The sequence below is a fragment of the Lepus europaeus genome, chromosome 7 (genome assembly GCF_033115175.1).
Source record: "Lepus europaeus isolate LE1 chromosome 7, mLepTim1.pri, whole genome shotgun sequence".
NCBI lineage: Eukaryota > Metazoa > Chordata > Mammalia > Lagomorpha > Leporidae > Lepus > Lepus europaeus.
This window is the reverse complement of record NC_084833.1, coordinates 62,957,549-63,220,083: the sequence shown is the minus strand read 5'-3', so window position 1 is coordinate 63,220,083 and position 262,535 is coordinate 62,957,549. Positions and strand designations below refer to the sequence as shown.

General features: G+C 47.2%; 2 protein-coding genes across 8 annotated transcripts; one reads left to right on the top strand and one right to left on the bottom strand.

Annotated features, from left to right (window-relative positions):
* Nucleotides 1-45,731: 45,731 nt before the first annotated feature.
* FAM168A (family with sequence similarity 168 member A) lies at nucleotides 45,732-234,771 on the top strand. Of its 5 annotated transcripts, XR_009866383.1 has the most exons (10): nucleotides 164,115-164,209; nucleotides 170,353-170,440; nucleotides 211,879-211,959; nucleotides 215,617-215,643; nucleotides 219,930-220,055; nucleotides 226,486-226,628; nucleotides 227,799-227,973; nucleotides 228,993-229,123; nucleotides 229,624-230,405; nucleotides 230,439-234,771. XR_009866383.1 is itself a non-coding variant. In XM_062196685.1 (9 exons), the coding sequence occupies exons 2-8, from the start codon at nucleotides 170,371-170,373 to the stop codon at nucleotides 229,103-229,105; spliced, it is 735 nt and encodes a 244-aa protein (XP_062052669.1). In that variant the 5' UTR covers nucleotides 45,732-45,979; nucleotides 170,353-170,370; the 3' UTR covers nucleotides 229,106-229,123; nucleotides 229,624-234,770. The 5 variants fall into 5 exon arrangements, 4 of the variants coding, with proteins under 4 accessions (XP_062052669.1, XP_062052668.1, XP_062052671.1 ...); XM_062196685.1 differs by lacking the exon at nucleotides 164,115-164,209 and adding an exon at nucleotides 45,732-45,979 and having other exon boundaries at nucleotides 229,624-234,770; XM_062196684.1 differs by having other exon boundaries at nucleotides 229,624-234,770.
* Nucleotides 234,772-239,066: 4,295 nt separating this feature from the next.
* On the bottom strand, nucleotides 239,067-257,619 carry RELT (RELT TNF receptor). 3 transcript variants are annotated; one of them, XM_062198244.1, is made up of 11 exons: nucleotides 257,533-257,619; nucleotides 246,126-246,196; nucleotides 244,704-244,778; nucleotides 244,441-244,607; nucleotides 244,152-244,231; nucleotides 243,293-243,550; nucleotides 242,041-242,121; nucleotides 241,710-241,791; nucleotides 241,318-241,575; nucleotides 240,723-240,921; nucleotides 239,067-240,590 (listed from the first exon to the last, which is right to left on the bottom strand). In XM_062198244.1, the coding sequence occupies exons 2-11, from the start codon at nucleotides 246,171-246,173 to the stop codon at nucleotides 240,543-240,545; spliced, it is 1,296 nt and encodes a 431-aa protein (XP_062054228.1). In that variant the 5' UTR covers nucleotides 246,174-246,196; nucleotides 257,533-257,619; the 3' UTR covers nucleotides 239,067-240,542. The 3 variants fall into 3 exon arrangements, with proteins under 3 accessions (XP_062054228.1, XP_062054229.1, XP_062054230.1); XM_062198245.1 differs by lacking the exon at nucleotides 257,533-257,619 and adding an exon at nucleotides 257,322-257,350; XM_062198246.1 differs by lacking the exon at nucleotides 243,293-243,550.
* Between the last annotated feature and the right edge of the window lie 4,916 nt (nucleotides 257,620-262,535).

Genomic DNA, 262,535 nt, shown 5'->3' with positions numbered 1-262,535 from the left:
GACCCAGCTCCCTGCTAATGTGTGTGGGAGAGCAGCAGAGGACGGCCCTAGTGCTGGGGCCCCTGCACCCACGTGGGAGGTCTGGACTGTGTCCCACCTGCCTGCTTCGGTGCATTGGAGGAGTGAACCCGTAGATGGGATACCTCTCTCTCTCTTAAATAATTAGATTTCATACACACATGAGTGGGACCAAGCGTGTGTCTTTGAAATGTTGGTTTAATGACTCTTAGGCGTCCACATGATCACAGCATGGAGCACGCAGTTCCGGACACTCAGCAGCCCCTGGAGCCACGGTGATCCGGGTGGGACTGCTTCTCATCTCCACGGTGGTGCCGGTGGAAAGAGTGAGCACGGAGCTGAGGAGGGCCCAGCAGGAACCCCAGCTGCGGGCGGTGCCCTGGCTGCAGAGGCCTTCTAGTGAGACCAGCAAGCCCACCAGCAACTTTTACCTGGTTCTTGTCCCTGCAGCGCACAGAACCCCTGGCACAGAGAAAGGTGTCGGGCTGTGTGGGACGAACATTGGCCTGGCTCATCATGTTCACATGTACCGCCTACATTTCCTAGAGAGTCTAATGTGATGAGAATCATTTACATTCTCTCTACCAAAAAGGTCCTTGACCTTTATGTCAAGATGCAACTGGAGCAAAAGCCAAAATACTTTTGTAAGTTTTTAATAATAATTTTAGTGAGGTATAACTCACATACCATAACATTCACCCGTTTGAAATGTACAATCCATGAACTTGTGCAGCCATCAGCACTATCTAATTTCAGAACCTTTTCATTACCGCAAAAAGAAACCCTGTGTCCTGGGGTGGGTGTTTGGCATGGCAGTAAAGTCACCAGCTGGGACACGGCATTCTGGTATCAGAGTGCCCGGTGTGAGTCCTGGCTGCCACACTTCCTGTCCAGCTGCCTGCTCGTGTGCACCCTGGGAGGCAGCAGGTACTAGATGCTCCAGTACTAGGGCCCTGCTTACCCACTAGAAGACTTGCATAGAGTTCTGGGTCCTGGCTGTTATAAGCATTTGGAGAGTGAACCAGAGAATGGAAAATGTCTCTCTTTCCAGTAAGTCATTAGTTAATTAATAATAAAAAAGAACCTCTGTACCCTTTAGCAGAGAGTCCCATTTCTGTTTTACCCCCAGGCCCTGGTATCCCCGCTAAGCTGTTTTCTATCCGTGTGGCTTTGCTTATTGTACACATTTCGTATAAATAGAATCATGCAATCTATTCTCTTTCCTGACCTGTTCCTTGCACTTAGTATGTCTTCAAGGTTTATCCATGCTGTAGCTTGTGTCGTTTCTTTTTACTGATGGATAATATTGCATCGTATGACTACATGATGTTCTACTTACCCAGTCACCAGTGGACAGACATTTGAGTGGCACACACTTTTTAGCTATCATGCATAATTCTGTTATGAACATCTGATACAGGTCTTTCTGTGGACATGCAGTTTCATTTCTCTGAGGGGTGGAATTGATGGGCCACGTGATAAGTCAGATGTTGAGAATTATTTTTAAAAGACTCATTTATTTATTTGAAAGGCAGAGTTAAAGAGAGAGAGACAGAGACAGAGACAGAGACAGAGAGAAAAGTCTTCCACCTGCTAGTTCACTCCCCAGATGGTTCCAATGGCTGAGGCTGGACCAGGCCAAAGCCAGAAGCCTGGAGCTTCTTCTGGGACTCCTCTGCCCCTATGAGTACAGGGACTCAAGCACTTGAGTCATCTTCTGCTGCTTTCCCAGTGCCATTAGCAGGGAGCTGGATTGAAAGTGAAACAGCTGGGGCCAGCGCTGTGGCATAGTGGGTAAAGCTGCTGCCTGCATTGCGGCATCCCATATGGCGCCGGTTCGATTCCCAGCTGCTCCACTTCCGATCCATCTCTCTGCTATGGCCTGGGAAAGCAGTAGAAGATGGCCCAAGTCCTTGGGCCCCTGCACACACGTGGGAGACCCGGAAGAAGCTCCTGGCTCCTGGCTTCGGATCAGCATAGCTCCAGCCATTGTGTCATCTGGAGAGTGAACCAACAGATGCAAGACCTCTCTTTCTCTCTCTCTGCCTCTCCTTCTCTCTCTGTGTAACTCTGACTTTCAAGTAAATAAATAAATCTTAAAAAAAAAAAAAGTGGAGCAGCTGGGTCTCAAGTCAGCGCCCATATGTGGTGCCAGAGCCACAGGCAGTGACTTTACCCTCTATGCCATAATGCCAGCCCCAGAAGTTGAGAATTCTGAGGCACTGTTGGCACGCAGCGACCTACGAGAGTCCCCAGCCAACACTTGTTATTGTCTATTTTACAGTCGCGGTCCTACCGTGCTTTTTCTCATTATGGCTTTTCATTGTGAGCTTAGTAGGAATGAGTGTTTCTTTCCAGCTTTGCTTTGAGGTCTTCGACAGGCTTTCTGAAGGTCTTCAGTTCTTCATTCGCATGTACACCATGTCATTGTTCCAGAACTTTCCTCCTCCTGCCCCACACAGTGATCTTCCTGGACAGATCATTTCTCGAGAGACTGCGCCTTTCTCTTGAGAGATTTTAATCCGCACTTTCAGCCAAGGTTCGCTCTGCCCGAAGCTTTCCGGATGATCTGTCATGCCGGCTTTCCGGTTTTCTTCTTTAGCCAAGTTGACGTTTCCTTGCCTTTTCTCTCCACCTCAGATCTTTAATGCACTGGGCTTTTCAACATCACTCATTTTCCCCCTGGCTCCTCTCGTCTGGGCATAAAAGCTGCCTCCATCTCCTGATTCCAGGTCACTACCCATGGCCTCCCGCACAAGGGGAGTGGTCAGATCCTGCCTCTGTAGCCAGCGCTCCTCCGGAGATGTAACCTCACTCTGCACACCTGCTCCCCGCTTCTGTGGGAAGGTCACACATCTTCCGTCTGTTGCCTGTAATGATTTTCGCTTTCCCATTGTATGTTTACTGATTTGGGTTCTACTTCTAGACGGGAGATCTTTCTCCTAGTACAAAAGAGCAGCTCATCGTAATCTGAGAATTGAGTTTTCTTTTCCCACCTGGTTTGCTGTTAAGCATAAGATGCGCCAAATCCCAGGGTTAGACAGATCCAGGGCAACACGCACTCCGGGCTTTCATCCTCTTTCACTGCAGGCAAAGACCTGACAAGAGCTTTCGTTTCACTAGGACTAGAGCTGTGGGTTTTCTTGCTGTTGTGTTTTATTTTCGAGAGGCAGAGAGACGGTTCCGCTGGTTCACTCCCCAAATGTCTGCAATGGCCAGGACTGGGCTAGGCTGAAGCCAGGAGCCTGGAGTACAGCCCAGATCTCCCACATGGGGGCAGGGACTCAAGTACTGGAACCATCAACTGCTGCCTCCCAGGTGCACATTGACAAGAAGCTGGAGTGGGAGCTGAAGCTGGGAACGAAGCCCAGGTACTGGGGTCTGGGACATGGGCATCTCAGCTGCTGGACTGAACGCCTGCCTGGTGCTGATTTTTTTTTTTTTTTTTTTTTAAGAAAGACACACTTATTTGAAATGCAGAGTGATACAGAGAGAGGGAGACACACACATACACCCCCTCCCCCACCACATCTTCTTTCTGTTGATTCACTCAAATGCCTACAACAGCCAGGGCTGGGCCACATTGAAACAGAAGCCCACAACTCCATCCGAGTCTCCTACATGGGTAGCAGGGACTCAAGTACTTGAGCCATCACCTGCCGCCTCCCAGGTACATTAGCAGGGATCTGGGTCAGAAACAGTAGTCACAGACTCAAATCCAAGTTCTGATATGCGACATAGGTGTCCCAAGTGGTGCCCCAGTGTTGGCTACTGGTGCTGAACTTTGAGTCACGTGTTCTTGATTCTCAGTATAAAAGAGAATCTTTCTTCACTGATTGTAAAATTCTGCTTGAAACCAGAAGTTAATACAGCTGTGGCTGCCCACACTTGTCACCCCCACCGTGAGACTGAACAAGTGGCCTGGCCTCCCTGAGTCTCCTTTTCTTATCTGTAAGTGGGGAGAGGGTGCACAGGGCCTGGCAGGTGAGCGTTCAATGCATTTCACTGAACTCTCATGGGGCCGGTGTTGTGGCTCAGAGTTTAAGCTGCTGTCTGCCGTGCTGGCATCCCTTATAAGTGCCAGTTTGAATCTGGTTGTTCCACTTCTGATCCAGCTCCCCTGCTAATGCACCTGGAAAAGCAGTGGAGGATGGCCAGAGTGCTTGGACCCCTGGGAGAACCAGATGGAGTTTTGGGCTCCTGGCTTTGGCCGGGCCCAGCCCTGGCTGTTTCTGCCGTTTGGGGCGTGAACCAGAAGATGGAAGATTCTCTCTCTCTCTCTCTCTCTCTTTCTCTCTCTCTCTCTCTCCCTCTCCCTCTCTCTCTCTCCCTCTCTCTCCCCCCCACTCCCCCCCTCTACCTGTGCCTTTCAAATAAATAAAAATAAATACATCTTTTAAAACATGTTTATTTATTTATTTAAAAGGCAGAGGAGAGCAAGACAAAAAGAGATCTTCCATTCACTGGTTCACTCCCACTAATACCTACAACAGCTGAGGCCGAGCCAGGCTGAAGCTAGGAACTGAAAGTCCTCCTCGTGGCAGGGACCCAACCACTTGGACCATCGTTATCAGGAAGCTGGAAATCAAATCTTTTTTAAAAATTATTATTTATGTATTTTAAAGGCAGAGTTGCAGAGAGAGAGAGCTCTTCCATTGCTGGTTCACTCCCCAGATGACCTCAATGGTTAGCGCCAGGCCAGCTGGAAGCCAGGAGCCAGACTCTTCATCCAGGCGCCCTGCAGGGGCCCAACTACTTGGGCCATCTTCCTCTGCATTCCCAGGCCATTATCAGGGAGCTGGATCAGAAGTGGACTGCAGGGCCAGCGCTGTGGTGTAGTGGATAAAGCCAGGCACCTGTTCAAGTCCTGGCTGCTCCACTTCCAATCCAGCTCTCTGCTATGCCCTGGGAAAGCAGTAGAAGATGGCTCAAGTCCTTGGGCCCCTGCACCCATGTAGTAGACCTGGAAGAAGTTCCTGGCTCCTGGCTTCGGATTGGCGCAGCTCTGGCCATTGCGGTCATCTGAGGAGTGAACCAGCGGATGGAAGACCTCTCTCTCTCTCTCTCTCTCTCTCTCTCTCTGCCTCTCTTTCTGCCTTGTGTAACTCTGACTTTCAAATAAACAAATAAATCTTAAACAAAAAAAAGAAGCAGACTGGAACTGATGCCCGTTTGCACTGCTGGCATTGCTGGCTGCGGCTTAACCCGCTGTGCCACAAAGCCTCCCTCAATAAATAAATCTTTAAAATAATTATAATTTCCCATTTAATATTTCAGACCGCAGTTGACCACAGGTAATTGAAACCACGAAAATTGAAACCTTGGGGAGCAAACCATAGAAGGGGGGAGATTACTGAACAGTGCACAGTTGTGGATAGCACCTCCCCGCTCCAAGTCCCTCTGTTCCGCCCTGGAGCTGCCCCACCAGGCCTGGTAGCTCTGCAAGGCTTTGAATCTCTGCCGAGAGGGGAGGCATGGGCGGGGCTTTCCTCCTTCCTCAGAGCTGCTCCATCACCGATGTGCGAGCAAAAGGGTCACTCTGTCCCCTTATCTTAGAATGAATAATTAGAAACAAAGCAGGCTGGGGGCAGGGTTACATTTATAACAGCAACCAAAACTATGCAGTGCTTCAGAATACATTTTCTTTTGAAAAGTATAGAGTCTATAAAAAGAAAACCACCATATTTTATTAATAGATATAAATCAAGATTTGAATGAATGGAAAGACAGCATGTTCTTGGATGGAAAGATACAAATTCATAAATGTGTCAATTCTCCAACTTACATGTAATCTAATTCCAGATTACAAGTACATTTAATCCAATTCCAGATAGAATAGTAACAGATTTCTTCTTTTATTTTAGGAATTGGTAAAATTAAAAAAAAAGAAAGAAAAATATGAGGATACTTAAAAGTTTGTGGAAAACGCAATTAAAAGATAAGTTTATTTTGATGGAAAGAAATTTTGAAATCCATGTATACTTTTTCATAATATACACTTTTTAAAAAAAACATTTTATTTATTTACTTGAGAGGCAGAGTTATAGACAGAGGGAGAGACAGAGAGAAAGGTCTTCCATCTGCTGGTTTACTCCCCAAATGGATGCGATGATAGGAGCTGGGCCGATCCGAAGCCAGGAGCCAGGAGCTTCCTTGGGATCTCCCACGTGGGTGCAGGGGCCCAAGGACTTGGGCCATCTTCTACTGCTTTCCCAGGTCATAGCAGAGAGCTGGATGGGAAGAGGAGCAGCAGGGACTCAAACCAGAGCCCAAATGGATGCTGATGCTGCCGGTGGAGGCTTATCCCACTATGCCACAGTGCTAGCCCCAAAAAACTTTTTAAAAAGAATAGTAAATAAATAAATCAGTAACATAGTTATTTTAATTATCAAGTATTATGTACTGACACAATTGTGCTGTGTTTTTATAAGACTGGCAGTGCAATGTTATTTTATTATTATTATTATTATTATTTTTGACAGGCAGAGTTAGTGAGAGAGAGAGAGACAGAGAGAAAGGTCTTCCTTCTGTTGGTTCAACCCTCAAGTGGCCGATTCGGCCGGTGCTGCGCTGATCCGAAGCCAGCAGTCAGGCGCTTCCTCCTGGTCTCCCATGCAGGTGCAGGGCCCAAGCACTTGGGCCATCCTCCACTGCCTTCCTGAACCACAGCAGAGAGCTGGACTGGAAGAGAAGCAACCAGGACAGAATCTGGCGCCCCAACCGGGACTAGAACCCGGGGTGCCGACACTGCAGGCGGAGGATTAGCCAAGTGAGCCACGGTGCTGGCCAAGTGCACCACCACAAACACACGAGTGATACACTGAGTTATTTTACAATGCCTACAACATTGCTAGGTAATAGGAAATTTATGACTCACTATAATCATGGGGGCCACCATCATAGGTTTAGCCTACTAAACCAACAGCACTAGCCTCTTTCTTTTTTTTATAAAGATTATTTGTTTATTTATTTATTTGAAAGGCAAAGTTACAGAGGAAGAAGGAGAGCTTCCATTCTCTCACTGGTTCATTCCCAAAATGGCCACAACAGCTGGGGCTGAGCCAGGCTGAAGCCAGGAGCCAGGAGCCAGGAACTCTACCCAGGTCTCCCATGCGGGTGCAAGGGTCCAAGCACCTGGACCATCTTCCACTGCTTTCCCAGGCCATTAGCAGGGAGCTGGATCAGAAGTGAGGCAGCCGAGATACAAACTGGTGCCCATAGGGGATGCCGGCACCACAGGCGGCAGCTTAACCCATTACACCATGACACCGACCCTGTAACATTTTTCACAAACTTTTTGAAAAACTCGCCTGAGAACAGAGTAGACTTGCCCTCCAGAATTCAGGATTGGCTTAAAAGCCCCTGTAATCAGAGATGTATGTGACAGAGACTGCCAGTTTACCCCCAGATTCTTTCTTAAAAAAAAAAAATTATGTTATTTATTTGAAAGGCAGAGTTACAGAGAGTAAGAGTGAGAGAGAAAGAGAAAGCACTTCCACCCATTAGTTCACTCCCCAAATGCTAGAGCTGCCAAGCTGAAGCCAGGAACCAGGAACTCCATCTAGGTCTCCCCGATGGTTGACAGGAACCCAATTGCTTAGGCTACTTCCTGCTGCTTTCCCAGGCGCATGAGACCAGATGTGGAGCCACCAGGACTTGAAAAGGTGCTGTGACAGGGGCTACAGGTGTTGCCGGCTGTGGCTTAACCTGCTGCACAACACCAGCCCTCATCCCTTCTGTGGAGCCCCAGAATTACATGGGGACCCGCAGTCACTTGGAATAGAGCCCAGCTGGGTGTGGCCACATGGGTGAGTTCTGGCAAACCAGCTAGAGGCAGAAGTGTCCCATGTGAGCTCATGAAATGTCCTAGAGAGCCGCGTCTTTCTTTGTCCCTTCCATCACTTGTTGGTTGAAAGGCAACCTCGGGGCTGAACTTGGGCAGCCATCATGGGCCCTGGCAGGAAAGCTGGACACTGGGGGTCTTAGAACAAAGTAGAAGGAGCCTGGGTCCTTGGATGGTTTACCTCTGATAATTTTGCTTCTGTGTGAGAGAAATAAACTTCTATTTCGTTTACACCACTATCACGTCGATTCTTCTCTTACTCACAGGCAAACCTGATTCTAACTGACTCTGAATTTGGAACCTGGAAATAAGTGACTGCAGGTGATGGGGTCCTAAATATTTAGCTAATAAATGCAGTCGGGTTGCAGGGTGGTTAGGGCTGAGACATTCCAGAGGGAAGCTGGTGACTATAGAGAGAAAGAGACAGAGAAATGGAGAGAAATAAAAGAGAGAGACACAGAGAGAAAGATGAGTAAGAGAACCAAGAGAGAGAACTGGGGAGATAGAGACAGAGAGAGACAAACAGTGAGAAACACAGAGAAAGCAACATAGAGAGATGGACAGAGGAGGAAAGAGAAGAGAGAGACAGGTTTGGAAAGGGAGAGGAACGCAGACAGACAGAATACCTTTTCTTTGACAGGCGTCAAGCATTTGGTTGAACACCTTGCTTCTGTTCCCTAATAGTGGGTGGTGACCCAGACCCAAATGGCGTGGGTTAGCATCACAAGCATTCTGTTGCCCTCCTGTGGGTTGGCTGTGATAGGTGGGAGCTTCTTCCGGGGTCTTTAATGAAGCTGCCGTTGGTTGGCAGCTGGGGCTGGAATACCCAAGATGGCTTCACACGCAAGGGTGCCGCCTTGGTGGGCTGGTGGAAGGCGGAGACGTGTCTCTCCAGGTGGCCCCGTTTGAGCTCGGTTAGCTGGTGCTGGATCCCAGGAAGGCAGAAGCGGGAGCTGCCACGCCTCCTTCAGGAGCAGGCGCTGGAGCCTCCCCGCAGCCTGTTGTGGAACAGAGGCAGACGCGGGGCTGCTGCCCAGGCTGCGAGTCCTGGGACGTGGGGTTCGCTGGGAGCCACCTTCCGTCACCAGCTCCATCACGCGGGAAGGCACACTGCGGCTGAGGGAGGCTGTGAGCCCACGACGCCGACCGTAGAAAAGGTAAGAAAATTCAGAATGTTCCTGTCTCCTGGCAGCTTCTTGCTTCTTTGGGCAAAATCCTATGAGAGAGAAAGAGGTGGAGGCAATCACGCGGGAGTTAGCCGCTCCGTGTAGCTGTGCTAGGGGAGACGCTCTGCTGTAACCTATCCTCTGGGTGACAGAGGACCCTGTCATTTTAAATTTTGCGGAGTTGAAAAGGCCATTGCTTCCGCAATGAAGCGGTTGTAAGTGGTAATCGCAAATGGCTGTCTTAGCAGGATAGTTAAGACAGACAGCTGTGAGGGGCAAGCGCTGCCGCGCACTTGGCTAATCCTCCGCCTGCGGCGCTGGCACCCCGGGTTCTAGTCCCGGTTGGGGCGCCGGATTCTGTCCCGGTTGCTCCTCTTCCAGCCCAGCTCTCTGCTGTGGCCCAGGAGGGCAGTGGAGGATGGCCCGAGTGCTTGGGCCCTGCACCCGCATGGGAGACCGGGAGGAAGCACCTGGCTCCTGGCTTCGGATTGGTGTAGCTCTGGCTGTAGCAGCCATTTGGGGAGTGAACCAATGGGAGGAAGACCTTTTTCTCTGTCTCTCTCTCACTGTCTATAACTCTACCTGTCAAAAAAAAAAAAAAAAAAAAAAAAAAAAGCTCTGAGGAGGAAATAAGCATGGTGCCTTCCCGCTCAAGCCTGCTTCACGCGGCCTGCACAAAGCCGCCTTTCAAGTGACAGAACAGAGGCAGCAGGTGCGGGGAGAATGTTCTAGATAAAACCTTAGGCTTACTTAACATTGGAACTGACGAGAACCAGCCAGGCCAAAGCTCTGCTCCATTTTTTTTTTTTTTTATTAGAAAGTGCTGTTTTCCTGGTTTCTTGAACCAAGAGTTTCTTTTCTTTTCTTTTTTTTTTTTCTTTCTTTTTTTTTTTTTTTGACAGGCAAAGTGGATAGTGAGAGAGAGAGAGACAGAGAGAAAGGTCTTCCTTTTTGCCGTTGGTTCACCCTCCAATGGCCGCTGCGGCCAGCGCATCTCGCTGATCCGAAGCCAGGAGCCAGGTGCTTCTCCTGGTCTCCCATGCAGGTTCTGCTCCATTTTTTAAGGAATTGTGCTCTCTGTGAAAACCCAGACCCCGCCCGCAAGGGCCTGCAACTGCCCAAGTGCTCCTGGGCCCCCGAACCCACACGGGCAGATGTGGATGTCGGCCCACTCCCCCACAAACACTGGCTCTCTCCCTACGTGCCGGGAGGTCACCCTCGGCTCTGGGCTTGTGCACGGCTTCTTGGTCATGCGGCCCACCTGGGAATGAAGTGAGGGCTGCCGACTTCCTTGCTCCTGCAATTGAACATACCACATGCTTCCACGTGCCAGGTGTGGAGTTGGCGCTGGGGGTGTGGTTTGTCAAGGGAGGAGAGGCAGTTGAGGGGCCAAAGGTTTGGTAAGATCGGGCCTCCCATACCACGCACACACTATACTGAGGTCAGGCACAGCTGCGTCTCCCCAAGAGGCCCTCACCAGGGCGGCCAGGAGCCCCCACTTCCGTCCCTGATCTCGCTGCACCTGCTTCCAGGATCCAGATCCTCATCTGTGTTGGATTTCCCAGCGCATGTCTGCATCCGGGTCTGGATGGATTAGATGGATCACAGGGGTTGGAAGGACTCATGACCCCAGGGCCCTCGTTCTGACTATCCCCAGAACCTGACGGAGCAAGGCAGTAGCTTCCATTCCATTGAACCAGGGCCCTTTTAAACAGGGCAAATGCTGGGGCCAGTGCCGTGCCACACTAGGTTAATCCTCCGTCTGCAGGCCAGGATCCCATATGGGCGCCGGTTCTAGCCCCAGTTGCTCCTCTTCCCGTCCAGCTCTCTGCTGTGGCCCCAGGAGTGCAGTGGAGGATGGCCCAAGTCCTTGGGCCCTGCACCCACATGGGAGACGGGGAAGAAGCACCTGGCTCCTGGCCTTGGATCAGTGCAGCTCCGGTGGTTGCGGCCATCTGGGGAGTGAACCAATGAAAGGAAGACCTTTCTCTCTGTCTCTCTCTCACTGTCTATAACTCTGTCAAATAAATAGATAAATAAATCTTAAAAAAAAAAAAAAACAGTACAAAAGCCTCCTAACCCACCTGGTAAGCCATTCTACTTTCAAATGCTGGTGGAAACAGTAAGTATTTTAGAGATTGTGTTCTAGTTTTATGCTTTGGCAGGAGGGGTAGGGATAATTTAAACATAAATCCAGACATACACCTGTCTTTGGGCATTAAATGGTACCCACCCCAGTGCAGATGATCATGCTTGATCGGGAGAAACGCTGAGAAATGGCCTGTGTGAGGCAGAAGTCTGGGTAACACTTCAGCAAAAGTAACCTCGCTCTCTGCTCCTGGCCTTGGTGCGTCTGCTTCATTCTCTCCTACCTTCCACCTCAAGGGGTAAAATTCCCAAGGAAGGATACTTATTGGTCTGTCACATGCTCATTTTTTAAAAAAATATTTTATTTAATATTTTGAGAGGCAGAGTTAGAGAGGGAGAGACAGAGAGGTCTTCCATCTGCTGGTTCACTCCCTAAATGGCAGCAGTGACCAGAGCTGGACTGATCTGAAGCCAGGAGTTTCTTCCGGGTCTTCCATGTGGGTACCAGGGCCCAAGGACTTGGGCCATCCTCTACTGCTTCCCTAGGCTATAAGCAGAGAGCTGAATTGGAAGTGGAGCAGCTGGGACTCGAACCAGTGCCCATATGGGATGCTGGCACTGCAGGTGGAGGCTTAGCCCACTTGCCACAGTGCCGGCCCCCCTGTGCCCAATCTCACCAATGGGAAGATTCTATTTCCTATCTCAGAGTGAAGAGGGACACTGGGAGGACCACAGCAATGACCTGCACCTTTGGGCTGAGACAGCAAGCCCCTGGGGGCAGAACACTATTCCAGAAGGGGTTACTTGATTGGCTACTTTGCTTATGAAGGAAATAGAGCCCCGCCCCACGTAAGGACATTCCTGTCCACCGGGAGCACTGCGTGTATGACCGTGGCCTCACTCACGTGTGTGCCATTTCCGAGCTGGGACTGCCCATCACCCGGTCATGTCTCAGCCATCCTAATGCAGCGCCTGTTTGTGGTGATGCCTACTCTGCTGCCAGTCACATAAAAGTGTTTGAGGTGGGTGCTGTGGCGAAACAGGTAAAACCCCCGCCTGCAGCACTGGCATCCCATAGGGGCGCTGATTGGAGTCCCGGCTGCTCCACTTCCGATTCAGCTCTCTGCTATGGCCTGGGAAAGCAGTAGAAAATGGCCCAAGTGCTTGGGCCCCTGCACCCATGTGGGAGACCTGGAAGAAGCTCCTGGCTTCCGACTGGTCCGCCCCTGGCCATTGTGGCCATTTGGGGAATGAACCAGCAGATGGTAGACCTCTGTCTCTCTCTGTATCTGCCTCTGCTTCTCCCTCTCTGTAACTCTGCCTTTCAAATACATACATACATACTTTAAAAAAAGGGCTGGCCCTGCTTGACCAACAGAAGGCAGAGTTCTGGGCTGGGCTCTGCCGCTTCCACCCTGAGACCGCTGTGTCCAGATGTCCAGGCCAGGCTCCCCTGAGGGACAGCAGGGAAAGAGCCCCAGCGCTCAGCAGCGCCAGCAGCCACACAGTGGGGTGAGGCCCCTGTGGCTCCTGGAGGCCCAGTTGATGCACCCAAGGACTGAAGCAGCAGGAGTCACCCCAGGTGAGACTAGCAGAACTTCCCAGGAGAGCCCAGCCCAAAGTACTGATCCGCAGAACCAGACCTGACTGCTCTTTGCTGCATCTGCTGTGAGAAGGGAGCCTGCTCTTAGCAATCAGATCACGGACGTTCTAGAAAGTGCCAGCATCCATCGAAGGAGCCCAAGGCTTCGGCGGAGGGACTTCAGTCCCATCAATGCAGAACGCAGCCTCCTTGAAAAGAGGAAGAGGCTCCGGCTGGCAGATGGTGGGGAGATAGGACTCAGCAGCCGCTGTGTGCCCGTGTGCTCGCGGGCGGATGTGGCCCACGGGGTTACCCTGCGTTAGCAGAGGAGGTCTGTGCCCGCTCACTGCCCCCGTGTGGGGCCGGCTGCTCAGGAGAGTGGGCCTCTTGCTGAGGATGAAATTTCCTCGGTGAGAGATACACTGCAGGGCTCCAGTGAAGCCAGGTGCTACTCCTGCGGCAGGGCAAGCTCAGAGAGATGAGCTGACCCTGGAAGGAAATGACGCTGACCTGTCTCAGATCTGGCTGCTTCGATCCAGCAGGCAGTGGGAGTTATAGACGAGGATGTCACGAGACTTTAGGGTGGGCAGACTGTGGGCTGCAGAAATAGGGACCCAGGTTTAAGTCTAATCTGTGGTATTCTAATAAAGCTGTAAAAGAGCTACTGATAGGGGCTGGCACTGTGGCACAGTGGGTGAACACCCTGGCCTGAAACTCCAGCATCCCATATGGGCGCTGGTTCGAGACCCGGCTGCTCCATTTCCTGTCCAGTTCTCTGCTATGGCCTGGGAAAGCAGCAGAGGATGGTCCAAATTCTTGGGCCCCTGCATCCACGTGGGAGACCTGGAGGAGGCTCTTGACTCCTGGCTTGGGATTGCCGCAGCTCCAGCCATTGCAGCCAACTGGGGAGTGAACATTGGATGAAAGACCTCTCTCTCTCTCTCTCTTTCTCTCTGTAACTCTGACTTTCAAGTAAAATAAATAAATCTTAAAAAAAAGAGCTACCTATATATAAAAAAAATTCCAAAAGCAAACCTGACTGCTTTAAGCCACAACCATTCTTTTTTTCTTCTTGGAGTAGCCTGTTCTACAGTAGTAGACAGCTGTTCACTGACTGGCTGGAGGGCAGGTATCGGAGAATTTTAATTCATCCTTTTGTGTCATTTACATTTTGAACTTTGTAAATGTTTTATGTATGAATTCTTCTGTTAAAAAAAAGAACTTGTGCCACATTCAGTGCATAAAATAGAGTTAGCACTGTGGAATAGTGGGCTAAGCCTCCACCATGGCGCTGGTTCTAGTCCCGGCTGCTCCTCTTCCGATCCAGCTCTCTGCTGTGGCCTGGGAAAGCAGTAGAAGATGGCCCAAGGACTTGGGCCCCTGCACCCACGTGGGGGACCCGGAAGAAGCTCCAGGCTTCAGATCAGACCAATTCTGGCTGTTGCAGCCATTTGGGGAGTGAAACAGTAGATGGAAGACATTTCTCTCCCTTTCTTTCTGTAACTGTACTTCTCAAGTAAATAAAATTTTTAGAAAATCTCTTTTAACATAAAGTGTGTGATTTTTAAAAGATTTCTGTATTTATCATTTGAAATGCAGAGATACAGAGAGGCAGAGACAGGTCTTCCATCCACTGGTTCACTCCCCAGATGGCCACAATGGCTGGCGCTGGGCTGATCCGAAGCCAAGAGCTTCTTCCGGGTCTCCCACGTGGGTGCAGGGGCCCAAGGACTTGGGCCATCTTCTACTGCTTTCCTAGGCCATAGCAGAGAGCTGGATTAGAAGACGAGCAGCCAGGACTTGAACCGGTGCCCATATGGGATGCCAGCACCACAGACAGAGGCTTTACCCACTATGCCACAGTGCTGGCCCTATGTGTGCAATTTTCAAATGATCCCTCATTACTATTGATTTTTAGCCTTTTACTGAAGCACAGCATAACTTCCAGAAAGTACAGGAATCCTAGTACAGTTTAATCCATTTTCACTAAGTAAACGACATACTTGCGTGACTAGTGTCCAGATCGGGAGGCCACACCAGCCTCCCTCAAGTCCATTCGTAGCTGCTACCACAAGGAATGTGCGTACATATATATGTATATAAAGTACATGTTTCACACGTGGAGTGCATGCTTACGTATAAGCAGTTGTTTTGTGTTAACAGAAAATTCATTGCTTTTCGCCCCCAAGGAGTCTATTTGACAAGCATTTAAAGAATGTCATTTTAGAGGCATATCACATTATTTGTCTTCACCAGAGTGACTTTCTGCTCTCACATGGTAAAAATATCTTAGAGCTGTTCTGGTTGAAGCCAAACCCTGATTACTGGTGAGAGGTGTGACTGCCCCCCCTGGTGGCCATATTTGGCTGCTGCACGCAGCCAGGCGGCCTGCTTCTCTGGACAAGCACTTAACGGATGCTTTGGCCATGGTGAGGCACAAGATGAAGTGGGCAGCACTGTGGGCTGGCACTTACAGCAACTCTGCTAGCCGAGTGACCTCCCGGCTCCCAGCCAGGGTGGCACCTGTAGAGGTCCCCATGGCAGGTGGATGGTTTCTGTTGGTTCCTGTTTCCCCACGGGGAGGGGATGGGTTGGTGGTGAGGAGGCAAAGCTTCCTCTGAGGACCTGTTGGCTACTAAAGGTCGTGGCCTTGACGGTCACGGGACAGAGCATCTGGAGGGACCTTGGGTGTCTGTGTGCCTGAAGTCTTCAAGGTCAGATTCCTTCTCTCAGATCCCATGGGAGGTGGCCCACGTGGTTGGATGGCCACGTTATAGGCTATGACCCCAGCGTGGACAGGTGCAAAGAGAGACAGAGACGCTGAGTGTGGTGGAAGGCCTTAGCGAATCGGACGTGAAGCGATTCATGTTTTTGAAAGCTCAGTCTCTCAGGGGAGGGAAGGGGCTGGTGGTTTCTTGCCATTGATGCCTGGCAGATAAAGGCCTAGGGGAAAGGGGCCCCCCGAGGCAGGTGCACCTCTTACTCTGCAGACCCGGCCTCTCCCTACAGCTGATGTCTGTGCATCCTGAGGGCTAGTTGCCGTTGGTGGATACTGACATAGGTCGGTTTTCCTGTAAGTCTCCCCTGCCATCTCCATCTCAAGGCTCGGTCTGTGTGACTCTTCTTATGCAAAGCGACTATGGGATGCATGCACCTTGCATCTTGTCCATAATGACAGGGGGCAGCAGAGCAGACAAGTTGTGCCGGAGCAACTCCTGGAACCCTCATTATCCCTACTGTTCCTCGGCTGAGATAGGGAAAGGACATATTTTACTGACAGGAGTGACAGGAAGAGGAACTTTTTGTGTGGGCAGGGAGGGAGAGGGAAAGCCATGTGACCGCGTTGCCCGGGGAAGCTCCTGAGGGGGGCAAGGGGCCTTGTTGGAAGGAGGAGTCCCCGGAAGCTGTCGCTGGCACCAAACGGTTCCACTGGGCCAAGGCTGAGCCAGGCCGGCCATCTGCAGAGATGAAATGGACCTCGAAGGCCATCCCAATACCTCGCCCCACATGTGAACAAAACCTGTGCTGGCTGTGACCAAGTCTCCCTAACTTGGAGTGAGTCGCACCGTAGGGGTTTGAAACCTCCCTGAACAGGAAGTTAGTGGACAGTCCTTAGAAGGACTCAGTGGCTTGGCCTGTCATCTGGGATCTCCCCTCAGCCACCCTCTTCGGCACCATCTTCCCTGAGGGTCATCAAATGGCTGCTGAAGACCCAATATCACATCATTGCCTGACAATGTCCAGAATCTGAAAGGGAATACCAAGAGAGCTCCTCACCTACCTGTCCTTCCTCCTCCTCCTCTTTCTCCTCCTTCTCGTATTTATTTTTGAAGATTTATTTATTTGACAGAGTTAGAGAGAGAGGGATGTCTTCTATCTGCTGATTTACTCCCCAAATGGCCACAACAGCTGGACCGGGCCAGGTCAGAGCCAGGAGATTCCTCTGGGTCTCCCATGTGGGTGGCAGGGGGCCCAAATGCTTGGGCCATCCTCTGCTGCTTTCCCAGGCCATTAGCAGAAAATTCGATCAGAAATGGAGCAGCCAGGTCTCAAATGAGTGCCTATATGGGATGCACAACACTGGCCCTCTTTTTTTTTTTTTTTAATAGGTAGGGAAATCTTTCTTAAAATCCTGCCTCTCAGGGCTGGTGCTGTGGCATAGCGGGTAAAGTCACTGCCTGCAAAGCTGGCATCCCATATGGGCTGACTGCTCCACTTCCAATCCAGCTCCCTGCTAATGGCCTGGAAAGCAGCAGAAGATGGTCCAAGTGCTTGGGCCTCTGCACCCATGTGGGAGACTCAGGAGAAGTTCTTGGCTCCTGGCTTCAGCCTGGGCTAGCCCTGGCCGTTGTGGTCATTTGGGGAGTGAACCAGTGGTCTCTTCCTCTCTTTCTAACTTTGCCTCTCAAATAAATAAATCTTTAAAAAAAAAAAAATCCTGCTCCACCCCCTGACTTCCCATTTGTGACACTGGTCAGAATTCAGGAGCACGCAGGCTCCACCCTGGGACATGTGCATCCCATTAGAGTGTCTGGGGTCAAGTCCTGCCTCAGCTTCCAGCTCCAGCTTCCTGCTAGTCTGCAATGGGAGGCAGCAGGGGATGACGCAAGAAGCTGGGTCCCTGCTCCCCATGGAGGAGACCCAGCTTGAATTCTAGGCTTCTGTATTGGCCTGGCTTGGCCCCAGCTATTTGTATTTGGAGGATGAACCAGCAGATGGAAGAGCTTTCTCTTTCAAATAAATAAATAAATATATAAATTCTTATTTTTTAAATGTGCTCTTTTTTTAGAAAACTTTCATTTAATAAATATAAATTTCAAAAGTACAACTTTTGGATTATAGCAGTTTTTTCTCCCCATAACCACCCTCCCACCCACAAACCATCCCATCTCCTACTCCCTCTCCCATCCATTCTTCATCAAGGTTCATTTTCTTTTTTTTTTTTTTAAGATTTATTTATTTGAAAGTCAGAGTTACACAGAGAGAGGAGAGGCAGAGAGAGAGAGAGAGGTCTTCCATCTGATGGTTCACTCCCCAGATGGCCGCAACGGCCAGAGCTGCGCCAATCCAAAGCCAGGAGCCAGGAGCTTCTTCCAGGTCTCCCACATGAATGCAGGGGCCCAAGGACCTGGGCCATCTTCTACTGCTTTCCCAGGCCATAGCAGAGAGCTGGATGGGAAGAGGAGCAGCTGGGACTAGAATCGGCGCCCATATGGGATGCCGGCACCTCAGGCCAGGGCGTTAACCTGCTGCGCCACAGTGCTGGCCCCACAGGTTCATTTTCAATTATCTTTATATACAGAAGATCAACTTAGTATATACTAAGCAGGCCAGCACCGTGGCTCAATAGGCTAATCCTCCGCCTTGCGGCGCCAGCACACCAGGTTCTAGTCCCGGTCGGGGTGCCCCTCTTCCAGGCCAGCTCTCTGCTGTGGCCAGGGAGTGCAGTGGAGGATGGCCCAAGTGCTTGGGCCCTGCACCCCATGGGAGACCAGGTGAAGCACCTGGCTCCTGCCTTCGGATCAGCGCAATATGGCAGCCATTGGAGGGTGAACCAATGGCAAAGGAAGACCTTTCTCTCTGTTTCTCTCTCTCACTGTCCACTCTGCCTGTCAAAAAAAAAAAAAAGTATATACTAAGCAAAGATTTCAACAATTGCACCCACACAGACACACAAAGTATAAAGTACTGTTTGAATACTGGTTTTACCGTTAATTCACATAGTACAACACATTAAGGACAGAGGTCCTACATGGGGAATAAGTGCACAGTGACTCCTGTTGTTGATTTAACAATTGACGCTCTTATTTAAGATGTCAGTAATCACCCGAGGCTCTTGTCATGAGCTGCCAAGGCTATGGAAGCCTTTTGAGTTAAATGTGCTCTTTACCCTGCAAGGTAGTAGGATGACTTTTTTTTTTTTTTTAAAGATTTATTTATTTGAAAGTCAGAGTTAGACACACAGCACGGGGTGGGAGGGAGAGAAGGAGGGAGAGGGAGGAAGAGGGAAGGCACGGAAGGGAGAGGGAAGGAGAGAGAGAGAGGGGTCTTCCATCCAATGGTTCACTCTCCATTTGGTCATGGCGGCCGGAGCTGTGATAATCTGGAGCCAGGAGCTTCTTCCAGGTCTCCCACACTGGTGCAGGGACCCAGGGGCTTGGACTATATTCTACTGCTTTCCCAGGCCATAGCAGAGAGCTGGATTGGAAGTGGAGCAGCTGGGACTTGAACCGGCACCCATATGGGATGCTGGCACCGCAGGCAGCGGCTTCACCTGCTTTGCCAGAGCTCCAGCCCCAATGGGAACATTTTGATTGTAATGGTGGTTACTTGGGATAAATATATTTGTCAAAATTCAATAAACTAAGCATCTTAAATCAGTGCTGTTTATTGCATGTAGATTATCTACCAAGTGGATGTTTAAAAAAAAAAAAAAAAGGACCTGCTTCATTAAGTTAAAAAAAAAAAAAAAAAAAAGACTTCCAGGGTTAGTGGTTGATGTAGCAACTGTGGAGTTCTCCCCAAACCAGTTTTGCATGATTTGAGCTGATTTTCCTGGCAGCAATCCTGGTTCTCCAGGCCTCTTGTTGATTCTACAAGCTCCCCAATAGCCTTTTTTTTTTTTTTTTTTTTTAAGATTTATTTGAGAGGTAGAGTTACAGAAAGAGAGGTCTTCCATTTGCTGGTTCACTCCCCAAACGGCCACAACAGCTGCAGCTGGGCCAATCTGAAGCCATGAGCCAGGAGCTTCTTGCAGGTCTCCCACGCGGGTGCAGGGGCTCAGGCATTTATGCCATTTTCCACTGCTTTCCCAGGCCATAGCAGAGAGCTGGATTGGAAGAGGAGCAGCCAGAACATGAGTCGGCACCCATATGGAAATGGGCGCCGCAAGCAGAGGCTTAATCTACTACACCACAGAGCCAGCCCCATTTTTTTTTTTAATATATCAGGTTTGTTGATATCTAAGTCTTATATTACACAATTCACCCACTCGCAGTGCACAGTTTAATGTTTGTGATACATTCAGAGGTGAGCAACCATCACCACTGTGAATTGAGAACTTAGCATCACCTCTGAAAGAAGCCCCGCCCTCTTCGCAGCCACTTCCCATCTGCTGCATCCCCTGGACCACTTTCCTAGGATTCCCAGGACAGCTCAGAGCCAACACAGGCTGCATGGCTTAACACAGGAGAGACTGATCCCCTTGGAGTTCTGGCGGCTGCGAATCCATGGTTGGGGTGCCCACAGCGGCCGGCCCTCTGCAGGCTCCATGGGAGAATCTGTGCCGGGACTTCCTCTTGGCCTCTTGAGTTGCTGGCAATCCTTGGTGCTTCTGCTGGCAGACGCATCACTCCAAGCTCTGCGTGTCTCTGTGGCGTTCTCTGTGTGCATGCCTGTGTCCCTTCTTATAAGGACATCAGTCAGGTTAAAGACTCCCCCTGCCATCAGAGGCTCTTATCTTAATCTACAACTCGATCAATGCCGACCTCCAAAGATTTCCAAGGAAGCTCACCTCCACAGGTTAGGACTTTAACATATCTTGTAGGGGACACGATTCAACCTATAACCCCCAACCCCAAACCACAGGCAACCACTAAGCTAGCTTCTATATTCATGGATCCTCCTACTCTGGGTGTCTCCTCTTTTGTGATTGGCTCATTTTCAAGGCTTCCCAGGTGGTGACATGAGGTCGCGCTCCATTGTATGCGCGCCTACATTTTGTTTATTTATGCATCAGCCCATGCTTAGTTGTACTGTTTCCACTTTTTGGCTGTTGTAAATAGTAGCTCTGTGAACATTCACGTATAAGGTTTTGTGTAGACATATGTTTTTATTTCTCTAGTGTATATATGTACATCTAGGAGTAGAATTGTTGGGTTATATGAGAACTTTAGGTTTGACTTTTTGAGGAAATATTAGGCTCTTTTCCAGAGTGGTTGGACCATTTTATATTTCCATCAGCAATGTGTGGGGGATCTTTTTTTTTTTTTAAAGTCAGGACTGGCGGTGTGGTGAAGCAGGTGAAGCCCTGCTTGGTATGCCCGAAGCCCATATCGCAGTGCTGGTTGGCGTCCCGGCTGTTCCACTTGCAATGCAGCTTCCTGCTAATGTGCCTGAGAAGGCAGCAGAGGATAACCCAGTGCCTAAGGCCCCCATGCCCCAGTGTGGGAGACCGGGGTGGGGTGCCTGATTTCTGGTTCAGCTCGGCCCAGCCCGGCTGTCGCAGCCATTTGGGGAGTTAACCAGCTGATGGAAGATCTTTCACTCTCTCTGTGGGTCACTCTTCATTTTAAGGAAGAAAATAAATGAATTTTTAAAGAGATAGACAGGTATAAACAGACCAACAGATGGAACTCCCATCTGCTAGTTCACTCCTCAAATGCCTACAACAGCTAGGACTGGGCCAGACAAAAGCCAGGAGCCTGGGGCTCCATCCAGGTCTCCCCCATGGATGCTGGGGTCCATGTACTTGAGCCATCGTCTGCTGCCTTCCTGGATGCTTTAGCAGGAAGCTGGATTCAAACTGGCACTTTGACATAGGATACTAGTGTCCCAAGCAGTGGTTTAACCTGCTATACCACACCTGTCCCAGATAGTTTTTTTTTTTTTTTAAAGATTCATTTATTTATTTGAAAGGCAGAGTTATTAGAGAAGGAGAGACAGAGAGGGAAAGATAGATCTTCCATCTGCTGGTTCTTTCTCCAAACGGCCACAATAGCCAGGGTTGGACCAGGCCGAAGCCAGGAGCTTCTTCTGGATCTCCCATGTGGGTGCATAGGCCCAAGTACTTGGGCCATCTTCTACTGCTTTCCCAGGTGCATTAGCAGGGAGCTGGATCAAAAGTGGAGCAACCAAGATGAACTGTTGTCAGTATCAGATCCTGGCATTGCAGGCAGTGGCTTAGCCCACTATGCCACAGTGCCGGCCCACATAGTTTTTTCATAATATACATTTCCAATAAAATTTTTGAAGATCCCTCAATGCATGGATTTTGAAAAATTTTTCCACCCAAATAAACTTTTCTTTTTTTCACTTTATTCAAAAGGTGGAGAGACAGATTGAGAGAGACCTTCCATCCTCTGGTTCATTCCCCAGATGCCCTCAGCAGCCATGGCTGGGGCTCCCACTTCTGAGGCAGGGTCTTAGGTACTAGAGCCATCATTTGCTAACTCCTAGGGTGCACAGTAGCAGGAGGCTGTATTGGAAGAGGAGCCAGGACTCGTATCACGTGCTTCAGTATGGGGTGTGGATACCCCAAGCAGTGACTTAACTGCTGTGCCAAAATGCCACCCCCAAATAAACCTTTTTTAAAAAAGATTTATTTGAAAGGTAGAATTATACAGAGAGAGAGAAATCTTTCGTCTGTTGGTTCAGTTCCCAAATGGCCTCAATAGGAGCTGGGCTGGTCTGAAGCCAGGATCCAGGAGCTTCCTCTGGGTCTCCCACATGGGTGCAGGGGTCCAAGCACTTGGGCCATCTTCTGCTGCTGTCCTAGGTGCATTAGTAGGGAGCTGGATTGGAAGTGGAACAGCCAGGACTTGAACCAGTGCCCATATAGGATGCTGACACCACAGGCAGCAGCTTTACCTACTATGCCACAACACTGGCCCTCAAAATAAGCTTTTTAAAAATTTATTTATTAGCAAGGCAGAAGGGTGGAGAGAGAGGGGGAAATTCCATTCATTAGTTCACTCCCTAAATGGTCACAATAGCCAGAGCTGGGCCAGGCCAAAGCCAGGAGCCAGGAACTCAATCCTGGTCTCCCACTTGAGTGGCAGGAACCCATACTTGAACTATCATTTGCTACCTCCTAGGGTGCAACATTAGCAGGGGAGCTGGAACTAGAGCCAGCACTCTGGTACAGAATGCTGGTGTTACAACCAGTGGCTTAATCCACTGCACCAAGGGCTGGCCACAGTCACATGGTTTTTGTGTCATGAATTTGGAAGTGGCGGTTGGCTGTAGCCAAGATCGTGTGGCCAGGGCTGCAATCACCTGAAATGTTGACACAGAACTTGCTTGTTGGCAGGAGGTCACCACAATGAAGTGGTTGGCCTCCCCCAGGGCTGGTGATATAAGAGCCAATGACCTGGGAAAGCAGTGGAGGATGGCCCAAGTGCTTGGGCCCCTGCACCCGCATGGGAGACCAGAAGCTCCTAGCTCCTGGCTTTGGATTGGCACAGCTCTGGCTGTGGCGGCCATTTGGGGAGTAAACCAACGGAAGACCTTTCTCTCTGTCTCTCTCTCTCACTGTCTGTAACTCTACCCGTCAAATAAATAAAAATCTTAAAAAAAAAAAAGCCACCGGCCGGCGCCATGGCTCAACAGACTAATCCTCCGCCTTGCGGCGCCGGCACACCGGGTTCTAGTCCCGGTTGGGGTACTGGATTCTATCCTGGTTGCCCCTCTTCCAGGCCAGCTCTCTGCTATGGCCCGGGAGTGCAGTGGAGGATGGCCCAAGTCCTTGGGCCCTGCACCCCATGGGAGACCAGGAGAAGCACCTGGCTCCTGGCTTCGGATCAGCGAGATGCGCCGGCTGCTGCGGCCATTGGAGGGTGAACCAACGGCAAAAAGGAAGACCTTTCTCTCTGTCTCTCTCTCTCTCTCACTGTCCACTCTGCCTGTCAAAAAAAAAAAAAAAAAAAAAAAGCCAATGAGACAGAAGCCACAGTACTTCCTACTGCCTGGAAGTCACACTCTGTGAGGGGTGTGAACACCAGGAGGTGAGAGGAGTTGGTCTTAGAGCCTGGCTAGCATAATCTGATCTCTGGACCCCACGTGGTTTCCATCTTTCCAATGTAAAGACTCTCACCCCTCTCCAAAGCCCTCAAAAGTCTCATCTGGTTGCTGAATCAGCTTGAGATTTGGGATTTCTTCTTAGTCAAGTTCAGTTGCGAATGAGGCTCCTATGGAATATGCTCATCTAGTACACTTCTGCTTTATCGGCACCTGCAGAGAGAGGTGGTCCTCTCCACAGTACATCTGCTCACCAAACTCAAGGTGCTGGGACAGGCAAGGACAAACCCTGGAGGCAATGCCCTTCAACAAGAGCGAGCGGAGGCCCAGAGGAGGCACCAGTGCACCGTGATCAGGAAACCAAGCCGAGCGCACACGGATTCAGAAATCTAGCAGTTCCGTGGTTCAGACCCAGTTGAGGATAATTCTCTCCTCTGAGTCATCCTTCCTTTTTTCATGTTTGCAGCTAAGTAGTTTTCTCAGCTTGTTTCTTGCTTGGACAAGTTTAGGAATCTAAAGCATTCTTTTAATTTTATGTTGTTTCTGTCCCTTTCAAATATAGGCATTTGAGTGTATGACACATTGGTTTCTATGAAAGTCTTTGAATTAACCAGGGTTCTCCAGAGAACTCCAGCACCAAGATGGGGTGTGTGTGTGTGTGTGTGTGTGTCTTATCTGTGGTCTCACTCCCTGTCATTGCACTTACCAGTGGTCAACACTGATCCAACATATTACATAGAAAATCCCAGCATGTGCAGAGAGCCCATATTCACATAACTTGTATTGCAGTATATTGTTACAATATTCATTTTCATTATTAATGTTGCTAAACTTTTAGTGGTCCTAGTTAATAAACTAACTTAGTTTTGTAGGTATGGGGAACGGTGTATGTAGGGTTAGGTACATACCAGGGTACTAGGTTTCAGATGTCCACTGGGGGTCCTGGAGCAGCCTCTGCAGGTTCAGGGGAGAACTGCATTCATTTATTAGAAGAACTTGGCTCTTGTGATTCTAGAGGCTGGGAAGCCTAAGACCTGCCCTCACAAGCTGGACAGCGGAGAACGGTGAGTGTGCAGCCCGAGTGCACCCGGAGGCCAGACAAGCCGGAGTGCCGACGGTGGAAGCTCCAGTCTGAACCTCTAGAGAGACCCAGAGAGCCAGGGCTGCAGTCTGAGTCCACAGGTGGGGAAAACCCACCCCCAGCTCGGGCTGTCAGGCGGGAGCTCCTTCTCGCTCAGCCATTTTGTGCTGCCCCCAGCTGCAGGGGCTTGGACAAGGCCCATCCACGTGAGGGAGGGCCGTCTGCTTTCCTCAGTCCTGCGGGTTCAAATGTTCGTCTCACCCAGAGATACCCTCACAGGCACAGCCAGAGCAGTGTGGAGCCAAATGTCCGGACTCTCTAGAGCCCCGTGGTGTGGGCACATGAGGTGGACCACCGCAGGGAAAACAGAAGGCAGCAGGGAATTGCGACGTTGTTGTTCCTTAGACGTGGGGGCCGGCCTCTCTCAGAGGGGAATGGACACATCAGTAGCCGCAGCAGCAGACTTTGCCACACCTCTCTCTCTGACTGATGGACTATGCTAATGAAAAAAACCCCTGGAAGGACAAAGAAGATGTGAAGCTTGTTGAGCATAGGGGTCCTCACTGACACAAGTAGAACACAATTTCTTGTCAGGTGCATATGGAATATTTGCTGATAGGTGAGGCCATGATGCAACTCTCCCAAAATGACAAGGAAATCCTACGCAATGTGATCAGTGCCCATAGTGGGATCATGCTAGTCATCAAAAATAAAAAGAAAACCAGACAATCTCAATGTTTGGAAATAAAGCTGTATACTATTAAATAACCCATAGATCAAAAAGTAAACCACATGGAAATTGTAAAATATTTGAAGTGATTGATAATGAAAACATGATATGCCAAAACTTGCGAGAAGAGGCTTTAAATGCTATGTTGGAAGGGAAATATGGCTGGAATCAATGACCTAAAAAATCTGTCTCAAATAGTTAGGAAAAATAGGAATTCAGTGCAAATAAAGTAGAAGGATGAAAATGCCAGAAGAACCTCATAAAATACAAAGCAAACATATGAAAGAGTTATTAAAAGTCACTTCTCTGATAAGACTACTAAAGCTGACAAACTGACAAGACTGTCGAAAGAAAGGAAAGAGGAGTGAATGAAAAGACCCTCGTTACAGATCCTAAAAAGACAGTGAGAGGCTAGTCTCAACAGTTACATCCTAGAAAAGCACAGCCTACCAGAACCAACACAAGTACAAACAGGAAAAGTGTGGAGTCCTGTTTTTATAATATTTATTTATTTGAAAAGTAGAGTTACAGAGAGATGGAGAGGCAGAGACAGACAGGGGTGAGAGAGAATCTTCCATCACTGGTTCACTCCCCAAATGCTCCCACGGACAGGGTTGAGCCAAGCCCAAGTCAGGAGCCAGGAACTTCATCTGGGTCTCCCTCGTGGGTGTAGTGGCTCAAGCACCTGGACCATCCTCCGCTGCCTCCCCAGGCACATTAGCAGGGTGCTGGATCGGAAGTGCAGCAGCCAGGATTCAAACTGGCATTTGTATGGGATGATAGCCCATACAGATAGCTGCTTAATCCACTGTGCCACAGCACTGCCACCCCTCCCCTCCCCCTTTTTGTTTTTAGGATTTATTTTGTTTATTTGAAAGGCAAGTTAGAGAAGGAAAATAAGTCTTACATCTACTGGTTCACTCCCCAAATGGCTGCAATGGCCAAGGCTGGGCCAAGCTGAAACTAGGAGTCAGGAGCTTCATCTGGGTCTCCTACATCGGTGCAGGGGCCCAGAGACTTGGGCCTTCCTCCACTGCTTTCCCAAGTGCATTAGCAGGGAGCTGGATCAGAAGTGGAGCAGCCAGGGTCAGTGCATAGTAGGCTAAGCTTCTGTCTGCAGTGCCTGCATCCTGTATGGGCACTAGTTCATGTCTCAGCTGCTCCACTTCTGATCTAGCTCTCTGCTATTGCCTGGGAAAGCAGCAGAAGATGGCCTAACTGCTTGGGCCCCTGCACCCATGTGGGAGATCTGGAAGCAGCTCCTGCTCCTGGCTTCAGATAGTCCCAGCTTCTGCCACTGTGGCCACTTGGGGAGTGTGTCACTCTCCTGCTCCCCCTCCCTCTCCCCCTCCCTGAGATGCATTGATAGCTCATTTATTTGGTGACTCCTCCAATTGGCTGCAACAGCCAGAGCTGCACTGATCTGAAGCCAGAAGCCAGACGCTTCTTCTGGGTCTCCCACATGGGTGCAGGGTCCAATCTCTTGGGCCATCTTTCCCAGGCCATAGCAGAGAGCTGAATTGGAGGTGGAGCAGCCAGGTCCCAAACCAGCACCCACATGGGAGGTCGGCACTTCAGGGCAGGGCTCTAACCCACTGTGCCACAACGCCAGCCCCAATAAATAAATCTTAAAAAAAAAGAATTTCTAGAACATATGCAAACATATGGAGACTGAACAACATGCTCCTGAATGAATAATGGGTCATTGAAGAAATAAAAACTTTCTGGAAATGAATGAAGACAACAGTACAACATATCAAAACTTATGGGATACAGCAAAAGCAGTGTTAAGAGGAAAGTTAGTAGCAATTTGTGCCTACATCAAGAAATTAGAAAGGCACCAAATAAATGAGCTATCAATGCATCTCAGGGAGAGGGAGAGGTGGTGGCTTTACCCATTAATCCACAATGCCAGACCCTAGAGATTCTTGAGTTGTTGATTTCCAGCTTCATTTCATTGTGGTCCAAGAAGATGCATGGTACTATTTTCAATTTTTTTGAATTTGCTGAGGCTTGCTTTATGGCCTAGCATGTGGTCTATCCTAGAGAAAGCTCCATGCACTGGTGAGAAGAATGTGTATTCTGCAACTGTAGGATGAAAAGTTCTATAGCTATCAGTTAGGTCCATTTGGTCTATAGTGTCCATTATCTCTGTTGTTTCCTTACAGATTTTCTGTCTGGTTGATCTGTCCATCGCTGAAAATGGGGTATTGAAATTCCCCATTACTATTGTATTGGAGTCTATGTCTCCCTTTAGATCCATTAACATTTCTTTTAAATATCCTGGTGACCTGTAATTAGGTGCATATATATTTGTAATAGTCACATCTTCCTGTTGAACTGATCCCTTAATAATTCCATAGTGCCCTTTTTTTTGGTCTCTTTTAACAGTTTTTGTGTTAAAGTCTATTTTGACTGATATTAGGATGGCTAAACCAGCTCTTTTTTGGTTTATGCTAGCATGGACTATCTTTTTTCCATCCTGTCATTTTCAATCTGTGTGTATCTCTGTTGGTGATAGTGTTTCTTGTAAGCAGCAAATAGGTGGGCTTTGTTTTTTAACCCCTTCAGCCAATATGTATCTTTTAATTGGAGAGTTGAGGCCATTTACATTCAAGGTGACTATTGATAAGTAATGACTTGGCCCAGTCATTTCTCCATAAATATTTCTGTTGTTTACTTTGGATTTCCTTTGTACTTTTACTGGGAGATTTCTTTCCTTTACCTCTTTTGTAGTGATGACCATGTTTCTGTGTTTCTGTGTGCAGCACATCCTTAAACATCTCTTATAAAGCTGGATGGGTGGTGACAAATTCAATTTCTGTTTGTTATGGAAGATCTTTATTTCACCTTCATTCATAAATGAGAACTTTGCAGGATACAGTATTTTGGGTTGACAGTTTTTTTCTCTTAAGACTTGGAATATATCTCACTGTTCTCTCCTAGCTTGTAGGGTTTCTGATGAGAAGTCCTTTGTGAGTCTAATTGGAGATCCTCTGAAAGTAATCTTGAGTTTCTCTTGAGTACATTTTAGAGTCTTTTCTTTGTAGTCAAACTCTCCACAGTAAAACACAATGTGTCATGGTGAAGATCTTTTCTGATCATATCTATTAGGAATTCTATGTGCTTCTTGTACCTGGATGTCTCTTTCTACAAATTAGGTAAGTTTTCTATAATTACTTTACTGAAAAGGCCTTATAATCCATTCTCTTTCCATGCCTTCAGGAACTCCTAAGTCTCATATGTTGGATTGTTTGATAGTATCCCGTATATTCCCCACAGTGGTTTTTAGTTTTCTAATTTCTTCTTCTTGTTTTTGGTCTGACTAAAATTTCCAGAGATTTGTCTTCCAACTTGTCTATTCTTTCCTCTGCTTCACCAAGTCTGTTGTTAAGACTTTTCATCATCACTGCTGCCACCTTCTTCTCCTCCTAATCCTCCTCATCTTTGTGATCTTCTTCTTTTTAAGATTGATTTATTTATTTGAAAGGCAGAGTTACAGAGAGTCAGAGACAGAGAGAGAGGTTTTCCATCTGCTGATTCACTTCTCAGATGGCCCCTATGGCTGGCGCTGAGCTGATTCAAATCCAGGAGCTTCTTCCTAGTTTCTCACATGGGTCCAGGGGCCCAAGCACTTAGGCCATCTTCTACTGCTTTCGTAGGCCTTAACAGAGAGCCAGATTGGAAGTGGAGCATCTGGGACTTGAATTGGTGCCCATATGGGGATGTTGGCATTGCACGTGGCACATGGCACGAGGCACAGCTTTACCTGCTATGCCACAGCACTGGCCCCTCTGTTGCATTCTTTATTTGTTCTATTGAATTCATTTCCAAGATTTCATTTTGATTTATCTTTAAGGTCTCAATTTCATGGGAGAAATTTTCTTTCATGTCCTGTACGGATTTCATTAGTTCATGGATTTGCTTCTGATTACTTCTAAGAATTCCATGATCAATTTTTTGAATTGCTTTCTGGCATTTCTTCAATCTCTTCATCTTCACATTCTAATGTTTTGAGGTGTTGTGTTCTCTTGGAGAAATCATGTTGTCTTCCTTACTCTTGTTTCTTGTATTGCTGCCGTTATTATTCAGCATTTGTAGAGATACTTGTTGGTTGCTGTTTTGTTTTGTTTTGTGTTTTCCCTGCGACGGCTTTTATATTTGGAGTATGTCTCTGTGGTTTATTGGAGTCTCTGCTTTTTCAGTGAATACCCAGAGGTGTGTGGTGGATGTGGCCAAGGAGCTCTGTTCAGTGCTCCAGGATGAGGGGGAATGTCCAAGGTGACACCCAGGTTGGGTGTGGTAAACTTCCCTTTTTTTTTTTTTTTAATCAAAGGATAGGTTTTTTGTTTTTGTTTTTTGCTTTGTTGGCATTGTCTCATGCTCACCTCCTCTCCTCAAATGAGACCAGTACCTGGGTGGTTGCCCCAGTGGGTACAGTATTTGTCTGTGCTGCCCCAAGAACCACAAGAGATCTGTGCAGTCCTTGGTGTGAGCATGGATCCCACAGCAGTGGCCGTCACAGGGAAATCAGGGAGGCCTGAGCATGTGGAGCTGCCCACTGTGACTGCCCAAAGTCCCAGCCACACCCTGCGCCCTCCCACGCAGCCACAGTGTTTTCACAGTCCCAGCACACAAGTCTCCCATGGTCACGAGCACCCAGCCCCCTTTCGGTTCTCCCAGCCAGACGGAAGTATCTCCGCTGGGTTGGTTGCTGAGCACATGGACGTGAGCTGGTGCAGCTGTTACATATGTCTAAAATGGCACCCACCCTCTGTTGGCTTGTTACAGAATGCCAGTGCAGGGTGCTGGGGGAGAGAGAAATGTGCCCCCTTTTTTCCCCTCTAGGTTGGCAGGTACACTGTCCCCCACAGGGCTCCAATCCAGGCCCACGCCAGGATCTTCCCGTAGCTTTATCACCAGCGGCTTGGGTTACTGCAGTCTGGTCTCACCTCACTCTCCAAGGCTGGTGCTGAGGCTCTGGGCTGCTGGGGTCCTGACTTGTGTGGGTCCACGACCTCCACGTTGGTCCACAGTGTCCCTCTAATTTGCATGAAGTTTCCTCTGCCATTTTCTCCCTAACTCTTCTCTGAGACTGCACTATCCCCATTTTCTATAAAACTGTCTTCCTTTAGACTAGAGCAGTAAGTGCCCTCCCTATTCTGCCACCTTGGATCTCTCCCCAAATTAAAATTAATTTTTAAAAAGTTAGGAGTACTAATCACTTTTATGTGATCAGCATTTCCCTGATGCAAAAACCTGACAGAGATACAGCAAAGATTATTAAGCCAAACAAAGATGCAAAATATCAGCAGAACAAAGTTCTATATATAAGAAAACGCTACACAACCGAGTTACATTCATTAGAGGGCGGGGCCTGGATTGAGTCCTCTGCCAGGGCCTGGCCCAGAGCTAGCCCTTCTTGAGTACCTGCTGGGTGGGTGGAGGGAGAGTGGTCATGGGGGCTTCTGAGGTGTGGGTCCCCAGGCAGCGGCCTTCACCAGGTAGGCACCTGCTGATAATCCACGGAGATAAGACTCATAGCAGTGAAATTATGTGCAGGGACATTTTCTATTAATGAAAAATTGATGGAAGAATCAAACGAATCTTGACACAATGCAGATGAGCCAGCACTTGGCCACTGCCTTCGTTTCTTTCTTTCTTTTTGACAGGCAGAGTGGACAGTGAGAGAGAGAGACAGAGAGAAAGATCTTCCTTTTCCATTGGTTCACCCCCCACTGGCCGCCGTGGTGCCTCTCCTGGTCTCCCATGCGGGTGCAGGGCCCAAGCACTTGGGCCATCCTCCACTGCCTTCCTGGGCCACAGCAGAGAGCTAGACTGGAAGAGGAGCAACCAGGACAGAATCCGGTGCCCGACTGGGACTAGAACCCGGTGTGCCGGCACTGCAGGCGGGGGATTAGCCTATTGAGCCACAGCGCCAGCCAGCTGCCTCGGTTTCCGTTTGTCTTTTGAAACTTGAGCATGGAGGGTGGGACATGCAGCCTCCCTTTTGGCCCTCTGAGGATGTCTTTGCCTTGCGTTTCTAAGTACAGATGGGGTTCTGTCATACTGACCATTTCACTGCGGGTATCTACCAGCCTGGATGCCTCCAGGTCAGCTCAATACCTTTGATTTTTCTATACAGCCTATTAAAGCTATTTCCAACCTATCCATTTTCGCTTAGATTAAACTGCAATTATCTTCAGCTGAAAAATAATTTTCCATGTACATTTTTATAATGTTGATTTGAGTCATCCATCAATCTTAAAAATCCATATCACAGTTTAACCATTACAGCCCCTGCCGTTGTAAGTCATCGTTTGTGGTCACTACGTCTATCTTCTGTCAAGTCCGCTTTTCCTCAGTAAATTCTGCAGATCTCTGCTTTGTGAAGGAGACTGATTGGATTTTTCCACAATTTTTAGTCAATAAGTAATTTTACTCTGTGTGATAGAGTTGTTGTCCGTTTTCCTGTTGACTGTGCTGTGGCCACATATCTTACGACACAAACGTAGGAAAGTGAGAAAAGATGTATCATTTTTTTCACTTGAAGTCCAGTGAAGTCCAACTCAGGATGCATATCTTGTATGTTATTTGGGCTCCTCCTACCTCAGAGTTGTGCAAAGGATCTGAGCTCTTAGGTAGAGGAACACGTTGGAGGAGGTGCTGCCCGTCCTCGGCAAACACCCATGTCCTCCACCACCTGCTGGCCCCCCGTACAGAGCAGGCCACACAGCCCCAGCCCTAGCTGCTCCTGGTGCTCAGGCTCATTGTCTTTGCCACCCTGGAAGCCTATAGCCTCTTCTCCTCCACCCACCCCCACACACAACCCTTCTATAATCTTTCTAGAAAACAGCCTCCCAGGCTGTAATATTTCTTTTCCCCTGATTCATCCTGGATAGGATGGGAATATTTCTCTCTCTCTTTTTTAAAGATTTTATTTATTTATTTGAGAGGTAGAGGTACAGACAGTGAGAGGAAGAGAAAGAGAGAAAGGTCTTCCTTCCATTGGTTCACTCACCAAATGACCACAACAGCAGAGCTGTGCCAATCCAAAGCCAGGAGCCAGGTGCTTCTTCCCAGTGGGTACAGGGGCCCAAGGACTTGAGCCATCTTTTACTGCTTTCCCAGGCCATAGCAGAGAGCTGGACTGGAAGAGGAGCAGCCGGGACTAGAACCGGCATCCATATGGGATGCTGGCGCCACAGGCGGAGGATTAAGCTACTGCTCCATGGTGCCGGCCAAGATGGGAAGATTTCAAGTTTGTGAGAAAACAAAATGCCCAGAAGGAAGCATGAGATCTGGAATGGATGAATTGGGTTTAGAAATCAATTTCTTTCTTTCTTTCTTTCTTTCTTTCTTTCTTTCTTTCTTTCTTTCTTTCTTTCTTTCTTTCTTTCTTTTCCTTCCTTCCTTCCTTCCTTCCTTCCTTCCTTCCTTCCTTTTAAGATTTATTTATTTATTTATAAGAATCACAGAGAGGGAGAGACAGAAAGAGAGAGAGATCTTCCATCCTCTGGTCACCCCCCAGATGCTCATAATGGCCACTGCTGGCCCAGGCCAAAGACAGGAGCCAGGAGCTTTATCCAGATCTCCCACTTGAGTGGCAGGGGCCCAAGCTCTTGGACCATTGCTGCTCTTCCCAGGCCATTAGCAGGGAGCTGGATTGGAAAGGGAGCAGCCAGGACACAAACTGGTGTCCAAATGGGATGGCAGCACGCAGGCATTGGCTTAACCCTCTGTACCACACAATGCCGGCCCCTAGATGTTTTCTTTTTTAAAAAATGTTTTTGAAAGAGCATCAGGGAGAGGGGGAGAGAGCGAGCGAGTGCGAGCGCGAGCGCTTCCATATGCTGGTTCACTATGCCAAATGGCCGTGACAGCCAGGGTTTGGCCAGGCCAAAGCCAGGAACCAGGAACCCTATGATGGTCTCCTACATGGGTAGCAGGGGCTCGAGAACTTGGGCCGTTGCCCACTGATTTTCAAAAGGATGATTGACCATAACGCCGTTTTCTAAAAATAGAGGAAACAGAGGGGCTGGCTTTGTGGTGCAGTGCGTTAAGCTGTTGCTTGCTGTGCTGGCATCCCATATTGGAGCGCCCGTTTGAGTCCTAGCTCCTCAGCTTCCCATCCAGCTTCCTGCTAATGTGCCTGGAAAGACAACTGAAGATGGCACAAGTGGGGAACCAGGATGGAGTCCTGGCTCCTGGCTTCAGCCTGGCCTAGACCTGGTTGTTGTGGCTATTTGGGAAATGAACCAACAGATTGAAGTCTCTCTCTCTCTCTCGTTATTTCTCCTTGTTTCTCTGAGGCTCTGCCTTTCACATAAGTAAATCAATCTTTTAAAAATTAGAGGTGGAAGCTGGCATTGTGGCCCAGAGGGTTCGGCCCCTCCTGTAACACTGGCATCCCATATGGCTGCTGGTTCATATAAAGTAAAAAAAACAAAAACAAAAAAAAAAAACCACAACTGTTTAGAAAGAAATTGAATCACTCAGGGGAGGGAAAACATGGTGCATTCACTGTGGAAAATGGTTTGGCAGTTTCTTAATAAAACAACAGATTTATCATGTCACCTGGCTTTCGGTCTGCTTCTGTCACTGTAACTGAATACCTGAGACTGCAGGGGTTATATTTTTTTCCTAAAGATTTATTAAAAGAAAAAGTTGAGAGGCAGAATTGCAGAGAGAGAGAGAGAGAGACAAAGAGAGCTTCCATCTGCTGGCTCACTTCCCAAATGGCTGCAAAGACCAGGGCTGGGCCAGGCCCAAGCCCGGAACTTCACCACATCTCCCACATGGGTGCAGAGGCCGAAACACTTGGGCCATCTTCTGTTGCTTTCCCAAGCACATCAGCAGATAACTGGCTTGGAGGTAGAGCAGCTGGGACTCGAACCATTGCTCTTTTGGGATGCAGGCATCCTAGGCAGTGCTTTAACCTGCCTAGGTTAAAGCCCCATAGTGCCGGCCCCAAGCTGGGGTTTATAAAGAAAGTGGTTTGTTTCGCTCATCTTGGTTCTGGAGCTGGAAGTCTGAGATCAGGTGATTGTCTCCGGTGTAGGTCTTGTGCTGCTTCGTAACACGACAGAAGCGCAGATGGGCAAGTGTGTGTGGAAGAGGGCCTGCCTCTACCTTACAATAACGCACTCTTGCTGAGCCAGGACAGTCCTTTGAGAAAGCACGAGTCCACCTAATCAGCTCTTAGGGTCCCGTCCCTCTCTGCTGCTTTGGGCAACAATTCTCCATCAGAACAGGGGACACATTCCAGCCGCTCTGGCGCCCAGCAGTCACGGAGAGAGAAAAGCTTTTGTCGACACCCAAACCTGTACCTGGATGTGCACAGCAGTTTTGTTTGACTCATCATAGCACAGAACTAGAAGCATTCCAGATGACCGTCCACGAATGGATGATTAAACAGGCTGCTGCAACCGCAAGATGGAACACTACTCGGCAATCCAAAGGAATGAAATCGGGCTTTATGGAACAATGGAGATAACTCTGGAGGGTATTATGCTTAGCATAAAAAGCCAACCTCAAAAGGTTACATTCTCTAAATGACACAGCTTGGGAGGTGGACATATTAGTAGTGGTCAGGGGACAAGGAAGGAAGGAAGGATAGCAAAGGAAATCCGTTGTGGTGGTAGAACAGTTTTGTATCTTTTTGTTTTTTATTTGAGAGGTATAGATAGAGAGCGAGCGAGAGCGTGAGCGTACTCCCATCCACTGGTTCACTCCCCAAATGCCCACATGGTCAGGGCTGGGCTGGGCCAGAGTCAGGGGCTAGGAACACAACTCAGGTCATCTCTGTGGATGGCAAGAAGTGGGAGTCATAAACCAGAGCTGGGAATGGGACCCAGACCCTCGAATGTGGAAGGCTGACATTAACCACTAGGCTAAATTCCCACTCTGGTTTTGTATCTTTATTGTGGTGGTAGACGTGAATCTGTACAGGAAATGAACTTTTATAAAATCATGCACCCATATGCATAAATGAATGCATGTGAAAATGGAACAAGGTCTGTAGGCAACACCAGTGCAGGCATTTGGCTAAGGGGTCACAATACTGCTTGGGACACTGGCATCCAGTATAAGAGTGCTTAGGTTTGAGTTCTCACTCTACTTCTGATTCCGGCTTCCTGCTAATGGGCACACCCTGGGAGACAGTGGGTAAGTGTTCAAGTACTTGGGTCCCTGCCACCCACATGAGAGACTCGGATTGAGTTCCTGACTCCTGTCTTTGGCCTGGCTTATTGCTGGCTGTTGTGGGCATTAGGGAGTGAGCCAACAGATGAGAGATCTCTTGGTGTATCTTCTCTGTCTGCCTTTCAAAAATCAATCACCCGGGGCCAGCACTGTGATGTAGAAGGTGAAGCCTCTGCCTGCAGTGCCGGCATTCCACATGGGTGTGTGTTTGAGACCCGGCTGCTCCACTTCCAATTTAGCTCTCTCGTAATGCACCTAAAAAGCAGCAGAAGATGGCCCAAGTGCTTTTTTTTTTTAAAAAGTTTATAGAGAAAAAATGCAAATAACAGATTGCAGCCACACAGAAACAAAAGTATATAAAGTACTCTTTGAACACTAGTTTTATTGTTAATTCTCATAGTACAACACATTAAGGACAGAGGTCCTACATGGGGAGTAAGTGCACAGTGACTCCTGTTGTTGATTTAACAATTGACACTCTTATTTGTGACGTCAGTGATCACCTGAGGCTCCAGTCATGAGCTGCCAAGGCTATGGATCTGCTTCACTTCTGATCCAGCTCCCTGCTAACGCACCTAGAAAAAGCAGCAGAAGATGGCCGAAGTGTTTGGGCCCCTGCACACACATGGAAAACTCAGATGGGGTTCCAAATTCTTGACTTCAGCCTGGCCATTGTGGCCCTTTGGGGAGTGAACCAGCAGATGTAAGAGCACTCTCTCTGTGTGTCTCTTCCTCTTTTTCTGTAACTCTTATAAATAAATATTTTTAAAAGAATAGGGGAATGTTTATTAAAGATTTATTTATTTATTTGAAAGAGTTAGAGAGGAGAGGCAGAGAGAGAGAAAGATCTTGCACTTGCTGGTTCACTCCCTAGATGGCCTCAATGAGCAGGGTTGAGCCAAGAGGAAGCCAGGAGCCAGAAGCTTCATCTGGATTTCCCACTGGGTGGCAAGGGGTCCAAACACCATCTTCCACTCTCTTCCCAGGCTATTAGGGAGCTGGGCAGGAAGTGGATAAGCTGGAACCAGAACCAGTGCCCTTGTGGAACCCTGGCATTGCAGGTAGCAGCGTTACTGCTATGCCACAGTGCTGGCCCCAGAAGGGAATATTTATATATGTGGACACTTCAAAATATCCATATGAAAATAGATTTAAAGGATAATTTTTAAAAAGCACCTAAGATGGGGTCAGTGCTGTGGTGCAGCGGGTTAACGCCCTGGCCTGAAGCACCAGCATCCCATATTTGCGCTGGTTCTAGTCCTGGCTGCTCCTCTTCAGATCCGGCTCTCTGCTATGGTCTGGCATAGCAGTAGAAGAAGTCCCAAGTCCTTGGGCCCCTGCACCTGCATGGGAGACCCAGAAGAAGCTCCTGCCTTAAGATCGGTGCAGCTCCAGCTGTTGTGGCCATTTGGGGAGTGAATCAGCAGATGGAAGACCTCTCTCTCTGTCTCTACCTCTCTCTGTAACTCTTTCAAATAAATAAAATAAATCTTTTAAAAAAAATAAAAGCAAGGGGCAGAACTGTGGCTCACTTGGCTAATCCTCCGCCTGCGGTGCAGGCATCCCATATGGGCACCAGGTTCTAGTCCCGGTTGCTCCTCTACCAGTCTAGCTCTCTGCTGTGGCCCAGGAAGGCAGTGGAGGAAGGCCCAGGTGCTTGGGCGCTTGCACTTGCATGGAAGACCAGGAGGAAGCACCTGGTTCCTGGCTTCAGATCAGTGCAGTGCGCTGGCCATAGCGGACATTTGCGGGGTGAACCAACGGAAGGAAGACCTTTCTGTCTCTCTTTCTCACTGTCTAACTCTGCCTGTCAAATAAAAAAATAAAAGCATTTAAGAGGCAGAGTTACAGAGAAAGAGAGAGAGACAGAGAATGAGAGAGAAGTTGTCCATCTGCCATTTTAGGCCTCAATGGCTGGAGTTGGGCTGATCTAAAGCCAGAATCCAGGAACTTCTTTCAGTTCTCCCACATGGGTGCAGGGGCCCAAGCACTTGGTTCATCTTCTACCACTTTCCCAGGCCATAGCAGAGAGCTGGATCAGAAGTGGAGCAGCCAAGACTCACACCAGCACCCTTACGGGATGTCAGCGCTGAAGGCAGAGGCTTAACCTACTACACCATAGCACCGGCACTCATAATTTATTTTGATGCAAGCAAATTTTGAAGTCCACGTAAAGGTTTTCTGTGATTTGCATTTTTCATGAATTTTTGGAAATATTCTGTGTTCATGGAGTGATCTCAGATTTATTAGACAGTGAAAAAATAAAAGTAGAGAAAACTGGTCAACATTTTACTGTCCAGCTAGGAAAGGAAGCGGACTGCAAATATTCTTACAAATTATATTTGCAATTGTATATGCAAATATAAAAAATAGCAGTATAACTGAAACACTAAGGGAAACTAGGTGTTCCCACAGAGAAAGGGGAGTAGGGGGCTGGGCGTCCAGCTGTGTGTTCCCTGAGAGTGACTACGTTCACACCTTCCCAAGCTAACCTAACCACCTGATCTTTTTTCTTTTTTTTTAAGATTTATTTATTTATGTGAAAGGCAGAGTTAGGGAGAGAGAGATCTTCCATCCACTGGTACAGTCCCCAAATAGCTGCCATGGCTGAGGCTGAGCCAGACCAAAGCCAGAAGGTTCTCTGTATCTCTGTGTGGCAGGGGCCCAAACACTTGGGCCATCTTCCACTGCTTTCCCAGGCCATTTGCAGGGAGCTGGATTGGAAGTGGAGCAGCTGGGACTCAAATTGGTGCCCATGTGGGATGCTGGTGTCACAGGAGGTGGCTTAACGTGCTGTGCCACAATGCCAACCCCAAAGCCCCCTATTCTTGTCCTTTCTCAGGAGGACTTTCCCACCTTCTGGCTGAAATGAAAATTGGTGGTGTCCTGCTGCCTGCCCCCCATCCCACCTTCCAAACATCATCAGACCACAAGACCACAGCGGGGAGGGCGGTGGGAAAAGCAGGATCTCTTGCTCTTTGGATGAGATAGAGTTTATGACTCTCCTAGGTCAGACCCTGGGTTTTCCATGAATTTACACATCTCCCCCTTGAAGGGACATAATGTTAGTCCTGTCCTACAAGTGAGGACACAGAGAACCAGTAAGGAAAAATAATTCCCCCAGTCCTTGTTACTGAGTGGGGATGTGGACCCGGGTCTGTGCTCTTTGTGTGGCTTTATACTTCCTCACTGGGTGCTCATCCCAAGGAGCAACGCAAGAACAAGGAGTACAAAAAGGGTTAAAAAGAGAAAAGGCTCAGAGGAAGGATGTTAACATCCATCTCGCAGAGTTGCTGTCAGAGATGACAAATTAAATAGAACTGATGAACATTTACCAAAATAGGCTCCTCTGGATCTGTTTGGGAGACTTAAAATATTTGCTAATTGCTTGATTATATGGGTTTCCAGCTTAATTGGTGTATTAGTTTCCTAAGGCTGCCTTAACAAATTACCATAAACTGGGTGGTTTCATACAACAAAAGCTTGTTCTCTCACGGTGCTGGAGGCCCGAAGTGTGAGGTCAAGATGCCAGCCGAGTTAGTTCCTTCTGGAAGCCCTGGGAGAGACTGCTCCATGCCCTCAGTCCTTGGGGCTGCTTGGCCGGGGCTATGCGACCTCCCTCTTGGCCTCTGTCCTCTCTGGGCCATCCCCCTGTCCCTCTGTGTCTTTTAGGCAGAACCAGGGTTTGGATACCAGTGAGATGTCCCCCAAAGGCCTGGGTTCTCAGGGCAGTGCTTTTGGGCGATGATGGAGCCAGCAGGCAGTGGGGCCTGGTGGGAGGGCCTTAGGGCACAGCCTTGGGAGGTGGTTCTTGGGAGAGTGTTGATTATAGAAGGCCAAGCAGAGCCCAGCCACTCGCTCTGTTTCTGGCTCACCGTGAGATTCTTCATTTACAGATGCTCTGTCTCCCTCATCAGACACCCAAGCAGTGGGGTTGTCTCATCTATGACTTAAGCATTGAAAACTGTAGGCTAAATAAACCTATCCTCTGTATCAAGTTGGTTCATTGTGGTAAGGAGAAGCTGACTAATATCCAAAGACATCAGTCCTCGGATTTAGGGACCACTTCCCTCTAGAATGATCCTATTTCCAAGATCCTGGCTGCATCTTCCTAGACCCCACTTCCACGTAGAATGACTTTACATGCCAAGGGGTTAGACCTGGATGTATCTTGCACAGAGACAACTCATCACAAATGGTATCCTTTCTTAAGTTTATGAACTTGAGCAGTTTCATGTAAAGAATCCTGCTGGGGCTGGCGCTATGGTATAGTGGATAAAACTGCTGCCTGTGGCACTGGCATCCCATATGAGCATGGGTTCGAGTCCCGGCTGCTCCACTTCTGATCCAGCTCCCTGCTAATGTGCCTGGGAAGGCCGTGAAGAATCATCCAAGTGCTTGGGCCCCTGCATCCACCTGGGAGAACTGGAAGATGCTCCTGGCTTGTGGCTTCAGACCAGCCCAGCTCCAACCACTGCTGCCATTTAGGGAGTGAACCAGTGCATGGAAGAGTGCATTCTCTCTCTGTCTGTCTCTGTCTCTCTCTAACTCTGCCTTTCAAATAAACAAATAAATCTTTAAAAAAAGAATTCTGCTAAGCTTAACTCACTTTCCTCCAATCCTTTTTTGCTTTTGTCAGGAATAACTCTCTGTCAGCTTTGCACACCATGCCAAAAACCTGTCACCTTAGTTAACTCTTTGATCTGCCCTGGGAGGTCTGCAAGCTTGGCCGTTTTATGGATGAGGAAACAGGTGCAGACGGGAAGTGACCTGACAGAGGACAGCCTGTTGGGAAGTGGACGAGGCAGAAATCTGACCCGAACATCAAGGCTCTTTCCTTGTTCTGCTCCTGCCGCACAGGAGTTCAGTGGCTGTAATTGGTTCATGAAGATTATTCATTTTTTTTCAAAGCTCGTTTTAATTTATTTTCATTTTATTTGAAAGGCTGAGAGACAAAATAAGACAGATAGTAAGAGATCTTCCATCCCCTAGTTCAGTTCTCAAATGCCCACACTAGTCAAGGTTGAGATAGGCCAAATTCAGGAGACTGGAACTCAGTCCAGGTCTCCCACACGGGTTGTAGGGACCCACGTACCTGAGCCATCACCTGCCTCCCAGGGTCTGCACTGGCAGGAAGCTGGAGCCGGGAACCAAATCCAGACTCTCTGATCTGAGATCATGGGCATCTTGTGTGCTATGCTAAACACCCTCTGCTGTGCAGATTCATTTGTGACTCAACTTTTGCTCTTAACTTTATTTAATGTGTACTTTTCCCTTGTCATTCTGATTCATTATCTACATAGCATATAAACTTGTTATGTTAGTTGATTGATTCATTATTTTAGCCACCATTTACTGATCTTTATCCTGTAAAAAGCTCTAAGCCAGACTGAACTCCTGGCCAAAGAGGTGAAGCAGATGACCTTGGGTCTTGTCCTTGAGGGCAGAGAGACATTGTGAACACAGGGTGGACTGCTATCCTACTTAGGGTACAGGATCTTGAAGGACAGTTAGGGTGCAATTTTTTGTCCTTAACATTAGCTGTTAGAATTAAATATTAGGGTGGGCGTTTGATACGTCTCTGAATGTCGATGGCGTTAGCCTTCTCGCGCTCTGGCAAGCTGCTGCAGCAGGTTTACCTAACAGCCTCCAGCACCACCGGCAGCAGCTTCCAACGGCCCCCCCTATAGGGTCTTGTCGCATTTGCTGTCACAAAAGGCTCTTTGAGAGTGCTTTGTTTATGTGCCTGTGATTTCTCTTGTTTTCTCTTTTAGCTAAACTTAAGCACTGTATTTAACTTTCCTACAAGACAATTGCAAAAGTTTGTTACATGAGATAGAGTTGGAACTTTAACCATTCAAAGTACACTGAGAATTAAAGTCTGGTTCGGGCCAGCGCCGTGGCTTAACAGGCTAATCCTCCGCCTTATGGCGCCAGCACACTGGGTTCTAGTCCCGGTTGGGGCGCCGGATTCTATCCCGGTTGCCCCTATTCCAGGCCAGCTCTTTGCTATGGCCCGGGAAGGCAGTGGAGGATGACCCAAGTGCTTGGGCCCTGCACCCGCATGGAGACCAGGAGAAGCACCTGGCTGCTGGCTTCGGATCAGGGCGATGCGCCGGCCGCAGCGGCCATTGGAGGGTGAACCAACGGCAAAAAGGAAGACCTTTCTCTCTGTCTCTCTCTCTCTCACTATTCACTCTGCCTGCCAAAAAAAAAAAAAAAAAAAGAAGCTTTTAAAAAAATAAAGTCTGGTTCTAAGCCTGCCACAGCCAATCCTTTCCTCTCTTGGGTCTCAATTTCCTCTAATGTAAAACGGTCAGGTGAAGGAAGTTTAATTTGCGCTATTTGATGGACACCAGCACAGCACTCAGCTCATTAAAGATCAGTTCTTCTCACTTGATAGCCAGTGTCCATTTCCCTGATACTAGGACAGTTCTTGAAGCCCACACATATATATTCCAAGGTGCCCACGAAGATGCTTTGAGAGAGAGTGCAAAGGAGAGCATTCACATTGCTGAGACAAAGTCATCCCAAAGCACAGGTTAATCAGAGTAACAGGCAAAGAACAGAGTTTTGACACTGTCATCGTTCCTCTGAGTTTGATGGGATTGAAGAAAGAAATTAGATTTGGTAGAAACAATCAACACAAAATAAAACTGACAATGGCTAAAGCTATACATGGTAAAATTTATTATGGATGGAAAAGTAAACTGAATGTTCCCATCGTTGTTGGTAACACTGAACACTGTAATGTTGACCCCTGAGAAAATGAAATAATCAACAGAAAATAAAGCTGACAACGGCTCAAATTGCTCCTGGGAAAAGGTGGATTTGGTGGAAATAATGACGAACAGAGAAACTTCATAATGGCTAAAGCAGAAATCAGTAAAAACTGATAAAGATCAAAGATAACTGATAAAAGGCGAATCAGGGGTTGGGGTTGTGGCGCAGTGCGTAAAACTGCCACCTGGGATGCTGGCATCCTATCTGGGTGCCAATTCGAGTTCCAGCTGCACCACCTCCTTTCTAGCCCCCTGCTAATATGCCTGAGAAAGCAGCGAAAGACAGCCCAAGCGCTTGGCCCCTGCACCCACGTGGAGACTGGGATGAAGCTCCTGGCTTCAGTCAGGTCTAGCCTGGGCCATTGTGGCCGTTTGAGGAGTGAACTAATGAATGGAAGATCTGTCTTTTCCTTTCTCTGTAACTCAGCCTTTCTTTTAAAAAAAGACAAATCAAATATTTATTGTAAAAATTTTTAAAGGATTGATTTCTTTATTTGAAAGAGTTAGAGAGAGAATGGGTCGAGAGAGAAAGGAGGTGTGGGGGAGAGTGAGAGAGAAAGAGATCGAGATATCTTCCATCTGCTGGTTCACTCCCCCAGGTAGCTGCAATGGCCAATGTTGGGACAGGCTGAGGCCAGGAACCAGCAGCTTCATCTGGGTCTCCCACATGGGTGGAAAGGGCCCAAACACCTGGGCAGTCTTCTGTTTTTCCCAGGCCATTAGCAAGGAGCTGGGTCAGAAGTGGAGCAGCTGGGACGAACCAGCACCCATATGGGATGCAGGTGTTGCAGGCAGTAACTTCACCCACTCCACCGCAACACTGGCACCATGTAGAACTTTCTTGAAAAGAATTTATCTTGATGAAAATACAACATGAAAAAAATTGAAAAAGTTAGAAATCGCTAAACATGATAACAGCATGGTTAGAAATATAGATTCATCAGGACATTAAATTGGCTTAATGGAATTAATTCCTTAAAAAACGTTAATAACTTCATTCCTGTTGATGTAATTCAGAGTAAAGTTTGTCATGAGTTGGCAGGAATCTGGAGACAGAATCCTCAAATTTGATGAAGGGTTTGAACTGTGAGCAGCACTTCACAGCTTCAAACATTGTCACCCTCATTGGTTTTTTTGATTTTCCTGATGACCTGATGAGGTGGAAGGGCAGGAGGCATTCCTTCCAGTTTACAGATGTGAAAATTCAAGGTCACTAATCCTGGACATGGCAAGATCTAATTTAGGATTGGATTCCTGGATCCTGGTCCACCAAACTTCCTTGTACCTATTTATTCCCCTAGTTCTAATAAGGTTTTTCTTGCTGGCTAGACAGAACCAGTCATTTTGATCATCCCACTCCCACTTTTTGTCATTAGGAAAAGTGAGGAAAGGAGAAGAAGTGAAGCTAGGGTTTAAAGGAGGGCATGGCCAATGCAACACTGAAAGAGAAGGGAACTTGCTGTCCCATGGCCAACGTAGGCACCTTCCCCACTGCTCTCAGAAAAGGGGGCAGAGGGGCCAGGGTTTTAAGGCTGGGACAATAAGATGAACAAGGAGATAGGCAGTTTGAAAAAGTCAGTGCCTGCTGTATTTGGGAGAGGTCAATGCTGAGGGACAGGAGTTTAACTACATGAGGTGGGGTGAAGCTAGACAGAGGTGGTAGGAAGACTGAACAAAGGTATCCTCTGAGCCAAGCCAGCTGGGCTTCTTCCTATAGGCCTGCAGTTCTCCAGGGGGCCAGGCTGAGGAGCTCAAACGACCTGGTATTTCTTACAGAATGTCATGGAATAATGGCAAATAAAATTGAAAATGCAGTGTAATTGAACACATGATTCATGCTCTGAGATGATCTGATGCCATACTCTGTGTTCTGGAAGAGTTAGACACAGGTGTCAGGAGAAGAAAAATCTTTTTTAAGTGAAGAGTTACTCATTTTAGGTAATCTTTTGTGTAGGGAGAGCTTTGTAGGTCCTTTACAGTGATTCTGTTCTTTTCTCCTCACTCCCTCCCACGATGACCTCTGGCCCACTGCTGTAAGATTGCAGCTATAAGGAAAATTAGTGTGCCTAATACATCTTCTAGGGAAGGTAGGGCTTTGGCTTGAGTTAGAGGAATGAGCAGGAGAAAAGAAGAAAATGGGTGTGGACAGTCCAGAAAGGCGAACGATTTGAGACCATGCACTGACATTTGAGAGAATTCTTCCTGTTAACTTCATGATCTTCTGTGAACTGAAAGTGACTACAATTATTTAATTGTGGAACCACTGAGCTAACAGAAAAGCCAATTCTGAAGCACTGCTGAGGCAATGGGGAGTCACAGAAAGCTTCCAGGCAAGCAGAAAGGTGGTTAGATTTGGAAATTCTATTTTTTTTTTTTTGTAAAGAGTTTGATAACTTAAAAAAAAGGCACCCCTTTTACACAACTCAGGGAATATGAAAATAAGAATTATTTTGAATCTGACAGCCTACCCCCTAAAACAAATCACAACATGGGATACTTCTTTCCTGCAATCTCTCTATGGTTAGAGACTCAAACTTCACATAAACAGGATCCTCTAAACACGTTGGTCTTTAATCAATTACTTCCCCTCGAGAACAAATTGACAATAGCTTTTCACTTCAATAAATAGATCTATATCATTTTAATGGCTGCTTAGCCCTGCAGTGCACGTCTATCACAATTTATTTGACCAGCCCCACTCAGACATTAACGTCCTTCACCCCCGCAATCTACATGTGCACTCATCTTTTCTAAATTACTCGATGATCATCCTTTTTAGGCAAATTCTTAAAAGTAATGGGGGCTGGGTCAAGAAACGTGTCCTTTTCACATTTGGATTCAAGATGCCCAATCGCTCTCAAATCTGCAGGGAGACCAATGAGGAAGCTGCAGCATTAATTCTGGTCTAACAGTGGCGATGGAGGCGGCGAGGAGAGAGTACAGATCGCAGGTGACCTAGCCTATCTAGGCTGACGCCCGGTGGGTTGGCAAATTCCTTCCCTTTTCCTTCTCTTTCACTTCATTTTCTTAACATGGAGGAAGAACTGGAACTGCATCTCCCAGCAATTCGCAGGGACCACATTCCCTGGGAACTGTAGTACCCGGTCTGAGACGCGCCCGGAAAGAGGGTGTGATGCTGAAGAGGGATGCTGGGAATTGTAGTCCAGCGGGTGACCCGCCCGCGCGCGCGTCTGTTTGTATAGGCTGGAGCCTCTCGGAGCTTCGCTACTTGGGATGTGGGACGACCTGACTTCTCTCACGTGTGCTCTTTGAGCCTGCAAAAGCCTTCCGTGGACGACTGGCCTTATTCCATTGTCCGTGACCGGAGAGGGCGCGGCCTCGCGCTACTGGGCGCGCGGCGGAAGGCGCTGGCCGCCCGTGGCCGGAGCGGGGCATGCCGGGAGTTGTGGTCCTGGCGCGCTGAAGCCGTGGGACGTGTCGCGACGCCGCGCCGGCTCCTCCTTCCCCGCCCTTCTCAGCGGTCCCCCGCCGCCCCCCCCACCTCCTCCTCCTCCCTCGCCCGCAGCCGAGCGTCCCCTCCCCCCACCGTCGGGCTCCTCGGCGGCTACTGCAGAGGATTCAGAGCCGAGTCGCTGAGGAGGAGGCTCCAGTCTCTGCGCGCCATCCGCCACCCTACTGGACACGGGCGAGGGAGCGAGAGCGTCGCCGCTGTAGCCTCCAGAGAAGACAAGGGCATCGCTGCCTCAGCCGCCGCCGCCGCCGCCGTTTTCGCCTGCAGCCGCTCGCCGGTAGGGAGACCCCCCCACCCCCGGTCCGCTCTGAGCCCGGGATGGTGGTGCCTGGGAGAGGGAGAGTGGGGGCTGTGGAGCCCCCGCGCGGCAGGGGGAGGGGGCCAGGTGGCGAGGGGACGGCGGGCTGGCGGGGAGACTGTCCGGGCGCGCTGGGGGTGGGGTGAGGGTGGGACCCTAGCAGGTAGAGGGGGCGACGAGGGAGGGGGACTCTTACCGTGGAGCCGCCGGACCTGGGATAGGAGCGTGGGGTGGGGGGGTCGCGGCGGGATTTGGGATGGTCTTGGGGCGAGGTGGAAGATGAGTCTGGACTGGGATGGCTTTTTATGGGGGAGGGGACTGAAGAAGGGTGGTGATTTGGGGTTGGCCTGGAGCAGTTGACAGCTTGGGATCCGAGCCGGGGTGGCAGGTAGGGGAATGGTCTCCATGGAGAGTGGGATGGACAGGGTTAGGTAGGACCCTGGGGGGTGTTAATTCAGGAGGGTGGAATTTGGGGTGGACTTGGGGCAGGCTGATGGAGGTAGTAGGAGCTAGAGATGAGCGGCTTGGCATGGATTGAGACCTGAGCTTGAAGTGGGTGTTTGTCATCTGGGGATGATGGAATTCGTGGAGATTTATGGACTAACGTGGGTTAGGACTGAGCAGAGGACGTGGAATTTGGAGTTTACCTGGGCTGGGCTGATGGAGGTTGGAATAGCTGGTGGAGGTGTGTGGGTGAGCCGGCAGGAGAGGGGTAAATTGGAAGTTAGGCCCCAAATGGGGATTGAAATTGGGGGTGGGGCACAGTGGGATAGGATCTAGGGTGGTCCTAGAGGCCTGGAAGGGGCACAGTGGCTTCCTGGGTTCAGGGTCGGAGTGGAGGGCACAGAAGATTCAGCTGGGGTGGACCTGCTGAGAGAATAGTGGCAGGTGGTGAGCAGGGCTGGGGGATGGTGTCTGGAAGAAAATGTCCCTTCGCCAAGGTGCCAGAGGGAGTGTTGAAGAAGCAGTGTCTGCGACGAACTGGAAGACTTGGAGAGGCTCTTGCCCGTGGTGAGGAGTGGGAGACCTGAATGGTGGGGATGGATGAGGCAGGAAAGATGGAGAGGGACAGTGAGCAGTGCTGGGAAGAGGTGAGCTAGATGATTCTGGAGAGGAAGGGTTGGGATGGCCTCCAAGAGACACAGGAGGGTTCCGATGGGCAGCTTTGGTGCTGCGGCTGGGGGAGGGGCATCCAGGAGCTTTTCGAGGGGACTTTGCAGGGGACAGGGAAGGTGCTCTAGACATTCTTTCCTAGAGGACTATCTTAGCTGTTAGTCTGACCTTTCTGTTTGTTGATTTCATTTATGTTAGCATCACTTGGAAGTAAAGTCCGCTCAAAGGGTAAAGTTGAGAGGGGCTTTGGTTAAGGTAGAATTAAGAAGGGGAGGATGTTTTGTGTTATTCATGTTCATAAAAAGAAAGTGGGGGGGGGGGAACCTGCTCCCAAACCAAAGGTGGAAGCAGATGAAACTGGAATGTGATAGACATCTTTCTCTGTGATGTCTGCTCCTCCTCCTTTCCCCCTCCTGCCATGCGCTTAGAGCTAGCCCTAGAATTTGGAATTTAAATTTGATCTGATGAGCCTGCGGTTGTTAAGGGTGTATTCCTTGCTTGAGAACTGATGAATGAGATGGAAGAATATGAAGCTGAATTCATTTTCTAGGCAGACAACGTGCATGTATGCAGAAAGAGCTTCAACCCCCCCCCCCCTTAAAATTGATTGCTTGAAGACTCCATTTATTGGTGTCCTGGTTTGCAAGGCAATTAGGCCCATCATTGTATTGCAGGCTAATAATCCTGAGATGAGTCTTGGCACCACTGCTTTATGTAAACAGAGAGAAGACAGGAAATATGGAAATGTCATAAATATTCATTGTGAGATGGTTTGGTATTGATGGAGTTTTCATTTAATTCTCTTTTGACCTTGCCTGATAAGATTTAAAATAATTGGACTGTATTTCTATAGATTGAATTTTCTTCTGAAGGAATTCAACTGATCAGAATTCTGTCAGATGTATATAAATAAAGCATGTAGAGTCATTTTTATTTTATTTTTAGGAGATAATGTTGATGTAGGCACATTGCACTAACTACAGAAACAATATCTCCATCTATTCATCAGAAATTCAGTGGAGAGCTTAGTGATACGCTTGTTCTCAGGGCAGAATGAGGAGGAGGAAGGGTTGGGAGGGTGTACATGGAGGAAACATCTTTAGGGAAACAGTTTTTGGACTTAATTGCATTAACTGTGATACGCTAAACACGAAGTGGCTGTCGATTAGAGCTCAGACCGAGGCAAAAGGAGGAAGGATGTCCAGAGGATAAAATTGGCACCAATTGGATCAAAATAAATCTTTTTGTTTTTGTTCAAGCTTCAGAGTTCAGCTTGCAAACAAACCCAATTTCCTTGGCTTTCACAGTTGAGCCCATAAAAATACCCACTTAGTATTTTTCCTTTTTTTTTTTTTTTTTTTAATACTTCCAAACTGGGCAGAGTGTTGGAATGTAAGCTTTGTCCTTGTAATTGAAATTTTTTTTTTTTTAAATTTTTCAGGACACTTTCTGCATTACAGTGAAAATCAGGTTTGAGCAGTCACCTGTAATTTGATGAGAGTGTAATATAATGTAAGAATTTTTCCTCATAACTTCACTCGGGCCCAGACATTGCTTTTGTGTCTCTGTAGCTTGGTCTAGAGGTGAGCTGTTAATAGTAAAGTCCTAGCTTTTGAAAGCTCAAAATGAGAAGTAATCACCCAGGAGAAACGTGTTGGTGGATTTCCCCCCCACAGCTGTGGTCACCTGTGCAGTAGTGATGTGTACAAAGCATGTTGGCATCTTTACCTTGTGTGCTCCTCTAGATATTCTGGTGAGGAGCGAGAGCAGATGGAAGCATCGGTGGATGGACACCTGGGTAGAATGAGGAACCCATGAATTAGGAGTTAAGCGTCCTGGCTTCAAATCCAATTTCCCCCACTTGAAAGCTGAGTGAGTTCAGGAAACTCATTAAAAAAAAAAAAAAAAATCAAAAAACCTGTCCTACTTAGTGGCAATTTTTTGAACATCATTGTGAATGTACTTAATGCTACTGAATTGTACACTTAAATACAGTTAAAATGGTAAAAATAAAAATTAAAAAAACTTTCATACTTCATAAGGCTGTTAAAGGAAACAAATAGTACATATCCCGAAGACACTGTACATACATGAAGTAGCTCTTCACAATTCTTTTGTTTGTCTATTTACTTAATGCCTGGCAAGTGTCGGGGGAAATGAAATGAGCAAAAAGCAGTTGTCAGGGAGCTTTCAGTGTCACAGGAGAGAGAGGAGAGAAGTGAGGCCACCTGAATGCATGGGTCAGTGTGGGTTGGGAAGTCCTCTGCCTTGTACACTAGTGCTGTTAACCTTGGGCACAATGGGCTCATCTGTCAAGTGGGGATAATGGAGCTAATCTCATCGGGTCCTTTTCAGGATTAAACAAAATAATCCATGGAAAGCATTTAACACAGTGAGGTACATAGTACACATTAAAAAATATTAGTTATTCCATTGTTGTTATTACAGAGATCCGCACAGGCTAGAATGCCTAGTAGCCTTGTGTGCCCCACCAGTGAGGCCTTGGTACCCTAGTATATATTATTAATTAAGGAAGTGTTATTTTTGTATTATATTTACAATTTTGTACCACATATTTGCATGTTTGTAGTCTAGGATTTTTTTTTAAAGGTTTATTTTATTTGAAAGGCAGAGTTACAGAGTGGCAGAGTGGCAGAGTGGCAGAGAGAGAGAGAGAGAGAGAATTCTTCCATCTGCTGGTTCAGTCCCCAAATGGCCACAATGGCCGGAGGCGGGCCAATCCGAAGCCAGGAGCCAAGAGCTTCTTCCTGGTCTCCCACGCGGGTGCAGGGGCCCAAGCGATTGGACCATCTTCTGCTTTCCCAGGCCATAGAAGAGAGCTGCATCGGAAAGTGGAGCAGCTGGGACTCAAACTGGTGCCCATAAGGGATGCCGGCACTGCAGGCGGCAGCTTTACCCACTATGCCACAGTGCTGGCCCCTAGTCTAGTATTTTAAACAATTCTTTAAATGCCCAGATAAGTACCAAACAGACATTAGCTGTTAGCTTTCTCATTTACAAAATAAGAAGAAAACCAATGCTTAGGGGTTAAATGACTTAAGATGACACAGACACAGCCAGTAAGTAGATGAGTCTGAGTTACAGTCTGAAAATTGATTCCTCATCCCCATTTATGTCTTTGTTTTCTTTTTTTAAAGATTTATTTTATTTATATGAAAGACAGAGTTACAGAGAGAGGTAGAGATAGAGAGAGAGAGGTCTTCCATCTGCTGGTTCACTCCCCAGATGGCTGCAACGGCTGGAGCTGCGCTGATCCGAAGCCAGGTCTCCCACGTGGGTGCAGGGGCCCAAGCACTTGGGCCATCTTCTGCTATCCCAGGCCACAGCAGAGAGCTGGATCGGAAGAGCAGCAGCCAGTGTTTCAGGCCAGGACTTTAACCTGCTGCATATAGTGCTGGCCCCATTCTTTTTAAATTGTGAAATAAGTCATTTGTGTAGAAGTACATTAATATAAAGCCACAGTTTAAAGAATAATAGCAGATTACAGGCCTGTGTACTCTGCTCATCTTTACAAAGAGATTTCTGGTAACTTTGAAACTCTTGTTGGGGCACTGCCTGACTGAACCTCCCTCAAGGGGAACCACTTTCCCAGATTTTAGGTGAATTGTTCCCTTGCTTTTCTTTATACTGTCACCAAACATGTGCGTATCCCTAAACTGCATTTTTCATCTTTAGATCCTTTACAAAATGTATTATTTATTAGAGAGATAGAGAGAGAGATAGACAGATCTCCCATCTGCTAGTTCACTGCCTAAATGCTTGCCAGTAGCTGGAGCCAGAGCCAAGAGCTGGGAACTTCATCCCGGTCTTCCACATGTGGCAGAGACTCAATTCTCTGCCATCACCTACTTGCTTCCCAAGGCATGCGTTGGTGCAAAACAGGAGTCCAACCCAGGCACTCTGATATGGGAGGGATGTGGGCATCTTTTTATTAAAAGTGAATATACAATTTATTTAACATTGAAACTTCATAAAGACATGTGCAAATGGCAGTTTTACTGTGGATTTAACCCTACCTAAGATCTGATTGCTTTCTGGGGCTAGCACTAATAAAATACTTTATTAAATAAATACAAGCTCCCCAAAAATCAATTTAAATATTTTCTAAAAAAAGTAAATTTTAAAGGCCTCTTACCCTTACTTCCACCCCCAACCCCCTGAGTCTTAACTGCTAGGCCAAACTCCTGCCCCTTTTATGCAACTTACATTTATAAGTAAAAAATCATGGTATATTCTTCTGTAACTTGCTTTGTTTTTATTTCTTATTTTTCTTTAAATTTTTATTTATTTATTTGAAAGAGTTACAGAGAGAGAGAAAGAGAGGCAGAGAGAGAGAGAGGTCTTCCATCCACTAGTTCACTCCCCAATTGGCTGCAATGACCAGAACTGTGCCGATCTGAATCCAGGAGCCAGGAGCTTCTTCTGGGTCTCCCACGCGGGTGCAGGGGCCCCAGGACTTGGGCCATCTTCTGTTGCTTTCCCAGGCCATAGCAGAGAGCTGGATCAGAAGTGGAGGAGCCGGGAGTAGAACTGGTGCCCATGTGGGATGCTGGCATTGCAGGCAGCGGCTTTACCCCTCTATACCACAGTGCCGGCCCCTATTCTTTTCAACTTTGAAGGAGCTTTGTTTCTTGTGCATTAAAGTAATAAATACTCATGACAGGAATTATAAATTACAATAAAGTAAAATGAAGCAGAATTGTTTATGGTGCCATTGCTTCATAATGCTTCTGTTATCCTGAGTATGCATCTACTTAAGAATATGGGTAGGGGCTGGCGCTGTGGCGTGGCAGGTAAAGTCACGGTCTGCAGCGCCAGCATCTCATGTCCCAGCTGCTCCACTTTTGATCTAGCTCCCTGCTAATGCACATGGGAATGCGGTGGAAGATGGCCCAAGTGCTTAGGCCCTGTACTTATACGGGGGACCTAGATAAAGTTCCTGGCTGCTGGTTTTGGACCAGCCCAACTCTGGGCATCATGGGCATTTGGGGAGTGAACCAGCAGATGGAAGACCTCTCTCTTTCTCCCCCTCCCACCCCGCCTCTGCCTCTGCCTCTCTGTAACTCTACCTTTCAAAAATTAAAATAAATATTTTTTTTTAAAGAAAAAAAGGAAAAAAAGAATATGGGTAGTCTAGATAGCTAGGGGAAGCCAGTTTGTTCTTGTGAGTCATCAGATGACCCAGATGTGGACCTATCGTATTTGGAAATGGGAATGAGGGGGCTAGGAGCACCCTTTGTGAACTCTGAAAGAGTATGACTTGGGGTGTTTTTATAATGCACAAGAACCCTGTGTATTCTGACTTGTTAGACCAGCTAGAAGCTGCATGTCGTGTTTGGCATGTCACCTGACTCTCTTGGTCAGGATCTTTATGCATCTTCCTGTTTGCAGAAAGGCAGCCTGATATGTGGGTCCTCACCAGATTGTGGTCAGAGAGTGTCACCCAATGGAACCGTTCAGTTATGTGTATATATTGGAAGTTTAGAAAGCTAAACACCAAGAGATTTTTGTTCAAGAAATTTGAAATTCATTAATAATCTGTTGAAACTGTGGTTTACTTGTCTCTAAAATTTGAACTTAAATGAGATACATGGGAAAATACTTTTTAAACTCTAAAGGACTATGTAAATGTTAGTTGCTTTTTTCCCCCTCCTAGTATACAAAACTGAAATCAGAGTACCCTACACATAAATACGGATCTTGATATTTGGTTTGTTGCCTTTCTGAATGGGTTCTTCTAGTTGAAGTGATATCCATGAAGGTCAGTTCATAGTTTCTCCCTTGAAACTTGAACGTTGTTGGATATGGTACAGTGGAGAAGGTGCTAGACAGTTTTCTCCTAGTGAATTTGGGGGACCTGGCTCCACATTGCCTGGCCAGCTCAATATGAAGCAGTCGAGGCTGTGGTGAGGTGGAGAATGCGTGAACAGTGTTCTCCATTATCCTGACAGTTATAGTTATTTCCATTTTAGTTTTTACCCATGGCTTCTTATAGAGCTAGTGGTAAAGTGAGGATTGTTTGTACACAAGAATAACAATTTACATAAGTGAGAGGAAGATAATACTCCATTGATGGATTAACATGTGGATTAAGTGAGATAAGAGGGACAAAGTACCTGGAATGCTGACTGGCACATACATGGTTAGTTGTTGCTTAGTAAAGTAGCTGTTACTGTTACTTCTTTTTTAAATTTTACTTGTGAATTGTTTAGGGCTAACTTTTATTCCAGGCTGTTATTTTTTTTTAATTAAAAAATTTATATAAAGGGAACACATTTCATGTATTTCATTTAAACAGTTCTAAGAACACAATGACACTTTCCATCCTATCCTTCCTCCCTCCTCCTTCCTTCCTTTTTTTTTTTTAAATTTTTTAATTGACATACTTTCAATTTACTTTACTATCACAACAGGCCATTCTTTTATTACTTAGTATTCCTGAGTTATATCTCTCCTCACTTACTTTTGGAATGTAAATTTATTTTAATATTTTCATATGTAAAGCAAAATAAAGACCATAACTCCATAACGGCAACGTGTTCTGAGGCCAGGGATCCAGTAGTCTCCTGCATGACAAACAAGCTTAAAGCATCTGTTCAACAAATATCTATGGAGTGATTATCAGAAGTCAGACAGTAAGGGAATGCAGGAAGTTAGGGATACAAAAATTAACAACTTCCCGCTTTTAAGGAACTTGCAGTCTGTGGACAGGCAGATGTATCACCTGTGAAACTGTTGCCTTGTGGGATAAATGCCACAGTGGAGGCGGGACAGGGGATTGGGAAGGATGCATTTGCATGACCTGGTCTGTCTGGGGAGCAGGGAGGGGAGATGCTTACAGGAGTTCGTGCTGGAGGTGAGACCTGAAGGATTTGTGAATGTGCCGAGGAGGAGAGGTTAGGAGCGGTTCATCTTCTTTAATTGTTCCCTCCCCGTGTTCTAGAAGGCCTTAGTTTGAACCTTTTTATAAAGCCTTACTAGCAGGTGTACCAAGTAAGCCAGTCTCCAGTCCGGCTGCTCTTGTATTCCTACTCTTACCCTGTGCTGTACTTCCCTTCTGGGAAGCCCTGTCCCTACTGAACTCCTTATCCCTACTCCATCTGCCAGACGAGTTGTACTACTGAACAGAGTTCATGGTTTTTGCTCTTCCCAATTTAGCAGGAAGAGATTTCTGAAGCTGTGAAAATAGCTGATACTAAAAAGGTTTCTTCAAAATTCATAAAAAGTATGTGTTATGAAAACTTGTACATAGATTTCAGAATTTCTTTTGTACCTAAGTAAACTCGTATTAACTTCTTACAAAATTTCTGAACAAGATATAGTTTGAGACACTAAGAAGGATAAGATACCAGTTTGAAAAGAGCCCCTATAAGAACAGCATGAGGGGCCGACACTGTGGCGCAGCGGGTTAACGCCCTGGCCTGAAGCGCCGGCATCCCATATGAGCGCCAGTTCTAGTCCTGGCTGCTCCTCTTCCTATCCAGCTCTCTGCTATGGCCTGGGAAAGCAGTAGAAGATGGCCCAAGTCCTTGGGCCCCTGCACCCGTGTGGGAGACCCGGAAGAAGCTCCTGGCTTCAGATCGGTGCCACTCCGGCCGTTGTGGCCATCTGGGGAGTGAACCATCGGATGGAAGACTTCTCTCTCTCTGCCTCTCCTCTCTCTGTGTAACTCTGACTTTCAAATAAATAAATAAATCTTTAAAAAAAAAAAAAAAACAACAACATGAGTTCTACTGAAATTGAAGAACAAATATCAAGTTTATGGTGGAACTTGGGTGCAAGAGTAGTGAAATCATGGCTGCTTTACAGGAAGTTTATGAGGACAGTGCCCCAGAGAAGTCAGCAGCTTACAGATGAATAGCTTGTTTTCGGAAGGGACAAGACGATGTTGAAGATGAAGACCACAGTGGCACAATATCCACATCAGTTTGCCAGGAGAAAATTAATCATGTTTGTGCCCTAATTGAAAAGGACCAGTGATTAACAGCAGGAGCAACAGCCAAAGCTGTAGACATCTCAATTGGTTCAGGTTACAAAATTCAGATTAAAATTTTAAAGTTGAGCCAACCCTCTGCTGAGTGGGTGCCAAAACCATTGTGCTCAGATCAGCTACACACAAGAGCAGAGCTTCCAAATTTCTTTAGAGAAAGATTTTTAAGTATTTACTTGAAAGGCAGAGTTAACACAGAGAAATAAGAACGAGAGAGAGAGTGCACACATCCATCCTCTGGCTTGCTTCCCAATTGGCCATACTGAGCAGGCTGCACCAGGCCAAAGCCAGGAGTCAGGAGCTTCTTCTGAGTCTCTCATCTGGGTGCAGGGCCCAAAGACTTGGGTCTTCCTCTGCTGTTTGTTTTTTTTTTTTTTTTGGTGGTTTTTTTTTTTTTTTTTGACAGGCAGAGTTAGACAGAGAGAGAGAGAGAGAAAGGTCTTCCTTCTGTTGGTCTACCCCACAGATGGCTGCTACGGCTGGTGCGCTGCGCTGATCCGAAGCCAGGAGTCAGGTGCTTCCTCCTGGTCTCCCATGCAGGTGCAGCACTTGAGCCATCTTCCACTGCCTTCCCGGGCCACAGCATAGAGCTGGACTGGAAGAGGAGCAACTGGGACAGAATCTGGCGCCCCAGTCGGGACTAGAACCCAGGGTGCCGGTGCTGCAGGCAGAGGATTAGCCAAGAGAGCTGCAGTGCAGGCCACTTTTTGTTTTTTAAGATTTATTTTTTATTTGAAAGAGTTAAGGAGAGAGGGAAACACGGAGAAGTCTTCTATTCACTGGTTCACTCCCTAAATAGCTACAATGGCTGGAGTTGGGCCGATCTGAAGCCAGGAGCTTCTTCCAGGTCTCCCATGTGGGTGCAGGGGCCCAAGTACTTGGGCAATCTTGCACTGCTTTTCAGGCCTTAAGCAGAGAGCTGAATTGGAAGAGGAGCAGCTGACACACGAATCGATGCCGGCACTGCAGGTGGAGACTTAACCTACTGTGCCACAGAGCTGGCCCCCCTCTGTTGCTTTCCCAGGCACATTAGCAGCAAGCTGGATTGGAAGTGGAGCAGCCGGGTCTTGAACAGCCTCCTATATGGAATGCCGGCACTGTAGGCAGTGACTTTAACCCACTGCACCATAGCACTGGCCCCTTCTTCAAATAGTTATAACATGATGTAAAACTTGGTTTTACCAGTATCTTCCTGAAGACAAAGCACAGTCAACGCAATGGCTATTAAGAAGTAGAAGTGGTTCAGTCAAAGCAAAAGTGAACTGGTCAAGAGCAAATGTCATGGTAGTGGTTTTAATTTAATTGGATTGATGAGGGCTTTGACTATGATGTATACTATGGCAAGATAATATGTTCAGGGGTTCTTAAATGCATTCTATAGAGATTATCTTAGGCTTTATGAACAATATATGTTCTGTTATTATTCCTGCTTCTGTTTCAAAATGTAAAGAGTGTTAGCTCATAGATCATACAAAAACAGGTATACAACAACTTAGCTATCTTAGTCCTTTCGGAATATGACTGTTTTTATAATGACATAGGTTATGCTTTTTCTTAGATATGAAAGTGTTGAAAGGACCCTGGGCTGATAGATTTTTCATAATAAACTTCAATCCCTGGCTGACTTTGAGATTATGATCTTGATTTGTATACTGATCATGTCTTTGAAGCTTGACAATTTCTCCTGATGTTCTTAGTTCTTTTCTAGCAACTGCTCTGTATTTTTTCTTGTATTTTGGTTTTCCTTGTATCTTCTTACCTCTATTGAGTTGGTAGTAAAAATCTCTATCTACAATATAGTTTATATCTATAAATATAAATTGTATAGGTATACTAGTCATATACCTTCAAATATAATTATGCTATTTTACTTGATCTGTATAGTAGAGGTTTCTCATGATCTGTTGTTTTAATTTTAAGTGGATGAAGAAATCCTGACTTCAGGGTAATTTTTCGCAGGACAAGTATTGGATGAGGATAGAAAGATGAAAGGGAACTTTATTTACTTGAGTATCTTTCATAGGCAATGTGTTGAGTGCTTTCTCTCCCTTATATAATTTAATCCTCATATTTCTACTGTATTTCTACTGTGCTCATTTTACAGAAGAAACTTAAGCATTTTTAGGCCTGGTTACATGCTAGTAAGAGAAGAAAAACTAGTATTAAAAACCTAACCTGCCATGGGCTTTTGGTGCTGCTGGGGATGCCTACATACTATATTGGAGTGGGCATTTGGGATGTGAATCAGCAGGTGGAAGATTTCTGTCTGTCTCTGTCTTTCTCTATCTCTGCTTTTCAAATAAATAAAAACAAAAACTTTTTTAAAGATTTATTTATTTACTTGAGAGGCAGAGTTACAGAGAGAGGGAAAGACAGAGAGGTCTTCTATTTGCTGGTTCACTTCCCAAATAGTTGCAGTGGTTGGCCTGAGCTGGGCTAATCCAATGCAAAGAGCCAGAGCTTCCTCCGGGCCTCCCATGTGGGTTCAGGGGTTCAATCACTTGGGCCATCCTCCACTGCTTTCCCAGGCCATCAGCAGGGAGCTAGATTGGAAGTGGAGCAGTTGGGACTCGAACTGACACCCATATGGGATGCTGGTGCCACAGGCGGATGCTTAACCTACTATGCCACAGAACAGCCCCAAAACAAAGACTTTGAAAAGCCCCTGATTTACCTAGCTCCAAAGTTCTTTTTCTGTTTGCTGTGCTGTATATAAAACTCTGTGGTTTTAAACCATTAGATCGGTAGTCTTTAGTTTTTTTTTTAAAAAAAGATTTATTTATATGAAAGAATTACAGAGAGAAGGAGAGACAGAGCAATCTTCCATCCCTAGTTCATTTCCCAAATGACTCCAACGGCCAGGGCTAGGCCAGGCTGAAGCCAGGAGACTGGAATGCCATCCTGGTTTCCCATGTGGGTGGCATGGGCCCAAGCACTTAGGCCATCTTCCGTTACTTTCCCACGTGCATTAGCAGGGAGCTGGATCAGAAGTGTAGCAGAAGGTCTGTAGCGGGTGTTGGTGTTGCAGGCACTAGATCAGCCCACTGTTCCACAATGCTTTCCCCTAGATCAGTAGTCCTTTTTCTTTTTTTTTTTTTTTTTAAGATTTATTTATTTATTTATAAGATGGAGTTAGGAGAGGCAGAGGCAGAGAGAGAGGTCTTCCATCCACTGGTTCACTCCCCAAATGGCTGCAGTGGCTGGAGCTATACCTATCTGGAGCCAAGAGCTTCTTCCAGGCCTCTCGTGCTGGTGCAGGGGCCCAAGCACTTGGGACATCGTCTGTTGCTTTCCCAGGCCATGGGAGAGAGCTGCATTGAAAGAGGAGCAGCCAGGACTCGAATTAGCACCCATATGGGATGTCGGCACTGCAGATGGTGGCTTTACCTGCTGTGCCACAGCGCCAGCCCCTAGATCAGTAGTCTTATCTACTTGGACAGATAGTATATTGGTTTCTCAATAGGCTCATCTAAAGAGCTGTTTATAAAAAAAGTCATGACCCATTTATCCATAGACCAGTGCTAACAAAATTTCTGCAGATTAATCTGAGGCAAGTCTGTGTATGGGTATCTTATTCCCTTCCTGTTGCTGTAACAAAATACCTTGGACTGGGTAATTTACAAGTGATACAAATTTATTCCTGTGGTTTTGGAGGCTAGGAAGTCCAAGATCAAGGCATTGACACATTTGGTTCTGGTAAGGACTCTCCCTGCTTCCAAGATGGCACCCTTCTACTTTATCCTCTAGAGGGGATGAAAGCTTTGTTCCTACATGGTGGAAGGGCCAGAAAGGCCAGGCAACAACTATTTTTTTTTTTGACAGGCAGAGTGGATAGTGAGAGAGAGACAGAGAGAAAGGTCTTCCTTTTTGCTGTTGGTTCACCCTCCAATGGCCGCTGTGGCCGGTGCATCTCTCTATCCAAAGCCAGGAGCCAGGTGCTTCTCCTGGTCTCCCATGCGGGTGCAGGTCCCAAGCACTTGGGCCATCCTCCACTGCCTTCCCGGGCCATAGCAGAGAGCTGGCCTGGAAGAGGGGCAACCGGGATAGAATCCAGTACCCTAACCGGGACTAGAACCCGGTGTGCCGGTGCTGCAAGGCGGAGGATTAGCCTGTTAAGCCACAGCGCCGGCCTTTTTTCTTTTCTTTTTTTTTTTTAAGATTTATTTTTTTGATAGAGACAGAGAGCAAGTGAGCTTCCATCCTCTGGTTCACTCCCTAAATGGTCACAACAGCTAGGGCTGGGTCAGGCTGAAGCCAGGAGCCAGGCGCTTCTTCTGGGTCTCCCAGTGGGTACAGGGGCCCAAAGACTTGGGCCAATTTCCAGTGCTTTCTCAGGAGCATTAGCAGGAAGCTGGATTGGAAGTGGAGCAGCTGGGACATGAACTGGCGCCCATATGGAATGCTGGCACTGCAGGCAGCTGTGGCTTATCCTTCTATACCACAGCACTGGCCCCTAGGCAGCATCTTTTATAAGGGCATTCCTTGCATTCAAAGGTGGAATCCTCAGGACTTCATCACTTTTCTTAAGACCTGTCTTCAATGGGGATATTAAGTTTCAACATGAATTTTGGAGGGACACAGATACTCAAACCTTAGTAATGATTATACATTCATGTAGAAAATATAAATTAAAAATAAGTTCTATTAGGTATATGTGACATGTAGGAAAAATACACAGGAAGTATTAACCAGCCCTCAGATCAAGAAAGAGAACATTATCTCCTCCTCCAGGGTAACCAGTGTTCTGAGTTCCAGTACCATAGGTTATTATTGCCTGTTTATGAACTTTGATAAGGTATGGCTGCTTTTTGTCCCAACGTTATTTGTGAGATTCATTTATATTCTTTTTTGTAGGGAATTGTGTGTTTTTGTTCATTTCTATGAAGTGAAAGTTCTCAAACATTTTGATGTCTTCACATTTTATTGAGTTCAAAGAGCTTTTGTCTATGGGTTATATCTATCAAAATCTACTGTATTAAAAAATAAAACATTTTAGAAGTTTTATTTAAAAAAGAAACATGTTACATATTAGCATATTTTAATAAAATATGTATATTAACCCAAATTAAAAATTAATTAGGATATTATTTTATATTTTTCCAAATCTCTTTAATATCTGACTGGATTTGTATCTTTCATATTGTTTTATTTGGATTCTGTAAGAAAATTCAGGTGTAATCAATACATGGTTAGAAAAGGAAGGAATGTTTTAATTACTTTTTTAGATATAGTGGATATTCTTTGAATCCACACCAAACATTGAGAAATAGTGATTTTGAAGGGTCTCTTTTGCCTTCTGAAATCTGTATACCTATATGCTTTTCAAATACCCTGTTGTAATAAAATTCATTGGTCTGTATTTTGAAGTGTCTTTTACCTATGGATGATTTTGTTGCATCATGTATCGGTTATTTGGAAAATGTTGGTTCACTGACTTAGTCTGTGCAGGCTGCCATAACTAAAATACCATAGGCTGGGTCCACAGAAAGTCGTTCTCACACAGTTCTGAAGACCTGTCTAAGGTCAGGGTTTCAGTATGGACAGTTTCTGGTGAATGATCTTTTTGGCTTTAGATGGCCAACCTCTGGCTACATCCTCACATGGTGTTGAGGGTGGAGAAAGGGAGAGCATGTAAGCATGTGTGCTTTCTCTGGTATCTCTTATAAGGACACTCAGCTCATCATGATGACCCCTCCATGACCTCATCCAAACTTAATTATAAATAACATGAGCATACATTTATAATAACAAATAGTATGAGTACATATTTTATAAATAATTATAAATAAACATAATCCCCAAGGCCCTTCTGCAAATACCATCACATTACCCTATGAATTTTGGAGGAGCACAGTTCATTTTTCAAATGCTGATGTGTTCTGTTGTACAATGTCAAAAAACCACATTTGTTAATATCACCACTGATCTCATCAGACAGGTCTTTTCTAATTTTCATTTGAAAGCTCATATTTTATCATCGGCAGCAAATACTGACAGTTGTTTTGCTTGAAGTGACAGTCTCACATTGTTCATTTTCGAAAAAATGTCTGCCAAACATCCAAGTTTGAATAATCAGTTTGTCTACTAGTTGTTCTTTCAAGTAAAAATGGCGTTTCATGAAAAAAAGCAGCCAGTTCAGGCTGCAACTCAATTGCACAGCGCTTCCCTGCTTTACCTTGAGATATTTCATGTACTTCAACATGTAGCAGACTTTGTGTGAACATCCCATTTCATCACACAGAATATTTTTTCTATTTATTTATTTATTTATTTATTTATTTATTTTTTATTTTTGACAGGCAAAGTGGACAAAGAGAGAGAGACAGAGAGAAAGGTCTTCCTTTGCTGTTGGTTCACCCTCCGATGGCTGCCATGGCCGGCGCACTGCGGACGGCGCACCGCGCTGATCCAAAGGCAGGAGCCAGGTGCTTATCCTGATCTCCCATGGGGTGCAGGGCCCAAGGACTTGGGCCATCCTCCTCTGCACTCCCTGGCCACAGCAGAGAGCTGGCCTGGAAGAGGGGCAACCGGGACAGGATCGGTGCCCCGACCAGGACTAGAACCCGGTGTGCTGGCGCCGCAAGGCGGAGGATTAGCCTATTGAGCCGCGGCGCCGGCCCATCACACAGAATATTAAAAAGATGTATGGCTAAGGATTGATATTTAATAAAACTAATAGTTTTTACAGTTTTATCAGAAACATTATTTACTGGGACTGAAACTGCCTTTTTTGTTTGACATGACTGTGAAGAATGTAATGGCGCTGTTGTAGTTTGGTGTCATTGCCTTGATTTCATACAAACTGATGCATTTTACTTGTTAATATGATTATGTTTCCAGGCTTTACTTATTTCTTATTGGGAGAATAGGTGGTTATGTCAAGCCTTTACTAAAAATACCATTTGAAAGCCAGCATGAATATAGTTGCTTTTTCCTTGGCTAGCAGAACCAGAAAAAGCTCCACTATATTTGAGTAGTTTTACAGCTTTTGTCAGGATGTTAGAAAATCATTGGGCTTGGTGCTTACTCTCTACCTTGTGGTAGAGGAACAGTGTGAAGTGGCCCTTAGAGAATGGTGCGTAGCTATGTGTAAAAGTAGTTCTTTATGTGTATTAGGTCTCCCTATGGTTAACCTGAAGCATTTACAGTAGAGAAAGAATAGATTAAACCATAACCAAGTAGTCTTGTTGTGTAATGAGTTAGGTGTTTTTCACTGTGATTGGGCAGAGGAGAATGGATAAGAGATAAGTCATAGTGCTGAGCAAAACTTTACCTTCTAGTTAGCACCCCTGTATAGCCTGGGGCCTTAGTTCTGGGAGTGGGGAAATTAACATTCATTGTGTACCTACATTGTGCTGGGCCTGCTACCTTGGCTAAACCTCACAATTTTCCTATAGGGTGGTCATGGTTGTCTATTTTACAAATGAGAATACTTAGGCTCAGAGATGATGAGCCTGTGTAGGCCCATTAGCCAATAAGTGACTAGGGTGAGATCTATCCCTAGATTTCTCTGCCTTCTTAGCCTGTGAGTGCTTTTTCCTTTGTGCTATGCTGTCTTCCAGGAATATCTCACTGATTATTCATGTTTCCCTGACACTTGAATCCCAGAAGGGGCTTAGAACATTTTTGTTGAATAGTAGAGTAGATACTAAATGAGTGAACTAATTTTTATGGAGTAGGATATAACCTAACCACTCTGACCTCCTGTGTGTGTTGGTGCTATGAAGTATGCACTGATGCCACATTAGTTGCTATGGGGAAAGGTTAGCTTTCTTAATGATAAACTGTAAAACTATTTAAATTTGGATATTTAGGAATCAAAAGATGTAAGGGAACAGGTTATTGTAATATTGTTAATGATTTTTTTTTAAAGATTTCTTTTTTATTTATTTGAATGGCAGAGTCAGGAGAGACAGAGTGAAATCTTCCATCTTCTTTTCACTCCTCAAATGGCTGGGGCTGGTCCAGACTGAAGCCAGGAGGCTGGAGCTTCTTCCAGGTCTCCTACATGGATGTAGGGGTCCAATGACTTGGGCCATCTTCTGCTGCTTTCCCAGGCACATTAGCAGGGAGCTGGATCAGAAGTAGGGTAGTCGGGTCTCGAACTGGCACCCACATGGGATGCCAGCATTGCAGATGGAGGCTTAACCTGCCACAATGCCAGCACCTAATGATTTCTTTAGAAATATGTAACATTTGTTCTGTGTGTCAATACTTACTGCCTGTTAGACCTTGGGTACATTACTTCAATTTCTGTTTCTTGTTAAAATTTTTAAAAGCTTCTTTAGTTTTATTATTTGAAAGGTGGAGGGAGAGAGACAGATATTTTCTGTCTGCTGATTCACTACCCAAATGCCTACAGTAGCCAAAGCTAGGATCTTGGAGCTGAAGCCAGGTCTCCCATGTGAGTGGCAGGGATCCAAGTACTTGAGACATCACCCACTGGATGTGCATTAGCAGGAAGCTGGAGTTAGAACTGGAGCTGAAATTGGAACCCAACTATTCCAATATGAGATATGGGTATCCCAAGGCTCCTTTCAACTGCTGTACCCAGTGCCCACTAGTGTCTCATTAAAAAAAAATATTAAGAGGCAGAGACATAGAGAAGAGAGAAACAGACACAAAGAGAGAGAGAGAGAGAGAACCATCATCTGGTTCATTTCCCAAATGTCTGCAACAATCAAGGCTGGGCCAGCCTGAAGCTGGGAGATGTAAACCCAGTCCAGACCTTCTGTGTGGGTGGCAAGAACCCAACCACTTTTTTTTTTTTTTTTTAAAGATTTATTTAGGCCGGCGCCGTGACTTACTTGGCTAATTCTCTGCCTGCGGCGCTGGCACCCCCAGTTCTAGTCCCAGTTGGGGCACTGGATTCTGTCCCGGTTGCTCCTCTTCCAGTCCAGCTCTCTGCTATGGCCTGGGAAGGCAGTGGAGGATACCCCAAGTGCCTGGGGCCCTATACCCGCATGGGAGTCCAGGAGGAAGCACCTGGCTCCTGCCTTCGGATTGGCACAGCACACTGGCTGTAGAGGCCATTTGGGGGATGAATTAATGGAAAAGGAAGACCTTTCTCTCTGTCTCTCTCTCTCTCTAACTCTACCTATCAAAAAAAAAAAAAAATTTATTGGCCGGCGCCGTGGCTCAATAGGCTAATCCTCTGCCTAGCGGCGCCGGCACACCAGGTTCTAGTCCCGGTCGGGGCGCCGGATTCTGTCCCAGTTGCTCCCCCTTCCAGGCCAGCTCTCTGCTATGGCCCGGGAGTGCAGTGGAGGATGGCCCAAGTGCTTGGGCCCTGTACCCCATGGGAGACCAGGAGAAGCACCTTGCTCCTGGCTTCGGATCAGCGCAGTGCGCCGGCCGCAGCGTGTTGACCGCGGCAGCCATTGGACGGTGAACCAACGGCAAAGGAAGACCTTTCTCTCTGTCTCTCTCTCTCACTATCCACTCTGCCTGTCAAAAAAAAAAAATTAAAAAAAGAGATTTATTTATATATTTGAAAGTCAGAGTTATACACACACACACACACAGAGAGGTCCTCTATCTGATGGTTCACTCCCCAATTGGCCGCAACGGCTGGAGCTGTGCCAATCCGAAGGCAGGTGTTTCTGGGTCTCTCACTTGGTTGCAGGGACCATCCTCTACGCTTTCCCAGACCACAGCAAAGAGCTGGAGTGGATAGGAAGTGGAGCAGCCGGGACTCGAACTGGCACCCACATGGGATGCCAGTGCCTCAGGCCAGGGCGTTAACCCGCTGTGCCACAGTGCCGGCCCCCGAACCCAACCACTTGAGCCATCACTTATTGTCTCCCAGGGTTTATGTTGGAAAGAATCAGTAATCAAGAGTGGAGCTAGGGAGCCAGTGCTGTGGCACCATGCGCTAAAGCCTTGGCCTGGAGCGCCGGCATCCCATATGGGCACCGTTTCTAGTCTCAGCTACTCCTCTTCTGATCCAGCTCTCTGCTATGACCTGGGAAAGCATGGAAGATGGCCCAAGTCCTTGGGACCCTGCACCTGCATGGGAGACCTGGAAGAAGCTCCTGGCTCCTGGCTTCGGATCAGCTCAGCTCTGGCCATTGTGGCCATCTGGAGAGTGAACCAGCAGATGGAGGATCTCTCTCTCTCTCTTTGTTTGTTTCCTTCCTTCCTTCCTTCCTTCCTTCCTTCTTCCTTCCTTCCTTCCTTCCTTCTTTCTTTCACAGGCAGAGTGGACAGTGAGAGAGAGAGAGAGACAGAGAGAAAGGTCTTCCTTCTGTTGGTTCACCCCCGCAATGGCCGCTGTGGCCAGCATACTGCGCTGATCTGAAGCCAGGAGCCAGGTGCTTCTCCTGGTCTCCCATGCGGGTGCAGGTCCCTTGGGCCATCCTCTACTGCCTTCCCGGGCCACAGCAGAGAGCTAGACTGAAAAGGAGCAACAGGGACAGAATCTGGCACCCTGACCAGGACTAGAACCCGGGGTGCCGGCGCTGCAGGCGGAGGATTAGCCTATTGAGCCGCAGCGCCGGCCCTCTCTCTGTTTCTACCTCTCTCTGTAACTCTCTTTCAAATAAATAAAATAAATCTTAAAAAAAAAAAAAAAAAAAGAGTGGAGCCAGTACTCAAACTCAGTCACTCCAATATGAGATCAGGGTGTCCTAAGCCGTGGCTTAACTATTGGGCCAAACATCCTCCCCTTATCACTTTTTAATCTTCGGAAGAGAAAGGGCAATAACAATAGTACCTAATTCCTAAGCAGTTTGAAGATTTAATGAGATAATTTGTATAATAAACTTACCACAGTGCTTGGCGTTTATCAACTAATAAAGGGTAGCTGTTATTCATATTATACTTTAGAATGGGAGTATGAGGTTTATTGTGACTTCCAGTCTGCAAAAAAGGAACAATGTTTTGGCGTTTTAGAAAAAATTATTTATTTGAGAGGCAGAGAGATTGGAGAGAGCTCCCATTTGCTGATTTACTCCCCCAAAGCCCAAAATGGCTAGGGCTGGGCCAGTCCAAAACCAGAAGCTAGGTCTCCAGAGGTGGCAGAAACCAGTCATTTGACCTATAATTGTCTCTCAGAGTCAGCTTTATAAGGAAGCTGAAATCAGGAGCCAGATCCAGGAATTGAACCCAGGTACTCTGGTATGAGGGTTGAGCGTCTTAACTCCTTGCTAAATGCCCACCTTTGTTTTGGCTTTTAAAGCATTTTTTTTATTTGGGATATAAAACATTGAATTTATAAGCTTTTGTAGTTTGGCATTTATTTTACCTATTTTGCTGGCTTTTTTTTTTTTTTTTTTAAGATTTATCCGTGTTTTTGAAAGACAGTGTGACACAGAGAGGAGAGAAAGGAATTTCTCAATCTTCCATCTGCTGGTTCATTTCCTAAATGGCCACAACAGTTGGGGGCTAGGTTGAAGCCAGGGACTCCATCTGGGTCTCCTATGTGGGTGGCAGGGACACAAGTACTCAGGCCATCATTGGCTGCCTTCCCAGGCACATTAGAGAGCTGGATCAGAGGTGGAACAGCTGGGACTTAAACTGGTGCTCCAATAAGGATGCTAGCTTTGCAATTAATGGCTTTACCTGTGCACCACAATACCGGCCTCTTACTGGGTTCTTTTTTATTTATTTATTTGACAGGTGGAGTTACAGACAGTGAGAGAGAGACAGAGAGAAAGGTCTTCCTTCCATTGGTTCACTCCCCAAATGGCCGCTACGGCTGTCTCTGCGCTGATCTGAAGCCAGGAGCCAGGTGCTTCTTCTTGGTCCCCCATGCGGTGCAGGGGCCCAAGCACTTAGGCCATCCTCCACTGCCCTCCTGGGCCACAGCAGAGATCTGGACTGGAAGAGGAGCAACTGGGACTCGAACCTGGTGCCCATGTGGGTTGCCAGCACCACAGGCGGAGGATTAACCCAGTGAGCCGCGATGCTGGCCCCTGGGTCCTTTTTTTTTTTTTTTTGGATTTATTTATTTGAAAGAGTTACGCAGAGAGAGAGAGAGAGGGAGGGAGAACGAGAGAGGTCTTCCATCCACTGGTTCACTTGGAGCTGTGCCGATCCGAAGCCAGGAGCCAGGAATTTCCTCTGGGTCTTCCCATGAGGGTACAGAGCCCCAGGCACTTGGACCATCTTCTTCTGCTTTCCCAGGCCATAGCAGAGAGCTGGATTGGAAATGGAGCAGCCGGGTCTTGAACCAGTATCTAAATGGGATGCCGGCACTTCAGGCCAGGGCATTAACCTGTTGTGCCACAGTGCCAGCCCCAGGGCAAAGGTTTTTAAGTCTGGAATCTATGAACCTTTGATTTGGTGTGATTATGGAAGATACTTTGATGCTGTTGTGGAAAATACTGCTTAAGTATAGCATTGTTGCTATTCCTTTCATTTTATAAACAAGGAATTGGACACAGATTTAGAAACATGACTAGATTCAAGAATTAGGGATGGGATCATTCCAGTTTTGTGTGATGACAAAGCCTTTATTCTGTTCTTTTACCAATCTACATTTTAACAAAAGCTTTTATTTATTTATTTGAGAGGTAGAGTTACAGACAGTGAGAGGGAGAGACAGAGAAAAAGGGATTCTATCTGCTGGTTCACTCCCCAAATGTCTGCAGCAGCCAGAGCTGGGCCAGTCTAAAGCCAGGAACCAGGAGCTTCTTCTGGGTCTCCCATGCAGGTGCAGGGGCCCAAGCACTTTGGCCATCTTCCACTGCTTTCCCAGGCCATAGCAGAGAGCTGGATGGAAGAGGAATAACTGGGATTAGAACTGGCATCCATATGGGATACTGGTGCCGTAAGCAGAGGCTTAGGCCACTACTCAAAGTGCCGGTCCCTATCTGCATTTTATAACTGACATTTCATTTGTATGGAAATGTATCCTGAAATGCTTAAAGTGTCTGGAAATAATTTGTCATCCTTATATATTTAAAACTTTCAGCGAGGTTTTTTTTTTTTTTTTTTTGAAAGGCAAAGTAATGGGGTGGGGGGAGAGAGAGAGAGAGAGAGAGAGAGAAAGAAAGATCGATCGATCGATTGATCGATCTACCATCCATTGGTTCATTCCTCAAATGGCCACAATGGTCAGGGCTTGTTGAAACTCCATGCTGGTCTCCATATCGGTGGCAGGGGCCCAAGGACCTGGGACATTGTCCACTGATTTCCCAGGCGCCTTAGCAGGAAGTTGGATCAGAAGTGGGGACTTTAAGTGGCACTCATAAGGGATGCTGGTATCATAGGTGGCCACTTGCTGTGCCGTGATGCTGGCCCTTCAGAAGTGTTCCGGTATCCTTTTGAGGACCCTCTCTGTCCTGCTTTCCCTGCATCCCCTGTCCGAACAACCACCGATTGGTTTTCTGTCACTGTGAACAATAATTTTGAGTCAGACTTTCGTCACTTTAGCTCGTAGCCCTAGTTTACTCATCTGTAAGATAGGGATTCTACCACCAAAGGACTCTGGGAAAGATCAGAAGCTATAGTCCCTGACACAGCGTGGCCCCCCAATTCCTTGAAACCAGTATCATCAGCCAAGCTTTCTGCTGATCGTCCAGATACATTCAGGGAGTTCATAGATCCAAAATGCTTTTCTGCCACCCAGAGCTTGTGTCTTCTTCATCTGAGTGGGATACCAGTGTTTCTGAAACGGTAAAGTTTACATTTTGTCAGCTTGAGGCCCTGCGGAGTTTTCTAGTGTTCCTTCCTTCATACCACCATGTCTAGTGTTCCACATGCTATTAATTATGAACAGATGTTCTTAATAAATAAGCAAAGAACTCCACAGCAGATTTTTGAATTCTTTATGCCTATGTTAAAGTCTGGCATTATGATAAAATTGCATAGCATTGAGTTTTCAGAGTTCTGGGTTGGGGGCAAATCATAAAATTTGTCTGAGCCTTCTGTTCTCTCACATATAAAGTAGGGGAGAATCATACCTCACAAATCTGTTGAGAAGATTAAAGGAAGGAGAATTTTGAAAGTTAATTGTATGTTGAATTCATAGTTGAGATGTACATCATCCCATGCCTATTTTCAAGTTGTTAGAACTTTGCAAATTTTAGGTAGGTTTAATTTGATATCTTAGAGGTTTTTTCTTTTAAATTTTAAAATTTTTTTAAAGGATTTATGTATTTATTTTGAGAGGCAGCGTTACAGACAGAGGGAGAGACAGAGAGAGACAGAGTGAACCATCCGCTGGTTCACTCCCCAAATGGCTGCAACAGCAGAGCTGGGCCGATCCAAAGCCAGAAGCCTGGAGTTTTGTCCAGGTTTCCCATGCGCTTGTAGGTGCCCAAGCACTTGGGCCATCTTCCACTGCTTTCCTAGGCCATTAACAGGGAGCGGGATTGGAAGTGGAGCAGCCGGGACTCAAACTGGCACTCATATGGGATGTTGTCACCACAGGTGGAGGCTTAGCCTACTATACCACAGTGCCAGCCCTCTTAGAAGTTTTTAAACAAAGCATTTTTGTTAAGTTTTACTAATAAAGTAGAATGAAAAAGCAAACTCAGAAGTTGAAAGTGCTTAGACTTTTTTCAGGCCTCATTTTAAACATTATTTATTAATTTAAAAGATTGACACAGAGAGATCTTCCATTTACTGGTTTATTCCTCAAACGTCCCATAATAGCTGGGACTGGGCCAGGCCTAAACCTGCAGCCAGAAACTCTATCTGGGTCTCCCATATGGGTTGTAGGAACCCAAGCACTTGGGCCTTTGTCTGTTGCCTCCCAGGCACATTAGCAAGAAAGCTGGATCAGAAGAGAAGGTGGGACTGTATCCCTGGCACACTGATGATACTGGATGCAGGTCCCAAGCAGTGGCTTAACCAACTGTGCCACAGCACCCACCTCCAAAGTCTTTAAAATCAAGGAAACTTTAATTCAAATTTTAGTTTAGTAGCTGTTGACCTGGGGCAACTTAATTTCTCTGAGCCTTAAATTCTCACTTGTCAACAAGGGATAATGTGTTCTATTTCAGAGGATTCTTGTGAGGATTAGGAATAATGTGTGTAGAGAGGTTGGTAGAGGCCCAGTGATGCTAGTTTCATTCCTTCCATTTCTAAAGTTAATAGATTTGTAACTTTTTTGACTAGTTACTAAGGAGATTGCTTTCACTATGCCCACTCCATGATGAGGTTCAGCATGGGATAGCTGTTGGGTAATGAGTCTCATTTCCCATTTTGATTTCCCATTTGTCTGAAAATGAGTTTCAGGGTTTATGATGCTAAAAACTATTGTAACAGATTTTGTTTTCCCTTTAAAAGAGCTTGTACTATGCTTTTGTACTTTCTCAGTGCTCTTGTATTGTAGGAGCCAGAAATATCAGGGACATCTTCTTGTCTCTTCTATCTGTGTTTATTTGGGTTGGAGGATTGCCTGAAGGCTTACTAGTGAATAAATGAATTTGCTAGGTTCAAATTCTTCCTCCTGGGCTTGCTCAGGAACCAACTGTTGGGGAAAAACAAATAGAAAAATGTGGGGGAAACAGGTGAGTTCTGCTTGTGAACTTGTCAGGGTCTTTGGGGGCACAGTTGATCTCCTTTCCCTGCTCCCCCCCAGGACCTGTATACTGTGACACAAAGGAGCTATAAGATGGAGGCCTGCATTGTAATTTCCTAGACATTACTGCTTCTGGTAACTGCTCATTCAGTGTGCACCTCTTTGCAGCAGTGGTGAAACAATGGGGACAATAAAGCCATTTATCTGATAGCTGTAGCCTCAATGGGATGTTTGTTTTAATAATAGTATAATTTGCAGGGCTCATAAATTGTGATTTTATTCTCATGGAAATAACTGCCCGGTGGTATTTGGATTCTCAGGTCTCCTGTTGTGGATAATTTCACTAACATTCTAGCTGACAATTCCCTTTTTTCCAGACTTCGTTTTAGATTGTTCAGGCTGGTTGGGTAATTAGCCTGATGCAGAGCCAATTTTTTTAGTTTGGGGCTGGCAGGTGGTTACTAGGTAACTAGAAGATCTTCTGAAGGGGAAGAAATTCTGCTTATGGATTCAAGGTGAATACCCAGATTTGTTTGATTTTCTGGGGTTTTAAACAAAATTACACAATCCCAAATATCTGATGGAATTTAAAAGTTTAAGTCATCTGAACATTTATTTCTGTGTTATCAAATAATTTGTAATGTTCAAAATATCATGAATAAGAGTTTTTAATTTTTATCTGTGTATTTTGGCTTGGAATAGCTTCTGTGGACAAAGGATGATAATAGCAACCAGTGGTAGACATTGCCCTAGGTATTTTACAAACATCATCTCTAAATCTTAATGAGAACCCCGAGATGGGTATTGTTTCCATTTTACTAGTGAAAAACTTAAATTTTAGGAAGTTAAGTAATTAAATTACAATATCACATCTAATTAGTAGCAGGCAATTTACCAGATTCAAGGCCCACACTAGGTTTTCAATGATGGTATAAGACATTTTGGGGGCTTGTGCTGTGGCATAGAAGGTTAAGTGCCAAATCCCATATGGTCACCTGTGAGTCCTGGCTGCTCTGCTAATGCAGACCAATCCAGCTCCCTGCTAATGCACCTAGGAAAAAAGTAGAAGATGGCCCAAGTGCTTGGACCTCTGCACCCACATGTGAGACCTGGGGGAAGCCCCCGGCTCCTGACTTATACCTGGCTCAGCCCTAGCCATTGCGGCCACTTGGGGAGTGAACCAGCGGATGGAAGGTCTGTCTCTCTCTCTCCTTTTTTCTCTCTGTATTTCTGCTTTTCTAATAAATAAATATTAAAAAAGACATTCTGAAGATACATTCAAATTTTCATTAAACTCTTAGGTATTATAGCAACTGGCTCAATATTATATATGAATTAGTACCTATCAGCAGATGTGTATGTCTTTTGTTCTTCCTGTCATTTATTCTAGTATTACTGCAATAAGGTACATGGAATGTTTTTACCAAAATTAAAGAACTTGCATACATAATACTATTTTAAGAGTTGTGGGGGCCAGCGCTATGGCATAGCTGGTAAAGCTACTGCCTGCAGTGCTGGCATCCCATATGGGGGCTGGTTTGAGTCCTGGTTGTTCTACTTCTGATCCAGCTCTCTGCTATGGTCTGGGAAAGCAGTAGAAGATGCCCCAAGTCCTTGGACCCCTGCACCCATGTGGGAGATCCGGAAGAAGCTCCCGGGTCCTGGCTTCGGATCAGTGCAGCTCCGGCCATTGCTGCCATCTGGGGAATGACCCAGTGGATGGAAGACCTCTCTCTTCTCTCTCTGCCTCTCCTTCTCTCTCTGTGTAACTCGGACTTTCAAATAAATAAATAAATCTTTAAAAAAAATTATTTAAAATGCTCAGAACCATGGTGTAGTCATTGGAAGTAGGCTCAGACTCAAAATTTGGGTCTGGGTTTGCAAATCTTTTTTTTTTTTTGACAGGTAGAGTGGACAGTGAGAGAGAGAGAGAGAGAGAGAAAAGGTCTTCCTTTTTCCATTGGTTCACCCCTCAATGGCTGCTGTGGCCAGCGCACTGCGCTGATCCGAAGCCAGGAGCCAGGTGATTCTCCTGGTCTCCCATGTGAGTGCAGGGCCCAAGTACTTGGGCCATTCTTCACTGCACTCCTGGGCCACAGCAGAGAGCTGGAATGGAAGGGAAGCAACCGGGACAGAATCCGGCACCCCGACCGGAACTAGAACCGGGGTGCGGGCGCCGCAGGTGGAGGATTAGCCTATTGAGCTGTGGCGCTGGCGGTTTGCAAATCTTGGCACTGACACTTATGGGATGATGTTGGATAAGTCTGTTAACCCTCACTGGGTAATCCTTAGCTCATGTGCAAAATAGGGATGTTAGGTTAATGTATGTGATAGTGGCTATTTGCCTATAACATAGGAGGGGCTCACTAAATGTTGATTTCTTTCCTTGACTAACTCTACTATTAATGGATTATCAGAGAATCATTTGGTGCTTTTTCATCATTGGCTATAGGATTTATTAAAAGGTGGCCAACTTTTAGTGTTTTTGTTTTGCGTGTTTTCAGATTGATACTGTTAAACTAATAAAGTTAATCTCTCTAGGAACTTGCTGCTGTAGCTAGGTATTTTGTTTAAGGAACATTTATCAGCTGGTTCTTTAATAATATGCTCTCCTGGTCAAGAGAATGAATGCCAATGTAGAAGGGGCACTGGGTTTGTGATTGTGCAGATGGTTGGAGTTCCAGCTTTGCTACTTACTGGCTCCGTTCCCTGGCACACCTGACTTTCTGTCTGGGACTTAGCATAGTGATAATAATGGCTGACTTTCCCATCTGTTGTGAGGGTTAAATGAGATAATGCAAATGAAATAACTGTAAAGCTGAAAAATTCTTGTCATGGTAATACTTTATCAAGTGACTTTACTACTTAGCTTATGTAGTGCCTAGTGAGAATTTACTATCATTTTAAGAAGGAAATTTAAAATTTCACTTGAACTATATAAAGGAGCCATTTTGATGAGTTTTATGGTAGTCCTTAGGGATTGCTGAAGAGAAGAAACCAGGAAGAGATCCTGGGTAAAGTATTGAGTGAATTTAACTCCATGTTGGAAGTAAGAATGAGGTTGGGGTGAGTGCACAACTGTGAGGCATCCATGGCGAGTTTGGGAGGAGCCTAGATTGGAGGTTTGGGTTTTGATCTAATTTTGATACATAGAACAAGGAAGAAGGAAGCTCCTTGATGAGAAAAATTTTGGATACTGGGTAGTAAGTGGAGAATTGGTTGAAGGAGTAGGGATCAAGGTAATAGCTGTAGCTTCTCAGTGGAACACTGCAGTTGAAATCTGTTTTAGATCTTCCAGGAAGATGTGCAAGAGCTAAAATAGATTTTGCTTCATGCCTAACTTCCTATTCCCCAACAGCTAAATGTGTCTTATTTTGGGGAAAGTTCCAAGTGTGTTTTGTAGTTATTACACATGAATCCATTGGTGGCTATCAGGTGAACACGTTGGCAGATCTTCATTTAAAGGGGTGCAGGTGGCTGGCAAGTGGGGGATCTGTTTCTACAGGCTTAAAAGCTTCATTTTATGCAGTCATATTCAGGTTATCTCTTTTCTGAAAATTTATTCTGTTTACAGTGTTTCAGTAATACAGATAATATTTTTCCTAAGTGGAACATCAACTCAGATTTCAGTATGTTTAATTATTGATGTATCTAAATGCTACAGTGAATTGGTTAAGGTTTTTTAAAAAAAGAAAGACTTCTGGCTCTGGATTTTGGTACCTTACCAGTTTCGATCATTTTTTTGGTTTCAGGGGAATATCAGTTTTTCTTTGCAATTGACTATGTTAAGGTGTTTAGATCATTGCCTTCCCTGCTGATTATTAGGGTAGAATAGTTGTTGTCCAGGATTGCTTCAAAGTCTGCATTTTATTTAACTGTAGAGCATTTTTAAGTGTCTTCTACCCATTTTTCTGCTTGTGGGATGGTGGTACTGTGATTGAGGAGATGGGTTTCAGTACTGCTGTTTGAGTCAGAGTTATTTTATCATTTAACTTCTTATATAATAACATTGACTGATATTTGCATAATTGTTCCTTTGTGAAATAGTTTTGTATTTAAAATTTTTTCTTTTACTAATCTGTTTCTTTTTTTTTCTTTTGGACAGGCAGAGTGGATAGCGAGAGAGAGAGACAGAGAGAGAGGTCTTCCTTTTGCCGTTGGTTCACCCTCCAATGGCCGCTGCGGCCGGCACATCTCGCTGATCCGAAGCCAGGAGCCAGGTGCTTCTCCTGGTCTCCCATGTGGGTGCAGGGCCCAAGGACTTGGGCCATCCTCCACTGCACTCCCAGGCCATAGCAGAGAGCTGGCCTGGAAGAGGGGCAACCGGGATAGAATCCGGCGCCCCAACCGGGACTAGAACCCGGTGTGCCGGCGCCGCAAGGTGGAGGATTAGCCTGTTAAGCCACAGCGCCGGCCACTAATCTGTTTCTTATACTAAACTGGTAGCTCTTTTGGTGGTAGAACAGTTTTATTTTTTGTCTTTGTAATCGCTGTATTCAGCACAGAACTAAGAATGATCATGGTGGTAGCTAACACTGTGCTCTGTGCCAAGCATTATGCCATGAGAAATATTTTAATCTTCACTATACCCATTTTATAGAAGGGAATACTGAGAATTGGACGAAGGAATTAATTTGCTTACTTTCGCAGCTATGATTACAACCCAAACATTCTTACTTCAGAGCCTATATACTTAAACCCTACACTGTATTTTCTCAGAAATAGCTTGTATGAATATATAGATATGAATGAAATACATTATCGTTTTATTTGAACCTCTAGCTCTTTGAAGCAGTTCTTATGCTATTTTGTATGGTATTTTTTAAAGATTTATATATATATATATACATATATATATATATATATATATACACATTTATTTATTTATTTATTTATTTATTTATTTGAAAGGCAGAGTTACAGAGGTAGAGAGGGAGTCTTTCATCCCTTGGTTTACTCCCCAGATGGCTGCAAGGGCCAGAGCTGCGCTGATCTGAAGCCAGGAGCCAGGAGCTTCTTCCAGGTCTCCTATGTGGGTGCAGAGGCCCAAGGACTTGGGCCATCTTCTACTGCTTTCCCAGGCCATAGCAGAGAGCTGGATCAGAAGTGGAGCAGCTGGGACTTGAACTGGCACCCTATGGGTTGCCGGCACTACAAGTGGTGGCTTTACTCACTATGCCACAGTGCCAGCCCCTTGTTTGGTATTAGTTCACTTTTTGTTACTGTAACAAAATACCTGAGAATGAGTTCTTTATAAAGCTCATAGTTGAGGAGCTACAATCCAAAAAGTGTAGTGCTGGTTCTTGGGAAGCCTCCCCTTGCTGTATCATACCCTGATGTGGCATCCTGGTGGGAGTGCATTGAAGAGGGAAAGAGCACATGGCAAGACAGGAAGCTAGAATGTGACTGGGGTCCCATGAAAACTACGTTAATCTTTTCTGAGGGCATGCACCCAGTGACCTAACTACCTTGAACTAGGCCTCACCCTTTAAACATCTCTCCATTTCTTAACATCACCACACTGGGGATCCAGCTTCTACATATGAGCCTTTGGGAGACAAAACTTAATCCTATCCAACTCATGGCAGAATCCATTCTATAGGTGAGGAACAGTGATGTGAAGTAATTGTAAGATACACGTTTACTGGGTGGCAGAATGTGACCCAAACTCCCAGGTCTCCTGACTCAAAATCCCCCATTTTCTCCTTCCTACATATTTTTAACTGTTTGTTAGAGCTTTCCATTTGTTTTATCAGGAATGCACAATAATCTTTTTGGTATGGAAAATAGGTTCTTTCATCTGGAACAACTGAAGATAAGAGGCAGCTTTAAAAAAATCTGTTCTGGCTGGGCGCCATGGCTCAATAGGCTAATCCTCTGCCTTGCGGCACCGGCACACCGGGTTCTAGTCCCGGTCAGGGCGCCGGATTCTGTCCCTATTGCCTCTCTTCCAGGCCAGCTCTCTGCTATGGCCTGGGAGTGCAGTGGAGGATGGCCCAAGTCCTTGGGCCCTGCACCCACATGGGAGACCAGGATAAGCACCTGGCTCCTGGCTTTGGATCAGTGAGATGTGCCGGCTGCAGCAGCCATTGGAGGGTGAACCAACGGCAAAAGGAAGACCTTTCTCTCTGTCTCTCTCACTGTCCACTCTGCCTGTCAAAAAAAAAAAAAACCAAAAAAACAAACTTTTCTGCCTTCCCTTCTTTAAATTCAAGGAACAAAATTCCTACTGGATAGACTGTGAGACCTACTAGATGGTATTTAGGATGCTGTATTTTGTGGCTTCTCTTTTTCACGTTTTTGTGTACATGTGGATGTGGTGTTTGTGTAGGGGTGATGTCTGTTTTCCTGGTTTTCTCTAAGGATTACTTAAGAATACATGATTGAACAATTTGATCCTGAGACTAGTATATTAGAAAGTAATGATCCTAAAATTGCTAGATTACTTTTATATACTGTGCTTTCTTCTGATTGCTTTGGCCACTATTTGATTATGTTTGAAAATTAGAGGAACACTAATTATAGTGGTGTTCAATACAGTTGAGCCAGTGTTTAGTAACTGAGCCTTCATAAGAGAGAGAATCCACTTATGCATTTATAATACTTGAAGAAGCAATTTTTCTGATGTCTGGATGAACTTAATTATACTGGACTCTTTGATTGCCTTGTCAGATTTCTCTTGTATTTCTCTGAAGAAGATATGACAGTGGCAAATGAGTTTTCCCATTTTTGCTTAAATTTGCATTTTAAATAAAGAAATTGGAGTGATGCTCTTTTATGTGACTTTCTTATATTGAAGTGTTAGCATTAAAATAATAAGATTGCTTTAATACCATTAGAAATTTTGAAGACTTCGGAATTTCATAGAGCAGGAAGAGGTCATTTGCTGCACTCTCTTTTATATTACAGATAAGAATTAGAAGCCCAGAGAAATAAACTTCTTTTTAAAAATAAATATTTATTTATTTGGAAGGCAGAGTTACAGAGAGAGAGAGAGGGAGAGACAGATCTTCTATATGCTGGTTCACTCCCTAAATGGTCCCAACAGCCAGGGCTCTGCTAGGTCTTCCATATGGGTGGCAGGGGCCCAAGCATTTGGGCCATTTTCTGCTGCTTTCGCAGGTACATTAGCAGGAACTGGATCAGAAGTGGAGTGACAGGGCTGGCGCTGTGGCACAGGGGGTTAAAGCCCTGGCCTGAAGCACTGGCGTCCCATGTTGGTGCCAGTTCTAGTCCCAGCTGCTCCTCTTCCCATCCAGCTCTCTGCTATGGCCCAGGATAGCAGTAGAAGATGGCCCAAGTCCTTGGGCCCCTGCACCTATGTGGGAGACCCGGAAGAAGCTCCAGGTTCCGATTGGCGCAGTTCCGGCCGTTGCAGCTATCTGGGGACTGAACCAGCAGATGGAAGACCTCTTTCTCTGTCTCTACCTCTCTGTAACTCTGTCTTTCAAATAAATAAAATAAATCTTAAAAAAAAAAGTGGAGTGGCTAGGACTCAAACTGGTGCCTATATGGGATGCTGGCAAGGCAGGTGGCTGCTTAACCCACTGCACCACAATGCTGCCCCTAGAAATCAGCTGGTTTGTTCAAGGTCATACAGTTTGAAAGTAGAGAACCTTGTAATATAATCTAGATTTTATTATATTTACCATAGCACATCATTTTCCTTTAAAAATTATTTTCTTTGATAATTCCAATACCAGGTATTGTTCTGTTCTAAAGGGGATGTCATCTGGTTTAAGTCATAGGCTCAAGTGTTTTGGCTCCTCTATCCTGCAAATATGTATCATATCCCTTTTATTCAAAAAAGAAATTACTTGACTTTTGATAGGTACATCTCAACATTAACAAACATCAAGGAGCTAGTTCCATTAATAACCTTTTTCCAGGTCCTTCAGAAGAAGCTAGTTTCAGTTCATTTAGCTTAGTCAACAAATATAGGCAAGCCATTGCTTATCCATTTGGTTTTCCAGATGCCCTCCTTTGCATTTTTTTTTTTTTTGGTACAATTGTTGTACCAAATATTTGGTATTCCTAAGCCCTTTTTCTTATTTCAGTTTAACATGCTTGTTATATTCTGGTAAATTACTCCTCATGTAAGTTGATTCCATTGTATCAGATTGTAGGTTTGAGTGTTAGTTTCTAGTCTATATATTATTGTATCTTTTAAGAGTTGTTTTAATATGGAAACTGTATGAGATTGAAAATTGCAATTTCCAATCTTGACTAGTTGGCTACAGTCCTGGGCCGGCTCTGACGCTTGGCACGCATCAGTCCTATTTAGTACTCATTTTATGTTGATGAATGTTGTACTCATGCATGTTCCTCTCCAGTCTTGAAGGTACTTACCAATATCTAGTAGAGTTTTTTGGACCCTGTAATTTGTTTCTTCCAGTTTTCTTGCAGATTTTATTATGGGCTAGTGGGGGTGGAGATGGTATAGGCAGAGTGCTGGGTAACTGCTGAAATAGAGACCCAGAAATTCAGTGCTCAAATACTGCCATTTATTTTTATAAAACAGCCCAGAGGTAGATCTGTTTATGACCACAGCAGTATAAGGTTCTGCTGCAGGGTACCATCCAGGGATACAGCTTCTTTCTTTGTTATTGTTGCCCTAGAATGATGCCCTCATCTGCATGGCCAAAGACAACTTGTCAACACATCTATTTTGTAGTTCATGAGAAGCGGGAAAAGGGTAGAGAGTACTTAGTTGCCTTTAAAAATAAAAAAAATAGGGGCTGGCACTGTGGCGTAGTGGATAAAGCCACCGCCTGCAGTGCTGGCATTTCATATGGGCACTGGTTCAAGTCCTGGCTGCTCCATTTCTAATCCAGCTCTCTGCTATGGCCTGGGAAAGCAGTAGAAGATGCCCCAAGTCCTTGGGCCCCTGCACTCACGTGGGAGACCCAGAAGAGGCTCCTGGCTCCTGGCTCCTGGCTTTGGGTCGGCGCAGCTCCAGCTGTTGCTACCCTCTGGGGAGTGAACCAACGGACAGAAGACCTTTATCTCTGTCTCTCCCTTTTACTGTTTGTAACTCTACCTCTCAATGTTTTATTTTTTTTTAAATCTAGCACCAGCATTACTTGTTGTGTAAAGCTGGTGCTTTCTTTCCTGGGTAGATCTGACTACTTTTTCTTTATGCTTCTCTGTGTTGATTCCTGTCACAGAAGCTCTAACACTTTATTGTACTAATCTGTTATGTGTTTCCCTTATCATAGCACTCTGTGCCTGATAGAGAGCAGTTATTCAATAATTGCTTGAATGAATGCAGTTTGTGATACACTGGTACTCGAATCCAAATCCTGGGGTTTTCTTATGACAACTCCCCTGTGGAAGCATGTGCATTCTTCTCAGGAGCTGCTTCTCAGTTACAGATTTGGAGATCTGACCTTCTCTGAGATCCTCTCTGGCAGTCAAGAGAGTAGCCTTGCTTGAAAAGAACTGCTTGAACAAATGAGTGCTTCTGTGGCATCGTCATCCTGCGTTTAAAGTTCACATAATTAGTTTAATTGATGTTTGTGAGAGTCCATCTCTTTGAAACATCAAACCTTAGAATAATCATCCTTGTGGGAAAATTATTTTTCCTTTGAATTTTGCAGATGTGTTTTATTTGACTTTGTATGCAGGTGCAGCTAAAACCATTGTAATTTCCAAAATAAAGAGGAAAGGGAGACAAATTAGAAAAAAAAAAAGCATCCCATTCAGGATGGTTTATTCTAAAGATTAATTACAAAGTATCATGAAATGAAGAACGGATAACTTCCCATTTATAACAGGCACCTTTTAGGAAAACATGGTAACATCTCTGATAAGTATAAATTCAGTCTGGCCGTTATCATTTCTGATCACTGAAGCTCACTTATTATGGGTTTAAACCATCTGTTTTGGTGTTAATCCTTTAAAACTCAATTGGTGGATGTTAACGTGATAAAAGGTAATAAAGGTTGAAATATGGCAGTCATTTGGTGTGGTTTACTTTTCAACTAATTGCATGCAAACTTGAATGTCTTTGGGAAAAAGGAAAGGGGAGAATTAATGCTGCAGTTAACTATTTTGATCTCAGCTTGAGCCCTGCACACCTGTCACTGGCTTGTGGAAGTTTTCCTCCATAATTAAGAGCTCCTCGCTCATGTTATTACTTAATTGGATGCTGCCAGAGCCTGGTGAAACAGTGGAATCCTCTTAATTGCATACCAGCTTTTAAAACAAATCACTAATGCTTAATGTGGTATTGTTTTTATAAGCCTTCCCTGGAAACAGTCTTGCGTCAAGTCTAAAAGAGAATGTAGTCTCTGTTTTGGAGCATTGAGGATTCCACTTTTTATAAGAGAAGTCATATAATACTTTGAAACGTCTCTCCTCAAATAGTAAGGAACATAATCAATGTTTACATGATGCTTTACAGTTTGACCAAGTGCTTTTCCTGGCTTTATCTATTTTAATTCCTATAATAGCTCTAAAAAGGTATTTAACCATGTTTCCAGTTTTATAGAAGGAAAAAGTCAGAAAAGTGACTTGCCCAGGGTTACACAATTAGTAAGCCAGTAGAGACTAATTCAAACCCCAAATACTTACTTTTTTGGTATGTCATGCTGACTCAACAAGCAGAAACTGGGTATGTAGAAATGGATGTTTGGTGGGTTTTTCCTTTAACTTATTTTGTCATAATGTGGTCTCAGTTTAGCTTATTGTGTTTGGTACTTTTCTCCTTAAGAGCCATAAACCCCCCCCCCCCTTTTTTTTTTTGACAGGCAGAGTGGACAGTGAGAGAGAGAGACAGAGAGAAAGGTCTTCCTTTTGCCGTTGATTCACCCTCCAATGGCTGCCGTGGCTGGTGCACCGCGCTGAATCGAAGCCAGGAGCCAGGTGCTTCTCCTGGTCTCCCATGCGGGTGCAGGGCCCAAGCACTTGGGCCATCCTCCACTGCCTTCCCGGGCCACAGCAGAGAGCTGGCCTGGAAGAGGGGCAACCGGGACAGAATCCGGCGCTCTGACCGGGACTATAACCCGGTGTGCTGGCGCCGCAGGTGGAGGATTAGCCTATTGAGCCGTGGCGCCGGCCAAGCCATAAACCCTTAACACCTGGTAGAGGGTGAAGAAGCCAAAGTGCCAGGAAGTGGCAGCACTATATACCGTTTGTGTAAGTCTGCATCTAGACATGGTTCATGGGCCTTGTGGCCTGTTTGAGTAATTATGCAATTAAGAATGTTAGTAATAAGTATATGCTAATTGTTATGTAAGTTAAAGTTAAAATAATTGTAAAGAAAACAGTAAAAAGATGAGCCAGAGGAGTGAGTATTGTGGTGCAGTTGGTAAATCTGCTGCTTGGGACATCCGCATCCCATATCGGACTACCTAGGATTGAGTCCCTTTTTTGCTTCTTTCCAGTTCAGTTCTCTGCTAATGTGAACCCTGGGAGCAAACAGATGATGGCTCAAGTAATTGGTTTCTTGCTACCCATGTGGGAGACCCAAATGGAGTTCCTGGCACCTGACTTCAGACTGGCCTAGTCCTTTCTGTTGCAGGCATTTGGAGAGTGAACCAGTGGATGGAAGATTGATTGGTTGATATCTTGGTGCTCTCTCTTTCACTCTGCCTTTCAAATAAATAAAATAATTTTTTTGAAGATTTATTTATTTATTTGAAAGTTACACAGAGAGAGGAGAGGCAAAGAGAGTCCTACATCCACTGGTTCACCCCTCAACTGGCCGCAATGGCTGGAGCTGCGCTGACCCAAAGCCAGGAACCAGGAGCTTCCTCTGGGTGTAGGGGCCCAAGGACTTGGACCACCTTATACTATTTCCCAGTCCATAGCAGAGAGCTAGATCAGAAGTGGAGCAGCCGGGACTTGAACCGGCATCCATATGGGATGCTGGCATTGCAGGCTTGGCTTTACCTGCCACGCCACAGTGCTGGCCCCAATAAACTCTTAAAAAATGGGTAAGTCATGAATATCAAGATTTAAAATAAAATTGGTTTTACTCAATTTTCTGTAATTAAAATATTTATTTATTCATTCATTTAATTTGTTTGAAAGAGAGCAAGAAGAGTCTTCCAGCCCTGTTGGGACTGGGCCAGGCTGAAGCCAGGAGCTGGGAACTCAATTTGAGTCTCCCACTGGATGGCAGGGACTCGACTACTTGATACATTACCTGCTGCCTCTCAGATTCTGCTTTAGTAGGAAGCTAAAGTTAGAGCAGAACCAGGACTTGCACCCAAGCACTCTAATGTGTGGTGTGGGCATTCTGACTGGCATCTTAACCATTTTGTTGAATGGCTGTCCTATTAGATAATTTCTTAGGAAAGTTTATTAATTTATTATTTGAGAGACAGAGAGTTCGGGAGAGAAAGAAAGGGAGAGACAAAGAGATCTTCTATCCTCTAGTTCACTCCCCAAGTGGCCACAATGGCTGGCACTAGGTCATGTCAAAGCTAGGAGCCAGGAGCTTCATCTCGGTCTCCCATGTGGGTGGCAGAGGCCCAGGTACTTGGACCATCTTGGGCTGTTTTCCCAAGTATGTGAGCAGGGAACTGGATTAGAAGTGGAGCAGATAGGACGCAAACCAGTGTTCGTATGGGATGCTGACCTTGCAGGCGGTGACTTAACCTGCTGCGCCACAATGCTGGCCCCCCTTTAGGTAATTTTTGATGAATGATTCCGTTATCTAGAAGGTAATATCTGTACAGTGCCTGACATATTATTGATATTCAGTGAATGTTGAATTGTATTACTTTTTAAAAAAACTTTTATTTTGAAGTGATTATAGACACACAGGAAGTTGCAAAAAATAGTAGAGTCCTTAAAGTCCTGGGTGTCCTCATTCCAGCTTCTCCCAGTGGTGACGTCTTATAACGCAGAACAGTATCAAAACCAGGTAATAGACATTGGTAAAATATTGTTAATGAAACTACAGACTTTATTAATTTTCCACTATTTCTGTAGGCATTCATTTGTGTGTGTGTATGTGTGTGTCTGAACCCCTATGCAACTTTTAAAGAATATTTATTTATTGAAAGTCAAGAGTTGAAGATAAGGACACACACACACACACACACACATAGATCTTCTATCCAGGCTCACTCTCCAGATAGCCACAACAATTGGGGCTGGGCCAGGCCAAAACCAGGAGCTTCTTCCAGGTCTCGCATGTTGGTTGCAGGGATCCCAAGCACTTAGGCCATCTTCCACTGCTTTCCCAGGTGCACTAGCAGGGAGCTGGATTGGAAGTGGAGCAACCAGGGCTTGAACTGGTGCCCATATGGATTATTAGCATCACAGGTGGCAGCTTAATCTGCTACGTCACAGTGCTGTCCCCAGCAATTATTATTTTTTTAAATATACTTTACATTCTGAAGCCTTACAAAACTTTCGAAAACTTTTTCCAGTATTTTAGTTTGTTCTTTTTCCTACTTGTCTCCTGGATCCCAGCAATAGGTATCTTCACGTATTTACCTTAGCAAAAGTGCCTTCATTGGGCAGTTTTGATGTAAGACTGATTTGGTGGGCATAGCTGTTTGAATTTACATAGTACTACAGTAGTGGTACTGATAATTTTGTTTATGTTCTTCTCACTGGTTTCTTTCCTGCTGAGAATCAAGAAATGTATTGCCATCTATTGTGGTTATAATTTGGACAGTGGGAAGAAGAGGTAATTACTCAATTTTGGGGGTATGTTTGTGAAGGAATGGTTCTCATTATTGATTGAAGTGAAATTCACATAACATTATTGAAATTCAGTGAACAGTCCAACAATGTTTAGTACTTTCAGTGTTATGTAACCACCACCTCTGTCTAGTTCCCAAACTGTTTCATCACCTCAAAAGGAAATCCTGTACCTGTTAAGTGGTCATTCCTCATTCTTCCTCCTCTCAGCCTGGGCAACAGCTCCCCTGCTTTCTGTCTCCATGGATTTACCTATTCTGGGTGTTTCTTTCTTTCTTTTTTTGTTTTTTGACAGGCAGAGTGGACAGTGAGAGAGAGAGAGACAGAGAGAAAGGTCTTCCTTTGCCGTTGGTTCACCCTCCAATGGCCGCTGCGGCTGGCGCACCACGCTGATCCGAAGCCAGGAGCCAGGTGCTTCTCCTGGTCTCCCATGGGGTACAGGGCCCAAGCACTTGGGCCATCCTCCACTGCACTTCCGGGCCACAGCAGAGAGCAGGCCCGGAAGGGAAGCAACCAGGACAGAATCCGGCGCCCTGACCGGGACTAGAACCCGGTGTGCTGGCGCCGCAAGGCGGAGAATTAGCCTACTGAGCCGCGGTGCCGGCCCTGGGTGTTTCTTAAGTGTGAAATCATGAAGTATGTTGCCTTTTGTGTTTGATTGCTTTCACTAAAAATATTGTTTTTGAGGTTCACGCATGTTGCATATAATAGTACTTTATTCCTTTTATGGCTAGATAGTGATTAGTTGTGTGAACATGCTATAGTATGTCTCCTGTTGGACTTTTGAGTTGTCTCTGCCTTTGCTATTATGAGTAGTGCTGAAGTAGACATGTGGGCAGACGTGTTTGGTTGAGTACCTATTTTCAGTTTATACCTAGCAGTAGAATTGCTGGGTCCTATATTCTGTGTTTAACTTGTTGAGCTTCCAAACTGCTTCCCATAATGACTGTACCATTTCAATCAATGCGTGAGGGTTCAAATCTCTCAAAATCTTTGTTGACACTTATTGTTTCCTCCTCTTTTAAACTTTTTTTTTTTAGTGGCTGTTTTAGTGGGTGTGACATAGTATCTTATATGACTTTGATATGTGTTTCCCTAATAATTTTTTTAAAAGATTTATTTATTTATTTGAAAGAGTTACACAGAGAGAAGGAGAGGCAGAAAGAGAGAGAGAGAAAGGGTTCTTCCATCAACTGGTTCACTCCCCAGATGGCCGCAATGGCCGGAGCTGTACCAATCCGAAGTCTAGAGCCAGGGGCTTCTTCCGGGTCTCCCACGTGGGTACAGGGGCCCAAGGACTTGGGCCATCCTCTACTGCTTTCCCAGGCCACAGCAGAGAGCTGGATTGGAAGTGGAGCTGCTGGATCTCGAACCGGTTGAGCAACTTTTCATATATTTGTTGCCTAGCTGTGTAACTTTGGAGAAAAATCTATTCAAATCCTTTGCCCATTTAAAAATATTTATTTATTTCATTTATTTGAAAGGCAGAGAGAGAGAGAGAGACTAGGAGACAGATGGACAGAGATATTCCATCCCATGGTTCTCTCCAGAGACTGGACTAGGCTGACAGCAAGAGCTGGGGATTCAGTCTAGGTCTCCCATGTTGGTGGCAGGGTCCCAACTACTATGTCCCAAACCATATCTTAACTGCTGTACAAAATGACTACCCCCAGTCCTTTACACATTTTAAAACTGGGCTGTTTGCCTTTTTGTTGTTGAATTATAAGGATTCTTTGTTTTAAAGTGATTCCAAACCTTTATGAAATATATGACTTCCAAATATTTTCTCTCGTTCTGTAGGTTGTCTTCATTTTCTTAATAATATCGTTTGATGCACAGAAAGGGTTTTAGTTTTGATGAAGTCCAGCTTATCTCTTTTTGTTTTTTGTTGTTCATACTTTTAATGTCATATCTCAGAATCCATTGCCAGAGACAAAGTTATAAAGATTTATAACACTTCTGTTTTCTTCAAAGAGTTTTGTGGTTTTAGTGTTTATATTTAGGTCTTTGAGCCATTTTAAGTTTTATACATGGAGGTGTGTGGCCTAACTTCATTCTTTTACATGTAGATAATATGATTGTACCAGCACCATTTTCCTTGTTAATTCTTCTTGGCACCATTGCTGAAAGTCACTTGGCCATCTGTGCATCTGTCCGTGTGCCAGTACTTCAGTGTTTTGATTACTATAGCTCAGTAGTCAGTTTTGGAATTGTGAATGTGAGTCCTTCAACTTTGTTTTTAATTTTTTAAGATTTGGCTTTTTGTATTCCCCCTTTTAAAAATTTTTATTTATTTTAAAAAATTTATTTATTTATTTGAAAGGCAAAGTGACAGAGAAAAGGAGAGGTAGAGAGAACTTCATCCAGTGGTTCACTCCCCAAATGGCCACAACAGCCAGGGCTGGGCCAGGCTGAACACTGTGGGAAGTGACTGTGAAGCTGAGGCCTGTGTGGCTGGTGGTGGAAGAATTTGCCAGAGCAGATAGAGTGAGCAGTTAGATTTATTGAACACGCTGCAAGGGAGCAGTGGACAGGACAGCCAGAGGCTATTTGATACCTTGTAGCCCCTTTTAATCCCATATGAATTTGAGTATTTGCTCTTCTATTTCTACAAAAAAAGGGCTATTGGATTTTTGATAGAAATTACATTGACTCTGCAAATTGCTTTGAGTGGTGTTTGAGTGTTCCAATTCATGAATATAATATACCTTTTCATTAGTAACTCAATTATAAAGTCTTTACTTTCCCAGGCTCCCCTGAATATCACATTTTGGAAGAAGAATCCAACTTCTGCAATATTCTGAATCATCTTTCAGATTTCACATGCAGTATCCCCACCCCCCGTCCCCCTTAGAGAGGTCTTCACAGAACTCCCAGACTAGGTCAGCTTCAACATGTGAAATTTGCTTTGACCAATACAAGGCACTCAACTGTAGCAATTTATCCCAGTTGTAATTTTTTTTTTTGGACAGGCAGAGTGGATAGTGAGAGAGAGAGAGACAGCAAGGTCTTCCTTTTTGCCGTTGGTTCACCCTCCAATGGCCGCTGTGGCCGGCGCGTCGCGCTGATCCGAAGCCAGCAGCCAGGTGCTTCTCCTGGTCTCCCATGCGGGTGTAGGGCCCAAGCACTTGGGCCTTCCTCCACTGCCTTCCCGGGCTTTAGCAGAGAGCTGGCCTGGAAGAGGGGCAACCGGGATAGAATCCGGCGCCCCAACCGGGACTAGAACCCGGTGTGCCGGTGCCGCAAGGTGGAGGATTAGCCTGTTAAGCCACGGCGCTGGCCCCAGTTGTAATTTTATATTATGTGTTTATGTGTATAATTGGTATTTGAATCCTCCAGTAGAGTATAAGCTCCATAAATGTGTAGAGACTGTATGTTTCCCCTCACTTTAGTATTTCTACAGTCAGTGGGCAAGAGCCAATGTTAGAACCTAGCTCTAGGGGCCAGCACAGTGGTGCAGCAGGCTAAAGCCCCAGCCTGCAGCATTGGCATCCCATATGGGCACTGGTTGGAGTCCCAGCTGCTCCTCTTCTGATCCAGCTCTCTGCTATGGCCTGGGAAAGCAGTAGAAGATGGCCCAACTCCTTGGGTCCCTGCACCCACGTGGGAGACCTAGAAGAAGCTTCTGGGTCCTGGCTTCAGATCAGCTCAGCTCTGGCTGTTGCAGTCATTTAGGGAGTAAACCAGTGGAATGGAAGACCTCTCTCTCTGGTTCTACCTCTCTGTAACTCTGTCTTTCAAATAAATAGAATAATTCTTAAAAAAAAAAAAAAGAGCCTAGCTCTATTTCATTTCAAAATCCAGTGTGTTTTCAATATATGCCATTAAGAATGGTGAATCACGGGCTGGCGCTATGACACAGTGGCTTAATGTCCTGGCCTGAAGCGCCGGCATCCCATATGGGCACCAGTTCGAGACCAGGCTGCTCCAGTTCTGATCCAGCTCTCTTCTGTGGCCTGGGAAAGCAGTAGAAGCACCTGCATTGGAGACCTGGAAGAAGCTCCTGGCTCCTGGCTTCGGATCGGTGCAGCTCTGGCCGTTGTCATTTGGGGAGTAAACCATTGGATGAAAGACCTCCCCCCTCCCCACCCCTGCCTCTCCTCTCTCTATGTAACTCTGCCTTTCAAATAAATAAATAAATCTTTTTTTTTAAAAAAAGAAACACATTGGAAACAATTTAAAAAGAAAAAGAATGGTGAATCACTAAGATTATAATTGAGTAATTTTAACTGATAACTGAAAAGGAGGATAAACTTGATACCTCTTGAGTGTCTTTATATCTCCAAGACTCTAGAAGGTGAATTTCAAATTTTCAATTTTTTCACTGAAATAAATATATGTTTTAATCCCATTTTCATGAACTTTTTGAGATACATATATAAACACACACACATACACGTATATATATATAAACAAAGTATATGTAGGGGTCCGTATCCTTGGTTTCACACATTCATTTGGGAAAATATTCCCCATGGGTAAATTGTAATCACTATATAGAAGGTATCATTTGGGGCCGGCGCCGCGGCTCAATAGGCTAATCCTCTGCCTGCGGCGCCGCACACCGGGTTCCAGTCCCGGTCGGGGCGCCGGATTCTGTCCTGGTTGCTCCTCTTCCAGGCCAGCTCTCTGCTGTGGCCCGGGAGTGCAGTGGAGGATGGCCCAAGTGCTTGGGCCCTGTACCCCATGGGAGACCAGGAGAAGCACCTGGCTCCTGGCTTCGGATCAGCGTGGTGTGCCAGCCGCACCGCGCTGGCCGCGGTGGCCATTGGAAGGTGAACCAACGGCAAAGGAAGACCTTTCTCTCTGTTTCTCTCTCTCACTGTCCACTCTGCCTGTCAAAAAAAAAAAAAAAAAAAAAAAAAAAGAAAAGAAAAGAAAAAGAAGGTGTCATTTGATGCAGGGAGATCTTTGCCTTAGTTCACAGATATATTCCATGTGATAGACAAGATGGTAGGTTGACAAGGAGGATGGTAGGTGGAGATAAAGAGAGATGATATGAGAAGTTCAGCAAATTAAATTGATAGGACTGAGTGATGGATTATATGTGGTGTACATATTAGGGGGATGGTAAAAGAGAAGTAAGTGATAAGATATTCCTGGCTCCATGATTAAAAGGTAGCCTTTTGCTGAAATGGGGTCCCTGTAAGTGGACTAGTTTGGGGGTGGAATGTTATGAGTCAATTCAGTTTGGGACATGTTGAATTTGAAGTAAATTTATGACAGCTAAGAGGTGATGTTGAGTGGGCAGCTAGATAGATATATCTGGAATTTTGAGAAAGGTAAAGACTAGAGAATATATATTTGGCATTTAGATGACTTAAGCTGGGAACCAAGAACTCAGTCTAGGTCTCCTGCCTGGGTGGCGAGAACCCAGTGACTTGAGCCATTATCACTGTCTTGTAGCACCTGCATTAGTGGGAAGCTAGATTCTGGAGTGGAGCCAGGTATCGAATCTAGGCACTCTGATATGGTACACATATCATATTAAATGACCTTCTTCACCACTAGGCCAAATGCCCACTCCTAACAATTTGCTTTTTATATTAAAAAATTGTGTATATGTATCATGTACAACATGATGTTTTGAAATTGTATGCATTGTGGAATGGTTAAATTGACATAATTACCATATGCATGGAAGGGACATTATTGATAACCCAGTTTAGTGACATAAAACAAATTTTTAAAGCACTAGGGCCCTTTTTCTACCAAATGTCACATGAAGGCTCAATACAAACAGATTAAATGGAAGCTGCTGTGATTAAGTGGTGCTTATAACACTGTTCCTTTGTATCCTCTTCTGCCTTACTTCAGAGTACCTTTTTGTAACCCCTAGTTGTCTATAGAGTAGTTTAAAGCTGTGATTTAGGCTGTCTCTTATTACTGAAGGGAAAACTGAGTTTGGGAGAGGCAATCCTTTAGCAAAGCCTCCGTAACCAGTGTTGGTATGGTATTGTTACTAAAGTAGGGCTTCTATATCTGTTTCCAGAGTGCTTTTCACAGGCTCTGGACTCTATGGACTATCTTTACCTCTGTTCCAGGTTGCCGGTTCTGACTTCCCATGAAGGAAACATCTGGGTCTGGAGGCAGTCTGCCTCCCTCATTGTTCCACATCTGTGTCGTAGAGGTGATGGGCCTGTGGTGGTTGTGTTTGCCAGCTTCCATTGCACTTGAAGGAATTAGTTTGAGTTAGTCATGACAATCCTATGCTCCTTGCCAGTGAATGATTTAAGAATGGATATATGCCCAAAGTCTGGCTAGTGAGACATGAAAGAAATGCTACCAGAAGCTTCTGAGAAAAGTTGTCTTGAAAAACAGATAGTAGAAATGTGGCCTGTTTTTCTTGTGAATTTTTTCCATACTTACTTGGTTAGCCATTAGATAAAATGCCTGTCACATCTTAACCATTTTTTTTTTTTTAAAGATTTGTTTATTTGGAAGGCAGAATGAGAGCGGTCTTCCACCTGCTGATCCACTCTCCAAATGGCTGCAATGGCAATGGCTGGGTCAGACCCAGGCCAGGGTCCAGGAACACCATCTGGCTCTCCCACATGGGTGGCAGGGGCCCAAGCACTTAGGCTACCTTCCACTGCTTTCATATGTGCATTAGCAAAGCTAATGCTGGATTGCAGGGGCTGACGTTTTGGCATAGTGGGTTAAGCTGCTGCCTGCGATGCCAGTGGCATCCCATCTGGGTGCCAGTTTGAGTCTCAGCTGCTCCACTTCCGATCTAGCTCCCTGTTAATATGCCTGGGAAAGCAGTGGAATATGGCTGAAGTACTTGGTCCCCTGTACCTGCATGGGAGACCTGGAAGAGACTCCTGACTCCTGGCTTTGGCCCAGCCCAACCCTGGCTGTTGTATGAACCAGTGGATGAAAGGTCTCTGTCTCTGTCTCTCTCTCTCTCTCTCTAACTCTGCCTTTCAAATAAATAATTTTTTTTTTTTTAAAGAGATGGATTGGAAATGGAGCAGCCAAGATTCATACTGGTGCTCTGATATAGGACACTGGCATCACTGGTAGTCGCTTAATGAACTGCGTCACAACACTGTTCCAGCTTACCTGTTTTTAAATGTACAGTTCAGTGGTATTTAATGTGTTCATAATTTTTTGTGACCATCACCACCATCCATCTCCAAAACTCTTTTCATCTTATAAAACTGAAACTATAGCCATTGAACAATAACTCTCCATTCCCCCTGTCCTCAGCTACTGATAATTACCATTCTATTTTGTTATCATGATTTAAAATATTTCTATTTTGTTTATATGAAAGGCAGAGAAAGACAGATATCTTACTTCCTGAATGCCTGTAACAGCCAGTGCTGGGCCAGACTGGTACCCAGAGCCTGGAACTCAATCCAGATCTCCTCTGTGGGTGGCAAGAACCAGATAATTAAGTCATCACCTGCTGCCTTCCAAGGTGTGCATTAGTGGGAAACTGGGATGGAGAGTGCAAGTAGGACACTTGAACCCAGGATCTCTGATATGGGCTACCGGCATATCGAGCACTGGCTTAACTGCTACACCAAATGCCTCTTCCTGCCTTATGATTTTGACTACTCTAATCAACTCATATAAATGGATTAGTATTTGTCTTATTGTGACTGGCATACTCATTGCTTGTTAATTTTGAAGTGTGCTTCCCCTTCACTTTTTCCTCACAGAGATTTATGTATGGAACAGCTTCTTTGTACTCACTGTTTTTTTGTATTGGAGAAATGGCCGTGAACAAGACAGCTTGCTTTCTTGGAGCTCACATTCTGGTAGTCAGAATAGTTCCCTCTTTGGAAGCCTTTCAGGGACTGGATCTCTGCTTTGCAGAGTTGGTGTTCAGGATGGGTAGCAGTGATGTTTTACCGCCCTGCAAGTCACAGCCCCTGAACCGATTTTTCCTTTGTGCCTTGACTTTGTCTCTTTCTCTCAGAGGCCTTTTATGAGCCTCCAGGCTGGATTGGATATTCCTTCCCTGCTGTAACCACCCATTACTTTTCTTTACCGTAATGTTGTCTCTCCTGCTGGAGTGAGCTCCCTCTGGGCTGGTACCCTTTTTGGTTTACTCATGTGTAGTTGCTTGCCTAATAGTAGACTAGGCATTCAGCTTCTCTGGGACAGACCCCTCATGACTTTTGCAACTACTTCTTTAGCCACTCCCTGCCTAGGACTTTGTACTCTAGCAAACTAAAATAAATGTCACTCTCCCAGGCATGTTAAACTGTTTATATTCTCTGGCCTGTGCTGTTTGCCTGCAAAAATTTCTCCAGGTTAATGCTTTTCTCCTTTGAATCAGACATCTTGACCCTCTGTAGACTGTTTGACTGCATTCCTCCTGCTGTGACCTTTATCACACTGACGATTGGCAGTTCCATGTTCTTAAGGAACTTAGAGATTTTAGCTAGATTTTTGCCATCATCACCCATCAAGCTTCGTTCCTTACCTAACTCATCAAACTTGGCTTTTCTGATGACAGATATTCTGAAATGAAAGTGACCTCCTGGGAGGTTATGGCTCTGCGATTGTTTAATGCTTGCTTGCATTTGTGTCAGTTCCCAGCTGGATTAACATAATCCTTTAGTATAAAAATAATATGCATTTTGTGGTCTTCACACCTATCAGAGATTCTAATGATTTCAATCAATCCTAATGATACTTTATGTCTCTTTCATATTTTCCTTCTTAAATCTCTATCCTGTAGATTTTTGGAAAATACCTATTATGGAAAAATTAGAAAGCTTGGCTAATAATATATGGCTATATATGCAGAGAATAACTTTTTAAAAAAGACTTATTATATTTATTTGAAAGAGTTACAGAGATAGGTGGAGAGAGAGGTCTTCCACCTGCTGGTTCACTCCCCAAATGGCCACAATGGCCAGAGTTGAGCCGATCCGAAGCCAGGAGCCAGAAACTTCCTCTGGACCTCCTACGTGGGTGCAGGGGCCAAGGACCCGAGCCATCCTCCTCTGCTTTCTCAGGCACACCAGCAGGGAGCTGGATCAGAAGTGAAGCAACTGGGGCTCAAACTGGGGCCCCTTATGGGATGCCAGCACTACAGGTCAGGGCTTTAAGCCTCTGTGCACAATGCTGGCCCCAAGATTAACTTTTAAAACTTTTTTTTTTAATTTAATGAATATAAATTTCCAAAGTACAGCTTATGGATTACAATGGCTTCTCCCTCATAACTTCCCTCCCACCCACAACCCTCCCCTTTCCCACTCGCTCTCCCCTTCCATTCACATCAAGATTCATTTTCAATTCTCTTTATATACAGAAAATCAGTTTAGTATATATAAAGATTTCAACAGTAAAACTTTTTTTTTTTAAAGAAACCTCTTTTTTTTAAAGAAACTTTTTTTTTTTTTAAATAAAGATTTGTTTATTTATTTGAAAGAGTTACACAGAGAAGTAAAAACAGAGAGAGCGGTCTTCCATCGCTGGTTCACTTCCCAGTTGGCTATAATGGCTGGAGCTGCGCCAGTCCAAAGCCAGGAGCCAGGTGCTTCCTCCAGGTCTCCCACACGGGTGCAGGGCCCCAAGGACTTGGGCCATCTTGTACTGCTTTCCCAGGCCATAGCAGAGATCTGGATTGGAAGTGGAGCAGCCAGGACTTGAATTGGTGCCCATATGGGCTGCTGGCACTGCAGGCAGCGGCTTTACCTACTATGCCACAGTGCCGGCCCCTGAAGAAACCTCTTTAAAGATTTGTTTATTTATTTGAAAGGCAGGAACAGAGTGGCAGAGATAAAGGCAGAGAGAGAGAGAGAGAGAGAGAGAGAGAGAGAGAGAGAGAAGTCTTCCATCTGTTGGTTCACTTCCCAAATGGCTGCAACGGCCAGAGCTGAGCCAATCCAAAGCCAAGAGCCTAGAGCTGCTTCTGGGTCTCTCACATGGGTGCAGGGCCCAAGGATTTGAACAATCTTCTGCTGCCTTCCCAGGCACATTAGCAGGGAGCTGGATTGGAAATGGAGCAGCCAAGACTTGAACTAGCACTCATATGGAATACTGGCACTACAGGCGGCAGCTTTACCCACTATGGCACATCACCAGTCCCAATTTTTAAAACTTTTAATATATAGGCTTTAAATTTTTTCCTATTTATTTTATATAGTTAAGATCATACTGTACATAGTTTTATGGAATGCTTTATTTTTAAAGATTTATTTATTTTGAAAGTGTTTCAGAATAAGAAGGAGAGAGAGAGGGGGCTTCTCATCTGCTGGTTTATACCCTAGATGACCACAATGACCAGTACTGGGCCAGGGTTAAACCAGTAGCCAGGAACTTTATTTGGGTCTCCCACATGGATACAGGGATCCGAACACTTGGGTCGTCATCTGCTGCTTTTCCCAGACTATTTCCAGGGAGCTGAACTGAAGTGAAGCAGCTGGGACACAAACTGGCACACATATGGGATGCCAGTGTCACAGCAGCATTATCTCCTACACCACAACACTGGCTCCTGGCGTGACTTTTTTTTCCCCCTAATATATTCATTTCTTTGAGAGACAGAGAGACAGAGATCCCATCTGATGATTTACTCCTCAAATATCCCCAGTTGCCAGGGCTGGATCAGGCTGAAGCTGGGAGCTGGGAACTCAATTCAGGTCCCCTATGGGTGGCAGAGACCCAACTACTGGAGCCATTAACCTACTGCCTCCCAGAGTATGCATTAGTAGGGAGCTGGAATCAGGAATGGAGCCAGAACTTAAACCCAGACACTGCAATATTGGATTCATGCCAGTTGGTGTCTTTTTTTTTTTTTTAAGATTTATTTTTTTATTTGAAAGGCAGAATTATAGAGAGAGAGTGAGATCTTCCATCTGCTAGTTCATTCCTCAAATAGCTGTAATGGTTGGAGCTGGACCAATCCTAAGCCAGGGAGGCAGGAGCTTCTTCTGGGTCTCCCATGTAGGTGTAGGGGCCCAAGTATTTGGGCCATCTTCTGCTGCTGTCCCAGGCACATTAGCAGGGAGCTGAATTGGAAGTGGAGCAGCTGGGACTTGAACCCAGTGCCCATATGGATGCCAACATTACAGGCAGTGGCTTTACCTGCTATGCCACAATGCTGAACCCCCTGGTTGGTACCTTAACTTTGCCAGGCCAAATATTTATTCCTATGGAATCCTTTTTTTTTTTTTTTTGTTAAAGATTTACTTCATTTATTTGAAAGGCAGAGTTTCAGAGAGGCAGAGGCAGAGAGAGAGAGAGAGAGAGCTTCCATCCACTGGTTCATTCCCCAAATGGTTGCAGCGGCTGGAATTCTGCCGATCTGAAACCAGGAGCTTCTTCCGGGTCTCCCATGCAGGTACAGGGGCCCAAGGACTTGGGCCATCTTCTACTTTTTCCCCAGGCCATAGCAGAGAGCTGGATTGGAAGTGCAGCAGCCGAGACTCGAGCCAGCGCCCATATGGGATGCCAGCACTGCAGGTGATGGCTTTATCTGCTACACCACAGTGCCGGCCCCTGGAGTCCCTTTTTGGTTTTTTGTTTGTTTGTTTTTAATGATTTATTTATTTATTTGAAAGGCAGAGTTGCAGAGAGAGAGAAACGCCTTCCATTCGCTGGTTCACTCCCCAGATGACTGCAATGGCCGGAGCTGTACCAATCCGAAGTCTAGAGCCAGGGGCTTCTTCCGGGTCTCCCACGTGGGTACAGGGGCCCAAGGACTTGGGCCATCTTCTACTGTTTTCCTAGGCCATAGCAGAGATCTGGATTGGAAGTGGAGCAGCCAGGACTTGAACTGGTGCCCATATGGGATGCTGGCACTGCAGGCTGTGGCTTTACCTGCTCTGCCACAGTGCTGCCCGCCTCACCAGTCCTTTTTAATTTAGCATTGTATCATGAATATTTTGCACTGTCATTAAGATTTCTATTAAGCATCAGTTTTAATGACTGTGCTATTGTATGCATGACATGATTTATGTATACATTTATTTAATTTTTAAATTTTATTTAATCCTTATTGTTAGATATTTAGGCCATTTTCCTTTTTTATATTATAATTAACATTGTGATACCCATCTTTGATCATAAATTACAGTCTACTTTTTGATAACTTAGAATAAATATTTAGGAATAAGATAATTAGAAAATAAAGATGTGTATTTTTTCAAGCTTTTGATTCAATTGTTGAGTTATTTTCCTAGTTCATTGCAGGGACTAAGTATTTACTAAATGAGAGAACAAACATTCCCCAGAAAGACTGTGCCAAGTCCTTTTCTCTGCGGGAGGGGTTGAGTGCCGGAAACTCCATACCGCCTTTCATACTTGACCCTCAGTGTCCTCTTTCCTCGTTCATTCATAGTTATGACTTTATCCTCCTACTACTTTCAGACGTAATTGCTTTTCCTAGCTCAGGCCAGATGAAATCAGGTCTGTTCCTTCTCTGCTGAAAAAGGAAGATGGAGTTTCTCCTCATTTGGTTATGTTCCTTCTTCACTATTCCACGTCAGGCATCTGGCTCAGAGGGCCCTTGCTGAAAACCACAGATACTGGAAAAGCTTGACCAATCCCATAGGTAACATTTAAATTATGGAGAGAAAGCAAGTCTCGCTGAAGAAAACTTAGAACTAGTTTCTGAGAGAACAAAGGAGATGGAGATGGTAGTTCCCATGCTACTTGAGTGATGTTTTAATGTTTCTGGGACTCTGTTTATTATCTGTAAAGCAGGCTTACAATAATGCTTCCTTACTTAACCACACAGACCTAATAGAATTAATCAGTTCTCCAAGCAGTACATTCTTTTTTATTAATGTAAGATTTTTTTATTTGAAAGACAGAGAGAGAGAGAGAGGAGAGAGATGAAGAATTCCCATCTGCTGGTTTTACTCCCTAAATTCCAGAAACAACTGGGGGTGGGCTGGGGCTGAAACCAGGAGCTGGGAACTCAGTGAAGGTCTCCCGTGTAAGTGACAAGAACATAGTTGCTGAAGATAGCATCTATTGCCCCCCTCCCTGGGTATGCATTAGCAGCAACATGCAATCAGGAGCAGAGCCAGGACTCAAACTCAGTCACTTTGTTGTGGAATGTGGGCATTCCAACCAGCTGTTAAGTACTAGATTAAATGCCTAAACAGCAAGTAATATATTTTTTAAGATATTTATTTATTTGAAAGGCAGAGTTACAGAGAAATAACACATTCTTAATGAATGGCTGCTATGTGAAGATTTTGTGATAAACCTCAGACATGTTCACTTCATTCAGTAAGCCATTCATCCACTATTTGTTGGTTACCTTTTTTTTTTTTTAATTATTTATTTAAGAGAGAGGGAGAGAAAAAGAGACAGGTAAAGAGACATAGCTCCCATCTGTTTATTCACTCCCCAAATGCCCACAACAATCAGGGGTTGGATGGAGCTGAAGCCAGGAGCTAGGAACGCAATCTAGGTTTTGCACATGGGTGTTGGGAGCTCAATTACTTGAGATAGCATTGCTGCCTCTCAGGGTCTACATTGGCAGGAATCTGGGGTCAGGAGCTAGAGCTGGGTATTGAGCCCAGTCATTCCAATGAGGAATGTAAGCTTCTTAACCTTTAGGATTAATGTACCATTCCTATTAAATACCTATTTTATGCAAGGTTTTAGGCTACATACTAATTGGTGAAGGAAAGCAGCAAATACAAGACTTGCAGGGGCTGGCACTGTGGCATAGCGGGTGAAGCTGCCACCTGCAGTGCTGGAATCCCATATGGGTGCTGGTTCAAGTTCTGGCTGCTCCATTTCCAATCCAACTCTCTGCTATGGCCTGGGAGAGAAGTAGAAGATGGCCCAAGTCCTTGGGCCCCTGTACCTGTGTGGGAGACCTGGAGGAAGCTCCTGGCTTCGGATTGGTGCAGTTCCAGCCATTGTGGCCAGTTGGGGAGACCTCTCTCTTTCTCTGCCTCTCCTTCTCTCTCTGTGTAACTCTGACTTTTAAGTAAATAAATTAATCTTTAAAAAAAAAAAAAAAGACTTGGAATTCGGTGTGTGCTGTGGTTTGAACAGAATTTGTTTCTCCAGGGGCCAGCATTATGGCACATTGGATTAAGCCACAGCCTGTGACACCAGCATTCCTTTAGGAGTACCATTTGGAGTCATGGCTGCTCCACTTGTGATTCAGCTCTTCGCTAATGTGCTTGGGAAGGCACCAGAAAATGGTTCAAGTGCTAGCACCCTGCCACCCATGTGGCCCATCCATTCTGGCCATTTGAAGAGTGAAACAGCAGATGGAAGATCTCTCTTTGTCTCTGTCTCTCTGTCTGTGTTACTCTGCCTTTCAAATAAATAAATACATCTTTGAAAAAAGTAAAAGAAGGGATGTGGCTCCTGATTCTTTGAGGCTGACATTTCAGCCTCAAAGTCTTAGGTTGAATTAATTGTTCATGAGTTAAGGGTAGGATCTTGATCCAATTTTGGTGTCTGACGATAGGGCCTTTGAGAAGTGATTGGATTGGATTAAGTTGCTAGGTTGTATCCCAGTGATCAAATCATGATGGCTTATAGAGACATCTGGACACAGACAAAGAGTGCTTTCTGTGTGTCTCTGATTCCTGATTTGCCCTCTGATCCCTCTTCTGCTTGTTTTCTGCCATCAGTCGTCCTCAACAAAAGCCAGACTAATGGGCCCACCTGATACTGGGCTGTGCCCCTCCAAACTACTACCAGAATAAACCCCCTTTCTTCTGAGGGGTTCCTATTAGAGTATTGTAGTTAGGAAAAACTGATACAGTGTGAAACATGCTGTGAAACTGGTGTGTAGTAGCAACAGCAGCAGCAGCAGTAATTGCTTCTTATTGATTGCCTACTATGTGCTAGGTAGGCGCTGTTCAAAGTCCTTTACCTGAATTAATTAATTTACTCTTTGAAACCTTTAAGGCAGATGCATAATTACTATGAAGTACAAATTGTAGTGGGATACAAAGGAGAGCTTAAACATAGTTGCCATTTACTGAATACCCTTCAGAGTTATATATACATTTTCTTTCATCCTTACCACAACTCTGAGAGGTTAGGTACTATCATTTTACATATGAAGAAAGATTAAGCAGTGCACTCAAATTTACACAATTTGTAAGAGGTAAAGTTGAGATTGAACTCTTTTTTTTAAAGATTTATTTGGAGGGCAGAGTTACAGAGCGGCAGAAAAGGAGAGGTCTTTCATCCTCTGGTTCACTCCTCAAATGGCCACAGTGGCCAGAGCTGAGCCGATCAGGAGCCAGGAGCTTCTTAAGGGCCTCCCACATGAGTTCAGGGGCTCAAGCACTTGAGCCATGTCTTACTGCTTTTCCAGGTCAAAGCAGAGTTGGATTGGAAATGGAGCAGCTGGGACTTGAACCCGTGTGCAAATGGGATGCTGGTACTGCAGGCGGAGGCTTAGCCCACTATGCCACAGCGCTGGCCCCCTGAACTCATTTTTAGTCCAATTCCAAAGCCATTATTCTTAGGAGTTTGTTATTATAAGCAGGAGGGTAGATGACACTCTAAGCTAAGGAACTTATAGGGTCAGACATAATGAAAGACCATTGCCTTTTAAGAGAAGACAGATACTTGGCCGGTGTCGCAGCTCACTAGGCTACCTGCGTCGCCGGCACTCCGGGTTCTAGTCCCAGTTGGGGTGCTGGTTCTGTCCCGGTTGCTCCTCTTCCACTCCAGCTCTCTGCTGTGGCCCAGGAAGGCAGTGGAGGATGGCTCAAGTGCTTGGGGCCCTGCACCCTCATGGGAGATCAGGAGGAAGCACCTGACTCCTGGCTTTGGATTGGCGCAGCGTGCCAGCCATAGCAGCTGTTTGGGGGGTGAACCAATGGAAGGAAGACCTTTCTCTGTATCTCTCTCTCTCACTGTCTAACTCTGCCTGTCAAAAAAAAAAAAAAAAAAAAAGAGAGAGAGAGAGAGAGAGTAGACAGGTACTTAAAAATGTGACATTTTTCTTTCTATCCCTGTACTTGGGTATCCTTTCCTTCCAGCATGGTGTGTGTTTACTTCCTAAGCATTATACTTGAGGTTGTTGCTGCTGATGGCACGTGGCAGTCTGAGTGCTTTAGCCAAGTGCCTAATAACTGAAAATTCATTCAAGCCAGCTGTACCATGCAGCCAGATGGGATTTAAAATTGGCATGTGCATATTAAGGGAAAAAACCCCACTAGTTTAAAAATGTCAATTTGCAACCTGATGTTGCCATCTTAGGATTTTCTAATTTTTTCTCCCATAAAGAATAGGAAATGTTTCATTAAACTCCTGTTAAATTGTTTACATTTGTTGTATACTGCACAGATGTACTCATCTGGCTGAAATGTCTTTCCAAAATTGTGTGCAGTGGAAAAGAGAAAAATGAGCAGTTTTAGTTCAAACTCTAGAATAGGTTTTGAATAAAGCAGGACAATGAAATTTTTAGAGTTTATGGAATTGACGTTAACAGTTGCTTTTGTAATTATGCTGTGTAATTGAATCATGGTATTACTGCTTTGAGAGGTATAGACTAATGGAGAGAGGCCCATTTAAAGTAGGCTATATTTAAAACTGTTTGCATCAGGAGTAGGTGTTTAGCCTAGTGATTATCAGGATGCCTAAGTCCCACATCAGAGTTCCTTGGTTCCATACCTGGCTCTACTCCTGAATTCAGCTTCCTGCTGAAGCTCACCATCATGGCTCAAGTAATTGGGTTCCTGCTACTAATGTGGGAGATCTGGTTGAGTTTCTGGCTTCTGACTTTGGCATGGCCCAGCTCTGGCTGTTGCAGGCTTTTGGAGAGTGAATCATGGCATGTTCTACCCATCCATTCATCTCTGTATGTCTCTGCCTCTCAAATTAAAAACAAACAACAACAACAAGCCAGTTTGCATCGGACAGGCCTTGTATCAACACTTTTTGCAGCAACTTCCTAACTGAGCTGTCTACTGTGTCACTTCCCCAAAATCTGTCTTCCTTACTGTTTCTCTCTGAGCTTTGTTAGATATAGATTACGTTCCTCTTCCCTACAGAAGTAACTTTAGTAGTAAAATTGAAATCCCTTAGTTTAGCATGCAAGGCTTATTAATGATGTGGCCTCTGCCTCTCTCATTAGTCTCATTTCCTACCTCTTTCTCAAATGTTGTTCCACCCAAACTGAACTACTTGGTGTTAGTATCCAGGTCATGTTCCTGTACCTTCATTTATGCCATTGTCTCTTTCTGGGACACCGTACCACCCTTTATTCGTCTCCCAGCCTCTTAGTTACTCTTAAATTAGTTTGGGCTTGTTTCTGAGCAGCTTCCTACATGGTTCTCTCTCTGTACCCCATTTCATTACTGGATTTTGACTCTTTGCTTTGTGGTCATCATAGTTCCTGGTACTTCCCTCTATCATAGAGCACTTATCACTTTCTATTATTTCAGTGTAACTGTCTGTCTGCCACTAGAATTTATTTCTCCTTCTTTAGCATTTGTCTTTAAGAGTTCCTCAGACAATGTGTGTCAAATGACTGTTGTTTTATATGAAGAATATACTGAGAATATATTCATTCGTGGAGTCCCAAAAAGTATAAATTTTAACCAGTGTCTTCCTGTTTTTATTCCTGCTGAGCAGTGAGATTGTCCCAATAGCTGGAACAAAATCGTTTTAGAATCACCTACAGTTTAAATTGCATGCCAAATCTAAATCAAGAAATAAGCTCCTTCTAATCAAGTCCTACATTAATAGTTGAGCTTTGGTTTGGCAAGAAGATCTGAACAAAGACTTTCTGATTGCCTCTGACTATTGTGATACCTACCTCTTTTCACAAGTTGGGATTATGGTAGGTTAATACATTAATTGTAGCTTGTAAGGGACCCAAATTTATAGAACAGAAGTCCTGGGTGGTGTGTAATAATAAGGTAGAATAAGCTCTCTGTTACCCATTGTCATTTCTAAGAAACATCTACTGGGGATTTACTAAAGGCTGATGCTGGATATAGAAATGAACATAGCTCCTGCCAGACTTCTGCTAGATTATGTATGCCTCAGGGAACATACATAATCTAGACATGGTACTGTCCAATAGAACTTTCTGCAGTGATAGGAATGTTCTGTATCTGAGTCATCAGCCACATGAAGTTCTTTTATTTTTTTTTTAAAGATTTATTTATTAAGGCCGGTGCCGTGGCTTAACAGACTAATCCTCCACCTTGCAGCGCCGGCACACCGGGTTCTAGTCCCGGTTGGGGCGCCAGATTCTGTCCCGGTTGCCCCTCTTCCAGGCCAGCTCTCTGCTATGGCCCGGGAAGGCAGTGGAGGATGGCCCAAGTCCTTGGGCCCTGCACCCGCATGGGAGACCAGGAGAAGCACCTGGTTCCTGGCTTCGGATCAGCGCGATGTGCCGGCCGCAGCGGCCATTGGAGGGTGAACCAATGGCAAAAAGGAAGACCTTTCTCTCTGTCTCTCTCTCTCTCACTATCCACTCTGCCTATCAAAAAAAAAAAAAAAAGATTTATTTATTAGAGTGAAAAAGTGAGAGCAAGAGAGAGAGAAAGGAAGGTGGTAGGGAGAAAGAGAGAGAGAGGTTTAATTCCTTGGGTTTATTCCCCAAATGCCCACAACAGCCAAGGGATGGGCTAGGTTGAAGCCAGGAACTCCATCTGAGTTTCTCATGTGGGCAGCAGGGGCCCAAGTACTTGGGACATCATCTGCTGCCTCCTTGGGTGCACATTAGCAGGAAGCTGGATTGGAAGCAGAGTAGCCAGGATTTGAATTGGCACTACAGTATGGGATGTGGGCATCCCAAGTGGTTGCTTAACCTGCTACGCCTACAACTCAAACATGCAGCTCTTTTTTAATATATAAAATTTGTTTTATTTATTTTAAGGACAGATTTACAGAGAGATAGGGAGGGAGGGAAAGAGAAAGAGAGAAACAGAGGGGTGAGAGAGGGTGGAGAGAGGGAGAAAGGAAGAGGGAGACAGAGGGAGAGAGGGGAGAGGGGAAAGAGATAGGTCTTCATCAGCTGGTTTACTCCCCACGTGGCCACAATAGCCAGATCCCTGGTAGAAGTGAGAAGCCAGGAGCTTCTTCAGGTCTCCCATGTGGGTGCAGGGGCCCAAGTACTTGGGTCATCCTCTGCTGCTTTCCCAGGTACATTAGCAGGGAACTGGATCAGAAGTAGAGCAGCTGAGACTGAACTGGAACCAGTATGAGATGCTGGTGCTGCAGCTTAACCCACCACAACACTGGCCCCCACATGTAGCTCTTGAACTTGAAATAAGGATAGACTGAGGAAATGAAATTTAAATTTTGTTTAGTTTTAAATTTGAATTTAAATAGCTACTAGTGGCAATGTAGGAAACAGTTCTTGCAGGACATATCAGCGGGGAGATAGAAGTATAAATAAGGAAATACAATTAAGTATAACAAATGCTGTGATAGAAATATAGCTAGGGTTCTTTCTTGGGTTAGATAGAGGTATCTGGGGTAAATTGGGACCCAAAGGAAAAAGTAGATTTGGGACTGGAGAGAGAGATTCAAGAAAAGTATCATAGCTTTATGAGTATTAAAAGATGAGTAGCTACATGAGCTGGTGTTGTAGTAGAGTGGAAAAAGCTGCCTCCTGCAATACCAGCATCCTGTTTGGATGCCAGTTTGAGTCCCAGATGCTCTACTTCTAATCCAGCTCCCTGCTAATGGCCTGGGGAAAATGTGGAAGATGGCCCAAGTACTTGGGCCCTTGCACCCATATGGGAGACCTGGATGAAGCCCCTGGCTTTGGCTTGGCCCACCCCTGGCCATTGTGGCCATGCTAGGAGTGAACCAGTTTGTGGAAGATCTCTCTCTCTCTCTCTCTCTCTCTCTCTCTTTCTCTCTCTCTCAAACTCTGAGTTTTAAATAAATACATCTTAAAAGATGAGTAGATAACTTAAATTGTCACATGTGCAGCTTAGAGATACACTGTGTTGGAACATACATAGAATACTGGTTTCTAAGAATCAGGATATAATCAAACTCCTTGAATCTCAAAATCTCATTGTATATAATATAACCTTTTAAGAACTTTTATTTTCTTGCATTTTATTTGAAAGCCAGAGAGACAGAAGGTATTCCATCAACTGACTTTCTCCCCAAATGTACTTAGTAGCCAGCGCTATAAACTCAGGAGCCAGGAAATGAATCCAAGTCTCCTACAAGGGTGGGAGGACCCAAATACCTGAACCATCACCTGCTGCCACCTGGGATGCATACAACAGCAAGTTGAGGTTCAAATGAGGCATTCCATTGTGGAATTCAGGTGTCCCAACCACTGGACCGAATGCCTATTCTATGTGTGCAATATAATCTTTGATTCTGAAAGGATCATAGGCATTTGTAAATGTTTTTTGCTAATATTTGATCAATTACTATATAAAATTGATGAGCAAGCTAATAAGTTGAATTCTTTTTTTTTTTTTTTTTTTGACAGGCAGAGTTAGAGAGAGACAGAGAGAAAGGTCTTCCTTTTCTATTGGTTCACCCCCCAGATGGCTGCTACAGCTGGCGTGCTGTGCCAATCCAAAGCCAGGAGCCAGGTGCTTCTTCCTGGTCTCCCATGCGGGTGCAGAACCCAAGCACTTGGGCCATCCTCCACCACCTTCCTGGGCCACAGCATAGAGCTGGAGTGGAAGAGGAGCAACCGGGACAGAATCCGGCACCCCAACCAGGACTAGAACCCGGGATGCTGGCGCCATAGGTGGAGGATTAACCAAGTGCACTGTGGCGCCTGCCAAGAATTCTTTTTTTTTAAAAAAAAGTTAATAAATAGTAAATGGGGGCCGGCGCTATGGCGCGGTGGGTTAATACCCTGGCCTGAAGTGCTGACATCCCATATGGGTGTCAGTTCGAGTCTCGGCTGCTCCTCTTCTGATCCAACTCTCTGCTATGGCCTGGGAAAGCAGTAGAAGATGGCCCAAGTCCTTGGGCCCCTGCACCCATGTGGGAGACCCAGAAGAAGCTCCTGGCTCCTGCTCCTGCTTTGGATTGGCACAGCTCCAGCCGTTGTGGCCAACTGGGGAGTGAACCATGAAATGGAAGACCTGTCTCTCTTTCTGCCTCTCTCTGTAACTCTTTCAAATAAATAAAATCTTTAAAAAAAAATAGTAAATGAAACTTGCCCTTTAACATGAAAAAGAATGTTCAATTTCAGCACGATCAAGTATCACTTACTACACCAAGGCCAGTTTTCAAGCTACTGGCAATTCAATTAACATTAACATGTGCTTATAAGATCTTGGTAGAGGAGCACACCATGCCCTGCATTTATATATGAGTGTATATATCCTCTGTGTACAAATAACATAGTATCAACTAATGTAGGATGGATGCTGTGAACATTGCTACCTCAAGTCAGGAAAGGAAATCAACATTGTAGTCTGTGATAATTGAGACAGATTACAACATAGATGAGACTTGAGTTGTTCCATGAAAAGTAGATGGAACCTAAATTTCAGTGGTGATGAGTCTAATGGGAACTGTGGTAACCAAAGCAGGGATACGGGGCATATTTAAGGTACAAGCATATTCATGCTTGGCAGGGGTTCAGATTTTTTTCATCTTTTGTTTATGTATTTATTTGAAAGGTGGAATGATGGGAGAGGTGTGGGTGGGGGATAGTCAGGGGAACACAGATCTTCCGTCCACTGGTTTACTCCCCAAACACCCCCCAACAGCTAGAACTGGGTCAGGCCAAAGCCAGGAGCGAGGCTCTCCATCCATGCCTCCCACATGGTTGGCAGGGGTCCATGCACTTGGGCCATCCTCTGCTCATTCCCAGGTACATTAGTAAGAAGCTGGGTCAGAAGCGGAGGCCTGACTTGATACCAGGCACTCAGATAAGGAATACAGCTTAACTTGCTGCACCACAGAGTTCTTGAGGAGATGTAGAAGTTATTTGATTGCTTTTATCTACTGTCATTATTTCTTTCAGAAGCAGTTGGGGTTATTGAGGGAGATGTACCATGCTCGTGTGTGTGTGTATGTGTGTGTGTGTAGTTACAGGTAGCATGATAGATGATTATAGCTGTTCTCCATGTAGTGCACAGTGGGAAAGATGAAGAAACTCTCAATCTAACTTATTTATCTATTCATGTGTATCTTCAGCAAATACAATTCTGTCTGTGTGAGGTTTTTTGCACTGGCAATAGAGGTGCAGGTTATAGTTTGAACCCTCAAGGAGGTCATAATCAGAATTTTGATGGTGTAAGTGCTTGATAACATAGATCAGGGGCACTTAACCCAACGTTCTGGGGGACAGGGATAAGGGCCCTGTCGAATAGTGCTGACCATCTATTTTAGATAAGTCCTAGTCCCTGCCCCATGACTGTGACTCCTTTTCCTCCCTAGTGGGTGCTGATTTCTTCCCCTCACATTGCCAGCCAGAGAATTCTTGCTTCTCTGCAGCCTGGTTAGAACACTGTGGCTTTTTCTATTTTTGTCACTCTATGTTAATTAAATTAATTTGGCCTTAAAGAACTGTTCACCTGCATACAAGTCTGTTTGGCTAAGAAAACAGAAGAGAAGAAGTAGTCCCATGTAAGTTCCTACACATAAAGCACTCTGCTATAAGCAGGTGGGGAAGCCAGAAACGCTCCTGAGATAGCTCCCAGCCTATCATGCCATGCATATCCTTGTAAGGAGCAAGGCAAAGCCAGTTAACAAGACAGCTAAGAAAAATAAAATGTTAACTTTAAAAATCACTTTATGCTTGGAATAAGCTGACAAACCAGGCAATTTTTTAAAAAGATTTATCTTATTTGTTTGAAAAGAGGAGTGACAGAGAAGAGAAAGAGATTCTGTCTGCTTGTTCACTCCCCAAATGGCTACAATAACCAGGATTGGGCCAGGCCAAAGCCAGGAGCCTAAAACTCCATCTGGATCTTCCATGTGGGTAGCTGGGGGCCAAATACTTGGGGCATGATGTGCTGCTTTCCTAGGCACATTAGCATGGAGCTGGATTAAAGGAACTCAACCTGTGCTCTGATGCAGGATGCTGCATTCACAAGTGGCAGCTTAACCCATTGAGCCACAATATTGGCTCCAGGAATTCCTTTTTCTTAAAGGCTATATAATTTTCCATTGTTTGTATATGCTGTGGTTTTATTTTTAAAAATGTTCATGTAACTATTTATTTATTTGAGAGGCAGACAAGGGAAGAGATAGACAGACCTAGAGCTCCCATTTGCTGATTCACTGCTGCAGAGGCTCAAGCCTGGAGCCAGTAACTCAATCCATGTTCCCTGCATGGGTGACAGGAACCAAATTAAATTACTTGAGCCATCACTACTGCTTCCCAGGGTCTGCATTAGCAGGAGGCTGGAGTCAGGAGTAGAGCCAGGTATCAAACTCTACAACTCTGATGTGGTACCTGGGCATTTTAACTGCTGGTAACTGCATGTATTATTTTTTTTCCTCTATTTTAAAAATTTTATTTAGTTATCAGATCTTAAAATTCTTTTGTTTTGTTCCATGGCTATCCTAGGCACTCTCCATGAGCATACCTTTGTGTTCAAATAGAGAAAGGAATTATTGGACTGAAAAAATGATTTAGAAGTTGATGAGTAGGTACAAAAATAAGAACTTGGGGATCTGGTTATTGCAGCCTCTAATACATTCATTTATTATAGAAAGAAAATGCATGAGCATTTCTGTCATCTTTCCTCATCACTAGATACTAGCTGCACTCAGGCACTTCCCTGCCAGGCTTCCTGCTGATCTGAACCTGCTTGCCTTAGGAAAAATCAGATAGGAGCCAAATCCTCCATCCTTATAAGACCATCTGTTTTCAGACCCACAGATGCTGCCTTTACAATTGCAACCCAACACAACTGGAATGATTTATTCATCTCCAGGTAACATTTGTGCACCAGCCTTCTAGCAAAGTATAGTATCAGCTTTACACTTAATGAAGCATCCAGCACAGGTGGTGAGCTGCGCTGTAAAGGATGCTTCTAGCTTAGAAATGGCTGGAGGACAGGTGGAGGTGAGCTGTTATTCCAGAGAGTGAACACTGGCAATTAGATCTTGTCCAGTAAAGAGTTGATTCCTGGAGTATTTGAGATCATTTAACTCAACTGATTCTTTAAGTTAAACGTACCACTATTGAATTAGGTGAGGATGTTAAGACAGAGAGAAGGGGAGAGTTTTAGTTTATGTCGCATAGTAGTTTGAAATGCATGGCCAAAACTAGAACTCAGGTTTTCTACTTTTCTTTCTTTTTTTTTTTTTTTTAAAGATTTTATTTATTTTATTTGAGAGGTAGAGTTACAGACAGTGAGAGGGAGAAACAGAAAGGTCTTCCTTCTGTTGGTTCACTTTGCAGATGGCTGCAACGGCTGGAGCTGCGCCGATTTGAAGCCAGGAGCCAGGCGCTTCTTCCTGTCTCCCACATGGGTGCAGGGGCCCAAGGACTTGGACCATCTTCTACTGCTTTCCCAGACCATAGCAGAGAGCTGGATGGGAAGTGGAGCAGCCTGGACTAGAACCGGCACCCATAAGGGATGTCGGCACCACAGGCGGAGGCTTAACCTACTGTGCCATGGCTCCAGCCCCAGGTTTTCCATATTTCAGTCCAGTGCTTACCCATGTTTTGCTGTGCTGTTATCCAAATGTGAGATGACATTATAATTTTTTTGCTTAGTTAATAATTTGCTGTGATACCTTGAACAAAATCCTCTTTTTTTTGACTGAGCAAATTGGTTAATTTCTTTGAACCTCTCTTTTTATCTGAAAAATGAGGATAATTAACAGTTGTTCTGATTCATTTGGGGGATTAAGTAAGATAAAGTATATAAAAGCCATTTAGGTCATTTTTGATAATCAAAAGGAACTAGACAAATGCTAATTATGTATCTTCTTCAATTCAATTGAGCAAACACTAATTAGCCACCAACCTTGTGCCAGCTAAATTTCTAGGCTCTTTACTTACATTATCTTATTTAACCTGTAAGTTCCTTTTTATCTCCTCATATTACATTGAGGGTCTGACTATTGTAGTAATACTTGTATGAAAAAATTCTTTGATAGTCAAATCTCTATAACCAAAAACAGTTGCTATGAACACATGAGGTTTGCTTTCAGAAAAATGTAGAATGTTCATGTGAATCTGTGGTGATATCTGCATGTGTATGAAGCTAGGCTAGCCTTGAGTCTTGGCCTCTGTGCCTCCTACAAGGTGCTTTGGGAGCCTTGTTTATAGGGGAGTCACGACTATGACAATGTTCTTTGTCACCTCAGAGAGGCTTAGTTTCCCTTTTGGAACGTTTTAGTAAATTGCTTCCTTTTCACCTTAGGCTTTTATGTTTTGACAGGCCATCTGCCTCTCAAGCTCCGTTTCCCTTTGCCACAGGCAAAACTTACAGGCAGTTCAGATGGAGAGCAAGAGCTTTCTCCAGTTCCTGGTGGTTTTCTAAGAGTGGGAAGGCTGCGGGGAAAAATCGCATCTGCTTATTGGAATTCATTTGTGATGTGTGCCTGACTAGGCAGTATTTTACAGGAACTCTGCTGGGCTGGCAGAAGAGGAAATAAAATTCTGGAATGGAGGTCTATCAATATGCATTTTGGCTTTTTCAGTTCTTGCCAGTACCAGCTAGGGCTGCGGAGAGCTTGTTGGGATTGATGTTGTGCTCTTTATTTTTTGGTCCCTGCATTTGTTGTCTTAGGTTTTCCGTTTTTTGGTTTTTTTTTTTCCCCTATTTGGTCACTTTTCCTGGTTGCTGATCTGTTTAGTGAGTAGCTTAGTATAAAGCAGTTCAGCAGATTGTGTTAAGTGGAGATTCAGTAATGAATAAAATGCGATAATGGGAAAACCCAACATGAGGTAATGAGTGAGATAGTGTTGGTGAATCCATAGACATGTGGCTTCTTTTTAAAAATTAGTTTCTTTAGGCCGGTGCCGCGGCTCAATAGGCTAATCCTCTGCCTGCGGCGCCGGCACCCTGGGTTCTAGTCCCGGTCGGGGCGCTGGATTCTGTCCCAGTTGCCCCTCTTCCAGTCCAGCTCTCTGCTGTGGCCAGGGAGTGCAGTGGAGGATGGCCCAAGTCCTTGCACCCGCATGGGGGACCAGGATAAACACCTGGCTCCTGGCTTCGGATCAGCGTGGTGCACCGGCTGCAGCACAAGGGCCGTAGCGGCCATTGGAGGGTGAGCCAATGGTAAAGGAAGACCTTTCTCTCTGTCTCTCTCTCTCACTGTCCACTCTGCCTGTCAAAAAAAAAAAATTTTTTTAAATTAGTTTCTTTTAAAAAAAGAAACTACTCATTTGAGAAAGAGAGAATGAGAGAGAGAAACGCCATTTGTTGGTTTCCTCATAACAGGCAAGGGACTGAAGCTGGGAACCAGGAACCGAAAATGGGTTTGCTATGTTAGTGGCAGGAACCTGATCGCTTGAGCCCTCATTGCTGACTCTCAGGGTTTACATTAGTAGGAAATTGGAATCAGAACCTACAGGCAGGTTGAACCCAAGCATTGTAATATGGAATACAGGCATCCTGACTGCTAGGCCAAATACCTGCCCCAGACATGTGGCTTCTAATTTCAGCTTTGCCTTCTATTGGCTCTGTGACCTTGAGTGAATCTTCTAATTTCTTAGAGCTATGGTTTCTTCATATCTAAGAATGGGCGTATAAATATTACATTCCCCAAGGTTGTAGTGAATAGGGAAAGGATCAGGTGTTAAGTTGGTGCTTGTTAAATATTGCCTACCATCTTCAAAGGAATATACCTGGGAAAATCAGATTTTTTTTTAATCATGAAGACTTTTTTTTAAACATTTTAGTTATTTATTTGAGAGGTTAAAATTAAAGACAGAGAGAGACAAAGAGAAAGGTCTTCTATCTGCTGATTTATTCCCCAAATGGCTGCAACAGCCAGAGCAGGGCTGATCCGAAGCCAGGAGTCAGGAGCTTCTAACAGATCTCCCATGTGGGTGCAGTGGCCCAAGTACCTGGGTCATCCTCTGCTGCTGGTGTGTGTTCTCCTTTCTTATTTCTCACATGCTGTCTGTGATACTCCCAAATTACTGAGTTTATTAGACTTAAGAAGACTGAGGTTCTAGGAGCTCAAAGAGTAGTAAGGTGTAAAGAATTAAAGGCTTGGTTTTATCTTGGCTCTGGAGAGGCCTTTTTTGCTTGCTTCCTAGTTCTCTTCCCGAAAGAAGGTAATTGAATGGCTGAATTCCATTCAAGTGAGGTGTTATAATGAAACCTCATGGTCTCTCATGTAAAATCCCTTTTTTTTTTTTTCATTTTCAATTCTCTTTATATACAGAAGATCGGTTTAGTATATATTAAGTAAAGATTTCAACAGTTTGCCCCCACATAGCAACACAAAGTGAAAAAATACTGTTGGAGTACTAGTTATAGCATTAAATAACAGTGTACAGCACCTCAAAGACAGAGATCCTACATGATATTTTTAAAAAATTGATAACTTTTGTATGCAATTTCCAATTTAACACCAGGTTTTTTTTTTTCATTTTCAATTATCTTTATATACAGAAGATCAATTCAGTATATGCTAAGTAAAGATTTCATCAGTTTGCACCCACACATAAACACAAAGTGTAAAAATACTGTTTCAGTACTAGTTATAGCATCACTTCACATTGGACAACACATTAAGGACAGATCCCACATGAGACGTAAGTACACAATGACTCCTGTTGTTGATTTAACAATTTGACACTCTTGTTTATGGCGTCAGTAATCTCCCTAGGCTCTAGTCATGAGTTGCCAAGGCTATGGAAGCCTTTAGGGTTCGCCAACTTTGATCTTATTCCGATAGGGTCATAGTTAAAGTGGAAGTTCTCTCCTCCCTTCAGAGAAAAGTATCTCCTTCTTTGATGGCCCTGTTCTTTCCACTGGGATCTCACATGCAGAGATCTTTCATTTAGGTCTTCTTCTTCTTCTTTTTTTTTTTTTCCAAAGTGTCTTGGCTTTCCATGCCTACAATACTCTCATGGGCTCTTCAGCCAGATCCGAATGCCTTAAGGGCTGATTCTGAGGCCAGAGTGCTATTTAGGACATCTGCCATTCTATGAGTCTGCTGTGTGTGTATCCCACTTCCCATGTTGGATCGGTAAAATCCCATTTTATAGACAGGGCAATTTGAGGTTCCAAGAGATTAAATGCCTTCCTCATATCACATTGAATAGTAAAGCCGGGACCAACCTCAGGTTGTCTGACTCAAACCGTACTGCTCTGTCTCTTCTTTGTTCTGGCCTTTGTATCTTTTATAGAGAGGGTCAAATTCATTAGGTCAGAGTGCAGTGCAATGAAGAGTAGCCCCTATTTGATCCTTGTAGTAGCCCAGTGGGACAGGCGGCATCCTTCCTATTTCCCAGCTGAGAGAATTGGAGTTCAGAGAGATTAAATGATTGTCCAAGTAAGTTCACCTGGACAGAGTGGCAGAGCATGGGACTCATTATCTTCTTCTGATTCTAAGTTCCTACTGTTTGATTGCAGTGGATGCTGCATCCCCCCTCAATCACGATGAGCTGCCAAAAGGAAAAAATAGGCCAGTGATGCAAATAATGGACAGCAACTGAACTGCTAGCAAATAACCCAGTTTTCTTCCCAGGAAGATTTCAGGTGGTTGGCGGGTGGAATTCTCAGTCTAGTCTTCCAACATCATTAAAGGAAGAGGTAACAGAACTGTGTCTTTGGACTTGCAAAAAACTGATTTTTTTGGGGGGGGATACTCTAAAGATACATTGTTGCACTGCCAGTTTGGCACAAGGAAATACTTAAGCTCTCAGGTTGAAATTTGTAGTTTCGGGGCCGGCGTGGTGGTGCAGTGGGTTAATCCTCTGCCTGTGGCGTCAGCATCTCATATGGGTGCCGGTTCTAGTCCCAGCTGCTCCTCTTCTGATCCAGCTCTCTACTATGGCCTGGGAAAGCAGTCAAAGATGGCCCAAGTCTTAGGGCCCCTACACCCGTGTGGGAAACTGGAAGAAGCTCCTGGCTCCTGGCTTCGGATCGGCGCAGCTCCAGCCGTTGTGGCCAATTGGGTAGTGAACCAACGGATGGAAGACCTTTCTCTCTGTCTCTCCCTCTCACTGTCTATAACTCTATCTCTCAAATAAGTAAAATAAAATAAAATCTTTTTTTAAAAAATTGTAGTTTCTAGGCCACAGGAGGGATTCATCATGACCAGGGAATGTTAGCATTCCCAAGATCTGTTCATTCTTAAAAGCTGAGTATATCCAGTCCATTCAATAGAACAATTCTGTATGCTTTTACTGAGCTCCTGCTGTGTACTGCTTTAGTAATCTCATGGTCTAGATGGGAAGAGACAAATAAATAATGACATTATAATGTAAGAAGTACTTTAGAGGAGAGTACTTCAAAAAGTTCATGGAAAATGGAAGTAAAAGATAAGTTTGTTCTGATGCCAAAAGCTTTTGAAATACTTGCTATGTGAGCGGTTTTTAAAAAGTTCTTGAAAGATGCCTGTTCTAAAAAAAAAAAAAAAAAAAAAAACTAAGGGACCGGTGTTGTGGTGCGGTGGATTAAGCCACCATCTACAAGGCCAGCATCCCATATAGGCACCAGTTCAAGTCTTGGCAGTTCCCTGCTAATGCACCTGGGAAAGCAGTGGAAGTGGTCCAAGTCTTTGGGCTCCTGTACCCATGTGGGAGACCCAGGCTCCTAGCTTCTGCTTGGCTCAGTCCTCTCCATTTGGGGAGCAAACCAGCAGCTGGAAGATCTCTTCATGTACTGCTCCTCCTCCCGTGTAACTGACTTTCAAATAAATAAATCTTTTTAAGAGAAAAGAAAAAGGGGGATGGCGCAATGGCTCACTTGGTTAATTCTCCACCTGCGGCACCGGCATCCCATATGGGCACCAGGTTCTAGTCCCGGTTGCTCCTGTTCCACTCTAGCTCTCTGCTGTGGCCCTGGAGGACAGTGGAGGATGGCTCAGGTGCTTGGGTCCCTGAACCCGCATGGAAGACCAGGAGGAAGCACCTGGCTCCTGGCTTCAGATTGGTGTAGCTCCGGCCATAGCGGCCATTTGGGGGGTGAACCAACAGAAGGAAGACCTTTCTCTCTGTCTCTCTCTCACTGTCTGTCAAATAAAAAAAAAAAAAGAAAAAAAAGAAAAAAGGAAAAGAACAGCATGGATTACAGGTTATATCTTGTCTGCAGTTTTGTGAATCCTTCTTAGAGCTTAGTTAGCATAATTACATTCTCTAAAAAGCATTCCAGAATGCTGTGACCCACCTGATACCTGTTGCCCTTTGTGAGCCCGTGCAGTTCACCTGCTGGATTAGTAATGATGAACGGTCATCCAGTGTTTGCTTCTGTATGGATTTGCTGGTAGTGAAATTTCTGGTTATGTCCGGAAGGGAGGTCTGTTATTTGTTTACCTGCATTTCTTAAGCCTTGATTACATGTTTATTTTGAGGTTGTATAACCTTCCACTCAGCTCAGGAAAATCTTTCAGGTTTTAGAGCCAAGTGTAGTGAAACAGGACCCTCTAGGAAGCTTTTTCTGTCCCTCATCAGGCTAGTAATTCCTTTTCTAGTTCTTGTCATCCAGTGCTAGAATGCTCTTGTTTCAAAGTCTGTCTCCTTCAGTAGATAGTGAGCTCCCCTGAGGGCAGGGATTTGGTATAGTTCATCTCTTGTTTGTCCAACAGCCAGCATAGAGCATGGATGTTGAGCAGGTGTTTGCTAAGAGTATATTATTTATTATTAGTCACACAGTTTCCCATTGTCCAACTTTGGGCACTACTTTCAATCTTTAGAACTACAGTTTATCTGTAAAATAGGGAGATTGAACTCCATGATCAGTGTCACAGCATTTATCCTGTCTATACCAATCAGGTTCCACTTAAGGAGATAAAAATCACACCAATAATTTGCACAGGTGAAATGTAATACAAAAAATGATTAACTAGGTAGAAGATGGTCAAGTATGAAAGAGAGATAAAAGAGAACCCAAAAGTGTAGAACAGGGAGTAACTGCAGAAAACTGCTATAGTCCCTAGAGCCAAGGGAAAAGTAAACAAGAAAGGAAGGTGGAAATGCAGAAGAAGAAAGCTGACCAGGCTGAGATTAGACCTCTGGGGAGTGTGTGTGACTGCTGTAGAAGAAGAAACAGGCTGGAGAGCAATCCCTTAGGACCTGAGCATCACTGCCCTGAAATCTACCAAGCCCTCCCCACACCATATACACTTGCTGCCTGTGGACAGCTGAGTACTGGAAAAAAGTCCCTTTCTCCCCTAGTTTTGTAGTCTCCTTCCAGCACACTCTACTGGCAGAAGATAACAGGTGCTCAAGAAAGAAGAAATATAGTCTGCAGTCTGGTTCAGTGTCACAGAGCAGGACAATGAAGAATTGATTTGACAGTAAATTAATTACTTATATATTTTCCTTGTCAGTTTTGATATCTGTCATCCTCATTGCACCATGAACCTGGTAGTGACTGGAACAGTGTCTGACTTATCTCTGAATCTGTGTGGCCCCAAAGGGGTCTGGCACTAAAGAGCTGCTCAGTAGATACTGTTTGAATGAACAAATATCTCTTCTAGATATAGTTAGATGTTTCTCTGGATTGGTTTAATTCTAATTATTCTTGGAAGGGATTGGATCTGGACCAGGCATCTTCCCTAGTGGCTCTGTTTTTAGTCTGTAAATCCAAGCCTTATTGAACATAAATTGTCTTGTGCCTGTGATATACATGGTGTGAGGACGAGAAGAACCTTTACTGTTGGCATTCATATGTCCTGTGAAATTAAACCTATGCCTTTTCTAAAGGCTGACAATCTGAAATCTGGGGTAAGTACCTTGCACATAAGGGTAGTCCTCTGAGGGACAAGGAGACCAGCATATTGTGTGTTGTGTACTGTTAGTTCATTCTTTAGCTCATTGCTGTATCCCTGTTGTACAAGTAGAAAAAACAAGGTTCAGAAAGATTGAGAAACTTGACCAAAGTTACACAGCTGGTAAGTGGTAAAGCTAGGATATGAGCCCCGATTTGGCTATTGTAAAACTTAACTAGGGCAACACCTCCTCTCCTACCTTATGAAAGCAAGCATAGAGTTTTTGTTAGCTGATGGCAGTAGGAATCTGTGGAACTGATTTCTCATTCTGGCTGTCTGGGGCTGGGCCAACAACAACATAGCAAAACAGCAGCATTTGTAAGGCTGCAGTGATAGTCTTTGGTAATAATGGGCCTTTTAAATAAGTAAGTTTGGGGGCCATTGTTGTGGCTCAGCAGTTTAAGTCATCCACCTGTGATGCCTGCCTCCATATGAGCGTAGATTTGAGTCCTAGTTGCCCCACTTCTGATCCAGCTCCCTGCTAATGTTTTTGGGACAACAATGGAAGACAGTCCGAGTCCTTGGGGCCCTGCCACCATGTGGGTGACCTGGATGGACTTCTTCACTCCTGGCTTTAACCTGGCCCAGCCCTGGCTGTTACAGCCATTTAGGGAGTGAACTAGTGGATGGAAGATTTCTCTCCTTCCTTCTGTCTGCAATCTTTCTTTCTTTTCTTTCTCCCTCCCTCCCTCCCACCCTCCCTTCCTCCCTCCCTCCCTCTCTCTCTGTCTCTCTTCTCAGATAGACAGTGAGAGAGAGAGACAAAGAGGAAGGTCTTCCTTCCGTTGGTTCACCCCCTCAAATGGCCGCTGCTGATCCGAAGCCAGGAGCCAGGTGTTTCCTCCCAGTCTCCCATGCGGGTGTAGGAGCCCAAGCACTTGGGTCATCCTCCGCTGCCTTCCCGGGCCACAGCAGAGAGCTGGAGTGGAAGAGGAGCAACCGGGACTAGAAGCTGCCGCCCATATGGGATGCCGGCACTGCAGGTGGAGGATTAACCAAGTGCGCCATGGCGCCGGCCCTCTCTGCCTTTCAAATATATAAAATAAATCTTAACAAAAACAAGTGGGGCGGCCAGCGCCGTGGCTCACTAGGCTAATCCTCCGGTTGCTCCTCTTCCAGTCCAGCTCTCTGCTATGGCCCAGGAAGGCAGTGGAGGATGGCCCAAGTGCTTGGGCCCTGCACCCGCATGGGAGAACAGGAAGGAAGCACCTGGCTCCTGGCTTCTGATTGGCGCTATGCGCTGGCTGCAACAGCCATATAGGGGGCGAACCAATGAAAGGAAGTTCTCTCTCTCTCTCTCTCTCTCTCGCTGCAACAGCCATATGGGGGGGTGAACCAATGGAAGGAAGTTCTCTCTCTCTCTCACAGTCTAACTCTGCCTCTCAAACAAACAAAAAAACAAGTGGGGCCGGCGCCATGGCACATTGGGTTAATCCTTCGCCTGCAACGCCGGCATCCCACATGGGCGCCAGTTCTAGTCCCGGTTGCTCCTCTTCCAGTCTGGCTCTCTGCTATGGCCTGGGATAGCGGTAGAGGATGGCCCAAGTGCTTGGGCCCCTGCACCTATGTGGGAGACCAGGAAGAAGCACCTGGCTCCTGGCTTCGGATTGGTGTAGCTCCAGGCATTGCAGCCATTTTGGGGGTGAACCAGCGAAGGGATGACCTGTCTCTCTCTCTAACTCTACCTGTCAAATAAATAAATAAAAATCTATAAAAAAAAAAAAAGAAAAATAAGTTTATTTGAGCTTGAGCTTCTGTCACCTGATTTGTGTCTGATTTGCTGCTCTCTGGCAGTAGAGTACTACTTTCTAAAATCCTATACTTTCAATTCATGAAAGAATTTTGATTCGTTCCCTGCAACATTAAGCTTCTCCTCTCTTGTTCCTTTAGTTTTTCTTTCCTCAGGGTAAAGTTAGGAAGCAAAGCTTATGAGGCTGGTTTATATTTTGCTTCTGGGCCAGCACACACAAAATCTCAATTATATAGGTTTGGGAGTCAGGATATCATCCAGGCAAAGTTGTAGACTGTGGTCTCATTGCTTGAAGGGTTAGAGTATTGCCTGTGGCCTGGGAGAGATACAGTTCTAAGAAAGGCTTTTAATTAAAAGCATTGGGTGAGTAATGGTAGAATTTTTTAATCAAATTATTCAGCCGGTTATTGTGGTTGTCCACAGAGATTGTCATAGAGGGGAATACAATTTCATCAGGAGAGTGAGAAGTCCTTGAACCAGTGTCCTCTTTACTTAGCTACTTTTGATTCTGTTATTAAAGAGGGAATCTTGGGATAATCACTTTCCTCTTTAATTTTCCAGGCTGCTGCTTAACTGCTTTTCTGAAGTGTTGACATTTGTTCTTGGGAAGGAACTGAAGGAGAGAGCCTGTGTGTGTCATTTATTAGCTGTATGCACATTGGAACGGAAATCTTAGTTTCATTTTGTGGCTTAGCGTAGACAGGAAAGATGGTATGCTGGAATCAGTATGGACTTTATGAGCAGAACCACCTGGGGCAAAACCCCATTCTTTCACTTCATAATTTACCAGTTATTTACTCCTTCTGAGAATTAGTTTGCTCATCATGAAAATGAACATAATGGGGCGGGCACTGTGGCACAGTGTCCATCTCCCAGATCAGAGTGCCAGGGTCCAACCCCTGCTTCTGACCTGGCTTCTAGCAGTTGCACACCCTGGGAAGCATTAAATGATGGCTCAAGCACTTGGGTACTTGCCAACTATGTGTGAAACCTAGATGGAGTTCTAGGCTTTTGGCCCAACTTTAGCTGTTGGAGCATATGGGATGTGAACCAGTGATGGAAGATCAGTCTCTCTCTCTGTCTCTGTCACTCTGCCTTTCAAATAAATGAAAACAAGTAAACATTTTTATTTTTAAATGAGAATAATGGTAAATAATAATGACGGTAGTGATCCATGATTGGAGGTAAGATTCTGTGAAACCTCAAATTATCTGTAAAATTGAGGCAGGAATTCCTCAATGATAGGTTTGGTTTGAGAAAGAAATTGGGTAGTGGAGTGAAAATACCTGGTACATAATATTTGCATATGTTAAGTACTCAGTAAGTGGTTATGATCTATCATTTTTAGGAGATCGGAATGAAGAGATAGATCCTCAAGGGAAGCTGTTATCAAGGCTTAATGCTTATTCAGTGATACATTCTTCCAGCAGGAGCTCTTGTCATTTCCTTTGGAACAGTTTTATGTGGTCTACTGGTGTTCATGTGTCTAGGCTTTTTTTTTTTTTTTAATGTTTATTTATGGTCACCTACTTGAAAGGCAGAGCAAGAGAGAGAGAGAAAATCTTCCACTCACTGATTTACTCCCCAAATGTCCACAACAGCCAGGGTTAGCCCTGGCTGAAGCCGGGAGCCCAAACTCCATCTGGGTCTTGGTATATGGGTGGCAGGGGCCCAAGCACTTGGGGAGTCATCTACTGCCTCTCAGAATGAATTGGACAGGAAGCTGGATCCAAAGTGGGCCAGCCAGGACTTCAGCTGGCACTCTGATATGGAATGTGGGTGTTGCAAGCAGTGGCTTAACCCACTGTGCCATCCTGTTGGTGTATCTAGACAAAACTGTGAAATTGTTTCCCCCATGAGTTTTCTTCTTAAGATATAGTCCTGTTTCTGCTACACCAAGTTGCTCATTATGTGGAAATTGGAGTGCAAAGGCTGAGTTGTGGTTCAATTACCTCCAGTACTTTGTATTTCTTGGCGCAGTTCTTGGTGTAGAAGACTAAGGAGTGTCTGTGTTAGAACTTTAAGGAGGTATGATCGTATATTATTTTGCTGTTTCTTTGTTACAAGCCATGAAGAGGGGATGGTCAGTAAAAAATGTTTCTTAACCAGTAAGCTGGATGTCCCTGCAACGCTGGCCTGTAATCCACGTAGCTTCTTAAAGGCAGAGACTCTGGCAAGTTTGAGTCCAGCTGTTACAGTTCAAGAGTTTCATTTCCCTTTCTTCTTGCAGTTACAGAATCTTTAGAAGTCTTGAAAACCAAAACACAGAGATTACAGGACTTGGTTAAAGTCATTTTGTGAAACTAGAACCCATATTTCTTCCTTTTTTTTTTTTTTAATTTGTTTATTTACTTGAGAGGCAGAGTTACAGGCAGAGAGAGGGAGAGACAGAGAGAAAGATCTTCCATCTGCTGGTTCACTCCCCAAGTGGATGCAATGACAGGAGCTGGGCTGATCTGAATGAAGCCAGGAGCTTCCTCAGGGTCTCCCATTTGGGTGCATGGGCCCAAGCACTTGGTCCATCTTTTGCTTTCCCAGGGCATAGCAGAGAGCTGGTTTGGAAATGGAGCAGCCCAGACTCAAACTGGCACCCACATGGGATGCTAGCGCCGCAGGCAGCTGCTTAACATACTACACCACAGTGCTGCCCCTCCCCCTCTTTTAAAAAAGATTTATGTATTTATTTGAAAGGTGGAGAGAGAGAGAGAGAGAGAGAGAGAGAGAGAGAGAGAGAAGAGAGAAGAGACAGAGATCTTCCATCTGCTGCTTCACTCCCCAAATGGCCACAATGGCTGGATCTGGGCCGGTCCAAAGTCAGGAGCCAGGATTGTCTTCCGGGTCCCCCACATCGGTTCAGGGCCCCAAGTACTTGGGCCATCTTCCTCTGCTTTCCTAGATGCGTTAGCAGAGAGCTGGATCAGATGTGATGTGGCTGGGACTTGAACCAGTGCCCATATGGGATGCTGGCACCGCAGGTGGATGCTTAGCTTACTATGCTTTAGTGCAAGCCCTAGATTTCTTCCTTTTAATTCTTTTCTTGTAGTTCTTTGAAAAAAGTAGCTGTTATTTCATAGGATGTTAGTTCAAAATAAACAGTTAACTTACTTTTTATTTATTTGTGTAAAGACATAGAGCTAGAGAGTGCCCAGAACTCTATATGGGTGGCAAGAACCTAGGTATTTGAGCCATCATCTTCTGGTTCCCAGGGTACACATTAGCAGGAAGCTGGATCAGAAATGGAGGTGGGACTCAATCCCAGACACTCCATTATGGGATGCTGATGTCCCAGACATTGGCCTCACCTGATGTGCTACAACTCCTGCCCTAAGCAGAGTGATGGGAAGTGGGGAGAGAGGGTCAGAAAGAGAGAGAAAGGGTCAGTTTTCCATGCTCTCCCAAATACTTGCAATAGCTGAGGCTGGGCCAGGCCACAACCAGGGGATAAGAACTCCATCCAGGTCTTCTACACGGATGGCAGGACCCAGATACTTGATCCATGCTTCCTGGCCATGATCCACTGCTTCCTGGGTGCATTAGCAGGAACCTGGATTAGAAGCATAGAGTAGCCAGAACTCAAACCAGGGACTCTAATATGGGCTACAGGTGTCCCAAGCAGTGTTTTAATTTGCTGTGCCACAATGCCTGTCCTCCCCTCAAGCAGTTTATTTATTTTTAAAGATTTATTTATTTATTTGAAAGGCAACAGGAGGTAGGAAGAGAGAAAGACCGAAATCTGCTATCCACTGGTTCATTCCTCAAATGACCACAACGGTCAGGATTGTGCCAGGCAGAAGCCAGGAGTCTGAAACTCCATCTGAGTCTCTCTCATTTGAATTCTAGCTCTTTCAGTTCAAGGGTTCTATTTATCTTTTTCTTTGTAGTTATAGAATCTGTAGAGGTCTTCTAAACCAAAACACACAGATTATAGGCCTTAAAGTCATATGGTGAAACCAGAACCTGGGTTTTTTCATTTTATTTCTCTTCTAGTAGCTCTTTGGAAAAATTAGCTCTGAGTGGATGGCAGCTCTTGAGCTAACATCCACTGCCTTCCCAGGCATGTTAGCAGGGAGCTGTGTTGGAAGCAGAACAGCTAGGACTAGAACTGACACTCCAGTATGGGATGCCAGCATCAAAAGTGGCAGCTTAATCTGCTGTACCACAACACTGGCCTCAGCAATTTATTTATTTTTTTTAAAGATTTATTTATTTGAAAGTCAGAGTTACACACAGAGAGAAGGAGAGAGAGAGAGAGAGAGAAAGAGAGAGAGAGGGAGGTCTTACATCTGCTGGTTCACTCCATAATTGGTCACAAAGGCCAGGAGCCAGGAGCTTCTTCCGGGACTCCCACACAGATGCAGGGGCCCAAGGACTTGAGCCATCTTCTACTGCTTTCCCAGGCCATAACAGAGGTAGATCGCAAGTGGAGCAGCCAGGACTTGAACCAGCGCCCATATGGGATGCTGGCACTGCAGGTGGCAGCTTTCTGTGCCACAGAGCTGGCCCCCGATTTTTTTTAAACTCAGCAATTTATTTTTAAAAATACCTACTGAATTTTCTTCATATATGATACAAGATTGTATTGCGTTCTTTCATGGCCAGTGTTGCATTTTTTTTCTCACAATACACCTGTGAGTAAGTAAGTGAAATATGTTTAATAATTTTTAAAATTTGTTTGTTGAACTGATGTGGGAATTGAGGTTGAGAGTGAGGAGGTGAGTCACAGTCATTGAACCAGAAACTCAAGAGTCCCCTAATGAGTCAAAGGTAGCACTTGGGTAAATTGAGGAGCAAAAACATCCTTTTCTTTTTAGGTTTCTGATTGTCACTGTAAGTGTTGTCACACCTTGCCAACACTGGACAGTATTACTCACCAAAATATATGTATTTTTAATGTTTGTTTATTTGAGAACAGGAAAGATTGCCAGGGAGAGAGAGCTGTGTCTGCTGCTTCATTCCCCATATACCTGCAGTGGCGGGGCAAGGTGAGGGTGGGGCCTGAACCTGGGACTTGGGAACTTAACCAGGTCTCCTAGGTTGGTGGCCAGAACTGAACTACTTGAGCCATCATCGCCATCTCCCAGGGTCGGCATAAGCTGGAAGTTGGAATCAGGCTGGAGCCAGGAATCCACTCTAATATGGTATACAGGTGCTTTAACCACAAGGCCAAATACCCACCACCTCACACACTATCCAATTTTTGCTACTCTTGTGAGAGAAAAATATTTCATAATCTGTTTTTTTCTCCCTAACTACTAGTGAAATTAAACATTTTTTCCATATTTATTGGTGATGTGTAGTTCTGTGAACTTTTTGTCATTCATTGCATGTTTTATTCTGGGTTCTTTGTGTCTTGTCATTTTAGGGGGAACTCTTTGTATGTTAAGTGTGTTAATCTTTTGATAAACATGCTGCAATTTTTTAAACTATTTTTTAAAATTTTTATTTAATAAATATAAATTTCCAAAGTACAACTTTTGGATTATAGCAGCTTTTTCCCCCCATAACCTCCCTCCCACCTGCAACCATCCCATCTCTCACTCCCTCTCCCATCCCATTCACATCAAGATTCATTTTCAATTATCTTTATATACAGAAGATCAATTTTGTGTATACTAAGTAAAGATTTCAACAGACTGCACCCACACAGATACACAAAGTATAAAGTACTGTTTGAATACTGGTTGCACCGTTAATTCACATAGTACAACACATTAAGGACAGAGATCCTACATGGGGAGTAAGTGCACAGTGACTCCTGTTGTTGATTTAATAACTGACACTCTTATTTATGACATCAGTAATCACCTGAGGCTCTTGTCATGAGCTGCCAAGGCTATGGAAGTCTCTTGAAGAACCCAAGCATTTGGGCTATCTCCTGCTACCTTCCCAAGCACATTGGCAGGAAGTTGGATTGGAAACACAGAGTAACCATGACTTGAGCAGCACTCTGCTGTGGGATGCAGGCATCACAGTAGTGGCTTAGCTTGCTATACCACAGTGCCTGCCCCTGCAAATATTTTTAAAGTTCTGTTTATGAAACTTGGTGCTTCCCTACCAAAGAGAATAGTCTTTTATACTAGGACAACTATTTAAAAAAAGTATACTATTACATCATTAACACTGCCACTTAATATTTGTTTTCCAAGAATTTTCATATTCTCTGTATCTTTTTTTTTTTAAGAACTTCAAGAGGAGGGGCTTATAATCAAAATAAGATGGATTGAACATGCAACTCTTACATCCTTTTTTAAAGCTCCTTTGAAATGGAACAAAACTGGTATTCGTTCATTCATGAGGGCTAAGAGATTAGGAAAGGAGGTAGTGGTAACAGAGAGCAACATTTTAGAGGATGGAAAAGAGGCACAGTGGGCAATAATATAGCAGATTACAAAAGACAGAAATGAAAGTAATTTTAGAACTTGGATATTGGAGATTCTTGAAATCTTGTATGGTAGGATGGGAGATGGGGCTGAAAACAGGAGAATGAGTACAAAGATTGCCTTACAATTAATTAGAGGAAATGATCCTCAATCTAAAATCCTGTATCCAATCAAAATTAATAAATATGAAAGGAGGGAGAAAGACATTTCATATATAGGTAGTATCTCAGAAGATTTATTTCCTGCATATGCTATGTCAGAACACTTGGTAGTTTGACCATAATGAGGTAGAAAATTAAGAGGAAGGCATGAAATCTAGGAAATAGGGGAATCCAGCATAGGAAATGGATAGAAGCCCCTAAATGATGATGAAGTAGTGTTCTGGGACCATGATATGATATACTCTAATTTTAATTTAGCTAATAATTGTGTTATAATCGTGAGGTATTTTAAAACCTTTGTGAAAAATGAAATTAAAAGATAATGCACATTTTCCACAAACTTTTTGAAGCCCCTTCATGTATTCTGGTGAAAGGGAACCATGTCGTGTATGGGTGGTGTGTGTTGCATGATGGTAAGGTAAAAGAACAAATCTTCATCACAGAAAGATAACAACAACAACAAAATGATGGTATAAGCCTGTCTTCTGGAAGTAGAAATAAATCCTAAGAGAAAGGCTAAAGAACATTCAAAGTGACTGCCTTGGGAAGCAAAAATGGGTAGGAGACTTCTACTTTTTTCTTGTAAACCTTATGGTGTTACTCATTTTTACTTGTAAAACCATTCAGATTGATTGGGCCAGCATTGTGATACAGTGGGTTAGGCTGCCACTTGTGACACTGGCATCCATTTGGGTGTGCTGGTTCCAGTCCTGGCTGTGGCGCTTCTGATCTAGCTCCAATGGGTGATGGACCAAGTGGCTGGGCCCTTGCCACCCACGTGGGATAGGTGATCTCTCTCTCCCCTTCCCTGTGACTCTGCCTTTCGAATAACTAAACAAATACATCTTTTAAAAGACTGATTAAAAATAACATTATATTGAGTTATAAAATAATCAGTATGTTGTCTCTCTCCCAGAAGCATGTAAAGTATTGCTACTGTGTTTGGAAATAGGCTCAGGGTGTTAGAGGGGTAGAGGTCTTAGAATGAATTATTAGAGAAGTTGAGGCTCGTGCTTTGGCTTTCTGACTCTCACCAGTGCTCATTCTGCTCTGCCTGGCTTTGTTGTGTTTGCTTGTGCTGTTTTTATGAGGGAAAACCTCTCCTAGCACTGTCCTCTCAATATTTTTTATGTTGGTTGTTACATTGCATGTGGGGCATTGTGAAGTCCCTGATATAGCAAATGGAAATCCTAACAATGCAATAGTTCTGAAGTAGCTGATTGCTGGGATGATAAATTGCCATGAAACTGCTTTAGGAAATGTCTGAGTAGCAGCTATGTCCATCTCTTTGGGAGGTGGGAGTGGAGATGGACCAGCGATAGCTCCTCTTCTTATTTTTTTAAAGATTTATTTATATATTTGAAAGGCAGTGTTACAGAGAGGAGAGACAGAGATCTTTTTTCCAATGGTTCACTCCCCAAATGGCTGTGACAGCCAGGACTGAGCCAGGTGGAAGCCAGGAGCCAGGAGCTTCTTCTGGGTCTCCCACATGAGTGGGAGGGCCCCAGGTACTTGGACCATCTGCTGCTGCTTGCCCAGGAGCATTAGCAGGGAGCTGGATCAGAAATGGGGCAGCCAGGACTTGAACCTGTTCCTGTAGGGATACTGGCACTGCAGACAGGGGCTTAACCTTCTGTGCCATAGCACCTGCTCCCAAAATATCCCATTCTTAAGAGAGAAGGTCCCAGCCTGGTCCTGGAAGTCAGAGAACTTGAATGCAACGTACTAGTCCGCTAATTACTTTGTTTTTCCCCCCTTTAAGCAAAGTAGGATTCACTCTTTTCTAACCTGCAGTTTCAACTTCCTTGAGCAAACCCTTCTTGACACCTTTGTTCCTGTACCAAATATAGTCCTTTGGGTCACTTTCATAAATGGTTTCTCACTCATCCATCAGATATACAAATTTTATTTGCACAGAGATTTTCACATTTTCTAGTGCTAGAGAATCATTTTTTGCCCTCATGTGCCAACTCTGAGCTTTAGGCCCAGCATGAAGGCCTCAGGATGAGTCACTAACCTGGTGGTTTACATCAAATCCTAACTTGTCCCTTTCTCCATTGTTAGCACCATTAAAGTATTCTTGTCCACAAGCTCCCTGAGTTTTCTTGCTTACTAGTAAGGGTAATGTGTAGTTGTTTTATCCAGCTCAAGCCTAGTTTTCTGGTTCTGAAGATGAAATTAGGAGCAGTGTTAGGGCTGGTATTGTGGTGTAGCAGGTAAATCCACCACCTGCATTGCCAACATCCCATATGGGCATTGGTTCATGTCCTGGCTGCTCTACTTCCCATCCAGCTCCCTGCTAATGTGCCTGGAAAAGCAACAGAAGATGGCCTAACTTGTTGGGCCCCTGTACCTATGTGAGAGACCCAGAAGAAGCTCCTGGCTTTGGTCTGGCCTTGTCCTGGCCAGTTTTGCCATTTGGGGAGTGAACCAGTAGATGGGAGAGAGAGCTCTCTCTCTTCCTCTGCATCTCTCTCTCTCTCTCTCTCTCTCTCTCCCCTCTCTAACTATGCCATTCAGTTGCCATTCAAATAAATAAAATAAATCATAAAAGCAGTTATCTCCCTACCCCCATCTTCTACAGAACAAATGTCATGACCAGTTATAAGCAACAAGAGCAGAGCTTTACTTTTTTTTTTTAAAGACTAATTTATTTATTTATTTGTTACTTCATTTGAAAGGCAGAGTTGCACACACACACACACACACAGAGGGAGACAGAGAGCTCTTCTATATGTCTGTTCACTCTCCAAGTGGCCATAATAAGATCCAGACTGGTCTGAAACCAGGAGCTTCTTCCAGATCTCCCACATGGGTACAGGGGCCCAATCACTTGGACCATCTTTCACTGCTTTCCCAGGCACATTAGCAGGGAGCTGGATTGGAAGTGGAACAGTCAGGACATGAACCAGTGCCCATATGAGGTGCCAGCGTGGCAGGGAGTGGATTTACCCGCTACTCCACAGCTCCAGTCCCAGAGCCTTACTTCTTATCTTTTGCCACCTCTGGGCTCAGTTGAATGTAAGGAGGGGGCCCTTAGCCGGGTCAAGTGCCCATAAGCATGGGGTGGACAGGGGTATGTGATATCTCAGCTCTCTTGTCCCTGAAGAGCAATCCCTTTAGAGTGTTCTGCAGGTGTCGCAGTGACAGTACAGAAAATAGTATACCTGTGCATATCCTAATGTGCAGACTTCCCTGGAGAGGGTGCCAAAGGGCTCCTTTTATGAGGTTAACTGGATTTGATTGTGGCTCTTAATGAGAGCACTCAGCATTTATAGGCTAGGTTATACATGCAAAACAGCCTACCAGTTCTTTGAAAGTATATGGGTAAATCAGCCTTATTAAAATAATGGCATGGGGCAGGAATTATGGCACAGATGGTTAAGCTAACACTGGGGACACCCACATGTCAGAGTGCCAGTCCGAGTCCTGGCTCTTCTTCAACAGATGATGGCTCAAGTACTTGGGTGCCTGCCATCCTTGTGGGAGACTCAAATGGAGTTCCTGACTCCTGGCTTCAGGTTGACCCAGCCCCGGCTGTTGTGGACATTTTGGGAGCAAACCAGCTGATGGACCATCTCTCCCTCTGTCTCTCCTTCCCTGTCTCTCAGTTACTCTGCATTTCACATAAATAGATAAATCTTTTAAGATAAAATAATAGCACTTAACATTTTCTGAAACTACTATACCATGGTAAATTTTACCAGCTCATTTACAACTTTGAACCTGCTAGTTTGGACTAGTGTAAGAGACATTCTTCTAGACCAAAGGACCTTACTGTATGGGAGCACCTGTTGGAAGGTCCTAGGCCCAGGAGACTTGGCTCTTGATTTCTTGGAGTCCATTATCGGTAATTTTTTTCTCTTTCAGCTGATTATTTCAGTTATCTTTGGGTGCTTGGACAGGTGTTTGACAGTAGTGTGAAATAATATATCATCCCATCTCTTCTTTTTCATGGACTTGACACCTAAGAGGACAAAGCCATTGGGCAGGGTATGTAGGGAGTACTTTGATGGTTTGGATTCTGTAAATGATCTGAGTTTCATTTTAGACAGGGCAGCTTTAGTGATAGACTTGATCATCTTACTCATTTAACGATTATGATTTCAGCGAAACATTTTGAGATGACAGCTGAGAAAAAGTAGGGCAAATCAGGTGTAATTTATGAAATGCACCATTAATGAGGCAGTAAGAAAGTCAGTTCTGTCTTTCTGTGTCCTGAAATTCCAAAGAGGTTAATTACAGGAAGGCCTTCAAACCATATGTTCCTTTGTCTTGGAAACAGTCCCATTTTTGCATAATGTGCTTTCTATGGGGCTGCATCCAGTTATACAGTTTTCAGTACCAGCATTTGTTACCTGAGTTGTTTTATATCTGAAGTTATGTAAAGCTGACTTTAATATTTAAATTATAACTTTAAGAGGTGAATCTGCTGATAGGCTACATTTAAACTGACATAGGATTAACCCAGTAGTACTGCTTTCAAAATCTATTCTGTGGTCCTTGTGCCTTCTCCACACTGTTACATATCAGCCTCTTTTCTGCTTCAGTGCCTTTGTCCTTGTTCTTTTCCCTAAAAGTGTTTGCCTGCTCCTCCCTCCAACATGGCTGGTTATACCTCTGTTGTTATGGCTTGTTTCAGTGCCACCACTGGAGTGTCGTTTCTTGACTTGCCATTCTGGAGCAAATCTCTTTGCTTGTTTATGAGCATCTCTTGCAAGTTTAATTTTAGCATGTATTAGTCTGTCCCACCTGCCCTTTATCTCTTCCCTGCTGCAGATTGACAGGGACAGTGGCTGAGTAATGCATCATTGCCTTCTCAGTGCCTAACACAGTGTCTAGGCCTGACACGTAGTGGGAACATGCAACAGATACTTGATGAAGGCTTGGATGAATGAAGGAGGCTCTTAAAATTTTTTTCTGGTAGATGTGTCTTAAGGAGCATTTGAAGAAAACCAGGCGAAAGCTGCACTTTATTGGTAGTAAGTGATTTATAAGGCCAGACCTGCCCAGATTCTAAAGGGGAGGGGAGTTTAATTGGGGTTGTGGCAAGATCACATTGTGGAAGAGCATGTGAGATGAAAGATGTTATTGTGCCAATCTTTGGAAAATGTAATCTGTTACAAGAGATTGTTCTTAGTTGGGCACTGGGTATCTTCCCTGGAAAATAAATGCGACTGTGTTACAGGCTTATACATCACTCTCCAATATCCTTCGATAGACACACCTGGAGTCTAATGAGTCAGAGAGTCAGATCCTGGTTCTGTCACTTACCTAGTGATAGAAAAAGAAAACCTACCAAATTTAAGAGGTTCCTTCTTTCATTCAAGCTTTCAACAAATGTATTTTGAGTGCTACTATGTGTCAAGATTTGTACACTGTGCTAGGTAACTGAGACTGTCACAGGGAACCAGATAGCCTTTGCTGCTGCCCCAAATTACACAATCAGTAAGTGGAATCACTGGAGTTCTACACTGTTTTCCCCATACCCACTGCCTTTTTTATTTTTCTAGGCATTTACTGTTGATTTTGACCCATATTGAAAGTAGTAGTTCCAAATCTTCACTTCTGTAACAGACCCTAACATAAATGACATGTGCTTCCTATTGTATTTTGAAAAGCTGCAGTATTTGCCTTTGTGTTAAGGTGTTTTTTTAAAAAAAGCACTCAAGGTCATATTAAGTATTGTTTTTTAAGATTTATTCATTTATTTGAGAGGCAGAGTTACAGAAAGAGGAAGAGACAGAGAGGTCTTCCATCGCTGGTGCATTCCCCAAATGGCCACAATGCCTGAAGCTGGGCTGACCCAAAGCCAGGAGCTTCCTCCAGGTCTCCCACATGTGTACAGGTGCCCAAGCTCTTTGGCCATCTTCTGCTGCTTTCCCAGGCCATTAGGAGGAAACTGGATTGGGAATTGGAGCAACCAGGACTCAAACCAGTGCCTCTTGGGATGCTATCACCACAGGAAGAGGCTAAACCTATGCCACAGTGCCACCCTCCCCCCGCTTCAAGATTTATTTATTTCGGGGCCGGTGTTGTGGCGCAGTGGGTTAAAGCCCTGGCCTGAAGTGCCGGCATCCCATATGGGCGCCGGTTCAAGACCCGGCTGCTCCACTTCCGATCCAGCTCTCTGCTATGGCCTGGGAAAGCAGTGGAAGATGGCCCAAGTCCTTGGGACCCTGAACCCATGTGGGAGACCTGGAAGAAGCTCCTGGCTCCTGGCTTCAGATTGGTGCAGCTCCGGCCATTGCAGCCATCTGGGGAATGAACCAGCGGGTGGAAGACCTCTCTCTCTGTCTCTGTCTCTCTCTGTAACTCTTTCAATTAAATAAAATAAATCTTTTTAAAAAGATGTATTTATTTCATGTTAAGTATTTTAGAAAAGTAATTGCTATCCTTGAACTAACATCAAAGTTGCATGGTATCTACTTTCTGCTGATCCCATTGATGTACAGGGATACTTAGATCTGCATGTTAGGAAAGAGGGTACCTTCAGAGATGGACAAACCCAACCCACCATCTGTAACTCCCTCTCTTCCAACACACTATACCCTGCAACCATTAATATAAGATCTGTTTCTGTTGGAATGGGAAATCTGTGAACTGGAAGAGTGAAGAGAGCAATAACCTCTAGCAACTAGGTAATGTGGGTTCTAGACTAGCTTTGTGAGGGGTGGAGATACGGAGATTGGGATGGGGAGATTATTTACTGCTCAGTTACTTAATTAAAAAATATGTAGAGTCACCTGGAAAATGCTTTATAGCTGTAAATTTTCTATGGCCACACACTTTTGTCTGTCGTAAGTTATCATAGCAATCTGTATTTTTAAAAAATATTTATTAGTATCCTTGTAATTATTTGTTCTATATCTACATTCCTCAGTAAAGAGTAAGCTCCATGAGGGCAGAGATCAAGTCTGTTTTGTTCATTAATGATTCTGTAAGATTTAGCACAGTGCCAGACACATAAAAGACACAGAATAAACATTATTTCGTGAATAAATGAGGGTTTTCTATCATGCAGATATTCTTTATAAAGTACCAGAGAATGCTTGATTAATTTATGGATTCAATAGACATTTACTGCTAGGCTCTGAGAGGGGAATTGCCTGTGATCTTTGCCCTGGAGGCATTCAGAAACTATTAGAAGAGATAGACAAGGGGGAAAAAAGTTATATTGGAAGTTAGTGTGAAGTTCTGCAGAAACTTAAAGAAGGGCGTATGACACCTACATTTCAAAGTCACACTTGGGGGCCAGCATTTGGCACAGTGGTTAAAATGCTGCTTGGGACTCCTGCATCCCCTAAGAGTGCCTGGGTTCGTGTTGCACCTCCACTTCCAGTCCAGTTCCCTGCTAACGCACACCCTGAAGGCAGCAGTGATGGATGAAGTACTGTACCTATATGAGATGCCAGCTCTGCAGGCAGCAGCTTAGCTTGCTGCACCACAGCTCTGGCCCCTCTTTTATGGCATTTTTACAATTCATATTCTTCTGGAAGTTTTTTTTTTTTTTTTTTTTTTTGACAGGCAGAGTGGATAGTGAGAGAGACAGAGAGAAAGGTCTTCCTTTTTGCCGTTGGTTCACCCTCCAGTGGCCGCTGTGGCTGGCTCATGGTGCTGATCCGAAGCCAGGAGCCAGGTGCTTCTCCTGGTCTCCCATGCGGGTGCAGGGCCCAAGGACTTGGGCCATCCTCCACTGCCTTCCCAGGCCATAGCAGAGAGCTGGTCTGGAAGAGGGGCAACCGGGACAGAATCCGGCGCCCCAACCGGGACTAGAACCCAGTGTGCCGGCACCGCAAGGCAGAGGATTAGCCTGTTAAGCCACGGCGCTGGCCGTCTTCTGGAAGTTGAAACTTTTTCCTTATATCATAGCTGTATGTGCCCAGTTTAACATCTTTTCTTCTTCTAAGTCTCTTGAGAAAGTCAGTTCTGGATTTTTTTTAAAAAATTTATTTATTTGAAAAGTAGAGGGGCTGGCTCTGTGGCTCAGCGGGTTAACGCCCTGGCCTGAAGCACTGGCATGCCATATGGGCGCCGGTTCTAGTCCCGGCTGCTCCACTTCCAATCCAGCTCTCTGCTATGGGCTGGGAAAGCAGTAGAAGATGGCCCAAGGACTTGGGCCCCTGCACCCAAATGGAAGACCAGGAAGAAGCTCCTGGCTTTGGATCGGTGCAGCTCCGGCCATTGCGGCCATCTGGGGAGTGAACCACCAACAGATGGAGGACCTCTCTCTCCCTCTCTCTCTCTCTCTCTGCCTCTCCTCTCTCTGTGTAACTTTGACTTTCAAATAAATAAATAAATAAATAAAAGAAAAGTAAGGTTACTCAGAGAGTGGGGGGGGGAGATGGAGGGGGCGGGGGGAGAAAGGGAGCTTCCATCTGTTGGTTCAATACCAAAATGGCCGTAATGGCCAGGGCTGGGCCAGGCCAAAGACAGGAGCCAGGAGCTTCATCGGGGTCTCCCACGTGGGTTGTAGGGGCCCATGCACGTGGGCCATCTTCTGCTTTTCCCAGGCTATTATCAGGGAGCCAGATCAGAACATGAACCAGCATCCACTTGGTATGCCAGTGTTGCAAGCATAGGCCCAAGTTCTAGATATTTTTGTATTAATCAATCAACATATATACATTGAGTCACTGTGTTAGGTCCTGAGAATAGTTTATATGTTATGAGTGATTGCAGTTATGCCTTCAGGGAAATTTCTTTTGTTAATTCAATAGATTAGGAATGGTGTTTTTTCTTTTCCATTTTTTATTAACCAGATTGTACTGATGTGTAATTGTTAATGTTGTGCTGTCCCTTTCTGGACAGCTACAAAGAGAGAGGGAGAGACAAAGAAGTCTTCCATCCTCTGGTTCATTCCCCAGATGGTAACAATGGCTGGGCTGGGCCTGGCTGAAGCCAGGGGCTTCATCTGGGTTTCCCACATGGGTGGCAGGGTCCCAAGTACTTGGACCATCTTCTGCTGCTTTCCTAGGTGCATTAGCAGAGAGCTGGATTGGAAGTAGAGCAGCCTGGACATAAACCAGTGCCCATATGGGATGCCAGTGTCGCAGGTGGCAGCTTTGCCTGCTACACCACAACACTAGCCACCTGGAGTGAATATCTTAATGAGGGATCTTTGGGTAGTATAAATAAGTATAAGGGAGCTATTTTGGTGCAGAGAGGTTATGGTACTTCATTGCACCTGGAGGTGATGGAGGACATTGTTTTTTCTCATTGATCCCATAGGTTGGGGTAGGTTTTGCTTTGGGGGCTTATATTAATCATTCTTTGGCAAGGATGTTTACCTTTCTGGATTCTTGTAAAGATCAAATACAGCAATGCACGGGAGGTTATTTTAGGCATAGAAAGTGTTGTAGAAGTATGGATTTGTTTTTTTTCCCTACAGACAAGCAAATAACTTTTCTGTTTATAAACTAGTTAAAGTACAGCCTTCCTACTCCCCCACCCTGCCAAGCACACTGTGATCTTTGTTGTATTTTTGAAAATTTATTTTTATTTATTTGAGAGATAATAACAGAGATCTTTCATGTTCTAGTTCATTCTCCAAATGCTCACAAGAGCCAGGGCGGGTCCAGACCAAAATCAGGAACATAGGATCCCATCTAGATCTCCTGTGTGGGTGTCAGGGACCCAATTACTTGAGCCATTACCTGCTGTGTTCCAGGATGTGCATTAGCAGGAAGCTCCAATAGGGGAAGCAGGCATTCCTAATGATTTCCGACTACCATGCCAAACACCTGCCCCCTTTTTTGCTTTTGACAACATAGACTCCAATTAGAATTTCTCATCCTAGCATCAGATTCAGTCTCACACTTATTTCCCTGAAGATAGTAAGATCATGTGAGATGCTTTCATATATTTCATTTAATTATCATAGCAACTCTGAGAGGACAGTGTCACTACTTCTATTTCACATAAATAAGAATCAGCAAGTTCAAATACCCTAGCCAAAATAGTAGGTGGTAGAATACAGGTTTGAATTCACATACTCTGGGTTTATTTCTTATTATACTTATAAAATGAATAGAAACAGAATTATACTCTGGTAACAAATTGGCCCCTTGGTTTCAGTGGCTTTGTATAATAAAGATCTGTTGGAGCCTTGCTCATGAGTTCCAGTGTAAGTCAGTTCTCCAGAATGCTTCAGTCCTGTGATGCCACCATGTCAACATGACACATTTAGGGTGCCTTCTGCCTTTCTGAAAAGGAGCCATGCCACTTCCTTTTCCTGAACATTGGCTACAACTGGTCACATGGAGCTGCCTAACTGAGAGGTCTAAGCACTGTGGAGGAGCTCAAGGATGGTCAGTGAATATCCTTTCTCCCTGCCAGACTGCTGCACGAGAGGTGCTTCCCTTAGGGAAATTATTTTTACACAGTATGTGTTTCCTTCTTGCTTACACCACAGATGTTTGCTAACATGTCTGGATCACATTTTAAACTGAGTGCTTTGAGGTCAGGAATTAAATTAGTAAGTGAGCTTATTTTTAAGTCCAATAAAATACTACCGAACACCTACAATTGCAGCTCTTGTTTTTCCCAACATCTGTAACATCCATCCATCCATCCATCTAGATATCAGTCTCATATGTAATAGTAACTAGATGGTACTAGATTTTAAGTTCCTTCAGAACAGTACAAAATAGTGCTTAAAAGCACAGATTTTAAATGTCAGGATTTTGAGTCTGTTGCCTCCTGTGTGTCTGACCTTGGACAATTTTTTTAAGCACAGCTTTATTAAGATATAATTAGCATACTGTAAATCCACCTTTATCTACTCTTTAAAAGACACAAGTCAGTGGTGGTTAGTATTTTCACAAATTTGTACTATTATCACCTTTATCTCTTTTTAGAACATTTTCATCACATTCAAAAGAAACAAAAGGGGGCAGGCATTTGGTGCAGTGGTTAAGATGCCTCTTGGGATACCCACATCTCGGCTTTGCTTCTGATTGCAGCTTCCTGCTGGTGATTACAACTTGAGGTTATTGACTCACTTGTAATAAAAATTGAAAAGCAGTCTGGCCGGCGCTGTGGCTTAACAGGCTAATCCTCCGCCTTGCAGCACTGGCACACCGGGTTCTAGTCCCGGTTAGGGTGCTGGATTCTATCCCGGTTGCCCCTCTTCCAGGCCAGCTCTCTGCTATGGCCCGGGAAGGCAGTGGAGGATGGCCCGAGTGCTTGGGCCCTGCACCCGCATGGGAGACCAGGAGAAGCACCTGGCTCCTGGCTTCGGATCAGCATGATGCGCCGGCCGCAGCGGCCATTGGAGGGTGAACCAATGGCAAAAAGGAAGACCTTTCTCTCTGTCTCTCTCTCTCACTATCCACTCTGCCTGTCAAAAAAAAAAAAAAAAAAAAAAAGAAAAGAAAAAAGAAAGAAAAAAAAGAAAAGCAGTCAATGTTCATCCCAGAATAGGATTACTGGGGAGTTTATGCTCGAACCCAAGGGAAACTGCATGTTGGAAAGAGGTTCCACTGAATGGCTCCTTGATGGGAGTTGAACTGGATTTTATTGGGCTTGGGAGTCTCTGGCTCCTCCTCCTTGGCATCTGGTACTTTAGTGTGCACCCGGCTGGGTCTTGTGTGCAGCTGTGCTTGCTTTTTTGGCACACAACGTACTCAAAATGGTGGTGTTGCTCACTACCACTTCCCCAGGAAGATCAGACGATGGTTGTACTGGGCTAATCTGGGCACACGTAGGGGTTGGGGAAGTCCCTGATGGGACAGTAAGGGGTCTTTTGTGGTTAGGGTCTGGTGGTCTTTACTCCTGATTGGTTTGGAATCGGAGCAGCCTGTGGATGGAGATGTGCATGGTCTGTTTGGGAGGGACTTGACTTAGTGATTCCTGTTTCTTTCCATCTTTCCTTCCTTCTGTCTTCCCTCCCTCCCTCCCTTCCTTCTTGAAAGGCAGAGTTACAGAGAGAAATAGAGGTCTTCCATCCACTGGTTCACTCCACAAATTGCCACAATGGCTGGAGCTGGGCTGATTCGAAGCCAGGAACCTGGAGCTTCTTCTGGGTTTCCTGCGTGAGTGCAGGAGCCCAAGGACCTGGGCCATCTTCCCACTGTTTTCCCAGGCACGTTAGCAGGGAGCTGGATCAGAAGTGGAACAACTGGGACTTGAACCAGTGCCATATGGAATGCTGACATGGACACTGCAGGCCGCCCCAGTGATTCTGTTTCTATCCTGTCTCACTATGTGCACCTTGTCCTTGCAACTTCCATGGAAGACCTGGATTGAGTTTTTGGCTCTTGGCTTTAGCCTGGCCCAGACCTGACTGTTGAAGGCATTTGGGAAATGAAACAGCAGAGAAGATTCTCTCTTTCAAATAAAATGAAAAAAAAAAAAAAAAAAAAGAGAGAGAGAGAGAAAAAGTTTTTTTTAAAAAAGAAATCTTATTAACAGTCACTTCTCATTCTACCATTCATTAGCAACCACTAATATGCTTTCTTTCTCATGGATTTTCTTTTTTGTACTTAATTTTTTTTTAACTTTCCTGTATCTCAGTTTTCTCATCAACAAAGTAAAGATAATTATAACTACTCATCAGGTTGTTGTAACTGTAATATGGGAACTAAAACAATTTTTAAAGGTTTAAAGGGCTTAGAATTGTGTAAAACAGAGTAAGTAGGATGTGTTTGTTGTGTTTTTATTATTATGTTCAGCATTGTGATCATTATTTTGTTCCATATATAGCACCTGTATAGCATAGTACTAGGTGCATGGTAGGCACATTCATCTAGTTTCCTAAGGCTTCTACCAGATGCCAGGCACTGGTTTGGGGAATCTCAAATAAGGATTTAAATAATGCCCTTGTTCTCAAGCTATTCACAGTCTCATAGCAGGGACAGATATATAGTGTATACTAATGGTATATATCTAATACTTTCTATGTATTATATATAAAGAGATACATAAGGACATTAAAGTGAGGTTAGAGCTATAGCAGAAGTAAATGCAATGTGAATTGGTAGCAGGAGGGGAAAAGGAATTCACAGAATGACTCACATTTGTTTATCGTATCTTTAGTTCTCAGGCAAACCCCATGAAGTGGGGACTCTTAACCACATTATAGATGAGGAAACTAAGGCTTAGAGATGTTAAGTAATTTGCTCAGTGTCAATAAGTAGTCAATAAGTAGTTCAGTTGGGATTTGAACCTGAGTCTGTATGACAGCAAAACCTGCTTTTACTATTTCTGGTGCTTACAGAAAGAATCTGCCGCTATTTCCCTGAGATTTTAAATATGTCCTACAAAACAAAGCCTGTTTTTTGCTAAAAGAACATGATACTCATTACATATTTTTGAAAAATTTAGCTCTGTTGGAGTGTATTATTTTCTTTACCTATTCCAGCAACAAAAAACCTGAGGACAGAGAAGGCCCAAGCTGTGGGCCCAACTCTGGACAGGATGGGCTCTGCCCCATTGGCTTTGTCCATTGTTTGTGTCGCCAGGCTACTGACTGGTACCTCTCCCTTTCTGGGCCACGAGGCTCCTTTGTGTGGTGAGAGACTTTGGGACCTGAATGGAGGGTTTGTGCAGAGCTTCCTGTGAATGAGAAGTGTGTCTGTGATTAGCTATGACCTCCTAGCAGCAGCTGTATTCATCATCTGGCTTCAACCTTCCCATCCCCCCTTCGAGGTTCAGGTGGATGTGGGGTCACAGAGCAGCTTCCATTGAATCAGTAGCTTGCTCCTAGTTACATTAGGTGTCACCTGTACCACCCTCTTGGCTTGACAGATAATCTGGCTAGTGGTGTGGTTATTTTCCACAGAATATCAAAGCAGGAAGGGCTCCTGACTCCAACACTTGCTCATTTTACAGAGAAAGCAAGCTGGGGCCCAGTGAAGGGAAAGTACCCAGATGCTACGGATTCTGTGCTCAAAGTGAGACCAGCACAGTGATGCCTTGACTCCAAGCCAGTTTTTCCCATTGTTAGGCTCTGCTGTCCCTTTTCCTACCCATCTAAGTTCAGAAACTTTTAGATGGCAAAGGACATACCTTATATACTTTTTTATCTCTCAGGGGACCAAAGTTGTTAGATATGCCTAATAAGCTCTTGGGCTTGTTAAATCAGTGGTCATTATCTGGCTTTACATATGGGGGTATGTTGCCTAATTGGAAGAGCTAGGTTGAGCTGGATGGGGATCTTGGATTAGGAATTGCTTGAACCATGATCCCAGCTCACATGTTCTGAATCCTAGTTGTCCAGTTTTCTTTTTCGTGCACTATAACTGGATTGATATGCTTTTTTAAAATTTATTTGACAGATAGAGTTAGACAGTGAGAGAGACAGAGAGAAAGGTCTTCCTTCCGTTGGTTCACCCCCCAAATGGCCGCTACGGCCGGAGCTACGCCAATCTGAAGCCAGGAGCCAGGTGCCTCCTCCTGGTCTCCCATGCGGGTGCAGGGGCCCAACCACCTGGGCCATCCTCCACTGCCCTCCCGGGCCACAACAGAGAGCTGGACTGGAAGAGGAGCAACCGGGACTAGAACCTGGCGCCGGCCCGACATGATTTTGACAGAGGAGAAATAGTCCAGGCAGAGCCAAGCTTCAGGTGCATTGAGTGCCACAGATCTTGGAGAGAAGCAATTGGACCGATGTGGTCAAAGCACAGATAAAATTAAATGAAAGAAGATGAGGAGAAATGCTGGAGGGAAACAGTGAAAATAGCTCAGAGCCAAAGAGGACAGGTCGCTGTAACATGTGCTTTTAGAGAAAGCTTTCTGGGGTTGCAAGCCATGAGTTGGGCCTGAAGGATGGTTTAGGATTTGAATTTTCAGAACTGGCACACGGTTTGTGAAGAAGTGAACACCCCCCCCCCCCCCGCCCCTGTAAGATTTTTATTTATTTATTTGAAAGGCAAAGTGAGAGCTATCTTCCATCCACTGATTGACTCCCCAAATGGCCACAATGGTTGGGGCTGTGCCAGGCCAAAGGCAGGAGCTTCTTCCAGGTCTCCCACGTGGGTGCAGGGCCCAAGGACTTGGGCCAGCCTCCGCTGCTTTCCCAGGCGCATTAGCAGGGAGCTGGATTGGAAGTGGAACAACTGGGACACAAACTGGTGCCCATGTAGGATGCCAGTGCTGAGGACAGCAGCTTAATCTGCTGTACCACAGTGGTGGCCCCATTGTCTTCCTCTTTAAACAAACATAGAAAGCCACCACTTGCTCAGTTTACCTAGAGAATTGTAAGGTAGTTAGAAATGCTGGAGAGTTGAGGTTGGGCATGTTTTTTTTTTTTTTTTTTTTTTTAGCTTAGAATGCTAGATTTAGGGATCTAATTTTTTTAAAAAAGATTTATTTTATTTATTTGAAAGACGGAGTTACTGAGAGAGGTAGAGACAGAGAGAGAGGTCTTCCATCTGTTGATTCACTCCCCAAATGGTCGCAATGGCCGGAGCTGCGCTGATCCGAAGCCAGGAGCCAGGTGCTTCTTCCTGGTCTTCCATTTGGGTGCAGGGGCCCAAGGACTTGGGCCATCCTCCACTGCTTTCCCAGGCCATAGTAGAGAGCTGGATTGGAAAAGGAGCAGCCAGGACTAGAACCGGCACCCATATGGGATGCTGACGCCACAAGCGAGGTATTAACCCACTGCGCCATGGCGCCAGCCTTGGATTAGCTTTTCAGTAAATCATTAAAAGGTCTTCTGGGTAGGCAAAGAAATTTAAGATATTGGATCTGTCTTCAAGGAACTAATAGTTTGTAAGAAAAAGACATTTATATAACCAGAGGTGCTCCTACCTGATAGTCTGTGGGGAAGAAACCCTTAAATGAGTATTTCAAGGTGTATGAGTGATTTAAAGGTGGGACTATCAGTGAACTGTCTTTTAAAACAGGGACTTTTGAGGATTGTTAAATATTCTATATGATAACAAAAGATCTTCAACACTCTTAATTGTGATAAAAAAAAAAACTAACAGGGGCAGGCATTTGGTATAGTAGTTAAGATGCTGCTTGGGGGGCCCACATCCCATATCATAGTTCCTGGGATCAGGTTCCAGCTCTGCTCCCAATTCCAGTTTCCTGCTAATACACACCCTGAGAGGCAGCAGGTGATGCCTGTTAAAAAAAATAAATTAAGAAAGGAAAAACAATAACAATCTGCAGAATCTTAGAGCCAATTTTTTTTTTTTTTTTTTGACAGGCAGAGTGGACAGTGAGAGAGAGAGACAGAGAGAAAGGTCTTCCTTTTTTGCCGTTGGTTCACCCTCCAATGGCCGCCGCGGTAGCGCGATGAGGCCGGCGCACCGCGCTGTTCCGATGGCAGGAGCCAGGTGCTTATCCTGGTCTCCCCTGGGGTGCAGAGCCCAAACACTTGGGCCATCCTCCACTGCACTCCCTGGCCACAGCAGAGAACTGGCCTGGAAGAGGGGCAACCGGGACAGGATCGGTGCCCCGACCGGGACTAGAACCCGGTGTGCCGGCGCCGCAAGGCGGAGGATTAGCCTGTTGAGCCACGGCGCCGGCCAGCCAAATTTTGTTTTTAGCAGAGGTGCACCTCTGAAATGTTATACATGTGAATTGGGAAAGTAATATATGTGAAACTTACCGTGAATTTGTTATTTCATATATTGTACTTTCAATTTTTTTTTTTTTTTTTTTTTTTTTTACACACAGGAAGAGTGGACAGTGAGAGAGAGAGAGAGAGACAGAGAGAAAGGTCTTCCTTTTTGCCGTTGGTTCACCCTCTAATGGCTGCCACGGCCGGCGCACCGCGCTGATCTGGAGGCAGGAGCCAGGTGCTTCTCCTGGTCTCCCATGTGGGTGCAAGGCCCAAGGACTTGGGCCATCCTCCACTGCCTTCCCAGGCGATAGCAGAGAGCTGGCCTGGAAGAGGGGCAACCGGGACAGAATCTGGGCCCTGACCGGGACTAGAACCCAGTGTACCGGCGCCGCTAGGCAGAGGATTAGCCTGTTGAGCCATGGCGCCGGCCTATTGTACTTTCCAATGCCTAGCTTACTATTAATATTTAGCCTCTACTTCTGATGATGGAACTGAAAGCTGAAATGACTTTTCTAGTAAGTAATAGAGGAAGACTAGAATTCGCCGTTCCTGGAAGTACTAATGATTTTCTGGAATAGATTGCCAGCATTTTCACAGGAATTTCACAGTTAAAACAGAGACAGTATTGTTGAAAGTATGGATATGTAGCTGTTTTTTTTCCCCTGCTTATTTCTACAGCTCTTGTGTATAAAGCTTAGATTAGAGCAGGTTTTGTAGGTGAACCTAATTTTGATCACAGTTTCCCTGCACTACACATATATCAGAGTTTTCCTCTTCAAAGACCGGTTGGAAGCAGTGGCCTTTTATTCCTGATATATAATTCACCTTTCCTTCCTCATAGGAAGGCTTGTTGATCTTGGTACATGCCTGTTTTCTTTTTTTTTATTATTTTATTTTATTTTTTTTTATTTTTTTTGACAGGCAGAGTGGACAGTGAGAGAGAGACAGAGAGAAAGGTCTTCCTTTTGCCGTTGGTTCACCCTCCAATGGCCGCTGCGGTAGGCGCGCTGCGGCCGGTGCACCGCGCTGATCCGATGGCAGGAGCCAGGTGCTTATCCTGGTCTCCCATGGGGTGCAGGGCCCAAGCACTTGGGCCATCCTCCACTGCACTCCCTGGCCACAGCAGAGAGCGGTACATGCCTGTTTTCTGTGCAGACTGTAGTTAACATGAAGGTCCTGGTGTAGAACTGCTTAGCAAGAGGTGGGTGAGAGTAGGAAGGTGGCTTAGTGGCCTGTGCGTTCAACTACTTTGATTAACCTATTACCTAGGAGAACTTGTGTAGTCATATTGGATTCCTTCATCCCAGAACCAGAAGAACAGCTGATGTGAAAAGGGTCCTTCGGTCTTGGTTCACTGTAGAAAGAGATGGATGTCAAACAGGGTCCCATAAATGGAAGAATTGGAGTCACAAAGTCCAGGATTCAGCTCTAGGCTCTATCACTATTAGCCCTGTGACCTTAGAAGGGTTCCATAGTCTGAATCTCAGTCCTCACATTTATGAAACAGCTTTAATAATGCCAGGTATCTCACAGGAGTAGTAACTTCTCCTGTAGATACCTGCATGGCTTGTTCTCTCTCCTCCTTCAGGTCTCTCAGCTAGTACATTCTCTAAGTCTTTCCCTGAATGTGCTCTTAAATATTCTTAACTCCTGTACTGGCACTCCCTGACACCTGACCCTGCTTTTTTTTTTTTTTTTTTTTAAATCTCCCATACTGCTAGTTGTCCTTATTTTTTGTTATTTGTTAATTGTTTTTCTCCCTACTCACAATAGGCCATGTGTTGAGACATAGTGGGTTAAGCCCCTGCCTGCAATGCCAGCATTCCATATGGGCACTGGTTCATGTCCCAGCTGCTCCACTTCCAATCCAGCTCCCTGCTAATGGCCAGGGAAAGTAGCAGAGGATGGCCCAAGTGTTTGGGGCCCTGCACCCATGTGGGAAACCTGGATGAAACTCTTGGCCCAGCGCTGGCCATTGTGGCCATTTGGGGGAGTGAACCAGTGGATGAAAAGTCTCTCTCTCTGTCTCTCTCCTTCTCTTGTCTCTATAACTCTGCCTTTCAGAAAAATCTTTAAAAAATAAATAATAATAAAAATAATAATGATAACAGCTAGTTCTTATATGTTGGGCACTGTTCTGAGCACTTTATACATTAACTAATTTTATTAGCTAATTTAGTCCTTCTAGAAACTCTGTTACACAGTACTGTTATTATCCCTGTTTTCAGATGAAGAAACAGAGCTGGAGAAGTTAAATGATTTTTAAAGAACATAGGTGGTTAACAATGGAGGCAGAATCTGAACAAGAGCTCTTTGGCTTCAGAGAACTTGCTCTAAACCACAATACTATTCTGTCTCATGAGAATGTAAGCTTCTGGACAGGTGTTACAGTACAGTGGGTTAAGCTCCCCTGGGAATACCCACATCTCATGTTAGAGTGCCATTTCAAGTCCCAGCTACTCTGCTTCAGATACAGCTTCCCACCAATGTGCCTGGGAAGCAGTAGATAATGGCTCAAGTACTTGCATTCTCATCACTGACTTGGGAGACCCAGTTGAAATTCCTAGCTCTTTTCTTCAGTTTGACCCAACCCTGGCTGGTGCAGCCATTTGAGAAGTGAATCAGCAAATGGAAGATTTGCTTATTTATTTGAAAGTCAGAGTGACAGAGAAAGACAGAGAGCTTCCATCTGCTGGTTCACTCCCCAAAGGGCAGCAATGGCTAGGACTGGGCCATGCCAAAGCCAGGAGCCAGGAGCCTCATCCAGGACTCCTACATAGGTGGCAGGGGCCCAAGCACTTGGGTCGTCTTCTGCTGCTTTTCCCAGGCCATTATCAGGGATCTGGATTGGAAGTTGAACAACCAGGACACTAACCAGTATTGATATGGAATTCCAGAATCATAGGCAGCAGCTTTTTCCAAGTATGCCACAACATCAGCTCCAGTAAGTGAGTCTTAAAAAAAATTAAAAAGGGGCCGGTATTGTGGCACAGCAACTGAAGCTAGCACCTATGATACCAGCATCCCATATCGGAGCGGTGATTCAAGTCCCCACTGCTCTGCTTCCACTTCTAATCCAATTCCCTGCTAAAGTGCCTGGGAAGGCAGCAGAAGGTGGCCCAAGTGTGTGGACCCCTGGCATCTATGTGGGAGACCCAGAGTACCAGGTTCTTGGCTTCAGTCTAACCCAGCCCTAACTGTTGTGGTCATCAGGGAAGTAAACCAGTGGATGGAAGCTCTATTTCTCTGTCTCTCCCTCTTTCTGTCATACTACCTTTCAGATATCTTAAAAAACAAACAAACAAAAAAAACAGAATGTAAGCTTCTTGGTAGGGTTGTTTGTTGTGGTCAGTGCTGTTTTCCCAGTACATGGAACAGTACCTGCCACATAATAAGCAATACATTCTTGTTAAAAGAGTGAATCCATATCCATAGTATGGAAGAAAAAAGTTCAATGGAAATGTTTGGAGTTTACCATGCCTTCTTTTCCTTTAGAGACCTATTTATTGCTCTAGTCCTGTGTTATTAAATAGTGCTTAGTAGCTGCGTGTGGCTACCAGCTACTCTGTGGGATGGCACAGATGCAGAACATTCTTGTCATCCTAGAAAATTCAGTGGTCCAGCACTTCCTCTTAGTACCTCTGAGTAGGGCCCGGCCAGTGAGGCCTGAAGAGGAGCAGGGGTTAAGAATGGAAAGATAAGTAGGGATGGGATTATATGGAGAGCGCTGGTGGCAGAATAAAGTTTGTACCTTATTTTGAAGCCAGCATTTTCTACATTTGGCCATTTATCAGAAATATCTGGGGAATTTTTTGAAAATTGGAATTGTCAGGGGCCAGCGCTGTGGCACAGTGGGTTAAAACCCTGGCCTGTAGTGCCAACATCCCATTTGGGTGCCTGTTCTAGTCCTAGCTGCTCTACTTCTGATCCAGCTCCCTGCTAATGTGCCTGTGAAAGCAGTGGAGGTTGGTTCAGGTGCTTGGGCCCCTGTACCCACGTGGGAGACCCAGAGGAAGCTCGTGGCTTTGGCCTGGCCCAGCTCCAACTGTTGTAGCCATTTGGGGAGTGAACCAATGGATGAAAGATCTCTTTCTCTGTCTGTAATTCTGACTTATAAATAAATAAATAAATCCTTTTTTAAAAAGTTTGATACTTTAAATATCCCACCTAAGTGGAATCATGCTGTTATTTTTCTTTCTGTGATTGGCTTACTTCACTTAGCATGATGTCTTTAAGATTCCTTCTTTTACAAAAATTATGTATTTATTTATTTTTATTTTAAAGGCAGAGATACAGGCAGACCAGTCTTCCTTGTGTTGGTTCACTCCCCAGATGTCTGCAAAAGCAGGGCGTGGGTCGTAAATCCAGGAGCTTGTAACTCTATCCAGGTCTCTTATGTGGGTGGCAGGGACCCAACTACTTGAGCCATCATCTGTTGCCTCCCAGGGTGCCCGTTAGCAGGAAGCTGGACTTGGAGGCAGAGCCCTGTGACATCTACCCAGGCACTCTAGTATGTGATTAACCATTGCACCAAATGCCAACTGCCATTTTTCTCATTTTTAGAAGAATGAATAATATTCCACTTGCACATGCATCACATTTTATTCATCCATCTGTGGACATTTTGGCTGTTGTGACTAATTCTATAGTGAACATGGGTGTGCAAATATCTCTTTGAGATCGAGCCTGATTTCAGTTCTTTGGGATATATACCCAGAAGTAGGGTTACTGGATCATATGGTAATTATATTTTTAACTTTTCAAAGAACATCCATGTTGTTTTCCATTTTGGTCACACCATTTTATATTCCTATCAGTAGTATGTAAGAGTCCCAGTGCCTTTGTGTCCTTACTTGTTATTTTCTGTTTTTTTTTGTTTTTTTTTTAAATAGTGTCCATCCTAATGAGTGTGAGGTAGTATCTTCATGTAGTTTTGACATTATTTCCCTGATGACTAGTTCTGTTGAACATCTTTACATCTTTTCATATGCTTGTTGGTCATTTATATATCTTCTTTGTAGAACTGTCTGTTTATAAGTCTTTTTCTTATTTTAAATTGGATTATTTGTAAAATTGCATGTTAAATAAGTCCCCGAGTGATTCTGAAGGAGAGTGGTGGTGAGTGGGTGGCAGCAGTGTTGGAGAATGAGGAGACTTAATATCACACAACCTGTTACATTCTTAGCATCAAGCACTCTCTAGTTTGATTTTTTTGTTTTATATATGTATACACACACACACACACACACATAGACCAATAAGCCTCAAATTAGACAGGTGCTTCCTTGGGGAGTCTCCCTGGGTCCTGAAATTGCCTTCTCTTCCATTTCCTGAGCCTTTAACTTCTAATAGTCTATTTCCTTACACAAAGAATGCTTTCTTGGTTTTAGTGTTGCCAGCAGAAATCTACCTCTTGATTGCTCCCATCCTCGATTTTTTCCCCAGTTTCCTTCAGCTTTGTCACAATAAAATGCTTCCTGATCCTGTGCCCAAGCCTGGGCCGAGTATTCTTGAGCCTTTGCATCAGCCAAGGGTGGTTCTGCCAGGTTTTTCTGAGTCCTTCTGTTTTGAGACAAAGGACTTAGCCTGGTATTCAGAGTGTCCACTGTTTGGAATGCAACAATCCTGATTCAGAGCCTTAGACTTCCCACTGCAAGAGCCCAGCAGTCTTTGAACTAAGCAGAAAGTCCAGGAAATCCCTTATGCTTTGGGTAAAAGAGCAGCCTCTTTACCAATCTCTAGCTGGTAATCTAGAGGCCTTAGTCTGCTTCTGGATCTTTTTCTGGCTTGCTCTGTGACTTGGTCTCTGTCTTCTTAGTTGCCAAGTGGGAGTCATGAATGAAATAAATGATCTTTGAGGACCTACCAAACTCTAACATTCTTTGGTTCAGTTCAATAAATAACAGTATTTGGTTCAGTTCTGTGTACCAAGGTGTGCTTGACTCTGTAGTAGCCAGTGGGGCGGGAACTCTGTAGGTTAGCAAGGTAGTCTCTACTTTCAGAGCTCATAGTCCAAGAAGGAAGCAGTCACAAAACCCACTAGATCTTCTCACTTGAAGTGGGTTTAGAATGGAGCTGTCACCAAGTATGTTTGGCACAGAGCCTGATTAGTTCTATCTAGAAGGATCTACAAAGCCTCATATAGGAGGTAGTGTTTGAACATTTGGTTCTGCCTTCATCTCTGCCCTGTTTCTGTCTCCATCCCCACATGAGTTCCTAGATTCATTCCCTTCTTAGACTCTGCATAGTTTTCTTGATAAATTGTTATCTTCCTTTGCAAAACAAATCAAAAACTAAAAAACAAAAAAAACAAACAAAAAACCTAAAAACTAAAAGCCCTCACACCCAGTCACAGTGATCCTTTCTTTTTTCTTCCCTTGTATGGAATCTGCAATAGCATGTAGGTATGCAGGTTACCTGTAAAATTAATTTTAGACTTTGGGATTTTTAAAAATTATTTTTAACACATAATAACTGCACATATTTATAGGATACAGTGTGAAATTACCAAATCAAGGTAATTAGATTTTCTGTCTCTGGAAACATTTATCATTTATCCCTTATTGTCTTGCCTTTCTTAGATACTTTGGACTTACAAATTTGAACTGTTTTTCTTATTTTGTCTGCCTTCAGGATTTTAAGCTCTGAGTGCTTGGGCCTTATTTCTGTTACAAGAATATCAGCTCCATAAGGGAAGACAGTATATAACATTCTCTCATCTATACCTCCTCCAAGTGAAATATATAGGGGATAATCCACAGCAGGGTGTCATTAAATGTGGGTTTATTTTAAAGCATATCTCCTGCTCTGATATGAATGCTGTATTTGCTTAATTTGGGGGGACTTAGGGTGTTTATGTTGTTTAGTGATTAATTTATAATGTGTGACAGTCTTTTTGTCTACCTTGGTCCTCTTTTCTTGCTTCAATCATCTTCTTGGCTATAAGTAATACAGTGAGGATTTTGACATGATGAAGGATCACCGGGCTTGGAGTATGAGGAATAAGTAAAGTCTGGGCAAGTTGTTTCTCTTCGTTTAGGACTTTCTTGTTTGGCAAGTATACCTCTATATTTCATGCCAACCCTGCTTCCCATTGAGTAGTTAGACTATAGGAATGCTTTTTTAAAAAACTGTCTTTGCCTTTTAGTACTTTAACAAATGTTCAGCTAGTGTCTATCATGTGGTAGGTTTTGTGTTGGAGGAATAGAAGGAAGAATCAGACACAGCCTTGGCCCTCTGACAACTTTATACCCCATTGATCAGCAGGAATGAACATGAGAGGCCAGAGGAGTGAACAAAGGATATGAGTGTGGACAAGAATTGAGGAAAATGTGTGAATATTGTATGTGCCAGGGTTCAGTTTGGGGACTTGGCTTACCTACAAAGATTTGTTCTGTGAGAACTTTGCTCAGGGTGTAGTTAGGGTAAAGGGTCTGCACCCCATCTCTGAGGTGAAGTTGGAGAGAAGATCAGTGTTCAACTAGCAGTTGTCTTATTTATTTATTTATTTATTTATTTATTTGAAAGGCAGAGTTACAGAGGCAAAGAGAGAGAAAAGTCTTCCACCTGCTGGTTCACTCCCCAAATAGCTGCAATAGCTGGGGCTGGGCCAGGCCAAAGCGGGAGCTTCTCCCAGGTCTCCCACATGGGTACAGGGGCCCAAGGACTTGGGCCTTCTTCTACTGCTTTCCCAGGCCATAACAGGGAGCTGGATTGAAAATGGAGCAGCTAAGACTTGAACTGGCACCCATATGGAATGCTGGCACTGCATAGCTTTACCTGCTACGCCACAGCACTGGCCCCAGCAATTGTCAATTTTTATATAATAGCATCAGTATAGTGCAGGAAAAGAATGAGGAATATTTGTTCAGATCCCTTCTCTGTAAACTGGAGGGTATGCATCCTTCAGTGTGTTACATAACATTGCTGAAAGCTCAGTTGTGTCATAAGTAAAAACAGGATAGATACCTCAAAAATTATCCATTTCAATTTAATGTATGTTTTTGGACATCTTTGTGCTTGATGGTTTCTTTGATTGCAAAAGTGAAAGGACAGTTTCTCAGGAACTCTCAGTCCATTGGGAAGAACTGTGCCATGTGAGAAGGTGAAGTAGAAGCCGTGGAAACTATCCTTTGATTATCAGCACTGTGTAAACAAACATGCGGGCTTCCACCATGGGTGACTGCCGGAATGGTATTTTTTACTATAAGTGACTTCCCATCTGATCTCTTTTCTGTTTGCGATTCTCTCCATGGGCCACTTTCTCATTTCCCGTTAGCGCCTAACCTGCCACTCTGCCCAGCTGTCTGGGATGTGTGCACACGTGTGTGTTTTCTTTGTCAACAGCTGATCCCTGAAGGCTCAGGATTATTATGAGGAGTAAATATAATGGTATCAATGAGGCCAAGTGGGATTAACATCTGACACGCGGTAGACAGTGACTAATGGGAGCCTTCATTATCATGGGCTTTGTATCATTTGAGTTATAGAATAGGGGAGTCTCTTAAATGATCTGCTTTGTACTGGGCACTGTTCTAGCGCTGGGGTACAACAGTGAACAAAACAGGAAAAATCCCATCACTCTGGAGCTTACATTTTATTGGGGAAGACATAATTAATAAGATAAAATATAAAATATTATGATAAATAAGTAGGTAAAAAGAAAAATAAAGCAGAGAGAGCTATAATGTCAGAAGTGAAGACTTGAATTTTTAGATAGGGATCCAAGGAAAGCCTCACTGAAAAGGTGACTTTTAATTAAGAACTGAGGTAAATGAGAGGGTTGGACTGGAGGAGGAACTCTCCAGACAGAGGGAATGGTGCCAAAGCCCTGAGGCCACACCTGGTGTGTTTCAAGGAACAGCTGGGAGATAGGGTGGCTGAAGTGAAGTGAAGTGACTGAGGGGAAGGAGAGTAGCAGCAGTAGCTAGAATATCAAGGGGGCAGATCTTGTTGGGTTTTTTTGGTTCTTGTAAAGATGGCATTTCCATGGAGTCAGGTTGGAAATCATTGAGGATTTTAATCAGATGAGTAAGCTGTGCTGAATTGAGAATAGACAGAAGAGTAAATGTAAAAGCAGGGGTACAAGTTAGGAGGCAATTGTATTAATCCTGTGATAGATGATAGTGGCAATGAGGAGAGTGACTTTTAGATATACTTTAGAGGTAGAATTATAATGGGAAAAAATTTTCTGTGGACTACTACTTGGAAGATAAGAGAAAAACAGAAGTCAAGAATGACACCAAGAGTGGGCTCTATGGCCCAACTTAAGCTGCCTGAATTACTTATCAGTGCTGGTTCAATCCCAGCTACTCTGCTTCCTAGCCAACCTCCTGCTAATGCATCCTGGGAGGCAACCTATGGTGGCTGAAGTGCTTGGACCCCTGCCACCCACATGGGAGACCCTGATAGAGTTATAGGCTGCTGGCTTTGCCCAAATCCAGCCTCGGCTGTTGCAGGCCTTTGAGGAATGGGCCAACCAATGGACGATCTTTCTCTCTCTCTCTTTTTTTCTGTCTCCCTCTTGCTCTCTTTCTGCCTTTTAAGTAGATGAAAATAAATAAATAAACATATGAAAAAGAATTAGAACCTCTACTTAAAAAGAAGAGTGGCTGGGTCAGTGGTGTAGTAGGTTAATCCTCCGGCTATAGCACCAGCATCCCATATAGTTGCGGGTTTGAGTCCCGTCTGCTCCACCCCTGATCCAGCTCTCTGCTGGGAAAGCATTGGAGGATTGTCCAACTTCTTAGGTCCCTGTACCCACATGGGAGGCCCAGAAGAAGCTCCTGGCTCCTGGCTTCACATTGGCTCAACTCTGGCCATTGCACCCCTTTGAGGATTGTACCAGCAAGTGGAAGACCTCTCTCTCTGTCTGTAACTCTGCCTCTCAAATAAATAACTATTAAAAAAAAGAAGAAGAAGAATGATACCAAAATTTTTACCTGTGCAGTGAAAGCATGGAGTTGCAGTTCATTAAACTGAGGAAGACTTAAGTAGAAATAGATACCAGGAGGGTAGAATGTGACAAATATGAAAATACAAGTGGTAGTTAGTCATGAGATTATATGAGGTGACCTTGAGAATGTATGAAGGTAGAAAAGAGACCCAGGAGTTGAACCTGGGTCACCACAAAGTTTAGAACTTGAGAAGGAGCTGCCAGAATGATTTAAAAAAAAAAAGTAAACCCACCAAAACCTATGTGAGTGTAGTGCCTTGAAGTCAAATAAAGAACATGTTTTAAGCCGGCGCCACGGCTGAATGGGCTAATCCTCCGCCTTGCGGCGCCAGCACACCGGGTTCTAGTCCCGGTCGGGGCACCGATCCTGTCCCGGTTGCCCCTCTTCCAGGCCAGCTCTCTGCTATCGCCTGGGAGTGCAGTGGAGGATGGCCCAAGTACTTGGGCCCTGCACCCCATGGGAGACCAGGATAAGAACCTGGCTCCTGCCATCGGATCAGCGCAGTGCACTGGCCGCGGTGGCCATTGGAGGGTGAACCAACGGCAAAGGAAGACCTTTCTCTCTCTCTCTCTCTCTCTCATTGTCCACTCTGTCAAAAAAAAAAAAAAAAAAAAAGAACCTGTTTTAGGGGTGAGCATTTGACACAGAGATTAAGATACTACTTGGGACCCCTGTGTCCTATATTGGAGCACCTGAGTTCAAGTTCAGCTCCGCTCCTGATTGTATCTTCTTGCTGATACAGACCCTGGGAGGCAGTACTGATGCCTCTGTTACTGTGGTAGTGTAATGAGAATGAAAATCTAATTGCAGTGGGTTCAAAAGAATGGGAGAGAAGATGCAAGAAAGCAGATGTGAAATGGCTCTTTCTAGGAGTTTTGCTATAATGGGAAGGAGAAATGAAACGGTGGTTGGCATGCTAGATGGAATCAAGAAAGTGTATGTGTTTATTTTTTAGATGGGATAGGTAACACAGTATGTTAGTGTGAATAATCCTAAGGAGAAAGGAAGTCCTGATGGTTCTTGAGAAGCCAGGGGGAAGGGATGACTAGAGTAGTGTCCCTTATTTGGTGAGGGGATAGAATCTAGTGTGTCACTGGAGAATTGGACATGGACTAGTTCTCCATGGTACTAGGAGAGTAGTTAATGTATGTAGGCACAGGTGTGGTTTGGTGGATAATGTGGTAGGAGTTCTCTACTAGATAATTAATTTTATTTAGACAAAAAACTCACTAGTGAGAGTAAGATTAGGGGCAGAGAAAGCATGATAGAAACCAAATGGAGTAGGCAAATACAGAGTGATTGTTAGGTTGCCTTTAGAGCCTGCATGAATATAATGATCATGAGTTTAAAGTTAAACTTTTGTAAGTATAGTGGTATGTTTTCTTCTCTCGATTCCTGTACCAGTAGAGACGGTAGGTAGATGGATGTTGTGATGGTTACACAAAGTGTGAATATATTTAATGCCTTAGAACTGTATATGTTAAAACAGTTAAAATGATACATTTTATGGTATTTACATTTTACCACCAAAATAAACCATAACAAACAACAAAACAGATTTTAAAACTGAGTGTGTTGTGTATCCATTGCCCATAAGACTGCTTGTGTAAACTTGCCACTCATTCCCACATTACAAATAATGACCTCCTTTTCCCCCAACACTTTACATTGTGTGGAAACTGATTCTGAAGGAATCGCTGCTATATATCAAGGACAGAGAATGCAGGTAGACCAACATGGTCTAGTTCCAGAGCCTCCCTAATCGTAAGTCTTGGGGCTGAACTCTTGAAGGGAGGATTGAATAATAGAGCTTCTGGCTTCTCTACACCAGCATAGTTCCTCCAGCATAGACGCTGTATTGGAGCTCAGAGGCAGAACAGTTGGGATCTTCCCTGCTGATTTGCACACAGGGCCTGGTTTGGTTCTAGCTCTTCAGCAGGTCATCTGGACAGAGTAAGGAGACTGATTACGCCATCTTCAGGTTGATCAGTTATTTAAAATTATCATTTTTTCCTACAGGGAATTTGTTTTTAAAATATGCATAATATTACAAGGTCAAAAATAATCAGTTAGCAGTGAAAGGGAAAATAGGATAACATAGTAAATGGAGCCAGAGTGAATTTGCTAGCAGAAGTTGTTCATTGCTGAGGATTAGTAGCAAATTCACGCCCTAATCTGAAGTCCAAAATCTGAAATTTTTAGAGTGAAGACTCACACAAGTGGAAAATTCCACAACATGAAACTTTGTTTCATGCACAAAAAAATTGTTTTAAAGATTTATTTTAGTTGAAAGGCAGAGTGACAGAGAAGAGAGAGGTGTCTTCCATCCACTTGTTCACTCCCCAAACGCCCACAATAGATGAGAGTGGGCCAGGCCAAAAGCAGGAGCCAGGAACTCCACTTAGGTCTCATACTTGGATGGCAGGGACTCAAGTAGCACCTGCTACTTCCCAGGTACACTAGCAAGAAGCTGGATCATAAGTAAAGTAACTAAAACTTGTACCAGGCACTCCACTTTGGAATGTAGGGCATCCAAGTGGTAGCCTAACCCAGTCACTTTGCCAGTGTCTATCCCTGTTGAACAACGTTTTTTAAAATATATAAAAATTTTTGAGCACCAGGTACTATGATCATTCAATCAACTATACCTAGGGGACTAGGCTCACAAAGTAAAATCAAGGGTAAATATACATAATGTTGACAAAGCACTCATAAAGTTAGTCATGCAAAAGGAGAGTTTTAGTTTTATAAATTGCAACAAATTTATAAGCTATGCTTTGTGAGAAAAACAATTGCTTTAAAATGAATTATCTGTATCAAAATATGATACTTTGCTATTGTATATCTATAACATAAAATAATTAAAATGAATTAAAAGAATTTGTATTCTATAATATTCCAAACTGATGTTTTATGAAGATAAAATTTATTGAAGTAAAAAAATAAAATATTGTATAAAATTACCTTTAGCCTATATGGATAAAGTACATAAGAAACATAAATACATATGAATTTTTAGACTTGGGTTCTGTCTTCAGGATGTTTCATCGTATTCTAAATATTTTAAAATCTGGAAAAATCTGAAATCCTAAGCACTTCTGGTTCCAAGCATTTTGGATAAGGGATATTCAATGTGTCATGATGTTCAAGGAAGACATGGGGTTAGGGGGTGATGCTTGTAGTTAGGTTCTCTAGACCCCTGTGCTGGTCTTTCCCATAGTATGTTGATGTCATTATTTGTTATCTGGTAGCTCCTTAAGGGCACGTGCCTTAGTTTATGCTGATGTTAGGCCTGTTATTAGATAATCATGCAGTAAAGCTTTATTGACTGAAGGAAGGGAAAAAGCAAATGAGCATACTGAAAACCAAACAGCCTTGCTTCTTAAATGATTAAGAAGATTCTACAGACCTGTTTTTTGGGAGCCCTACCTGGCTCTCAGTTACTTCTGATAGTGTATTTTGTTGTGCTATTTTACCACTATGCTACCTTCCTTCCTGGCTGCCTTTATATCCTTGTTGGACTGCTGCTAACCTCTAAGCAGATGAAAAGAATGGCTTGTGAGTAAGTAGTTAGTTCAGAGAACCATCGTCTCTCCAGGTCAGTATCCCCAGATTGCCTCTTGTCCATCAGACCTGTTTGCTTCCACTTGTGCAAAATGAGCACTCTTTCAATGCTTGCGCTAGAAACCTCTTCCCCTCAACACACTTTGTGCAGAGAATTTCCAAAGCCGATCATTTCTGACTGTTAAGTGTTTTCTGTGTTCTTTCCTTCTCTTGTGTTTCAGTTCAAGACTTTCCAGTTCAGACCTCCATTTCCTTAACCTGGATAAGCTGCTTTAAGGTCTTCTGTTTCTCTTCTGTTCCAGCTTCTCATAAAATATTCTAAACCACAGAAGTTAATATGTTGTTATGTTACATGTTACATTAATCTTCCATAGCTCCCTATTCATCTTCAAGGCAATTCTTTTTTTTGACAGGCAGAATGGAGAGTGAGAGAGAGAGACAGAGAGACAGGTCTTCCTTTTTGCCGTTGGTTCACACTCCAATGGCCGCCACGGCCGGTGCGCTGTGGCCAGCGCACCGCGCCAATCTGAAGCCAGGAGCCAGGTGCTTCTCCTGGTCTGCCATGTGGGTGCAGGGACCCAAGCACTTGGGCCATCCTTCGCTGCCCTCCTGGGCCACAGCAGAGAGCTGGACTGGAAGAGGGGCAACTGGGGACTAGAACCTGGTGTGCCGGCGCCGCAGGTGGAGGATTAGCCTATTGAGCCACAGCACCGGCCAAGGCAATTCTTTATACCAAGGGATAGTGTCACCATTTAGTAGGTGAGGAGGTAATTGACTTCCTGTAAGAGATAGCCTCAAAGTAAAATTAATATTCTGTTTATTCATTTGAGGGTCTCTAACTACCCTTCTTTTTTAAAGAAAGATTTATTTATTTGGAAGAGTTACAGAGAGACAGAGGCAGACACACACACACACACACACAGATCTCATCTGCTGGCTCACTTCCCAGATGGCTGCAATAGCCAGGGCTGGGCCAGGTTAGAGCCAGGAGCCAGGAGCCTCTTCCAGGTCTCTCATGTGGGTTGCAGGGTCCTAAACACCTGGGACATCTTCCACTGCTTTTCCAGGACATTATCAGGGAGCTGGATTGAAAGTGGAGCGGCTGGGGCTCTAACCGGTATTCACATGGGAAGCCTGTGTCACAGGCAGCCAACTCCTACCCTTTTTTTTTTTTTTTAAGATTTATTTATTTATTTGAAAGAGTTACACAGAGACGTGGGGGGGGTGGGGGGGGTGGGGGTGCCTGTCTTTCATCTGCTGGTTCACTTCCCAATTGGTCTCAAACAGCTGGAGCTGTGACGATCTGAAACCAGGAGCCAGGAGCTTCTTCTAGGTCTCCCACATGGGTGCAGGGTCCCAAGGACTCAGGCCATCTTCCACTGCTCTCCAAGGCCATAGCAGGGAGCTGGATCGGAAGTGGAGCAGCTGGGATGGAAACCGGCACCCATATAGGATGCTGGCACTGCAGGTGGCGGCTTTACCCGCTATGCCACAGCACTGGCCCCCTCCTACCTTTCTTTAAAAAAAAAAAAATTTAACTTGGAAAAGAGACAGACAGCATTAGGGAGGCAAACTAGCAGATAGAAAATCTCTCTCTCTGCTTTCTAATAAATGAGTTCCTCAATTTAAGATTCTAACTTACTAATTTAGTCTATAGAACCCATTCTGCCATTTACCCTATCAGTGTGTCACTTGCTTCAACTCAGACTTGTTATTTATTTTATGGCTTTTATTGTTGCATATTGCTAATATTTTCTTATCTCCTTACTGTTCACTATGCTACCTTTCCTTTTTTTGAATATATATGTGTATGTGTGTGTGTGTGTGTGTATTTCTTTGACAGAGTGAAAAGCAAGGATCTTTCATCTGTTAGCTCACTGCCCAAATGCCCCAGAACCCAGAGCTGGACCAGGCTGAAGCCAAGAGCTAGGTCTTCAGTGTGGGTGCAGGAATTACTTAGCCATCACCTGCCTCCTGGTGTACACATTAATAGGAAGCTGAATTGGAAGCATAGCCAGGACTCCATCTGCAGCACCCTGATATGGGACGCGTGCATCCCAAGTAGAGTCTTAACTGCTATACCAATATCAAACGTCTGCCCCTATAACTATTTCTTGAATTGCCAAGTTGTATTTTTTTAGCAATTTTATAAGGTATGATTTATATATGATAAAGTTCACCCATTTGGGGCTGGCATTGTGGCCTAATGGATAAAACCACCATCTGTAGCACCGGCATCTCATATGGATGCTGATAGGAGTCCTGAGAGTTGCATTTCCAGTCCAGTTCCCTGTTAATGTACCTGGGAAAGCAGCAGAAAGCGGCCCAAGTGCTTGGGCCCCTATACCCATGTTGGAGACCTAGAGGAAGCTCCTGGCTCCTGGTTTCTGTCTGGCCCAGCCCTGGAGGTTGAGGCCATTTAGGGAGTGAACCAGTAGATAGAAGATTTCTCTGTGTCTTTCCCTCTCTCTCTCTACCTGGCCTTTCAAATAAATAAAATAAATCTTACGGGAAAAAAATCACTCATTTTAAATGTACAATTCATTGTTTTTTAGTAAATTTACAGGGTTACACAACTATCACCAAAAGTCAGTTTTAGACTTTTTTTTTTATTCCCCCAAAGAAATCTCTTGCTGCAGTCAGTCTATCAGTCTCTGCTATTAACATGAGTCAGAGATGACCAAAAACATACTTTCTGCCTTTATGGACTTAGCTTTTCTGAACATTTCCTATAGGTGGAATCATGCAGTATGTTATCTTTTACTTGGGTTTCTTCCATTAACATAATATTCACACGATTAATGCACTTGTAACATGATCAGATAAACAAATCTGTAATTTGTTTCTTTTCAATAAAAAGGAACAAATTTTTAATTTTTAAGTGTATTTTCTTAGTGGTTGCTTTGGGAATTAAATATGTATCTTAATTTGTTAAAATTTATTGTATTTATTACAATTTATTCCACATACAAATTAAATTTCAGTAAAATATAAAAACTTTGCTTCCATGTGACATCATTTCCACATCCCTTTACTTTCTCTTGTTTTAATAAAAATCATGTTATCTTTTTAAAAAAGATTTATTTTATTTATTTGAAAGGTAGCATTACAGAGAGAGGTAGAGACAGAGAGATAGAGAAGTCTTCCATCCATTGGTTTACTCCCCAAATGGCCACGATGAGCTGATCCAAAACCAGGAACCAGGAGCTTCTTCTGTGTCTCCCATGTGGGTGCAGGGGCCTAAGGACATGGGCCATCCGCTGCTATTTTCCCATGTGCATTAGCAGGGAGCTGGGTCAGAAGAAGAGCAGCTAGGCCTTGAACTGGTATCCACATGGGATGCCAGCACTGCAGGGTAGGGCTTTAACCCTCTGTGCCACAGCACCAGCCCCAAATGATATTATCTTAAGGTCAACAATGGTTCTATAGTTAAGTCAGCCAAGATAAAAAGAAATACTTAAACTGCATTTTATATGTATCTATGTAATCATGTGAGTTTGATTCTTGTTTCTGACCTTAGTATTTCTTTATTTTGCAAGGCAGATTGCTAACAGTGAATTCTGTCTGTTATTTATCTGAGAATGTGATTATTGTGCCTTCAATTTCAAAGGATAGTTTTTCAGGGTTTAAAATTCTTAGTTGAGGTGCTGGTGTTGTGGTGTAGTGGATAAAGCTACCGCCTGTGACACCAACATCTCATATGGGCACTGGTTTGCGTCTCGGCTGCTCTGCATCCAGTCCAGCTCCCTGCTAATGGCTGAGAAAACAGCAGAGGATAACCTAAGTGCTTGGGCCTCTGCACCCATATGGAAGACCTGGAGGAAGTTCCTGGCTCCTGGCTTTGGCCTGGCCCAATTCTGGCCATTGTGGCCATTGGGGGAGTGAACCAGCAGATGGAAAACCTCTCTGTCTCTCCCTTTCTCTCTCTGTAACTCCATCTTTCAAATAAATAAATCTTCAAGGAAAATGTCTTAGTTGAGGAGTTGGAGTTGTGCAGCAGGTTAAGCTGCCATTTGCAACATCAACATCCGTGTCAGAGTGCCAGTTTGAATCTTGGCTGCTCTGCTTCTGATCCAGCTTCAGTGCTAAAGTGCAGCAGATGACGGCGGGAATGCTTGGTCCTCTGTCAGCCATGTGGGAGACCTGGATGGAGTTTCTGTCTCCTGGCTTCAGCTTGGCCCAGCCTCGAGTCTTGCAACTTTTAGGGGAGTGAGTCAGCAGATGGCAGATCTCTGTCTTTTTCTTCCTCTTTCTGTGTCACTTGATCTTTCAAAATAAATAAAAAGAGAGATAAAGCTTAAAGAATTTTTAGTTGATAGACTTTTTCTTTCAGTACAGTGAATATGCCATCCCTTGCCTTGTGGCCTCCATTATTTATAATAAAAAAAATCAGTCATTAGGGTGGACATGATGATGCCGTGGGTTAAGCTGCCACTTGGGAAGCCTTCACCCCAATATCTGAGCACTGAGATTGAGTCCCTTCTCTGCTTCCAAGCCAGCTTCCTGCTACTGCACTTACTGGAAAGCAGCAGGTGATGGCTCAAGTACTTGGGTTTCCACCACTCATGTGGGAGACCCATATGGAATTCCTGGCTCCTGACTTCAGCCTGGCCCAGCCCTGACTTTTATGCATTTGGAGAGCAAACAACAGGTGGAAAATCTCTCTCTCCTCCTTTAAAATAAAAAAAAATAAAAATAGTTTTTATTAAAAGATTTATTTTATGTATTTGAAAGAGTTACAGAGAGAGGTAGAGACAGAGAGAGAGGTCTTCTGTCCGCTGGTTCACTCTCCAGATGGCTGCAATGGCTGGAGCTGTGCTTATCCGAAGCCAGGAGCCAGGAGCCTCCTCCAGGTCTCCCATGTGGGTGCAGGGGCCCAAGGACTTGGTCCATCTTTCACTGCTATCCCAGGCCACAGCAGAGAGCTGGATCGGAAGAGGAGCAGCTGGGACTAGAACCGGCGCCCATATGGGATGCCGATGCTTCAGGCCAGGGCTTTTACATGCTGTGCCATGCTGGCCTCAATAAAATAGTTTTTAAAAAATTAGTAGAAAATGGGCCGGCGCCGCGGCTCAATAGGCTAATCCTCCACCTGGTGGCGCCGGCACACCGGGTTCTAGTCCCTGTTGGGGCACCGGATTCTGTCCCTGTTGCTCCTCTTCCAGGCCAGCACTCTGCTGTGCCCCGGGAATGCAGTGGAGGATGGCCCAAGTGCTTGGGCCCTGCACCTGCATGGGAGACCACGAGAAGCACCTGGCTCCTGGCTTCGGATCAGCGAGATGCACCGGCCGCGGCGGCCTTTGGAGGGTGAACCAACAGCAAAAGGAAGACCTTTCTCTCTGTCTCTCTCTCTCACTGTCCGCTCTGCCTGTAAAAAAAAAAAAAAAAAAAAAATTAGTAGAAAATGAAATTTAAGTCTAGTAAAAATTGACCATTTACCTTAATAGTATTCCCTTTTATCCGATGAACTGTTTACTTTGCCATTTTTGAAAAATTTTCTTTGACTTTTAGTAGTTTCACTATGATATGTGGATCTTTTTGTGTTTATCCAGCTTGGAGGTCATTGTGTTTCTTGGTTAATGTAGTTGCTGTTTTACATCAGATTTGCTGAATTTTTGGCTACCATATCTTCGTTTTTTTCTTTCTACTTGTCTTTCCTCTTTCTGGGATTTTCATTATTTGTATGTTAGTTTGCTTGATAGTTTCCCCTAGGTCTCTAAGACTTTATTTTTCTTCATTTTTTTCACATGGCATAGTTAGTATTAATATATCATCAAGTTCAGTGACTCTCTGATTTACTAGCTCTGATGTGCTGTTGAGCCCCCCCATGAGTACTTCATTTCAGAATGCAATTTCCACTTCAATTTTTCAGATTTCTATTTATTGATATTCTCTATTTGATAAATCATTATCATCACACTTTTCTTTAATTGTTGTTGGCTTCTTATTTGTTATTGTTAATTTATCACGAAAAACTTCCTGGGGCTGACATTATCATACAGTAGGTTAAGTCGCTGCCTACAATACCAGCATCCCATAATGGAGTGCTGATTCAAGTCCTGTAAACTCTGCTTCCAATCCAGCTTCCTGCTAATGCACCTGGAAAGGTAGCAAAAGATGGATCAGAAGTGAAGCAGACAAGACTCAGACCGACACCCATAGGGGACACCAGCGTCATAGACCACGGCTTTAACCCACTGAACCACAACACCAGCCCCATTCCTTTAATTGTTTAAATATGGTTTTCTTAGTTCTTATAAAATTTGTAATAATTATCTGGTGATTATAATATTTTGAGCTAATCAAAGACAAACTCTATTGCCTCTTAAATTTTATCTCCCACAAGTGGGCCATGCTTTATTGTTTCTTTGGATGATTCATGTTTTTTTTGCTGCTTAAAACTACATATTTTAATCATGTATTGTAGCAATCTTGATTTAGATCCCTTCTCTCCACTAGGGAGGTATTTCTGGGGTTTTTTGTTTTGCGGCTTACTTAGACTATTCTGTAGAGTTTGTCTCCTTTACAGTATGTGATTTCTGATGTCCCTAGTTATACATATTTTTTTAAGATTTATTTATTTATTTGATAGGCAGAGTTACACAGAGAGGGAGAGAGATAGAGATCCTCCATCCACTGGTTCACTCCCCAGATGACCACAAAGGCCAGGGCTGGGCCAACCAAAGCCAGGAGCCTGGAATTCCATCCGGGTCTCTCGTGTGGTGCAAGAACCGAAGCACTTGAACTATCTTCCTGCTTTCTCAGTGCATTATCAGGGAGCTGGACCAGAAATGGAACTACCTGGACTTAAACAGGCACCTGTTAAAAATGCTGGCATTGTAGGTGGCAGCTCAATAACCACTTTGCCACAACACCGCTCCCCCTAGTCATATTTTTACAATTCTTGTTTTAATTCTCACAATTGACTTTCTTTTTAAAAAATTTATTTATTTATTTGAAAGAGTTACACAGAGAGAGGAGAGGCACAGAGAGAGAGGTCTTCCATCTGATGGTTTACTCCCCAATTGACTGCAATGGCTGGTGCTGCACCGACCCGAAGACAGGAGCCAGGAGCTCCAGGTCTGCCACGAGGGTGCAGGGGCCCAAGGACCTGGGCCATCTTCTACTGCTTTCCCAGGCCATAGCAGAGAGCCGGATCGGAAGTGGAGCAGCCGGGACCTGAACCGGAGCCCATGTGGGATGCCGGCACTGCAGGCGGTGACATAACCTATATGGTATGTCAGTGCTTTAGGCCAGGGTGTTAACCCACTGCGCCATAGCGCCAGTCCCCTCATAATTGACTTTCTTTCTTTTTTTTAAAGATTTTATTTATTTATTTGACAGGTAGAGTTACAGACAGTGTGAGAGAAAGACAGAGAGAAAGGTCTTCCTTCTGTTGGTTCACTCCCCAAATGGCCAGAGCTATGCCAATCTGAAGCCAGGAGCCAGGTGCTTCTTCCTGGTCTCCCATATAGGTGCAGGGGCCCAAGGGCTTGGGCCATCTTCTACTGCTTCTTAAGCCATAGCAGAGAGTTGGACTGGAAGAGGAGCAACCGGTACTAGAACCGGTGCCCATATGGGATCCTCCCCACAGGGGGAGGATTGATCTAGTGTGCCATGGCTCTGGCCCCCACAATTGACTTTCTAAAGATCACCTATGTATCAGCTTAGATTAATGGACAAATTATGCTTAAACCCTAGGCCTGAAAGCCTTGTATGGATGGATCTGTATATTGTTTGCTGATGGATCTGTATATTGTTTGGGGAATGCATTCAATTTATAATTCTGTTCTAGTTCCTGCATTCACCCAGGGTCAACAGATACTGAGGACCCTCCCTGGTTTTCCTCTTCTCCCCTTTATCTTCCCCTTTCCCTTTTTGTCTTTCAGCCTTTCTTTCTTTGAGACAGAGAGCTCCCCACCAGGTAGTTTACTCCCCAGATGCCCTCAGTGATCAATACTGCACCAGGCTGCAGCTGTGAGTTGGGAATTCAATCTTGGTCTGCCATGTGGTGGCAGGATCCCAACTTCTGGGCCCATCACTGCTGCCACCCAGGGTCCACATTTGGCAGGAAGTTGGAATCAGGAGCAAACTGATACTTGAACCCAGGCACTATGACGGGATGTAGGCATCTCAGCCAGAGTTTTCATTGTTAGACCAAATGCTCAGCCTTGGCAAGTATGAAGCCTTGTATACCATTAGGAATCCCAAGATCTGCTGTGCCTATTTTGTTCCCCAGAACTCCCTTTTAGATTTCAGACCTGTTGCCTGCACCAACTAGTGTTGCATGCTCAGAGTAACTACAGTAGTAGTCTTTCTGGATTATTTGTTATTATCACTCAGATTGTCTCACTGTCTTTTTTTTTTTTTTTTTTTTTTTTTTTTTTTTTTTTAGAGGTAGAGTTACAGACAGAGGGAAAGACAGAGAGAAAGGTCTTCACTCCCTGAAATGGCCGGAGCTGAGTTGATCTGAAGCCAGGAGCCAGGAGTTTGCTCCAGGTCTCCCATGCAGGTGCAGGGGTCCAAGCGCCCGGCCATCCTCCACAGCTTTCCCAGGCCACAAGCAGGGAGCTGGATTGGAAGAGGAGCAGCAGGGACATGAACTGGTACCCACATGGGATGCCAATGCTACAAGTGGAAGCTTAACCTACTGTGCCACCATGCTGGCCCCTCTCACTTTCATTTTTGACAGTGACTGTGGGCATGGGATTTTCTGTTTAACTTCAAATTAAATCAGCCCACTCTGATCTGGCTTGCCCTGGTAGAATTAACCCAAGGGAGCTGGCATAGGGGGTAGAGATATCTCCAGGCTAAAACACCACAGCTTCTACTATTCCTTTTTATTTTAAAATTATTTATTCGAAAGGCTGAGAGACAGAGCTCTCCCATTTGTTGATTAATTTCCCAAATGCTTGTAATAGCGGGGGCTGGACCAGGCCAAAGCCAGGAGTCTGGAACCCAATCTGGGTCTCCCACATGAGTGGTAGGGACCCAGGTATTTGAGCCATCACCTGCTGCCTCCCATGGTGCACATTAGCAGGAGAGTGGAATCTAACGTGGAGCTGGGACTCAAACCCAGGGGATCCATCCCAAGTGCATCCTTAACTGCTATACCGTATGCCCACCCTGCCTCACTGTTTTTAATATGTTTTCAGTAGTATTTTTGAATAAACATTTATCACTTTGTTATATGCTTTTGATTAATTTTCAGAGGCTTTTGACTATTTTGTCCAGTTTTAATTTTACTTTCTGGAGAAAAGGTGTGCTGAGCACTTTAGCTGTTCTAAAAGTTCCACTTTCATGCTTTATTTTTTGTATCTTTGTTGTTATTTAATTTAAAAAATTTCCTAGCTAGACCATAATCTGCTTTGTGCAGACACTATCTTCCTCTTTTGCCTATAGTAGTCATCCCAGAAGGCATTAAACCTTTAAGCTCTAATTTCTTTATCTGTCAAATGAAATTAGTCCTTGCATTGCATACTTCAAAGGATCAAGTAAGATAATGGTTAAAATCTCATTGTAAGGTATAAAGCATTTTAAATGATAGAATTCTTGGAAAATTCCAAAGAAGTTTGCAAGCTAAAACACTAATTTTAAAGGTATTTATTTGCTGATTCACTCCCCAAATACCCACAGTGACCAGGGCTGGGCCAGGCTGGAAGCCAGGAACTGAGAACTTAGTGCAGGTCTCCCACTTGGGTGGCAAGGACAAAACCACTCACCACTGCCTCTCAGGGTCCACACTGGCAAGAAGCTGCAGCCAGGTACTCTGATGTGGGACGCAGGCACCTTAACTGGCATCTTACCCACTAGGGGAAACACTGTAAACACTTCCAGCTGTCGTGCAAATGGTATGTCTAACTGTTCATCCTTTATCTCTGTGGGTTTTTTCTTCTTGCCATTTTATGTTGTAGATTTTGCTCTTGTTTTGATGAAATCATCCAGGTGTTTTGGAGGCAACTGTAAGCCACTTGCAAAACAGAGGGTAGAAGTCAAGGAGTAAAAAGCAGCTTCTCCAAAAGGGAAGTTTTTAGCATCTCTGTTTTCTCTCTCACTACTGCTTGTTCTCCCAAGATGAGCTCCCAGGAGAGGCTTGTCTGGGCACTAGGAGTTGATACTGGAGAAATGTGAAGCCAGATTCTTGACTGGGATATGCCAAGAAGTGCCAAACACCTTGAAGGTTTTTATTGTTTGTTTGTTTTTGTTTTCTTTTTTTTAGAGTTGTCTTTGGGAGAACCATGAAAAGAGAATCATTATTTAGTCATCTATGATGTATTTAGTGCTTATTCTGTGCACTGGGGATAAAAACCAAAATAGAGAAGAATCCTGTTCTGTTGGGGGAAAGAATAAACAATTAAGCAAAATAAGTTCGACAGTGATGCATGTTGCCATGGTTTGAATGTTTGTGCCCTCTGAAACTCAGGTTGAAATTTAATTGCCAGTGTAACAGTATTGGTAGGTGGGGCCTGTAAGAGATGATTAGGCCATGAGTGTTCTGCTATCATACATGGGGGTAGTGCCTTTAAAAAAGGGCTTTTGGGAGTGGGTTCTCTCACCTTTGCCAGATTCCAGTCCCTTGATCTTCTAGATCCATTATAAATCGTGTAGTCTCAGGTATTTTGTTATAGCAGCTGAAAACAGACTAAGACAGATGTCAATAGGAAAAATAAAACAGGCTGAGAAGTCAGAATAACAACACATAGAGCGATTTTAGATATGTTGTTAAGGAAGGCTTTTCTGGTAAGGTGACGTTTGAGCAAAGACCTAGATGAAACAAAGAAACTTGCCATTTTGGATATCCAAGGAGAAAGGTATCTGGTGTAGGAAAGAGCAAATGCAAAGACCCTGAAGCAAGAACATGCTTGTTGTGTTCAGCAAATAAGATTATTGTGATTAAAGTGGAGAAAACAAGGGGTAGTAGTAGGAGTTGCGACCAGAGAGGAGACACACAAGGCCAGATCATATAAAGCCTTTGTAGGCTTTTATAAAGACTGAGTTTTATTCTGAATAAACTGAGAAGTCATTGTAGAGTTGTAATTGCTGGCACAAGTAGTGTATTTACTTAGTGTGGTTCAGCCATGGAGCAGGGGCAACTCTGCTCTGGGCACATAGGTAGGTGGGACTTACATGGTGGATTGCCCTCAGTTTGTCTCACTTCATAAGTAAAATCAGATCAGAGGGTAGCACAAGGCAGCTAAGAATCTAGGCAGCTGGTAGGAATAGAAGTCAGGCAGATACTGCTTTTGTTATCTTGCAGCTGCCTATGCATTCCCAAGAGGGATGCAGCAAATGCCAGGTACTAAGGTAGATATGAACTACTTACGTGGTGGGATCTGTCAGGTTCCAAGCAGAGCACAGGGACCCCTGGATTAAAGGAAGGTTGAAGGCCAGCTATTCCAGAGGAGAATCTGGTGCCAGGCTGGGAGACTAGGGAGCTGGGAGACTCATGTAGCACAGTGGAAGTAGCGTGGATCTTGGAATCAGACAGACTTTTCCTCACTTCTTAGTAATGAGACCTTGAATGAGGCATTTCATTTTTCTACACTTAAATTTCTTTATGTCTAATTTAATAAAAATAATACTGCTTTAAAAGGCCATTATGACCTTAGAAGACATACGGACTTCATGAGTTCCTAGCACATTTCTGTCACATGGTGTTCAGTAAATGGTACCTGCTGATAGTGGAGGTAATATTTGTATTAGTGCTAATGGTTAACTCTTACAGATTGTTTATTGTGTCAAGCATTGTTCTAAGCAGAAACTCTTAGGCTTCTGCAGTATTAGTACAAATCCAAATTTCTTTTCTTCACCCAAAACCTGCTGCTCTCAGAGTTACCCTACTAAATGGCATTTTTATCATTCTAGTTCGTCAAAGTCAGCCTCAAAGTCAACCTTGGTGTCTTCTTCTCATGCTCCATGTTCAATCCATTAGCAGTTCCTGTCAGGTTGATCTTCAAAATATGACTACTTGCTGTCACCACCATCACCATCATCGCCCTAGTTCAATCAGCATATCTTTCATTACTATTTCAGTAGACACCTGACTGATTGCCCTACTTCTCCTCTTGCCTTCTTGCCATCTGATCTCAGCACAACAGTCAGAGTAATCTTAAAATGAATTCAAATGATGCCAGTCTTCTGATCAAAACACTCCTAGTGACTTTCTTTCCATCTGAATTAGGGTTTTCCAGAGAGAGCCAATATTACATGAATGTAGATATTTATGAGAGGGCATGGTTCATGTAATTATAAAGAGTTCCAAGAAAGGGGGTCTACATGCTGGAAATTCTGGGATGCTGGTAGGTAGCTCAGTCACAGTTCAAAGGCCTCAGAACCTGGAAAACTGATGGTTTAACTCCCACTTTAAGACTGAAAGTCTAAATACCAAAGGAGGGGGGTGACAATGGTGAAAATCCTGTATTCAAAGGCCAGTGGTCCTGGTGTTGCGAGTTCTAAGGCAACAGAAAAAAAGTCCATCCCAACACTCAGAAAAGACACCAGGTCACTGTTTGAATTTGTTATCTATGAGCCACTGGCCAAGTGGATAGTGCCCACCCACACTGAGGGCAGGTCTTGGTCCCCTAGTCCATTCAGATTCACACACCAACTACGTCTGGAAACACCTTCATAGCATAATAGCACACCCAAAATAATGCTTCACCAAGTTTCTGGGTATTCCTGAGTACAGTCGATATCTAAAATAAGCCATCATGGGCCAGTGCTGTGGCACAGTGTGTTAAGCTGCCATCTGCAGCATTGGCATCCCATATGGGGGCTGATTTGAGTCCCACCTGCTCTTCTTCCAATCCAGCTCCCTACTAATGCACTTGGAAAAGCAGCATAGGATGGCTAAATTTTACTATTTGTAAATTATAACCAAGAAAGTTGTCATTAAAAAGAAAGAAAAAGAAACCACTTTTTCAAGTGTTTTATTCTTTTCTATTTTGTGGTTAGAGGAAACTCTGAGGTTCAGGAAGGCTCAGGGATGTGGCTGTGGTTCCACACTTGGTACGTGGCAGTTCCAGGGGTTGAACCTAAATCTGCTTGACTGTAGAGCTTGTGGTCTTCCTACTCCTCTCTTGCCTGCCCCGGCACTATTAGGTGTGTAGATTCTGTTTTGAAAGGCTGACCCTTCCTCAGGAGCCAGCAGCTCTGCCCTTGAGCAGCTCCCCAAAAGTGATGGTCCTATTCTTATTCCAAATTTTGGATCCCTGACAGCACTTAATTCTCAGGGAGGTCTCAGTGAGGACTGGCATTGACGCTGTTACAGAGTGCTGCCCTGCGCTCCATCTTGTCCTGAGGCTGAGGCCCCTCTTTGGAGCAGCAGGAGACAAGTTTCAAAACTGAGTTTCTTTTATTATGAAAAACAGTTTCACACTTTGTCCACTCAGCAACTCTGAGTGCCTTCTCAGAAGGAGAGTACTCAGATGTTTATGGGGCCAGTTGTGCTGCTTAGCAGTTGTTCTGGTCCACTTTGTGCTACTATAACAATATCACAGGTTGGGTAATTTATAATGAAGAGAAATGTATTGGCTCACTGTTTGGGAGCCTGGGGAGTGCAATATCAAGGTGCTGGCATTTGGCAAAGACTTTCTTGCTGCATCATCCCATGGCAGCAGAGTAGAAGAACAAAGAGAAGGCAAGAAAGAGCAAGATGAGATCAAACTTGACCTTTTATGAGGAATGCAACCAACACCACTGAGGAGGGCAGATCCCTCATGGCTGAATCACCTCTTGAAACTCTAATAATGGCAATTAAGTTTCCCACACTTGGACTTTGAAACCATAGCAGCAGTTTAACAGTTAATAGTCTTTCTTCACCCCAGCTTACTAGGCAGAGACTTGATTAAGTAGAATAGAGATTCAAGTCAAGGAAAAGGCATCCGCTGTGTGTGTTATCGTTGTCACATCATGGTCACTTACAACTGAATATCACTTTCTAGTTTGCAACTTATTTTAGTGTCCGTAATCTCTCCTGATTCTCCCAGTACCCTGTGAAGAGAGTTCTTATATTCAGAGGAAGTATTATTTGAGTATATTCTTAGACAACTCTAGCTATGAAATTATTTTCTCCTTAAGTTGAACAGAGTAATGAAGGTACTTCCAAAATTTTGTGGAAAGTGGAACTAAAAATAAGTTTATTTTGGTGAAAAAAATTTGAAATCTGTACAGATAAAAATATTCTAAAAATTAGACTGGCGCCGTGGCTCAGTAGGCGCCGGCACACCGGGTTCTAGTCCCGGTTGGGGCACTGGATTCTGTCCCGGTTGCCCCTTTTCCAGGCCAGCTCTCTGCTATGGCCCGGGAGTGCAGTGGAGGATGGCCCAGATGCTTGGGCCCTGCACCTGCATGGGAGACCAGGAGAAGCACCTGGCTCCTGGCTTCGGATCAGTGCGGTGCGCAGGCCATAGCACACCAGCCGCGGCGGCTATTGAGGGTGAGCCAATGGCAAAAGGAAGACCTTTCTCTCTGTCTCTCTCTCTCTCACTGTCCACTCTGCCTGTCAAAAAAAATTTTTTCTAAAAATTAGTGCAAATATGTATAATGAAAAAACTGTACATGAATTTTAAAAATGTTTTGGACTGCAATCTGTACACTGGGTACATTTCAGAAACTTTTTTCCTCTGAAATTGACTAGTGGCATTTTCCCTTTTATCTGTCTGATGTCCCCAGCTTCCTCTCCTTGAAAACCCATCTTTTCTTCACACCTCATTTCAGAACCCTGGACAGATTAATTTCAGAGCACTTGTCTTTGAGCCAGCTGTTTACTGCCTACCTTCAACATTTAACTTGTTTCCTATCCTGAGGTGCTACACAAGGAGTTAATGACCTAAAAAATTGCCCATCTATCATGTGAACCCAGTTAGGAAGGAATTGTTTGGTTTTTATGAAGTGTAAATAATATATTTGGAGACACGTTTTCAAACATGTGTCAGCCTGTGTGTAAGAAATGGCTCCCTAAACAAGGTGGGACAAATTGCTGGCTAATAGAGCTTAATGGCAGATTTTCCATTAATCAGAATGGAGAATGTGCTTCATTGAGATAATTAACAGGTGATACTTATTGCACATGAATTTCCAAGTTTATTTTTTCCCTTGAATAAGTTTGGAAAGAGATCCTGGCCATGTTTCCTTGTTTGCTTTAAAATGATTGATGATTATAGATTCCCACTTGCTTTTTAAAGCTGCTGAGAACTGAAATCTTGTCCTTTGCAGGTGCAAGCGGTGAGTGAGACCCTTGCTGCTCTTCCAGCAGACTGTGTGCTTATCAGTAGGCACCCCTGCTTCCTGGAGAACTGTAGGGGCATATCCTGCTCTTGTACTCCCACCATTAGAATTAGGAAGTTTCTCAGAGATTGTGAATTGATTCACTTTATATCAGGATACTGAAATACAGAGAGGGCAAGTGACTCAACCAATGCCACACAGTAGGCTTAATGGATTAGTAGTATTAACACTAAGCTGAGAACCAAAATGCCTGGTTTGTCATTAATCAAGTCATATCACTTCTCTATTCCCCAATTTGGCTCAGCAGTTAAGATGCCTGTATCCTCTGTTGGAGTACCTGGGTTTAATTCCCAGCTCTGGTTCCTGATTCCAGTTTCTTAGTAATACAGACCCTGGGAGGCAGCAGTAGTGGGTCAAGTAATTGGGTTCCTGCCACCCGCATGGGAGACTTGGATTGAATTTCTGGCTCACAGTTCTGGCCCAGCCCTGCCCTGGCCGTTATGGGGATTTAGGGAATGAACCAGCAGATGAAGCATGTATTTGTATTTGCTTTCTCTCTCTCTCTCTCTCTCTCTCTCTCTCTCATAAAAGAAGAGGAGTATCTGGCATAGGGCTGAGCACAAATAAATGGACTTTTTGTTTAATCCTCTTTCTATTGTACCATGGTGCTACCCTTTGAGCATAAACTGAAAATTATAGAGGAGATCTGATGTCAGGGAGAATGAGCAGTGAATAACCAATGCTGTTTTCTTTGTTTTCTCTGTAGGATCCTCAGTCTTCCACAATGAACCCTGTTTACAGCCCCGTGCAGCCTGGGGCTCCTTATGGCAACCCTAAGAACATGGCCTACACGGGTGAGTGGTGTGAGAATGGCTCTCAATTTGAGAAAGAGTGAACATTAAGAGCATTACCAGATAATGACTGACTTTTGAAATACCACACCTCCAAAAGCCTTGATAAAACTGTTTGCCAAAGAACTTGGAAAAGAGATGTCTTATGACCAGTAGAGATGGAAATGACATTCTTGAGACTGAGCATCATAGGGTTGTCACCTAATGGGAAGGAGAGGGATAACGTTTACCTCCCGAGTATTTCCCCTGGGCCGAGTCTTTGCTGGGCACTTTCATGTACTGTATTTCACGTCAGTATTTTTTTTTTTTTTTATTTTATCCGTTTCCTTGAGAGGTAGAGTTATAGACAGAGAGGGAGAGACAGAGAGAAAGGTTTTCCATCTCCTGGTTCACTCCCCAAATGGCCATAGTGGCCGGAGCTGAGCTGATCCAAAGCCAGGAGCTAGGAGCTTCCTCCAGGTCTCCCATGTGGGTACAGGGGCCCAAGCACTTGGGACACAAACCGATGCCCGTATGGGCACTGCAGGCAGAGGTTTAACCTACTATGCCACAGCACCAGCCTCTCACTTCAGTCTTTTTTTTTTTTTTTTAAACAGAGAAGTAGGTATTCCTCCAAATCTCTCCCCATGCTTTTTCATATTTTTTGAAAGATTTATTTATTTATTTGAAAGTCAGAGTTACACAGAGTAGGAGAGGCAGAGAGGGAGGTCTTCCATCTGCTGGTTCACTCCCCAGTTGGCTGCAACAGCTGGAGCTGTGCCAGGAGCTTCTTCTGGGTCTACCACGCGGGTGCAGGGGCCCAAGGACTTGGGTCATCTTCCACCGATTTCCTAGGCCATAGCAGAGAGCTGAATCGGAAGTGGAGCAACCAGAACACGAACCAGCACCCATATGGGATGCCAGCATTGCAAGTGGCAGCTTTACCCACTGCTCCACAGTGCTGGCCCCTCACTTCAGTCTTAAAGCTGTTCTTTTTTTTTTTTTTTTTTTTTTTTTTTTTGACAGGCAGAGTGGACAGTGAGAGAGAGAGAGACAGAGAGAAAGGTCTTCCTTTTTCCATTGGTTCACCCTCCAGTGGCCGCTGTGGCTGGCGTGCTGCTTCAGGCGCACCTACCGATCTGAAGCCAGGAGCAAGGTGCTTCTCCTGGTCTCCCATGCAGGTGCAGGGCCCAAGGACTTGGGCCATCCTCCACTGCACTCCCTGGGCACAGCCGAGAGCTGGACAGGAAGAGGAGCGACCGGGACAGAATCGGGCATCCCGACCAGGACTAGAACCCTGTGTGCCGACACTGCAGTCGGAGGATTAGCCTATTGAGCTGCGGCACCGGCCTTAAAGCTGTTCTAAACATTACACTTATTAGTACCATTTCACACATGAGAATGTCATAGTCACAATGAGAGACCCCTCAAAACAAAATTAGGTATTTGAACTCAGCTCTGGTCATTCTGAGGGCTGCTGTTTCCTACTTCTCTGCCTTTATGCACATTGTTCTTTGTCTGGAATGCCATTGTCTCTGACAACTTCATTCTATTCTCTCTGAACTCAAACAGCATTTTTCCAGGGAGCATTCTCCCTTACTCAACTTCTGGCAGATTTTCTGACTTTCCAGAGCCTCATGTTCTCATGTAAATTGAGGGCAGTAGTATTACCCTGTTTGATGGGACTGCTATAAGAAGTACATGAACTAACGGGGGCCGGCGCCGTGGGGCACTAGGTTAACTCTCCACCTGCAGTGCCGGCACCCCATATGGGCACTGGTTCTAGTCCCGGTTGCTCCTCTTCCAGTTCAGCTCTCTGCTATGGCCTGGGAAAGCAGTGGAGGATGGCCCAAGTCCTTGGGCTCCTGCAGCCACGTGGGAGACCTGGAAAAAACTCCTGGCTCCTGGCTTCAGATCGGCGCAGTTTCGGCTGTTGCGGCCATTTGGGGAGTGAACCAATGGAAGGAAAACCTTTCTCTCTCTCTCTTTCTCTCTCTCTCTCTCTCTCTCTGTCTGTAACCATACCTGTCAAATAAATAAATAAAAAATCTTAAAAAAAAAAAAGTACATGCACTAGTATCAGTAAAGCTCAGCAGATAATACCTGGCCCACAGTAAGTGCTTAATAGTGGTTATTATTTGCAAATGCATAAAAGTGGGGACTGGTGTATAGCAATGAAAGTGAGAAAATGCATGTAAGTTCTCTAGCATGTTGCTTACTCAGCACATTGTAAGTTTCAAAAATATTAATGTAAATCAAAGTGCAGGTAATAGTATAAGCAAACATAAATGTAAGAAAGAATGGTCACTTTTTTTGGGGGAAAAAAAGCTTTATTTATTTATTTGAAAGTCAGAGTTAAGAGAGAGAGAGAACTTCCATCCACTGGTCTACTCTCCAGATGACCACAACAGCCAGGGCTGGGCCAGGCTAAAGTCAGGAACTGGAAGCTTCTTCCAGGTCTCCCATGTGGTCAGCCAGGGCACAGGTACTTGGGCTGTCTTCCTCTGTTTCTCTGACTATTAGCAGGGAACTTGATTGGAAGTGGAGCAGCCAGGACACAAACCAACGCCCATCTGGGATGCCATTTGCAAGCAGTGGCTTTACCTGCTACCCACAACACCTGCCCTGAATGGTCCCTTCTTCACTGTATAGAGTTCAGTCAGTTCTTGGGCTTAGCTGGAGTAAAGTATAGAAAATGGAGAGGCAGAAAAAGAAGTTCAAAAATACATCAAGTTCTTGGTGACAGAGTTGAGAGTGGGTGGGATGGGAGAGTTTTACCCCAAGGAGAGTCATGGGCAGTGAGTGGCAGCTGTGACGTGTGTCAGTTCTTTAGCTGAGTGTGGAGAATCCCACTCTCAGATTGTTTCCAAAGTTTGTTCTATAAGAACACTAGGAGAGTGTTTGACAGTCCTCAAATATTTGAGTTTTCAAAAATATTGGGAACAATTTTTTTTTTTTTTTTTTGGTTCACCCTCCAGTGGCCGCTGCGGCCAGTGCACCACGCCGATCTGAAGCCAGGAGCCAGGTACTTCTCCTGGTCTCCCATGCGGGTGCAGGGCCCAAGGACTTGGGCCGTCCTCCACTGCACTGCCAGGCCAGAGCAAAGAGCTGGCCTGGAAGAGGGGCAACTGGGACAGAATCCAGCACCCCGACCAGGACTAGAACCCTGTGTGCCGGCGCCACAGGTGGAGGATTAGCCTATTGAGTCACGGCGCCAGCTGGGAACTATTTTTATAAAGCATGCATACATCATGTAAAATGATCAGTGTGTTAAGAATGTATGTTAATTAAGGGCCGGCGCCGTGGCTTAACAGGCTAATCCTCCGCCTTGCGGCGCCGGCACACCGGGTTCTAGTCCCAGTCAGGGCGCTGGATTCTGTCCCGGTTGCCCCTCTTCCAGGCCAGCTCTCTGCTATGGCCCGGGAAGGCAGTGGAGGATGGCCCAAGTTTTTGGGCCCTGCACCCGCATGGGAGACAAGGAGAAGCACCTGGCTCCTGGCTTCGGATCAGCGAGATGCGCCATCTGCAGCGGCCATTGGAGGGTGAACCAACGGCAAAAAGGAAGACCTTTCTCTCTGTCTCTCTCTCTCACTATCCATTCTGCCTGTCCAAAAAAGATATATATATGTTAATTAAAAAAAACAAAAACAAAAACAAAAACTTCTACCAGGTGGCCAGTGTTGTGGCATGGCAGGTAAACCTGTCACCTGCAATGCTAGCTATCCCATTTGGGCACTGGTTCAAATCTCAGCTGCTCTGCTTCCAATCCAGCTCCCTGCTAATGCATCTTTGAAAGCAGCAGAATATTGGACCAAATCCCTGGGCACCTGCCACTCATGTGGGAGACCCAGAAGCAGCTCCTGGCTTCTAGATTTGGCTTGACCTAGACCTGACCACTGTAGCCATTTGGGGAGTGAACCAGTAGATTGAAGATTTCTCTCTCTTTTTCTCTAACTCTGCCTTTCAAATAAATAAATAAAATCTTTCTTAAAAAAAAAAAAGAGCTGCTACCATTTGTAGCTGCATATATTTTTATTTTTACTTACATTTTTTATAAAAAAAGTTCTCAATACTATGTAATCAAAATAACATTCAGAAATGTATTGGAGATTGAACTTGATATGACTGTATCCGTTATCCCTTACTTGCCATTTCGCATGATTCTGTCTGTCACAATAGCTTCATTATCCTTATTATTTAACCTTAGAAGGAAGAATTTTTCTGTTTGAACTTCTATTGTGTATTTCTCCAGTAACCGGGACCTGTGGACCCACACCCTGCTTGCTCAGAGAGCCTGTTGCTTTTCTCCTTACCGGATCAGGGTGTTCCTGTAGCCTCAGTTCCTTTTCCAGATAGAGCCCAGGGGAATGCTGTGGGGCTTTGGTTTCCTATTTGCTGGGATTCTGGCTGCCTTCATTCTTACTGAGTTACTCAGCTTGAGAAAGAAGAAAACAGTTGCAGATATCTGTTGAATTTGCACAAGGACGATTAGGCAGTGTGATATATTGGGAAAGGAGCAGACCTTGTCACTGCTTGGCACATAGTAGAATTCGGTAATGTGTTCTGACTGAATGAACAACCACCAGATTCAGATCCCAGCCCTGTCAGATAATAGCTGGGTGGCCTTAGGCAAGTTGCTTAACCTCGCTAAACTTAGTTTCTTTTATAAACTGGGATAGTATTATCTATTTCATAGGACAACTGTGAGAATTAAATGAGATAGTTTATGCTCCCCCAGACGATGGGAAAATTTGTATTTGTTTGTTTCTATTAATCACCAAGAATTATCAGCCTAGAACTACGTTTTAAGATGATTTCCTTGCTGGGGATTCTGGAACCACATAAGAAGTGTAAATCCAGACTTCTCATAGACCAGGATTTCAAACTGATAGGAGACTTTGTAACCCAGGCTTCCCTGTTGTATCTGTATGTTTGAGTTGGTTTATTTTTATTTATTTATTTAAAAAAAAAACTGATAATATGATTCCTCCATGGTCCCAGCTTTATTTAAGAAATTTGAATTCTAGCTCTTGACCTCTCTGGGGCCAAGGCCTTAATACCAGCTCCTTGTGGTTTTAGAAAAACAAGCCCTTTGATCAACTCAAAAAATCTATCTTAGTCCATTTTCTGTTGCAAATCACAGTCCCAAAGCCTGGGTAAGTTAACAAGAAGGGGGCTTTCTGCTGACTCATGGTTGTGGTCTAAGAGAGGCCGCATCTGGTGATGGCCTTCCTACTAACAGAGTTGTTCGATAGTACAGGGCATCAGATGATGAGAGGGAGTGCAGGAGAGGCCTATAAACAGGTGTTTCTAGCAGACTCACTGTCAAGATAATCCCTAACCTATTAATCCATTAGTGAGAGAAGAGCCCTAGTCACCTCGCAAAGTCCCACCCATTGATATCTCATAATGGGGATTAAATTTCACCATGACTTTTGGAGAGGACAAACCATATTGACACCATAACACCTCTTCAGGGCACCCAACACCAACACTAGCTTACTTCTAGATGTTCTGAGTTTTAGTTTCCTCTTCATTTTTTTACTACCAGGGATTTTTTTTTTTTTCTTTCTTAAAATCTCAACTCTGCCTATGAATAAGAAGGTTTTTTTGTACTTTCTCCAGCTTTTCCAGGTGTTGTACAATAGGCAGATTTTCAACTTATCATTTATTCCATATTGCTGGAAATGGAAGCTCCAAGTGAGATACTTTGTATACAAATACTAAATATAGTACATTGGAATAAACATTTGTTGCTATAAATATAATGGTTATGTTGAAAATATTAACTACCACTTGGCAAGCATATACTATATGCTATGACTATAAAATATCTACTTACTAATCATAAACCTCAAAGTACTCTTATAAATAAAGGGACTGTGGTAGTTTAATTCAGGCTCTGTGACTTGGCCAGTATCACATAGCTTCTAAGGAGTGAGGAGAGATTTGAACTCAGGTCTTTATGATTTCAAGTATGTGAAGGTACTTCAAAAAGTTTTTGGGAAAAAGTGGAATTGAAAGAAATTTTTAAGTCAGAAACAAGAAGTTCATCTAAACTGTTTAGAAACAAAGACCACTGGTTGCAAGAGCTCATTGCCATGCATTGGTGTTAGGTCAGTGCTGTGGATTTTCTTTTTTTTTTTCTTTCTTTCTTTTCTTTTTTCTTTTTCTTTTTTTTTTTTTTTTTTGACAGGCAGAGTTAGTGAGAGAGAGAGAGACAGAGAGAAAGGTCTTCCTTTCCGTTGGTTCACTCCCTAAATGGCCACTGTGGCCGGTGCACTGCGTCGATCCGAAGCCAGGAGCCAGGTGTTTCCTCCTGGTCTCCCATGCGGGTACAGGACCCAAGCACTTGGGCCATCCTCCACTGCCTTTCCGGGCCACAGCAGAGAGCTGGACTGGAAGAGGAGCAACTGGGACAGAATCCAGCACCCCAACCGGGACTAGAATCCGGGGTACTGGTGCCACAGGCGGAGGATTAGCCAAGTGAGCCACAGCTGTGCTGTGGATTTTCATTGTTAGGCAAGAATCCTTGGGCAAGTGGCTTGTCTGGAATACCGCAGTCTTAAGGAATTTCTTGCAGTAAGTCCTGTAAGAGAGGTATAGGTGTAGGAATTCCTTCTATTGAGTCCCAGCTCCATTTATTGGACTTTGGCATAAGTGACTCCATTTTCTTTTCTTTTCTTTCTTTCTTTCTTTCTTTCTTTCTTTCTTTCTTGGCATAAGTGACTCCATTTTCTTTCTTTCTTTCTTTCTTTTTCTTTTTCTTTTTTTTAAGATTTGTTCGTTTGAAAGGCAGAGAGAGAGAGAGAGAGAGAGGTCTTCCATCCACAGTTTCACTCCCCAGATGGCCACAATGGCTGGAACTGCAATGATCCGAAGCCAGGAGCCAGGAGCTTCCTTTGGGTCCCCCACCCTCCCCGTGGGTACAGGGGCACAAGGACTTGGGCCATCTTCTATTGCTTTCCCAGCGCATAGCAGAGAGCTGAATTGGAAGTGGAGCAGCCGGGACTTGAACCGGTGCCACCTGCAGTGTTGGCTTTACCCACTACACCACAGTGCCGGCCCTGTGACTGGTAACTTTCATGGGAGTATTGAACTTGGGCTGTTATCTAGGTTCTGCCTTTAATTAGCAGTGGGACCTTGATCAAGTTGGTTAACCTTTCTGAATCTGTTTCCTTGACTGTAAAATGAGATAATGATCTTTATAGATAATTGGTTTGTGGGCCAGGAAAATGTTTTTAAAACCTCTAGCAACATGCCTGTCTCATAGTTGATTCTCAGCTGATGGTTGTTACAAAGCACATCATGTGTATATATATATATATATATATACACCCCTGTAGGGAAAAAAGTAAGGGAGGGGTGGGCGCTGTGGCACAGTGGACTGGGCCACTGTTTGGGAGGTCCACATCCCATATTAGAGTGCTGCTTTGAATCCTGGCTACTCTGCTTCTGATTCAGCTCCTTGCTGATGCACCTGGGAGGCAGCAGATGATGGCTCAGGTACTTGAATCCCTGCCACCCATTTGGGAGACCTGAATGGAGTTCCTGGCTTGTGGCGTTAACCTGGCCCACTTCTGGCTGTTATAGCCATTTGGGGAGTGAACCAGTGGATGGAGGCTCTCTTTCTTTTTGTCACTCTGCCTTTCAAAGTGAATGAATAAACCTTTAAAAAAAAATAGAGGCCGGCGCCGTGGCTCAACAGGCTAATCCTCCGCCTTGCGGCGCCGGCACACCGGGTTCTAGTCCCGGTTGGGGCACCGATCCTGTCCCGGTTGCCCCTCTTCCAGGCCAGCTCTCTGCTGTGGCCAGGGAGTGCAGTGGAGGATGGCCCAAGTGTTTGGGCTCTGCACCCCATGGGAGACCAGGAGAAGCACCTGGCTCCTGCCATCGGAACAGCGCGGTGCGCCGGCCGCAGCGCGCTACCGCGGCGGCCATTAGAGGGTGAACCAACGGCAAAGGAAGACCTTTCTCTCTGTCTCTCTCTCTCTCTCACTGTCCACTCTGCCTGTCAAAAAAAAAAAAATAGAGTAAGGGATGTAGAGTTAGTGACTTAGATTACAGACCCAATTCTGCCACTTAAGAACTATGTGACATCAGATCAGTTATTATAAGATGTGAAGATTTTATTTGCAAAAAAAGAAAAAGGAAAAATTATGTAAAAGGGATTAGGAATGCCTTCTTCACAAGACAGCTGAGAGTAATAAATGTAATAGGTAGGGCCAACCATTGACTTTTGGTGAAGTTCCAAAAACCCAATTAGAGAAGAATTTTAAAATGTGAGAACAGAGGAAGCCTTTAAATTTTCTCATTTTATAGGTGAAAGGGTGAAAAATAAGAAATGTTTTGCAAGACATGTTGGGGTTGAGATGATACCTGGATCTCCTCATTCTGGCCCTGTGTAGTCATTTTCTCTACCACAAAACAAGCAGGAATTCATCCTTCCTCTCCTACAACCTGCCTGCACACCGGTTCCAGTACTCTCCCTGCCCTTACTGAATTTTCTGGTTTCACATATGTCCAAACGCCATATATATCCCAACAGAAGATACCAAAATTAGAAAGCTAGGAAACTGATCCATTCAAAAAGAATCTCGTTTTTTACCAGTTTTTTCCCTAGAATGTTTAAAAAAAAAAAAAACTGTTTTAAAGTTATCCAGTTGAAAGGCAGAGTGACAGAGAGAGAGAGAGAGAGAGAGAGAGAGAGAGAGAGAGAGAGAAATAAGTCTTCCATCCATCAGTTCACTCTCAAATGCCCACAAAGCCAGAGCTGAGCCAGGCCAGGTCAAAGCTAGGAACCAGCGACTTTGTCTGGGTCTCACACGTGGGTAGCAAGAACCCAAGTTCTTGGGCCCTCATCTGTTGCTTCCCAGGCACATTCAGAAGAACCTGAATGGAATCAGAATTGGAGGCAGGGTTTATTTGATCCCAGGCACTCTGATACGGGATGCTGGTGTCCCAGGCTGGCTTAACCTACTGCACTATAATGCCAGCCTCTAGAATGCTTCTTTTGTTTTGTTTTGTTTGTTTGAGAGGTAGTTACAGAGAGTGAGAGGGCGAGACAGAGAGAAAGGTCTTCCTTCCGTTGGTTCACTCCCCAGATGGCCACAACAGCCAGAGTTGAGCCGATCTGAAGCCAGGAGCCAGGTGCTTCCTCTCGGTCTCCCATGTAGGTACAGGGGCCCAAGGACTTGGGCCATCTTCTACTGCTTTCCCAGGCCATAGCAGAGAGCTGGATTGGAAGAGGGGCAGCCAGGGCTAGAACCAGCGCCCATGTGGGATGCTGGCGCCGAAGGCAGAGGATTAACCTACTGCGCTAAGGTGCCAACCCCTAGAGTGCTTCTTTTGCTTGAGAAAATAAATAATCAATTTAAGAAGTAGATTTGGTGACTGGCGTTGTGGTGTAGTGGGTAAAGCCGCTGCCTGTGATGCAAGCATCCCATATGGGCACTGGTTTTTGTCTCTGCTGCTCTACTTGCCATCCAGCTCCCTGCTAGTGGCCTAGGAAAAGCAATGGAAGATGGCCCAAATACTTGGACCCCTGACATTCCTGTGGGAGACTCGGATGAAACGCCTGGCTCCTGGCTTCAACCTGGCTCAGTGCTGGCCATTGAGGCCACTTGGGTAGTGAACCAGTAGATGGAAGATCTCTTTCTCTCTCTCTTTTTCTCTCTCTCTCTCTCTCTTTCTCTCTCTCTGTCTTCTCTCTCTCTTTCAAATAAATAAATCTTTAAAAAAAATTTTTAAAAATAGATTTATATTTGACACAGCAGTTTACTAGCTAAAAGACCTCAATAGTTAGTGAAGCTGACGGTGTGAAGATACAGTGAATAGTCTGATGTATCAGTAAGATTAAAAAATACAATAACTCAAGCCCTGCCCAAGTGAGTCTCCTTTGTAAGAATCACCTAGTGAATGTTTTAAGATTAACTGATATTTGTTCTTTGTTTCTTCTTTGCAAAGAAACTTTGTGGTTTTATTTTTTCTTCTTATTTATTTATTTATTTATTTATTGAGAGGGAGAGTTACAGACAGTGAGAGGGAGAGACAGAGAGAAAGGTCTTCCCTCCGTTGGTTCACCCCCCAAATGGCCACAATGGTCGGAGCTGTGCCAATCCGAAGCCAGGAGCCAGAAGCTTATTCCAGGTCTCCCAAGCAGGTGTGGGGACCCAAGCACTTGGGCCATTCTCTACTGCTTTCCCAGGCCATAGCAGAGAGCTGAACTGGAACTGGAGCAGCCGGGACTAGAACCGGTGCCCACATGGGATGCCGTGTGCCACGGCACAGGCCCCTTCATATTTGTCTCTTATAACAACCCTGGGGTGATAGCCTTTATTTTCCAGATGAAATAACTGGGGGTAGTTACTCATTAAATATATGTTAAATTATCATTATTAGTATTAATTATATTATTATTGAAGTTAATTTATTAGAGTTATAACTACCATTAATGACTATCAGTGGATTTTCATGATAATCCTCCAGTGAAGAGCTATTGTCATTTTACAAAGATGAAATAAGGTTCAACTAAGTTAAGTTACTTTCCTAAGCTTATATAGCTGAGCTACATGAGTCATCTTAAGTCAGTGGTGGGAAACCTTTATTCTGGCAAGGGCCGTTTGAATATTTATGACATTATTCAGGCCCTACAAAATTATGAACTTAAAAAGTAGCCTTCTGTAGATTTATTAGCTTTCAGGTCCCATCTGAAGTTGCCTTGGCAAAGCTAGACCAGATGATTTCATGGGTCTTTCCTCATTGCTACAGCCCCTGGTAACCTCAAATCTACTTTTGTGTTTACTATGAATTTGCCCATCATAGATAATTCACATAAGCAGAATCATATAATAGCCATACAACATCCGTCTTTTTAAATGCCTTGGAGTCTGCTTTAGCCAGTAGAGGTTGAAACCATGGTTGCTCCCTTGTGCTTGTCTCTCAGTGATCAAAACCTGCAACCAAAATGCATAACCCTGATGTATGAAGGATAAAGTCCTGTTGCTCATCTTGGGTCCAGTAAGTTGCATGAAGGTAGGATAGTAGCCAGCTGGGCAAGAGATTGAAAATGCACAGGAATTTACCAGCCTCTTCCTCAAGCTCCACCCTGGGTGCCACAGGTGTCATAATGGACTCTAGAGTTCCAAACAATGAAACTTCAGATAGTTACTGCCAGCTCAGTAGTTGTCTAGGTGGACAGGTGGATTCCTGGAGGTTTCTGCCTATTCTGCCATCTTCTATGACGCCACTCCCTCCCAGTATCACATGCTTTCAAAAACAACCAACTAACCAAACAAAAACCTTTAATATCATAGAGAAAAGGTCTGTTACCATGCATAAAAGGAAGTACCAGTATCTTTCCTAGACAGGTCTTGCTATATCAAAATATTTTTTGCAAATGAAGAACAGCCATCCGGTGTGACAGTGGGAGATTTGCTTTCCATTTATCTATTCACAATGACAGGTAGATTCTCAGAATTAGCTGACGTCATAGCAGTGTATTCCATCATTGGCATACTTCCATACAGTGATGCAAGATTGTTCTGTGGCTCACTTTGTTGCCTGTTTTCTGCTCTGCAGGGGAGAAAATAATCTTTACTCCTTAACATGCTGAGAGCTTTGAATTAAGATGTAGGAGCCTGCTTGTATCTGGAGAGGTTTCATGTAAAGTTTTGCACTGAAGTATTTCAGACCTGCTTTGCTGCCCTCCAGAGTCCTGATGGTCCTATCTTTTTTTCTGGAAAACCATTCTCTGATTGGATTGGGTTTGCTGATTCAATGGTGACATCGATCACCTGAGCTGTACCAGCCATGAGCTGACTACTTAACATATTTCATCTCATTTAATCCTCATGACATACCTGGAATGTAGATAGTACTGAGTTTTATAAATGAAAAAGGTGACGCAGGAAGCTAAATGACTTTTCCAAGATTGTAGACACTTTCTTTCTAGGTTGCCTGTCTTCAAAGACCCTGCTCTTTTTTCTGTCCCATGCTGAATGAAGGGAAAGCCTAGAATAAAAATGTTCCTGGGGTGGGATTGCGGTACAGTGGGTTAACGTGCTGCTTGAGATGCCTCTGTCTCATAAGTCAGAGTCAGTGCAAGTCCTAGCTCCTCGGCTTCTGATCCAGCTCCCTGCTAATGCACCTGAGAAGGCAGCAGATAATGACCCAAGTCCTTGGGTCCCTACCACCCATGAGGAGACCTGAATGGAGTTGCCTTGGCCATTGAAGCCATTTGGAAAATGAACCAGCAAATTGAAGAGTGTGTGTGTTTGTGTGTGTGTTGTGTGTGTCTGTGTCTGTCTCCCCCTTTCTGTCACTCTGCCTTTCAAAATACTTTTTAAGAAATCCTTTATTTTGGCTCAGTTTTCTCATTCAGAAAATGAGGAGATTACACTCAAGATATTAGGAGCTATTAAAAGAGCAGGGATAAACCAAATGGGTGGTCCCTTCCCTTACAGTAGAGATCTACTCATGCCTATTGTGTTTATTAGGCTTGGAGGTAAGAATTTGTTTGAAAGGATTTTTCTGCCGCTGGAGGGAGCCTAAATGAACTGAATTGGATGAACTCTGACCTTTTAATTTTGTCATATAATCCATTTTTCAAACTGTGAGATTACTAGTTTTCTGAAGAGACATGTGCACTGTGTGTCCTTTGTGTATGCATATGGTCCTTCCAAAAACTCCCACCTTAACCAGCACAGATCTGCAAGAAATGGAAAGACAAAGGTGTATAAGGAAACAGTTACCAATATACTGAGACAAAAACTGTCTTAGAGGGATGCGCCACTGTAGTCCAAAATCCTAACATAACAAATAGGTATACAAATTGCTCTGGACACATAGTGTATAAGGGGTCAGAGGTTTGTTTCAGGAAATGCTTCTGAGAAGGCATATGTGGAACTAGACCTTGAAGGGAGCATAGGTTCCAAGTTCAAGGTCTTATTCTGCTACTGGTGACTACAGGTAACTGCACACAGACCTACCTGTTTCTCTTGCCTTCACTCTGAGTTTGGCAGTTTTCTTTATAATATTCTATAGGCATTAATTAATCTTTAAATGTTTGTTAGAGCTCTTTCATTACAAACCCACTGGCTAACTCCTTCATTTAATCTATTTCTCTTTCCTGTCCTGTACACAATTTTCTGTGTCCCTTTTTAGAATCTCTGGTATTAATGAAGGGTTCAGAAGCAGGTAAGATGAGGCGAGCTCAGTCGTCTTACTTGGAGCCCTCTCCTGCAGTGACAGTGGCTTCTGTCAGCCCCGTGCTGCTTTCCCCTGAGTCCTTGGGCAAGGTAGCGGAAACCATGAAAGTCTTTTTCCAAGTCTCCTGTGAAAGATCAGGTATAGCCACAGCCATTCCAGTGAGTCCCTCTCCTGCTAATTAAGCTCATACCATTGTGTTTCCTTTTCTGTTAATTACTTATGATGCTCAGTCTATGGTAACACAATGTTTGTGGCCCAGAACACAGCTGCGAATCAGCGGTACATAAACAAAGGACGTGAGGAGCCTTGGCTGCCCCGTATGGTGTTACATTGGCTTGGCCTGGCGCGGGGAGAGCCTCCACTTGAACAAGTCACTTCACTTCGAAGGGCCTCAGTTTCCTCTTCTATGGAGGAAAGAATGATAAGACTACCCTGTGTAGCACATATGTGTGAGACTTGTTGGGGGAATGACCTGAGAGGGCTTTCTGCATGAGACAAGTCATGAGTGGAGCTGACTGGTGATTGCACTGACTTCTTGTTTAGGAGGTTAACTACTTACAAAGGCTGATGCCCAGGTGACGCCAGGAGGTTGTTGAGATTAGTAATTTCGCTAGTGCCAAAATGTTCTTTTCTGTGTTTTGGAAAGAACTCCCTGAGATTTGGAGGCAGAATTGGCCTGCTTCCCGGAGTTCCACTTCCCCTGGAATCATGGAATGTCTCAGCAGGACTAGAGAGCTCTAGAACCTTGGGGCGGGGAAGGGGGGACAGTGTCTGGGCAGATAGGAGCTGCTCTTCTACCCTAAACACCACACTGTGAGTTTGTCCTGTAGATGGATTAGTAATAACATTATCTATTTTTTTTTATTTTTTTATTTTTATTTTTTTAATTTTTGACAGGCAGAGTGGATAGTGAGAGAGAGAGACAGAGAGAAAGGTCTTCCTTTTGCCGTTGGTTCACCCTCCAATGGCCGCTGCGGCCGGCACATTGTGCTGATCCGAAGCCAGGAGCCAGGCGCTTCTCCTGGTCTCCCATGCAGGTGCAGGGCCCAAGCACTTGGGCCATCCTCCACTGCCTTCCCGGGCCATAGCAGAGAGCTGGCCTGGAAGAGGGGCAACCAGGATAGAATCCGGCGCCCCAACTGGGACTAGAACCCGGTGTGCCGGCGCCGCAAGGTGGAGGATTAGCCTGTTAAGCCACGGCGCCGGCCAACATTATCTATTATTAGCAGCAACGGCTGCTATTTATTGAGCATCCATTGTGGGCCATACACAATGTTTTGGGAACTGTTTTACCAAAGTGACATCAGAATTCCCTGGATTGATGGAGCGTTGAAGAGCCCACAGCAGCTACCCCACGGCTAAAATGTACTTGAAGTCTGTGGCCCATCTTGAAAATTCACATGAATTTTGCCATAATGCATCATTAGATAGTCATACTTGTTTTCTATAAACAACTACTTTAAATTATTAATCATTTAATAAAATTAACACCCCACCTAGGAAGGTGCATTGTAATCATTCAGTGCTTTCATGTACCCACCAGCCTGTTGTTGAGTAATGACAGGATTTCCTGTATCTACTTGAGAACTATGTCATTATTATTTTACTTAATCTTCAGTCTCTGAGTTTTAATACATGCAGATGCAAGTCAAGAAGGATGAAAAGACTTATCCCTGCCACAGAGCCAGGAAGTACTGAAGCCAGAGACAGTGCTAAGTTTGGATGTTCCGTGCTCCCAACCACTGAGCTACGTGCTGTCCACCATATTACTTGTTGCCTTGTAATTGTTCATGTTTCTGTAATACCCATTGCCCTTGCGAGTAATCATTGTGTCCATAGTACTTAATACACTGCCTAACACCAAGTAAACTCTGAGCAAATTATTTGATGATCAAGCCCTTAGTAATGAAGCCTTTTCAGAGGTCCATATGACAGGTTGAGCTCAGAGTTTGGAACAGATTATTTTTTGTACTGAGGCTAAAGCTGTGATTTTCATTTAGTTCTAAGCCCGTACTTCCCCACAGAAAATGATGATGTTCGTAGGGACTTGGATAGCCAGATAAGCTACCCTGGAGCTCCTGTGCCCCACCTTATCCCCCTCTCCTGCCACCCTGGGAACTTAAAGAATCCATTCAGCTGTAACCTATTTTACAGCCCCAGCAAGGGGTTCTCAGGATGGTCTGGTTTATACCTGACTTCCCATCCACTAATGCCCATGCTGTGCTCACACACTACACTGTCTTCTCTATTCTTTTGCCCATCAATCCTGATCATGACTGTAGTAGACACAGTAGTGTTGTAAAGAAAAAGCCTGAGAACCGTTCTTTAAAAAGTTGTTAATAGTGGTGTCCTTTGAGACAGCCTCCATGGCAGATTCGTCCTTTCTTCCAGAGTGTATTGTCTGCAACTTCCAAACTCAAAACACCTTCTTCTTTTTAAGATTTATTTTATTTATTTGAAAGGCACAGTACAGCACGATAGAGAGACCTTTTTTTTTTTTTTAAGATTTTTTTTTTTTATTTGACAGAGTTACAGACAGTGAGAGACAGAGAGAAAGGTCTTCCTTCCATTGGTTCACTCTCCAAATGGCCACTACAGCCAGAGCTGTGCCAATCCGAAGCCAGGAGCCAGGTGCTTCCTCCCGGTCTCCCATGTGGTTGCAGGGGCCTAAACACTTGGGCCACCCTCCACTGCCATCCCAGGCCACAGCAAAGAGCTGGACTGGAAGAGGAGCAACCAGGACTATAACTGGTGCCCATATGGGATGCTGTCGCTGTAGGTGGATGATTAACCTAGTGCGCCATGGCGCCAGCCCGATAGATCTTCTGTCCATTGGCTCACACCCTAAATGGCCACAATGGCCAGGGCTGATCCAGACCAATGCCAGAAGCCAGGAACTCATCCTGGTCTACCACATGGGTGGCAGGGGCCCAAGTATTTGGGCCATCCTCTGCTGCTTTCCCCTGCACATTAGCAGGGAGCTAGATGGCAAGTGGAGCAGCCAAGACTTGAACTTGAGGTCCAGTATAAAGCATCTTTTGAAAACCTTTTGAAATCTTTTTATAAAAACCCACAGGTATTGCCCAATATCCTGAACATTGTAATCTACCTAGTCCTTAAAGAAAAACATAGAAACCAGTTACTGTAAGCTTTTAGATGTGTGGGTGGGGGTATATATATATATATATTTTTTTTCTCCCAGAAACCTTTTATTTAAGAAATACAAACTTCATGCATTTCATAAGTACAACTTTAGGAACATAGTGATTATTCCCACCATACCTGCCCTCCCATTCACACTCTTACCCCTCTTCCTCCTCCTTCTCCTATTTCCATTCTTATTTTTCACTATGATCTATTTTCAATTAACTTTATACACATATGATTAACTCTGTACTAAGTAAAGGGTTCAACAAATAGTATGAAGAAAAAACAAATTATTCCTCAACATTCGAGACAAGGGCTGTTCAAAGTCATTGCATCTCAAAGTGTTAATTTCACTTCTCTAGATTACCTTTTAGGTGTTCTATTAGTTATCACAGATCAGGGAAAACATGGTATTTGTACTTTTGGGACTGGCTTATTTCACTAAGTATGTTTTCTAGTTTCATCCATTTTGTTGCAAATGACAGGGTTTCATTTTTTTTATTACTGTACCATGGGGTACATATCCCATAATTTCTTTTTTAAAAATTGTTTTATTTATTTTCCCCCAAAGAAACCTTTTCTTTAAGGAATACAGACTTCATGCATTTTATGAATACAACTTTAGGAATATAATAATACCTGCCCTCCCACCCCTCTCCCGCTCCCAGTCCCATTCTCTGCCAAGATCCATTTTCAATTAACTTTATACACAGAAGACCACCTCTATACTAAGTAAATTAGTTCAACAATTTACATGGTAAAAAAAACAAAACAAAAAAAACCTGTTCCTCAGCAGTCCAGATAAGGGCTGTTCAAAGTCATTGCATCTTTAAGTTAATTTCACTTCTTTTTTTTCTCCAAAACTTAATTAACTTTAATGAAGCACCAAAGAATGATAAATCTTTTGGGAGCACTTAGACATAGTTATAATATAACTCTTTGAGGACAGAGGTCCTGCATGGAAGTTAGTACACAGTGGCTCTTGTTATTAATTTAACAATTAGCACTCTTATGTATGATGTCAGTGATCATCAGAGGCTCTTGACATGAGCTGCCTAGGCTATGGAAGCCTTTTGAATCCACAAACTCTATCGGTATTTAGACAAGGCCATAAGCAAAGTGGAAGTTCTCTCCTCCCTTCAGAAGAAAGTACATCCTTTTTTGATGACAACTTCTTTCCACTGGGGTCTCACCCACCAAGATCCTTCATGTAGGACATTTTTTTGCCTCAGCGTCTTGGCTTTCCATGCCTAAAATGCTCTTGTGGGCTTTTCAACCAGACCAGAATGCCTTAAGGGCTAATTCTGAGGTCAGAGTTCTATTTAAAGTGATTGTCAATCTATGAGTCTGTTGTGTGGACTACTTCCCCTGTTGGAACTTCGACTGTTTTTTAATTCTATTTATTATTATTACTAGATCCTTAATTCTAGCCATATGATCACTTTAACACTTAAGATGGTATTTTTTACCACCTAGCTTAAGGGGGTTTCTGGTCCCATGGCAAGTTTTTAAACTATACCCTTAGAAGTAAGTCTATAGGAATGTATGCAGAACTGTGTTGCAGTTGATTTCTCAACAATGTTGCAGTGGATTCGTTTCTGAGAGGAGGAGCGTGGTGGGGGCAAGAGGTGCGGAGTCACCACACAGACCCCGGGAGTCAGATGAAAGTGGGCTTGAGGCAAGCAGCCCACAGACTCATTTATTTCAGTTGGTACAACATCTTATATAGCCAAGACCAGCCAATCTGGTCAGTGGGCGGTGTATGCCCCAACCAATCACAGCCTGTTGCCAGGCAGTTTCAAATCCATCCAATCACAGCCTGTTGCCAGGCAGGCTCCATTGCCAGGTGGGTTTCAAAGCCATCCAATCACAGCCTGTTGCCAGGCAGGCTCCATTGCCAGGTGGGTTTCAAAGCCATTCCTGAGTAACTGACGCTTGCTTGTCAGCGGCCACCTTGGCATGGCCTTCTCATTCCACCACAGAACTATACAGCTTTACAGTTATAAACTTCATACACTTCATAATTACAACTTTAGGAACATGGTGATTCTTCCCATTGTGCCCACCTTCCCACCTATACTCTCAACCCCTCTTCCTCCTTCTCTTATTCCTATTCTTATTTTTTACTGAGATCTATTTTCAATTGACTTTATATGCATGTTTAACTCTATGTTAAGTAAAGAATTCAACAAATAATATAAAAAAAAAAAACCCAAAACTGTTCCTCAACAGTCAAGACAAAGGCTGTCCAAGTCATTGCTTCTCAAAGTGTCAATTTCAGTTCTACAGATTGTCTTCTAGGTGCTCTATTAGTTATCACAGGTCAGGGAGAACATTTGATATTTGTGCCTTTGAAACTGGGTTATTTCACAAAGTATGATGTTTTTCAGATTCATCCATTTTGTTGTGAATGACTGGATTTCACTTTTTTTTTTTTTTTTTTTTTTTACTGCTGTGTAGTAGACCATAGTGTACACGTCCCATAATTTCTTTATCCAGTCTTCAGTTGACAGGTATTTAGGTTGATTCCATATCTTAGCAATTGTGAATTGAGCTGCAATAAACATGGGGGTGCATGTAATTCTTGCATATGCTAATTTCATTTCCCATGGGCAAATTCCTAGGAATGGGATGGCTGTGTCATATGGTAGGTCTATATTCAGATTTCTGAGGTATCTCCATACTCTCTTCCATAGTGGCTTTACTAGTTTATATTCCCACCAACAGTGGATTAGGGTACCTTTTTCCCCACCTCCACACCAACATTTGTTTGTTGATTTGTGTATGAAAGCCATTGTAACTGGGGTAAGGTGAATCCTCATTGTGGTTTTGATTTGCATTTCTCTGATGGCTAGTGATCCTGAGCATTTTTTCATCTGTCTGTTGGCCATTTGGATTTCTTCTTTTGAAAAATATCTGTTTAAGTCCTTTGCCAATTTCTTTACTGGGTTATTTGTTTTGTTGTTGTGGAGTTTCTTGATCTCTTTATATTATTCTGGTTATTAATCCTTTATCAGTTGAATAGTTTGCAAGTAATTTCTACCATTCTGTCAGTTGCATCATCACTTTGCTGAGTATTCTTTTGCAGTACAGAAGCTTCTCGATTTGATGGAATCCCATTTGTGAATTTTGGCTTTGATTGCTTGTGCCTCTGGGGTCTTTTCTAAGAAGTCTCTGCCTATGCCAATGTCTTGCAGGGTTTCCCGATTGTTCTCTAATAATTTAATGGTGTCAAGTTGTAGATTTAGGTCTTTCATCCATTTTGAGTGGATTTTTGTGTAAAGTGTAAGGTAGGGGTCTTGCTTCATACTTCTGCTTGTGGAAATCCGGTTTTCCCAGCACCATTTGTTGAAGACACTATCCTTGCTCCAAGGATTGATTTTAGTTCCTTTGTCAAAGATAAGTTGGTTGTAGATGCTAGGATTAATTTCTGGCATTTCTATTCAGTTCCATTGGTCTATCCATCTATTATTGTACAAGCATCAGGCTGTTTTGATTATAATTGCCCTGTATGTAGTATGTCTTGAAATCTGGAATTGTGATGTCTCCAGCTTTGTTTTTGTTATATAAGATTGCTTTAGCTATTCAGGGGTCTCCTGTGTTTCCATACGAATTTCAGCATTTTTTCTATATCTGAGAAGGATGTTCTTGGTATTTTGATTGGTATCACATTGAATCTGTAAATTGCTTTCAGAAGAATGGACATATTGATGATATTGATTCTTCCAATCTATGAACATGGAAGATTTTTCCACTTTTTATATCTTCTTCTATTTCTTTCTTTAATGTTTTGTAATTCTTACCATAGAGATCTTTGACATCCTTGATTAAATTTATTCCAAGTTATTTATTTATTTATATTTTTAGCTGTTGTGAATGGGATTGACCTTAGAAGTTCTTTCTCAACTGTGGTATTGTCTGTGTATACAAAGGCTATTGACTTTTGTGTATTGATTTTATATCCTGCAACTTTACCAAACTCTTCTATGAGTTCCAGCAGTCTCTTAGTGGAGTCTTTTGGATCCCCTCTATATAGAATCATGTCATCTGCAAATAGAGATCATGACTTACTCCTTCCCAATCTGTATTGCTTTGATTTCTTTTTCTTGCCTAATGGCTCTGGCGAAAACTTCCTGGACTATATTGAATAGCAGGAATGATAGTAGGCATCGTTGTCTGGTTCCAGATCTCAGTGGTAATGCTTCCAGTTTTTCCCATTCAATAGATGCTGGGTTTGTCATAAATCACCTTGATTATGTTGAGGACTGTTCCTTCTATATCTATATGCTTAGAGTTTTCATCATGAAATGGTGTTGTATTTTATCAAATGCTTTCTCTGCATCTATTGAGATAATCATATGGTTTTTGTTCTTCAGTTTGTTAATGTGATGTATCATATTGATCTGCAAATGTTGAAGTATCTCTGCATACCAGGGATAAGTCCCACTTGGTCTGGATGAATGATCTTTCTGATGTTTTGTTGGATTCGATTGACTAGAATTTTGTTGAGGATTTTTGTGTCTATGTTCATTAGGGAAATTGGTCTGTAGTTCTCTTTCTCAGTTTTCTTTTTTCAGATTTAGTAATTAAGGTGAAGCTGGCTTCATAGAAAGAATTTGGGATGGGGCCGGCACTGTGGCACAGTAGGTTAATTCTCTGCCTGCAGGGCTAGCTTCCCATATGGGCGCTGGTTCTAGTTCCAGCTGCCCCCTTCCAATCCAACTCTGCTGTGGCCTGAGAAAGCAGTAGAAGATGGCCCAAGTGCTTGGGCCCCTGAACTTGCATGGAAGACCAGGAAAAAGCACCTGGCTCCTGGCTTCGGATTGGCGCAGCTCTGGCCGAAAGTTTTTGATATATCCAATGACCCACTGTTCATTCAGGAGCATGTTCTTCAGTCTCCATCTGTTTACATATGTTCTAGAGATTCTTGAGTTGTTGATTTCCAGCTTCATTCCATTGTGGTCCGACAAGACACATTGTACTCTTTTGATTTTTTTGAATTTGCTGAGGCTTGCTTTATGGCCTAGCATGTGGTCTATCCTAAAGAAAGCTCCATGCACTGGTGAGAAGAATGTGTATTCTGCAACTGTAGGATGAAAAGTTCTATAGCTATCAGTTAGGTCCATTTGGTCTATAGTGTCCAATTATCTCTGTTGTTTCCTTATAGATTTTCTGTCTGGTTGATCTGTCCATTGCTGAAAGTGGGGTATTGAAGTCCTCCATTACTATTGTATTGGAATCTATGTCTCCCTTTAGATCCATTAACATTTCTTTTAAATATCCAGGTGACCTGTAATTAGGTGCATATACATTTGTGATAGTCACATCTTCCTGTTGAATTGATCCCCTAATAATTCCATAGTGCCCTTCTTTGTCTCTTTTAACAGTTTTTGTGTTAAAGTCTATTTTGTCTGATATTAGGATGGCTACACCAGCTCTTTTTTGGTTTACACTAGCATGGAATATCTTTTTCCATCCTTTCACTTTCAGTCTGTGTGTATCTTTGTTGGTGATTTGTGTTTCTTGTAGGCAGTAAATAGATGGGTTTTGTTTTTTAACCCTTCAGCCAGTGTTTAATTGGAGAGTTGAGGCCATTTACATTCAAGGTGACTATTGATAAGTAATGACTAGGCCCTTCCATTTTTCCATAAATATTCCTATTGTTTCCCATTAGCTTCCTTTGTACTTTTACTGGGAGATTTTCTTCCTTTACCTTCTTTCATAGTGATGACATGTTTCTGTGTTTCTGTGCAGCACTTCCTTAAGCATATTTTTTAAGGCTAGATGGGTGGTGACAAATTTTTTCAGTTTCTGTTTGTTATGGAAGGTCCTTTTTTCCACCTTCATTCATAAATGACAGCTTTGCAGGGTACAGTATTCTGGGTTCACGGTTTTTTTCTCTTAAGACTTGGAATATATCACACTGTTCTCTCCTAGCCTGTAGGGTTTCTGATGAGAAGTCCACTGTGAGTCTAATTGGAGATCCTCTGAAAGTAATCTTGAGTTTCTCTTGTGTACATTTTAGAATCTTTTCTTTATGTTTTACTGTGGAGAGTTTGACTACAACGTATCATGGAGAAGATTTTTTCTCGTCATATCAATTAGGAGTTCTGTGTGCTTCCTGTCCTTGTACATCCCTTTCTTTTTCCAAATTAGGAAAGTTTTCTGTAATTATTTCACTAAAAAGGCTTTCTAATCCATTCTCTCTTTCCATGCCTTCAGGAACTCCTAAGACCCATATGTTGGGTCATTTGATAGTATCCCGTAAATCTCCAACAATGATTTTTAGTTTTCTCATTTGTTCTTCCTTTTTGGTCTGAGTGTAATATTTCCAGAAGTTTGTCTTCTAACTCAGATATTCTTTCTTCTGCCTCACCAAGTCTGTTGTTAAAGCTTTTCACTGCATTTTTTATTCTTTGAATTCTTCGTTTCCAATATCTTGTTTTGATTTCTCTTTAAAATCTCAATAATGGGAGAAATTTTCTTTCATGTATGATTTCTTTGTGGATTTGCTTCTGATTACTTCTAAGTAATCGTACAATCAATTTTTTGAATTCTGTTTCCAGCATTTCTTCAGTCTTTTCATCTTCACATTCTAGTATTGAGGTGTTGTGTTCTGGGAGTGTCATGTTGTCTTTTTTTTTTTTTTTAAAGATTTATTTACTAGAAAGAGTTACACAGAGAGAGTAGGAGAGGCAGAAAGAGAGAGAGAGAGAGGTCTTCCATCTGCTGGTTCACTCCCCAATTGGCCACAATGGCCGGAGCTGTGCTGATCTGAAGCCAGGAGCCAGGAGCCTTCTCCGGGTCTCCCTTGCAGGTATAGGGGCCCAAGGACTTGGGCCATCTTCCACTGCTTTCCCAGGGCATAGCAGAAAGCTGAATCAGAAGTGGAGCAGCCAGGTCTTGAACCAGTGCCCATATGGGATGCAGGCACTGCAGGCAGCGGCTTTACCCACTATGCCACAGTGCCAGCCCCTATGTTGTCTTTCTTATTCTTGTTTCTTGAATTGCTGTGTTTATTATTAGGCATTTGTGGAGATACTTTTTGGTTTGTTTTCACTTGATGGCTTTTAGCTTCAGACAGAGCTTCTGTGGCTTAGTGGAGTGCCCACTCTTTCTGTGAATACCCAGAGGCATGTGCTGGGTGTGGTCAGGGAGCTCTCTTTAGTGCTTCAGTGTGAGGGGCGTGTCCAGGGTGACACCCAAGTTGGGCATGGCGAATTTTTTTTTTGTTACCAGAGGAGAGGTTTGTTCTGCTCTGTTGACATATTCTCACATTTACCTCCTCTCCTCAAAGGACTCAAAGGAGACCAATGCCAGGGCGCTGGGTCTAAGCGTGGATCCCGCAGCAGTAACCCTCACCAGGGTGTCAAGGAGTCCCAAGTGTGTGGAGCTGCCCACAGTGACTGCCCAAAGTCCCAGCCACACCCCTCGCCCTCCCACATAACCATAGTGTTTTCACAGTTCCAGCATAAAAGCCTCCCACAGTCTTGAGCACCCAGCCCCCTGTCAATTATCTCAGCCAGACTCAGGCGTCTCCTCTGGGCTAGTTCCTGGCACGCAGACACAGCTGGTGCAGCTGTTACGTATGTCTAAAACGGCACCTGCTCTCTTTCAGCCAGTCACAGCACATACGTGCCGGGTGGTGGGGGAGACAGAAACATGCCCCTTTCTTTCCCCCTCTAGGTTGGCAGGTACACTGTCCTCCACATGGCTTCAAGCAGGACCCATGCCGGGTTCTTCTTGCAGCTTTATCACCAATGGCTTTGGCTGCTGCAGACTGGTCTCACCTCACTCTAAAGCTGGTACTGAGGCTCTCAGCTGCTGGCGTCCTGAGTTGTGAGCATTCACACCCTCCATGTAGGTGCACAGTGTCCCTCCAATTTGCATGGAATTCCCCCTGAAGTTTTCTCCCTAACTTCCCTTAGATTGCACTCTCTCTACTTTTTTTCAAACTGTCCTCCCCTAGACTAGAGCAGTAAGCTCTCTCCCTATTCTGCCATCTTGAAAACCTTGGGAGTATATACTTTTTTAAAAGCTATAAATGAGGTGAATATCCTGATGCAGTGAACCTCATTATTAGAAATAGAGAGACTTAGGGTTGGCATTGTGGCCCAATGGATTAAATCACCTCCTGCAGTTCCAGAATGCTGTGCCAGAGTGTTAGTTCGAGTCCCAGCTATTCTGCCTCCCATTCAGCTTCCTGCTAATGCACCTGGAAAAGCAATGGCTGATGGCCCAAGTGCTTGGGCCCCTGCCACCTACATGGGAGAGCCAGATGGAGTTCCTGGCTTCTGGCTTTTCTTGGCACAGCCTCAGCTGTGTTGGAGCCATTTGAGGAGTGAACCTCCAGTTGGAAAATCAGTTTCTTCTCCCCCACCACCCCCGTCATTCTGCCTCTCAAATAATAAATAAATCTTTAAAAAAGAAGGAAGGAGGCTGGCACCATGGCTCACTTGGCTAATCCTCCACCTGCGGCACCGGCACCCCGGGTTCTAGTCCCGGTTGGGGTGCCAGATTCTGTCCCAGTTGCTCCTTTTCCAGTCCAGCTCTCTGCTGTGGCCTGGGAGTGCAGTGGAGGATGGCCCAAGTCCTTGGGCCCTGCACCTGCATGGGAGACCAGGAGGAAACACCTGGCTCCTGGCTTCCGATTGGCGCAGCACACGCAGGCCGAGGTGGCCATTTAAGGGGTGAACCAACGGAAAAGGAAGACCTTTCTCTCTGTCTGTCTCTGTCTGTCTGTCTGTCTCTCTCTCTCTCTCTCTCTCTCTAACTCTGCTTGTCAAAAAAAAAATTTTTAAGTGAAAAAAAAAAAAAAAGGAGGAGGAAGGGGGCAAAGGAAGGAAGGAAAGAAAGAAATGGGGAGACTTTCTCCAACATTAGGGGTACCCAAATGTGGGATTCTAAAGTCTCCATGACTAATAAATTGACTTATAGCATTGGTTTTCTGAGTGTAATTCCTGTGCCTAGACACTTGTTTTCAATGTAACGTCTTGGGCCCCATCCCAGTCAGAAACTCTGGAAGTGGTTCCCAGGAAGCTCTGCATTTTCACAATGCTCTCAGTGATTTTGAGTCACGTTATCTGCCTGTTAGTAAAGTCCAGTAGTCTTCCCCTTCTCTCCCAGTTCTGTGAGCTTGTCTGGGAATCTTGCCATCATGAATGTCAGAACTGCTTTAGATACACAGGTCTTGTGTCAGATGTGACAAGATGGGTGGCAGACCCCTCTCTCTTTCATGTGAGCAGCCAGCCCTGAACCCTGCACGTGTAGATGGAAGCTGCAGTTTCTGGCAAGATTCTTTTTCCTTGCACATTTTGGAAAACTAAATAATTGACCCTAAAAATTGGCTTTTAAAGGACTCTTGTTGGGTAAGGTCAAAAGTGTGATTACTTGAAAATTGCTCAGCTGGTTGGGGATGGTACTTGAATTTAAGTGTCTAAATCAAATTTTTGCCATTACTGCTCTCAGCAGGGGAAGAGACAGAAAAATCAATAGTCCCTGGTCTTAGTTAAGCTACAAAACCACACTTCTTGTTACCTCTAAAGGTCTCTGTCAGGAAGAAACTTTGGCCTCCATTGTCACCACAAGTGCTGTCACAATTTGTAAAGTTTATGCTGAGTTCGTTGAATTCTCTTATGGGTGCATATCAGGAGGCCTGGGATCTCTGTGGTACCTACCATGAGATGGGAAGGGGACAAACAGCCAAAACCTGCCTCCAGACATTGCCTTTCTCTTCCTCCTTCAGGGTGAACCCTGAGCCAGGAGAACTGGATTGTAGTACAGAGAGCAAAGCTGGACACAGTGTCTAAAGAGGGATCTTGTTCTGGAGCAGCTCTGTTGTGATTTAGGTTATTGTTATACTGAGTTTCCAGTGAGGTTTAGAGGCTTGCAGAAGTAGACAGACATGTTGTAACAATCATTTTCATCATTTGAGCAACCCATTCCCTACCAGAGTCCACGGTCAGATACTTCTCATGCAGCTTAGTATTAAGACTGAACCTCAGTTTCATTATTTGATCAGTATGCATCAGTTATAGATTCCTAAAGATAGCCCTGGAAGGCTTGACTAAAAGTACAAAATAAACAAATAGAAGGTACATTTTTCTCACATTAAAAATAATAGTGGCAGCTGGCATTGACTTATTAGATCAGTGATTTTAAAACTTGCATCCCCATGGCACTTTTGACCTGATCAAAAATGGCTGCTGTAGGGCAGGCATTATGGCACAGTGGGTTAAGCCACTATTTGGGACACTCACATCCCATATCAGAGTGCTGTTAGAGTCCCAGGTACTCCACTTCTAATCCAGCTTCCCGCTAATGTGCATGAGAAGGCAGTTGATGATGGTGTAAGTATTTGAGTCACTGGCACCCAGATAGGAGACTCTGATGGGAGTTCCTGGATCAGCCTGACCCAGCCCTGACAGTGCCATCTGGGGAGTCAACTAGCAAAGGGAAGATGCTCTCTCCCTCTTCCTTTCCCTCTGTTTCTGTCACTCTGCCTTTAAAATAAAGAGAATTTTTTTAAATGGCTGCTCTAGCTCAATCATCATGTATATGATTGAGGTAGAGAAAAAGGGATGTGGGTGAACATTAATAATAGCTGTCTTTTCATTAGGAAAGCAAAGACTTCCTCAGAATCCCCCAGCAGACTTCTGTATACATCTCATCAGTCAGAACTTGGCAACGTGGCCACTCCTAGGTGCTAGGATGGTTGGGAAAATGAATATTTTTCCAGCTCAGCAGTGGAGACAGGAAAGGGCAAAGGGGGCTGGGGATGAGCAATGGGTTAACCAGTCCATGGTGCCTACCACTATGACCTAAGCAAGTAAATCACTTCTCTAGTTTCCTCATGTGTAAAATAAACAAACTACTGGAACCTGTCTTGTGAGGATTAAAAGAGATTGATGTGAAGTGTTCAGAATAAATACTAGATACAGAGCAGTACCCTTTTTTAATTATTAATGTTATTATCTATGCAAAGTAATTATTATCCCATTTTACAGAAGCAGCAACTGAAGCTCAGTAAATAGAAGTAACTTGCCTAAATTCACAGTTTGAAATGGCAAAACTGGAATTATAGCCTAAAGTCCATGCTTCTTTTTGTACACTAGAAATTGAATCAGCAGGAAAATGGTCATCAGCTGGGAGGTCTGTCTGAGCCAGATCCAGGATGTCAGCCAGAAGGCTTGATTAAAGGAAGGAAGACTGAAAAGAATCCCCTTGGGTGGTGAGAGCACAGGCAGACAGTTAAGGACAAAGGAGATCACAGTGTGAGGAGTTGTCACTGGACTGATGCTAGATGAGTGTGTAAGCACAATGGAAGCATACTTCAGTAAGGTCTGTAAGAAAAGCCAGTTAAGGGAGTAGCCATAAAACGTTCCTGATCCAGCCTGGAGGAAGGAAGGCCAAGGAAGACGCTTCAGAGAAGAAAGTGAAGCAGAAGGTGAGGTAAAGCCCATTCAAGCATTGAGGACAGCTCAGAACAGTCATGGAGTGTGATGGAACAGCTGTGTGTTTGTTGTTGGTGACACGGTAGGTGCCAGGCCATGCTTGACCTGAGAAGAAACAGCACACCTAGATGGATAGGAGCCAGACTTGGAGGGTCCTTCTGCCATGCTGAGACATTTGGAACTTTGTCTTTGGCAGTGGGGAGCTGCAGGAAAGTTTTAGGCATGATGGATAGGTTAGCATATTTGAAAGATCTCTCTGGATGCAGTAAAGAGGATGGATTGGAAACAGAGAGGCAATGGAGATCAGTAACCTCTTAGAAGGCCCTTCAGGTGGTTCTGTCTAGGGGTAATATTTGAGTTAGAGAAAAGACATATTTGAAGCATTTTTTTAGAGAGAACTGTGAGTGACACGGTAGACATTCAGTGTTTGCGGAACATAAGCAATAATGTAGGGCTTAATGTTGGATTCTGGAAGTGAGGGGAAAGGAATCTGAACTTAGCACAGGCTTCCTGTATCTTAGGTGTCAGGTTGCATGATCATGGCTTTCACTGAATTCTCTGAAGTCCTGAGGCCAGTGTGTGTGCAAGCTTTTGTAGATGTTTCTCAGGTTACTTTCTCATAACCCTTGGGGAGTCCCCTTTTTCCTAGTATTGAGCATTTCTAAACTTAACATACCCTGGTAATCATGGAGCAAAATATTATTATTCCTTCTTTACTGTTTGAAAACTGGGGTACAGGTTAGTTAAGTAGTTTGCCTGAAATCTTCAAGCTGTTCAGTTAGGAAATCATCTTTCCTTTACACTGCAGAGGTGGGGAATCTTTTCTGCCAAGGGCCATTAGGATATTTATAACATCATTGGCAGGCCATACAAAACTACCAACTTAAAAATTAGCCAGCTGTAGGTTTATTTAATTTCAAGTCCCACTTGTGGCTGCTTTGATGGGGCCAGATCAAATGGTTTCACAGGCCTTATACTGCTCACGGGCCAGATATTCCCCACCCCTGATCTACAGCATGTTGTTGTTATATAAGACTCTTGGACTTCCTGTTGTGATTTCAACTGATTAAAGGCTATAATAAGCCAAGCAATAAAATTCAGATGATTAGATCAAACTACTTGCTCAGCTATTAAGGTGAGGCCACAGTTAATTGTAACTCAGTACACCTTGTAATTCAATCCAATAGAGTGCACAGTATATTTGCATTATAGAAAGGAAGTTCTACTGGTGTCTCCTTAATGTTGAAAGGAAAAAATAAAATAACTGATAAAAAATAGAGTCAGATATTCTTCTGCCTTCATTTTCTTTCATCAGATCAACCTGATTTCAGTCTTTCCTGTCACTTACATAGCCATGAGTAAATTACTTCTCAGAGTCTCAGTTTTCTCTTCTGTAAACTGGAATAAATGAGATGTTCATTTAATAGGTATTGTTATTTTGCAAGTGAGGAGACAGATTCAGAACTTGTTAAGGACTATAAAAATCTTGCCTGGGTCACACAGTAACCTAGTAGTAACAGCAATCACAAACATGTTGAAATGATAGTATTTTCTTGGGGATCTTTAACCTAAGATGTGTTCTATATTTCAGTCTATTTGAAAACCAAGTTTTAATGTGCATGTCTCATATGTTTCTCACATACTGTGCTAGATCTTAGAGTGGGTTGACAGAGTCTTTGGTGACAACAAATTTTGTGGGGCCCCATAAGACTTTGAAGACATTTTTATATACAAATGGAAAATCTGGGCATTTGTATTCTAGTCTGGTCTGCTTGAAGGTGACTGCAGTTATTTGGAACAGGTGAAATATCTAACAATAGGAGATTCATTGAACCTACCTAAGTGCCCTGTTATACAGTCATTTTATGTCTTCTCCTCTTGTTTTTCCTCATTTCCAAAACAGTGTGCTTTCAGTTTAGAAAAATCAAAAAATGTTAAACTATAAAAAGAACAGAAAGAACATTCCTAATTCCATCATTCAGAGACAGTCATTGTTAACACTCTGTTGTATCTATTTTTCTAATTTGTTTAGGATTAATTTATTTGAAAAACAGAGTGACAGAGAAAAAGATCTTCTGTTTATTGGTTCACACCCCCAAATGGCCGCATCAGTAGGGCTGGACCAGGCTGAAGTCAGGAGCCAGGAAGTCCATCCAGGTCTCCCACTTGAGTGGCAGAAACTCAAGTACCTGAGACACGTTCTGCTACCTCCCAGATACATGAGCAGGAAGCTGGGACTCAACCAGGAAGCTGATACGAGATGCAGTATCCCACGTGGTGGCTTAAACTGCTGTGCCATGGTGGCTGCCCTTTCTAGATCTTTTTAGATAAACACAAACACAATAAATAAAGATTTATTTATTTATTTTAAAGGCAGAGTTACAGAGAGGCAGAGGCAGAGAAAGAGAGAGAGGTCTTCCACCTGCTGGTTCACTCCCCAGGTGGCCACAATGGCCAGAGCTGCACCGATCCGAAGCCAGGAGCTGCTTCTGGGTCTCCCACGCGGGTGCAGGGGCCCAAGGACTTGGGCCACCTTCTGTTTTTCCAGCCTTAGCAGAGAGCTGGATCATAAGTGGAGCAGTCGGGACTCGAACTGGTGCCCATATGGGATACCAGCACTGCAGGCAGCGGCTTTACTTGCTACGTCACAGCGCTCGCTCCAACAACAGGGGAGAACTGAATGGAGTTTCTGGCTCCTGGCTTCAGCGTGGCCCAGCCTTGGCTATTGTAGGCATTTAGGAAGTGAACCAGATGAAAGATATCTCTCTCTTGCTCTCTGTCTTGCATATAAACAATAAATAAATAAATAACAATTAAAATAAAAAGATATACTTTTATCTCAAGGTCATACTGATTTTCTATTTTTTCTAATAGTTTCAAAGTTTTATGTTTAGGTCCATGGTCTTTTTGGAACTAGAAACAGCGTGAGGTGGAGGTGTAATTTTATTTTTTCACATGAAAAACAAAGTGTCCTGATATATTTTATTGACTATGAGCAAGATTATTTCCTTAGCCTATCTCTTTAAACAGAATAGTGGAATGAAAGAGTGAATTCACCTGGGAGGGAAAGGAATTCATAAACCGAATGATCAGTTTGCAGAATTTCTCCTTAACTCTTTAACTGTTCTTAGAGCATAAAGGCACAGAGGTCAGAGACCAATCACCAAGCAGCCTGGCCAGTGCTGCACACCTACCCGGTGCCCACAGATGTGGGGGAACTGAAGAAAAGGCCACGGCAGCACACTTCCAGAGTGGGGATCAAGACAGACAAGACCATATGCTTTCCATTAAAATTTCTCCCATTCCAGCAGATAACAAACAGAAGAGATATTTTTAGATTTGTTAAGGCATTTTTGCCCCTGAGGAACAGCGCACACTTGGCCTTATGCACTTACCTACCAGCACTTGTGGGACTAACACATAAGCAGCCTGTTTTCTTCATCTTGTTGTTGATGGTGCTTCTACACTAAAGGCATATCAAGTGGAGCCCGCCCTGGCTTCCACAGCCATTCTCTGCTGGCGCTCAGTGTAGGTGAATGAGCTAGAGGTGGCTGGGCCTGTACCCTGAGCAGGTGGGCTTTCCCTGAAGACATAGCACAACTGATTGCACAGTAGCCAATATTGCCCCCTTTCACATGACCTTGGGGGGCATTGCCCTGCCCTGAGAATAGCACCTTGCTTACAGTTACCTGGGGCTCCCCAGTGGGGGCTGGATGAGTGGGCCTTGAATCTAACACACAGGCCACCTCAGACGCTGGTCTGGTGGACAGGCCCTGAGCCGGTGCTGCAGAACTGCTGCTTCCTGGGTGGACTTGTGTTCTTGCCAGTGCAGACCCTCGGCAGCCAGACCTCCCAGTTGGAGGGAGGAACTCAACATCAGGTGTTTCCCTGGAGCTAATAGATTCAAGGACTCATTTTTTTTTTCCCTTCTGCCTATTAAAGAAGGGGAAAGCCTGCACACCCTGCAGTTAGAGTGTTTCTGGTCTTGCTCTGCAGCTTCTTGCCAATAGCACTCAAAGTGGGATCTGACTTTCAGGATCGCATGTTGTAGGCTGTGTCTCCTAAACACTGTTGTAGTTACCCTGTCTGCTCCGTCCCACTGCTACTGTTGCAGCTTTTCCCTGGGCCACTGTCCTTATTTGCTGCCAGGCCCCTCCTCCTCTGGTCTTGCCCACTCAGAACCCCTTTCCACACTGCTGCTGGCGTCATCTTTGTCAGTTAGAAAACTCAAACTCCCCAGTTTAAAATCCTCCAGTGGTTTCCTTTTTACTAATAAATCCCATACTTTAGCCTGGCACTCAGATCCCTGCCCAATATGTCTTCTAATCTTCCTTTTTCTCATTTCCTGCCACTTTCCCCACACGCCATAAACTCTAACCATTGTGTACTATTGCAGTGTCCCTACTGCGTCATGTGCTTACTTCCATGACTTTACACATAGAATGAATATGTTTTTCTTTGTCCTCAGCCCCACCTCTGACCCACTTCCTGTGGTCATTGTTCAGGGCCAACTAAAGCACTCCCTCTGAAAGGCCAGTCCCAGCTCTCCAGACCTGTTCTTCATTCCCTCCTCAATGCTCAGCATTCCCTGATTGATACACACGCACACGTGTGTAGGAATATAGATTAATTTAAATAACCTGCATTTTCCCCCGTTAGACTGTAAAGTCTATTGTAAAGAACCTAGCATCATGCTTGGCACAGGGTAAACATTTCCCAGATGCTAAATGTTATGATGATGATGGTAAAAAATAAATAAATAAATCTGTATTAAGTCACATTAGGCCTTCACTGACCACCATCACTAGAGTCTTGTCATGTCAGTGCAATTAAAAATCTTTTAATGACTTATTTATTTTTTTGTAAAGCAGAGTTATGGAGAGAGGGAGAGAAAGAGATCTTGCATTCATTGGTTTTACTTCCAAAATGCCACAGCAACAGGGGCTGGGCCAGGCTGAAACCAGGACCCCAGAGCTCCATCTGGGTCTCCCCCATGGGTGGCTGAGGCCTAAGGACTTGGGCCGTCATCCACTGCCTTCCCAGGTGCATTATCAGGGAGGTGGAGAGGAAGAGCTCGGATATGGGATGCTGGCATCACAGCTGGTAGTTTAACCCACTGTGCCGCAATGACCACCCCCAATTAAAATGTTTTAAAAATCAGGGAGAGGGACACCATCAGTAAAAGAGTACACAAGGCAGGAAGAAAAACAACTATTTTCAGGGAAGGGAATTTTTAAACTGAAGTCTGATCAGTGGTGAAAACCCAGAGAAAGATGGAAGAAATTGGGTCAGTTGGTTAGATTTGAACAGACAAACTCAAGGAGAATGACTGATATCTTCATCCCTATAGCAGACTGTCTGGTGAGGATAAAACTAGGACCAGTCTCTGAGAAGGTGTTTCGGGTGAGAGTCTTCATAGGGCAGATTTCCCCTAACCTCCAGGGCTGTCTGATAACAGCTGTGACTGAAGAGCTTCTGAGCATAGTGCATTGGAAGTGGCGCTGGCAGAGGCCTGAGGCCGGCCCTGCAAGCTGTCCCACAGTGTATTCCTGTGCTGAGTGGCAGACTGGTCTCATCACCTCTAATACCTGTTCTAAAGTTGTAATTCAGTGCCTGTGGTACTTTATGATAATATGAGCATGACCTATGGTAGGACACTGAGTAGGAACAGAACAGTTTAAAAAAAAAAAAAAACTCTTTTTTTCAGAATGATTTCCAGGGCTGGCGCCGTGGCTTGGTTAATCCTCCGCCTGCAGCATTGGCATCCCATATGGGCGCCGGGTTCTAATCCTGGATGCTCCTCTTCCAGTTCAGCTCTCTGCTGTGGCCTGGGAGGGCAGTGGAGGATGGCCCGGGTGCTTGGGCCCCTGCACTCGCACAGGAGACCAGAAGAAGCACCTGGCTCCTGGCTTCGGATCGACATAGCTCCAGCCATTGCGGCCATCTGGGGAGTGAACCAACAGAAGGAAGAGCTTTCTCTCTCTCTCTCTCTCTCTCTCGCTCTCGCTCTCGCTCTCTCTCACTGTCTGTAACTCTACCTGTCAAATAAATATATTAGAAACAAAATCTTAAAAAAAAAAAAGAATGATTTCCTATTTTCCCTGGCTTTGAAAATGACATCAGAGAATATTGGCACAGTAAATGGCAGCCCAGTCTGGAGGTTTGCTGTGAGAAGACTCCTGTCTTGAGGAGAGGTGGGGTGGTTGGTAGGCGTGACATCACTCACTTAGCAGCCTGAATCTGGGCCCCTCTTTACTTACTTGCTGGAACTGTTAATACCCTCATCTCTAAAATACATCTAATAATAAATTTTATACAGTTAGGGTGAAGATTACATCAGATAAAGAAGTGTTAGCATACAGTGCAGAACAAGGTACAGATTAAAAATTACATTCCTTGTCTTTTCAGAAGAATAAAGACTTTTTTGTTTGTTTTGGTTTGGGGTCACCCTGGCATCGGCAGATTTCTTGTCAATGTCTTCATCACCGAAGTGTCCCCTGTTGCCGGAGCCGTCGATCCTCTTTGCCTTCCTGAGGAGTCAGGGAGTGCATCCCCCACCAGCTTTTGGATACTTTGCTATTTTTAGCTCTCAAAGAGCGAGTAGTTTCAGAATTAGCCTCCTGATGTCTTTTGAAAGTAATTTTAATTTCCATGTTTATAAAAAAACTTTTGTTTCTTTAGTCCTAATCCTAGTAACAACAAGAAAAGAGGATTAGATTCTATTGACATCTCTTAAAGCAATTTCAACATACACGTCAAAATCCAAGGAAAACTGGTCACTCCTACAGCCTTTGAGATACAAAAGAGAAAAGTTCACTTATGTTCATTTGTTCTCTTCACTCTTGACCATCAAAAAATATAAGTGCAAAAGGAGCAGCTATGTTTCCAAGGACCAAGTTGTAGTTATTTGGCGTTGCTTTTCAGATATTCTTCTCAGAGCTATCCCTGGCTTGCTGAGTAATCTTATCCCAAAAGTCACTTCACCACTGAGCCTTCATTTGCTTGTCCACAAAATAAAGTTGATTTGTGGACAACAGGTGCCATCTTACGTATAAGCAGTGGTTGACGTATAAGCGGCAGGTTCTTTCAGCTCAGTGTACTTCACCACTCCTGCGCTCTAGCAGACCCATTCGGCCCAGGGAGGATGGGGACACAGAAGGTATTCTGCTCACGTGGCTGGGGCAGAGCCTCTCCGGATGTCTTCCGAGTGTGATGGGAGGAGATTTCCAACAGGAATAGTCACAAACTAGCAAGTTTCACTGGAAACTTACATACTAGTTTTGGGATACAGGCAGTGATCACATAAACAAGTAAATGTATAGTCATGTGTCACCTAAGGACAGATGGGGATACTCTGAGAAGTGGGCTGGTCAACCATTTGGTCCTTGTGCAAAAACATGAGAGTGTACTTAAACAAACCTAGGCAGTGTGGCCTACTACACACCTGGGCTCTACAGTGTAGCCTATTGTTCCTACACTCCAGACCTGTTCGGCATGTTACTGTAAGCAGGTGGTAACATAATTGTAAATATTTGTATGTCTAAACATGCCTAAATAGAGAAAAAAATGCAGTAAAAATATTAAGTGAGGGGTGGGCTAGTTGGAATGCTGCTGTGCCTAAGGTCAGTGCCCACCTCTGGCTCCTGACTCACCTTCCTGCTGATGCAGACCCTGGGAGGCAATGCTGATGGCTCAAGTTATTGCCACACATGTGGGAGAGCTGGGTTAAATTCCCAGCTTTGACCTGAGCCTAGCCAGGCCATCGTGGGTATCTAGGGAGTGATCCAGTAGGCAGAAGCTCTCTGTCTCTGCCTGCTAAATAAATAAATAAGAAATAAAAAAAGACATGGATGGAAGAAAACTGTTTCTAAAAGTACTAAGTGATATCTTCCTGCTAATGAACAACCTAGGAGGTAGTTGTGATAGCTCAAGTGCTTGTCTCTGTGGAGCAGTGGGTCAAGCTGCCGCCTGCAACACTAGCATCCCGTATCAGCCCCTGTTCAAGTCCTGGCTGTTCTGCTTACAATCCAGCTTCCTGCTATTGCTCCTGGGAAAGCAGCAGGAGATGGCCCAAGTGCTTGGGCCTCTGCCACCCATGTAGGAGACCTAGATGGAGTTCCTGGCTCCTGGCTGCAGTCTGGATCAGCCCTGACCATTGTGGCTATTTGGGGAGTGAAACAACAGATGAAAGATCTGTCACACTGCATTTCAAATAAATATTTTTTTTTTAAAAAAGTGCTTGTCTCTATCATACAGATGGGAGACCCAGATTGAGTTTCAGGCTTCTGGAATCAGTGAACCAGCAGGTAGAAGATAGATCTTTCTGTCTCTCACCCTCTGTCACTCTTCCTTTCAAATAGAAATAAATAATTTTATAACAAAGTTATGGAAAATGTATATTTTGAAAAAAATGCATAGATTTCAAAATGTTTTGTATGAGAATAAACTTTTAATTCTATTTTTCCAAGAACTTTTTGAGGTACCCTTGCATCTACCAATTCAAGTGATTTCAAAGTAATTCTACTTGAAAGCATTAAAGGAAGAGTCTGTAATTGTTAAAAACTAAAAGGCATCTCTTCCATGACCCTGAGTACAGATTTCAGTTATGACACTATATCACTTGGCTTCCCAGATTAAGCCCCTGACTTTCTTCTTGAGATGTGACATCCCCGCAGATTGCTAATTAAGAGACAACAGTTGATCACCTCCCTTCTAAAATCAGAAAATGATTGAGGGGTAAAGAAAGATGACTTCTTTGGAGTTGGAAAGGATTTAGGGAACAGCATATTAACAAAGATACACTATTAAAGCTCCAACATGTACAAATCCCAAAGAAGCTTTTAGGGATTTAGGGATTTAATCTTTAACTTTTAAAGCCAGCTTTCCATTGTCAGTCAAAATACAAATGAGCATTTAAAAATTGTGGAGAGCAGTGAGACAGGCACTTACACACGGCTAGTGCAAGCACAAATGACGGTCTTTGTCAGCACACTCTTAGTAAGTCACTCCTCATCACCTCCACTGCTGTTGCACTGGTCTGAGCCCTGCCCTCTGTGGCCAGGAGTTTGCAGTAGCTTCCCACCTGTCCTCTTTGCTTCTCAACCCTTGCCCCCTTGCCCAGCTGGGGAACAGCCAGTCCACGGGCCATATGAAGCCCACGAAATCATTTGGCCCTGCCAAGGCAATTGCATGCGGGACTCAAAATTCAATAAATCTCTAGCTGGCTAATTTTTAAGCTGGTAATTTTTGCATGGCCCACAAATGATATTATAAATATCCAAATGGCTTTGGCAGAAAAAAGTTTCCCCACCTCTGCTAGAGTGTTTTTAGCACTGCAATCCAAGTGACCCTTTTCAAACATAAGTTACATCATATTCTTCTGCTTAAGACCCTGGGATGACTTGTCATTTCACTCAGGATAAATCTTAAGCCCTCCTGGTAGCCTCTAAGAACCCCCTGAACTGGCCAGCCCTTTATCTCCCTGCCTCCCACTACTACTACTGGCCCCTCATCTATTCCGCTCTAGCCACTCTGGCTGCTTAGCTGTCCCACTGACAGGTCAGGTCCCTCACGCTCTCAACATAGAGCCTTTGCTCTGCCTCTTTTCTTTGTCTGAGGTGCTTTTCCTTCAACTAACAGGTTGGTTAACTCTAGTTTCCCTCAAGTCCGTGGGAATCCTACCTTCATGGTGTGTTTTACCCTGGTTAGCCTGCCTGTTCAGTACTGCGCTGCCCTCACCCTCAGCACCGTGGCACTTCAGATACCTTTACTTGGCTCTTTCTCTCAGCACCTGGAACTGTTTCTGTTTACTGTTATCCAGTGTCTTTTCCCACCTTCCTAGAACATAAGCTGCACTAGGGTGGGGTTCTTTGTTTTATTGGCTGATATAAGTCCCCCAGTTAGTGCTGGCACAGAGTAGATACTCACATATTTGTTGAATGGGTGAATTTTAATAAAACTTTAAAAGCTTTAAAAATCTCATTTTTAGAACTCATCCCTTAAAAAAGAGTTATAGCCAAATATTTATTTGAGTTTTTTTTGTTTTTTTTATTGGTTGAAATTGTTCAGGTGTGGGTGTTTGGCACAGCAGTGAAGATGTCCGTGGAATTCCTGTGTCTTATCTTAGCACCTGCTGCATTCAAGTCCCAGGATCTCTCCTGATTCCAGCTTCCTTCTAATATGCACCCTGGGAGGCAGCAGTGATGGCTCAAGAAAGTGAACAGGCAACCCGCAGAACAGGAGGAAATATTTGTAAAGCACATGTCTGATAATGGTTTTGTTAAAGATTTATTTATTTATTTATTTGATAGGTAGAGTTACAGACAGTGAGAGGGAGAGACAGAAAAAAGTCTTCCATCCACTGGTTCAATCCCCAAATGGCCATTACGGCCAGAGCTGGGCCAATCTGAAGCCAGGAGCCGGGAGTCTCCTCCGGGTCTCCCACACGGGGTGCAGGGCCCAAGTACTTGGACTATCTTCCGCTGCTTTCCCAGGCCATAGCAAAGAGCTGGATTGGAAGAAAAGCAGCCATACTAGAACTGGTGCCCATATGGGATGCCGGTGCTGTAGGCAGATAATTAACCTACTGCGCCACAGTGCCAGCCCCATATGATGATGGTTTTAATACTCAGAATATTCAAGGGTACTTCAGAAAGTTCCCAGAAAACAAAGTTTTACTTGTGTTGCAAAAATAAAAATTGAAATCCATGCATAATTTTTTGTAATACATATTTTCTACTACTTTTAATTTTTCATGAACTTTTTGACAATAACTCCTACAATGCAACAACAAAGACAGACAACCCAGCTTAAAAATGGGAAAATGATTTGAATGACGTTTCTCCAAAGAAGACGTACTAGGGCCAAATAAACACATGAAGAGATGTCAACATTTATTAATAATTAGGGAAATATAGATCAAAACTACAATGATACATCACTTTACATCTGTTATAATGGCTATAATTTTTTTCAAAAGGGAAAATAACAAACCAAGGTAAAGATGTAGAGAAATCTGAACACCCATACAGTACTGGTTAGGACTAATTTTGATGCAGCCATTGGGAAGCACAGCTTGGTTTAAAAGCTAAACATACATGTGGGCACTTGGTGTAGTGGTTAAAATGCCACTTGGCACACCATTTAGCATAGCAGAGTGCCTGGTTGTGTCCAATCCAGTTTCCTGCTGATGCGCATTTGGGAAGGTAGCAGACAGTGGCTCAATTTGTTGGGTTCCCACTAACCCACTGTGGGAGGCCCAGATTGAGATCTAGGCTCCTGGATTCAACCTAAGCTAGCCTCAGTTGTTACAGCCATTTGGGGAATGAGCCTGTGGATGGCTGATCTCTCTCTTTCTCTGTCTTCCCCCTACTCTCCCCATCATTCTGCCTGTCAAATAAATAAAGAAATCTTTAGGAAAAAAAAAAAAGAGCCCTTATCAGCAAACTGCTATGTATTACATATAGTTTTATATTCTTGAAACTTTTTTTATTGTGGTAAAGTATATATAACATAATGGGGCCAGGAGTTGTGTATAGCAGGTTAAGCTGGCACCTGCAACGCTGGCATCCCACATGGGCGCCATTTCATGTCCCAGCTGCTCCACTTCCAATCCAGCTCTCTGCTAATGTGCCTTGGAAAGCAGCAGAAGTTGGCCTAAGTCCTTGGGTCCCTGGACCCATGTGGGAGACCCAGATGAAGTTCCTGGCTCCTGGCCTGGCCCAGCCCCAGCCATTGCAACTTTTAGGGGAGTGAATCAGTGGAGGGAATATCTCTCTCTGTCGCTCCTCTTCCTCTCTGTCTGTAACTCTGCCTTTCAAATAAATAAAATAAATCTTTAAAAAATGATTTTTAAAATTGTGTAATATAAAATTTGCAATTTTTACCATTTTTATTTAGCCTTTTTTTTTTTTTTGATAGGCAGAGTGGACAGTGAGAGAGACAGAGAGAAAGGTCTTCCTTTAGCTGTTGGTTCACCCTCCAATGGCCACCATGGCCGGCGCACTGTAGCCGGCGCACTGCGCTGATCCGAAGCCAGGAGCCAGGTACTTCTCCTGGTCTCCCATGGGGTGCAGGGCCCAAGGACCCGGGCCATCCTCCACTGCACTCCTGGGCCAGAGCAGAGAGCTGGCCTGGAAGAGGGGCAACCGGGACAGAATCCGGCGCCCCAACCGAGACTAGAACCTGGTATGCCGGCGCTGCAAGGCGGAGGATTAGCCTGTTGAGCTACGACGCCGGCCAATTTAGCCATTTTAAAAAATTTAACAAGCAGAGTGACAGAGAGGGAGACAGAGAGACAGAGATCTTCCATTCCCAAATGGTCACAATGAATGGGGCTGGACTAAGCTGAAGCCAGAAGCCAAGAACTCCTTCCTGACCTCCCATGTGTGGCAAGGACCCAAGCACGTGGGCCTCTTCCACTGCCTTCCCAGGTGCATTAGCAGGGAGCTGGATTAGAAGTGGAGCAGCCAGGACTCAAACTGGTGCATTGATATGAGATACTGGCATTGCGGGTGGCAATTTAACTCACAATGTCACAACACCAGCTTCATAAAGGCTCTTATGAGCTGATTATGAGTGTCTCTACCCAACTGCTCATTAACTTGTGATGTTGGTAGCTTCCAGTCAGTGATGGAGGGAGTACTTAACCATGGCAATTGGCAAATGCTATAAAAGAGCCTTTGCCTCAACCTTTTCAAGCCCATTGTTAAAATACCTACCAACACAGCACTGTGTGTAAACATACATGGAAACTATTTGGCCGGGGGGGGGGGAGGTTGGTGGTGGTGGTGGTGGTGGTGGCTAATGTGGTGCAGCAAATCAAGCCATGGCTTGTGATGCTGACATCCCGTATCAGAGCACCAGTTTAAGTCTTGGCTGCTCCGCTTCTGATCCAGCTCCCTGCTAATGTCCCTGGGAAAATAACAGAAGATGGCACAAGTACTTTGGCCCCTGCCACCCATGTGGGAGAACTGGATGGAGTTCCAGGCTCCTGGCTTTGGCATGGCCCAGCCCCAACCATTGTGGCATTCATGTGGGGAGTGAAACAGCAGATAGAAGATCTCTCTGTCCTCTGTCAATCTGCCTTTCAAATAAATAAAAAAAAAAAAAAAAAAAAAAGAAACCATTTGGAGGGATAGTGCTAGACTGCTAACAGTGTTCCCCCATGGGGAGGACAATGGTATTACACCAAGAATGTGGAAGTAAATTTAAACTTTTTACCATATATGTTTCTATGTTGTTTCCATTTTCTAACAGTGAGGATACAGACATAGTTCTTGTATCACTTTTTTAAAATAGACCTATATATATATATATGTATATATATACACACATATATGTGTGTATATATAGGTCTATTTTAATATATTAAACATATATTTTTATATTTGTATGTATTTATATTATTTATATATTTATTTACATATATATTTATAGATATCTATTTGGTGTATATATATATATAGAGAGAGAGAGAGAGAGAGACATTAGTGTTGGTGACTATCCCCTGAGAGACTGAAAGCTGCTCGTGTATATTTTTTGAAAGAGCCCATGATGAGCTTGAAGGCCAAGCCTAGGACTTAGGTTCTGTTTCTTGAAAAATCTGCCTTTCTTCTTGCCTAACTGAATGAAGCTTTTCTCTTCTCTTTGTAGGTTATCCCACAGCCTACCCGGCAGCAGCCCCTGCCTACAATCCCAGCCTGTACCCGACCAATAGCCCCAGTTATGCTCCAGGTAAGGAGAAAGTAGGGGCAGCAATGGTGAGTGGGTGGGAGGTAGGGCTCTAACTGGAAAAACAAATGCCCCTGCTGGCTCAGCCTGTCCAGCTGAGAGTCCCCTTGGGGAACTGGGGCAGCTCAGCCTCCAGGTAGGGGTGGGATGGAATCCCTCCATGCTCTGTGAGGCTGAAAGTTGCCCATTGCCCCCTGTGCTGGTATGTCTGAGACGTGCATCCTCACGGAACCTGTCCTGCTCTCCCAGGCAATGTCCAGGTCCATTCTTTGCTCAGTTTCCCCTGAGGCTGCCACTGGGAAACACACACATCCACAGCAGACTCATGGGCTGTGGATTTGCAAGAGTGAGAGACTTGCCACCAGAGGGAAAGAGCTGGTCTTCAAGCTGAGACAAGCTGCTTGTTTTTCTGAAACAGGAAAGGCTCGATGCTCATTGCATCAAAGTTGAAATGGATTTGAAAATGCTGAGAACGTCAGTCTGCCTGGGGCCGAGAGCATTGCAGAGGCTTTACCCCTGACCCTAACCACCATGCGTAGCCCATGCTTTAAGGTCCTAGGTTCGAATCCTCATTACCCCACTCACTAATTAGAAAGGCCTTGGGTAAGTCACTCACCTCTCTGAGGCTCCGCCTTGCCTCACATGTACAGGTGGTTTTCTGTAAGTTCTCTTCATTACTCAGTAGTATTTATTTGTTGGAAGTTTTACATACATACTAGGATAGAAAAGCTAAAAGATGTCATCTTCGCCTGAAGTGGCTTGCGGGCCATGTGGCAACCTGGCATATGAACATATATTTGCAGTACAGTGCAGTGAGTATTGTACAAGGAACCCTGCCAAGAGGAGGGAAAAGTGTCTACCTGGGTGTGGAGGTGTGAGGAGGCTTCACTGAGAGGCTAGCAGGAAACTCCAGAGGGAGACCCACACGCAGGCAGACGAGCGTTTCAGGCAGAGCGAAGACAGCAAAGGCAAGGAGAGGCAAGCAGCGGCACTGTTGGGGACCTAGACGTAGAGGGGACAGTGAAGGCTGGCCTGTGATAGGCTGGGTGGATCTAAACTACAGAGGCAAACAGGTACATTTAGAAAAACTCTTGAACACCAATTTCTTTTAAGATTTATTTGTTACAGAGAGAAAGTGAGATCTTTTTTTTTTTTTTTTTTTTTTTGACAGGCAGAGTGGACAGTGAGAGACAGAGAGAAAGGTCTTCCTTTTGCCGTTGGTTCACCCTCCAATGGCCGCCGTGGCTAGCACGCTGCGGCCGGCGCACCGCGCTGATCCGATGGCAGGAGCCAGGTGCTTATCCTGGTCTCCCATGGGGTGCAGGGCCGAAGTACTTGGGCCATCCTCCTCTGCACTCCCGGGCCACAGCAGAGAGCTGGCCTGGAAGAGGGGCAACCGGGACAGAATCTGGCGCCCCAACCGGGACTAGAACTTGGTGTGCCGGCACCGCTAGGCGGAGGATTAGCCTAGTGAGCCGCGGCGCCGGCCGAAAGTGAGATCTTCCATTTGCTGGTTCATTCCCCAATCGGTCACAACGGCCAGAGCTAGGCCTATCCAAAGTCAGGATCTTCTTCCTGGTCTCCCACATGGATCAGGGGCCCAAGGATTTAGGCCATCTTCTACTGCTTTCCCAGGCCATAGCAGAGAACTGGATCAGAAGGGGAGCATCTGGGACTCGAACCAGCGCCCATATGAGATGTTGGCATCACAAGTGGCGGTTTTATCCACTACACCACAACACTGACCCCTAAGTTTAACTTGTAACACAACACAGAAGCCTCATCTAACTTGATTTTCCCCAAGTTTATGTTCTGTTGATGGTCAACATACTTCTAAGCTATGACTAAAGTAACCCATGCCGTTTTCTCAGAAACCCACACAATCCATGAGAGGGCAGTGTTAGCACTTGTGTTAGAATACCCAGACTAAGAGTGGGCAGGTGGGGGCTGTGGCAGGAACTCGCTTCTGTCAGGTGTGACCTTGGGAAGATGCCTTTCACTCTGGAATCGTACACGCACACACACACACACACACTTACACCCTGGGTCTGTTCTGTTTGGGGGCAGCGACCTCTGCAGTCATAGGTCTCCCGAGCTGCGGAGAATGTTCCTGCCGTGCAGAAACTGGCTCAAGGTCAGAGAGGACAGTGTCGCTCCTCAGCTTCCTGCCAGGGCAGCCGTTTGTGAACAGAGAGGTGTCTGCAAGGCAGGAGTAGATGCCTGCCAAGGAGCCAGGCTCGCAGGTTTAAATGTCTCTCAGCTGCTTCAAGGAGACCAAGAAGTTGTTCAGGGAGAGCTATTTTTAGCAGCTCAACGCACCCTAAGATGTCATCTGTCTGGGATGCAGGAGGCGGTTTCACTGTTTCATTGTTTCTGAAAACCAGATGGACATGTAGAGCTCTTCCCCCAAGCTCTTAACGATCCAGAGATCGTACTTATGAGTTATTGGGTGCCACAGGAGGCAGGATCCAAGCACAACTTGGTTTTCAGAATCTGAAGACCAGAGGGTTTGTCGTGTCAGTGGTGATCTGATTTTAAAATCCAAGTTAGCAGAAACAGGTAACTGATGAAGTGCAGACTCACAGAGTCTGTTGCAAAGCATTTTCCTCAGTCGTCTCACTTGATTCCATGACAGCCCTAGAAAGTACATTCTCCCCATTTTGCTTATGACAAACCTTATGAAAGGTAGGGGAAAGAAATGTGTGTTTTCTGAACACCTGCCTTGTTGCAGCCACTTGCAAGCCATGGTACTTTCATTTATTTTAACCTTACTCTTGTGTTAGAGCTTCCTCCCTCCAAGATGAGTTGTCTCTGTTCACAAACGGCTGCCCCTGGCAGGAAGCTGAGAGTTCTACAGCTAACCAGCAGTACACTGGAATTCAAACCTAGCTTGTCTGATCCCTGTCTGTGCTCCCTCCATAGCACCACACTGTCCTGGATGTTTGGGAATGGGGTGCCTCTGCAGGGGACCCAGCTCTTCTGTTGGTCTTTATGGTTTATGTATTTGAAAGGTAGAGTGACAGAGGAGCCTTCTATCTGCTGATTCACTCCCCAATTGGCTGCAGTAGTTGGGGCTAGGCCAGGCTAAAGCAGGAGCCTAGAACTCCATACTGGTCTCTCCGATTGGTATTAGGGGCCCAAGTACTTAGGCTTTCTTGGGACTCAAATCAGCATTCCCATATGGGATACTGGTATCACCAGCCTTAGCTCAACTGGCTGCACCATAACGCTGGAGCCTGTTTTGGGTTTTACAGGCAGCTTTTGTAAGGCCAGCCTAGCTGATGTCCCGGAACCTTTACTTCCTCTAATGTGTAAAGCCTCAGTCATGTGTGAAGTCCCTCTGCTGTTCTGGGGAGAAATGAAATATATTCTAATCATGAATGAGCAGGAGGTTGGGCTTGTTCACATCCAGGCGGCTTCTGGGTCAGCTGCCTAAAAGATGCCGTGGCACTCAGGGAGGCCTTCTTCCACAATGAGTGGACTTTCCTAGATGGCAAGTCTGCCACCCTTTGAGGGTAGAGGCACTTGGCACCCTATGCATTGTTTCCTGTGCAGCCCAGGGGAAAATATCTCAAGACAAAGTCTGTTTTTGTAACTACAATGTATACAACTTGACACAGATTCATAGTGGTAATTTCAACTAACGTTTCTATCCAACAGAGTTTCAGTTCCTGCATTCAGCTTATGGTATGAGAGCTATTTTTCCTCATCTGTATTTCAGCCTATGAATGTGTTCTCTCGTAACAATGGTAGCCCTCCCTTTCCTCCCCAAATCCCCTACCCTAGGCTTGGGCTCCCCCAGGTGGCTCAGCAGCAGTTCCTGAAGCATGCAGGAACATGTCTGATGGTGCAAAATCATGGGTTGGAGACACAGCGAACCATCCTCTAGGCAGCAGTGAAGGACCATGGCACTAAAAGGCATCTCTCATCCTAACCTGGCTGCCAAATGAAAACGAATCAAAGTTCTAGGGCCTGTTTGTGGCTCCTCTGTTGGCCTTGCAGCAGCCTCTATAAAAAAAAGTCCTTGGATTATGCCTATTAGAACCCAAAAAAACCACTCTGGCCCAGGATCAGATTTTCTATCTCCATTGGCAGTCTGACATGTTTGAAGACCTGGTTGAATATATAGAGTGTGTTCCCTTAGCCCAGATCTTGAACTCTGGGCGTTTTCCTGGGTGGTGAGAGGGAGGAGGGTGCATACCGTGCTGATAAGCTGGGGACCAGAGCTGGGTTCTCTGGGCTGTGTGGACTCCAGGCCCAAGGCACCACAGGAACTTCTGGGCACCTGTGAGGGTCCCAGCAGTGTAACTTGACTAGGTCCTTTTTGTCGTAGACAGGAAGGGACCATGGGACGGACTTGCTACTTCCCCCACCCCTCACCTGGGCTGTGCTGCTCAAGACAGTGTTTTTGTAAAACCCTTACACACATTCTCAACCTGGAATTATTTGGATGCTGGAAATTGGATCTGTGTGTGGCGCATCTTTCAGGAGATGAGCTGTGAAATTCCTCCATGCCCCTGTTGTGGCTGTGTGGTCTTGGGCAACTTGCTAATGTCTCCAGGCAATGGATAAAGTGTTGTATCCCACTTGACCTCTGAGACTCTTTTAAATGCTAACAGCTTGTCTTATTAGTATTCCATGTTTGCTAGTCACAGGCCTATTTGTCTCATCATGTATGGGGGATCAGTTTTGGTCTGCATCAGGGTGTATGCAGTTGGACAGAAGACTCCATCAGAAGTTAGGGACACTCTCATGTTCCCTGGCCCTTGCAGGTACAGCACCTAAATGGATGGAGCTCTTTAGTTATGATATGCTGTGTGCCAGGCCCTAAGCTGGCCATTTGAAGATACAAAAACCAGTAAGACAAGGTCCCTGTTCTCAGGAGCTTATGGATTAGTGGCAAGACAGACAAGCCATCATGGGGTGCCAAATGCTACACAGGAGTTCGAACTTCAGCCTGCAGGCAGTGGAGAACCATGAAATGTTTTTAACAAAGCAGGGGTTGTGATTGGGTCCAAATCTTAGATCCAAGACTTGGGCTGAAGGTTGGAGGTGAGAGGGTGCAGGTTTCAAAGCAAATGAACAGTGAAGCAGCAGCTGCTGTAGAGCTGGCACAGCTGTGGGGTGAAAGAGCAGACAGACACCAGCACTAGAAACCATAAGGCTGGTCACTTTATTATTCACTCTCGCATCAGTACTATGAAGCAGTCAGGGAATGATTACCATTGCCATTGTTAAGACAACAGAGCTAACGCTTAAAAGGTTGAATGACTTGCCCAAGGTCCCACAGCTAATACATGGCAGAGCCCAGGCTGGAACTTGTTTTTCCTGACTCAGTGCATGGTTCAGGATGATGGTCCCTTGCTGCCTCTCCTCCTTGTCAGTGTGTTTAACAGATTGTTCAAGTGTCAGAGGGCGTGAGGGCCCTGTGTTTGGGGAAGTGAACAACCCAGCACCTGGATGGGGGCAGCGTGCTGTGACTGGCCGTGGCCCCTCACTGCCAGGGTTTCACTCTGTCCCTCTCGACGGAGGGATCACACACTACACAGGAAAGGGGGTCAGGCACACCCGACGGCAGTGGATAACTAAACAAGGTTTTACATCCAGATGGACCCATTTAACTACTGCTCAGCTCACAACATACAGCATCTCCAGGAAGCGTATCTTTCACCCACACAGGCAAGCCTGACACAGCCGCCTTTGTCACCTTGCCTCTAGAAGTTTCAGCTGGGGTTGTCTTCATCCCGCAGCCGAGCCCTGGATCATGACCACCAGCAGGATGGCGTGCTTTAGACTTGCTCTCGGAGGAGCAGGGCTCCGGAGGTGAAGTTCACAGCCAGTCGGCCTTTGTTTCATATTTCTACATTTATCTAAATTAGTCAGATATACTGAGAAGTACAGAAAATAGTGGTGTTTGTTTTCTTTTAATGGAACCAGAGCAAGCCAGCTTCTATTCAGGAAAACGTCTAGTCTAGCTCACACGATGAGTTGTGAAGGACGTAAGTGAAGGCACAGTTGCACTGGCTGCTTCCCTGCTCACCTGGGTCGTTGTTGGACTGTGTCTCATGCTGTCTTGTTCACTCCCTGGTTGGCGTGCGGCTGTGTTGCATCCCCAGCTAGACCCTAAGTACTGTGTGTGCAGTGACTGTGACCCACGTGTGTTCCTGCTCACCTTGGCGCTCCCCTCAGTGCTGAGTGCGGTACAGGCCTCAGTCACTCTGGTACATTTTTATGTACTTGTCACAGTCCTTCAGGCTAATATCAGTTATGGCAAAGGACACACGACTTGGAGGGAAAAACTGAAATGACACAGACCCTCCACATTCCTGCAGTCAGAGGCGGACCTCCTGCTCCCTGGTGGAGTCCCCAACTTCTCAGAACTCCCGTTTCATGTTACAGGGAGTCGTTTTGGATGACCACAGCTTCCCGGCCATGTGGAGTGGCAAGTCCTAAATTTGGACACTATTAGATTTTCAACACTAATTGTATTCTTTATTAATTCCCCTCCTGTTGCCTCCCCTCCCCAACCAGGAAAAGACCAAGGGAGTTGTCTAAAGCAGACTCCTCCTCCTGCAGTATCTACAGAGCCCTGTCTGGCCCTGGACCCTGTAGGGAACTCTGCTGCGTCTCCATTGCTGTGGCCAGAATTCTCCGTTTAGTGTCACTTTCCTGCCCATGATTTCTTCATTTCTCAGCATCTGCTGTATATATTGCGGGCCATTAATGCAAGCGCAGAGTGAGCCCACAACTGCTACACTCCCAGCCTTGGGTCAACAAAAACAGCAGAGTCCCTGACCTCCTTTGGCCTAGTACTGAAGGAACCAGAGGGGCACCCTTGTCACCCATTGGGCGGAGGCCATGACACCCTTGTGCTGGTGGCAGTGAAGAATAGATATACTCGTGCCTCATCCACACCACCTCGCCAGGGCAGCCCCACCCCCCGCTGGGACACTCTAGAACAGCCCATGCCCAGGCCTCCCAAGACTTTATTTAATTGAAAAAGACACTGTGGAAATCATGCTTTTTACCATAACATTTGAATCAAGAATGTTTCTCCTCTAGAGTTTGAAAATATAGCCATGAGCATGTTTAACCAAGTTCAGGCGTTTCCTCCCCAATCCCAGACCCACATTTCCTCTCCCCTCCCCTTCAGCGTATCATGAAGGTAAGTTTCCTGAGGCAGTCCCCACTCCTAGAACCTAAGAAAGAGCATCGTTCCAGTTCTGCAGGCGAGCTCTGAGTCGGCATGGAAGCTTCTGCAGGTCTCTCACTGGGCCTCCAGTTTCCTTTCCACATCTCTAACTTCCAAGGCGCCATTTCAGGGAGTACCCTACATGACACCTCAGCAGGATAGTCAGGGCCAAGCAGAGGAGTGTCTCTCTGGCCCCTGCTGGGTGTCCAGGAGTAGGAGTGAGCGACAGTGCCCCTCTAGGTACCTAGGCTTGCTGCAGCCTCAATGCCCTGAGCCTTGGACGTCGCCAGAGCCACGGCTCAGTCCCTTGAGTAGGTAGAGATGGCGGTCTAGCAAGGGCCTGTCCCCTACTAGTGGTCTCTGGGCCTCTCCCTGGAAGCCCTTTACCAGATACACCTGCAGTGACATTTCTGAGCGCCCAGCTGATCTCTCCCAGTAACTAGCCAGAGGCTCCCAGGTTGCTGCACATTGATGAGCAAGTGACTGAGGAATATCTGCGAGCCTTAGAGCAGAGCTATCATCACAGTTTTAGTAGTGGCCAGAAAATCCTAACTCTCACAGTCTTAAGTTCAGATGTCCCCTGGTGTCAGGTCATTTGGCAGCTCACTCCAGCGCTCCTCCCAGCCCACTCATCTGTCTCAGATGCTGAGCCACCCTGTGTGTCTGATCAGGCCCCCGGGTTATATGTTTCTGTCCAGCACAAGATCCTTGCTTTGTGTCTGTGATTGGTGGTGCCCACTGCTTACTTCTGCCTAATGTCATTCTTGTGTCTTCCCTTAAGCAACTCTGCTGATGAAACAGGCCTGGCCACAGAATTCGTCTTCCTGTGGCGCCGAAGGCACCTTCCACCTCCCAGTGGACACCGGGACCGAGAACCGAACTTACCAGGCATCCTCCGCGGCTTTCAGTAAATACAGCTCCTTCCTGTTCCCCTTGGTTGGGACCGATTTGTTTCTTAGGAAGAAAGGCAAAAACACTTTTTAAAAAATGACATTTTGTAATATAAACACTGTTTTAAGAAGTTCTCCTAACTCCTATAAAAACTCAGCCCCCCTCATTCAGGAAAGATCACCCTCTGTGATCACACTCCCAGCTTCTGGGAGACACAGAGCAGTGAAGGGGAAGAGGCAGTATCAGGACCAATTAGTGAGGTTCGGGAATGGCTATTAACTGTGTTCCAGGGAAAGGAGAGAGGGCTTCTTAACCTTGGCACTGTTGGTGTCTGGGTCAGAGGATTCTGTTGGGGAGACCATTCTGCACACTGAGGTGTGTTTGCATCTCTGGCCTCTGCCCATGAGATGCCAGGAGCAAAGCCCCATCGTGACATCCACAAACTGTCTCTAGACATCCTAAATGTCCTGAAGGGGACAGAAGAGACACTCTGTCCTGTGGAAGCTGCACTGGGGGAACAGAGTGTGCACATGGAGTCTCAGGAGCACAGCATCTGGCCAGACTGTGCGTCTCGAGGCTCACTGGGGGAGCTGATGCTGTCACGTACACATCTGGGCTTTAACACAACGTGATTCTACTGGGGAAATGAGGAACAATGTTCTTTAAAGATTATTTATCTGAAAGGCAGAGAGAGATCCATCTTCCATCTGCTGTTTCACTCTCAAAATGCCCACAACAGCTAGGGCTGGGCAGGGCCAAAGCCAGTCGGGTGAAACGCAGCCCAAATACTTGGGCCGTCACCCGCTGTCTCCTAGGCACATTAGCAGGAATATTGGATGGAAATGAGTAGCAGCCAGACTCAAACCAGGTATTCCAATGCAGGATGTGGGCGTCCTGAGCAGCAGCTTAACCTGCTGCAGCACAGTCCCCACCCAGAGTGGCATTTTACTCAGTATCAAGAAGAACTTTGTACCCTGTTGGAGCTGTCCCTAGAGGAATCACTGGTGAGTGCTTAGTTCTTAGTCTGTGCCAGCAGGGGCTGGACAAGCCCTCAGAGAGATGTATAGACAGGGCTGCTAGTGGATTAATAACTCACTGGATCACAGACTAAGCCCTCAGAGAGATGTACAGACAGGGGCTGCTAGTGGATTAATAATTCACTGGATCACAGACTAAGCAGATCAGGAGAATCTGTGGTTTTTTCTTTAAAGCTTTCAGTGTCGTTTCCCCTGGCTGTCAGCACCGGCTCTGTCTATGACATAACTCACTCACCTTTTGGGGAATATGCTTTCATGGTCTTATCAATCTGCACTACAGCTCTCTGAAGTCATGAGGGTACATTTTCAGCCCAGTTTGAAAGCTGAGGCTCAGAAAAGTAAAATGCTCAAAGTTAGCCAACTAGTACACAGCACACCTGGAAAAAGGTATCTCCAGGTTAGGAATCTATTACTGATTTTTCATGAAATTGGCTTTACTCTTTAAGAAAGGGGTGACGGCCGGCACCGTGGCGCAGTAGGCTAATCCTCCGCCTTGCGGCGCCGGCACACCGGGTTCTAGTCCCGGTCGGGGCACCGATCCTGTCCCGGTTGCCCCTCTTCCAGGCCAGCTCTCTGCTGTGGCCAGGGAGTGCAGTGGAGGATGGCCCAAGTGGTTGGGCCCTGCACCCCATGGGAGACCAGGAGAAGCACCTGGCTCCTGCCATCGGATCAGCGCAGTGCGCCGGCCGCAGCGCACCTACCGCGGCGGCCATTGGAGGGTGAACCAACAGCAAAAAGGAAGACCTTTCTCTCTGTCTCCCTCTACTGTCCACTCTGCCTGTCAAAAGAAAAGAAAAAGAAAGGGGTGACAGCCACAGGGAGCTTTTCCAGGTGGCTCAGGTACAGTTGAATAAAAAGACTATCTACAGGTGGATATAACAGCCTCTCTCTCGCATCCACACATGTGGGTGTGGGTGCATTTGGACGTTCCTGTTGGGGTACAGTAGAAAAGGCCAGGAATAGGAGCCCCAAGAGCTGGATTCCAGGCTGGATTCTGCTGTGCAACTTTGAATAATTCTCGTTCGTTCTTGGGACCTTGGTTTTTCAAAATGTAAAATTCAAGGATTGGCTGAGACCATTTCAAAGCTCCTGTTAGAGTCCTTGGGTTCTCACCTTGGGGCCGTGCACTCAGTATCTTCCAGCCCTGTTGGGACCTGCTCTCCAGCTGCCCTCGCCGGCAGTCAGCTAGGGGGACGCTTTCCCTCCAGAGGCAGCTCTTCCCACAGTTAGATGGCCGTCAGCTTTCAGGCCTTGCCTTCTACCACGTTGACATCTTCAAGTCCCATTGAAATCCAGGGCACTTTGAGAAATCTGGTTTAATTTCAACCAGACTCTTTCTAAGCTGGTTTGTAATTAGGGACTCCCTCTTATGTATTCAGCAGCACCATCAAGGAGACGTAGAGGTCAAGGCAAGATTCAGACATAGAGCTTTGTTTTGTCCAGACATATAAATCTGATGATCAATAAACCAATTAGTCTAAAAGGCATCTGTGATGTGAGGATCAATGCCTTTGAAGGTGGCAGAGACTGTACAACTGGGAAAGATTTATGACAGCAAAGAAGAATTGGAGAGCTGAAAAGGTTTTATCTTGCTAATGTACACACTCTATTACCCTATTTGATGGAGCCCCAAATTATGGTTAGGAGCCCGAGACACAGAACAGAACAACATAAACAAAGCCTCTTTTACAAGGCAGAGCTGGGACTTTTAGTGATTGAATTCCTTTTTCCCTGCTAATAATGCCTTTGGTGAAATGTAGACACAATGGCCAACATACCAAATGCCAGAGGCTGGGCTGCTGAACCTTTGACTCAGAAAACCCGGCTCTGCGCGGCCGCACTGTGTAGTCTCGGGAAAGTTGTTGCTCTCTTGGGTATCCAGGTTCTTCCTTCCAAAGGGACGGGGCTGAAAGGCCCTAGCATTCCATCGTCCTCCTGTGACCTTCTGACTCAGAATTCCTTTTAGGATAGGCAGACCTCCCAGAATTAAGTCTAAATTCGTTCAGGTAAAATCCATGAGGTTCTCCTGCAGCAGCCCGACCGTTTCTCTTACGTGCATGCACAGAATGGCAGACTTGAGTTTTGTGGTAGCCAGAGTAGCCCAGCTGCAGCTCCAGAGGCATTTTCCGTACTCCTCGAGGGCATGCGCAGACCCAGCGCGAGCTATGCAAAGTTCTCCGCAATGATTTCCTCACGGAGCCCTCTGATCAGAGGGTGTCGGCCCTGGCAAGGCCCACCGCTAGCTCCGGTCCAGAGGAGGAAACCCGCTGGGAGAGCAGCCACACAGCCGGGCAGAGCCTAGCATGAGCCACCCTGAGGACCGCTGTGGTTAGAGTCCCAGGTCCCCTGCGAGCCATTGCCGCCTTTGAGCTTCTGTCCACTCAGCTGTGAAGGTCGGTGTTAGTGATCACTGAGCTCTCTTCTGGCTCTGGACGAACTAGCAAGGCCGCCGTCTGCAGACTCTCTCTCCAGCTGCCAACGGTGTTTTGGTTACGATCTGTGTTGTATGTGTGTGTGTGTCTGTCTGTCTGTCTGTCTGTCTCATTCCATACTGTGAAGAAAGGGAAACATTCTCAGACAAGGTTATCCTTAGACCTGGAAACCAACCCCACCATTGTTGCGAGAATGGCCTCAGCACTTTGTAACATGATGTCCTTCTGCCATGGACGGGTAGTGCAGCTTCCCCAGGGAAGGGAAGACTTCTAGAGCATTTTTTTTTTATTATTTTTTTTTTATTTTTGACAGGCAGAGTGGACAGTGAGAGAGAGACAGAGAGAAAGGTCTTCCTTTTTGCTGTTGGTTCACCCTCCAATGGCCGCCGCGGTAGCGCGCTGCGGCCGGCGCACTGCGCTGATCCGATGGCAGGAGCCAGGTGCTTCTCCTGGTCTCCCATGGGGTGCAGGGCCCAAGCACTTGGGCCATCCTCCACTGCACTCCCTGGCCACAGCAGAGAGCTGGCCTGGAAGAGGGGCAACCGGGACAGGATCGGTGCCCCGACCGGGACTAGAACCCGGTGTGCCGGCGCCGCAAGGCGGAGGATTAGCCTGTTGAGCCGCGGCGCCGGCTAGAGCATTTTAAGCTATAACGTTTTAGAATCTGAGATCCCTGATGCCTGTGTTCCCAGTTGCAGACCCTAGGAGTCCTAAGTTTTAACCTCCTGTCTCCTGGAGCCTTCAGACCAGTCCCTGCTTACACACTGTCAGGACAGGAAGCTCCCGGCCTCACTCTGTAGTCAGAGAGAGCCTAGTAGCTAACCTTATGACGTACAGGCACTGACTAACGAACGTGCTCGTCACAGAAACTGTGACGTGGGTGCCGTCGCCATGTGCACCTCACAGATGAGGCGGTGGGTGTCTTCGGCTGTTGAGTGGCAGAGCTGAGGTGTGGACCCAGGTGAGTCTCCACACTGCCACCAGCCACCACTCCATGTGGAGCTGAGAGACGCGCGGCTTCCCACGCAGGGCTGCACAACCTGCTGTCCGCCCCGCCAAGGCCCTGAACACTTCATGCTGTTCCTTTAAATCAGGGCTGGCAAACTTGGCTGTGAAGGGCCGGGCAGTGGGTAGTTCAGGCTTTTCGGGCTGTGTGGTCTCCCTTTGCTGCCACCGAAGCAGGGCAGGAGGCACAGCCCACACACAAATGCCTGGCAGGGCTGGGGTACGGTACAGCTTAACCCCAAGTTGCAACTGCAAATACCATGACTGAAGTCTGTGGTAACATAGGCTGGGGGGATGCAGTTTGAGAGCCTCATCTCGAAGCTTCAGTTCACCCTCTCACTGAAGGACACAGCAGGCCCCATCAGTGGCTCCTCCCAGATGTCCGCAGGCCTGCACCCCTGCCCTCCCCACAGTGTCCGCTAGGCACCCGCTCCCCTGCGCCTCGGCCTGCTTGCATCCCCCTTCCGCGTGGTTTCTGCTTCTGGTACCCACGCTGCTTTCTCTCCGACGCCTCCTCCCCACCCCATCCTCCTTGCTACTTATTTCCCAAGCAGATTTGGCCATAAAACCAGTTTTTTGTGGAACACACACTGTGGACCTGTAGGTGGGGAAGCAGAGGGCGAGTTCCAGGGAGGAAGACAGGGCGCCTTTTATAGCAGCTCCCACATCCTCCCGAGTCAGCAGGAGTGGGGAGCGCCCCGCAAAAGGCTTTGTGCTATGGTCTGAGACGGTGGGGACTGTGTGGTAGCCTTTGCTTGGACTGGGGACCAACGAGACTCAGGATCTTTAGAAAGAATCTTCATTCTTCGCCTCTGTATTTCACAAAATAAGAAAGCAAGGCCTGGACACTTGGCAGTGATCCCCACAGATGGAGGTGAGCGCCAGGAATGAAGCCTGGATCTCTTCTCGCCCAGTTAGGTGCCCTCCGCACCCTGCCCTTGGCTCCCCTTGCAGCTGAAAGGGTCCTTGGCAAGTGTCTCGTAGGTGAGAGCTGAAGCCCAGGGTGCACAGTGGTGTCGGCCAGACCTGCCCGGGACAGAACCGTGATCTTTCCCCACTGGGGCTTCAGAGCCAAGAGCCCCTCAGAAAGAAGACATGGAGCCTTGGGAAGAAACTCCTAAAGGGACGAGGCCTTTCTGAGCCTCGGAGCCTCCTTGCGTACCATGAGGGCTGGGAACTCGTAAGGGCCAGCTGGCCTCTAGCATGGCTGCACGGGTCATCCTGTAAGGACACAGACTCACTCCCCAACGAGTCCCGTGTCGGGCTTCCTCTGTGAGCAGAGTCTCCCCAGGCAGTTCCGCCTGTGTGCATGGCTACCTCTAGCTCCTCAGCCCCAGCTGGTTCCATCCTGGCAGATCTTTGGGATCTTTGATTTGAGGCCTTTCAGGCAGAGTTGGCCCTCCCCAGACCCCAGGAGGGAAAGAAAACCCAGCTCTGTAAAGCAAGGGCTTTTAGCATCCCCGAGAGGAAGACCTCTAAATGCTGTTTTGAGATTCACCTTCAAATCTGCTGGGAGGAAGCAGAGCAAGGTGGAGGGAAGTTCAAATCGGGAGAGAGATTAAGGAGAAAAAGAAACAGAGACAGCAAGTAGATGGGGCGCAGGACAGAGCCAGTGGGCTGCAGGGCTTCTGTCTGTGTGCACCTGCCCGTCTCGGACAGCACAGGATCCCTGGCCGTCAGAGCTGACAAGTCCCATTAGAGACCCTGTGCTTCTGGCCACTTATTTTATAGAGCCCTGAGGCCCGGAGCTGTCTAAGGTGCCCAGCATCAAGCATGCGGCCTTGTGCACCAGGACTGAGGGAGCTGCCTCTGGGCCCAGGGCTCTCCGGGTGGAGCCCCGTTCTGTCTGTTCTCATCTGTGTTTCCATCCTGGATCCAGCCCTCCATGTCTGCAGAGCCGTGACTGGGACCTGCTGCCCTCAAGCAATGCTCTTCTGCCACTAATGAAGTCTCTCTCATTGCCTTGGTGCAGGATATACTGCGGGGACACCCTACAAGGTCCCGCCGACCCAGAGCAACGCTGCTCCGCCCCCCTACTCCCCGTCCCCCAACCCCTACCAGACGGCCATGTATCCCATCAGAAGTGCCTACCCCCAGCAGAATCTGTATGCCCAGGTAGGTATACATGGAAGCCTGGGCCCACCTCTGCAGGGAAGGGAGCCTCCAACCAGGGAGGGGGGGAGGGAGGGGAAGAAGAGAGGAAGAGAGATCACTGTCGTGTAGTAAATCGGCAGCCCCCGGAGGGCTGAGGCACTGAGTCCTCTCGCTGCACAGCCAGGATATCAGAGGGCAGGCGCACAGAGACGCCATCTGAGCAGGCAGGGAGGCTGAGCGCCCTCGGAGGGCCTGCTTGTTCAAGGGCGCCCACGCGTCCTGGGCTGTTCTCCCTGACCCCGGCCCTTTCTTGAGAACAGCTGTGAGCTGAGCAGGGAGGAGAAATGCCCTCCATGCCTTCTTGTCCCCCGGGCTCCCTCAGCTGGGGAGCGGGCGTGGGCCGCGGGCCAGGCGTGAGGTGGGCCGCGTCAGCTCTACAGGAGGTGTGAGGCCCCAGGAGAGCACTTTTCCAGTTCAGAAAACAGCGGCCTTATAGACGAGGACGTCACCTCAAAACTAACACAAGCGGTCCGTTTTCCTCCTCATGGTGGCGGCTCTGGCCCATGCTCACAGACGCCAGGGTTCCAGCCCACATGCCGAGGTTTGTCCTCAGAGTCTCAGGGCGCACAGGAAGCAGCCCTGGGACCCAGGCGGCAGGAGGTCACCTCAGACCTCGGCTCCATCCTTATCTTTTTGCCTGCAGGGAAGCAGCCAGAGAATCCTGGGCAATGTTATGAACTTATTATCTTTTGATGTGTAGATGCCAGCGTGGGCACCAGCGTGATGGCATCGCGTCCCCCTTGCGATAGGCACAGTGTGCCACAGCCCCGGTCACGTGCTTAGTCACCGACTGTGGTTCCTACCTTAACCTTTAGGCAGCTTATAAAGGTACACTGCGATAAGGCACAAATGCTTTAAGAGGCTATGGCGAGGGTGAAGGAAGAAGAGCGCTTACCCGTGAGACATCACAGCAGCTCTCGGAGCAATGTGTGACAGATGTGGGGCCTTGTTTCTCAGACCAGAAGCTGAGCCCAGCGCTGACCTGACCTCCATGGTGTAGTAAGACAAGACAAACCCAGGGCTTCTCTGCCCCATCCCGTAGGGTCTGGAAAGAACACAGGCTCCCTACATAACGCATGCATCCAGTCCCAGCGCTCCGAGAGCCTGCGTGACCTCAGCCTCTTTCCCCAGGGAGCCTACTACACACAGCCGGTATACGCTGCCCAGCCCCACGTCATCCACCACACCACCGTCGTCCAGCCCAACAGCATTCCCTCTGCCATCTACCCGGCGCCCGTGGCGGCCCCCCGGACCAACGGCGTGGCCATGGGCATGGTGGCAGGCACCACCATGGCAATGTCTGCAGGTGAGGGCAGCATCCACCTGCGCGTGCATCTCCATCCTCCAGGGACTTGTGCCGGGGCATGGCTCACAGAGCCCATGCTGGGGGCTCAGGGGACCTAGAGGGAGCACCCTGTAGCTCTGTCTGCTGGGTGAGGAAGCACCGAGCGAGGCCTCGAAGGGGGACTAGAGAGGGGCAGGGGAAAGACGCGGATGGCGCTCGGGGGAAGGCTGTGGGCTTGGAAGGGAGGCCGTTGGCAAGGAGATGATGCGGAGGTGACAGAGCAGGTGGAGGGCCTGAGCTGGGCAGAGGCGTTCCGCCTGGCTGCTGGGCAGAGGCCGGGTCCCAAGGGAGACAGCGCCGCTACCGTGGTGGTGGCAGCAGGGGCCAGAGAAGCGGCCACAGGGCAGTGCTCCTCAGCGTGAGGACCTGCCCCCATCATACCTGGAAGGGACAGGGAAGCAGCAGCCCGCAGCCCCTCCCTGTTGCTGGCTACGTCAGAGCCCAGACCAGAGCCCTGCCGCTAAGGAACTTGCGCCTGGTGTGGGGGAAGCAGATTTAGGCTAGAGCAGGTGTGAGGAAGCCCTCCAAGGAGCCGGCGCCTGGGAGAAACGCGGGACTCCAGAGTGAGCCTGAGCAACGGCGAGGGCTGCCTCTGAAGAGCGGCTCGCTCGCCACCTAGAGGAAGAGGGTGGAGGGCCAAGCCGGTTGGGATTTGATTCCGAACCTCTTGTAAAGGATGGTTGGGGCCAGCCAGGCCTCGTTCAGGCCCTGGAGACCAGATGGCACAAGGTCGCACCAGAGTCATACCCGCAAGCAACACCCAGGTCGGTGTGCTCTGCCCAGTGTGACGTGTGCAGGAAGGGAAGCGTTCACAGAGAGGTAAAAGGAAACCTCCGAAGAGTAGCGGCTGACTGAGCTTGGACAGGAAAGGGGAAACCCGGCAAGGCGGGGCCAGGGCCGGGGTAGCCGCCTGGCTTCAGCCTCCACACCGCGCACCCAGGACGGCCTCGTCAGGTTCTGCTTCTCTCCCTGGATACCAGGTACCCTGCTGACTACACCCCAGCACACCGCCATCGGGGCACACCCTGTCTCCATGCCGACATACAGGGCCCAAGGAACCCCTGCGTATAGCTACGTGCCCCCACACTGGTAAAGCCTGCAGCCCACCCAAGTGAGTGGCATGGGGTGAGGGGGTGGGTGGGAGGAGGGGAGGGGCTTGCATACAGAACCACCTCCAAGCCCCTGTGCGAGTGGCCAGGTGCTGCAGGGCAGGCACAGCTTCCTGCTCCCAGGGCCGCAGTGTGTGCGCCTGTCCTGGGACTGGCTCCGAGGTAAGGAGCAGCAGTCCTGTTGTGCCAGCGAACACACAGATGCGCACCAGTCAGCGCTGGCCGTGGAGCTGGGGCAGCTCCAGTCCCTCGCGCTCGTCACCTTACGGCCTCAGGCTTGTTAAGCACAGCCTCACCCTCCCAATGAAATCCTGCCTAACGGGACGTTCGCTCCGGCTGGAGCCAGGCCGCAGCTTCCTTACTGCCCGCAGCGTCCCCCGCCTCTCCCCTGCAAGCAAGGAGCGGGGCAGGAAAGGAGGCGCCTCCACTGCGAGGCCCTGGCGAGGTGGGGGCGACCCGCGGCTCGGTCAGCGGGACTGACGGCTGCCCCTTCCTCCCGCAGGCCTGGAGTCACACATCGTATGCAACTACTCAAGTCTTACACCGGTGCTGGAGCAGCTCCCTAGCAGCACCGCCTCTACCCGCAAGAAGAAACAACGGAAGTGCAAGGGTCACTTTATGCATCTTTAATGGTTTTGGTTTTTATTTTTGGTTTTTGTAAAAGCTGCTTTTTCTAATCTCCTGCCTCCCCCCGCCCCGACTCGTAGCTGCCGCCCTGCCAGCTCCCCCTCCCCCTGCCTGACCAGGCCGTGTCCTCCTGCTCCTTTTTCCCTCCCAAGTGTCCTGTCCCTGGGGTCCCAGTCTGGTGCCAAGCAGAGTGGAGTTTATTGCGATGGTTCAGCCGAAGGCTCGGTTCCACGTGAGCAGCGTGGCAGATGTGGCCCTCGGCCCAGGGCAGCAGCTCAGAGCTGCTGAGCAGGCCACATCTCTGGGGGAGCATTCCTTTTATGTTTTTTCCTAAGCAGAATTAGTTCGGGACTTCACTGTGTCCCAACATAGGGAATGGAATGTCTTCCGAGAACCATCGCAACAGACTAGGGACAAAACCACCTGACTGGGCAGGAGTTACTAGCAGCTTCATACCCCAGGCTGAAACCTGGTCTTGTCTTTGGGAGAATTGGGGGTGGGGGTGGGCAGAGAGGGGAGAGGCGCTGCCTGGGCCAGGACCTTCTGATTTGCACAGTGACGGTAACTGACCTGGCACTTCCTCACGAGGGGACTCTGACCTCAGGCCTGCCAAGCAGCTGCAGCGTGGGGGACCCCAGCTTTCCGAGGTCTTGGGAGGTGGGGGACCCCAGCTTTCCGAGGTCTTGGGAGGCCAGGCACCCTGTGTAGTCCCGACCTCGGCCTCTGAGCCCCCTCCCCCTCCCAATTCGAGTGGGGGACCTCTGGCACTGCTCTCCCTCTCCTTCTGCCCTTCTCAGTGCCAGGGCTCACTTGGCTGTCTGTGGGGCAGGCAGGCCGGCCAAGCTCTTGGTTACCTTGTGCCATTCACAGCCAAAGTGAAGGAACCACATTCCAGGTGGGTGCTGGTGGCTCTGAGGGTCAGGATAGTGAAGGAAAAGCAATAGCAATAAACATTTCCTAAGACTCATGGAGCTGAAGGGACCTTAGCAATCATCTCATCCATCCCCTGTTTGACAGACAGGAGACTCGGGCCCGGAGAAGAAAGGCCTGCCCTGGACCTCGCAGTAGGTTAGCATTAAATGCAGCCCTCCCCCCAGTGGCATGCTGCCTACAACAGTTTACCTGGGGATGGATTGGCTTGGTTTTGTGAAAATTAAGTCAGCAGCACCCATACCCGGCGAGCTCAGGAGTGGGCTCTGGGCTCCCGTTTCTGCTCTCCTCTCCCATGGACTTCAAAGGTGGGGGCTGAAGACGGGGCAGAGGCCACACAGGGGCGGGTGGCAGGAGCAGAAATTGCAAATGAAGAAAGTCCACTTGGAGATTCTGTGAAGACATCTGGAGCTTCCGTCCCGTGCCTGACTCCCCTGCTAGGAGCAGGAGCCGATGGGCTTGCTGGAAAGGACAGGCCCTCGTCCCAGAGCGGGGAGAGAGTGGGGACTGTCAGGAGCCGCAGCTCACCTGGGTGAAGAGGGACTTCTGGGACACGACGGCCCTCCCTGCCTCAGCCAGGAGCCCAGGCTGCCAGCACCACCCTCCTCCAGGGCCGGGCGGGGCCTGCAGCCCCTCTGGGGCAGGACAGGGACATTTTACTGTAAAAATGGGATCACTGACAACATTTGGGACTTTTAAATAATTATTTTCATTTTAAATTCATGCAAATTTGGATATAACCCAACCCCTATCTCCCACATCTCTCTAGAGGAGAGAAAACAAGGAAAGCCCTGGGCCAGGAGGACCTCAGGCACCACCTGGCCACCCCCAGAAAGGCCCAGCCCCTCAGCACCCGTGGCCAGAGCAGTAGGAGAAAAAGGCGGCCCAGGTGCTGACAGTGGGATTTGAACACACAGGAAGTTTTCCAGTGTTAACCTGCGCTCTGCGGATGCCTCCTCCTGCCCTCTTTGGTTTTGTGAAGGAAGGTGAAGGTTGTCCTAGATTATGTCATACATTTTTAAATGCCAAAATAATAATAATAGGAAGCCTTTGCATTGGTCAGGTTCTTCAGATTTCAAAGCACTTCACAGCCTTTCATTTACTGGCCCTGCGAGCGAGACCGGGTCAGAGTTCCTATAGCCACTTGGTAAACGAGGAAGCAGGTTCTAGCAGGACAGGAAAGCAACCCCAAATGGGCAGAATGCTGGTATTCTGACAGGCTTCCCGCCACCTCCTGCTCCGGGGGTCTGAGGGAGAACTCGAGAGGAGAAACCGCCTCACAGTTCAGAGCAGTTGAACCCCGTCATCGAGTTTAACCACGTGAAGTGAAGATAACTCCGCCCGCTTGCTAATCAGCGACAGAGCCCCTGCACTCCCAGGCTGTCTGCACACGCTCTCCAGCCTGATCCACGCTCATTACCAAAGTGTCTGTGCTCTGTACCCCGTCTTAACCCTAGAATGCATCTCAAGCTCAGCTGGAGCCCCAGGATGTAAGTAAGCAAGGGGTTGTGCGAGTCCGTGGTCCTGAGGAACCCGAGCCCAGCATCCCTGGCCATCTGGGCGTGTTTGCCCCTTGCTGTTGGTGGAGATCTGCAAGCCTGGCCAAGCTGGGGGAGTCAGTGCAGAGGAACCAAGCCCAGCAGATCTGGGGCAGGGCGGGCCCTTCACAAAGTCTCATCTGATGGGAGCACTGTGGGTAGCATCCAGGGGTCATGCCGGGCAGGACGTCAGAGCTGGAAGGGCCTTCTCACCATAGGAGCGTGGGCAGGCAACATGGGACAGGGGCTGTGCTCACCTGACAGCTGCAGCACTGGCCACGTGCAAGCCCGCAGCACATCCCACACCACTGCCCTCCCATGGGCTACAGCACCTTGGTGGTCAGGGTCAGCCACCACCAGCCCTCTGGGCCTCTCCCACTGCTACCTTGACCCCCCTCTCCTCACCAGCCAGGGGCCAGGAAGTTCAGGTCTGGCAGCTGGATCGCCTCAACTAGTGAAAGCCTGAACCAGAATCTTTTGCCAATTTTATTTAAATACTCCTTGAGTTCCTTGCCCTTGAGATGGGACAGTTGCTGTTCCTCCCCTCTCCCTCTCGGATGACCCTAACGTGCTTATCCCCTTCCCTGAATTCTCAGGACACATACACCTGTCCAGAGCTTTTTTGGTGCAAAGTACTTTGATGCCGATTGCCAAAATCCCCATTTTATAGATGAAAAACCTGACTCTGAAGGCTTATGAAGCCTGCCAGAGGTCACGTGCTCACAAGTGAACGAGCCACAGGTTTCAACTCTGAAGACCCGCGGCTCTTTCGGCTGCTGCTTGCCGGGCGCAGGTGTGAAGAGGGAGGGGCTGTTTGTCTGCCCCGACCAGAGAAGGCGGCGGGGACCGGGGAGGCTCGGCTGGTAGGGCAGGTTCAGTGCTCTCTGAGGACAGCACAGGGTGGTTGAGAATTGACAGTGAACGGCCCAAGTGAAGAAACTTGAGGGTCACAAATGCCCGGGCTGAAGCTACACTCAGGGCAGCACATGCATTTCTCTGTGGAAAGACCCATGTCCCCGGGAAGCCTGCACGTTGCCTGCCACCTGGGAGCTGGCCTTTGCGGGCTGTAGCCCCGAGGAGCCAGAGGTATCTCCAGACTGCTGTCCCGCAGGCGGGACCAGGGACCTAGAGAAACGCCAAGCCAGGAGTCCGCGCACGCAAACATTCCACATCTGAGGCCTCCCCTCCCAGAGACCTTGCGGTACTTTGGTGGGCATGCTCTGCCGAGTAAGACAGGTGCCCCCACCCCGTGCTGGCCCCAGCGAGCCACTGCCTGAGCCAGGCCTGGAGCCCGAGAGGATAGGCCCCACACACTGTGGCCCTGTGGCCGGGACACCTCAGTCACAGCTGAGCAAAAGTACGCCGAGACCCTGCTTCTCCATCTCGAATTCCACCGCAGGGCACACAGCTCCCAGCTGCTTGGCAGGCATGGGAGGCCAGAGGCGGGCAAGCCGACGGCCACTGCACGGCCCTGGGGAGTCCACAGAGGGAACCCGGCCAGGCCCACCGAGCGAGTCCACACCCGAGGCTGCCGTGGCTGTGTGCCAGGCTGGCTGCCTGGCTTGTCCTTTACCCATCCCATCTCCCTCGCCTAGAAACCCACTTCTGAAATTAGCACGCTGTGGTTGCAGGGCCCAGCCCAGACGACACTCTCCGGCAGGCCAGCTTCGACATTCCATGGCCAGCCCTGCCTGAGCCACGCGTGGGCTCCATGCCCTGTTTCCCCCAGGTGTTTTCTGCTCGCATATGCTGTCGAGGCCAGCGAAGGAGCACAGATTGGGACTGGCTGCCACCAAGGCAGCAAAGGCTGGGGCGGGGCTGCACCTGTGGTCTGCACCTGTGGTCCGCAGGCGTCCTGTCAGCAAGGCCCTCCCCCCTCCCTCAAGAGAACAGCTGTAACCACTTTGTAGATAAGTCCCAGCCTCCCGAAGCCTGGGCAAACAGGAGCCTCTCGGGGTCAGCAGGGCGCTGCTCCTCCCCCCCGCCCGACAGGAGGCACGGCCAGGCCTCCGCAGCATGGAGTGGTGTGTGTGGTGGTCTGCGAGGCCCGGGGCCTGGCCCCTCCCTATCTGAAGCATCCGCATCTGTTTCCTGTCACGTGGCAGAGAAACCCATTCTCCTGGCCTGTACCACCCCTGTGAAGAGAGCGCTGTATATGATTTTGTATTTTTTAATTCATTTTAATCTACAGGTTGGAATCTAATTTTTAAATTTTATTGGAACTCACATTTTAAAAAGAAATAAAAACATTTAAAATAATAATGATAATAATAAACCTTTGACCGGTGTCTTCCAAGTAGCTCAATCAGAATTTTATAGGCGTTTTGCAAACACTACCTACAGCGCAGAGCTTGCGAAGCCCCAGGGCCTCCTGTGTGTATGAAGTGTAAATCAGGTTTGGTTTTATTGTTTCAGACTCTTGGGTTTTTGTTTCGTTTTGTTTCCAAGATCAGATAGTGATCACTGAAAGACTGAAGCCCAGAATTTGTAACTATGATATTTACTGTAAGTTGTAGAACATGAATAACTATTAAAAAGTTTCCAAAAAAAAAAAAAAACCCACACACACACAGAAGTCCTAGGTGACCAGATTGAGTGGTTTTTCGGGGAGGGAGACAGAAGTGGGGGCGACCATACTGCCACCTCCCGGTCCACCTTATCTCCACACCTTGATCCTGAACTTGTTCTCGCAGTCAAGGCCCTGTGGAGCCGGAGCCGGAGCCTGCTCCTGGCCCCACTGTAGGGGGGGCGGCGCCTTTGCCAAGACGCAGGGATGGGGAGGGACAGAGCTACAGCTCCCAAGGGTCTGGCTCCAGAGCCGAAGCACGGAGCCCCAGGTTCTGCCCTTCCCGGAAGTGGGCCAGGCCTGCGCTCGATTCACAGGTGGACTTGGCGGATGGGAAACCAAGGGAGGTGGCTGCGGGAGGCCACGAGGCCTCCATCCACACAGCCGTCCGGCTGAGTTTGCCCTCCTGAGCCCCCTGGGTGATACTGCCCCAGGCCAGGCCGGATTCCCCTCCCAGGCCCAGGCCTCTGAAACTCCCCTGGCAACTTGATCTCAATTCCTGAGAAAGACCAAGCAACTCGGCCCCCACTGCTGCTAGAACGACAGCTCGAGACCCCTTGTTCCCCAGCTCTTCCCCTTCAAACCCCACCCCGCGCCGCTGCCTCCTGTGCAGGACCCAGTGCAAAACCCACGGGGAGGGGAAGGCACCTCCAGCCACCCACGTCACTGGGGCCAGTTTCTGAGCGGCAGGCAGGGACCTGGACCACAGCCCCCAACAGTCTGGCCCGTTAGGGAGGGAATGAGCAGAGTGCCCAGTATTAGCTTTTCATTATGGCAAACATGGGAGAGAAGCTGCTTACGAAGGACAAAGGGTTATTCTGGCTCATAATCTCGGAAGTTCGCAGTTCAGAATTGGCTGCCCCTAATGGCAGGGTGGCAGTGCAGAGGGAAGGGCGTAGGCCCACGCAGGAAGCAGGGACAGTGACCGGGCGGAGCCCAGCCTATGCAGCCAACTCTCCACGGGTCAGGCCTCCAGCGGCCTCAGCACCCGCTAAGCCCAGCTCCTAGGCACCCAGTCGGCTCAAGTCCCCACCCTCTCCCAACAGCGCCACCCTGGAGCCAGACCTTTAACATGCAGACCATTGGCGGCAGCGGGGGGGGGGGGGGGGGGCACCAAAACTAACACCCAAGCGACACCATTCCGCCCCACCCCCATCTCACGATGCAGCACACATTCATTCCATCCCCAAAAGGCCCAGAGTCCTAACTCAGTGCCCTGTGAATTCATAAATCCAGTCTCAAAAGAGACCCAAGGCAAACGCCTCCAGCTGTGAGCCAGTAACTTCCCAAGTTACAGCGGGGCAGGGGGACAGGCACAGGGCACTCGACTGGGAGACAAGGAAGTAGACAGGCTTCATCAGACCACCGCTTAATCAGACAAAACCATGGGGGCGCCATGGTGGCCACGCCCCCACCCTGCTGCCGGACGCAGCCTCTGCTTCCATTCTCAGGTGGGCCCAGTCTCTGCAGCTCCAGTAGGCGCTGTTCCTGTGCGCAGCGGCTCCAACCCCGCATTCCTGCCTGGCACGGCCCTGCGGCGGCCCCACCTCTGCCACAGGTCCCTGGGCCTGGGCCAGCCCAGGGCTGTCCAAGACAGCCTTTGAAATCTATCTACACGGAGGCCTCGGTGGCTCTGCTGCTCTGTGGAACCCGGCCACTCTGAGGCTGCGTGCCGATGTCCGTGGCGCGGGGTTCAAGGCTTGGCCTGGCACGCTGCCTGCAGCTGTCCTGGGCAGGCGTCTCACCTGGCTGGGCTCTGTGCCTTCCTGCAGCGTCTTGCGGCACAGCCCTGGTCTCCCAGGATTTGAAATCCCATGACCCCGCGCTTCTTCCATTGAGCACACCTGTGAAACCAGCACCACGTGGAGGCCGCAGAGGTCCCGCGCCAGCAAGAGCCGCACCTGCGCCCCCTCAAGCTGCAGCCTCGGCCCTGGAAAGCTCGGCAGGCTGCCCCCAGGGACAGGGATCCCAACTCTCAGGGCTGCGTCAGGCAGGATCCCTGCCTGCGCCCGCGGTGTCCCTGCCCCGAGCTCTGAGATGCCCTCAGGTTCTTCGTCCTCTGGCCCCAGAGCACCCGCTTCCCCCTGGCCGGTGCCAGTGTCTTTATCAACTCCTTTCTCCACCTCACCTTCCCCCCTCCCTCCTCTGGCCACGCTGCACACTTTCCAAACCGTCCTGCTCGATTCTCACCGCAAATCTCATCAGCAGCAGCCTGGACCCCTGGCTGCCCAGAAACCTCCAAAACAAAGCAGCCCACGAGGTGGAGCATGGTCTCGGGACACGGACGCCAAAGAGCCAGGCTCAGCTACCACGTAACAGGGACTCAGGCGCCCATGGGCAGCCCCATCCGCACGGCCTCTAATGTCCACGTTTCCGCCAGTGTCTGGCCCACTGAGCCGTCAGCACGCCCGGGACGCTCTGCGCACCGCGCCAGGCCTGCTGTAGCCTGCGCCTCTGAACCCTCCCAACCCCTTTCCCGTAATCACTTCCGAAGTCACAGCGCAGCCCCTCCCTGCACAAATGGTCTGATGGTCGTCTTTCCATCACTGGTCTCACACACACCTGAGAAGCTACGTAGGCAGGAGAAAGGCTTATCTCGGCTCACGGTTTCGGCAGCTCAGCACGATCATGCAGCCCCAGTGCTGCAGTGTCTGATGTGGGCGGTGGACGAAGGCACAGGTGCAGGCGAGGACCACGGGGCAGCCAGGAAGCAGGGGGCCAGCGGCCGGCCACTCTGGCTTATATAGCGACCCTCTGAGAGAACTTCCGCCCGAGGGCCCGCCTCCACTGGGCCTGACCTCCGCTGAGCCCATCCAACACAATTGGCTGCAGCCCTGGAGGGGCAACCTTTAACACGTGGGCCTTTGGGGGCCTCCAAACTAGAGCAGAGGTCAGGCTCAGAACCTTCCTGCCCCAGCGGTCGGCCCAGAGCCCCCCCCCCCCCCCCCGCCGAGGCCGCTCCTGAGCTCCAGCTTGGGGGGGGGCACTGGACGCCACAGAAAGGTGGGGAGCAGAAGCTTGCAGGAGGGCATGCCGCCTGCGACGGGGGTGTCTTCCCTCACCTGAGGCTCAGACCCTGCCTCAGCCTCACCCCTGCTGGCCTTGGCGTATGCCTCTCCCCAGCCAGGGCAGTGCAGCCTCCCCCAGAGGTGGCCAAATGCAGGGAGGCTGTGCAGCCTCCACCCCACCCCCACCCCATCCCAGGCCACTCTCCTCCCTGGCTGAGTGGACCAGCAAGTCCGAGAAGCCAAACCCCGAGATGCAGCCAGCAGCCAGCACACGTGGGGCACCGGGGCCGCCAGGCGGGCGCAAGGGGCAGCCCGGGTGCGCTGGGGGTGCCTGCTGGTTGCCTACAAGAGGCGCCGCTCCTGGGCTGCTCCAGAAAATTCCTCCTGGCGCACAGCCTCCCATCCTGGTGCAGGGGAGTCCTCGTCTCCTGGGGCCTGAGCACCGCCCTCACCCTTTCCTGCCCAGTTACCAGGTACCTCTGCCCAGGGTGGGAGTCCTCTGTGGCTGCCAGGCCAGGCCCCCATCTCACCTCCTGCACCCCACGTGGCCTGGCCCAGGTTCCATCAAGTGTCACTTGCCTGCAGCCTCTCCACTGTCTGCATGTCCCCTTCCCACCTTTGAACAATGCACCATGCACCAGTCACACCCCAACATCTGAAGCCCTCTCCCCGGAACCTGAGGCCCAGCAGACTGTGAGGGAGCTGTCCCCCCAGTCCACTCGCTCCTGCCCTCGCCAGTCCCTTCAGACGACTCCCACCATGCCCCGGTGTCCACTCACCAGGGCCCCTGGCTGCCGGGACAGCTGCTCCCGCTGCTGCGCCAGGAGCAGCCCGGGATCTGCGGGGCACTCCCCAGGCACGATGCCCGCCTCAGTGCCCGCAGCTGCTCTTCTCGGCCAGGTCCGCACGTCCAGACGCCCTGGACGTAGCCAGGCTGCTCCCTCGCCCCGCCGGCCGTGGCCTGCCAGGCCGGGGTTCCGGCTGCTGCTGCCCCACCCCAGAGGGGGGAGGACCCACCCCACAGCTGCCCTCCGCAGCTCTTCCTCCCTGGGGAGCACCGCCCCCACCCCTCCACGTCTTCCTCACCCCATTCATCTCGCAGGCTCCCCTGGACCCTCACGTCCTCCACAGCCCCTTGCTGTCCAGTGTGGCCACCACTGGCCCTGTGTGGCTGTGGAGCCCTTGCAATCCACCAGTTCATGTCGCGATGTGTATAATATACATCAGAGTTCAAAGTAAAAAAAAAAAAAAATAGCCCATTCATAACTTTTACATCGATTTTGTATTGAAATGCAAAGATTTCTTATGTATTAGGCTAAAAACGTGTATTAGTAAACCTCAGTTCCTGTCTCCACTCTCTGCAGTTGTAAGTCGGGGATGGAGGGAGGTTGGATGGCAGGCACCGAGCCCAGGCAGACGAAGGCAGGCGCTCTGGAGCTCCGCGGGCACTGCCGGGCACAGGCACACACTGGCAGGAGGTGCCGGGGGGCTGCAAACCCAGGAGATGGAAAGGGGAAGGCCAGGTACCCAGTCTGACGGGATCACAGTGTGTGTGTGGAACTATTGCACCGCATCCCAGGAGAACGTGCAAGTACTATATGCTGATTTTAAAAAAACTTCTAAATAAAATAGTTTTATGACACGTTTTGAGGTCAGGCGTGTGGCTCTCACTGTTATCTGTGGGACAGCTCTGTGGCTAAGGGGCGGGCGCTGCCAGGGGACCGGGGAGGAGGGGCGGCTTGGGAGGGGACGCTGCAAAGAAGCCCCTCATGACACAGCTTTCCCACCTTTTATTGTTCCACAAGAGGATGGAGACGGAGATGCAGGACAGGACAAGGGCGAGTTTCAATAAATAGGAGATGGGGAGGGGCAGTGGGCCCGCGCCTGCACGGCCCCACATAAATAACGAGGCGAGGCGGCTGAACCAGCGTGGAGATGGGGCATGGGCCAGCAGTCACCTGGGCTGCCCAGAGCTGGGGGACAGGGACTGGGAAGCCACAGACGCCTGAGCACCCCCCAGCCTGGCCAACGCCCCCTGCCCTGAGACACCTGACATCTCAGGGGCGGCCCTGCCCAAGTCAAGTCCATGTTTGAATTTCACTGCGAACAGCAGAGGCAGGGGCAGGCACATGCACGAAGCAGAGCCGTGGAAGCACAGCCCCGCGAGGGCCCCGGAAGCAGCAGAAATAGGGCCAGGTAAAACTACTAACGGGAGGGGTGCAGAGTTGAGCTCTCCCCGCTCAACCCAGCGCAGAGCCCGTCAGGAGCTGGGCGGCCCTGGGCGCCGCGACGCCGCCTCCCAGCTTCACAGTGCGACCCCAGCCCCGGTGGCCACGCCCAGGACCAGAACGCAGACTGCACCTCCCAGCCTAGGCCTGCCCATCGCCCCTCCCCTGCACGGGGCCTGCTGGCAGAGGAGCGGGAGGCACGTCTGCCCCAGAGCCCCGTGCAGGGCCAGAGGGCACCAGGCACAGAGCCCTCCCCTGCCAAGCCCTGGTGCTACAGAGAACCCCCAGGGCTCCTAGGATCTGCAGGGCGGGCACGGGGGCGGGGCCGTGGGGACGGGGCGGGCTCTCAGTCCACTCCTGCACACAGTGCCTCACTGGGGCGGACGGGCCCACCTCCAGGCCTTGGCCTCTGCAGCTCTGGCTGCTGGGCCTTGGCTTCTGGTCCCCCGCTGCAGCTTTCCCTCCTCCAGGAAACCTTCGGCGCCTCCCAGGGCGGGGCTGTGGCGTCCACACACCGGGCAGCCTCAGATCACCAGGTTGCTCTCGCTCATCCGGACCACATAGCGGTTCTCCTGGGGACGGGCAGGGACCGCAGCTGAGCTCCGGGGGCTTATGGGCTGGAGGAAACGGCAGCCGCCCAAGACCTCTGCACCCCAACCCACGTCCCGACCCAGGTGCCAACAGACACCCTCGCCCGCCCTCACCTCGGCCTTGGTCTCCACTGGGGCCTTTAACCACTTAGCATGGCTTCCGCCACTTCCCAGCAGTGCCCGCTGCTCAGCCTGGAGGCCAGGCTGTGGGGAGTCGGGGGGCTCATTCCCTGAGGGCCCAGCCTCTGTGATGGTCTTCACCTCAGATGCCCCAGAACTCGTCCGCTGCTCCGGAATTCGAGCCACCCGGAACCTGGGAGGAGAGGAGGGGGTGCGATCAACCCCCCATCAGAGGGGGAGCTTCGAAGTGGGGAGCGCGGCACGTGCCCAGCGTCACAGAGCAAGTTTGTGGGCCAGAGCCGAGCCTGTGGCTGCTTCCCAGGCCCCCCCCCTCCACCTCGCCCACAGACAAGGCTGCACTCGGCTGGTCACAGCCAGCCCGCTACCCCAGCCGTGGGCTGCACATGGACAGGCCCGTGGCTCCTGTCCCTGAGACCCAAGACCTCCATGAGAGACAGCATGGCTGGGAAGTCCTGCCCTGTCTGCACACACTACCCAGAGAGGACCAGGAAGGACAGGGTCACTAATGAGTACGGCTCTCAGGGCTCAGTGCAAGGCCCTGTGCCCCCCAGGGCTGTGCCCATCTCACCTGCCCACAGACAAGATGGTGATCTCGCCCTGGCGGCCCGCCTTGGCCCCAGCCTTGGGTGTCCTAATGGGGTTGGGCAGGAGGCTGGGGGCAGGCGTGGCAGCGGCTGCAGCCTCAGGAGACAGCAGCACCTCCGGCCACTTCTTCTGGCTACAACGGGAGCAGCACGGGCCGGAGAGCGAGGCCAGGCCCTGCACGGTGTGGAGGTGGTGGCGGTGTGGGCAGATGTGTGGCGTGCCGGGGGCAGCTGGTGGCGGCCTACAGGAGGCACAAGGTGAGAACGGTCAGAGGCCCGGCCAGGGCCCGCAGACCCCAGCAGGTGGTGCGGACGACCAGTGACAAGAGGCCGCCTCGCTGTGGGTTCCCGCCCCGCCCCGGCACTGCCTGCTCACCTGGGCCCGAGCCTGTGGCTCGTCTGCACCAGCTGTTTGCTATGGTGCTCCTTCAGCAGCTCCTCCAGGGCCGCCGCGTTCTCTGTGGGCAGCTGCACTCAGAACCTGGCTCTGGACAGGAGGGGCGCCCCCCACACACCCGGCCCAGCACAGACCCTCCCTGGCCTGGGCTGTGCGTGCCTTTTCCTCCACCCCTCAACAGGCAAGAACAGGAGTCAGCGAGCACCAGGCCTGACCCAGGCGTCCGGTGGGGAGGGGCAGAGCAGGGCAGGGCTCCTGGAGGAGACCTTCTGGTCCCCGGCTCCAGGATGGAGGCTCCCCCTCCCTTCACCTTTCTTCTCTGTGATGAGGCGCACCAGGACCCCAATGGTGTCCTCGTTGGCATCCTCGGTCCGGTAGGCGGGATTGATCCCTGGGGAAGGGAAGAGAAGGACCATGATCCCAGGGACGAGGGTGGGCTCCGGCCTCCTCAGCTACCCCAGGATCTGCCGGCAGAGGGCGCCCCAGGCCTTCCTAAGAGTTGCTGAAGCGCCGCACACACGTGTAAAGTCCCCGCACCTGCAAGGCTCCAGGTGCTTGGAGGTTTCAGGTCCCCCCAAGTCCACAGTCCCTGCAGAGTTGTATGTGTGCGTTTGTGGGGCACGGGGGGAGGGTGAGTCCAGCCTCTTCTGGGCCTGTGCTGTCCCCTCCTTAGCTCTAGGGGGCTATCTAGAACCCCAACGTCTACAGCAATCTCTGCCCTTCCAGAATCACCAGCTCCCTGCACAGCACCCCACCACGTAACTACTTAACAGAGGGGCCCGGTCAGCTTGGAGCCCACACCTCAGGGGAATGGCCACTGCAAATGGAGCTTCCAGGCCTTGTCAACAGTCAGAGAAGTCACTAGGCCAGAGCACAAGTATAGTCCCAGGAAAAATGGCCCTGAGTCAATGCCTTCCCGCCTGCCTAAGTTCCCTGTCCCCTTCCTGCCCCCTCCGGGCCTCTGGAGTTGCAAAGGGCTCTGGGCAGCCCCAGGAAGCCTGGGGTGCCAGCATGTGACATGCCATGCCACGTGCCATTTGACTGGCTCCTTTGGGCCCAGGGCAGCGTAGTGGGCCTCTGTGCCTCCGGGGACAGTGCTGGGGTGGGGAAGAACAGGGGGCCTAGGGCCTCACGGGTGGGAGAGAAGTTCCTCTCCCCATGGTTCCAGAACTTGTCTGTCAAGACAGGTGCCCTGCCAGCACTCCTGACACAGGCCAGAGATCAGAGGTCACTTTCAGTACCTCAAAGCCACTGGACCCTCAAATGACACACATGCAACTGTAGCCCCCAAGGAGTCCACAAGCCCACAGTGGGGCAGGGCCTCACCCAATGGGAATCCTGCTGAGGCTACTCGACTGGCTGTCCCACCTCTGCTCCACCACCATGACCACACCTTGGCCCCCTCCCCTCCCCTCCTCTGTCAGTCTGCAGCTGTATCCTCTATGGCTCCCGGCAGCAGCACCTCCAGGAAGCCCTCCTGGTTAGCCCTCTCCAGGCCACACTGCGCTGGGCCTGGGTACTGCATGCTCCCACACACCCCCGGAGCCCAGGGCGGGCCTCACCGCTGCCTCCGCCTCCAGGGCCGGGCCCGACCTCCTTGTGGGCCGTGCAGTGGTAGCCCTTCCGCTTGAGCAGGTTGCACACCAGGATGCCCAGCAGCCCCATGAGGCAGAAGACAGGCACAATGGCGATCACGGCGTACTGGGTGGCCGTCTCCTCGGGGCCGCCCGCCCGCGTGCCGTTCCCGGTCTGCCGCGTCTCGCCGGCACTGCTGGCCCCTGCAGCCACCTCCACACCTCGCCGGGTCCGCCGCCCCCATTCTGAGCACCACGGAGGACAGAGGCAAGACGGAAACACACACCGCCCATGCGCATGCGTGTGTGCTGGGGCGAACCGGGCAGCCGGGGCGGCCTGCACCCCACCCTACTGGGGAAGCAAAGGCAACTCACGCCCCTTCTTTGTTGCCTTCTGACCTCTCCTCCTGAGCAAGGCCTCCTCGGGCTTTGGCACAGCTGGCCCGTCAGCCCCATCCTCCCTTCATGCTGGGGACAGCCCCCAGGGCACATGTCTGGGCACAGGGACACAGGACCCTGCACCCCATGGCCTGGCCAGTGAATTGGTTGCCTCAGATGGTGACTGGCTGGGCAGGGGAGGCAGCGTGGGCCAGCCTGTGCGTGAGGTGTATGTGGGCACCCGCATTCACGTCCACCTGCAGGAGGATCACTGGGGTGAAGGGAACAGGGACTGGGGAGACAGACCCTGGTCTCCAAGCTGTGGCTGCCCTCTGCTGGACAGCCTGTGCCACTGAGAAGACAGGAGTGAATGGACACTCCTTGGACACAGGCCCTCCTCTGGGCTGATGTGGGGGGTGTTCAGGGCTCAGTCACTGGGCCCCTCCCCACACCCCAATCTGCAACTCACCATCACAGCCTCGAGTACCCGGAGGGGCCCAGGAGCACGGCTGACATGGAACACGGGGGACCTCCCAAGGCCCAAACCACCTGCAGGGAGAAGATGTCACTTAGACCAGAAAGCTGCCCAAACATCCTATGCTTCAGAGAGGCTGGGTTCCTTCCTACCGGGAAGGAACAGTGCCTTCTGCGGTCCTCACTAACCCCATCTCACAGATGGGAAGGCTGAGGCTGGGGCCCTGGGCTCCAGAGTGCTGGTCCTGCAAGCACGAGCCTCCACGCCCCAGCCCCGTGCTCACCCAGGCTGGCAGCCTCCACAGAGCGCATCCTGAGTCGCCGTGCCTGCCTGGGCCTCCAGCCGCCTCCGAAAGCTGCAGCGGTTATGGGGCTGGCATGGACTGGAGCCCCATGAGGCTGAGAAGGTGCCCGGCGGGCAGGATCTGCACAATGTGCCCTGCTCTGGGTCCTGCGGGAGGGGAGAGGCGGGAACAAGGGCAGGAGCTGGCCTGGGGCCCCAGGGTGAGCCCTCCCAGAACAGGGCAGGGAGCAGGGAAGCACTCACCAGGCCGGGCTCTTCCCCCGGTGGGCACTGCCACGGGGTAGTGGATGCTGGTGTGGCCAGAGGCCAGGGAAGCAGCTGGAAGAACAGCAGGCAGGAGTGCACTGAGAGGCAGGGTGTGCTGGGCACAGGGCCTCTGGGTCACCCACCCCCCACCAACTTCCTAAGGCCTGGAGGGGGGATGGTTGACCACACAGGGGCACCCCACCAGGCTTCAGGGACACTGCTCTAAATGCTGGGAAAACCTGCCCTGGCCCAGGTCTGTTGCCAGGCCACTACCTGGAGAGGCAGAGAACTCATCTGTTCTAGAAAGTGCTGGAAAGCCCCAGGCAGACTTCAGATCTCTGAGTCACACCCCTTCCAGCCAACCCGAAGGGTGAGGAGGAAATGCTTCCCAATTCCTCTCTCCTCTCTGGGATTCGACCCCTTCCTGCTGCCCCACCCCCACCCGGGCAGCTGGGCATGTCATTAAGCGGCCTCTGTTTATGAGCCCCGCGGCCAAGTCTGCAGCTGGTGCCTCCTATTCTGGGCCCTCAGCTGAGTCTCCAGGCCACATCCTCCTAGGTGACCTCCCTCCGAGGCAAAGCCACCCCATTCACACTCTGCCCAAACATTCCCACCTGTGTACCCCGGCTCATTCTCTGCTTCCTGTTAGCTAGGAGCTGTCCACCCCCGAGCCTCCTGCTGTGGGCAGAACCTGCTCTCTAATTCGGCCCAAGCTGGCTGGGGAGGGAGTAGACACACAGCGGACAGAGAGTGGGTGTTGGGCTGGATGCCACATGGGCCTCCCCAGGCCCCAGGCCTAGCTCTGTCTGGCTCCTGCCAAGGCCAGAGGCCTCCTGCCCTCAGCTACGTCTCATCATCCCTGAGTTTCCAGCTCACAGCAGAGAAGGGGCTCAGATCAGATCCCAAGATGCTGCCTGAGGCCGTGGGTCTACAACCCAGAGTCACCTGAGGCTCTAGGCACTTGGCCTGATTCTGATTCTGGGCCCTAGGATCTGGGGTCTCTAGACCAGTACATGGTGCTAAGGTTCCCACGCCTCTTTTGTCTGATTTCCTGCAGGTCCCTGACCACCCTCCTTGCCTGGCGCAGCTCTCACCCCTGACCACAACAACAGGCATCTTGCCCTCAGCCATGCCTACCTTGCCTGTAAACAGCCACCAGTCCTTCCTTCTCCCCCCACCCCAGGCCGGGAGGGCGCAGCTTGGGAAAGCCGCCTCCCCACTTCACACGCGGGTGGGCTAGGAGGGCCTGCTAGGGTCTGACTGCCTCAGAGTCTTCGCAGGAAGGGCTGAGTAACCAGCTCCTCTGCCAGCACGGGCACGGGACTACCAAGCTGCACCTGCCCATCCCTCCCCGGGGGCCTAGGGTGCAGGGCTCAAGACTCAGCTCGCCTGGCTTCCCCCAGCCCATGCACAACTCACCAGGATGAGGCAGGACAGGGGCCAGCACAGCAGGCTTAGCTTCATCATCAGGCCCCGGAGTGGTCGCTAGCCTAGGGCGAATGGAGAGAAGGCTTGGTGGGGCGGCAGGCGGGCAGGCAGGCACTGCTGTTCCCCGGGGACGACTTGATGAGGAGTTGGCAGTGGTCAACGAGCACAGTGGGTCTTCCCTGTCTGGGGTCAGCCTGGGAGGCTGGACGGGCAGACAGCGCTCTGCAGGCTGGGGAGGCTTCCCAGAGGAGGAAGGGCTTTCCTCCCCTTCCGTAAACAGCCAGGTGCCCCGCAGCAGGGGCAGGGGAGCCCGGGAGGAAGGACGCGCAGGGAGGCCTCGGCCTCTCCACCCTCCTCTGCGGCGGTGCAGGCTGCGCCCCAGCGAACGCCAGGCCTCGCCCGCTCCTCTGCCTCTGCTCTCGCCGGCTCTGCTCCAGGGAAGGCCTTCGCCCTTGCCCTTCAGAACCCAACACAAGGGCCTCTCTCTCCAGAACTTGTCCAGAGGCGTCACCCAAACTGAGCCTGCCCGTGTGTCCCCCACCCCACCCCATCACAGTCCTAGTCCTTCCACAAGGCCACCATCCACAACCAGCAGGCTCTCCAGAGAGGGCAGGGACACCTCTGCCCACCTATGCGGGGTGGCCAGGGCAGTGGGCAACCAGCCTTCCGCATCTCTCCAGCACCCCCTGCGTGTGCGGCACTGCCCTCAGCACTGGAAAACAGTGATGAACGCGACAGACGGGGCCCCTGTCCTCAGAGTGCCAACCTAGGGGACGACAGCAAGCAAACGGGCCCCCTGCCGGTCGGCAGGAAGTGGCAGGAGACGACATAAAGCAGGGTCAGGGCACAGCGTGTGATGTTTCAGAGCGGGCCAGCGGTGGCCACGCTGTCCACAGCCCAGCCTGTGGCCTCTGGAGACCCCTTAGCCAGGGGACAGGGCTGGAGCAGCCCTGGAGGTCGGAGCACTGGGGTTGACCACACAAGGAACTGTAGCAGACTCCGGGAGTTCCATGATGTATCTCCCAGAGGTCTGGCTTCAGGTCCAGGAGGCCATGGCAGCGGCGCTTGGAGGCCTCAGCTCAGCACGGCCAGGCTGGGCCTCCGACGCCCAAGGGCAGCCTCCCTATTTCCACCTCTCTGACCGCCCTCGGGGTCCAAGCCCCCAGCTGCCTGAGCAGCGCCACACTCTCTGATGCCAAGCACGGGGGGAGGGCACTGCACACAGTGAGCAGGTTCCAGGTCACACAAGAGCCCCTCCCCCACAGGCAGCCTGGGCTTCCCGCTGGAGAAGAGCTGAGGAAAGGGATCTGCCTACTGGCCTGGCCTCCTGACCTCTCAGCCTGGCCAGCACAGATCCCCAGCCAGGGGTTTGAGTTACACCCGGGCACGGGGAGGGGCAGCAGTCGCAGCATCCTCGGGACTCTCCAGGTCACTGGCTCTCGGCCCCAGGCCAGCTCAGGGGAAAACCAGGGTGGGGAAGGCCGGGCCAGAGCAGGGTGAAGGCTACACCTAGCAGTCAGTGCCCAACAGACGGTGGCCCCCAACTCACACCCCAGCCTACCCCTCCTCGAATTTGGTCACAACTCTTCCTTCCAGTTTCTCCCCAAAGTGTGTTGCCCCTGCCCAGGCCCAGCTCCTAGCTCAAGCCCATCTCCCCATGGTCCCCTCCCCTCGTCCTTCAAGGAATCCAACACCCAGACCTAACCATGAGCCCCTCATCCTCAGGCTGGTCCTCTGAGCCCTGCCCCCTCCGTGTCCCAGAGTGCTGGGGAAGGGAGTAAACAGGGACAAAGCCAGCACAGAGGAGAGAGGCCCAGAGCCAGCCCCGCGGGGTGACCAGAGCCCACACGAGGGGAGCTGTGCAGCCACGCATCTGCAGACACACGTGGCACTCAGTGATCTGGAATCTCCTGGGAGGAGAGCGCGGCTTTGCAGGCCCAGACTGAGAGCCAGCGAGGGCCCATGGGCACCCTCACAGACACCCGCCGCCCAGTGCCCTGCGCTCTCTAATTATGTGCCTTCTAATTACCCCAAACCAGCACTTACTCTGGTCTGGCTGCACCGGCCCCCACACTCAGCCCATTTGGAGCCCCTGCTGGACCTGCCCCATCAAGCACAGAGCCCCGTGGCCCACGTGTGCACACCCCCTTCCTCACCAGGCCTCCAGCGTCCCAGCCAGAGCCCAGGGACCCTGGCTGGAAAGCAGGTCCACCACCTGTCCTGCTGCTAGGGCCGGGCGGTCGGTGAGCTCCCAAGGCTGGAGGACAGCTGTCAGAAACAGAGAGACCGAGGCCCTGGAGGGGGAGGGATGGCACGCTCAGAGCTCCCCTCCAGCTCCAAGGAGGCTGACAGAGAACAGCCACCCCCAGCCAGTCTGGGTCGGGGAGGAGGGGCCCCAGGGGGTTTTTGCAGAAAAGGAAGTTAGCTTAGAGGCCACTCCTTCCCCAAGTCTCCTGGCTTGCAGCCCTGCGCCTGCTGCCACCGGCTCCCTGTGGGACCTGTGCCCCTCCTCACCTTGCCAGGGCTCAGTTTCCTCATCTGCATGATGGGGATGTTTATCTCTGTCCTGAGGTTTAAACGAGGTCATGGCCTAGAGCAGGTCACAGGATTTCCTCCCCAGTACCCGCTCTGCACTGTGCCTGGGCCGAGGTCTGTAATTAAGTATTTGTTTGCTTACTTGTTCTGTGCTCTCGCCCACCAGACAAGCAGTGAGGGCAGAGCCATCTGTCTGACTCCCCACAGAGCCCCACGCCCGGCCGGATCTGCAGCAGGAGGCTCCGCACCCACCGGGTCCTCTAAAACACTGGCCCAACAGTCAGAACCAGAAATTCCCACCACAAAAACCAACTAGCAAAGCCGGGACCAGGGCCCCAAGCCGAGGTAGAAGCCAGCAGAGCCCCAGGGAGGGGCAGCCCTGCAGGCCTCAGAGAAAGAGGAAGCGCCCTGATGCAGGGCACAGGCAGCTTCCCCTTTGCCAGAACTGAAGCCTCAGGGTCACCTAGGCCCTTGCCACACCCCACCCCTCCACCAGCCCCCCAAGAACAGGGAAGGTGTCCATTCCTCCTGTCTTCTCCCCTACCCCAGCCTCCTGCAGCAGCCCCTGAGCTTCAACACCCTCAGAATGGCAGCCAGCATGCCCCATCACCCCACCTACCTACACACACCACACGCACACACACGCACATGCACACAGGCCCCTCTAGGCTTCTCTCTGTCCCTCAGACAGGACACAAGATACCTGCTGCTTCCTCTGCCCAGAGACCCCTCCCATCACTTGGCCAACATCCTAGCCTTCCTTCAGACATTAAAGTCACTTCCTCTTGGAAGGCCCCTCCCCACCACCACCTCCCACCTCAGCAAGAGAAGATCCTGTTTACCCAGCCCCTCCCCCCATGGGCCCTCCAGGTGCAGCGCTGAGCTGGGAGGTGAGAGCAGAAATGAGAGAGGAGGCAGCCAGGGCCTGGCCTGGCCTGGCCTGGCTAGGGTAAGGAGGGCCAGAGGGCAGGCCTACGGTGAGGGGGCCCAGAAGCACTCAGGAGTGGGGGTGGGGTGGGTCTGACCCGGGCTAACCTGAGCATACCTGAGCGTACCAATATCCCTCGCAGGTGGTTAGCCCAGAGCCTCAGCACATGACCAGGGAGCACAAACCTGCCCCACTTGTCTACTCTCTGCAGGCCTTGTGGCTGTGGACCAAGGGTGAGCCCTCAATAAGCATTCACGACTCTTGACTGTGCCTCAGTTTCCCCATGTGGGAAGGGGCACATACTTGACGGGCAGGTGTGAGGTACTCATGAGATCCTCTTCTATGTTTCTGTCCAGCGCTTGGCACACAGCCTGGCTCACAGGAGGGGCCTGACCTGCCACGGTGAATGTGGCAGTGCCTCAGCCACACCAGGCCTCAGCTGCAAGCCAAGAGGCTTGCCCTTCTCCCCTGGGGCTGCAGGAGCCTGGGTGGGGAGGGAGTGGTATGGAACAATGGGCTGCCTGCCAAATGAGGCTGGAATGGGGAGACAGAGGTGGGGGCAGGTGCCCACCTGGAGGGCAGCGGGCGGCAGGCAGGTCCTGCTTCCCAGCAAGCGGCTCTTTAGCCTATAGACCTCCCCCAAGCCTCCAGAGGCAAGGGTTGCCTGGAAACACAGCTGGACATGGGCTGCCCTCAGTGGTGGCCGCACCAAGGAAAGAAGACAAAAGCTGCCCATCAATAGAGAAATCCAGGTTAGCAAGGAACCTGGTGGTTCCCTGGCAACTGGGGCTGAAGTAGGGCAGTGCCCACACTGGGCGGCGGGGAGGGCAGTAGGTGCTGCCTGCTTCCTCCCTCCCCCTAACAGGGGAAGACAACTGACCTCAACTGGGCACAGGCCAGGCCTTCATCAGGGGTTGCCTCCACCCCTCACCATTTCACACCTGGGTAAACCAAGGCCAGGGGAGGTCATCTGCAGGTCACACAGGTAAGGCAGCACGGATGGGGCCCAGGGCTGCCTCCTGTCTGCTTTCCCCATACCCCGAGGCTTAGCCCAGGATCTGGCATGTAGTAGATGCTCTCTCAGGGTACCAGGTGGGGCCTATTACAGGAGACTGGCCACTCGACAGTCTCTGTGGCCTCTGGCTAGTCCTGCACCCATACTCATGTGCACACTGTCCCGGTCTGTGCCAGCTCAGACAGGAAAAGGCACCGGGAACTCCAAGCACGAAGACCAGGGACGTCCAGGCAGCCTCAGAAGCACAAGTGCTCCTGGGGTGCAGCTCCAGATCCCCAGGGCTGCTGCTGGGGCCGGGGGCCCAGGGATGGGAGGGACTGGCTCAGTCATGCCATGAGAAAGGCACCCCACTCCCATCCCTCCTCCCAGCCTTGGGCAGCCATGACGCCCTGCTCACCATCCTGGGTGGGGACTCTTCCAACAGGGGGCCCCTCACCGTGCACATGCACAGTCAGGCGACAGCTGCTCCCCAGCCCACCCCGAGCCATGCTCCCAGGACCTGGGCATGGGTCTGCCCCTCAGACATTCCAGCTGCCACCGAGCCTGTGCTTCGGAGGGTCAGGTGGGTGAAGAGGGCAGATGGGGGCTAATTGGCCCCTTGAGGTTAAGAAAAGGGCTGAGGCGCCAGACCTGGCCCGCCCGGCTCCTCCCAGTCTGGGTGTGGTACAGATGCAGTCCCCTCCCTTCCCAAGCGAGTCTGGGGCGAGGCAGTGGTCTCTGGGATACAGCTGGAGGCCCCAACACTCACCTCACCTACTGCATGCCCCATTCCCTCCACAGGCTGGGTCTCACTGAACCCCTACAAGGCTTCACCTGAGGAAACCGAGCCTCGGAGGCTAAATAGTAACCTGTGACAACCCAGTCTCAAAGGTCTCTGTGCACCTGGAGTGGAGGCAGGCAGCCTTTGCCAGTGTCCCCGAGGCCTGGCACCTCACTGCTCTGGCAGGGCCAGCTCCTAGCCCACCACCAACCTCCCAGCAGCACAGTCTAGCTCTGGGATGCCTCTCCCGACCCCAAGACAGGACAGCAAGGGGGTTCCACTGCAACCCTGCTCATGCTACTTCTCTCTCCTCTGAAAAGCTGTCCTGGCTGCTAGCCCCAGCCATGTACCCAGTACCGAACCCCTACCAGGCCAGAGTGGACCAGAGTCTGCTCAGTACAGGCCCTGCCTCCACTCCCTGACCAGGGTGACCTGGGCAGAGGCATCAGGAGATAACCAGGGGAGACCACACCCCAAGCCTGCTCAGCCTCAGGGAGCTGAAGAAAGAGGGCCCTGCAACAGGACCCCAGTTGAGCCTCTACCTGCAGAACGTCGCCGAGGACTGGGACCAGCACAGGTGCAACTGCAAGGCTGAGGTCTCGGGATGGGCACTGGACAAGTCCAACTGGGTTCAGGTTCTGGCTCTGTCCCTCAGGGGACCTGGGATCTTGGGCAGGTCACTTACCCTCCCTGAGCTGGGGGCTCCTCCTCTGCAGACACAAGGGACCTGGTCCCTGTCTCAGGGGATCCTGAGGGGTCAGGGGAGCCACAGTAAGTAATGCTGCCAGGGCCTGGCCAAACAGGCGTCTCCCGAGTAGTGGTGCTCACCACAGCCCCCGTAGGCCAAAAAGGGGATTCAAGTCGAGAACCAAGCAGCATCCAGAAGCTGGGTTCAGCCAGGGCTCTTCAGGAAACCCAGCAGAGCTCCCAACAGGAGGGAAGGAGGGGTGTTGGCAGGTGATCATTCCCAGCCCTGTACAGGCCTACATCCACCAGTTCCCATAACAGCTAGGGCCACGGGCAGGGAGGTGGGGGACACTGAGCAGGGCCAGTTCAGCAGTCAGAACACAGCCCCACCTACCCCAAGCCTCAGGTTCCCCTCTGAGTGGGGGCAAATGTGCTGAACTCCTGGTGCGATGCAGCTGAACAGCAGCTCTTCCTAGAAACAGGGCTCCCCGCGGGCGCTGTGGCTCAATAGGCTAATCCTCCGCCTAGTGGCGCCGGCACACCAGGTTCTAGTCCCAGTCGGGGTGCCGGATTCTGTCCCGGTTGCCCCTCTTCCAGGCCAGCTCTCTGCTATGGCCCGGGAGTGCAGTGGAGGATGGCCCAAGTGCTTGGGCCCTGCACCCCATGGGAAACCAGGAGAAGCACCTGGCTCCTGGCTTCGGATCAGCGCGAAGCAGCCGTGGCGGCCATTAGAGGGTGAACCAACGGCAAAAGGAAGACCTTTCTCTCTCTTTCTCACTGTCCACTCTGCCTGTCAACAAAAAGAAAGAAAGAAAGAAAGAAAGAAAGAAAAGAAAAGAAAAGAAAAGAAAAGAAAAGAAAAGAAAAGAAAAGAAAAGAAAAGAAAAGAAAAGAAAAGAAAAGAAAAGGAAAGAAAAGAAAAGAAAGAAAAGAAACAGGGCTCCCCAGCATCCCCGAAAGGGTGACCCCCTTGGCCATCAGTTTTCAGTCTCCGCTAACCCGTGCCAGAAGTTGGGGGAGTCCTTAAGAGTGGGGAGAGGTGGGGAGGCAAATGTGCAGGGAGCTAGGCAAACATTGTGACCCACTCTGCTCTCACTGTTCCTCTCACAGTGAGGAGGGGCGGCCCAGGCTCAGGCCTCTCCTTCTGGGAGCCCTCTTCCTTCCCTCTCCAATGGCACACTCAGACCCTGCCTCTAACTGCCTGGAGAGGGCCCCTCGGTGCCAGGGCACATGCTCACAGCCACATGGGCAGTTATTTATAGTGCTCTCATCTTTCCCAGGGTGGCCCAGGAAAGCACTCTGGCCTTCAAGGCTGACAGACCTGGGTTTGGATCTTAACGACTCCAGGGCCTTGCAAGCGCCTTCCCCCCTCTAGGCTCTCATTTCTCGGCCTGTGCCAGCTGGGTGTGCAGCACCCACAGGGGCCCTATACTTATGCCTATTCCCCAGTAAAGAGGAACTACTGCTGGGCTAACTTCTCAAGTGAGGCAGGGTGCTGAACTGCCACGAAAGTTCTAGAAATAGGGCACAGTAAGAAGCAAAGGCAGGGCAGAAGCAGAGTATCTTGGAGGGCAAGATGTGAGTGAAGATACAAAGTTAGAAAGGCATTGTTGGGGGGCCAGCACCATGGCATAGCAGGTAAAGCCACCACCTGCAGTGCCAGCAACCCAAATGGGCACTGGTTCGAGTCCTGGCTGCTCCTTTCCAATCCCGCTCTCTGCCATGGCCTGGGAAAGCAGTGGAAGATGACCCAAGTCCTTGAGCCCCTGCACCCGTGTGGGAGACCCAGAAGAAGCTCCTGGCTCCAGATCAGTGCAGCTCCGACCAGCTGTTGTAGTCATCTGGGAAGTGAACCAGCAGATGGAAGACCTCTCTCCGCCTCTCCTTTTCTGTGTAACTCTGACTTTCAAAGAAATAAATAAAGCTTCTTTTAAAAAAAAAAAAAGGCATTGTTGGGGCCAGCGCTGTGGCATAGTAGGTAAACCTGTGGCCTGCATTGTCAGCATCCCGTATGGTGCCAGTTTAAGTCCCGGCTGCTCCTCCTCCAATCCAGCTCTCTGCTGTGGCCTGGGAAAGTAGCAGAAGATGGCCCAAGTACTTGGGCCCTGTACTCACGTGGGACACCTGGAAGAAGCTCCAGGCTCCTGGCTTCGAATCGGCCCAGCTCCCGCCATTGCAGCTTTTTGGGAGTGAACCAGCAGATGGAAGACACACACACTCTCTCTCTCTCTCTGCCTCTGTTTAACTCTGCCTTTCAAATAATAAATAAATCTTGAAAGAAAGAGAGAGAGAGAGAGAGAGAGAGAGAGAGAGAGAGAGAGAAAGGCAGGCAGGCACTGGAAGGAAGGCCTCAAGGCCAAGATGAGGAGGAGTCTGAACTTTAGTTTGTAGGCAAAGTAAGAGTTACTTTATGGAAGCCCATGTGTAGAACTGGAAATGGAGACAGAAAAGTTGGGACATAATTCTGGGCAAGGGTAGCAAGGCCAGGACTGGACCCTAAGAGGCAGGCTGTCTGTTCCCAGCGCTAGCCCACTTCCAGCCTGCCAGGGAACGAATGTATGGCAAGACACAGGCAGGCACCCTGTCTGCAGGGGTCAGAACAACACGGTTCTGGAGTAGGCCTCTGGTAAGCCCCTTCCATTCTCAGAACCTCACTCTCTTCCTCTGTAAAATGAGGCTGGGCCTGTTGGCACTTGCTCCTGAGCCGTGAACAGGATGCTAACTGCTCCTTTACGTCTCCCCTCCTTGGCCAGACACGGGCACTTTTCCCCCAGCCACCATCCCACCAGTCCCAACTGAGGCCTCAAGTGGAAACCCACCCTGGCCCCACTGTCATCCTGAGAGGCCCAAGTTCCCAGCAAGGCCTGGCTTGGGCAGGGCAGGGAGGGACCTGGGGGGCCTTCGCCAAGGCTGGAACCCTTGATTAACTCTTCCCCTGTCTTTCCCCCTCCCAGGCCCTGAGCTATTTCCACTTCTTTGCTGGGGATGGAAATAACTTGGGCACAGCCCCTGGAGACCAAGACAGCTATTTTCATCAGCCCCAAGAAGCACAGCTCCAGTCATTCTGGAGAGAAGCAAGGGACACCCTGGTCCCCAGCTGCAGCAGTGGTCAGCACCAGAAGGGGCATCCAGGAAAAGTGGGGAGACAAAGGCCCAGAGAGGGTGGCGCACCCCCTGTTCAGGGTCCCTGCCAGTGTGTGGGTAGCTTTGGAGAATGCCCCTAGAGCAACTGCAAAGAGGGAGGCAGGGCTTCTTAAGTATGGTGAAGGGCACTCAGAACTCAGCTCTCCCTGCCGCCCCGGGGCTGTACTGCTAACGCCACTCTTCAGAGCCACCTGGACACTCCCAAAGCCAGATGCAGGCTTTAGAAGGCAGGAGACAAGCCTTTCTGGTGACCCCTGGCAAGGGTGAGGGAGGAGGACGAGGAGGAACAGGAAGACCACATAACCCACCATCCCAAATGGTCCAGGTGTACATGTACACACACATACACACACACAGAACTCACAAAGGGACACCCTGTCAAAGCCATGCCTATCAGTCCACGTAAGCCACGCATAGTTATCAGGAAGATGGCAATCCTCTCCAAGCATCTCCCAGGGCTTCAGGGTCAGAAGATCCGAATTCTAGTCCTGGCACTGGGTTGATTCCATAGGGCCCTGGCCAAATCATTTTGCTTCTCCGAGCCTCAGTTTCTCTCTCTGTAAAAGTCACCACATCTCAGAGCCAATCCAAGACAGCACACTAGAAAGCATTCAGAACAGTGGCTGGCACTGCATCCCCACTGTCCCCACCCTACTCCAGGAACACAGTCAACATTTCTAGAGGATGACCGAAGCCAGAGCGTCCAGATCCTAGAGCAGGTGCTGATCCCCCCACCCCCCACCACTACAACCTCCAGTTTCCATCCTACCCCGCATGAACCCCATGGACTGGCACACAGTCTTGCCCAGATGGCGGAGGTGCCCTGCTCTAGCTCTCCAGGGATAAGTTAACCACCCAGACCCGAGATCACTCCTGGGAACAAGCCTGTGCCTCGCATCAGGGAACTGAAGAAAGGAGCAGAGAAGTCCATGTCTGTGGATCGGGATTTGGGGATCCATCTCAGGACTGAGAACCACGCAGCCTTTGGGAGGGAGGCCGACATCTCCTTGGCCAGTTGCTTCCAAACTCTGCTACCAGCAGCTGGGTGCAGCCCCTGAACCACTGTGTCCTCAGAGGAAGCCTACCCCAACCCCCACTGCAGTCTCTCAGCCTGAAGGGAGGGAAGGGAGGAGAGGCAGTTGACCCAAAAACAATGGAGGAGCCCAGGGCGATGATTCACAGTCCATTCCAGCCCTACCGCGCAGATGGGGAGACTGAGGCCGGGCACAGCAGCCCTGGACAGCAAGACTGTGCCTCGGGCCGCTGAAAGCGCCCGTTCCCAGGGCCCTCAATGTGTGGCTGTGGGGCAGTGTGTGTGTGAGAATGAGTGAGTACGTGGTGTCGGTGTTGTGAGTGTTGTGAGTGCATGTATATGCACGTGTGAGAAAGTCTCTAAGTGTGTCGTGTATATATGGTGTGCATGTGTGAGTGCATGTGAGTACATGCGTCAACGTGTATGTGTGATATGTCATAGTGTGTCAGAGTATGTGTGGGGTATGTGTACTGTGTCAGCGTGTGTAACTGTGTGTGAGCGCATATGCGCAGGTGAATGTGGGTAAATGTGTGTGTGTTGGGGGGATGGCGCCTGAGCCCCGCAGGCCTCAGGGGTGCCCCAGGTCCACCGCACCAGACCCCCCCCCCAGCCCCCTCCCTAAATTTCACTCCAGAAGGCGTTCCTCTTGGCATCAGTCCCGGCGGGACCCTCGTCCCCGGGCCCCCAACTCCACTGCTGGCCGGCGCCTGGCCCTCACCCCCGGCCCCGCGGCACAGACCTCGCTCCACACCCCGGGCCGCACGCTCTCGGTGACCCTGCTGACCCGGGGTCGCCCAGCCACCCGCACCCGCTTCGCTGGTGTCAGACACACACAGCCCCTCTGTGTCGCCCGCTCGCCTCGGCGTCACCGCCCCGTGTCCCGGCCACACGTTCGCCCGCGCCAGGCCCGCCTCACGCGCCGTGTCACCCACAGCCACCGGCTGACACCGTCCAGACCCCCCGCCGGCCGCCGCAGCGAGGAGGCGCCGCCGGCCCGGCCCGCACCCCGGGCTGGTCTCGGGCCAAGTTTCCCGGGCCCCGCCGGCCCCTCACACGGCAAGTTCCGCGGCTTCCCCTTGGCGCACCTTCTGACAGCCCACGGCGCAGCCGGAAGACGCCCAGGTGCTGGGGCCGGGGGCGCGGAAGGCGCCGGGACAGGACGCGCGGCGGGGCTGCCGCATCCGCCGCGCCAGCGAACTTCCTCAGAGACGCGGGGAGGCAGGGGGCGCCACCCGGGTCCGCATCCCGCCGGCCCGGCCGCGAGCCCCGCCGCGGAGCCCCGCGCGCCCTCCTTACCTGGCCGCGCCGAGGCAGCTTCGGCTCGGCTCCTCGTGAGGACGCGGTGCCCGGGCCCGGCTCGGCGAGCGCACGGGCGGCCGCGCACCCTGCGCGCCTTTTGAATGAATCGCCGGCCGGGCCGGGAAGGTGCGCGGCCCCGCCCCCCGCGTCACGGCCGGCGGCCCCGCCCCCTACGTCAGAGTCCGGGCTGGCGGGCCCGAGCCGCCCTCCCCGGGAGCTGCGGAGGGTCTCACCTCTCGGCGCCGGGCCGCGCCGCTCCACGTCGCCACCTCGCGCGGCCCGCGGGAACTGCAGGCGGCTGCGCGGGACTGGGCGGCGGGGGCCCCAGGGGGCCTCCTAGGTTCAGCCCCCTTCCGGGCGGCAAACCAAAAAAGAAGGGGTTTGTGCGATTTGAAATGAAGAGGCTGGCACTCGGAAGCTCCCCCGAACCCTGTCACCATTGCCAGTGTAACCAGGGCCACCAATGACCCTTCTGGGTCTTGGTCTTCCTCTTGGAGATTGGTGGTCGGGGAGCATCACTAGGCCCAGGTCTGCCCATAGAAACCTCTAGTTGGTGCAAAAGGCCAAGTGGGAGAGGTGAGGGGATAAAGGAAGCCCATCGCGGCTCCTCCACATCTCTCAGGGCCTGGCCAAGGCCCCCGCCCCACCCCACCCCTCTCTGCCGGATGGTTAGTCCCTTCCCCCAGCAGGACAGGTGACATGCCCTCTGTCCCTACCGCCTGCTATATGCCACTGTGCCAATTCCCAATGCCAGCCCCCAGAGTGCCAGAAGGGGATGGGGTGCTGGCGGTACAAGCCACAGGGCGCTGTTCACGCTGTATTCCCAACGCTGTGACTCGTGTGCCCTGGAGCTGTGTCCGGATGAGCGGCCGGGCCCCACTCAGTCCCGTTCGGAGGTTCAGCGCTGGGAGGGCAGCGCTGGGAAGAGACAGACAGCAGGGAGGGCCTGGAGCTGGAGGCTCAGGATAATCACAGGGGGTCAATGAGGCGGAGGCAGGTAAATGGGTGGTTGGGGGCAGGGCTCTAAACAAACCGAGTCATAGCTGAGCTGGGGGTGCGGGCGCAGGGAAAGGTCAGGGCCCGCCCGGGGGGATTCCAGGAAGAGAACTGGACTCCTGTGTGGGGAGGGGGTGGGGAAGAGTCCATTTCTCTGAGCCAGGTCCAGCACGGGAGGGGGCGGCACAGAAGGTGCTCCGGGTCGTTGATGTCAGGACCACAGCTGGAGCCCCCCTCCCCAGGGCTGGAGGCAGGGATTATCCCAGGGTCCCACATCCCACACCCCAGCCGGTGCTGCGGACCAGTGGGGAGGCCGGAGCAGCCCAGGATGCCCTGCACCCCGGCATCGCCTTCTCTGCGGCGAGAGTGTGCATATTACAGCTACAAGTTCTGGAGTTCCGGGGCTGCCCTTCCCAGCGCCACTCAGACAACCAGATGGGAGTAAGCTTTCGGTCAAGTAGCACTGGTTATCAATCAGACAGACATAGAGGGCCCAGGCCTGGCTCTACCACACCCCACCCAGCTCTCGCAACTGTTTCCCCTCCTGAAAACTGGGGTGCAGAACTTGTTACCTGAAGGTGGCCCGTGTTCTCCGTGGGAGGAGGCCGCCCGTCCATCTGGCTGCAGCCCCGTGGGGCGGGTCTCCCGAGCCACAGCCTCACCCGCCCCAACCCCTGCCATGCAGGTTGCGAGGGAGCCCAGTGCCATTTACTGCTGGGCGGAGGGCCCAGCTCCTGCTCCTGTGACTCTGACTCCCAGACCGCCGTGAGAGGGGACCCTCCCTGAGAAGCAGGGAGCATCTGGCTGCTGCCCAGTGAAGGGTCAGGGCAGGAGTTATGGAGCCCACAGGAGAGGTTGAGACTAGCTTTCTATGCAGCCTGGAGAAACACAGGCTCTCTGGCTCACAGGCATTCTGAAATCCTGGCATCCCATGGAATCTCAGCAGTAGAATCCCTGAGCTCAGGGACCATCCCATGGACCCTTGCATGATGCAGCTGGGGAATGAGCCCAGAGAAGGCTCCCAGCTCATCATGGGCAGCACAGCACAAGGTGCCAGTCAGCAGCGATGGGTGACCGGGGGCAAGGGCATGGCTTCAGCTTGGGGTGGGGCGCCTGGGTCCCTGGATCAGACGCACAGTTGTCTGCTGGGGTTCTGGGCAGATGACTGCCCCAGAGCTTGTTGGCCATGTGTTGTGGTGCCCCCTGCTGGTTGGTGGAATTCCACCATGTAAGTATAGCATGCGACAGGGTGGAGGAACTCGAATTTCGGCGCACAGCCCCTGCAGATTCACTTGCCTTTGTCTGCCTCAGTCGTGGCCTGTGATTAGCCTGACCCCAGGTGGGCCTCCGCCTCCAGCTCTAGGTCCTCCATGCCGAGTCTCCTCTCAGCCCTGCCTTCCTGGGAGAGCCACCTGAGAGACTGGGGAAAGGCTGGCCATCCAGCTGCTGCCGCTTGCCCTGGCACATGGTGTCACACAGCTCCAGGGGACGTGATTCACAGCGCTGGGAATACAATGTGAACAGCACCCTGCAGTTTGTGCCACCAGCCGCCCCCCCCCCCTTCCCGCACCGGCCCACCGACTACCCGCTGTGGGCCAAGTCCCACCCCTACAGAAGGTGGGCTGCCATCCGGTATCAGCTCTTGGAGGCCAGAGTGGGGTCACGGGGTGGGGTGGGGGCTGAACGGTGGCTGTCACAGGGCACAGAGAGGGCAGTGACCTGAGGACCAGGCTCAGCCCAGAACCTGGAGTCCCCCTGGGGGTGGGGTCGCAAGTCCTGACCCTGCCTCCCTGGCTCCCTCCTGGGAAGTCCAGCAGCCTCCGATGTAGCAATCTGAGGCTTGGCCCTGCCGGTCCACCTGCTTGGTGCTCAGCAAGGTGGGCTTGGAGGTCTCTCAATTCCATGGTGAGTGTGGGAAAGGAGCCACGGACTGCAGGCAGAGGGGCTGCTGGGGCATCTGGTGACGGAGCAGGTCAGACTTGCTGTCCAGCTACCCTCTGGGCCCAGAACACCAGCAGGTCAAAGGCCAGAGGGGTGTGGCCATTTGAGGTTAAGGAGCCTTGAAAAGAGAAATCTGGGGCAAAGTAGAGGAATTCACGCTTTGGGACACAGACAAGGGTCAGGTCTGTTTTGCCATTGCCATGCTGTGTGGCTCTGGGTAAGTCATCTCTGTTTTGAGTGCAAGCTCACCCACCCCAGATGATAAAGGGCACACCCAACTTCTCCAGGCCCCGGGGTGTGGCAGCCCCGTCTATTCCCTCTCCCCCACCTTCCCTCCATGCAGCATTTGCCCCAGGCCCCTTCCCAAGCCCAGCATCAGGGACTCTGCCCCTCGCGTGTTGCCTCCCTCCTCAGGCCAGCCCTGCAGTTGCCTGTGCTGCCCATTCACCTGCCTCTGCCAGCTACGGCCCTCACTGGCCATTATTGGGCCCAAAATAGCACTTCCCCTTGCCGCTTCCTGCAACTTTTCTGTGGCTTGTCTGCGAGGACAGATATTTGGCAGGCGTGCCAGAGATGTGAAGGGCTCTCAGAGGTCACCTGGGGCCAGAGAGGGGCAGGCACTTGCCCAGGGTCGCACAGTGAGAAGGGGCCAGGGCTGCAGCTCGAGTTTGGATCCCTGCGTCGCCCTCGCTTCCCTCCCAGCCCCTAGCCAGGTCTAGGCCGGGGCCTGAGCCAGACTTACTGCTCCCTCTGCCTCGCCTCTGAACCTGCGAACGAGCACCAAGGCTGCCTGGGGCTGTGCAGCAGGGCCCCTGGAGGCCACTGATGCTCCCTTCTACTTCCCCTGGCTCCAAAGGTTCACTTCCTGGCTACAGGCAGCCTTCCTGCCCGGGTCCTCCTCCCCTTTACTACCTGTGTGACCTCAGCTAAGTCCCTGGCCCTCTCTGTGCCTCATCCTCTCCATTAGATGCTTGGTTGAACGGAACCCTGTGCTGTGTCCCTGCCCCATGCGACTACATGGAGCTCGTGACAAAGAGAAAATGGCTTTTAGCTCTGACTCTCTTCCCTCCTCTGGGGCCAAGGCTGCGCTAAGGAACGTGAGCCACAGACTTCGTGAGTGGCTCTGTGGCTCTTGCTGCTCCCCCATCCTCCGTGTGGCTGCCTTTCCTCAGGCACGGGTTAGCTGCGGATCCAGGCCCTGCTGCTCAGTAGATGGGTGGCCTCCAACGTGCCAGCCCCATGAGGGATAGAGATGACCCACGCTCCTGGCTCACAGCGAGCACTCGGCAAGTGGAAGCTGGGGTTGCTGGTGGGCAGCGTTCAAGACCTAGTCAGTTCTCAATAGAAAGCTCCAGAGTTAATTCAACAATTATGCACCGCACCTACATGGGTGGGCCAGGCACTGCCGCAGGGCGGATGGCACACAGGACAAAACCAAGTGCCACCCTCACAGAGCTCCCATTCCAGATCCCCTGCCTTTTCCTCTTTGCCCAGTTCTACTTGGGCCTATCCCAGGGGCCCCTCCCATTAGGCTCCTGCACCCACCCTTGGTTCAAGCCACTCCCTTTAACATCAGACCCAAGTCCCATGGCCACACCCCTTGAAGCAATGTTTTCCCACCTTGGCTCTCCGCTAGGAGCCAGGGAGGTGGTGAATGGAGGGTGCCTGGGGAAAAGGGAGCTCCTGCAGTGAGGAATGGTCACCAAGTGCCCACCCACAATGTGGGTACTTCTTTGTATCTTACACTTCCAAAGAGTCCTTGCAAAACACTGATACCTGGATCGCACGCTAACAGGAATGGGATGGGTCTGGGTCCCACAGGAGAGTCATACACAGCCAAGGCTGAGAACCACTGTCTTAGCAGAGCTAATCCATCCGGGGGTCTCCCCGGGCTTGGGCCTGACTGGTTCCTCCCAGACCTCCCTGCCCACAGCCGACCAAAGACAGCTGATTAGGGCCTGCCCAGTGCCCTGGGAGGTGGCCTTCTCTGGCACTGCAGGCTGGGCCAATCTCATGCCAACCACGGGGCTCAGCTGGGAACCTGGTGAGTGGCCTTGGGGTGT

Excerpts from the sequence above, each read along its gene's own strand:
- FAM168A (XM_062196684.1), top strand. Across the intron at positions 215,644-219,929 it reads GTTCCTGCATTCAGCTTATG|CAACTCTGCTGATGAAACAG; the intron begins GTATGAGAGCTA and ends TCTTCCCTTAAG. Across the intron at positions 220,056-226,485 it reads GGCATCCTCCGCGGCTTTCA|GATATACTGCGGGGACACCC; the intron begins GTAAATACAGCT and ends GCCTTGGTGCAG.
- RELT (XM_062198244.1), bottom strand. The coding sequence starts at position 246,173 with ATGATGAAGCTAAGCCTGCTGTGCTGGCCCCTGTCCTGCCTCATCCTG. Across the intron at positions 242,122-243,292 it reads CCCTGGAGGCGGAGGCAGCG|GGATCAATCCCGCCTACCGG; the intron begins GTGAGGCCCGCC and ends TCCCTTCCCCAG. Across the intron at positions 240,922-241,317 it reads ACCATCTTGTCTGTGGGCAG|GTTCCGGGTGGCTCGAATTC; the intron begins GTGAGATGGGCA and ends CTCTCCTCCCAG.